The sequence below is a fragment of the Falco rusticolus genome, chromosome 5, assembly GCF_015220075.1.
Source record: "Falco rusticolus isolate bFalRus1 chromosome 5, bFalRus1.pri, whole genome shotgun sequence".
NCBI classification, from domain to species: Eukaryota; Metazoa; Chordata; class Aves; order Falconiformes; family Falconidae; genus Falco; species Falco rusticolus.
In genome coordinates this window covers 47,643,588-47,847,175 of record NC_051191.1, presented here as the reverse complement: position 1 = coordinate 47,847,175, position 203,588 = coordinate 47,643,588, and the positions used below count along the sequence as shown (strand labels likewise).

Sequence of the window (203,588 nt, the reverse complement as noted above, 5' to 3'; positions counted from 1 at the left end):
ATCAGGTTAAAGCTCATAAGGTGGCAAATGCTCAATAGCCTGTAAACATGAAAGGTGTCTTCAAATATCTGCCAAGAGAACAGTATCATGATTGCATCTGTACAAGTATACAGCCCCTAACATAAGCACAAATTTTACAGTACCTTTAGAAATGAGTCTAGTGAAGCAGTTTCTCTGCAGGAGTCAAAATCATTGTAAACAGGGAAGTTGGTAAAACACCTAATGTTACCTTAAATAAACTAATATCTCTGTATAACACATGCATATTGTATCTAAAAACTGTTTAGGACATGCTGACAGCATCAGCATGAATTTTAAATTTGTGAAGTAAAGTACTTGTACTACATATTCATTCTTCAGACTTTACTATATGAAGTCTGTACATGGAGTTCAACTGAGGACAAACTGAGTGGCAGACTTTACTTCATAGTCAAATGGGACTGCTCCACGGTTGTTAAACCAGGAAAGCATACAACTGGAGTCCACATAATACAATTAGTACACCATTTTGCAGCATTCCAGAATGAAATGGTTTTATCATCTCTAATACCGGGGCAACACTTGCACATCAAGCTCACAGCACTCTTACCAAGCGTAATCCCAATTCTACAATTGGATCTAGTCCGCTCACTTTCACATACATGAAGCCCCAAAAGACTTCAGTATACCTTTGTGAAAGTCCATCTGGCAGTAGCCTAAACATTAATATTGCACAAAACTGATACAAAGGGGATAATGCTTCCCAAACACAAAAAGAAAAGAAAAAAAAAAGATAAAAGGAAACGTGATTGGAATAATCAGAGAAAATCAGAAAAGGAAGGAGAGGTAAAGGCTAAAAAGCACATGCTCAGCATTTATACTATGCTGTTTTAATTCATGTGTTCAGTTTTCATTTATTTTACTGGACTCTGGTGCCATTTACAATGCATCTCTAGAAATCATCTACAGTTAGGACAACAATTTGGGTCCTAGGGGAAAACTAGAGGGAAACTAGTACCCATCTGCCAAGTCCAAATTCTATCTGACAGGACCTGGAAAGTTTTCCAGAGACAGTTTGTCAAAAGAACTACAATTCCTCAGTAAAACTTTCTTCTCTAGGGAAAAAAGAACTTGAAGGGGTCCTAGCTAGCTCTAATAATACATTTTTGTTCGACTCCATCCCCCATATCAGTGCCATTTTATTGTAACCATACACAGAGAACATACTTCACCTGCTGAGCTAAGCAACAGAATCCCAAGCATATGCAAATGACTAGGCTAAATTCAGAGCCACCACAGTGATTTCCTACTGCTATCAACATGTAAGTTTACATGCAAATGTTCTGATTTCCCACAAACTGTCCTTCCATGATTCTCTGTGTATAAAAACAAAACAGGTACACATCTGTGCCTTTGATCCCAGCAGAACCCTTACACATATATAAATTTTACACATATACCTTAAATGCTACCTTCTGCTGGCCCTCTTAACACTAGGAGGTTCAACAGTTAAATTGCAAACAGGTCTGATGCATATATTTAATAAAAGTAGCTAAACCACAGTCTGAAACAAAAGCACTCAAATAAAAGTGATAACACCAGGCCCCACTGTAATTTGGCTCCAAAACTGGTAACACATTCAATTATCTAGACCCCCTTCAAAAACAGAGCAATGATCAGCTTGCATGACTAGGTGTTGTCAAGTAGCCCATGATCAATCTCACACTCTTGTAATGGGTCATAAAGATGATAATGACTATGATAAAAAATTGGTGGGGTACCTATTATGAGTCTGCTCCACCCATATTGACCTGTAGACCTGATCTTTTTTAAAGGTTGCTTCATATAAGAAAGATTAAGCCTGACTAAACACGAGGGTCAAAAGCCAACATTTTGGAATGAAGCCTTCAGATGAAAACAGTGGAGAGGAACATTCATGGGGTGTTATTTCTTTCTCTGCCACCACACCTTTGCAGTAATCACTTTTTCCGGTAACTTGGTTGAACGTTGCAATATAACAGCACTCAAAATATTGTTCAGATATTTAAGAAATCACTATACTCTACTCCCAAGATTTACCTTTGAAATTCAACCAGACATAAGAGTAAATTTTAATCACTGTTTGCCTCTCACAAAAAATTACCTTTAGTAATTATCTCAGTTATTTCCTGAACTCACAGCTACACAAAATAGCTTCCACTCCTGTTTAGCACAGTTCCTCATAAAGCATACCTTGGCCAAGCCTCCAGTGTTTTTTCTGCCACAAATTACTATGATTTTCTACACAGTCAAAAAAGATGTGCATTATCTGACAAGCTCTTCTACTAGATGTATATAGTGTCATATCAGAAACAGACTGAAACAGTTAGTAACCTGGCTACACAAACATACCAAAATAAACATAATAAACAAATGACCTGTTCTGTGGGACTCGAGTGCCAAGTCTAGCCAAGCAGACTTCTGTTAGATTAGAAGATTGCTTAAATGGCAGTCTATCCTTCTTTGATGCACCTGTTAATAAAAGGGTAGTTGCATTGTATTATTATTAACCTGGCTTCTAAGGGATTGGCTCTGCCAGAAGGAGTTGTGTGGTTTTGAAGTAATCCCACTACCAACTCTTTCCTTCCCACCATTGCTGGAAAACACATTCCTCAGTACGTTTAGCCAAACAGAACACGTGCCCATCTCTTAGCAACCCACTTCACAGTCCCACTTACTCTGCACCTTGAGCTAGGACTCCGGAGCAGTTGATACTTGGTACAAGCTTGCTGCTGCAGCTGTGGCAGTGATAACACCTTAACCACATGTAGATTTCCAAAACAATTCAGGTATTTTTTCAGCTTTGAGTCAGTGAAGTTCCATTTTTCCCAAGAAGCCCAACTCCTCAAAACCTAGATATATCTTGCCCTATTCTATTCAGGAAACTGAATGAGGACCAATGAAAAGCCTACGCATACTACTACAGCCTTCATGGAGCCACACTTATAATTTTACATGTTTGAAGGTAAAGCAGGATTTCCTGCAATCACTGGACGGCATAACTCTATCACTGAACAAGCCCAGTAATTCACAATAGTTTTTGCAAACTACATCCACTTACACCAAAAATAGTCTATTATTAGAATTAACTCAAAACTCGAATAACAAGTGGCAATGAATTCATAACTAAGGAGAAGAAAATACTAAGGACCCAATTGTGAAATGCATTGTTCAAGGGAAGAATATTTATGAACATAAACCAAACAACAGGAGACATCCCACTAACAAAGCCCTACAGGCTAAGGAGCTTAAACACATAATCTCACAGAGAATCTGAAATACGCAACAATGATCTTAATTCATACTTAGTTATTTCATGAATTCTGGCCAAATCCTTGGGGTTTTATGTTGTCTCTATGATAAAGACAAAAGAATTTTGCACCAGTTAAAAAAAACATCTTCTTCAGGTATTTTTACTGAAGTTGAGGATCGTCAATCTAGGTTTATTGTAGAAGCCCAATAAAATATGCTAAACAGTTCTGTAAAGTACTACTTTTTCTATTTTGCTAAAAGAAGTTCAATGTTAAGCACATCCAAACCAATCACAATTCACTGAGCCCATAAAAGCACACAAAAGCATACAATACTCTTAACATATAAACATGCTTAGATGTCTACATTCAAATAAACATAGCAGTATTTAATTGATCTCCTGCTTTTCATTCACTGGTGATTATTATTTATCTGCATTTGTAAGGATTTCATGCAAACCCCTCTCTTTACTGGGAGGGTGACTTTACTAGACATGAAAGCAATGCTAACTATACTTTTTCATAAAAGACAAGATTATAAAGCTGCACTGGTACAGAGTAATAGCGTAATTGCATATAGTTCATATAAGTTGATCAATGATAACAAACCAAAGGAAAAGATATTTGTTGGCAGCTGTAGCAGTGCTATAGATTCACCTAAAATAAGGGAGTCCTGTGGATGGGGAACACAACCCTTACCATAGTGAGCATATGCATGTATTCTCTTTAAAGTGCATTTTACAACAGATTCAGGTGAAAATCTGGCTCTATGGGAAAAGACAATGTGAGACTTACTATATAAAAGCTGCTTTATGCAGAAGCACAATTTAGAAATAAATGTTCCATTTTTAAAAGTTCTCTCTGTTCAGTGTTTACCAGAAGAGTGTATGTATGATTTGGCAAGCTTTCTGCATATTTTTTGGCACTTAAAAGTATTTTAAGACTAATGCTAGCATTTTCGTAACTGCTAAATCATTAGAAGGATGACATTTTAAGTTTTCAGGGAAGCTAGCTTGGCACTGTTCGCATTTTCTTCTATACAGCTAACCACAGAAGAATCACTCCTCCCTCCTATTGTATCTTGGGGGAGTAATCACCTTAAATATGAACTAACCTGATGAATCCTTACCTTTGCCATATACCAAACCTTCCTGTATTCAAATATGTTTAAGATGTTTTTCTAGGTTTGGGAAAGGTGCTAACCAGTCTGGTTGTCAGGTTAACCTTGCCGACCTCAACGTTGCAGTTACTGTAAGTCCTACTGAAAGGACAACTGGGCGTGGAGTGGCAGGCAGCCTTCCACCAGGCTACAATGCAGCTGAACCAGGATTTACTGTTTCAAAAGCCCACACAATGCACAGCGCAGGAGGGATGCATTCTCAACACACTGTTGGCTACACTGTTCGCTCCCAAACTTTTGAATTTTGGTGCTGGTTTAACTGTTGAATACCAAAGAAGTGTTATAACTGTGACAGAACAAATAATCACATAGAAGGATGATAACTAAAGACACTGGTTTCACTAATATAATTAATTTGATGTGCTATCTGCAGAGGTGAGGAAAAAAAAAATCTATATATCTATTTCTAAGTAAATCTATTACTAAGTAAATCTGAAGTAGAGGACCAAAAGTACCTCCAATGCAAATATTTCATTTTCATTAACCATAATAAACTAAGAGTGGAAAAGAAAGTTACTTAAACTTGCCAGACCATAGTTACTGAACACTGCAGTTTCTAATCTCGACAATAAATGTAGGTCAAGGGAACTGGAAAATCTAATTACTCTGTAAATTTTTAAACCCGTTTCTTTCTTCTCAAGGAAAATAAAATTGTTCCCTTGCATTTAAGCAGACTTCACTTCATTGAGAGTGTAACTTCAGCTAGGTGGAAAGTTATTTTTGTCTGAATGTAGAGAGTTTTGAACTTCCTTTAAAGTATCTGCATCCTGCATTGTACACTCAGCTGTTGTTCAGACTTGTACTCAAGGTATCATCAGTTCATAATTACTATAGCTGTAGTGCAAAATCCAGAGACACTTCACAAAAGCAAAAAAACCTCACCTCTGAACAAAATAGACAGTTCCTTTCAGTAATGCATCTCGTGCAATCATAAACTGATACCCAGTATTCATACACTGCATTAACAAAATACAAATGTATGCATCGTTACAGAACTACTGGGAATATGAATATGTGATAGCATTGTAAATGTTATTTACTGATGATTTGACTGTTTCACATACAATGGTTGCCAACTTCTGTGTATAGACGGACCGCATCACTTAAACTTACAAGAAGATCAACAACTAACAATACAAAACTTTTGAAGGTTCAAGCCTCTTGATGATTCTAAAAGCCAAGGGCCATTTGAGAATCACAGCTCCAAACAAAACAAAAAAAATGTTTCAGGCATTTAAGATTAATTCCTAGCAAAATGAACCTCAATTTTTCTTAAAAAAAAAAAAAAAAAAAAAAAAAAAGAGCAAGTAGTACCTCTCCAAGCAGAATCTCCTAAGGCCCCAATTTCCAAAAACAAAAAGTCCTACTGCTTCATATTTTAGGATTGATCTGTCATTATTTTTTAATGTTCTTCCACATTGACGAAGTTGGGTTTCTTCTACTTTGTAAAACAAAAGCCTAATTATACATAGCCATGTGGACTACAGCCATACAGACAGAAGCTGGGGCTTTGGGGCTTTCACAAAGAGAGCCCAAATGAATTTACAATCATCAGAGATGTTACCGTGTTTGAGGACTCATGGACTAGAAAACATAACTACAGGCAGCCTACTGGCTGACCCATTTCATGGAGATCTTCCTTCCGGCTCTTACCTCTGTGATACGTGACGAAGAAACCATTGAGTTTCACAAGAGAGGATTTGTGTGTCGTGTTCTGATTTGGCAGTCAAATGTTTTGTTTGTTTTTGGGGGGTGGGAGGAGTGAGTTGTACAAAAGTGGAAAACCTGGCCTAAGTTCACCTGATCTTTGGACACTGCTCTCGTTAAGTATAAATCCTACTTTTGAACTTCCTCCAATTACGTGAGAGGTGAAGCCTCCCAAACCAATAAAAAAAGAAAAAAAAAAAAAGAGACAATTCAAAAAGAACAATACTGAAGACTTAAAATGTGTTTGTCTTAAAATGTAAACCCTGAAACAGTAGCTCAAGGAACAACCCAAAGCAAAATGAGTTCTATCATAATGGTCTATTATAAAAAGCAGACCAATGCAAAGATTTTTTTCAATATGTGCATTACATGAATGCACAGCTATACTGTTTGTAAAGACCGGGAATATGGCAAAGGTGGCAAGGTCAAATATGTAAAATCTAAGAAATGTCGGTGCATTGACTAACTGTGCAATCTTAATTTGTAGCCCCTGTGTTTCATTACATCATACCACACTCCCTTTTCCGTATAGTAGACAAATTTATGAATATAAGCATCAAAAACATGCCTTTGTTCCTCAGTATTCACAAAGGTTTCAGATCTCAATCCTTTAAACTTTGAACTAAAAATTTCAGATTTTTCAGACCAGTCCTGCCCTCACAAAAAAATTACTCATCCTGACTGGGGAGCCATTAAATAATTACTAAAACTGTATTTAGCCTCAGGCCTGACTGGTGACAGGTAGTACTAAATGACACTTGGACCTGCAATGAATAAGAGGAAAAAGAAATATCACTGCCAGTCCATTTGGTAAGTGGCAAAGGTGGCAGTGCCTTCTTAAGAAAAATGCGTTTATACAAGTGATCAGTGTGTAAAAACAAATTAAATTTGAAGTGTCTCAATCTTTGGGTGTTTGAACTTTATAGCTTATTATAACTTTAACAAAATAATGTAATTCAATACAATTGTGCTTTTCGTCCTCCAGCCTCCATAGTTTTCAAGTGTGATATTGCACTGACTCATTGCACTTAGTTCATGTTGGAAGAACAGAACATCCAAATTTCACTGAGAACCAGAGTAACTAGTAATGACAAACCAGTCTCCTTTCAATGCATGCCACAAAGAGCACATAAGAAGTCTGACTTGTCACAGATCAACAAAATTGTTTTAAAAAAATAAATCTTGGATAAAAAAATGTGTTGTGGAACCACAAGAAACAACTAGGATACCAGTTTAAAGCACGCTCTGGTCGACTCTAAAAGCGCAAAGGAGCCTATTGAACACCAGTAAGATGCAGATGAGGGAAAAAGTTTATGGAACAGTTTGGGTGGGTGATCTCTACAAGTATGTAAATGCACACTACCTTCGGTCTGCCAACAGGATTAAGCAATCTTTCATGCACAAGCAGTAAGCGCTTTGATGGCTACTTGCAATCAACAGCAATCCAGGGGCATTGAAGAGTAACATTTTCCTGGTTTGCTTTTGGGTTGAGTTTTGTGGGATTTTTTTTTTATGATCATGCAAACACCAGGGCTTTTGCCCTACTAGGTGATACAAAAGGCACGCAGACAGCAGACCTTTTCCGAGCCCACTGGCAGCATTGGGAAGGCCTTTTGCCCATCTCCAGCTCCCAATAACGTTACTGCACAACCACCACCAGAACAGCACGGGCTGCCCACTCTCCAGCCTGCATGCACCAGCATCTCCTAAAACAAGTTATTTCGGAAACGGTTTAACTTGCGCCGCTGACGCTGCGCCCTGACTACGTTACCTGGGCCACGGGCACCGGCCACCGGCCGCGCCGTACACAAGCCCAGCACGCTGGAGCGGCGCCCGCGGCAGCCCTGCGGGACACCGCGTCGCGCCGGCCCATGGTGCGGCCCTGCCCCGCCACGCCCGCCCGCAGCTCCACCGAGCACCCGCCGCCAGCGGAACACGGGGGGCAGACCCCGAGCCGCCGCCCGGTGCGGGCTGGGAGGCGAAGGCCAGCCTCCCCTCGGGCCCTGCCCACCACCCCCTTCCTCTCGGGGACGGGCGCGGCGGCGTCCCCCTTCCAGCAGGGCCCTGCCGGTGACTAAGCACACCCGCCGCCGCGCCGCGACCGGCCTTTTACCCCCACCTCCGCTCCCGGCCCCGCTCCCGGCCCGGCCCCGCCCGCCGCCGCGCCCGGCCCGCCCCCCTCCCCCTCCCCCTCCCCCTCCCGCTGCCGCGCCCGGCGCCTGCGCGGTGCGGTGCGCGCGGGCGCAGGAATGTGCGTTACAGTTAAATAGTGGGCGCAGGGGCGGCCGCCGCGGTGCTCGCGGCCGGCGGCTCAGGGTCGGGCCGGGCGGCGAGGCAGCCTCCATGGCGCGGCGCGGCTCCTGGGGCGGTGGCAGCCGCACGGCGCTGCTGTGACGGGAGCTCGGCGGCTGGGACTGGCCTTCCGCCTGCCCCACTCCTGAGCGGGGGCCCGCGCCGGCGTCCCGGGGGCGCGGCGGCGCTCCGAGAGCGGAGCCGTGGCGGCGGCAGCGGCAGCGGCCGGGGGCAGCCGGCGTGTCACCGCCTCTATGATGAAATTTAAGCCGAATCAGACGCGGACGTACGACCGGGAGGGCTACAAGAAGCGGGCGGCGTGCCTCTGCTTCCGCAGCGAGCGGGAGGACGAGGTGAGCCCGCCTCAGCCCGCGCGCACGTGGGGCGGGGGGCGCCGGGTCCGGGCGGGGCTCCCGTCCCGCCGCCACCCGGGGGGATCCTGCCGCCGCGTTCCTGCGCCCGGCCGGGGTCGCGGGCCGCTCCCGGGGGACCCCCCCCCGGCACGCACGGAGCCGTGCTGGGGCTCTCCCTGCGAGCCGGGGGAGGGCACGCCGCCGCGGAGCGCTGCGGGGCCCGGGTGGCCGAAGCCGGCGGCGGTGGGGGGGGGGAGGCGGCGGTGGCGGCCCGCAGCCTGGGCGGGGGGGTGGGGGGCGGTGGCGGTACCCCCCTGCCGGGCCGGCCTGCGCCGTGCCCCACCGGGCCGGCCGCGGCGCCTCTCGCCCACCATCTTGGGGCGGCGGGGCGCGGGCCCACGTGCGCGCGGCCCGCCTTTGTGCACGGCGGCGGCCGCGCCCCGCGGGGGGCGGGGGGGCGCCGGGCACCGGCTGCTGGGCGCGGGGTTATCCTTTGTGTGCCCGCATAGGGGGTGATGGCGCATGGAGGGCAGGGCTGGTGACGCTTTTAAGAGGAACCCCCTGCCGTGCTTGGGTGGGATAAAAAGCAAAAAATAAAATAAAAATCTTGTGTTTGAAAAAACTGTTTTTCCTACCGAGAGAGTGAAATGGTGCTTACGTATGTTTTGCCAAGGAGCTCGGGGGCGGGAGAGGGGGGTGCTGCGGTGCTGGTTGTAGAGGATAGGGCTCAGCCGGGGTTTTATGTTGCAGCAGAAACGGGAGGTGGCAACAAAGTTGTCCTATATTCCTAGCCAAGGTCAATTGCACTGGCCGTTATCTGGAAACTTTGCTGATGGTTTCATTGCACAATGCGTTTAAAGGCTGTCTCAGGCTGGAAGCATACCCTTTCCTGGTTTTCGTTCTCGTTTTGTTGTTTAATAGCTATAAAATAACTACAAAGGTTAGGGCTTGGGGGTGTTCCCCCTTTTTATCTATGAGCTGGAAGAACATACCGTCCTATCCGTGCTGCCAGTATGGCAAATTCCTTGCCTAAACATCTACTAAGCGATATAATGCAGCAGGGAGAGGCCTGATTTCAAACTATGGACCCTTGGATTTAGCAAAAAAATTTGTACAGTGTTTGTGTATATGCCATTCCCTGTGTGGTGTAAATACAGCCTTGGGACCACGCTGATCCTAATATTATAAAGTGCCCAACAGGAATCTTGCTAGTTCTTGCTATTGGTCTACCTTTTCTTTGGTTTCAGCAGCACTTCTGATACTTTAGCGTGCTTCCCTGTTTATGTGTCTTCATTATTTATTTTTGGGTGCTGCTTTTGCTCAGACTTGTTTGGAGCCACTGTTACAGTTTTCTTGCACCAGTTGTAGTTGGAAATTCGTGGTTGGGGTCACCTCTGTCTGTAACTTCCATTCACTCTTCATTTCCTGCTGCAACATCTTCTATTCTCTTTCAGTCTTGCATTCAAATGAGACCACTGGCTGCTTCAAAAAATTGTGTGTAAGAACACCCTCTGAGGCTGAGGATGGTATTAGCAGCTTTGCGGGGCTGTGTAAGAAGAGTGGATGCTGACACTTGTTGCACTGGAGCGCTCTGTGGTATTGCGGATGGAGTACCTGTATGGCTGGCGTGAGGCCGGGCTTTGGCATTGTGCAAGTAGACATGCTTGAGGGTGAAATGAATGGGATAACACCAAGTCAGATTTGGGATATAAATTCAGCGCGTGGAAATAGTTCAAATCACTTTCTGATAAGTTATTTCCAGAAGAGCAATGGCAACATCTTGAACTTCCGTAGCCATTTCCCAAGTGCCAGCTCCATCTGTATCAATACAGAACCTATTCCTTAGAAGTCTGATGCCTGACTACTGTTTGTGATTAACTTGTATCACCAGCCATGTTCCCCAGATTGGCTGGATGAAGCTTGCTTCTGTTTTTCTTGAACTCTGCTCTTTCAGTAAGTTTTTGTGTAGGTCTACTTCAAACTCCACATAAAGCCTTCAGTGTTTACTTTCCAATTCTCCAGAGACTGTACCACTGATTTTCAGCTGACCTACATCTCCAGGGATCTTTTTAGGTGCAGGGTAGTTTCTGCTGCAAAGGAGCTCAAAGGCAGTCGGTACCTGGGTGACTGGAGGGAGAAGAAGGGAACAGCAGACTACTGTAGAAGCTACTGGGGGGGCAAATTAGTTTTCATAGTTATTCTAACCTACAGGGTTACTACACTGTAAGAAAACAGTTGCTCGACATTGAAGGAGAGACAATAGAACATACAACTGAAAGCCATCTTGGGCAATGCATTTGTTTTGGGGCATTTTAAAGCAAGAAATCAAAATTTTTGAGCGGGGATCCTATCTGCAAGTCTTTCTCAGCACATCATGTTCTACTTGATAGAAACTGATCAGTGTCTATCTGGAGGCACTGGTACCTGCAGCAATCTTCTGATACCAATCCTGGAATTAACCTGTCTTCCTGCTTCTGTTCTGACTTTCTGAAAGGCCGGTCTATGTCCAGTTGTGCCTGTGCTATAGCTGTTTTCCTCCTTTCTTGCGCTTAGCTTTCTGACACATCTGTAGACAGCAGTCATTCCTTTCTTAGCAGTTTTTTGTTAAGAGTTGAAGTCTTAAAGCCTTGGCTTCTAAAACCATTTTTCTCTTTCTGATCATCGTAGTAGCTCTTTCATCTTCAGTTTGACAGCCGTATTTTTTTAATGGTTTTTTAAATCACAGTTGTGATTGCTTTAGATGGAATATCACTGTGTTGTATAAAAGGTTAATAATACTTTTGTAGGTATACCAAGAAAAAAAACATTGTGATAGGAGCTGTCTGTCATGATTGTAAAGCTATCATGTAGTCATCTTGCAATTAGTAGTGGTATCTAAGACTGTAACTTGTTCCCACCTCGTGAACTCTCAGCTTGTTCCAGAAATTTTAGTATCCTGTGCATTAGATCCACAATACGTTCTTAACCGAATGTGATCCTTCTGCAACTTCAGCATGAGATCTCGCTGTTGATATCATGACTTACAGACACTGCCTCGATGTGGAGACTTACAAATTTCAGTAACAGCTTTTTGTGCTCATTACCTATGAAAATCAGGCCAGTCACTAAAACACTCTGTCTCTACTATTAATCATCATCCAGTAAAATCTGCTTGTTACAGCTTCCTGGTTTCTTTCCTATCTGTATTGCACTTCTTATGCTACCTTTGTAGCCCTGTTGAAGCCCATGTTACAGTTGATTTTTATGGACAGTGAAGCAACATGTCAAAGAAATCAAAGACTGGTAACAGAGGATGTTTTTGGTAAAAACACATTGTATTTCCATTCATTTTCTGTTCGTTTCTAAATTTGAAACATGGGTGGGCTCTGGAGTACTGCTGAGGCAAAATTTAGTTTGGTGATCCCTGCAAACAGTTTGAAATACAGGTGCTGTACTCCCAGCCTCCAGCTACAGCACCGTGTCCAATTGGACTTGCCAACAGTCTTTGCATCTAGGCTTAAAATTGTTGAGTCAGTTCTCTTGGGTGTTACAGGCTGGAAACAGGGCTTGCCCGCAGTCTTGTGACCTGTCAAAAGCTTCTGCTTTGTCTTGAGAGCTGGTATTGCAGCTGTGAAAGCATGTACCTGTGACATGACTGATTGTCCACACGCACCACTGCAAAAATCCTCCCTTCTGTTTCTTCATCTTCAAGTGTCTCCACATACACCAATTTAGTGCTATATAGCCCCTTATATATATAATATATAAACCATACAATATAACAGCATGAAGGCTACAAAATCTAAACCATATCTCCTGGAAGAAGCCCAAATAGCCAAGTAATGTGGCCAGTAGCGTTAGGTTTGGGTTTTGGTTGTTGGTTTTTTTTGAATCTTTTAGAAGATCTTAGACTACATCAGTGTTGCCTGTTTTGGTCTCTCATTTGGACTGAAGAGAGAGCAAGATGGCTGGATATGAGCTTAAGTGCTGGCTGCTTTTGTTGTTCTTGATGGAAATGAAGCAGTAATTGCAGGCACTGTCTGCCCTTTGAACAAAAGAAAAATGCTGGAAATTAAGCAGGAGAAGTCCCATGAAAAACGAAGTAAGGCTATGTGGGCATGAAATGCGTGGGGGCTGCAGGCTTTTTGCTTTGAACAAGCCAGAAGCTGTTAGGTGTGTGCAAAAAGCTGATGGTATTCAGCAGACTGGGATGGGCTGGCGAATTTGTATATGAGGAAATGCAGGTCTCTCTTGAGCAGCTAGATGTGGATGGCAGCTTTAGGTTAAGCCCACAAGAGAACGATTCTCTGTGCTGTGAGGACTGACTGCTTCCATGGGTTGGAATTGCTTATGCATTCAGGATTCTGCAAACACTGGTTTTACATAAAATGCTGCTGTCTTAGGGTCTGGGCGGAGGCTAGGCAAGGAAATTCTTACTTCTCAAAGCACAGAATGAGGCAGGCCTTTAAAGCAACAAGAACAAATAGTAATAAACATTTTTTTTTCTAGTAATTTGGATAAGTTAAACAATTTTAAAAGCTAATTTAATTTTTCTTCCATCAACCACATACCATACAAATAAATGAGCAGTTCTTTTTAAATACCTTGAATATAAAACTTGAGTCCATTTTAATTATTTTGGCATCTGCAACACTGCTTTATGTAATGGAATATGGTATGGAAAGCCCTACTTTAGCGTTCAGCCAGCCATTGCTAGTGGCAGATCTAAAAAATAGTTTCATGTACAAAAAAGTCTTCATGCTTTTCAATTTTTAATTTTGCCATTTTTGCTATTCAGACTTGTACAGGAGATGAAAATAGACAGGAAGGATTTTCTGTTACTCTTGAGAGTAGCGAGGATAACTCAATTGTCATACACTTAGGGGAAACGTGGAATATTTTTTTGTAAATTTTTTTTCCCCCCTGTAGCAGGGCACACGCTTGCATGACACCTATTGCCTCTTAGCTTTGAGTTAATTACAGGCTCCTGGTATTGTGTCATCTTTTGGGTCTGATGTAGAGAGTTTTATTTCTTGGGCTGTAGAATGTCAAGATTTAAGAAACCCTTGTTCAATCTACTTTGCTCTGGTGGTCATTGTTTCTTTTTTTTTTTTTAAATAGTAGTGTAGTTCAGTTTTGTACAGCTGTTGCTTCTTATCAGCAATGGTTTTAGTAAAGGATAATAAAGGAAAAAGTAAAATTTTATTTTTATTTGCGTTGGTCCAAGTCATCTGAAAACCAGAAGGACCTGTTGTAATGTAACCCATCTATAAATCCAGGGCCCAGAAGTGTCACCTGGCTACCCTGGAAAAATGGGGTGTTCTAGGAACTTTTGTAAATAAACTTGCACGGTGATGAAAGATCTTTTATGCTTGACTCAAAATTCATCATTTGGTTTCTTTATCCTTAAGTGTAAGTTATTGGGTGTACACACACAGATAATGTATGCTTTAAAATATAATTTAGAGTATGACCGTAGCACCATATTTAAGGCTGGCGTGCTCTCCAAGACAATGTATGGACTGATACAGGTTACCTAGCTTGCTCTGTGATTGCCTAATAGAGTATAGGTATACTTTAAAATACCAGAGAATACATGTTTCAATGTGCACTTCAGGTGCACTGTGGGTTTTACTTGTTCTGTCTCATGTCCCTGCCCTGCTAGCACACAGGAGGAATAATGGGCATAGGATATTTGCTGCCTTAGTTTTTCATCAGCATTTTCTTGATACTTGAATATCATCTGTGTGGTGTAGGAAGGGGTGTAGCTCAAAGAATCAAGACCTATGAACAGCTTCCAAAATGGCTCTTTATGATGTGTCTACAGAGACAGTGTCTGCTTATGGTGTATCCCTGCAGGCTCGTACGGGGTTCTGCAGTGGTTTAGGCTTGTGTTAATGTTAAGAAAAATAATTGAATGTTAGGCTGCTGTGGGTAGGATTTGTATCAGGTAACCAATTTAAAAACCACAAGTGCCTTCTTATCCCTACTTCCACAGAAAAACAGCTCTCTGCAGGCATTGCATATGCACCTTGCTTTCATGTTGGGATCTTTTTTTTTTTTTTTTTTTTGACAAACTGCAACACCCTGTCAGCAGTAGAAGCTTCTAAGTTCGGCGAACTGCAGGAATTCATCTGTCCACCACGGCAGGAAGCTTCAGTCTTCACTCATGCCTCTTCAGATACTGAAATCAATCAACTATTCACTGGTTTTTTTGTTGCAAAACCTCCAATTTTTTTTTCTGGTACCTATGGTATTACTTGCCTATGCCATATGCATGTGTTTAATGGGGTGGATAGTTGCTCAGAAGGAAATACGGTTGTACCTGCCTGACATCAGACTGCAACAAAACATGTTTTATCTTTTGCCCGGTTTAGAAGATGTCTTTTTGAACTAGTAGTATTTGTAAGTATGTAGATACCTGAGAAAATACCCGTTGTAGCTTACTTCCACCATCCTAAGTTTACTCTGAGATTTTAAACTGGTAGCTAAGTTTGTTTGAATTGTCTCAGTTAACTCAGTGGTGCACAAAACCTCCAAGTTACCGGTTTCTGTGAAACAGTGGTGGCAGACTTCTTGAGAAATGCATACAAATCCTGTCTAGAGATACATATACACACACATATATATGCACGTGTATCTCTTAACTAGGATTTGTAGACATGTTTTCTTAAACATCTTTTATAAATATGTGAGTTTGTGGACCACAGGTTGATGCCTATTTTTTCCCAGTCTCGTTTGTTGAAAATTTAAAAAGCTTATTTTAATTAGGTGGCTTTCTGACCTTAATGCTTAAGCACTTTAATGGAACCAGTCCTACAAATGTGAAGATTTTAAAACAAATTGTCTTCAGAGATGTATGGGGTTTTTTCCAAGTATCTTTAAGACAAAAAAAGGCTGAAAGGTAACTGGTACTTGCCGAGAAGTATCCTTTTCATGTCTTACCTGCAGCTGAACATTTCTCAAAGACTTGGAGCTCTTGTTTCTGACAAGTACTTTGAAGCTGATCCCTTAGTCAAACAGATTATGTTGCTGAGTAACTGGTAAAGCCCAGTTCTCCTGCTCAAGATTAGGCCATGGTTTTAAGCTAAAAGGAAATAGGCAGCAATATTGAGTTTTAGCTCTTCCCCTACTACCTCATGTGTTTTTTCCCTTGGTCTGTATTGGCAAGCATAAGGGAAGGAGAAGGTACTGTAAAGTGGATTGGTGAGCTGACCCCGTGTGAGAAGTAACACCTCTGTTACAGACACTTGCTGGGGGGGCTCTCCTTGTTTGCAGGGGTTTTTGCAGCCAGGAATCCTTTTGCCATATGGCTGGGTACAAGATCTGCACCCTTCATCGCACCACGAGACCTGTCACATCTGATTCTCTGAAGCATCCTAAAGCTTAGGGGGAGATCTTATGTTACAGGTGACTTGAGTGCTTGTTGATGTGAAGAAATGTGTTCTAGCTGACATGCCACAGTAGTATAGTGCTGTCTGTTCCTGATATGAACACTTCAGCCAAAGAACAAAACAAAGTACTTTAAATAGCCAGAGGAAGGTACTCAAATTCTGCATCACTATAACATGGTAGCCAGATGTGTGAATTTTATGTGAAGTAAAAATGTATAGAATAATGTCATTTTTAAGTGCAAGTTAAAGCAAAACTCCTGAAAAGGTCTGATGTTTTTCTCCCTATTGCCATATAGCCTTAAAATCAGAAGATGTCAAAGGAAGATTAATTTGCAGATCTGTTTTTTTGAAGTAATAAAGAAATACATGCATTTATTTTTATATCACTCATCTTCAGAATATTGGGAAAAGTTGCACTGACTGATGTTCAGGCATCATGCTGCTGCTATGAAAAGTGATCTTTACTTGAAGTTCGGAGGACATTGCAGACTTTAATACATTACATAGACAGAACCCAGTTTCCTGGGTTGTTTTCAAGATGCTGTGCTCAAGTTAATGAGCGTTAGGATTAATGTACTGCTAGTTGTTATGCTGCTTCTCTGCCAGTTCTTGTTCATTGTGACAAAGTCATCTTTTTAACCTCGGTCATAGCGGGGGGGGGACAGCTTTTCAGTCTATTGTCTGTAAAGTACTTTGCTAGAGGCTCTTGAATTGGCTTAGGCTGATCTGAAATGGGTAGCTGCAGTCATGCCTTTCTGCCATGCTGACCCTTGTGTGGCTGTGTACTGATCAGTGTGGCGTGTGTGCAGGCTGAAAACTAAGCTTTAATGGTATGAGGTAGTTTCAGCCAGATCAGCTTCCTGAACTCATTGTGCCACTGTAAGAAAGCAAAGATGTTGCAGCCTTGACTTAAATTAGCTTTTTGAATGCTGTCAAGTCTGATTCCAAGGTTTTTTACTGCTCTACAATAATGTTGTGCCCATTGCATCTCCAGGTTAAAGTAATTCTGAAAATGATGGCAGTAAAGAATGAGGTCTATAGGCAATCACTCTACTGAGAATATTTTCAGGAAGGCAAAAGCATGTTCCTTACTAAACAGTACCTGTGTGGCTGCATTGCTGTGGCAAGTTGTAAAGCTCTATTGCATTTTTCAGCTTTCTGGAGTCCAAAAAGAGACAATGGCATCGTAGGGCAAGGATCCCACAGTAACCTACGTATAGGGGAACTGAGAAACTGTTCCAGAACTACTGAAGTGAAGCAGTGATTCTGTAACAGAAAGTGTTAGATGAACTACAGTAGCAGGTTCACATGTGCTCTCTAATTTGAGATGTGTGCTTTTGCCTTAAGTATTCATACAGTGAATCCTGCAGATATGATCCAGGGTTTGTAAGGGGTGCTTTTCCTTGCTTCTCAAAATGTTTCTGTGTGGTAGCATTCAAAGTAGTTTTCCAGTACTTTTGAGGAAGCTCCTGAGCTGAAAATAATGGGAGGTTTGAAGTGTTAGGGCATAATAAAATGTTTCCTGCTCTTACTCTTCCCTGAGCATCTCCTTATGGCCGTTTTTAAAGAAACCACAGGGCTTGACTGACCCTTTTGGCTGTTTTTGGATTAAACCATCTTTATGACTTTCAGGTGCTTGTAACTTTGGCAGACCAACCACGTAGTAGGAGCTTCCATGTTGAGTGTGCTAGGTTAGATTAATATAATCTCCATCAGAGTGGGTTCTGGTTTTTTTTTTTCTCTTTCCCTCTGTGTTTCTGATGCTTGTAAGAACATGCAGTTCATCTGTTCTCTTTAACAGCATTTTGACACCTGAGAGGTACTTCTTGCTGCCTTTACATCTTTCTTATACTCTAGCATCTTTCCTATGTCAGTTTAAAACTCCTGAAACTATATGTACTCGTCTTTGCAGAGCTTGTGAGTTAAATCCTTCATCTTCCATGCATCTGCCTTCTTTCCTTCTCTGCACAGTGTTCAGTCATCCACCTGAGCAATTCAGTGGTTTTTTGCAACTGAGCCACAGGTGCTCAGTGATCTTTTGGGGTGAGGGGTTGATTCTCTTCCTCTTGAAAGTTGTTCCTTTTAACTGCCGATTTTACTATTAAAAAAAGCCAAGTTTGCTTTCTTTTTATGTCCATTAAGTAATTCAAACAGCAAGTTGGATGTCGCTAGTGTATGAGTAGGGGTGATGAGCAGGGAGAAAATGGGATGAGCCAGTGGTGAAGAGAGGAACAGATGTGATTAGGCTGGGAAGAGAGATCTTACAAAAAAGTCTAATGACAAATAAATTTCTATGGAATCGGAGTGGTACCTTTTCATCTGTAAGTTCATTTTTCCGTGGAAGTAATACATCTGCTATGGAAAAATTCCCATCTTGCAGTTGGTTTTACAGTGGCTTCTGCTGCTGTTGCTTCCTTACTTCAAGGTATAGATGTCTCTGCTCTGAAGTCAGAAGAATCCAGCTGTGGGAGTTTGTTCTGGCTAGCAAGTTTCAACTTTAGCATTGCTTTTTTCCTTTTTTTATGTAAACTGAATTTTTAATAGTTATTTGTGTAAGCTATAATGCCCTACAGTTCAGGAAGATAGAAAGCAATGATATTTTTTATAATATTAAGCCATTTTCTACCTTTTCAAGTGCTTGATATGAAAAAATATAAAGAGGAATATCTTGTAGTGGTAATTTATATTACTCTGAGCTGTTGCCTAGTCGTCTGGAATATATGGCTGCTAACTTTTTCACAAGTTTCATTTGACTTGAGAACACTAACCACGCCAAAACATTGGCATCTTTCTCTAGAAATTTTTGGTTGTTTGTCTGCAGGCTTTAGCATTTATAGTGAGCAAGTTCCATGATGCCACAGGCTCTGTAATTACCTTTGGTTTTTTTCGTTAACTGTATCTTGGTTAAGCATATCAATAGGTGCTTATTACATGTAGGCTGGCCAGCAGTTTCTCTTCCTCACCGCACTCAAAGGTCATTGCTATTCCTGGACTTGAAAACAAGGTGGAAACTTGGCTAGTAAGAGTTAGTGGAAGAATTTATCTTTTTCTTCTCTTAGCTGAATTTTTTAGCTTTACTTCCTCACTTGGCAGTATTATGGAAAGTAATAGCGTTACCTTAGTCTTTGGCGTAAGATAAACTTAACAGTATAGCTGAGCAAGCAGAGTTGATGCCGTTACTCTGTACTTTGGAAGTCTTTTGAACAAGTCAACAGTAAGGCTTCTTCAGAGTAACAGCAGGAGAGGCGGTGATTGTAATCAAGTAATTACATGATTACATGAGAGGCAAGTAATACAACACAAGAAACTTTATGCCTTTCTCTGCTTGCAGAGATACGGAATACAGATTTCCCTGCATAGGGAGTACTGCTGTTGTCATCTTCTGAGCCTGACGAGCCTATGATGTAAAATTTGGTGTGTATAGGCCAGCAAAAGTGTAGGTATGTGAGATTCTGCAGTCTTTGGTTTTCAGTAGACTACTGTAATTGGTGTGAACATGAACCTCCTCAGAAAAGACTGGATGTCCATGCAACCAAGATCTCCCTTTTCCCGCTTTGCTTATCTTACATTAAGGGAAGATGAATTGCTGGCTTTTTGCTGCTGATTTTCCACCTCTTGGCATGTGTGTTGTCAACCAGCCACAGTTTTTTTGATGTCTTCATTTTTAAGTGATCTTTATATTTACAGCCTAGTCATTCAGGTACTGTGGGATGTGTCTTCTGGCCACTTACAGATGGAAGTACCTGACAACTACATCCACTACATGAAATTAAAAAAAAAAAAAAAAAAAACACACACAAAAAAAAAAACACACAAACGCCTAAAACCAAAATGTGTAAGTTAGTGCAAGGTTGCTTGCTACCGTAACTGAAAGAATCTGTGTGGAATGCTTTTCAGCCTTAACACACAATCTAGCTATCAGCTCTTGGCTTTTGTAGAAATTGATTACCATTGAGTGTGTTTTTGCTAGCACATACCCCAGGACAGATGCTGCATGCCGTAGTGGCTTCAAACGATAATATTACTGAGTGGAACAAATTGTGCATCTGAAGGTCTTGGGGACATACTTTAGGTGTGGTCCCATGGATTCAGACTGTAAAAGCGGTGGGATCATGGGAAAATAAAGCGTAGTGGGAAAGATGCTCAGTTCCAGGGTTAGTGGAGACTTGGATAGTTGTGAAAATGAACTCCCAGGCTGTGATGCTTGGGGGTTTATTGTATGTATAGCTGTAAAGCCTATCTATCAGAGTTGATGTATTTTAATGTTAATTACTTGCTAGATGTATTTGTTTCTGCTTTTTAAAAGGATAATTTAAAGCTAACAGAAATACAAACCCAGCTCAATAGACTATTGATCAGGTTACCAGTAGTCAACTACTATGTATAAAGGCATAAAAAATTTCTGACTTTATGCTGTGCTTCCAGAACCAGCAACCTGATTTATCCCTTAGTAGTAATTAAGAATTTAATGTTAAGCCTTAACTAAACTATGAATGCTGATTAAAACCATTCTACCAAGCTGGGAATGATTTAATGTAATATAATCATCCTTTTGTTCATCATTGTTGCTAGCTTCCACATGACTGCAGTGAGTGCTAGTTTCATCAGCAGAAAATAATGTGTAATGCTTATGTCTGGGAATCCCACAAGTGAATTCATAACTAGATTTTTACAACTGCTCTTCAAGCATTGCCGACATGATCGTTCTTTGTGGTGATACAGATGCTCCACCTACATGTTCAAAAATTTTTTTAAATTACATTTAGTAGAACATGTAAAATTCAATGTGTTGCAGTTTTTCTTAAAGAAATGTTAGAAGAAACCAAATTGGACAAGGGCCAATGATGTACTGCTTGTAATTTAGTTACCCAATACTGTACGCATGCTATGCTAACATAACACATCAGTAACTGAAAAGAAGCTTGTCTAAGACTAAACATTAGAAGTATTTTCAGGAGTCTAGTTTTTTTATCCGAAAGATGCAGTTCCAAAAGAATTAGTTTAACTTCTGTGGGATGAAAATGTCTTAATTTTCATGCTTTACCGTCTGTATGACCCTGAGATTTACTATATTCTCCAGTTGTGAGTTTCTTGGTTTTTTGTTGTACATCTTAATTCCTGTGCATATATTGTATTGGTGTTTTTCACGTTGTGCCTAAGATCTGATGAAAGTGCTTGTGCAAGGAGATTACAATGTCATTGTCTTGACTTAGTTGTATTAAAAAGATTGGATGTTTATAAGTTCACTTTTTTTCTCCTTCTTCTTACAGTGCCTGGTTGCCTATTATGTTTCATTTCTAAAGTCCATAGTCCATCTGCCTAGGTGCATAAGTGCATTGCTGAAAAAGTAGATAGTACGAAGATTCCTAACTTGTGAGCTATATTTGACAGTCATTTGCAATTATTTATAGGTGCTGTTGGTAAGCAGTAGCCGATACCCAGATCAGTGGATTGTACCAGGTGGAGGAATGGAACCAGAAGAAGAGCCAGGGGGAGCAGCTGTCAGAGAGGTGTATGAAGAGGTAACAAAAAACAAAACAAACCTACTTTCTGTCTGCTGCTGCTATCTTTAGGTGGGAACCAAGAAGAAAGAGGGGACTCTACCTCCTTTATACAGGGTTTGACTGACTAAGACTTCCATGGTTTTGAAATTCAAAGAACTGCAGTTCTGTGTGTTGGAATTGGGGTATAATGTGGTGAGGTGAACTACATCAGCTTGCTTCCCAGCACACTTTCATTTCATAGCTAAATTTCTGTATGCCTTTAAAAACAGTTACTGAAAGTGGAACTGTGACTTTATGCCAGGTGACATATCATAGTAGTATAGCATTTATGTGTTTGTGCAGAAAATTTTGACTCTCAGCTCTTCCAGAACAGACTGAAGGTGAACTAATCATTAATGTGTAGCTGCATAAGAGAAATAAACAGACCTTTGAGGAGATTCCAAAATAAATGGATTAGAAACTGATGTATCTGAGCAGCTGAGAATTCAACAATAAAAAAGGCCTTGTTTAAGTACCTTTAAGGCTGTATCTATATATAAGTATATATATCTACAAAAGTATCTTTGAAGAAAGCACCATAGGTATAGTCTGCCTGCCTTTCTCTGCTCCTGCGCTTAGGCAAAACAAAGCTTTAAGTCTTGATGAATTAATGCAGTTTCCTACCCTAGTATGGTACTTCCATTTCAAATTCCAAATTCTGTTTTTTAACTAGCTATTTATTTTTCCTAGGCAAACTGTTAGAAATGATAAATGTTACTTGGATATCCAACAGCCAGGACTGTAAGCAGAATAAAGATTCAAGAAAAATCAGTGTCACTTGATTTAGCTAGAAATCATGCAATGTGTAAGTGACTACCAGTCAACTCTTAATTCTTAAACAGAAAGTACAAGGTTTTGCAGAAAGTGGATGTATCCTGGCAAGTGAGTGAACTACGGAGTTTCTGCTAGTCTTAAACAGTTCTCTCATCCCAGTTTGACTACTGATATTCACAAAACACTAATACTGTTGCTAATTAGTATGTGTAATGATTTTTTTTCTATTAGCTGCGCTATCTTGTGGTTCAGCTTGCTTACCCTTAAGACTGGTTCTGCTGTGTTGTAGAGGCTTGGGAACTTGATGTACATGCAGCTTGGGCCAAAAGCTGCCTGCTCCTGGGTATCAAAATGAGGTGTTCTATGAACTGTGATTTGGTGACCCTCCTCCTCTTACATGGGGAAGGGACTAAATCAGTGCTTTTAGCAGCCTTCCTGCAGCAAGGTTCAAGCATGAGTAAGCCTCACTGATACTAAGTTATTCGAGACATTCTGTCTCTGTCCAGCTTTGCTGGAGGAGTCAGTTTTGAGCTGTACAAGGCATCCTAGGATGAAGTGCTGGTGTATTTGTGAAAGTAAAGGAAGCAATCATAAGGCAGTCCATTCGAAAGGGGCAATGATTTAGGATTCTAGGAATGAGTCAGCAGAGATTTAGGCTTCTAGGCAGTAGTAGCACCCCTGGAGAAAGTCCTGGTACTTTCCACTGTCATGAGTTGATGAGTGGGATTAAAAAGTACAGGACCACTGGCTTGGTGTTCCTGTGAACACTGGTAGTTTTAATCGCTGATCTGACCTAAGGCACAGTCCAAGATGAGGGATAGTAATCATCTCATCTCAGTGTCAGACTAGAGCTGACTGAATGTAGCTGTGTGTTTGCGTTTTTTCTTTGGTGAAGATGGATCACCTTGAAGGGGCCTGTCTGCAGTTAGTATGTCACCAAAGTTGCTGTGGGGATTTGACCAACTATTGAAAGCTGCCTGAGTGGTCTAGCTTCTCAGCTCGCAGGGAATGCAGTGCTACACACGAAGCGCTCAGGCTGACTTCATAGCAAAGTAGTATAGCAGTGAGATTGTGACAAGCTTTCAACTACACATGGTTCTGCCCTGGGAATATTCAGGGGAACACTTGGAAGTTCTGGCTTTGCTGCAGCTGTGCTTGCACATCGCTGTAGTGGTGCAGTACGTGGGCCGTGAGTGGTGGAGAAGGTTAAGCAGGGATAGCTAAGGAATGGGTATAGAATATTACTGAAAGGCATATCATATAGTATAAACTTAGTACATACTTCTCTGTTAATGTCGAAGCCCAGTCAGAGTGCACTGCCCAGACACTGAACTTCTCTAGTTCATACAGATAACAATATGTTAGTTACTTCTGAATATTCTTTTTCCCTTTGGATATCCTTTTCACATCAGTGGGCCAAAAGAAAAAGAGCAAATCGGAAAGTGAAAAATAGGAGTACCTGCTGTTACGGTGTGAAACAGTCCTTTCATGGCTCAGTTTTGTTCTTGCCCTCATTTCTTTCTCGGGGCAAAGCAAAAGACTTTCTCGTACATCATGGTGGTTCTGGTCAGGAATTGTAGTACTCAGCAACCCTAGGCTGTTTTGAATCCTGAAGACAGAGGTCAGCCTTCTTCACTCATACAGAGTTCTCTTTTGATAATGTTTTATTCAAGTGCTGTTACACAAAATGAGTCTTAAAACCAGCTACATGTAAACGTGGTTTAGGCAAGTGCTTTACCTTTCAGTGTATTGTATGGTAAGCTGTTCTGTAGCTGCTTAGAATGTGTTGTCATCAAAATTTTGGTAAGAGGCTTCATGATAGAAAAGCTGCATGTTGTAAATTACTCAAAATGCCAATGTCATCAGTGTTTTACACTGTGATAGAAACTGTTTCTGAAGGTAAGGAAGAGAACCCAGCAAATACAAAGCTCTTGAGAAGAGCTAGCACAGTAGCATTTTTCTCAGAAGTTACTATTATGCTACAATAGTGGCTATGCTTTTTTTTTTTTTAAATGATGTTACAGGGTAAGAGACAAACTGCCAGCCATTATTAGCTCTGAGCTGTGCTTGCAAATGCATAAAGATTTTTCAAAGGCTATAGGCTTTAATAAGCAAAAATCATTTGGTGACACCTGTTCTACGGCTTCAGAGTTTCCTGGGCTTGATAGCTTGTGTGGCTGATGAGTGTTAAAAGCTCATGCTCAAAGTGGAATATTCTTAAGCTGCAGGCTGAATCTTGTGTGCTGCCATGAGACTGCAAAGTGCCGTTTTTAAAGAAAAGCCAGAGTGGTGTTAAGGGCTTTGACTTGAGCCATGGAAATTCATACTAACCTTTCTAGAGATGGATGTCCTTTCTATTTTTATACTAAGGTCAATGTCACCTGGCAAGCTGGTTACAGTACACTGAACTGTGAAGAGTTTTGTGAATGAATAAACTTCAAAGGAGGCACACTGTGGCACTGGTTTGAACTGTGTTTCTTCAGTATTGGATCATGCACAAACTTAATCATCAGTTTCTATGAATTTATTAAAATGAAAAAAATGATAGTGGGAGTTACAGTGGCTCTTCTTAATGGTAGGTGTGCTAATAGCTCACAATATGGTAGCCCACTGGCTCTAAATATCCCTCACTTTCACACCAACAGTAGTGTATTTAAAATCTTTGGTTAAAAACGGAAGTAAAAATCTTTGTAGTCAAATGTATATGCACTGTAATTGTTCCATAGTCTGCCTGTGTGCATGACTCCAGGTGGTTTTTTTTTTTATCCTTAAGTTTTGTTCATGTTAGCGATTTGGGCTTTTGCCTTTACTCAATGTTTAGTATGTTTATTTCATTTAAGTCTATCTGCCATCTCACAGGTTAATGTCAAGTTCCTTAGGTACGGTAAGTTCTTACAAACTTGAAAGTTAAGTACCAAAATGAGGTTACAATATAAAGCAATCCCAGAAAGATACTAAACCTCATCTAAAATGAGGAGCTACTCTGGTAATGAATTTGGAGCTTAGTCTTTAATTGCATAGGTGAAGGATGGAAACGAGTTGTGTTTGCATATGTGGTGTTCAAAGAGAAGTAAGATGCAAACAAGCATGGCAAGCTAACATGTCCACACTGCTGAATGGAAGGAGCACCCTCCTGCTCCCTTTTCTTCCTCCTCTGCACCAAAAACAGGCTCTCGCTTTCTTTATACTTGGTGATATATTGAAATGCCTACTAAAACACATGCAATTCCTCCCAGACCTGTGTGAATATAGCTTCTAAGAAGAAGAGGCTGATGCTGAAGGTTAGTCTGCTGCAACAGTCAAAAATTTATTTTTTTTTTTTTTAGTAATTGGGCAGTAATATTATCTAAGACCTCTCACAGGAAATAAGAGGAATCTGCTCCAGTGGGCGTCTAGTATTTGAAAAATGATTGGGTGTTAAAGACTAGGACTAGGTAAATACTTTAAAAAATAAATAAAAACCCACACCCTTTCAGCTGTAAGATCGTGGCAGGTACAGTGAAACCGTTTGGGTTCTATAAGAGTATGCAACAAAGGGGCAGAATACACTTACGCTGTGCCTTCAGGGGCATGGCCAATAAGTAGTATCTAACAGATACCACAGTTAAAAATAACTCTTAAATCTTCTAGATTTTAAGCAACTTTTTGCCCTGGTAAACTGTTAGCCTAAAAATTACACTGCAGCATGACTCTTGCTCCATCTACAGGGAAGAAGGGGCAAGGCTGACTGCACATCTGAGAGCGCAGTAGGCGTAGAGCTGCCAACACTGAATGACCTCCAGGCCAGAAAGATTATGGGATGAAGCGGACAGTTTTCCCTCTCGTGGCTGGATTTAGACTAATATTAAAATATATGCATAAACTCAGATTTGAGACCTTACCTACGTAGTACTCCTAGACTTCCTTAGGGAATCATTCTGAGCAGGGTGTGAAGCACTTAATTCAACAGCTTGACTGTTAAAAGAAATGCTGATTTTTTTCAGGCTTTTCTCCCAAAGTTTAGATGTCTTACACACTTAGAGTAGCCTGTAGCATTCTGTTTACTTAAAAGAACCGTGTTTTAACAGCTGTGGGTACATAAAACCCAAAGGAAGAAAGATACTTTTATTAGAGACAAAATGGTTCAAAGCCTAGAACTTAACCAGTGTATTGGATTAGAAGCTTACAGTTGGGAAAGTGGGAATTCTATTTGACTTTCTGGGGAAAAGCTGAAGCATTTCTTGGTCCTTTAGCGCTTAATTTTGACATGGTTTTAAGGAACTACATTAAGATAAGACCTTGGAAGAAATATTTTTGTTAGTGATGTTTTTAATTGCTTTTGCTGTCAAGTTGGTGGTACTTTTTAAACTATGAAGATGATTATGAGACTAATGACCACCTTTTTATACTTCTAAGTATAAAGGTTTTCAAAAGATGCTATTGTCTGCAGGAATAATGCTACATTTTGGAAGCACGTATCTTTGCCTGGAGAGTAACTAGACATCAGTGACAGTAATCACATTTACGTAGCAACAGCTGCTTGCACAGAAACTTCATTGTAAGCTTTGGGGAATTTTTACACTTAATGTAATGGAGTGCTTCTGATTGTTTCATTCAGAATTACTCAGCGAAGAACATTTCTTTAAGCCAGTGATTTGCTTGGAGGGAGAACAGAGGAGCTGTTAAGTAAATTCCACTTAGAGATTGATGATAATCATATTGTGGCTATGGGGTACTAATAAGTTGAAACAAACTTCTCCATGAAAGTTTAAGTATTGACGACCTTACCTGATCATGGTGTTTGTGCCGTGTGTCGGATATCAGTTAATGGTCATACTCCTACTTAACAGTTCAGAGAAGCCCTCCTGAATCTATTGATGGTTTCTTTGTCCTTCAACAGTCCTGTTTCTATAGACCTGCCTTTAAGAAATCTTCACAATGTGATTATGGCCTTAGCTAGGAGTTCTGAAAAGCTTGCTAAAATCCTGAAAGTGTTTTGGTTGGTTGGTTGTTGGGGGGGGCAGGGGCAGGGCAAAGTGTTTGAGGTGAGGGGGAGTAAGTTGTTTTTTCCCTCCCTCTGGTGGAGCTAAGTCCCTTTTAGAGCAGCTCCTTGGTACTTGGAAAAACTCTTCTTAATGTTTGAGAAACCTGCAGAGTCTGTACTGGGCTCTCTGTCATGCTGTTAAGCCATACCTTTAAGGGGATAGTAAACAATTTTGTTCTTGGCTGCAACTTTAGGGAAGAAATTACAAAACTCATGAAGCTAAAACTGCACACTTAAACACCTGAAGTATTAAAAAAAGAGTAATCCTACAGATTCATTTGTTACTTTTGATGGAACACGATGATGGGAAATTGCTTTTTTTCAGTTGTTCCAAAGTAGAAGTCTTAATGTAGTGATTCCTAGATAGTGCTGCGTGAGAAGAAAGGCAAAAATAGGGTACAGAAGCATGTGTTTGTAGCCTTTTAGGTTCTGCTTATCTTTTAAAAAAGATACTGTAAAGTTGAGGAAATTTGGACTGATTAGTAAAACCTAAATATTTTTTCAGCATGTGTTCCTTTGGGTAATAAAGAAGCATTTATTAGCCTAATGTAAAGCCCAGCAGACTGTATTGCCTGTTGTGATGTTGTCTCACAAATGGAGTTCGTTACCTGGTGTGGCATAGCTGACCCTTTCAGACCAAAATAAGGGTCTGTCGCTTTCATAATTAATGTGCTGCCTAATTGCTTATCCAGCAGGTCCAGTTACGTGTTTCAGCTTCATGAACTCATAACGCTTATCTCTGTCATCACAGCAGACACACAGAAGAATACTGTATGTAGCTTTGCATTAACTTCAGGTCTAGCTCTTGCTCCAGATAAAGAAAAAACTTGTTGAGTTGCATGGCCTGCAGTCAGACTTCTTTCATCAAAACTGCTTAATAAATAACATGAGCCATCTGCTTTCTTTAAAAAGACAGACACAGAAAATGTTCACTTGTAAGATCTTGGTTAGACTTATTGCTAAAGCCTGCCCAGTTGTCTGTCAGTTACTCATTAAAATGTAATTAAGATCCATATGGTCTTTTTTATATAAAGACATAAGACATCAATAACTTTCTTTGGTTAAAGATGAAACAAAGACTGAAGGCTAGAATGTCATCTTAGTGCTAAGAGGCCCTATTTAAAATAATGGTTATACAGCAAGATGAAAAAAAATCTAAACATGGCTTTGTCTACCAGTAGACTACATATGCTTTTATGCCTCAGGCGTATGGACTGAGATTTGTTTAGAACAAATGAATGATCCTAAACTACTTCTGGTGGAAGAGGCATTATATATTACTTTTGGAAAAACAAACCCTAGAGTCTTAGTAGCATATAATGACTGCCTTAACTGTGTTGATAAAAATTACTAAGCACAAGCTGATACACAATGGGGTTTTAAAAAGTTGGAGTGAAACTCTGAATTCAAAGTCTTTTGTAATGTTAGTAACCAGAAAAAAAAGATTTAAAACTGTAGGGAATTGGGGATATAAACTTGGTTTTAAGCTTATATGCCAAAAGCTACACTTTTATATAAAAAACTACTGTAAATTACATCATTATGCTGCAAGATCTACCCAGTAACCTACAGTTTAATTTGTTACTGTATTTTGAAGACTCGGACTTAAGTTGCTGTGTAAAATAGTAATGGAGTTTTAATGATTCCTTCTCTAGATTTATTATTTTATGTCTTTTAAATTATCTCTTGTCCTTTCTACTTCCCTGAATTATTTCAGTATTGGATATCATTTATCTCTTTAATAAAATACAGTATACAAAGAACATGGTAAGTAAAACAGTATTTCAAGCTGGATGGAAAACTTGAAAGATTTATGCATTCTTTGATCCACTCATTAAGACAAGCATTTGTGTACTCTAAAACTAAGAACTCCAGAAGCAATGCAGCACTGTCTAATCAAAATTTATGTTAAAACACTTGCTTAATTAACCCTAATAAGGAGGAGTATGCTGATGGAGGAGGCTGGTACTGATATTTTTGGTTTTGAAATTGAAAAGCACGTTAACACTTTTTCCTGTTTGTTTTGTAGGCTGGAGTAAAGGGAAAGCTAGGCAGGCTGCTTGGGATATTTGAGGTGAGCTATTTCTTTTACCTTTTAGAAACAGTGTTGGATTTTTTTGTTGTTGGGGTTGGATTTTTTCTTTCCTCATTAGAGTTGATAAGTGTGATGTTATAGTTACAGTTTTAAGTGCTTAAGTATTACCTGCCTATAATTTTGCAATACTACTGGAAATGCTGCATTAGACAGGTGATTTCCTTCAGTTGTTACAGGATATGGGAAGATCTGAATAGGAAGTTTTCAAAGTACTTGGAACTTTCCTGAAAAGATAAAATTACTACTTGGACAACATCTAGAACTAAAAAAAAAAAAGTGAAACCAACACTGATAGATCAAGGATTTCTGAAATATCACACGTCTGTTTTGGGGCACTATTTTGACTTTTCCTCTCTGATTAGATTTTGCTGAAGTAACTGGTCAACTTTCACTTACTTCATTGTTAGACCTATCAATTTAGGTATCTCATTATGGCTTCGATTCACTAAAAAAGCTAAAGCTTTGGATAACAGATAAATCTAACCTTTAGCAATAATATGTAGTTCAGAACTGGTAGTTCAGTCTGATGTTTGAAATACAAACAGCACACGGGTGCATGCTAGATACAGCGCTCTTACTATTGGCATTTGCCCGCTTGTGCTCTGGTTCTAGACGGGAGCAGACTGTAGAAACACAGATGAGAGTCTTCAGATCATAGTACATCCAGCTTTATTAGGTTGTGCTGTATGATGGGGGAGAGTGGAAGTCCCTCCAGTCAATTAGGTATGAATCTTCAGTTTAATTATAAAAGCAACTTTCAGAGGCAGTGTATTCCTGATAGCGGTTTCCTATATGAAATATTAGTCGTGCATGACTAGTTGAAAAAGTGCTAAAGGTGTCCCCATTGTGAGGTATGGAAACAATGACAAAATTAGGTAAGTTCCTGTTTGTAGTTAGTTGCACTGTCCCATTTTCTGATTTGTTTTGGGTTTGAGTACACCTGGATGGTCCTACACTTCAAAAACTTGTCTGTTTTTTAACTCTGCTGGTTAGTCTACAGAAATATCCTGTATTTCCCAGCTCACACCAAAAAAGGCAGGATGCCTATCATCTTGTTGCCTTAAAACAGGGCATGCAAGGGATGATGATTCTTTGGTAATTCAGTTCTATGTTCTTCTGACTCCGTCTACCACTGTCTAGACCAGAGGAGATAAAAATCTGTGGTGTGGCCCTTTTCTAGCTTACTACTAACTTAAATCAAGGCCCTCCTTCAGTTTCACAACGTGGCCCCCCAAACAGTCGTTGGTACCATTGAGGGGGCCACACACCGTGACCTGGGGATGGAACTATGAGATGGAAATTATATTACTGCCGAGTCTTTGTATTCTGGAACTACAGCCAGAAAGGATACATGTTAATAGATGCATTTACTCCATTTAATACTGATATTGACAAAGAACTGTCTTGGAGTATTTTTATTTCCTAGTAAAGCACAACAGTTTAAAAACTCTACTAAAGTTGTAGTGAAACGGAGTTAAGTAGGGATGGTTATTGGCACAAGGATAAAACCAGCTGTAAGGGGAGCTAGGGCATAACATCTCTTGGTTCTTAATATAGTTGTAATCGTAGATGGTCATGGGTATTCTAGAAGCTCAGTTCTTTTCCAAGGGGCAGTCTGGTTTGGTTAGTCAGGTAGCACTGCTAGCGGTGCGCCGCTGGCCCGCTTTGGAGCTAGCGGGAAGTAATGTCCACACAAATCTTGCGTGGTCTGCTTGTGGCACTGTGACCCTGCCCTGAGCAGATACCTCTGTCAGTCTCTGTATTTGACTTGCCTTGTTCAAAAAGCGTGTGCTTTCTCAGTAGGTGGTTAAGTACTGTGAATGTGGCAAACCTGTCGAGCAAACAGATGGTAATGATTTTTGCATTTGTCATGATTGCAAACATAGGCTATTTAATTTGCCTTATTGAGTGAAACTTTATAGCCAGCATTGCGTAGATGATCTGGCCACATGGCACAGTGGGTTCCATCTTGCAAAGGTGTTTTTAATAACCTTTAATCTAGGAACATGAGTTGTGGAAACAGTTTTAGCAAATGTGCTCTACTGTAGTAACTTCCAGCTTATGTAAAAGACAAGTAATGGGCAGTACTAGTGGGCAAGTGCTAACATTAAACTGGGTGACTGAGAGCACAGTTTGGTCCCAGCTTCACCACCTTCAAATACACTTGGGTTGTTTGTTGGTTGTTTGGTGTTCTTTTTTAGCCTAGTAAAACAGAATAGCTGTTGTTTTCAAATAAATTTCAGTTTTACCATCCTTTTGGGCCTGTTCAGTACAGATGTTTATTTAGTGAAAATAAAAGCCAGGTTTTGATGGCAAGTATCCTTCAGAGGTAAGTAATTTCTAATCTTACAGTTGTTGTGGTAAGTCTGTAAGTTATTTTTTGCTGAGAATTAAAACGTCTACTTTTAACATTCAAGCAGAACCAGGATCGGAAGCATAGGACGTACGTTTATGTTCTTACTGTGACAGAAATACTGGAAGACTGGGAGGATTCAGTTAATATAGGTAAACCCATTCTCTAATACATTTTATTAAGCAAACCTTTTTCATTTTCTGAAGCAATTCGTGTAATTCTGGGGGGAATATTAATTCTATTCTATAAACTGAAATTACTGAAAATCATGATGTTGTTCTTCCACACCTTTTTTGTATGCATGTAACAAGGGTAGCTTCCAATATAATATGTTAATATAATATAAGGTTAGAGTATTCTAAACATTATGATGGAATAAACCTCATTATTATTTGTTGATACAGCTCTTTTTTTTTCCTTTTTTTTTTTTTAAATTTATTTAAAGGCCAAATATTATACTGATGAATTCCCTTTTCCTTAGAATGTTTTGCTGTATGATAGTCTTACGGTGGTTTTGAAAGTGCCTTTGGGGGGGGGGGGGGAATACTTGGAAAGTTTTGATGTTCTTTTTCCCCTGATTCTTCTGGGGGGGCAGAAATCATTTGTATCTACTTTCACCTTAGCCTAATTTTTCAGTAGTGGTAGTGCTGACCTCAAGAGGGATCCATTTCTGTGTATATATATATGTGTATGTCTTATAGATATCACTGTCATGCAGTTTAGTTAATTAACATCCTTTGTGATGTTGTATGGGTCTTACACTTTGAATTTAATAAGGACAAAACCAGTTATGTTTACCTAAAGTTTAAAAAAAAAAAAAAGCTTAGTTCAGTAATAGTATTTGTCCAGCTGAAATTTTAGCTAACTAAGAACTGGTATTAAAAAAAATTACATCCTACCCTTGATTGGTTATGCTTTGCCCTTTTCAGGAGGTGGTGCTTTAGGGGTGTTAATAAACTTAGCAATATTGATCTGTCAGCAGATGGCATGTAACTGTAAGAGTAATTTCAAAACTCTGCTCAGTTTTTCAGGTGGAAAGAGAACGTTTTGTTTCCAGTACTATCTAGTTGTGGGGAGCGTACCTTCTTAATTGCATGCCAGGTTCCCTGTGTAGCAACACTGGTCAGTGGTCCATTACCTAAGAGGGTCAATATTGGCAGGAGTGGGATTGTTTTGAAGAGTTGTACCTGGAACTCTAGAGGGCCTGTGAGGGCAGTACTAGTCTGTTCCTGCTCTACGCCAGGCTGTGGGGTGGAGGGGAGCATCCAGCACCGGCATGGCTGCTGGCTTCCTTCTGGGGAGCGCTGTGGGCAGTGGATGAACGGCCCTGTGGGGCCACATACCTTGGTCTTAAACAAGCAGTCTGTAAATGTCTTAATAATGTTCAAGCACGGTACCTGTAACACTGCAAAACTAAATGAAAAACAGAATTAATCCCACTTTTAGCAGTACTATCCTTGACCTTGTCTAGAAGTATTTTCAGAGGCCTCTAATATTAAAGGACCTATATAAGAACGATGATCTTAGGACTATCTTGTTTAAGATAAGTCCTAGACCTAAACATATCTGTATATGAGATACACTATTTTTTACAACTTATGGCTAACCTGAGTAACATAGATATGTTTTGAGTATGGAGCGCTACTTTCTAAATCTGACCAAGCCATTCTCCTGCATTTCATGCTTGCATCATGGGTGTTGATTCTTCAGACTGATTTTCTGCTAGGCATGACAGTGTAGGAAGTCAGTATTAACTAATTTAAATAAAATATCCTTTTCCCTAAGAAGTAGATTTGGCTTTTAGAGCATATGAACAGTCATCCAAACTTCTGCCCAGTATCTGCTTTTAAGAGAGTTATCTGAAAGGCTTTATTATGAACTCTGTTTCAGTCAGCAGGAATGAAAATCTCCTGTGTTCACCAGTTCTTTCAAGGTCTTTTGACTCTGTATCTTTTGGCCAACAACTTGGAACTTCTAAAGTAAAAGAAATGAGGAAAAAGTGAATGATCAAATAGCAGCAAATGGTGCTGTTACAAATTTGTAACTGTTGTTCTTTGTGGATTATACTCATTCAGGAAGGAAAAGAGAATGGTTTAAAGTAGAAGATGCAATCAAGGTCCTTCAGTGTCACAAGCCTGTTCATGCAGAGTACTTGGAAAAACTGAAACTGAGCTGTTCACCCACTAATGGAAACTCTGTGGTTCCCCCTCTTCCAGACAATAACTCCTTATATGTCACTTCTGCACAGACTTCTGGGTTGCCCTCTACTGTGAGATAAACACTTGGATTACCTTTTTATTCATGTCATCACAAAGGGGAGACATCTGTGATCACGTGTAGGCATCTGTATAACTGTCGGTTCTAAGTGAAATATGTGAATGTGTCATAATGTCAGATTTATTTGAACATGTTTTTTCCTTTTTAACAATGTAAAATAGTATTTCAGCAAACCAAAGCCATATATGGATTTTTTTTAAGATGCCTTAATAGGCCATTTTTAAAAAAAAAACAAAACAAAACCAAACAAAACATAAACTTGAGTATATTAAATTTCCATATCTGCTAAAATAAAATATGCATCTCAGTGGTGTTCAGCTTATTTAAGACTTAGTCAGTTTTAGTCAGTAGTTCTGCAAGAGTACTTGCTTAGAAAAAAGCTTGAGCAAATAGTCTTATATTAAACTCTTACTTGGTATCCGCAGATGAAGCGCTAAGATCTTAAGATGGCAGTATTTGGGTAAATGGGTGTGTTGAAGGCAGAGATGCGTTAAGTGTTACTGCAATAAAGGACTAAACCACATTCAGCCTGTCAAGAGCAAAGGATACCGACACTAAGCACTGCTTGCCTCAATTATCCAAAAGGTTGCCTTGTCCTATGCAATCTTCACATAATGTATAACTAGAGCAAGAACAATAACTTTGTCTTGCAACTACCAAAACTATACTGTTGCTTCATCACTTGGTCAGCTGATGAACTGTCAGAAGACTTACATGAAAAGCATTGTAGGTCCCTCTTGCCCCATTTGGTTTTTTCCCTTTTATTAGCATTTTGATAAGTATCTTGTTCATGGTATAATTACACTGCAGGTTCCAAAAACTTCTAATCTTCAAGGAGAAGCATCACGCAATGTTCCTGCAGTCTGTTGTAATTTAAAAATGTTTAGAGGAAAGTAAGGCTTACCCTTATGCTACAGATATGTATGTCATCTTAGCATGCGTGTGTTGAGGTGTCTGGCCCAGCAGAAGCTAGCAGTGGTACCTCCTGGCCTTGGAGACAGGTGGGTTGATACTTACTTACACTAGTGGAAAAGTAATATTCCTTTGTCTTGCTCTGAAGGTCTGCTGAAAGCCCTAGTTTGAAGTTAACTCTTAAATACTTCAGTTTTACTGGTTTAACACCCAATTGCTTTAGCTTCTTGAATTAAAAGCTGGCCTCTTGATAAAAACTCCATTGGAATAAATGAGGTACAGCTGACAACTTCCCTGTTCTGAACTATTTTTTTTTTTTTTTTTTTTTTTCAGCCAAAAACATGAAAACTAAATCCACTCTTGGTCTTAATGCTTTTACCATAGGATTACTCTCTCTATGTATGTGCGTGTGTATGGTTTCTTCTACAGGAACACAATCTAATTCATACGAGTGTCCTAATTATGAATTTTTTCTAGGATCTAAACCCAGCTGTAACTCCTCTATAGCCAGCCAAACCAGAGGCTGAGGTAGACCGCTACCTCATATGTGAAATTTATTCTGGGTAAAGCTCATGCTCTTACACAACATTTGAACTTTTGTAAATAGTCCAACTAGTAAATAGTGAGTGTAAAATGGAAAATAAATGTAATTTAAACCTTTTGTTACTCAGTACACAAATGGTTAACTTCTACTTTTTTAACACAAATTGTGTAAAATGCTGCTATGAATTTTCTTGTGCTGTTACACTTTTTTAGGAAAAACCGTTGCCACAAGTTACTCCTTAGAAAACTTACCCTGTGCCATATGTAAATGCAGTTAAATTAGGGAGGCAGATGATCTGATCTCTTGATGCTGCTCTCTTTGAAGAGGCATAAATACTACTGACAAGAGGCATGAGCCGCAAAGCTGAAGACTTCTGAAATGTTGGGTAGGATGCTGCTTTCCATCCCTGTATCTCCTATTCCAGGTCGCTTTCAGAACTGGAACAAACACACAACTCTGTTCAGGTGCACCTTAGAGGTGGAAGTATCGTTTCAGTCATGAGGTGGAGGGCTGGGAAAGGAGCGTTGATGCTTCAGTAGCACACACAGGCATATGCATACTTTATACTGACCCTCATCTAGATTGGGACACCCTTTGCTTGGCTCACTTATTTACACTAAATGGTCTATCAAAAGCAATGTTTTGCCAGGTGAAACACAAGGAGGTAGAGTTGAGCGTGTTGAAGAATGTCTAATCTTTGTTAAAATCATACCCACAGTGTGTAAGAGTCCCTCTGGCTCTAAAGCTGCCTTTAAAAGAGTACATCATTCAGCTCCCTTTTTTGATCACTTTGATGCTCACTTTTTTGTTCAGTAGTCATTTTAACACTTTAAATTGAGCAAACTTGTACAGGCTTTCTTGTAACAAGATTGTATAGAATCTGTGAAAGCTAAAACAATCCAGAGTTTTAAGTTCTTATTCATAAAAAAAAAAAATGCTTCTGTCTCCATTTTGCATTCTTGGAATGAAACCAGTCCAAGCTTGTATGAGATTTAGTGGTAATGCATGATCTTATTTTGTAACTCTTGAATTATGTATTTGATAATAATGTAAAAATGTACAGTATTGCTGTTGCTAACAAACTCAAGAGTTGATTGCCTATAAATATTTTGGTTATTTTTTTGGTCACACACATTTGAGCTGCTCAGTAGTGCCAGACAGATTATTTTTTTTTTTTAAACAGCATTTCTTGTATAAATCTCTTCAGTCTCTATGCAACCTTCAGAATGAAGCTCTATTGCTTAATTTGACTTAGACTCCCTTTCAAGTTCTGTGAATTTTAAAGGTAAATTGAAAACACATCAGTTACGCTACAGCAAACAACTGTAGTGAACAGGCAGTGGTATGGCTTCAGTCCTAATGAAAACTGATGCTAAACTTCAACAGAAAGGGTCTGTATAAAAATCAGAATAGGAAGGCTAAACTTTTTTTCTACTACCTATCAATTTAAATGTAGAAGCATTTTGGTTTTACATGCATCACCATTTAGATGGGCCAAACTTATTTCATACAGAGCACACTTGAGATTTTTCTCGTGTCATAAATTCTGTACAATGTATCCAGATTTGGTTCTCCAGAGGTGAAAGGGAAGAGACAGGTCGTCATCTGCAATTATCAAAAAGTCTAGTTTGTACCGCTGCTTTTCCTGGCTGTTAGGGAAATACTGAGGTATTGCAGAGAGGCTGTCGAAAGTGAAAAAAATCTTATTTTGGTGCTTACTGCACCCCTGACTTAGCCTAGCATTGGTCTGTTAACAATGTGCTGTGAAAAAAACTGAGAGGCAAACTGTTGGTTTACTTACAAACCATGTTGGTGAAGTGAAAACAAGGGGTGGGGTGGGGTGGGGGCAAATTAAGTTGTAAACATTTTGACCTGCTTGCATGGATTTTCTTTAAAGATTGATGTAAGAATTTTGACTTTTTATATTTGAGAAATACCAGAATAAAATCTAAATTAGTCCTGTGGATGATGTAGTCATTCCATTGCAAATACCGCAAAAGAAGCGTTTGTGCAAGAGTCTCTAATAGCATCTAAAATATACCTAGTTTCATCTAGTGTGTTCTACTTTTGCCTTGTTAAAAGTGTCGTCCCTCCCCATCTACTGCACTCTGTGGATCCTCTCCAGCCAGGCACGGTTCCGTGCTGTTACAAGGAATGGGTATTTTTTTGAACTTCACAACATGCACACCCTTAGAACACACATCTCCACGACCCACCCCAGCTCAGAGAGCACTGCCAGAGCTCAGCCTGCTGCTGCAGACCCCATCTCTACTTACCTTGCTTTTTCCACCTTGTTTTGGCACTGAGCAGTTACCCTCTTCATCCTCTCAGTATGACTTCAGACAAGCAGACCATGACCACACACCCTTCTCTTTGCCAGATGATAGAGTTTTACTGTAGTTGTGTCTGGTTCCTATCAGAGCATCTCCCATGCATCATGTGAAATTGAAGGACACAAGCAGGGTAAAGCGTGTGTGTCACAGCACAACACAAAAAAGGAAAGACAAAATGATTGACTTCTTTTCCAAGACTCAGAAAGACTATAAGAATCTTCAAACTTTTAAGTTGAATGTGTTTGGTTTCTTTTAAACTTACCTTCTTACTTTCTACGCTGTTCTGGCCTCAGTATTGCTGTGATGGTAAGCTAGGCACCGCGTGCTCAGCTCAGATGAAGCCAGCACTGTCCACAGTCGGAGGGCAATGCTCCACCAAAGGAACGGTATCGCTGCTTAGCCTGCAAACAGTCACAGGCATCTCCCTGCCTGTGGCGATCCGAGTGCTCTGGGCTATGCACCACCTGGAACAATGCTCTCAAGACAGTTTTTCTGTCCCTAAATAAGCAGGAAATGTTTTTCAAAGAGCTAGTCTAGGAAGGCTAGAGACCACTGAATGAGCCTGCTATCCGATCAGCTGATATTTGCCTGATGGCCCACGCTGAGCTTCTAAGCTACCAGTGGCAGCACTGGTTCCCAATAGCTTTCCCTCATTACCTGCTAACGCCAGTTCTGATGGACAGACAGTATGGAGCAGCACGCCCAGCAATGCATACGACTGGCCAAGTACCGTCACATTACACTACCCTGGCACTGGCTGCCCGGTGGCCTGGCACCCCTTACACCCAGACCAGAACAAGGCCCTTGTCCTAAGGGACTTTTTGCTGCCATTTAACTGCTTAATTCTCCTGAACACTTCCTTCTTTCCTGCCTTCTGGGTATGCCGCTAGCACAGCCTGTCTTTGAATAAGGCGGGAAACACCCACAGCAACTGAAGAAAGGAAAAATACCATTAGAATCACCTCACTGTGTCTTATTCTTCTAGATTTGCCACAGATGCCCCTCCATAAATTTATCAGTACCCATCCTAAGCCTTCAGCGTTACCTGCAATAATAATAATTGAGTAGCTGGTGGGAAAACCACAGCAGCAGTACTTCTGAAGGCCCAGCAGGTACCTGGGCTGAGGTAAGCACACCTGCTACAGCAAGCAACAACTGAACATCGCACGTGAAATCTTTCAGATCTGTAAGTGACCGTGCAAGCCTGTCAACACAAATCCCGGACATCTGAACTTGGGTCCCTGCCAGGCAGGGAGGAGCAGATGAGGCCTGAGCCAAAACTATTCCACAGCAGCAATGAAGACAAGAGCCCAGCCTACCCCAGAGTATCTGAAACACAATTTTTCAACCAGTACTCCAGTCAGAGGCATTTCCCATAGAAAATAATTCATGTTTCCCTTTTTAAAAAATAAAAATCTTTGTTACACGCCACAGTTACAATCTCTTTATCTGGGAAAGCTCATGCGGTGTGATGTACAGAAACCGCAGGTACAGTCCCTCCCCGCGCTCTCTACCTTGAGGGATTCCTGAGTGTTCAGCGTCTTGGTGATGGGCTAATCAATGGTGACAACTCCTTAGCAACAAACTGGGCTACCAAGATGAGTCATCTGAGGGTATAATCCCCTTTCCTAACACAGATCACTCCGTGGGTAGGTGTTCAGCTGACAGCTTCCCCTACCACCACCCTTGAAATCACAGCAGTTTTAATCCTTGCCTTTCTGCCCTGCAGACAGTCTGTGTGCTCACACCGAACCCCTTATCATAAGGGTTGAGGGGAGTTTACGAAAGCAAACACCACAGACAAAGCAGTTATGCTGCTTTTAATGTCACTCTTCCAACGTGCTTCAGTGCAACTTAACAATTAGGTATTTGCTTTAAAATCTTCCTGCATGCTTTGACAGGCAAGATTGCAACATCCAGTACAAAATCTATCATAGCGGACATAATTACTAACTTCGTGCCGTGCCCATTATGTAGCATGCTTTAGCAAAGCTTAATACATCTGCCAATGAGATTGCACTAGAAATTGTCCAAGCTGTGCGCTCAGGTAGCAAAGTCTTGTACTAAACCAGGCAGACTTAAACACAGGCAGACAAAAAACCAAACAAACGATACCATCCTCAGGCTGTGTACCAGAGCAGTCCTCTCTGATGGCTTGAGGGCAAGAGAGGGGGGAAAAAGCCACAGCAACTGGAAGGTGATTTGTGAGAGAAGTTATCAATTATTACCTTCCTTATTTTAACAGATGTTAAGAACTGTTAGGAAACTGTATTCCACCCCGATGGCAGCCCACTACAGTTGAATGAAGCTCAGTGTCTATGTGATGAATAATCACTCTTCCTTTTATTTCAGTGTCACGTTACAGTCAAGACATGTTACTGACAAAACCTACCAGACACTTTAAAGTAACCCTCAAAAAAAAAAAAATCCCAAGAAGGAATGTACATAAATCAAGATGTCACAATTTGTTACGTTACGAGCCCATTAAGATGTTTCACAATAATCTCGATGTGCTGGAAATACACTTTCTTGAAAGCTATAGAAGCAACGTTTCACTTGGTTTAGACTAAAGTCAGCTAAGACACAAAAAGCCTGCTCCATCAGTTCCCAGCGATAATACGCTTCACACGCATGACAGAACATGGCTATACATGAAGAGACCACCACTGAATGGTTATGCAGAAAGAAAAGCCTTCCAAATCCTCCTCTTGAGCTGAAGGAAAATACTGCAAAAGTATTTTGCATGTGTGGTCTTAGAGCTCATGCGATAACCCAGGCTCAACAGGTACCACAGCTACTACCTGGACACTAACATATAAAATGCAATGTCACCATTCTTGCACAGGGTTTCAGGACCTTTAACACACAGCACCAGTAATACTAGAGGAAAACCATTTATTTTACATTTACTGTTAATTTATCCAATGGACATCCTCCACTAAAAATGGAGATATAATTAATGCTCCCTGAAAGATGGCTGCATTTGCTAACCAGCTGTAATGGCAGATGTTAACAGAACTAACTCTTGAGTATATTCAGAGCCATTGTCTGAAACGTCTGCTTAACTGAGGAAAAAGTTATATCTAACTGGCTTCAAAGAATTTAGCCTAAAAGTTTCACACATTCCTCAGTATAAGACAGAATGAAATTCCCAGCTTGGTTTTATACAGGGCTCTTAAATCAGGTTTAAAAGTTAAATAATATGTATTTAGTATGTATCATCAGCTTCAAAAGGTTTAAGATATGCCTGAATAGACCCCACAAAGTTTTAGTTTTTAGGAAGCCCATTTAAAGTTTCCTTCATTACAACTATCATTTGCAAATGCTTTAAAAAGATCAAAAATACAATATTTTACCTATCCTTTTACACAGTTAATTTCATATATACCATCATGATGTACTCATACATTCAAACTCAAGACAGCATGAACTTCTTTAATAAAATCTCAAATTTGTTGAGATAGTTAAAAAAAAGAACGCAGGCACATAATGGCTACTGTGTACTCAAACTGTTCTATAATCCACTTTATTCAGTCAACAGCAAATGAAGGCAAAGGATTTTTTCTATTAACAATATTCCATCCAGAACTTCCTCAGTTTTAACTACATCCTCTGATCAGCTCTAGCACAGTTTTAAGCCCTGAACATACAAATACCTAGCCATCCGCTACCTGGCCTCGGCTCTGGATTCATCCCACCTAGTCTGAAGTTGAATTGCATCACTGCCAGTTCAGGTCCTGGTTCTCTATGAAAGGAAAGGAAAGCCACTTTCAAAGCAGGTGCTTAGGTGGGTCTGACTGTCCCGTGGGGGTGCCCCTTGTCCTTGGACTACAGGCAGAGCTGAGGAAAGCTGTGTATGTAGCGTAAGGTAAAGCTTTAAGAGGTAGGTGAAGTGAATCCACAGTTTACCACAGCTCACTAGTCTCAGCTGCCTGCCACAGAAGTTGCCCATGTTAATAGCACATATAGGATGTATGCCTGCTAAATCCAAACACATGCTCACTTGTAAAGGGGCGGGGGTAATGGTGCTTACCCACTCTGAAGAGCAAACAATTTGTTACAAGCCTTGAATGCAACTTTGGCTTACATTCAACACAAACTACTTTTAAAACAGTTCAGGGGACTGGGGTTATAGCTCAGTCTGGTGAAAAAGTTGAACTCTGCATCAAGCTTCAACCATGTTACGAAGGCTACTTTGAGGGACAATACCAGTTACTAACCACTGAAAGCACTGTCTGTTGGAAAAATGTAGTTTTAATAGATATTCTTCATCTTACATAAGAGCACAATAAATACACAACATTCTATAGAAATTTCAGATGACACAAGAAGAGGTGAAAGAGGGAGAATACCAATAGACTACATATCCATACCCCTGAATTGCATGACAAAACACTCCCTACTGCAACCACTACAAGCTGTCATTTATACACTTCAGGCTGGCCTTGCCAAAAGCTTTTAAGCTTTTTTTTTTGTGTGTGTGTGAGTGAGAGGGCTTGGGGAAAGAATGATAACAGGGACACAAGAAATTAAGGGAAGCAATCAGATGGGTTCCCAGAAAAGATGCTGGACTCCCAAACACAACGCATACGCAAAAACCAAGGATGAGTAAGAAGTTTTTTAATCACTTCCCTCCAATAAAAAAAAGCTTTGTTGCTATGTAAGCAAACCAGTTGCTCAAGCAAGTAGCTTAATAAGGCTTGTAGAGAAAACCAGTGGTATGAGCCGCTACCTGTAAGTGGTTAACCAAAGAGCCAGTTTGTGTATCAACTGATGTAACAGTGGTATTTCCTGTTAATGGAGGGTAGGAATTAAATAAGTTAGAAAACTGTGTAGTGTAACATCTGATGACACTCAGCAAAGTTATGCAGATACTCGTAATTAGTGCTGTCACTTGCTCTCAACCTCCTACTTTATTACAGTTATTTCCATGAAAATGCATGTCAATACATTACTAAAATTATGGTTACAATGGCTACATCAGAGAGTTGTTTCTAGAAGTCACTTCAAATGCATTTTCATACTAAATTGGCCAGGTAAGATCACCCACATAACACAAGTTCATTAAAAAAGTCAAAAGCAAAAAAAATCTTGTGAATTCCACCTCTTTACTGTTTAATCTGTCAGACTGCTGAAGACAAATTGTCAATTCTTGTTTAACTTTTTTAAATACGATTGTCACATTAGAGAAATGAAAACACAGCAAAATAAACTGTACAAAGGCAAAGTAGAATAACAAAAAATATTTTACTAAAACATAAGATTTACAGGAGATTTTCCAGACAAGCCATACAAAATGGTCACAAGCTTTTTCTTGGAGGGATTTTTCTACACTTGACAGCAGAATCACAATATTATTAGTGAAGGTGATGGATGTTTAATGTTCCCATTTTTTGTTCAAACAATGAAGCTTGTCCATCTACAGCGCCTAAGTTAGACTGGGCTAGAGGGTATATTCTAAAGTATAACTGGTTAGCTGCTTTTACCAATGCAATTAGCATCACCATAAAAAGGGAGGAGGAGCCCACAAAATTAAAACAAAAAGCCCCACAGCTAACCCTGCCTACCTTCACTCACAGTGCTTATACTTAAACCATGATGGGAAAAATGATTAAAAGCAGAGATGTGCTGCTGCTTTCAAACAATTTCACAACAATCCAGATGATACTTCTAGCCTCTGCTCATGCGGTACAATAGTGAATTAGGACAAGACACAGATTTGCTAATGTGCATTTAATCACCAAAGGACTGAAGATGTCTGGGCTTTTATTCTGTAATGTTTCTAAAACTGTGTCCATTAAATGCAAACAAAAAAGGAAGAGGTCTTGGCAGAACAGGAGAAGTGATGCACACTTGATGTTCAAAGCGCATTTAAATATTATTCATGGCATATAGCCTAGTCCATGCTCTGGCTGGAAAGAAAAAGAAACATATTTAAGAAAAGATGCATTTTTCAGGCTTTAATAAAGTAATTTTAAACACTTTTTTTTAAAGATCACTTGTATATCACTGCTGCAAGTACACAAAATATACTAGTTCCGAGATTTTAAATGCAATTTTGAAGGCCAGCAGCTGTCAGCTTTTGTATATTACAGAAATGGCCTGACTACAGTGGATCCAAAAGTGAAGAGGCGTAACGAAGCAATTCTTTCGGTTCACTGCGGCCTGCAACAGAAGCTAGTACAGAAGAGATGTACTTTCTGAAACCAGATAATCTGTTCTTTAAGCTACAGAGGAAAAGCAGTGGTGTATACTTGTATTTTACCACAACTCCAAATTAGACACGCTTGCAATTTAGCAACATGAAAATCCATGATAAAACAGACAGACCTTTTCTTCTAGCAAGCCTCACAGACTTGAAAATAGACCACTGCAGGCACATTCAGGGTACTTGGACTATGACTGTATGCAGTAATTGTTTCTGCAAGTTGCAGACATAAGACAAAGAGGTCAGGATTTACATCCCCCACCAACAAGTAATCAGCAACTTCCTAGAACTAGGGGGGAAAAAGAAAAAAGTGTAAGACATCACCTGTTTCTATGGCTTGGGCTTCATTGGTCTTCCATTGCTCAGCTACATCATTTGCTAGTGGATCATCTGGATTGGGAGCGCTTAACAAAGCCTGGATTGATAGCAGAACTGTACGAATCTGCAAAGCTGGGGACCATTTATCTGAAGAGACATTTATAACTGTATGAAACACCGTATTCACCATAATCTATAGAAACAGCAAGTTTTCATCACCTAGATTAAAGAATACACACGGTATTTTTTAAACAAATTAAACCTATTTTTCAGGTCATTTTATACATTTCTGTACTTAGTAAAATCTAAAGAAAGAAAACAAGATAGTACTTACCTTTCAAAATATCTAAACATATTCTTCCCAGCTTGTCTACATTAGGATGATAAATTTTGGTCATGAAACGTACTTTAGGAGCTGCCATTGGATATTCTTCTGGAAGGAATAGTTCAAGTTTAAATGTCCCACCCTCAAAGGGGGAATCCTGTGGACCTGCAATGACTACGTGAAAATAACGTGCGTTGCTTTCATCTGGCTCCGCTTTTATCCCAGGGACTGGCTCTGCCAGCAAGCGCTGGGTTTCCTAGAAGAAGAAGAGGCAGCAATGTTAACAAACACAACCCATTCAAAATAAACACAACCTATACAAACTATTTTAAAAACAACATTATGAGCTATTTGCCTACATCCACAGAAACAGTGTTAGACAAACATGTTAAAGAACATCAACAGAAAGGAGATGAGGATGTGGTAAACTGGTACACATCTTTCAGATCTCTCAACTGCTGTAATAGTGTGCTTCTATAGCACAAGATAATAGATAACAATTAAATTGTTCTCAAATCTCTTAACTTTTGATTAAACTACTACCAAGCTGTTATTTTTTTCAATATACTTAAGAGCAATTTAAAGAATACCACAATGAAAATACCAAAAGCATTTCCCATGCTACCTTAAATAGAGAATCCCCTAAGTGAAAAGCCAAAAGGGTTAATCACTCACAGAAAGCGTTCAAGGTTTACTTTAACAAGAGTGAACCAGTTTATTAAGATGAACATTTGTACTGGAATCAGATCCAACTTCAGAGATTTTAAAGTACTATGCTGCAACACTAAAAGTGTTTTTAAGGATGTTTTATATATTTACACATATGTATGTATAAATAGCTTTGGTGTGAGCACTTTCAGCCTACATATAACCTCTGGTGTGGGCATTTCCAGCCTACAAATAGCCACGTTTCAAGTTTACCCTAAAAAACAGCAGGAGACAGGCAAGTTGTTCTGTAAGCAGCAAAATTAGAGAAGCCTGGTTTCCTACAGGTATTTGTATTCTTCGTTGCTCAATTCTTCTGCCTACAGCACCGATCCTACTTCAGGTACCATGCTGTGACCATAGCTAAGAGCTGCCCATGTTCTGACCATCCATCATCCCACCAATGCACTGAACAGACACACCGACCAAGTCCTGTACATCTTTCCCCCTCCTCTGCCACCAGCCTTCACAAGTCTTACCAGGCACCATTCTGCTCATTCTTACTAAAAAAAAAAAAAAAAAAAAGACTCAAGGCCAAAAGTGACAAAAGGACATTAGACAGGGACAAGAAGTCCCGCCGAAGCCTCATTTCCTCGGGTAATTTTAGCCCCATTTCCTGCTTTTCCTCTAGCTTGTTATTACTATGTACAGTTAATTTTTTCACCACTATCTGTATCTACTGATGAAAAATTGAGACTTGTAGGTGCATTCATTTATTATTCTAGTTTTGTAGCATTTATTCTGTGTGTCTACAATAGCACCAATACAAGCACAAAATAGACAGATTACCACTGCTTGGCTTAATACATTCTTCAAACATAACTGGATTGTTACAGTACTGGCATTTTGTAAAAATTAATTTACACAGCACTTAAGTGATATGGCTGTCTTGATGCAGTTAATAACACGTCACCTTAGCAAAAAAATAATCAAATATATAATATAAAAAGTGATGTCACAGTAATTAATGCCAAAATCCAGTCATTCATCTCAAAATTGCCAAGGTCCTACAGACCATACTATTGAAGTTGTTACTATACACATACACAAGCATAAAAATCAATTTATCTGGTCTAATTCCCTGTTGTGACTACATACTGCCTACTTAATATGCATAGGCATTAGCTGCCAGTGCCACTTACACACCTTACTAGAAGGCCATCCAAGATCCTTAGAGCTGTCTACACTTCTGCGAGTATATTTTAAATTATACACATAAACGTGTAATGTACTCGGACTCTGTATTCTGCTGGCTATTTACTTGTACAGTAATTCTGTAGAAAAGTTATAACGAATGCTTACTGACTTTCATACCACTGAACTAAAGCATTAAGAAATGACAGATTATCCCTGTAAATGCATAAAACATTCTCCATTTCTTTCAGCAAGTTTTCAGTGTGAGTGCTGCTGCAGGTAAATGGGACAATTTGGGTGTCTGCCTACGAAGGACCACATACTTACTATATAGCTTGACAGTTTTGGCAGAGGAAACAGTGTCTTATGCCAAACACAAACTAATACAAGGACCCAAGGTGACATTGGAAAAAGAACAAACTTAATGAAAAGATCCAATTTTTAAATTTGTTCACAGCTGCTACCCCTTGGACTTTGCCAGATACATGCTTGTAGGCAAATCATGGTTTTGGTTCTTATGGGCATGCTAAAATTTAAAGACTTTTTTTTTTCTCCCCCTTTTTAAATATTAAGGGTAACGCATTTTAATAGCTGGGCTGATCTCAGCAGCCCCTAGCCCCCACGCAGTCACGCTAGTCCCCAGACTGCCTCCCTAGTTATGTCAGTATGCTGACTGTAACCATATTGGGCAGCCAATCCTGGCTTAAAATAACCCAGAATCAGCAGTTCTCTGGCAGCAGCATCAGCACTTCTACCTGCTAGCATAACTGAGCGAGCAGTGCCTGGCTGCAACCTGCACATTCTGCCACTAAAAACCAGTTGTCAACAAACAATGAGAGAGCCCATGTATGAGAAAACCAATTATTTTAATCAAGGTACCACATAATACTGAAGGAGCTACACCATTGCTAATATGTCATCACATTCAGATAGCCCTTTATGCCTCTATGTTATGTGGATACAGTTATCTTGCGGTAAAACACCACAGAAGAGGTGAGTGCAAAGAAAAGCATTCATGCTTCATGCAGCTACACTAGTAGCGCTAAGACCCATACAGGCGCGCTGTGGAACATTAATATTAGATGAAAAACACTTTAAGAAAGCACACTTCACTGCTTGCGCTGTGCATGGAGCTCCACCACTATCGGGATAATTCAAGCTGTTTTCAAACAGAAGTGAGAAATACTTGCAAGAAATCTGTGAGGGAATTTGTTGACACTCATCTTTCACACTCGCCAGGCTCTGATGCAGCCATCATGCCAAGAGCACAAGCAACAGCCTAAACTCCTCTGACACACAAAATGACAGGTCGTGATTCCTGTGAACATACATCACTACTGTTTTACGCAAAAGCTGAGAAGCATCTTCAGTTTAGAAACAGCATCTTTTTAAAACAGTATAACAGAAACACTTGTTAGTCTATGAAAAACACAAGAAAGGTGCCATTTATTAAAAAGAATGTGAAATGTTTGTACTTAAATCCATCAATACCACTGCTAAAATCAGACGGTAAATAAGGCTTTTGCACTTCAATTATGAAGAACTCCAAAATATCTTCAATATATTTGGGGGAAACCATAGAAGAAGAACAGAAAGGGAAAAATTTATCAAAAAATTCCATTTTAAGGTCTAAGCATATAAAATGCTTCAACATACAAGTAGGTCCAGCTCTAAAGTGATATCAGGGACTTGAGTTCCACATTTTGGAGTACAGTGGCCAGTTAAAGACATGCTGATACCAAAATCAATTTGATTTGCCATAAGACTTGGAGAAATAAATCATATTCGAGAGAAACAGTTGTCAGTAAACAGGGAAACACTATGCACCAGGTCTGGAAATCAAACTGCTTAAAGACTTTCTTTTTGTAAAATAAAAAAAACCCACCCTGTAAATTACCCATAAGAGTCACAAGATGTGGACTCAACCTACAAACAAGGAAATGGTTTAACAACATGTTGATCTTATTTTGTAATTTTATACTACTTTCCCCAGAGGATGGTTACCGAATGAAAAAGTCTCTCAAACACATTAAAATAAACAAACAAATAAATCACTTCTAATTAAACTTCTAACTTCCCACCTTTTTTTAACTAATCAGGAAGATCAAGCATATGCAATATTTCACTTTCCAGCACCTTTTTAAGCAAAATCTTTCTAACAGCCTTTTGGCTGAGGAAGTGAATTTTGTGCAAGCTGTTACTTCCTGCTTTGCCCCTAAAACTGCCTTTGAAACCTTTGTCCAATTTGAACGTTTCTGTGCACTTTGTAAGCTGTCAGTGACTAAGACAGAAACCAAGCTCAATGTTTCTGAAGAGAAAGACGTGAAGAACTTTGATATTACATGCTCTTCAGCCAGTTTATTCTAACGAAGTATGTACTATTCTTGCCTGGCAAAAACCCCTGTCAATAAGGACAGAAAGAGCTGGAACATCCAAATATTAACATACTAAAGAGGGAAAAGGACAAATTCACCAAGAACTAGGTTTTGCAGTTTTGCTGTTCACAATAGATGTTCTTACAATAGAGCAGTTAACGTTCTCTTCATGGAAATACAAATTTCCATCAAGTAAGTGTTCCAGAACAGTACTTTATAGTGTTTCTTATTAGCTCTGCTCTAGCATACTGAAGTTTCACAGAAGAGATATCAGGACATATTTTGAGCTCTAAAGCATTTAATGAAGTATCGCATGCTGCTGTAAGCAGTTACTTCTATCTGTCATACTCTGCTATGTTTTTAGATTGAGATCTCCTCTCACTCCTGCTTTTACTCCACTTCTTCCAATTCCAAGAGTATGTTGTCATTTCCGTTGGCCAGCAGAAAATAAACCCAAAATGAAGATACATGTCAGTCAGTACTTCAGAAAAAAACAAAACAAAAAAAAAACAACACACCAAGCCACAACACTGTCATTCACAACTGGTTATGCCCCCCCCACAATTTTATCTTTCTTATTTTTAATTAAGTGATTAAAAAACACTGAAGTGCTGAAGGTGTTTTGACAAAATAAGAAAAGCTTTGCTTTCGCAACACAGGTGGCCTGAAGTAGAGTGACAGATGATATGGATCGGACAGATGGTGCAGCTGACATTCTGCATAGCTATTCTTCTATGAAGACATTAAATTGAAAACTAATTGTACCCAAGGGGGAAAAAACCCTCAACCTGTTTTTACAGTAACCTGTGAGGACAAGAAGCCTCAGGAAGGGAGTGCACTCTGACCTGTAGAAGAGACCAACAGAGCAAGAGGTGGGGATGAGGGGTTTTCAGCTTGCAAAGACTGAGAAGCCACGTAAACACAAGAGATCAGTTTGCACAGGGATGTTTCATTCTTTGAATTTTTGCTTGGTTATCTGCTTTCAGCAGAAGGAAAAAAAGTTACTGAAAAGCAGACATAACCACCAGGATTCTCCTGGTTCATACACCCAGAATAACACAAAAGTCCTTCTTTAAAGGAGTGAATTGAACAACCCAGAAGATTCTTCCATACACACATGCACAAAAATCAATTGTTAGAGCACACAGGAATATGAACAAGCATACAAAGGAATCCATTAGAAATATACTATTTTAATCACTTCCAGTCTTGCAGAAGTGTTCATAAGAGCCTCAAGCTGCCAAGGCCTCAGTCAAAACAACCAAAAAAGATTTCTGTATGCTATGTTTTTGGAAAACAAAAAGCTAATTCAGAAGTTTTATTTGCTATCAACAGACTAGTGCAGGATCAAACAGTGGCATATTGACAAATAACCACAATCAGAAAACTCATGTATACAAGTATTTGCAAAAAAAAAAAAAAAAATACCCAAAAACCCAAATGTTATTTCTTACATAGCAGAGCTGAACTGAAATCTCTAAAGCTTCACCTGCCTGACAGAGACCAATCCAGTAGTGAAGAAATCGTTGCATGGGATTAGAAATTTTTAAAGCTTTTTCACTGCTTTTTAGAAAGGAGTACTGTATTCTTTGTTTGGGAAAATAATTGCAATTCCATTCCCTGTACTATGGCAGTAGCTAATCACAACAAATTTCACACTGCCTGCCAAGGGATGTGAGAAGAAAAGAGTTAAGAACAGATCAATATCTAGCACCCACAAATTACAAGAACTTTAAGGCTACTGTATGAAGCCCACTAGAATTTAAGAGAAAAGCTTGCCTGCAAAGTCAGCACAAACTAGCTCAAAGAAGAAATCCATACTCCATGTCTCCAGGCAAATTTGCTTTGCTTAGTAATTCAGCTGTCTGCATGCTCAATTTCCTGACACTCGTTTTCTTATTTCATATTCAATATTACTACTATACAGTTACCTTCACTAAGTAAAAAATTCTGCATATTAATCCACACATTCAATATAGTAGTCTTTAGTGAGGTGTTACAATTGAAGGAATATACCTTCTGACATAACCTAACATGGTCTTCTGCTCCACACAGTCCTTTAATACCAGCTGTGAAATCACTTGGTGAAATTCATAAAATCTATTAGAACAAAAGGAGCTTAGAGAAATCCCAACACCTTACAAAACCTGAACATTATAAGCTGATAAATGAGCAGACACAGAGAAAAGGAAGAAAAAAAAAAGCTGTGCTGCCTTTCCACTTCAGCCTATTGTGCACCTTCACTTTTGCGTGTATAGCTGTTTCTCAGCCTCATGTTGAGATAGCATGGAGCTGATCTGGAAGGAGAAGAAAAAAAAAAAAAGTCATACAAGAAAGAAGAGTCCCTGATGCAGCTCACCACATGTCCACGCAAACAGCTGTGCCAAGAAGGGTGCAAACACATGCTGTCAGAAGGATGGGAGAACAGACTGCTCCTTTTGGTGAAGGGGCCAGTTTAAAGAGCTGAGACTGCAACATCAATCACAGCAAGATACTAGCATAACAGATTACTGTTCTGTAACCAACCTAAAAAGGAAACACAGACTACCTCCTCATTCCAAAGGAAGAAGCTTAACTACCAACAGCACTAATTTCAGTAACTGCTAAATTAAAGTCTTCATCCCTCCACAAACGTCTTAGACTCTGTGTATCTTCTTACATGTTATAGTTATCTAGCAACCTTTTATAGTACTGCAACTACAGAAAAGCATCCTTGTGACAAGCAGCTTTATGCTAGTACCTTAAAGAGATAACATCATTAAGACTTACAAAGGTCAACATAGCTGCAATAAAATTATTCTGAAACTTCGTAACAGAAACCATTAATACGGCCTCTTACACAAAGAGAAAATATTGCAGGTCTTAGAGCTGTTAAATATTTAAAATGGCACAATACCGCATCTTTATGCAAAGTCTCAGGGGAATGACCCTTCCCTTGTATTTTCAGCAGCAGATTTACTAGCACAATTCTTATGCGGTAGTCAAGTAATTTACCTTCAGCATCACCCAAGATGGAGGTTACATCCCTACAACTTCATCAGTTCAAGGCAAGGTACAAGGCCTCTCTAATCTACTTCAGACAGTGAAAAAGCATAGGCAATATCCACCTTTACCTGTACGTTCAACTAACCCAAGATGGTTTTATTCTGAACAGATCAGGGAAGACAGGTGACGGATAAGTATGTCTTAGTAAAACTTAATCTGCAACAAATCACAGCTCAGAGCTCTACTCCCAGTGCTTATTGCTGCTCCCTTGGCAGAAGTCACCACCAGAAAGTAAACCTTGTCAGTATTCCCAATTCAACTCAAGGGAAGCATACTGGGCTCTTTTAACCAGATCTTTAAACCAAAAAATGTTGACTGACAGCATACAAACTCTGCTGTCATCTAGCAGAGGACAGTAACTTTGAATAGAAATGGATGAACACTTGGCGCCGGCTGCAGGTAAAAGCATCTTCCAACAGTAAGATTAAATGAAATCTGCACATCTCTTGATAGTTTTCTTCCATAGGTACTACAAGCAAGGGTCTCCAAACAGCTGACTATAAAGCAAATTTCTTTGATAGTCTTGGCCATTTATAATAGGAACAACAGGATGCAACGCTGCATGAATAGTCCCAAGACAGCCTAAAAGAAAGTTATTGGTAAAATGAAAGAAGCACCCAGACTGAAAGAAATACACATCAGCTTGCCTCACTGCTTTGGGACATAAAACTTTTATTTGGTTTAGCGTAACTACTTAATCATCTAGGCATATGTACAGGGTGCAGGTATCAAGGCGTTGGCAGCAGGGGGGCTCCGGGCTGACCTCTGTGGGAAGGGGCCAGGGGCTGTGCTGTGCCAGACACAGCCAGCTCCAACAGACATGACACAGCGCACAGCTGAGCCCATCAGCCACACTGGTGGCACACCTGGGAAAACAGGATAGAAGGCATCCCACAGAGAGAACAGTGAGGGGGAAGAAAAAAAAAAACCAAATGTGAGCAAAACTAGTCTGAACACCAAGCTCAGAGGAGGATGAGGAGGTGCTTCAGACACTGGAACAGAGATTCCCTGTAGCTCATGGAGGACCAGAACAGAGCAGACGTCCACACTGCAACCCATGGAGAGGACCATGCTGGAGCACAGGAGAAGCACAAGGAGGAGGAGAGAACAGCAGACAGGAGCTGCTGGGGAACTAAGCAAACACTTCCATTCTCCTGGAACCATCAGGGGCAGGGGAGGTAGAGGAGTCAGGAGTGGAAGGACTGCAGTTGAGTGTGGAAAAAGGAGGCAAAGGTGTTGTTTTAACTCCATCTTTGTTTCTTACCACCCAACTCTTTTACTTGGCAATAAACTAATTTTCCCCAAGCCAAGCCTGTTTTGCCCGTGATGACAATCAGTAAATGATCTCCCCATCTTTCTCTTGGACTATAAGCTTTTTCATCTTTTTTCTCCTGCTGCCTGGTTGAGGTGGGGAGTGACTGGGTGGGCAGCTGGCCAGTGTCAACCCACTACAGCATGAATCACAATGTACTTTTTAATCTGAAATGTTTGAACTGTTGTATCCAGAAGCACTTTTAGTGAGGATGTGGTAGACAGCTTCAGACTCCACAGATGATATTGCAAATTAGAGGTTTTTCAAAAAGGTAACAGAACTAAAATCAAAGCCACTAGCTCCATTTTTTGCTATAGCTGTAATGATAACACTTATCACTGGAGGGTACCACACGCACCAATTTATGTGGGAGAATATATGATGAGGAAAGTGATCTCTTTCAGTTTAACTCATTGCTTCTCAGCTTCTTCAGTATTTGCTTCCTAGGAGAGATCAGACATCTGCTGCCAAGTCCTCCAGCAGTTGAAAAGTCACTACCAATAGCAAAAAGTGAAAAGCTTTAAAAAAAAGTACACCTAAGTTGCACTGATTTTTTTAGTCATTGAGAGTTGAAGTCCTTTACCTTATGCTTCACTGGCTTTAGCTATTGAGCTTACAATTGAGTCAAACTGCTTTTCTCCCCACCATTTCAGCCTGATTCTCAGTCCTCCTTGATCAACTTCACTCACATCTGTAACTACCTCCACCTTTTCCTTTCCTCACAAATTGCAGGGTTTGCCCGAATGAGAAGCCCAAACTTCTCAGCAGCAGCGCTAATTTATACAGTCCCCATTCCAGGCAACCCTTCTATCAGCCCAAGTGTTTGCAAAGTCAAACAACAAATGAGGTCACAGAACTGATTTGGCTTAAGAAATAACCTTTACTGCAGAGTTCTGAACCAAATCAGTCCCCCAGTGCAAGCTTACCACAGCAGCACAAAAACTTTTGTGCCAGCACAACCCAGGCTAAATCTGTTTATATAGTAAGGCTACTCATCATGAACCCAGGGTAATCACCTTGAGAACTTCTGGTTAATCTAACTTAACTAGGTGGTAACTCTTCCACCTTGTGCTGGCTCTCTGAAAAAAACACAGAAGTACACCACCAACTTTAGCATTTCAATTCAGACTACATACGACATACATTTGTTTCATATTTTTATGCCAATTGCAGGAAACCCTTGCCAGCTACCAGTGCCATTATCGTCCAACTACATCTAATAGTTCAGGTTAATTTTGAGGTACGAAGTAGAAACTGAAGGTTTTAGTGGCATAGGGCAAAACTTAAAGCAGCATACTGGCACACCGACAAGTTAATAATTACTTGCCAAACGGCAATTCTTTCCTTTTCTGTCAGAGTGGGATAAGGGGGAAGATCACAGTTATCTCCTTCGCCAAGAAATGGCAAGTGACACATGAGAAGGTAAACCACATGCATGTTTCTGCTTTGATTTTTATTGGGGGGGGCAGTAGGGGAAAGTGAAATGTATCAGTCAAAACTGCCTTTTACATATACGGATAAAGCTGCCTCAGAAAACCACAAAGACTTAATTCAAACACCTTTTATAACAGTACATAACATTTTGGCACAAGTTCTTCTAGGGTCTATCAATTCATTAGCTACAATTATGTAAAGAACTGGCTATAACCAGCATTACTCAAAATGAACTGGTTACCTAACCAGAAATCATAGCCAAGAGAGATTTAAGAATGTTTAGATTGAATGTGTGTCACTGTAAAACAACTACATTGAAGGAAGTCTTCTGAAAATAACATCTACCTTTTAGGGAAGAAAAAAAAAAAAAAGAATTAGCAATAAAGCCCATTAAACTGTAAGGCAGAGGTCAAACATCATAAATAGAAGGCTGCACTTGTGGTTTCCAGTAGCTGGCCTCCACATTAATTCTTCTCTTCCTTGCCATATATTCCCCAGGTGTCAGCATCCCACACGCCTCTGCTTCCTGCACTCATTACTAGGCTAACATCTCTGTACACTAATGCTTCCATCACCCTGCGGGTTCCCAGACCCTACCACCAGCCTCCACCGCCAGCCCCAACTGTAACTACACTACCACCTCAAAAAAAAAAACCCAAACAAAAAAGCAAGAAAATGTTCTGAGTGTCAACATATCAAAGGCAACAGCTGTAAAAAAGAACAGTGGTACAGTAGATTTAGAAACCATTAACTAGTACTCAAATCTATGAACAATTGTCCAGCAGCTTGAAACCACAGCTCTGCTAAGCAAGCACCACGAACTCCAGATTGCTCACAACCTTCCCTCATGCATTTCTGGTTCTCCAGTTCCTATCACCACACAATTTTAACCATTGCACAGTCACTTACAGGGAGATGAAGACAAACTTACTCCAGGTAACAACCTTCCCAGAAAAAAAAAAAATCCAGAATCTACCCACTCTTGGAACAAGACCTTATTGCCAAGCAATAGTAACATGAAGAGGGGCATTTTTAAGGTCAGCACCATTCTCCCCTGAAAACAACCACCTCCTCAAATTTTCCAGAGCAGATTACATGATTTTAGAACTGTGAAGCTGAGATCCTATGCAAATTCCTAGAGGATTATCTATGTACTAACACAGATCAAGCTTTTCATGGTGTATCTCCAGCTATAGCAAAGTAAGGCACAACTAAATTCACTAAGCTAACAGCGAACCCATTCCTGCAGATATACTGATGGAGCACAATCGCATTAATATACAGTGCAGAGTCAACTATCAAAGTGTGGTTAAAGCAAACAGTAATTCATACAGAGCTTCTGTCAAATGCCATCTGTACTGGGCTTGCGTGGCAAGGTTTTGGTAGCAGGGAGAGCTACAGAGGTGGATTCTGTGAGAAGCTGCTAGAAGCTTCCCCCAACAGAGGGTATGCCAGTCAGCTCCAAGATGGACCCACTGCTGGCCAAGGCTGAGCCTATCAGTAATGTTGGTAGTGCCTCTGTGATAACGTATTTAAGAAAGGAGGGGCAGGAGTGTGAAAATGCAAGAGAAACAACGCTGCAGACACCAAGGTCAGTGAAGAAGGAGGGGGAGCAGGTGCTCCAGGCACCAGAACAGAGATTCTTCACCCCTGCACCCTGCGGTGAAGACCATGGTGAGGCAGGCTGACCCCCTGCAGCCCATGGAGCTCCACAGCAGAGCAGAAATCCACCTGCAGCCCGTGGAGGACCCCACGCTGGAGCAGGTAGATGTGCCCAAAGGAGGCTGTGACCCCATGGGGACCCTATGCTGGAGTAGGCTCCTGGCAGGACCCTGTGGACCCACAGAGAGAGAGAAGCCCACACTGGAGCACCTTTGCTGGCAGGGCTTGTGACCCCCCATGACGGAGCAGTCTGCTCCTGAAGGACTGCACCCTGTGGAAGGGACCCATGCTGGAGCAGGTTGTGAAGGACTGCAGCCTGTGGGAAGGGCTCCCCTTGGAGAAGTTTGTGGAGGCCTGCCTCCCTTGGGAGGGACCCCACAACGGAGCAAGGAAAGAGTGTGAGGAGTCCTCCCCCCGAGGAGGGAGTGGCAGAGACATGTCATGAACTGAGCACAACCCCCATTCCCTGCGCCCCTGCCCCTCAGTGGGGGAGGATGTAGAGAATTTGGGAGTAAAGTTAAGCCCAGGAAGAAGGGAGAGGTGGAGGGAAAGTGTGTTAAGATTTAGTTTTCATTTTCTCATTAGCCTACTCTGTTTTGATTGGTGATAAATTAAACTAATTTCCTCAAGTAGAGTCTGTTTTGCCCATGATGGTAATGGGTGCGTGATTTCTCCCTGTCCTTGTTTCAACCCACAAGCCAAGCCTTTCATTGCATTTTCTCTCCTCTGTCCAGCTGAGTGATAGAGCAGCTTTGGTGGGCACCTGGCATCCATCCAGGTACCCAACCCACCATATCATCTATGGCAAAATTTGCCACTTGCTTCTCACTATTAACTCACCAGTCACATATAACTATGAAAATACGTTTTTGTTTTGTACTATTACACAAAACCAATTTTGAGGTACACTGAAAGCCATGTAAACATAAGACAAGCACAGTATTAAAAAAACCTGCATGCAAAACAATAGAAAACCATTAGCATCGGTAGTTAGAAAGCTTGGTGTACTATAGATTTGTACCTCAAAGTTGCTCCAGTGTTATACAAAGAGGTGGTCCAAACAAGGCTTTTGCCTTTAGTTGGATTATCTAGTTTTTTCCTCGGTTTTTCTTCTCTAGTGTCTGCTGAAAGCTTCTTTAAGGAAAAGGATGTGAAAAGTTATCAGTGTCCTCTTTAATATCTTTTATTAGGAATCCATGTCTTCCTTTCAAAACTGGTACCTTAGTCTGACTTGAAAGTTTTCCTATCCTCTGAGCCTGAACCACCTTCTCAGCTTTCCCCCGACACCTCCACAAAGGTTGCATCCCGCCAAACTTCGGGCTTCCAATACCTGCCTCTACACCCCTCCCACTACCAGAGCCAGCCTATGCTATACTGGTCACCTGGCAAGAAGATTCAATGTGGGTTGCAAAGTAGTGTTATGTCTTATATTCCTACCTTCCTACATTTGTTGGGGAGGCAGGGGAAGGTGGTTTTAAGAAGAATGATACAAAACACCCTCTGAAAATTCCTCAAGTTTTCACCCTCCTGTCAAACTTGACGTTATCCACAAGATTCAAACAGCATACAAGGGGCAAAAACACATTACAAAGACCAAATATACAGTTCCTCTGCAAATGCCAAGGAACAGCACTGTCCAGAAGTAATGTTTTTATGCCTAACCACCATCCAAACAAATGCAAAATACCACTAAAAGATGCTAAGCTTACCTTCAGCCTTTTTAATTTTTTCTATCCAGGAAACAAAAAAAAACATCAAAGAAATCAAGAAGTAATGGCAACTTAAATTTTCAGGTGGAGACAGATGTCCACACCCCAAAAGCCCATAGCTTCCAAGACAAAATGACAAACTTCAAGTTGGCTACCAGTAACACTGTTCAAGAACTTCTAGAAGTTTCAGAAGTTGCAGACTAAATGCCTGATTTATATTTTAAGAAACATATAAAGCTGTTCATACTGCCCTCTAATATAGAATGCTGTTGGTGCCCATCACCACACACACCATGAGAATCTTCATAAAACCTCTGAGAAATTTTACATTTTCAGGTAGCATTTTATAACTCAGCAATCCAAATGTCACCCAGATCCTCGAAAAATACTGCAAGCTAGCAGCAATGTGGAAACAGCTTCTCACAGTAAACACCAAGAAATTAGTATCTCATACAACACCACAATACCATGCAGGGGAGGAAATCAAAGACTCAGTAATTTAATGCCGATAAATTCATCAACTAAAAAAGTTTGAAGGAGTCTCAGATACTGCTTCAGATGGTTGCTTCATGATATGAGCAGCTGCAGTGGTTGCAACAGAAGCACTACTAACAACTGGCTACACAGTCAAAACAGACCTGGACATCAAATCATGAATAATGAGATCACTGCAGTAGTGAAAACAGCAGGGAAAAAAAACCATTTGAAAAGATGACAGGAGGCAGTATTGCCCATCCCATTCAGATATACTGACTGCACTTGACACAGCAATGAGGTGGACTGAATGTCAGCCAAAAAAAAAAAAAAAAAAATCAGATGCAATTCAATTCCTTACTTGACTGGAGCTACGTGACTTTGCAACACTGGAGAGAATTGGTGTAATACATGCTTGAATGTAAAAGTCGCTGGGCTTCTTTATTGTGTATATTGCAAAGGCTCACATTTTAATACAGGATTAATATTAAGAAAAAATTTTACAGCATCAAAAATGCACACCTATGTAAATGTGCCATAGCATATTTTTATTTTATCTTACATGAACGGATTTTCTTGTCAAGGTGATTCTCAGAGGACTCCTAGCTTTGGACTACTGAAGAAAATAAAAATACCTCTTCTCTATTCACAAGATAGATTTTCCAATTCTGACTATATCTTTAAAGATTCAAAACTATGTCATCATTTTCTACTCAACATTTGTGAAGTGCTAACACCAAGTTGTAACACTAAAGCAAGTAATCTCTTGAGCTTACAGATCTTTCCCATACACACACTCAGTCCGTGATCCTAAGTAACCTGAGGACAGCAAACTGGGACTAATTCTGTATCTTCTGTAACAATTGCTTTGCAACATCTATACTAACACCTTTAAATTGAATTTGGGGGAAGTATTAGAAATATAAATAGAGTGCTCTGCTGAGACAAGGAAAACTACTGCTCTCCTACTGGGCCAGATGACAGCCTCCACATAGCAAAGCAGCAAGCTGAGGAGTACAGGGCTGCTAGTCAACCTGAGAGCCAGGCCATCTGCCAGCAGTCGGTCAAAATGAGGAATGCCAGCTGTATTTCGAGCAGCTAGCTAGATTCTATACTTCATTACAGTCCAAATATGCACTCGTATCCCAAATCAGCCATCAGCGGTCTCCCTCGGATGACAACACAAAGGGTGCATGTGGATCAAAGGGAGGAGGTCTTTTCCTAACACTAACCCAAACCATTTATTTATCATCAAATTTATTACTGTGCATAAAGAAAATCAGTTCACCTTGTTATTGGAGTTATTTCACCTTTCTACAGCTCTTTCCTTCCCAATCTCTCTCACTTCCATTTCCTTTCCTTGTTTTTCATTCTCACTAAGCAGAGTTCACTCCTTCCCCTCCCTCTAAGGCAACTAGCAATAGGAAATTTAACTCCAACATCAAGATTAGCAGGATAGAAAAGGTCAAAACAATTCTCACTCAAGACTCCTGAGGACTCAAGCAGGCATATTTCTAGGTCTGCACCTCTGCAGCTGCAGTATTTCAAAATATGACTTTGCACATTTTTGAGTCTGTAGTAAATAGTCAGATTCAAGTCCTAGACTGTATGCACATCTGGCAACCTAATGTATGTATAGCACAGGAGCTAAAGAATTGGTCATCTAATGTGACCCACCCAAGATTTAAAAGCTCTGCATTGGCTGCAGAGAACTTATAATGCACACATGGAAATACACAACCCACTGTACAGACCACCTTGTAACACGTAATAATCCTGAAAGTACTGAAGAGGATACTCTGGAGGAAACATGAAGTTTCTAGGTCTCTGTTCTGCTGGCATCCACCTCCCCTCTCCAGGAGGAGAAGAAACATTCCCATGCCATCACACATCTTTGAAGCAAGTCGTAAATTGCTCCACGTTTTCTTTTAGGAAACACAAAAACCCCAAAAGCACCAAGAAGGAAACATATGCACCAGCTTACAAGCGGGTGTGCTTCTTGGTTGTATTTAGGGGAATTGTCAAGAGCTATTAAAAAATTTAATACGGACATCAGCCTCATGACTGAGCTCTTACCACAACTCTGATTAATACCAGTTCCACTGTATTATGAATCAGTGATCCCTCTCACACCTGAAATACATTCAGCTTTGCATGCTGTGCACTAAGGCAGCTGGATAAGCGTCAAACTCATTTTGTAAGATTTGTCTTTTTTATTTTCACTGCTTACAAATCTGAGCAGTAATCATAGTTTAGTCTATTTCACACCAGATAAATGCTACTCCAGCCTTATTTTTAACTCATCTCCTCTATCACCTGTTAGATAGCTTGACTTTTTAGTATATGAAAAAATAAAACTGTATTTTCCTCTATTTAACATGTTCTCCACTCAGGTGTTTTACAATGGTTGCCAACATCATGTGCTCAACCAAGAGAGCTTCACAGTGTTAGAAATTATTTGTGACATTTGTACAGTTCAACAAGTAGCAACGGTGCTGTTATTTCCTATGAGGGCTAGCGAACCTCACTGGAATCACTTCGTAACTCTTGTAAAGGGAGCAATCATCAATTTGAGGGCTTCAACTCACAACACTGCAAATGGAGTGGGAAGGAGTAGCCCAGCACAAACATCCACGACTAAACCATCTTTTGATAGCTTGCAATGCAGCTAGCTGTGTATCTCTGTGAAGTGACTCCAAACCATTCAATTCCTAAGGGTCAGCTGAAAATACCCCGAAGAAGAGAGCCCTTAAAAAGCTTTTGAGCTTAAACGAAAGTCCAAGCGAGACAGTGAACCGCCAACAGGAAGACGCTAACACCGTAAGGGCCGACAGCTCAGAGCACACGTAGTAGTAACCAGGCTGGCTTCGCGTGTGCCGGCACGGATGCCCCCGACGTGCAGCTCAAGCCCCGGTTTAACCACTCGCTGAGTTTCGCCCCTCCTCGTACCGGAGCGGGAGCCCAGCACCGCGCCGCCGCCGCGCTCCCCCGGCCCCGAGCCGGCGAGGAGCCGCGCAGCCGGGGAAAGAGCCAGGGGGGCGCGTCCGGTGCCCTCCAAGCTCCGGGCCGCGGAAAGGGCGCGCAGGCACCCAGCAGACGGCAGCAGGGCAGGCCGTGAGGCGCTGCCACCGCCTGGGCGGCCACCGTGGAAGGCGCGGGCCCACTGCCGCTCGCCGCCCCCGGCCCGTCAGGAGGGCCCAGCCGCTCCCCACCGCCCGCACACACCCAGGAGCCCCCGCCGGCGGCCACACAGCCAGCGGCGCAGGGACCAGGACCGGAACCGGCGCGGCCCCAACCCCTAGTCGCTCCCGCGGCGGACGGGCTCAGCGGCGGGTCCCCCCCCGCCCGGCTGGGGAAGGAGGAGGCCCGGGAGGGCCCTGCCCCCGCGCGGCCCTGCTCCCGGGCACCGGAAGCGGTGCGCGGCCCGGCCCGGCCCAGCCCAGCCCAGCCCTACCCTGCCCTGACCCGCCGCGCGGGGCCGGGCCCGGCCCAGCCACCCCTCAGGCGCCCCGCAGAGCGCGGCGGGGCAGGCGGGGGTACCTTGATGATCCTGCGGGGCAGCCCGGCCATCTTGTCTCGTCGGGGTGTAGGCTCGCGGGCTCGCCTCCGCTTGGGGCTCGCGCACAGCCGGAAGTAGTCCGCCCCGCGCTTCCGGTGGCGCCGCCCTCGGCGCGGGACGCTGGGCAATGTAGGCCGCGCCCGCCCGGACGGCCGCGAACTCCGCTGAGGGGCGCTCCGGGGGTGAGGCGGCCCCCTCGGCTGAAAGGGGGCTCCCGGGGTCCCGCTGCCCGTGGGCAGGAATGCGGTGGAGGGGACGCTGGGGGGGGAGCCGAGCGGGGCCGTGAGGCGGCAGGCGGGCCGGGGCGCGCCGCCTCCCGCACCGCCCTCTGCCTGAGGCCGCGCCGCCGCCGGTGGCGGGACGAGCTCGACCGCTGCCTTCGCGGCCCTGCGGGCAGCCCCAGGCTGAAATAGGCCGGGGCCGTCAGCCTGCGGGAGGAGTGGGCAACGCTGGGGGGCAGCGGCCTTCGCGCCCACCCCGGTGCGAGCTGGCAGAGCCCGGCTGCTAGAGCCCCTTGTAGTCCCTTTGGTTTATGCCCTCGGTGATGCACTTCGGCTGTCTGCAAAGGCAGGAGAAGCCCGTTTGGAGTAAGTGTGTGGGATCATCACTCAACACTGACAACTAAGATTTCTTCAGCATGTCCTGTGAACAGTAATGGCACAACGTGTACCACTTCCTGATTTTAGGCAGTGTGACAGCATACCTGTCACAAAGATACTGTAGAACATCTTTGTCTTGATAACACCTGGTTAGTAAACCTCCTTCTTTCTTAGCAGAAAGAAAAATATTGTGGAAGTTAGAGTATTATCATCACCTGAGCATCCTATGACACTACTACAGCTGCACAGTAATAGTAACATCTAGCACTCTGCATCATTGTTGATGGGAAATAAAAGCACAGACAGGTGAAGCAACTTGCCATTGGTTACTAAGCAGGCTAGCAGCACAGACAGGAACAGGACCCTGCGTATGTATGATTCTCTGCCAAGTGTTTTCTCCTGGTTTAAACACAGGACTTCTAGATGATCTACGTAATTTCTGTACCCTCTGGTAGAATGGAAAGTTCTCTGACACTGGCAAATCTGGACAGTGTAATTGCTGAAACACGTCTATCACAGATATTACAAACATGTTCTATATCTTAAAATTTAAGCATTCATATTATTACACAATGGTTACCATAACATGAAGCACGTGTCAGAAGACTGGTGTGGCTCCCTCCTTCATCTTCCCTGCAATGCTTCCTAAAAACTTACCGAGTTTTCCTTCTCTACCCCTCTTATTAAGCCGCTGGCACTACAGAAGACAATTAGCACATAGAGTAGTTCTACACTATTTGATATCCTCAGTCGTTGAATACACCAGTAATTTCAAACTTCATGTAAATTCATGAAAATGCATAATCTCTGTGAGCTCCTGTGTACGTCCTCAGCCCTTTAAGCACTTAGATCCCTTCCTAACTTTCTGCATATAACTTTCTCTGAAGTCAGTCAAATCAATGAAGTGAGACTCACCAACAGCAGTGCATGAAAACACATTTGCAGAATTCAGGCGTGAAACATTCATCAATAACACACCTTGTTCTGCAGTGGAGATGAGTGAGTTCATTTGCGTACATTAGCATGTGAAATGGCCATGTTTAGATGTGGTCCTTCAGCAAAATCTGGTCTTGCTTGTTACACATAAAATACATAGTACACATACACTATTCTTTAATTGGGGATTTTTCTTTGTGCTTAATTATTACAGCCTATTGCTGCTACCAAAATAGACCAAGTAGATACTGCTGTGTACTCAGCACCTTCACAGTACTTACCTAAAAAGATGAAATGCTGATCTCTAGGGGGAAAAAAGCTGTAAGGAAGAGAAAAAAACTCCTAGCATAATACATTTTATCAGCTGGATGTTAGCCTGTTTTTTTCCTAGTTTCACAGATATTGGTCTATACCACATATACCTTATGTACCTTAGAATAAACATATATACTCTGGGCAGATAGGGCTCTCCTGAGGATGCACAGTGTCTTATTGTTTGATCCTGGTGGCAGCAGTCTTGCTGATTATTGCTTTTGGGGTTGGGTTTTGGGCTGGTTTTGAGGGTATTTTATTGGGTTTTTTTAGATAGGTGAGATCACACACAGACAAGTGAAACATCTTCCAAATGACTATAGCACAGCTTCCCACCCCTCTGCAGGAACAAATAGACTATATGGGAAGTATGGTATTCAGGATGTTTTTTGTATGGGCTAACCTTAAGCTTTGTATGTAAACCTCTGGCCTGAGCTCATACAGTGGGGTTTAGAACCCATATGATATTAAATTGTTCTCAGGCAATCCTTGTTAAATTGGAAGAATTCTGAGGCTATATTTAGTGCCTGTTTCTAGCACTCAGATCACAAATGAAGACTTACTTTGCAGTAAATTTTACAAGGCAAAAATGCAGTAATGCCTTCTCAAATCATCTGTCACTTGGGAGAGCCATGAGGTTGGTGTAAATGAATTAACAACATCTAGTGATGACCACAATGTAGTGCTGACCTGCATATAAATAACTGCTTACCGCTGAGCAGCATGTGTATGGGGTAGAGAATCTAATTGCTTTTGAGGAATGGGATTACAGTGAACTTTGCTTAGGAAGTTAGGAGAAACAGAAGTCAGGAGGACATAAGATTAGTGAGAAGAGGAAATTAACATTCATATAATCTTGAAAATTTGTGAATAACTGAAAATATTTGTAATCATGTTGCTGTGATACCCAGTTATAACTAGGAGCCTTCATTTTGAGTTAGCAGATATAATGACATATGTAGAAGGAATACAAACATTTAGGTTATTTTTAAAATTGTTCTCTCCATGTTGTATAAATTTCACATAATACAATAGTTTAGGGACCAAGACCAGAAACGGTATGTAAGCCAAATGATCCCTTTTCACCCTTCTGTCCTGTGCTGGTAACCTTTGCATGCACTTGCCAGCATCAAACAAATACAAAGATACAGCTGGAGAGGTGAAGCAGCTCCTTGTGAAAGACAGTAATTCCTTGTGAATATTATGAAAGTAGGAAGAAAAAAGAGGAAAAAAATGTTGCTGGTAATCTCACTAGGAGAAAGACTCCATGACTCCAACACTTCATTAGACATCAAAGTATCTTCACTGGGCCATATCCTCAAGACCAAAATAATCGGAAACCAATGTATTTTGTTACACTGCTTGCAGAATTACTTCTTTTTCTTTGTTTCTGCTTTCTCCTACTCTTTTTTTTTTAACCCTTCTCTCAGAACATTGACCATTAAAGGACTGGCATAAGTGGAAGAAAACATGGGCCAAAAGATGCTTTTAGGTTCAATGCAAGTAAAATGCCACTCAGTTTCTTGGAAGTGCTGGAACTTCTGCTCTGTGAGCCTTGCCCTATATCTATGAGATGCAATAACAGAGTGGAGCATAGTGGCTCAAATGTTCATGAATGTTGTATTCAGTGTCACCTTTCAAGTGTTGTAGACCACGAATCTTGCTTCAGTCTGAAGATGCAGCAAATCAGCCTAGCAAGTTACTATGTTCTGACAGTTTTCATTGCTTAACAAGTGGCCTGCCACAATCTGGGAAAGTTGCAGTTTTCATGACACCTCTCTTTCTCTCCTCTTAGGGAGAAGCTTTTGAAGTCTACTTGCTCAGGAGATGGCAGTGAACAAAAAGATTGTTTTCTGTTGTCAAATCTACAAAGATTTAGATTGCTCCCCCAAGTCATTCTAGCTCCTGCAAGGACTGCTGCAGATATTCCTGAGTATCCATACAGGTGCTGGAAAAGCCATCCAAACTCACTACTCCAAAAAAACGGCTTTAGACTTTGGTCATTTGTGCACCTTCTGTACCAAAGGATATCTTCCAGTAAAAGCCATAGTAAAAATCATCCTTCTTTTATAGCATTCTCAAATTCCTGAAGGAGGCAACTTAATCCTCTGAATGAAAGCTGGAGCAAGACACATACGTGCCAGCAGAGCTTTGTCTCTCCTCAAGCTAGCCATGCCCCATGGAAGTTCTTGCATCTTCTAGGTGCTTTCCCAACCCAATGACCTTCCAGTGTCCACCCCTGTCCTTCAGGATTTTCCACTCAGCCATTATTGCCACTGTAACTGGGTTCTGGACCGACGCCTGCTTCACTCTGTGTGCATATCCTCCATTTGGCATGTGTCTTGGAAGACATCCTTGGAGAAGCACCACAGGTGATCCAGCCTAGCATGCTTCTGCTTTCCACTTGCCTGGGTAGAACAGTACTTCAGCACTCCTGAATTCCAGAGTTCGGAGTTGTTGCTAAAATGTATTTATGCTTCTCTGCCAGATTATTTATTTTGAGCAGTATGGCACAGGGATTCTTTATTCATACCATTTTTCACAGCCACATATACCATTAAACATATGATAATGCCATTAAACATATGACAATGGCATTAAAACCATCTAAAAAACCCTAAAAGTTTCTAGGAGGGCATGGGAGGGGAGACAGAGAGGAGGAGAAGGGAAGAAAAAGTAGATCTGAAACGCTACTTTCCGCAGTGCTACATGTGTAGTTTGTCAAAACTTGCAGAGTGTTTCAGCAATCCTTTTTTTTTTTTCTTTTTTGGTAAAATAAATGTTTGATGGGGAAAAAAATTCTCCTTTCATCCCAAGTATTGTAATTAATGAAGTTATGCATCCTCATTTAGGCAGCTGCCCTCCCTGACTCAACCTGCTATTTTAATTTTGCTAGGCTGAGCGATTTCAGTGCTATGTGTTTGGAAGTCATTTAGATTGATATTTTTGTTCAAATCAAATTGAAATTTTTCATTAGACTCATTGCCTGGAGCTCTGTCTGATGCTGTGTTAGCACTGGCAATTGCTAACTGTTTGCTCTCTTAATACCCTGAAATAAACCCTGCACCTCAGGCAGAATGTGAGGAAATCTGGGAATATTATATGCTTGTATTTTGTCAGATGTATACTGACCAACAGTTCAAGGATATCAGGCAGGACTCTGGATCGTTGTACTGCCCTTAGATCAGTAAAGGCTTTGTGGGATGCTATTTTGACTCCACAGCTTTGCGTCAGAGTGCCGAGTGCACAAATAGACCTTAACTGCTGTGACAGCCTCAACAGGGGCCTCCACCCTCACCCTCTGATGGTCCTGGGTGCTCAGTCCTTCCTTAGCTACGCCTCAGCTGTGCCTGCCTGACCGTCGGGGGCTCCTGGACCATCCTCAGACCTGGCCCATTACTGCGTCCTGCCTGATGACCCCTTGACTGTGGATAGGCCCTGCTGCAGAAACCACCCTGCCCTGCTCACCTGCCTCAGGCACAGTGGGGTCACCACCTGGCTCACCTTGGGGTGCCCTTGGCTCCCAGCTCACCCACCCTGAGGGAGCAGTGCCACCCTTGCTGCTCCCTAATGCTTGCTTTCTGAGTTCAGAGCACCTGAAATGCAGGTTCATTTTAGAAAAGCAATCTGATTGGCATCTAAGCTCCTGAATTGCCAAACTCCGATTTAGTGTTTAGCTATACACTAAACGAATCTGTGCACAACATTTAGGCCAAACTGACTCTCTAAAGTTGTTAAAAGTGATGAATGATGGGATTTCTAATCAAGGGAGTCAGCCTTGGAAGGATGGGAAGCAGTGAATGGATGGTGAAAAGAACACTGTTAAGTTATGCGGAAAGAAACCTCCAAGTGAGGAAGTTCTGGCCACAAGAGGAGGCAAGTTGAAGAGCTGCAGGTCACAGAAAGCTGGTTGAAAGTAGGACAAAGGTAATTGTGGCAGTGGGAGATTGTGGCCTCTGATTCAAATAGCCCCACTGAAAGAGGGCAAAACCCCACTTGAGGAGCATACATAGTTAGCAAAAAACATCAGTGGTGCTATCTGAGGATGTGCACTAGTTTCCATTAGAACTGAGAAACTTGTAACCAATCCTGTACGTGAATGAAAATGAATATGCAGTACACTATGAAGGTACAAGTACTCTACTGTATATAATGTGTACCCTCAAGTAACCTGGTGTGTACACTGGGCGGAGCAATCCCCTGCGCATCCAGCATTGTAAATAAAAGAGAATGTCTGCTTCTTAATGCTACATTGGTGTTAAAGAGATTTATTCCGTGATATTGTCACGCTACAGTTGCTGCTGCTCGTCTTCTATAAAGCAACATCTATATTTGCATTTTAGAGGAAGTATAGGTACAGTGTTCAGCAAGTCTGGTGTCACCTGTAGTCCCCATTTAAATCAGAGTTCATTCCTACAGCCCAGCTCCACCAAGGCCTACCTCCACAGGGGTTATTTAGGGTGTAGTTTCATGTCAGGGTTATGCCACTTTGTGTTTGCATTGCTGCAAACAGGCTCCTGCCCTCCTCTGCCACACACCACAGCTCCCTCAGTTCACATCATGAGCTCATGGAAGACGAGCTGATCAAAAGTGTTAATAGCTCCTGAGTGAACTATGAGCTGATAGGAACCACTGGCAGTCATGCAGCTGTGTAGGTCTGGCACAAGAAAGGGGACAGGAACCCATACCAGAGGGTGAGGGAAGGGGAATGTCTCTAGTTCACTGTATTAGGGACAGTGTGAAACCACATATCTGAGGTCAAGTTATACCAGACAGCTAAGTCAATCTGACAAAAAGAGGACTTCTTACTTCCCTTTCCCATCTCACTCCTCCTACCCTCCCTCCTCATGCACGGCATTTCCCCTACCATTAATTCCTGAGGCTTGTCAGATTCTGCTGAGCTGATTCAATGCAAAAACTTGGCAGAAAAACAGTCATTTGGTCTGGTCTTCTGCTGGACTGATCTGGCTTGCAGTGGGGTCTAGCAAGCACCAGAGACAGCAAGTAACACAAGTGGGAATGAAATTGCCCCTTCTAGTATCCAGGAGTTATTAACTCAACTTTGGATGCCTCTTATCCTTTCAGAGAAACTGCAAGCAACACTGAGCTCCTGCTCCCTTTCCCTGCACTCTGCCCTGTATTCCTGCTCCCCTCCTTCCATTGGTATGTATCTATTAGAGTACAGGGTGGGGTTTTTGGCCAAGTTACCTTTCTGACCAGCTCAATGAGGCATCAGAGCTAGCACAAGAGAAGCAGTAGGAAACAGAGGGAGATGTGGCAATGTGAGATTACCCCTTCCCACAGCAGTGGCCTGTTCTGCTGGCTGAGCGATCTTGTCCCACCACACAAATGTGAAGGCCAGGATGGAGAGCACAATCCTCCTCCCACAAACCCATGACTACCACGAATCACTGCTGGGATTACAGTGGTTCTGAGAACAAAGTCAGGCAATCACCTTATTCACCAAAGTGCTGTATAATGTCACTGTAAACAGAAAAGGTAAACAAATAGTTGCAATTAAGCAATTAATACTCCCAGAACCATTCGACACAGCTGCTGACCATCTTCCTATGACAGCTTTTGCTGTCATTGAGTTACTCACTGAGTGGGTGCATCCAGGCCAGCTGAGCCTGTGGCTGACTAATCTGACTTCCTCCTCCTACCCCCCCTTTGCAATCTTGTAAAAGTCTTACTGCAATTACAAGTGTATTTCAAACCCCAAGTTCTTTATTTTGCATAAAAGCATTTTTATATTTTTGTCAAGTATTGCAGAAAGTCAGTTCTACAGAAAAAAAATAGATGGATGGATGTACACATACAGAATGAATTCTCACAGTAATATATAGATATTAAAAATGTTTGTCAGTAAATCCCAGAGTATTTTACAAGAGTTTATGATCCTTATGTACAAATGGGGAAACTGAGGCACAGAAGTGCAGTGTTTTTCACTTAGCACTAATTGTAAGAGTCACTGGACAATTTCTGAATTATCTTAACCAGCAGTACTGGGGGAAACTGTACTGAGAGAAGAAAAAAACCCACCAGTTGCATGTTTTACCAACTTAGGACATCAGAATAGAATGCTGTGAGTAGGAGCCTTCACTGTAGCAAATAACTTTAGATTTTTTGGTTTTTTTTCATTAAGTGGATGCTTTAATAGAGGCGTAATATTTTTTACTTCAACTACAGTAATCAACAGGAACACATTCTGTTTAGGCTGCATTTAGTCATCTGTTATTTGCAGTTTCAGCTTGACTCCTTACCGGTAACTGCATGGCCCACTGATGTGATGGTGCGAGATCTGCTAAAGAATGAAGACAGCCTGTTGACACAAGCGTTGGCATTTATTCTGGGTGTTTACAGATTGACTTACAACATAGAAACCTGTCTGGGTATAGCATAACTTGAGAAGATTTGAGAATTAAAACCATAATTAAATTACAATGTCTCATTAGAAATTTATATCCTACATTTATAGAATAACCTCATAAAGATTAAGATACATTATTTCAGGAGTGAAGGCTCATCCATCTCTATTGTTAAGATACCACCTTTACAACAAAACAAACCCATCTGTTTACAAATTCAGTTCCACTTCTAGGTATGACTATATAGTACCTTTTCTACTCCAGATTTAAAGGAAACAAAGGAAACCAAACGCTTATTCCTGGAAGATTCTGAAATACTGGTTTCTATGAAAAAAAAAATATTTATTATATTCAGTTTGTTAATGAGCAGCCTGAATGATTTTACTAAGAAACAATTTCCTAAATATGCCACTGCAGCACAAGAACTAGAATAGCCAAGTCCCAGTTTTCCACTTCCTGCAAGGAGGGAGGGAGGGAGGAAAGGAGAGTGTGTGTGTGTGCAACTGCTTACACAAAAGCCATGCCAATCCACATACCAACTCTGATTTATAAATTTGTTCTTCCAAAACAGAGCCAACCAATGTAGTCCTACCCTCATTACTACATAGAGTTTGCTGCTCAGCTGTAGCTCAACTCCTTCACCGATTAGAATATTTCCTGGAGAAGTTCGTAACTGACTGACTAAGAACAGGTGATGGTTTTTCTTCAGTGACAGAGCAACCTAGAAATAAAGCTTTCCAGGTTTTCAAAGACATGAAGTCCCAGAGGTCTGCAACTCACCATTAGCACCTTCACAGTGACCTCGCAACTAATGGAGAGAGCAGCCTCCTTTCTGATGAGCCAATACAGAATGAGCAGCTCTCCTCTTCACTGTCTACAACCTGCTGAAGCAAGCAAGGCCGTTGGCAGTTATTAATAACCCCATCTCCAGACATGCTAGAGAAGTGTGTAGTCACGCTTCTGAGCTGTCCTGAAGCAATTCCTGTCTCCCTACCAGAAAGTTGTAATCTGTCAGAACATGGTTCCAAGAATAGACTCGCAGAACATTATGTGTCAGGAAGGGGGTAGACCTCGTCTACTCTCTCCTAAAAAAAACCTTTTTATAGAAACTATCTAAAAGTAGCCTGGAAGCTTAACAGGGAATGTGGTTTAGTTTTTACAAAATAAAGCTCTGCAGTACCTTCAATTACAACCTTTTAGAACCAGGGTTTAAGTTATAAGATTTCCCATTACCGTGATGTTTTAAAAGCACATATTTCTAGAATAAAATCGTTACAAAAACACCTACAGGTTACCTCTAATTTAAAACTAATTATGTAATGAGGGCCTAATATATGGAAATCTGAAAAATCTAGCGAAGGCTGTTTTGTGAATCAAGATTCCAGAGTGCTATCAAGTTTCCCAGTGAGTTCACACAATGAACAGAAGATTGCTAACGATTTCTGATGAACCTTGCAAGCGATATTCCATTGCAGTGATGTGAAAGCAGAGGCTAAAGATGTGGTAGCACCAGGCAACAGATACCCAGTAATCCTCACAGTGCCTGCCCTCCTGTCTGGAATTGGAAATTCCCCCCATAGAACCATGTAGCATTTGCTATGTGGAAAAAACCCAAACAGTACAGGCTGCCATGTGGTGCAACATCTATTAAAAACAAAACAAAACAAAATACTTCAAATTCAATAACTTTTGCTGTTCCTTGCAATCTCATTGATGAATTAGCCCCTATAGCCATTAACAACCTAATACCACCAGCCTGTAAAATCCCACCATTATAAGACGTTGGTCACATTCACCAGCAACATCAGAAACTACTTTTTCAAACTTGTGTCTGAGGAGAGCACACATACGTGTGAGTATATCTCTGTATGCAGTCCTCAGAAAATACATATGGTACTGAAGAATAAAAAAATTGTCTTGATAAAAGCAAATAAATCAACATAGGAGACAGTAATGTAGGAACACCACAGAAGGCTTATATTGCAGTGATGGCTAATATGCTCAATCATATCAAGATCTAGTATTTTTTATGGAGAAGGAAATTTTCTAAGAGGCTAGTGAGAGGTTTTTAAAAATTGATTTTTCTAACAGGTTGCTGCTCAATATGGAGAAGATAAGTTAAAAAAAAAGAGGCAACTTACACTGGAGAAAGAAGCAGGTGTGATTTGCTGTGATCTCCAGCTGTGAAGGGACTTAATTTCAAGGTTTGCACCTGACAGCAAAGGATTTTTGTCACCTGCATGGATGAACAATATCCTTGATGAACAATATCCTTCTGAGAAAGTATCTAAGAATCAGAGGTGTCAACCACAGTCGTCATCATCACTGTTTAGGCAAGCTTTTAAAGAAGCTATGACAAATTTATAAGTACCTTCAAGATAAGTCAGAGAAGCCTTAATTTTACTTAATATCTAGGAAACCAGAACAAGGCCTACTGTGCTTGTCTCACAAGTTCACAAGTTCACAAGTTCACACACACACACACACAGAGCACACATGACAGCATTCTGCACTAAGGGACCACAGCAAGGTGCATTTGTATACAGGTGTGTCACACTGCAGCCGTCTAGGAGAAAGGCAAGAATCCTGGGCAGTATTCCCCTGTTGCTGTGGGAGACGGTATAGCTGGAGACGGAAAGGCGCTACATCCTGTTCCTCCCTTTGCTGTTTGCATGGGAAATTTACACTAGAGATTAGCTGGACACGGCACAGGGCCAGCCAAGGGTTGTGGTTGTTTGCTTGAACACAGAACTATGAGCTTGTTATCACACGTGCAGCTGCAAAAGATCCTGAAAACCAGAAACCATGAACATGCTTGGCAAGCAGTATTATTGGCATCCACAAAGCCACGAATCCAAAGCTGACTGGCTCTAGTAGCCGGTGTGTTAGTATATAAGGCGTTCACTTGAGCAATAGAGGGATTCTGATTGAGCACAGATTGGAGTCCGTGTAATCATTCAACACAAATGGTGCCTGAACATGGACCTGAAGACATCTGGAACTGAAACTCAGTGCTGGTGGTGGATCCGCAGCTGAAACGGAGGAGACATATGTACGCATGCACTCTCGAGAGGCATCACCCTTTGCCGAATGATTGAGGTGAGCAGCTGCAGCAATTATAAGATGGGGCAGTCAGTTACGAAGGAGCAAAACCTCCATCAAGAGATTTTACAGAGAATTTTGAAAGAACAGTGCTTTGCAGTATTGGCCTTAAAGTTGGTTACATTGCTGGTTTGGATAAGAGACTATTGCCCATGGTTCCCTTCCTCAGGTTCTTATGATAGCTCTTTGTGGGCAAAGGTGGGGAGGAATTGCAAATGAAAAAGACTTGCAGCTCTAAGTCCCTGAGGAAATCATTATTACCTGGAAAACAGTGTATACAGCTTTAAATGCTCTAAGACCCGCAGAAGATATCTTACAAGCATCTGCTGCCCCTCCTCTGTTCTCTCCAGGAACAGGCAGAGCCGCAGTCTTTTGAAATATTACCTCCTGTGTACAATGAAATTCCTAACACGACACAGGATGTGCGGGAGGTAGATCTGCCAGAACCTTACGATCCTTTTGATCCCAGGGAAACAGACCCCAAGGATGAACCTGATTTATACCCACCACCAACTCCAGTAAAGGTTATGGTAGCCACTGCCTCTATGGCAGATGCAATTTTGCAGACACAGCGAAAGAAGTCAATATCATGCATGTCACTTATTACTGACATGCCCCCCCTTTTGCTCCCACACCGCCTCTGACACATACGGGGCCACTGCATGTAGTTGGACAGTCAAACGGATTGTTAGATAAATGTAGGATTGAAGCGCTCTGCAAAGGAGATGTTTCTATACTCCAAACGATACCTGTAATATATAAACCTAACCAAGCCCCAGAGTATGCTCACTTACCAGATGGGGTTATTAAGGAAGTTCGGAAATCAATATGAAAATATGGTCTCCGGACTTAATTTGCTATAAACCTTATACAAGCTATAGGAGAATCTTATGTCATGACCCCTCCTGATTGGCGATCAATTCTTGGAATGGTTCTATCATCTACACAATATACTGTCTGGACATCAGAATATAAGGAACTTGTGACTGCACAGGTTATGGATAATATTGCTGCTGGACTAGGTATTGGAGAGAACGAGTTGCTAGGCCAAGGCAACTAGGCCACGGGGGGGGAGCACAGACTGCACCGCCAAGAGCAGTATTTACACAAGCCGTGGAATTAACTGTCAAGGCCTTGCGAAAGGTGCCAGCTTCTGTCTGGTGAGAAGCGTCTCTTACATCAATTTTACAGGGATCTCAGGAACCTTATGTTCAATTCCTAGATCAGTTACAAACTGCTATTATGAGACAAATTGAATAAGAGGAAGCCGCTGAGATTTTGCTATTTCAGCTTACAATTGAAAATGCAAAAGCAGACTGTAAGAGAGCAATTGATCCTATACGTAATTCAGCAAAAACTATTGCTCATCTCGTAAAGGCTTGTCAGAATGTCAGGTCAGAACAACATAAAGCAGAAATGCTCACCACTGTTGTAGCTCAGCGGATGGTAGTGGCACGGGCTGCACTTAAATGCTTTCAATGCCGTCAAGAGGGACATATGAAGCAGAATTGTCCCCAGAAGAGAAAACAGACAGAATATGAAAAAACCTCCTACACAGCTGTGCCCAAAGTGTGGAAAAGGGTATCACTGGGGAAATCAATGCTGCTCAAAATTTGATAAACAAGGAAATCCAACCCAGGGAAACAGGAAGCGGCCCACAAGACCTGGCGCCCCGAAAATGCACAACAGGGTCCCTCAGTGACAGTGGGCGTACCTGACCTGGGACCAAAACATGGTGAACCCCAGCATAAAACCATTCAGTCCCTCCAACACAACACAGCTTGTAGCGCCGGGCTGGACCTGGCCACAGCGACAACACTTACATTATCAGTTGGATCAGTGAACCTTATACCTACTGGGGTATATGGCCCCCTACCTCACAAGGTAAGTGGTCTATTAATTGGACATTCTTCAACCACCAAGTCCGGACTTTTCATATTACCTGGAGTTATCAATTCCAGCTTTAATGGAGAGATTAAAATAATGCTCTGGACTGCAAATCCTCCCTGTACTATCCCGAAAGTATATTGTGCAGTTGATTTTATTACCATATCACGCTGTCGCGGCAGACAATAAACAAAGGCAAGAAGGAGCATTCAGCAGTACAGGAGCACTGAATATTTTTTGTTGTCACAAACTGCTTCTGGTCATAAATTTGGCAAGAGTCACTTTGAAGTAATTCTGTTTATCCCCACTATACTTGTGGACAAGGTATTCCTGAAGCTCACTCCTTACATGCAGTTTCACTTCCTTCTTTTAATTCCCAGACTGCAATTGTTTCAGACAGTTTATAACCTTTATTTATTTTTGTCAACACTGTCCGGGAGCTTATAATCCTCAATATGTTTTCTTTGTCTATCAGTATAACCACCATCTTGCTTGTATTCAGCTTCAAAAGGCTGTTCTTCAGCCGAGGGCTGTCCTCATGCTAGTACAAGGATTTCCTTGTGGGAATAATGAGCTGGAACACCGCAGAAGACACATAGAACTGTGTTGCTTCCGGTTGGTGCTTGAGCTCAGATCAGACCCCTCTGTAGCTGCACACAGGAACTTAATGGGAACGATGGAGAGAGGTGATCTCCACAAACCTGGAGGAGTGTTGTAGTGGAGATATGGCGTCCCACCTTGCATTTCTCCAAGCAGTATGTAAAACATTTTGGCCCATCTCCATCTCTTTTCTCTGTGGCTTGCTTAATCTAATATTGCAATAAGACCCAGAATGGATGTCTTCCCTCTTTCATGAAAAACATTCAAAAAGAAACCTTTGTCACTGCTGATGGGAACAATCAGCTCTTGACTAGTGATTTCTGGTTACACTTCCGCTACACTTCCAGAAGTTATCAGTGTCACTACAACCCTGCAGCTACAGAACAAAGTTGGACGCTGTTGAAATTGTGAAATTTCCACCCACAACTGCATGAAATTGCTGTAATACAGCCAATGACCAGAAAAGATGCAATGATTTGAAGTTACCTGGAAGAGGTCACAGCTTTTTCAAGAGGTCTCTTGTCCACGACTCTCCAGAGGAGTAATTCTGTGAAAGGAACTGAAACACAGCTGACTGATCTGATTTAGAGATGCTTCATGGGCATGTGAGAGTTCATGGTGCTGGAGCCATTTCAGGTACTACAGCAAGTCAGATAATTGAATTTTGTTTATACTTCTTGTCTTTTATCAGTGTTGTGTAAACACAACATTATTTTTTAAACTTTGTGACTCAGTCTTTGAAAGAAGCAAAGCAAGTAGCCCCAGAGCAGCAGCGTGCCTGAGGCGTTCAGGTGAGCTTTCTGCATGCCTTAAAGATCTCAAATGTGCTATTTCACGTACATAAAAGCCGGGCCTTCCCAGTGGAAAGGTATTACAGGCACTGTGAAACGTTGGCAGGCTGAAGAGAGGGAGCTGCTGCAGCCGTTGTGTAACTTAACCTGGGAAGCAAGCAGGCAGTGCTCACAGGCTTGTGAAATTACCGATGTCAGAGATGCCCCTTCAAATTACAGGATTAGAGGGGGTTATTTTTCAGCTAGTATAACAGGACGACATACGTTGTATTTCGGGGCGCGCTGCCCCCCGAAACCCCCTCAGCACAGGGACCGCCAGCCAGCACCGATGGCGGGCTGGAGCGGCCGCCGTCCGCCCGCTCCCCCGGGCCCGGCCCGGCCCGGCCCGGCCCACCACCATCAGGGGCCGGGCCCGGCGCGGCGGGGCCGCCCCCCACCAGCCAAGGAGCGTCTCGCTGGCCGCGGCAGCCGCATTTCGGAGCCCCTCAGGGTTCGATGCCGGTGTCGGGACGGCCCTGGGCGGGGAGGGGGGCGGGGAGGGGGGCGGGGAGGGAGGCGACGACCGCGCCCGGGCCCCGCCAGAGGAGGCCCGCACTGCGTGTCCCGGCGTGCCGCGGGGCCAGCCGCCGCCGGAACCGGAAAGGAACCGGAAGGGCACTAGGTGCCGCTTCCGGCACTGTGGCCGTCGGTGGGCGGCCGTGAGGGGACGCGGCGGCGCCCGCACAGGTAACAGCAGCGCCGTGGCGGCCGGAGGGGGGCGGCCTGGCTCCCTCCCTCCCTCCCTCCCTCCCTCCGGGTTGCAGCGCTCGTGTCCGCGGGCCGGGCCGGGCCGCCGAGGGCCGGGCCGCTTCGCCGGAGGGTCGCTCCGTGCAGCACTGCCCCGGCCCCCCTTGTTTCTGTTCTTAATGACAATGTGTGCCCGGCTGATGCAGGGGAACTGCAGGCTAGGCCTCCGAAACGGGCCGGAGGAAGAGAGTTTATATACTTTCGGAAGGATTAAATCGCTGTCTTTCGCACTCGGGTTTTGCTTGTTTGTTGTTTTTTTCTTTTAATAGCCTGCAGATCCATGTGCGGTCTGCGGGATGGGAATGCCCCGATTTAAACTGTAGTGGTCCTTGAGGCGAGGCCGAGAACGGGCCGGTGCTTGAACCCTGTCTTTTGACAAGGTGGTCCGGATCCGCCATATTCCACACACCTTTTTTATTAATGAGCTCTCAGAGGCATGTTATGAGCAGCTCTGTAGATGGTGTGTTAGTGTTTGCTAACTTCAGCAGCACTTGTCACAGGTAAAGAAAATGATGACTAATGATTTTTCAAAATTTGAAAAAACACATTTCTGGTGATGTTCTTAAGTGCTAAATATGAAGTAGTTTTAAAGAGGTATTGTTGCTTTTTTCTTTTTTTTTATGAGTATGTCTTTAAACTGCCTCCAATTAAGTTTTTTTTAAAGATTCTCTTTGAAGCAATTTTTTTTTTTTTCTGTAGGCAGTGAAAACTTAAGATGTTTATATGTGTTGTTCTGCCTCTGTGCAATTTGGGGTAATATTTAAGGTGTTCTAAATGGTGTTTCATAGCTTTTAGGTGTATTGCTTTTGAGATGGATGAAACCAACTGCTCTGTTTAACTACAGCAGGTGTTATTTCTAAGTACTTTTATTTTTATACTGGGTAATGATACTGACATTGTGAACAAAAAAAGCATATTTCAGGTATAACTCTGTGACTTGCACAGAAGGAAGGATGCAAAACTTAAGTAGGTGAGTACCAGTAGAAAAACTGAGAAGATCCAAGCTTGGAAACTTGAAAAAAGTTAAAAGATGTACCTTTAAGTAAATAAAGTCTTGTACTGCATTTGGCTATTAAGGAGGCAGGTACCAGGCTCTTAATAAGGACTTCTAAACAACCGACAAATAATGATTAATATACTGCACACATTTTATTTATCCTTAAGATATTCAAGAAATTAAATTATTGGTCTTTTGTACCCTTTTGTTATGAAACTGGTTTCTTTCAGAGGTTGTTCTGGAGAAAAAAAGGATGTGGTGTCTGAATTCTGTCTTGTCCAGGACTGATTTCTTCTGCTGTCAGCATGGCAATGTCAGTTAGAGCTGTGTGGTCCAGCTTGTTCTGGATGCGTTCAGTAGCAACCTGTAAGCAGACCCCACTGCAGAGTAAGTAGTGATGCAACCAGAAGCCCTATACTAAAACTTGTTCTTTGAGAGTTTATTACTGTACTTTTTAAGGTAATGGAAGCATGTAAGTGAATTTTTATTTGAACGGAATCAAGTCTGCTATTCCATATTCTCTGCTAATAATAAGAGAATATTTTGGTTTGTTTTTGTTTTCTTTTAAAGCATCCATGGTCCACATATGGTGCTTCTTTAACTTATTAACTAGCTTGTAAATACCACCCTCTTGTCACTGTTTGAATTTGAAGATTTAAATTTATTTTTCAGACTTAGTGGTGAGAAAAGACTACAGTAAAATTTCATTATTTAACATATAGAACAAGTGAAAACAGGCAATATTATTTCTTAAGATTTTTGTCCATGTTTTAGATGTCAATAGAAAGATGTAGGGGAGATAGTAAAGGTAGTAAAGAGTTTGGAAAATATAATGGACATGTTACATTTTAGAGGTTAGTGAGCAAAAGGGGAAAGAAATATTAGGAAGAAATATGAACTATTTGCAGGAATATTTTACCAGAACTCAATTTTTTAATAAATAAGAATGGCTTAATTGGAAGAACTGAAGCGCTAACAAAAATTCTAAATTTAAGAATTTTATATTTTAAATAGATATAGCTAATACATTTAAATATATAAATTTAAGAATTTTGCATCTAAAATATTTATTAGAGGAAGATAGCCACAGAAAAGTTTCTACTTGGTTCTGTCAGCTTTCCCAATTTTGACACACTGAATGCTCTCCCCCTCTGTTATGAACAGCCAAGAAAAATCCTGTTTGTATTAAAACTATGGTCAACATAAAACAACATGTTAGAAAAAAGTTGAAACCTTTTTATGACTTGAAAACAGAACACTCGGAACATGCTAAGACTTAGTTCTTGTGGTCATAATTTGGTCTTTAAAGCATAGTGGTAGAAGAAGCTTCACTGGACTCGGAAACTTACATATGGATTTGTGTCAGGTTCTAGCAGTAAAGGAAGGGGTTTGCCAGTACAAGTCAACTACAGGCAGCTCCTAGGCCCACCTTAGGCGTGCACACCTATATGGTTGTGGAAGGCAAGATGCCCACGGTATGGTTCCTATGTAAGGGACTGTTACTGTTTAACACCTTACATCAGGTTTACAGTTGGACTTGATGATCTTAAATGTCTTTTCCAACCTAAATGATTCTATGATTCTATAAAAAAAATCGGAATAGATCATGGGAAAGCTCAGTTGGAAGGCACTCTGGGTGGTGTGTGGTCCAACCTCCTGTTCAAAGCAGGCTCAGCTCTGCAGTCATACCAGCTTGCTCAGGGCTTTGTCCAGCTGGGTCTTTTAAGTCTCCAAGGACAGAGGCAGCGCAGACCTGTCAGGGCCCCGGTCCTGTTGGTTGACTGTCCTCATGAGGAAAACATTTCTCTACATATCCAGTCAACCTCTCGTTCCAGCTTACGGGTTTTGTTTCATGTCCTCCTGCCATGCAGCACTGTGAACAGACTGGTTCCCTCACCTCAGTAACCTCATACATAGTCACTGGGGGCTGCTGTTGGGTATCCCCAAAACTTTCTCTGCTCCAGGCGGAGCCAGCTCCAGTCCCTCAGCCTTTCCCCACAGGGCAGGTGCTGCAGCCCCTGACCGTCTTGGCAGGCCTTTGCTGAACTCATTCGAGTTTGTCGAGGCCCCAAAAAGGCTGTAGTATCTAGATGTGGTCTAACAGGTGCTGAGTAGAGGGAGCTAATCCCTTCCTTCATTCTGCTTAGTACAGTCCTGGATGCTGTTGGCCTTCGTTACTACTTGTAATTCTTGTGATTGCTTTCCTTGGAGCAACAGGAACCTGGGGAAAGGGGTGAAGTTGTCTGGTATGATAGCAGTCAAGACATTATAGTTCTGTATTTTGTATACCATATATAGCAGTGGCCAGTGAAGTACAAATTTGATTTTTATAGTAAATATTGCTATGAATGAAGTTATGATCTTCCTGGTAAGTCAGAACGTAATGTTCTTTGCATATATAAAGAACGTACTGTAGTGGTGGAATCTATAGGTATTTTGTTCGTACTGTGATTTTTCTTAGGAAAACAATGAAATTGAAAAGGTAAATGCAGGCTGTAGCCTCTTAGATACTTTATTTTTTTATTGCTCTAGAAATCTGTGTAGTAAAGTGAACTTCTATTTAGACAGTATTTGGGTTTTGTTAATCTAGAACTGAGGATTCCCCAGTTGAGACTTGGAAGAGAATGAAAATATAAACATTCTTAAATTTGGCACAGCTCTGCTTGTTTTTACATTAGTGTTCTAGTTACTTGCTTTTTTTTACTTGCTTTTTTTTTGTTTTGCAGATGGAGCTATGTATCGTGCTTGCCATAAATCTACATATTCAGTTCTCCCTGAAGACTACAATTGGTACTTCAATGTGTGCCCTTTCCATGTGACGTTTATTCCAGGGCTGCTTTCTGTGTTGTGAAGTTGTCATATAGTGATATCAAATACATCTTCTACCAGTTGTGAATATAAGCAATTTTTAACTAAAGTACTGTTTCCGATCATAATGATTGTGAAGTTAATATTTAAAAAAAAAATTGAGTAGCGAAAAATCATGCAGGACTCATACTAAACATTGTGATGATCCCAGTACCCCTTCAGTTTTGTTTGTGGAAGAGCAAAATTAGCTAAGGAAGTAATCTTTATTGATGTTTGTTGTTAAGACAAAGTCCAGGTATTTTTGTGCTACCACATGGGAAACTTTCGTAGAAACCAGAAAAGATGATACAAATATAGTGAGAAACACAGCGCCCATGCCATTCAAGGCTTTAGGAAGCTAATGTGTTACAGGAAGGGGAAGGAAGGCGAGAAAGTCATGTTCCCTCAAGGAACCTCTAAGTAGGACTTTTTCTTCAACATGCTTATTATCTTTTACCAAATACAAAAGTTGGAACCCCAAACAGAGCTTTGTTTCCTATTCTTTCTTCTGTAGGTGCCATACTTCTTACAAAGGCATGTTCTCCTAGAGATCATTATCTCCATCTGTTGCTACAGTTTTATATGCAATTATTCAAAGTGTTAAAGATTTTTTTTCCCAACCCATATTTCCAGCTATCTTTAATACTTTATTTTAGCCCTTGTTTTGCTCTCCATCCAAAAAAGAAACATGAAGATTGCTGGGAAAAAAAAAAAAAAGAGCAAGTTCAGATCAAGTATTTGTGACCCTTATTTATAGAAGATTCTTAAGAATTTGTAATTGCAGGGTCAAATATAGTTTTCTATGGGACTTCGGCTGTTCAGGTTTTCTGAAAATTGTAGGGGGTATATCTAAGAGTGTAAGTTTTTATTTTTATAGCAAAGTGGAACTTGCGGTGACATCAGATTTGAAGACAATTGTCTGCTACCACCCTTCGCTTGAGATTCCATACGAGCATACAAAAGTATGTCCAAATTTACACATTTATATTTCTTTCTCTTGTAAAGGCATAAGTAGTTCATAATTTTGAGTCTTTAGGGCATCTTTTTTAAAATTTTAAATGCTGAGGTACTTTTTAGTACATGATCAGTGTATCTGTGGAGTGAATGATGAATGTAGTTGCTGCCATGAGGAGGACCTTATTCTCAGTTGAACTGAGGGAAAATTGGAGAGTAAGAAATGCTCAGATATCACAGCATATCGTAACTGAAATAGAATTAAATGAGGCACTTGGATATTACAGAGAAAACTAGTGTCTGTTTGAGCACTCCTCAGGATGTTTGGGATGCATGTTATAGTTCAAACATCCTACTGCATACAGATGCTGCAGACTGGGCAAGAGGATATAAAGTGCTGCTGCTGTTTTCAGCTCGAGCTTTAAATTTCGTTCAGTGCTCTGGGTTCATAAATGCCACAAAAAACTTTAAATATTTTATTTTTATCTATTAGTACTTCCAATGTGTTCTTTACACTGATGAAAGTAAGTCTAGATAAACTTTTCTAGTGTACACTTTTTGTTTTGATTTCCAGTTCTCATGTACTAGTGTGCTAGTAAAATACTGCAAATGGTAACTGTGTTGCTGATGTACCCAATGTGAAAATTCTCCATTGAAAACTTAAAAAGTTTTAGCACTGTTTGCCTGCAAGTTACGTACCAGTATTTTTAAATTTCAGTTGCATGTCTGTTGGGAAAAACAGGTGTAAAAGACTAAAACAAGGAAAAACATTTGTAATGGTGCTAGTAGTTAGGTTTCAGGTTAAGAACAAACATCCTGGTCTTAGCAGATGCACAAACGATTAGGAAGTGACATTCTTCTCTAAGGTGCACATAATCTAAAAGCCTTTTTAGTGATGATTGTCACTATGAATAAATTTCTACATAGGAATAATGTAGGTACTTTTGTATTAGTAGAACTGAGGCTTATGATTCAGCTGGTGAATTGTAAGGATGAGATCAGCAATAATGATGACAGCAGTGCTGATTTTAGGGTTAGGATAATCAGCTGTAGCACCTGGGGTAATTAGAGGTTTCTAGACATCTGCTGCACAGTGGTGTGGTTTTGTTTTGGGCAGGCGGGGGCGGTGGTAAACAGCCTTTACGATTACAAGCATTCTTCTGTATTCCATTGGTTTCAGCTGTTAAAGGTAAATTGTAATGCTATCTATGTAGCTTGGCTTTTTGTTTTTCTCAAAAAAAGGAGAAAAAGGAAATATATGCACTACTGTTTTTATAGCCCGTACCACGGCCAGATCCAGTGAATAATAAAGAAGAAACCCTTGATCAAGTTTTGAAATCCAGATTGAATGAAAAAGATCTAAAGAACAATAGCGGTCCTACAATTGAAGAGCTCAGCAAAATGTTTTACACAACAAAACATCGCTGGTATCCTGTGGGACAGTAAGTATTTTCTTTTCAATGTTTGTTCCTTTTAGAGGTCAAGGGAAATACAGGAATAATTTAATGACCAGCTTCAACCTAGGATAAGTCATGTGAGAGAAGATACTGTCAGCACATGGGCTACTACATAAAATCTTAAATGCAGTGTTATGTAAATGGAAGACTATTTCATAAGGTTTTTTAACACTGTCCCTTTGCTAGCCTTTGCCACTTTTTTTTTTTTGATAAAATCTATCACAGAGTAGAATTTTTTTCATACAATCTAGTTAGCTACTGGTTCAGGTCGTTTATTAAAGTTGCCTAAGAGAATCTATTATGTAAAATACCCTCAACGGACATACCCAAATACAGCTTGGAAACATGCATTGTTTATTCTTTATCAACTTCTCAGGAAAAAAGACTTACTGGGGTGATTCTCAGATGAAAAAACAGTAGAGGTTTTTCATGTGAAGTGGTGAAAAGTGCACTTTAGCGTGCCTTGTATTCAGAAAGCTAGGAGGAGGAGAGGGGCAAATATGCATCACTGAGCTTAAAGAGGAGCTATATACATTCAGATATACTAATGGAAACATGGCATTCTGGTTTGTGTTGCTCCTTTCTAGTCTATGGTAGCTGCTTATTTTATAGCTATGGAGACTTGATACAGGCAGAATTTTTTTAGTCCACAGAAAATTTTTTAATTACTGTGTTTTGAGTGTAGATAAAAGGAATGAAATCATAGGACTTTCTATGGCCAAAGGGTAGCTGCAACTTAAATGAGCATCCAAGAGGATCTTCCTTGTTTTAGGGTGGGTAATTAAGAGGGAAGTAGGGATAGCTTGTTGTTGTGAATAATTTGGTTTTTAGTTTGTCTGCAAAATATTATGCTATTTAACATACAGTTTGGCACAACTCCTTTAGATATCAAGTGTCTTTGTTCTGTAGCAATCACTTTAGCCAAAGGAAAAGCTGACCATGTAATAAAATTAACTTCACACAAAGGATTAAGAATAAACAGCAGCCTTTGTACCTATTCAGGCTGTAGAACTGATTGTATTATTGCGTGCTTGTAGCAGATGTAGCAATAGAAATGAGTAGCATTATGTAACTCCATGAACAGAGAGGACAATCTAATGAGTGGTCATGGGTTGTGCTCATGTATCTTGTGTTTCTCTTACTTGTGTAAGCTCAGGTTACTTGCTGGGTGCAAAAATATCAGAAAATCAAAGACTGTCCAAAGCTTGCATTCTCTGCAGCCTTTTTTTCTTCTAGATACCACAGAAGACGCAAGAATCCTAATCCTCCTAAAGATCGATAATTAAGATAACTTCTTGTTCGTCAGCGCTTTGCTGTTGATCTTTATTGGAAATAAAAATTACAGTAAGTGAGATGTTTGGCAATTCTGTGTGAGTGCTATAACAAAAACATTTTTAATTAAATTTGACTGTTATTTTCTACTTCATCATCTAGCTGACAGAAAAACATCAAAACTGCACTAGTAAGGATTCAGTGAAGGCTGTTGTACAGTCAGCAAATGTGCTAGTCATAGAATTGGGTGTAACAGGTGACAGAATGCTCTGATTAAACTCAGTCAGAGGCTTATTGAAGTGGATGCATGAAGTCATGTCAAAATGGGAAGTCTAGAACTAGACATGTGGGGTTTAGTGTTATTTTGGGGGATTTTTAAAATTTTTTTTGGTACCTGGTAACCGAAATGCAGGTGTGTTTCAATACTGAGATATTAATGAGATAGTATTAATGAAAAATATTATGTGAGGTATTTACAAAACCGATGGAATAGTTTTGCTTCTTCTATTAACTTGCAAGATAGCCGATTCCATGTTTAACCCTACATCAGCCAAGTGATTCTATTTAAGCCTATTGTCCTATATTTAAAACTGGCCAACTTGTAGACTTAGTAACTTGTCCTTCTAAGTCACCCAGTATTCCTAAATATCTGAGGTAACTTCTGTGTGCGTTTGGGGCAGGTGGGTATTTTCATTTTTTAATCCCACCCTAACTACTGTTCAGTGAGGATGCTATGTTCATATAAATCAGAATAACTGTAGCTCGGGCAGGAGTGTTTTGCCTCAGCAAGGTTATCAGTGAAGACTCACAGCTCTTTATAGCTCACCTAGGTGGAAGGATTGGCCCTTGAATATATAAAATACTTCAAAGACATTTGGCTTGATTCTACTTCATAGATTCAGAATTTATAGTGCTTAAATGTTTCTGCTATTAGAATATTTTATGTCATCTAGCATATTTTTTCTCAGGAAAAGGAGATCCTTTACTCCAGCCTACAATTTTAGGCATCAGACTTCTGATAGAAAGAGCTGGCTTAGAACATTGTGCCTCTGCAGAGATCCCAGTGACTTCATAATGTCTCCTAAGGAGATCCTTATACATAATAAAAAAATAATTATCCCATATATGTAATTCATTTTGATTGTATTTCCTTTCTAAAGCAACTTTGGTAAGCTAGGAAGGTTCTCGTTTCTTCTGTTAGTTTAATTTTGCCAGCATGTGATACCTACAGATTTTGCTCGGAGTACCTCATAAAGTCTCTAATCCCGTCACTGTTAGAATAAAACATGCTTATTTTTCTGAGGTTATTACCAAATAACCTTTTTTCCTTTAATTTCCTTTAATTTAATTTAATTTCCTTAACACGATGTTGGATGTGTGTAAAAGTCTGCCTCTAAATACTTCTGGAAAATTTTATGTGAAGCTAGTTGAAGTATTTATCTTGGTATTATTTTTAAAAATACATTTTTAAATCCAAATGCCAGTTAGCTGATAATGGCTTATCATGGCAGAGCATGGAATCATTTTGCGTACTCTTTCAGTTAAGATATCTGAGTCCATGTTTAAGCCTACACCAGCCAAATTATTTTGGCTCCACATTATACTATATGTTGCTTGTGTGATAACAAACGCGGTATCATGAAGGAATGTCTATTGTGTCTATGAAAAGGACCACTGCTTATTCTGCAAGTTCAATTGCATGAAAATGGTTATTTTTTTCTGCCTAGAATATAACCTTAAAAAAAAGTCTTCAGTGATTTGCAGTACAACAGATTTTAGTATTTTCATCTATTTATGGTGCCTGGTACTGATACGGGTCCTTAAGTGAGAAGCTTACATCTCATGTTTAGAGTTTTGTTACATTCCACTGCATAAAATCAAGCCCTCTTTATTTCTGTAAAACTGAGACCTAATTTGTCACTGTTCAACTTTACACCAGTGTAAAAAGAGATATCCTTGGACTAATTTAAACTTTCAGTTATTTTTCCCCCTTCTCCCTGATGCTTTTGCTTATTGCTGCCTAATACTATTAAGGCATTTTGCTTTACAGAAACCTTGTTACTACATTTGTCTTTTCTTGCCTGTCAAACCCTGTTTGTGATCAAACATCCACAATCACTGTAGAAATGGTGGATTTCTCAATGTTTCCCAAGCATTTCTGGATGCTTTTCAGGCATTTTGAGGCCTAAAAAATCTATGATGTGCTGGACTGCTGGACTTTAAACGTCTTCTGACCAGCTACTGGAAACTGAGTCTAAAACACGTTCCCTACATATACCCTCTGCCATTTTGTTGCTACGTTAATTCGTAAAATTGGTATTTTAAAATCTTTCCCTGCATTACACTGCCGCTCAGTCTTTCTATGCTCTCATCTACTAAATCTTTCTTCTGGGTCATCTGAAGCATGACTTAATTAAAATCCTACTCCCTCAGTAATTCCAAGCTGTTCCCCTGATTTTCTAGTCTTGAACATCTACATAAAGCTGTCTTTATCTGTTTCTCTTCACTTAAACTTGGAATTAGAAATCCATCCATTTGATTCTTGTCCCACTTCATGCAAAAGAATGATCCCTTTGAAAGTTAATCTGGGATTTCTTATTTTCTGTTGCTCTTGGTCTTTGTAATTGAAAACTTAAGTTGCATAAAATTTACAATGTTGTTAAGTCTGCTCTGGGGTCTTTGTATCCAGTTTTAGGCACCTACCCATTTGCTTTGTATCTAGTAGTTACTAAGTGTTTCAGACCTTATTAGGCTTGCTGCTGTAGGTAGTATACAGTTGGGTATATATATATTTTTTTTTTTATTGTGTCACTAAGTCCTCTCGGGCTTTGCTATTAGAAAACTGTCTCAATTAAGTAGCAAAAACTGTCTTCAATTCAGACCACTTAAATAGCAGTTCAATCTATCTCGATGTCCTAGTGAAAAGTTCTTTCGCTTCCTCTAGTTAGACCCGAATTAAAAAAGAAAGCATGCAAAAACCAAAACAGGTTTTTGCCTTTTCTATGTGCAAATTATGTTGTTCTGCAGATTCTTGGTACTACCACCAGGAGGCAGTCTTGCACAGTAACGCAACTGGATTTGCTTGAAACCATAGAGGATGTAGCTATAGCATCACACTTAACACTACTCGAGACATGCATTAGTGGTTCTTTACTTAAATTTGTAAGTACTGAAAAAAGGAGCTACCTAGCAGGCTTGAAAGTGGTTGGATTCAAAGGGTCAGTGCTTCTTTTGTGGAACTTGCCTATTTGCTTTGCTTTCACTTTTGTAATGTGTAGCAGAGATGTATATTCACACCGAAACAAACCTCACCCTCCCGGTTTTGAAAACATGAGCCAATAGTGGAGCAGTAATGGGACGCAACAGCCACATCCAAGTTGCATGGCTTTACACTTCAGTTCCTCATGGCTGTAATGCAGGGAGCAGTTATCCACCCACCCCTTCCTGCCCCTCCAGTTGTTCAGTCCTACAAGAAAGGTCTCTTCTTGTCTGTTTACTGTTGTAATAGATCTGAATTTCAGCTGCCGCGTCTCAATTCTGCTGTACCAGAATAACCCACTGCAGCAGCGATGCTAAAAGTCCCAGTGATGATTGCTATTTAAAGCCAACTCTACATTTCTCAGTTACTCCAATCTGTATGAATTTTAGCAGCTGCTCTGTGGTAATTTCTCACATGCTCATTCCATCCTCAAACCCAGTACCAAGTGATAGAATGAAGATATGAAATAGGTGTAGGCTGCATTCCTATTCTGTAATAAAGGATGTGTACTTAGTTGTAATGCAATAATATAAAAAAATTGACTTAAAATAAGCCCACTGGTCACAGGAATAAATGTCAGACAAATTGTGTACCTACGATATGTAAAAGTTGGATTCATCTCCAGGACTGAGATGGGTACTAATTAGACATCTAAGCTTGAGTTAATCTTTGTAGGCTCTTCTTATAGTCAATTGACACAAAAAAGTACTGACACAAGGCAGCTGATTTTATTTTAAAATTTTATTGTCTAGAATACATGACACGAATTTTTCACTGGAGGTGCTTTTTGCTTCTCGTCTATAAAGGGAGGATGAAGCTTAGCTGAGATTCAGGTGCTTGCATTAGAGAAAATAAAAGCAGGTTTGTTTTTTAATTCAAGAGAGCATATATGTAAAAGAAAAATACTCCACTTAATTTTAATACAAAAACGTTTTTGCTGTTTCTGCTAGGCTTCAGTAGCATGCAGTCCACATACAGGAACTCTGTTTTCTATATAGAGTAATTCACACACATTTAATTTGTAATTTTGAGTAAACTGTGTATAGGATTTTAATTTCACCTCCTTAAATGTAATCAGCCCTCCAATGTTAAAAGATAATACTTGAGCTGTTATTTTTTTTGTTCCATTTGGTGCGTAGTCACAGGAGAAATAAGGTAATTGCTTATTTTATCTATCTTTATAGCACCTCTTCTAATGAGCTTATGATTGCAACCATACCTCTAGGTCCTTCTAGAAAAATGAACACAATAAATCATAATTTACTGGGTAATTTGCACAGAATTATCTGAATATTTAAATACAATTTATGCAGAGTATTAGTTCCCCTGTATGTAACTACAGCTGTTAGGACACTGCTCATCAGAAGATGGGAGTTATGTGGAAGCTGCATAAACCAAACGGCATGTTTGGTCAGCAATTTTCATTGCATGGCTTCTGGAGAAGTAAAAGTTTATGGCCTGGAGTACCACTTTATTAAGTGTCATGATGTAGGTGAGAAACGATAATCCATGTATCACAAAGCTCTTCATCACCTAGAGGCACCAAGGAGGTTGGAATGGCCAACAGAACTGAGCAAGTTTGTCAACTACTCTTTCTGAAAAATCAAGTAATAAGTACAAAACCCAGTTGTGCTTATATTCAGCTTTACTGCTTGTCAAGTCTTGGCTCAGAGGCAGTTTACCATTTTTAAATAAGGCCAGTTCTGACTGCTACCAAAGCTTATAATTCCTTGGCAAAAGAATCTCCCTACTAGCAAAATATAAGATATCACAGGAAAAGTTGTATTCTGGAAGAGATGGGTTTTAGCATTTCTTCTGTCAAAACTAATATAGATTTAACTAAGTAGCACATCATTTTAATGAACACTGAAAAGTTACTGTTAAATTAGGCAACTGCATTAAGCCATTATCACACCGAATAAAAATTAACCTAAGTAAACAATTAAAGACCCTCCTGTACAAACATGTATTTCCTACTCACTAATGCTAACAAAACTGAGCTATATAGTTGCATGCAAAGATTAGTGTTTCTTAAAATACTGCTAGTCTTTCTCATTATTCAGATTTATGTTTTATTTGTTTAAACAAATAATAAGCTAAGTAGCATTTTTCTAAAGTCAACATCTGTAGGAATTGCACAGGATCAGAGCTGTGCTGTGGCAGTGATCTTCACCTTCTGCTTTAGTTGAGACACTGAGGATTTCAACTGAATAATAAACTAATGCCAGGGAAAATTTTTCTTTGACCCCTAATTAAGTTAACAATTGGTTGGGATACAGTAGTATAAGCCTACAGGTACCTTCTCATATTTTTTTGTTCTTTTGTAGGTTTTAATCCTGACTGGTTTAAGTATGGATTCACTTGTTATTTCTCAAGAATACTTTGTATCTTTGTAAAACTCCCACTCCCCCAGGCCATTTTTCATACTGTTAAAATCCTGGCATTCAGTGATGGGAAAATGGAGGGTGGCAGCAAGTTCCATAAATTTTAGAACTGGATTAAGAAAAAGGATTTCCTATTCAGAGTAGAGGCACAGTGCAAACAAAATTCATGGTAAGTTCATCATAAGCAGAGAAAAGAAAAAATGACAGAAATTCCCTTTCTAGAGCATATATTTGTATGTTCAAATGACTAAAATAAACATGCTGTATGTTAGCTGCATGTGTTACAATTCATTGACTTTATGTGGCCGTATTTGTTGAAGAAAGAGATTTGAAATGAGCCCAAAGAGGCCACTGGTAAGGCTGAAAGGTGGCACAATGGTCTCTGAAGAGAAGAGCAGTGGTGGTCCTGATGGAGAGCAGCTGTGGTTAGTACCTACACAGTGCTTAGCCAGTCCTTATCCAGTCTGAGGGCAAAGCGGTGAATCGCTGGAACTGGGTGAGTGTTTTGCTTCCATATGACCAAGATTTTAACTCATGACTTTGTGGAAATGATACATGAGAAGCCTTAGATTATTTTTTTGAGTGAAGTGTTTATCCTGCAGTCAAAATACCTGTGTCTACACTTTACTTCGGCCAGAGGTGGCCCCCAGCGGCAGACTGATGCTCTGGGTCCCTCTGAGCAGTCCTTACTGCTGCAGGCTGGGGAACAAGCTCAAGCTCCAGCTGCTGATACCCACAAGCCATTGTTAGTTCCCCCTGTTCCATCTAGCCCTCTTTAAAGCAATGGCTGCACACACCTGCAGTGAGAGTTCACACAAGCACTGCTCTGAAGATCACACCTTGTCTGACTTGACCTTGTGTGCTCTTTTAAACTCAAGCTGATGGTACACCCTCAAACATTACTGCATCCCAAAATGTATAATGTGTACCCTCAGTTTCATGCTAGGAAAGCACCGTTCTCACAGGCTGCAGTATAGTTTCACATAATTTCATATACTTCAAACTGTACAATACACCAAAAAATCAGAATTACATGTTGGGTCTGTAGGGGCACCAGAAAGAATCCAGGGAGTACTGTGGGATGTGGATATAGGAGTCGGAGTCTGCTCTAGAGGGAAGTAGCCCCAGCTAGTGTGGATATGAGCCAAGCCTCTTGGCATCAGGGACTTTATTAGAAAGGCAAGACTGCCCTCTGAAATCAGGTAGTTGGGAACCACATCATTTTTACAGATAACCTGAGCTCAGACTGTTTGGACTACTAAATCTGACTGAGTCTGGTATGGGCTTATTGAGATGAGAAAACAGCAACTCACATGCATAATTACTGTTCCCTAAACAACTCGGTCATCGAGATTGTCCAATCCAGTTCAGAGATGTCCCCGTTGAGACTCCTGTAAAAATAAAACTGTTTTTCTTCTGGATAAACAAAATTAAATATGCAGAAGAAAGTACATTTCTGTAACTTCAAAGAAAATCAGAATTTAGCAACTTCTTCAACAGTCCACATCAGAGTAAATGAACCATACCAAAGATCACTAAATGTCAATATTCTGTAATTCTCAGCCTTCAGAGGATCAAAGAAATCTGAAGAAATGGTTCAAGTTGAGGCATCTGGCAAAATAATGAGGTGAAAGGCTTTCAGATTTTTCTGGAGAAAAAACCAGTAATTGGACATAATTCTTAAAATCTTCATTTAGGCATTACTAAATGAAAATGCTGTGTTTCCATTTCAGGGCTAGTGAAATGTCAACAGAAGAAAATAGTGGTATAAACCCCAAAGAACTGTTTTTCAGTTACTCTCAGGACATAAGGGATTTATTTATTTAAAAATCTGTGACACGGGCAAATGAGCTGTTCACTTTAAGTAGCTTGCCAGGTGGTTTGGTTTTTTTTCCTTTTCAGCTGTACTCATGATAAATTAATTTTGCTAAAAATATGCTACCAATTCAGCACAGATTTTTTTAACAGTTCATCTCCTTACCTGGCATATTCTTGCCCCCTTAGAACAGCCCAAGGAACCGATCCTGAAAATGCCCAAGGAGATTAAAAGATACGCATCAATTGATTGTTGAAGTATAACTATCAGAAGCATAATTGATCAGTCGTTTGGGGATTTTTATTGTTGCTGCATCTTTTCCATCAGCCAGTCCAAAGGGATTTCATAACATTGCACTAGTACCTCTGACTATGTAGGAATTTTGACTAGATTATGAAAGCTCCTAGAAATAATCTATTTTGAAGAGTTAAGTGTATAAATGCAAACTGAATGGAAACAGCTGTTATTTACATTCTCTGAATGCAGGATTACATTCCCTGATAGTTGAGGCGGGGGGGGGGGAGGGAAAGACATTGAAAGAACATGAAGAAATTGGAAAAATACAGATCTAGTAGAAATATATGCAATGTTGGGTGGTGTAAATCAGTATAGCCTCACAGGTTTGCCACCATAACAATATACAGCCTGCCTGCCAGAGGACTTGAAGAGCTTCACATGTTTCTTGGAGAAAGGAGGGGTTGCAGGAATGCATGTGCTGAAAACTAAAGCATATGAACAAATTCGTGTTTCAGTCTTTTATGCAATGACTAACAGAGAGCCAGGCATTTTCAGAAATAGTCTCACAGAACAAAGTCCCCATTCACAACAAGATTTTGCTGTGGACTTACGTTAGTTTGAGATTATGTTCTGGAAAAATAACAAAAAGGTCCTGAAAAATGTAGGTAGCGTATTCTAGACCAGTGTGCCTGGACATGAAGGACTGTGCTGGAGGGAAAAGAAAGCACAGTGTGAAAGCTCACCCCTTCAGTGAACCCAGGCTTTACCTTTTTATTAGCCTGGCAGAGGCCCTGCTGCATGTCCCCTGTACGTGTCCCCCTTCGCTTACCCGGAGCAGATCCCCACTGTTACGTGTTCCACTGGGAAGCTCACACTCCCTCCTGCCATGCCAGCTTCTATCAGTAACATCACTGGCAACCACCTAGAGTAAAATAAACAGTAATAGACTGTCCTCAGAAAAGGTTAGGCATGTTTAAAAATGTACGTGAGACGTGGCTGCTAATTTCATTTGGACCAAACCCACTCAGTCAAATCAGCATCAGCAGTAGGAACCTGGGCTGGGGAATTAAAGGTGTGATTGTTTTGCTGGGCTTTCCTTATAAATGGGAAAAGGAACTGATGAAACCAACACAGCTAAAGCTCAAGCATTGCAGAAACATTTGATTCTTGGAGCCTGTAGTGATTCCCCCAGGATTAGCTCTGCTTGACTTGGGATTGCTTTGTACCTGCCAGCACACAAAAACTATCATCGTGCAGGCAAACGTGGGACAGAAATTTCATTCTGGGTCCATTTTAGATACAGACTCCTGCCTGCTGTTCTGCCTTACGCAAATGAGACATCTGATGGCTAAATGCATCCTCTAGTTCCTTCCCAGAACAGACTGAGCTACAGCAGCAGGTTTTGCAGCTCCCTTCCATCCAGCATGGTGTGGCCTGAAATGCTGGGGAAAAATTCTGCTGTGCCTCAGGCATCTTTCTGGATCAAATGTATTCCCGGAGGGATAATTTATCAGAGAAGTGAGCTCTGAAGAGAATGCTAAAAATAGGGTTAAAATTTTGAAATATGGGGTAATGGCACTGAAAGTCAGGAAAGATGTCTAGCCCAAACTCACACTTTATAAAAGGCTTTGCATATTTTATAATAATTGTGGATATTATTTCCCCTCCCCCATTCATTTACAAGGACAGAGAGATAATAACAAACCAGCAAATCAGAATTTGGTTACACAGAGCCATCTGTTAATTCTGGTGTATGGCAGTAGAGGGCATCTAAGGACTTCAAGTCACATATGGTAAGGGATTAAAATCAGATGGCTGAAGGAGTTACTACTCTCATCCTCAACCATTCACCCCACCCCGTGACAGAATTTGCCACCTCACGACCAAACAGCTCATGAAGCTGCTCCTGAACGACAGCAGTTCCAAGCCACGCTGAAACTGGGGTTGTTCTTAACACACCAGACGGAAAGCTCCAGTTGTTTAGGAGGAGATGCGTGCGTTAATTCCTCATCCCTGCTGCTGGCAGCACTCTGTCACAGCCAGGGGGAAGGATGCCTCAGGTACAGTACAAGGGGAGACACAACTTCCTCGAGCACTCTATCCAATTTTACCTACTAGTGTCTGAGCTTTAATTTCCACAAACCTGGCAAATACACTTACAGCAGGGTCAAACAATCCTGGGAATGGACAGGCAGTGCCAAGAAAAGGCGAGCTGTGGACCACTGCTCTTTCCTTAACCAGGAAGAGTAGCCCTGTGGCTGTTTCCTCGGTTGAGCCCCAAAAATGCTAGTCTGTCTGTCAGGTCTGTGTTTCAGTTTATGAACTCCCAACATGCCAGTCAGTTACAGGACAATGCCTTGAGCCTTCCTCACAAAAAACAAGCGTTAATCATCACAAATAGAGAGAGGGGAGGTAGCTGGCAGCTAGCACTGTTTTCTTGTCATCTCTTCAGGTTTGTATGACATCCCACCTCCAGCCTCTATAGTGAAGTGGGGAAAGCAGCCGTGCCTACCTTGAGCCAAAAGAGGCCAACATGTCGTCGGGGAGGGAGGTTAAGGCCATTACCTGACACTTAACACTTAACGCACTAATTTGAAAAATTTATTTGATCCAAGCAGCATATAAACATACCATGGGCAGCAGATTTTCAATTCACTGCAAGCAGTTTAAAATTATATAAACACATTAGTACATGTCGATTATCCTGTTATTGAAACTCCTAAATACAGCAACACGTCAGGCCTTCTGCTGAAGTCTATTATAGCCTTAGTCTGAAATTTAGAAGTGGCTCATGCCAGGAAAAGGTTCTACAACTCATTTAATGATTCACTGTACTCCTGAAATGATATTCATCTGTCTGCTTTACATGGCAGCACTTCCAATCATAAACACTTAATTGTAGGAATTCATCCCCAAGGCCAAATAGCTCTGGGTGAATTAAACCATCTTTAATGTAGGAACTAGAACAGTGATTTAAAATCGATCTTTCTGATGGGAGACCATATATTCAGAAACATAACCCAGTTTCTTCTTTGTTTTACTTTGCACTCAAAATTCCCTCCTTTGGAGACAGCCACTGCATCACCTGTTTTAATTCTCCTTACTAGTTTCAGAACTGACTCATTGCCAACAAAGGAACTTTAATTACTTATGGATTGGCAGAGCACAGGAGAGCTGCCTGCATGCTGTCTGTCAGGAAAACTTTTTTCACAGACATTACTTGCTCTCTTTGGGAAGTAGGACTCGCAACTGGCAAGAAAACATCTCAAGCCTCCTCAAGCATAAAAGGCTTGTTTTTTCTGGCAGCATCTAGGACGAGAATGCAAGATTTCACAGTGCTTTCAGCTGTGCTATCTTTAGGATTTTTCTAAAACAAAACCAAGAGTGTAATTTCCCCAAAATCCAGAACTTCAAAGAGCATGGTTCTGAACATGTATATGTAGAGATGTATGTGTATATATACACCTATACACACTTTCTCAGCCAAAAAAACAAGATAAACAAGTATTACAGTCATGGCATCTCATACTACAATCTGAAAACTGAAATCCATAGCAAATATTCTCCTAGTAGTTCAAAATGACTGCTATCAAAATGGTTCTTTTTTTTCTATCATGTTCATAAAAAGCAAATGTGATAGGGAAGAAAATGCTGTCAAAGCATGTATATTTACAAATTGTCCTCAGGTAACTTTCAGCAGTATTTAGCTAGTTCTAGTCAGAGTGAAATTGGATAATTCACAAAATAATAAAGTGACAGACCAAATTTCTGCTGTTTATAAAGGAGCCTAACATAGCATAAGGTGAAAACTGCTGGATAAATTATCTTTTTATATATATATATATATATATATACTTAGTACCCTGTGTCACCACATTCCACTTTTCCTTAACAAGTCCAGCCAAATTATTTTTATGTTTTGTTTTTACTGTAAGTTGTAAATGGTAAATTAGAGACACTATAAAAGCACTACATTTAATATTTTTAATTAAAGATCCTAAGTATGTCTAGATAACCTCTTATTCAATGCAGTTGAGGCCTTTAGATGCTACCGTAAGTTTCAATAGTATAAAGCACATATGAGATGAAAGAAGGATTTTAATACCACCTTTTTATGGTCAGAGTTACATGCTTGCTGGTGATTATCTGTCTACCTATCCACTGAATTAAAGGAAACGATCCTTCTTTTTCTCAGCTGTCGTGGAAAGAAAAAATCTGGGTGCTATTTCAAAGTACTGCTCTCTTTAGTACCATCTCTTGATGGTTTGCTTTTAAATTACAAGTGCTGGTTTTCTTTCAGAACACCGCTGATTTACAGAAATTATTCACTGTATTTTTTATTATTCTCCTTTACTAAGTGTCTATTTTCAAGAAAGATAAAGCATTCACATCTGAATAGTAAAAATGGCAGGAAATAAGGTGGCAGCTGGTTAAGAGTAAAATTGTTTGGTATACACCATAATTTATTTCATCAAAACATTCTGTTCCTTGGGGCAGCTGGAAAGAGCAAAGTGATCCCATTTATGAAAATACTTGTTTTCTCTCTGCTATATTTATGATGTTTTAGGAACTCTGTGAAATAAGCAAACCTTCCTCCTGACTGCTGAGTGCGAAATTCTCTCAGGTCTCACACTGGGGACCTTGTTCGTGGTGTGGAGCTACAATTGTTCTCATTTGCTTGAGATAAAAGCTCAATATTCATATTTCTCTGCTTGAGAACCAGACATGCTGCCTGACCACTATAATCACAGGACAGGGAGGAACCATGGCAGTTATACACTGTTGTTTAGATCAGCTCGGGTAAACATTTGTCAAAATATGGTCAATAAATAAGACGTATGTGATAAGCAATAGCTGGCCTTTTAACTAACACAGATTTTATCTGAGCAAAATGGTATGTCATGGATAATGGATATTCTGTGCTGCATCTTCAGGAAGGAAGGAAGCAGAGAGCAAGGAGAGGCCCCTTGTATTCTTCCAGGTTCTAAATCTAGCTAAATAAATCAGTAAACCTTTTCAGCAAATCAGACCAAATCTAGCAAAATCAGCTGGGCCAAAAATGCATCATTCCCTACTCCGCTCACATTATATTATATAAATAAACCAGCATGCTAACTCTCTAGTAAATTTGGCATACTTTTCAGGAATAAAGTGAAAATAATTTCTAGCAACAGGCACTTCCCATGAGTGTAAAAACATTGTTGCCTCCATCCTTGGTCATGAAAAGGATTTTTGCCTGAAGGAAAAATAAAAATTAAATGCACTTGTCTCTCTCCTTCTCTTTTTGAGCATATACATTTGAAATCAAGACAGAAATGTAATATATTCTGCTTCTGATTTTCAAGAACTCTTAAATGTTCATGTTTTCACTACTAATATAAAGCTCTATTAAAAATATCTATTACATGGATGATATACTGCCCAAACTAAACCATTCATGCCCAGCAGAAAGTATCTGGAAAAGAAATCAGAGATTCCTTAAGTCTGTGCCTTTCATCTCCATTCAGATAATACACCTCTAAAACTGGCTCACAAACATTCCTAACTGTATACGTCCAGGCAGTATCTGTCCTAGAATCGCTACCCCAAAACATAAAGACTAAAAATAAATAAAGCACTTGGTTTGAACTGCACTTAGAGATGTTTAATCCCCATCTGTATAAACTAGGTTTCTGTTCATATTAATGGCTCTGTTTAGAAGAATTATTGTTTGTTACATGACAAATTAAAAGACCTCATTTTGTTTACATGATGGAAAGCTAAGTTTTCAATGTCTGCTGCTGCTTTTCTCTTTCTCCATTTCACATCTCCTACTCCATTATAGTTTTTTATACAGTAAAACACTTCAGGCAGACCAAGCATGTATTAAACATCCCAATGCCAAAGAAGCTAAAAAGTAGCTTAGTTTCATGCACCACATGTGGCCCATAATCCCAAAAGTAATTTAATTTAATCACCTTTTCTTACCCTTAAAAATTGTATTTTTTTCTCCCCTGTTACTGTGTGAAAGGCTCACGCAGACAGGAGAGAAAACCAGCTAACTAACATTGCTGAAAGAAACTAAAATACTAACTTACTCCACCGAGCCCATAGTACTTAGGGAAGTCTCATACCACAGAATAAAGGTAACTGTGAACCAAAGTACTCTTATGAGGTGCCAAAAGTGTCATTTACAAATCGATTTGCAGTTTTTAAGTTTTAAATTCATTACTCTTGTAAATTTATCAGATCTTTAGTACTATTCTTAAAAGACATTAAATTCTCATGAAAAAAAAATACAACAGATCTCTGTTTAGGAAAGATCCTGCTGATACACTACCTATGTAATTTTTATGCTACCTTTTTCATTACAATATCTGAAGTTTTAAGTAACAAATATGTATTACATTCTTCTGTTCTTGTTTCTCATTCACCACATAAATCATGGTCTTCCTCTCTCTGCCTTTATAGCAGCCAGCTGTGGTTTTAGAAACAAATTATTATGACTTCAAGTGACGAATAAACAGCAGAAGCAAAGGAAGTCTTGCGATACTATCCACATAAAAATGCCATTAATAAATAACGGGAAAAGAACTACAGCAAAGCTGTAAAAAAGCAGCTTTGCATGTAGACAACATGCATTCCATTTCTCCAAGACGATTTAGTGAACTTTAAAGGAATATCCCCAATTTCAACTCTATTATAGCAAAATAAGATTTTTGAGCAAAAGCTCTGTGACTGCATATACATATATGGAATTATTTAGTTAAAAAATATGTCTGTATTCTTTGTTGTTGTTGTTCTTCTGAATATAATGAAACTAGGGCAATTCTGAAAAAGTAAGATTTTACGCAAGATCTCACATCATTAGTAGCGGAACAGTAAACTAAATTTCGAAGTACACGGACATGTTCTTTCCCCTCCTCACATCTATCCAACTAAAAGTCAGTGAGGATTCCACAAATCACTGGAGGCTAGATCTGAGGCTATCCGAACTGCACTGACGAAAACATGAACAAGAATGACCTTCAAGACCTAAATTGTTTTAAACTATTTCTGAGAAAGCTTAAGAAAGACCATGTTTTCTCTTCAGACCTCATTTTAAATCTGCAGTGCTGTCAGTGACTAAACCCACCTTTTTTTCATAAACTGAATAAATTAAATTAAAAAGCACCCAGGCATTACAAACAGATGAAACCATACTGACCAATTCACTTAATTTTTTTTTTCTCAAATGAATCTGCTAATTACTAAATACAGCACTTATTTTTTAAGAGAGCTATTAATTCTAATACTCTTCACTCATCCCCTTACGTTTAAAAATTGTAATATCTATTACAAAAGCCTTCAGGAACTGTCTTCCACGGTCCCTTTTTTTCTTTATAAAGAAATCCTGAATTTCAGAAGTTTCTGGGGAGTGCTACCCAAGGCAAGAGTGTCCCTGCGGGAGCGTTCTCCGTGCTGGGGAGCTGGCACACCGGTGCTGCCCAGCTCCCTCAGCCAGACTGTCCAGCCTAATACAGGCTAATTTTTCTCTTTGATAATAAACACACACACACACACACCCCCACACCCGATTTTTAAAGCTATTATTTTGTATTATTATTTTATATTATTTTTTCCTGAGGACTTGAAAAAGACATCTCTTAATCCTTCACCCGTCAAAGCCGAAAAATACTCTCTCCCAAGCACCGCCGTGCAATTTGCAGGGAGCCCTGACCTGCAGCCAGGGACAGGGGTGAGACCAATACGTCTACTTTTGCTTTGTTTCCCCTCCTTTTTTTCCTTTTTTTTTTTTTGTCTTTCTAAAGTCGGCTCGAGGCCGCCGGGGCAGCGGCGAAAGGTGGCTGGATACCGAGCAGCACCCGCGGTGCAATCAATCATCTTCACGCCAAAAAACAGCTTTGGGTTTATTACATAAAAAAGAAATAATAATAAAAAAAAAAATCGCAGGGGGGGCGGGGGCGGGGGGGGGAGAAGCGGCGCGCGCATCGGCTGTAATGGCTGTTTGTAGCAACGAGGTATTTAGCGCCGGAGGGTGAAGGGGGGTGGAGAGCAGGGTGCGGTGTCCCAGGAGCTTCGGCCGCCGCAAGTCCCTGGCATGGAGCTCCTGGCACGGGCCCCTGACGCGCTCCCGGCCCCGAGGGCGGGCCCCGCCGCCGCGCTCAGGTGCCCGCGGCTGCTGGCGCCGGGCAGGCCGGGCACCCCTCGCCCGCACGCCGCCGCCCCGCAGGGGGAGGGTGCCGCGCTCCGCGCCCGCCCAGTTACCTCGAGAGGTGCCGCGCACGCGGGCGGCTGCTGGAGCCCGCCGGCGGGCTTCAACGGCCGCTCGCGCGCCCGTGCCTCAGCAGCCCCGGCCACTGACCTGCTCGCCGCGCGTCTCCCGCGGCTCCGCGGGTGGAAGGGGGGGGGCGCAGGGAGGGGTCAGGCCACCGCTGCCCCGGCGTGACAGGGGCGGTGGCTCGGTGCGGCGGCTCCGGCTGGCCGCGATCGCGGCGGAGGCGCCGGAGCGGGTCCTGTCACATGATGCGGTTCCTGGAAAGTTCCTGGAAAGCAGCCTTTGTATGTAGCCACCCCGGGAGGGGGGAGCGGCGGGGGCAGGATGCCCTCGCCTCGCAATCAAAGGCGAACAGACCGCCCGCGCCGGGGAGAGGGGGGGAGCTAAGGGTGTTGTTTCCCCAGGAGCACCGTCCTCCTCCGGCAGCGGCAGCCTGTCTGTCTGCCCGAGCGCAGCCCCGCCGCCTCTCTCCGGCGGCGGGTGCTGTACCGCGCCGGCCCCTCAGCGCCGCCGGCAGCGAAAACCTGACCGCCCCACCTCCAGGCGGCGGCGGCGGCAGCGGCGGCCCCAGCGGCCCCAGCCCCGTCCCGCGGAGCCCGGGTGAGTTCTGCCATCGTCCCCCTCCCTGCGCCCGGCGTCCTGCCGCTTCTCGAGAGTAGGGAGCGCAGGGAGCGTGCCGCTCGGCTCCCGGGACGGAGCCGCCGACAGGCGGGCTGAAGGCTCCCCCGAAGCCGGAGGCAGGCTGCTGCCGTGCCCCTCTTCTCTGCCGGGGGACGCCCCGCTGCAGCTGGCTGCCACCGCCTGGCAAACTCTCCGTCTCCGCCAAACTCCCGCGGGCGGCGGCGCTCCGCGGCCAGGCGCTCCCGGCGCTTCCCCTTCACAAGGGGTCGCGCCCGGGCAGCCCCGGCAAGGCTGCGCTCACCTGCGCTCGGGGCTTTGCGGCCGGCGGCCCCGCAGCCGCTCCGGCGACAGGCGCACCTGTGCCCAGTCCCCGAGCCGGCGGCCGGAGGTCCTGTGCGGGGGAGAAGGGGATGGGGATGGGCTTTGCCGGGAGGTTGCCGCGTGTGTGCCTGCGCACGTAGCGATAGAAACCCGGCAGAGCAACCTATCAGCTGCCTCTAGAGTTTAATTCGGAAAAGTTTCTGAGCTCCGGCGTGGAACTTGTGACGGGAGGAGCCACCTCGGCGTAACCCCTCACCTGGCGGCTGCCGCGCACCTGGAGGCAGAGACTGCCCGGTTCGGGAGCGCCGGCGGGGGTCCCGCTCTTTCCCGTGAGCCCCCTCCCCGCCCCCGGCCAAGCCTGCTGGGCTCCCCCTCGCTGGCGCTGCCCGGCTTCACGTCGTTCCCGGAGCGAGAGGCTCTTGTTGCCCCTCCCGTTCGCTTCAGCCGAGCAGAAAGATAATTTTTTTTTCATAGTACCGCCATTCAGTGGAACGTGCAAAGCACGCTACCTGCCCCGCGCCAAATACATCGCGTCCTGCACCGCGCTGCCCCTTCCCGTACCCAGGCGGCCAGCGAGTCCCGGGAGCCAGCGCTGCCCGCGCACCCGCCCCGCAGGCACGCCGCAGCCCGGGAGAGGCTCGCTCGCAGCCCCCCAGCCCGGCAGCGCGGCCCACGCCGGGCTCCCGTTCCTAGAGATATGACTTGGCGCATGACCTCAGTGAAAGGCGTACCGTACCGTTCCTGCGCACCGCAGCGTGCAACCCGGGCAGCGCCGGTGCTCCTTGGCTAGCCCTCCCCACTCGTACCTTTACGTGCTCGGCTCTCCCCCACGACCTCCTTCCTCCTCAGCCGACCCCCTGGCGCTGCGGACCGGGCTCGCCTACCCCGGCCGAGAGAGCGGCGCATCAGCGGGTTCGCCCTTGCAGTAAAGCGAGACCACCTTGGCGGGCCGGCGCCTCCCGCCTCGTCCCCGGCGGAGGGGAGCCGGGGGCAGGCTGGGCGGCGGGCGGAGGAGATGTCCCTCCCCCGCTCCGCCGGGAGGTGATCTCTCGCCTCGGGTCCCTCCTCTGGATGCTGGGAAGTTCCGAACCGGGAGCGCCAGAAACGCACGGGCTGCGTCGGGAGCGCCTCTCGCGGGGCTGGCCGCTAACCACGCTCTCTCTCCGCTCGCAGGCGGCGCCCGGGCCGGGGGCCGGGGCCATGCACTCGGTGCGGCGCTGAGCACTGCGGCGGCGAAGCGGAGCCTTCTCCTCGCCGGCGGTCCCCGACCTGCGTGCGAGCGGGGCCGCGCCGGCCGCCGCCGCCCCCCATGACCCTGCGCTCCGCCGGGTCCCTGGAGAGTGCGGAGGGCTCCCGGGCGGGCTGGCGGCACCCCGGTGCGGCGGCGCCTGCTGCCGAGGAGTCCCGTGGGGCGGCGCAGCTGGCCGCGGCTATGGAGGAACTGCGGCGGGCAGGTAAGGCCGGCCGGCCGGGAAGAGAGGAGCGCCCGGGGCGGCGGCGCTCGCCGGGGTGCCCGGCTCGCCGCCGCCCTTCGCGCCGCGGTCCCGGGGGAGGCGGAGCGGCGCGGCAGGGAGCCCCGCCGGGCCGAGAGGGAAAGCGGGCGGAGGGCAACGCTTGTCGCGGCCCCGCGGTGGCGAGGGGCGGCGGCGGCTCCGACCTTCCGAGGGCTGCGGCGGCCGAAGCGAAAGCGCCGCCAGCAGCAGCGCCGCGCCCCGGCGGCAGCCCGGGATCGCGGGCCGGGCGCTGCCGCCGGCCGGGGCGGCCGCGGCTTTGGGAGCGGGCGGCGGCGCCGCCGCATCCCCTCGGCCCCGCATACCTGCGCTCCCCTCGCCGACGTGGGGGCGGCTCGCCCGGCCCCGCAAGGAGCGGGGCTTGGCCACGGGCGTAGAGAAGGGCATTTGTCTGCATCGCCTCCCCGTTACGAACGCAGCCGCACGGCCGAAGTTTTTTTTTTTACCCCTCTCTGCTTCCGATTGCTAGGCAAAGCTCATTTCAACAACAGCCTACCTAGAGTTACCGAAAGCGGGGTTTTTGCGGGCTGCCAGCGTGCGCCCGCAGCGCTCGCCCCGGGTGTGCGTAGCGCGGAGCCACGGGACGCGTCCCTGCCGCCGTCGGGGCGGCCCGTGAGGTCGGCGGCTCCGGCGTTAGCCTCGCAGGACGCTGCAGGAAGGTTTGTGCGTGTGGATGTATAGGTACGAAAGTAAGCAGTGACCTGGAAGGCTCTGTCAAAACGAGACACATTGTAAAGCAAATTAAAATTTACAATGCCTGCAGGACTTCAGCTTTCAAACAACAAAGGAAATGGGTTATTACAAGTGTAGCAGCCAAAGACCAGCTTTTTAAACTAACAAACAGGAATAAACAAACCCCTTCTTTCTCTCTTTTAACAGGATGGTACTGGGGCAACATGACTGTTGCTGAAGCCAAAGAGAGATTACAGGATGCCCCCGAAGGGACCTTCTTGGTTAGGGATAGCTCACATTCAGAGTATCTACTGACTATTTCGGTAAAAACATCAGCGGGACCGACCAATTTGCGTATAGAATATCAAGATGGCAAATTTAGACTGGACTCTATCACTTGTGTCAGATCTAGACTTAAACAGTTCAACAGCGTTGTGCATTTGATTGAGTACTATGTTCTTATGTGTAAGGACAGAACCGAAACACCTTCTAATGGAACAGTTCATCTTTACTTGAACAAACCCCTCTATACATCTGCTCCATCTCTGCAACATCGCTGCAGAATAACTATAAACAAATGTACAAATCAGATCTGGGAGCTGCCATTACCAACGAGACTAAAAGAGTACTTGAAAGAGTACCAATACCAGGTATAAATATCTTTTCTAAATGCCTCTAATGTAGAGTAACTTTTAAATGCAGTTCTTAAAATCAGCCAAAGACTGAGCAATCAGTTGTACAACTCAGCATGGAATTCACTGTCAAAACAGTGGCAGTTCTGGGGGAAAGGTTTTTATTTCAGATGCCACAAAGGGAGACTTTATGTAGAATAATCCCAGCTTGCATCCTCGGGGGTTCAACAAGGTAGCGTGCTATTCTTGCTAGGAGAGAGAAGCCAGGAATCTGTCCAGATTGTGTTGCTTTGTCAATGGCATGAAATACTGCACTATCAAATGCTAACTGAAAAAGTGGGACCGGGAGAGACTGCAGAAGTGGTCAGAGACCTATGAGAGTGCATAAGTATCTCGGTTGTCTGATTCCAAAATTAATTTGGTGCTGGTGTTCATATAATACTGAAAGCTTAACTGGATCACACTGTGATAACCTTGCCAAAGTTATGCAACTAATCAAATCCAGTCAAAAAAGTGATCATGTATTCAGTTTTTATTGAACTATAATTCTTGTGCTTTTCTGCAAGTAAAGGAGTACTGTAAGTCATCAGTTTAAAACACTGTTTTTCAAAATTCTCTAAAAGCTGACCTTCAGGAGAAATGCACATCTTTCGCAGGAACCCAGTATGTTGCTGATTATACCAGATTGGTATCCCAGAATCTTTAACATGTTAACATCTTCCCAGTGGTGATATATCCATGTTATTACTATTAAGCCTTTTTTGGTTGAGGCTTTAGGATGCTGCAGACTTGCAGTTGCTCAGTTCCAATGTCAGAACATGGATATCAGCAGTTACAGCTGTCTTCTACAGTGTAGAATGTTCTTTTCAGCTTGTTTCCCAAAATATGGGGAAATATGATGGGGGGGTTTATGGGGTTGGAGGGGATTGGGTGGGGGTTTTTCCTTTTTTTTCCTTTTTCTTCTAGTTCACCATTGTAGCTATCAGGCTATTATTCAATAAAGTAAATCAAATTGCACAATAATCTCCCAATCTTTGTATGTATGGATTTGCTGCTATTCAGGAAACCGATCTTACGAACCTATATTGTTTCCCAGCTAATACTCAAATAAATGTGCATGAACCGGTGAGGATGAATACCACTGCTTTGCCTTGTGCTGCTGCTCAAAGGTATAGCTGGATTATGTACAGATTAGTGGCTTAGAGGCTGCTGAATTCCTGTAGTTAGGTATTAATTAGCACACAACATTGCTTTTTCTGTTACAGCAGTCCTCCAAATGGCAAGAAGGGACTAAGACCCTCAGTACCTGTTCCTCAGTTTAAACGTAAAGTATTTCAAAGAAGAAATATCCAGGATGAGAGTAATAGGAGAGCAGTAAAGAGAGAAACAAGGACATATATTCATCCTCGGTCAACAATTTCATAGTTTTAACTCTTTCCCTCGCTTACTTTTTAATTAAAGCAAATTGACCTGTGTTTGAACAAGGAAGGCTGTCAAGACTTGCTGTAATCTAGCCCTGCCCAGGCTGAAATGGAAACAAAATAATCTTTGTTTTCCTTGTGACTTAACTGCTCTGTAGTACTGTCAAGATGCTCTGTCCTTTCTCATAAGCTCTAGGGCACTGGCTGTCTTACTCTGTTGCACCTGAAGTCCCAGTGTTACGCACTCAGTTTTGTCATTCACTTGTCCCTTGACACAAGGGACACACCAAGAACTCGAGGCAGAGGGAATGGTCCCTTGGTATGGCAAATACTTGGTATGTTGTTCTCTCCGTGGAAAAGCTGGCTTTTGTTCCTCCTCCTCCACAGTTTCAATTCTCTTTCCCTGTTTTTAATACAAACTTTAGTATAGAAATGGGGGGAGTTTTCTCCTGAAAAACAAAACAAAAGCCTTTGTTATGTAACATTCACCCCACCCCCACCCACCTCCTCCCCACGCTCTGCCAAAATGTAGCAGATCGTTGGAAGTTTTTCACAGAACACCGTGACCACCCTCGGGTTTCCATCCCAGAACAGCTCTTGTAGTCCAGGTATGTATCATAATCACACGGTTCTTCTGTCTTGCTAGGATCTGCCACCCTGACGCTGCGGAGCTTTTCCCGTGAACAGTGCCTGTGAAACAACTGTATTCCCGGGAACACTTTTTGTTCTGATGAATCTGTTTTCTTACAGTTCTTCAGTCTACCTCTACCTTGAGATGAGATAGCTGCTATACGGAATAACTTGTTACAGTAAGAAACCCTCTAAGCTGCTGCGACGTTAACCTTCTACTACTGGGCATTTTTAGCCAAGGTGATACTTCGCTGTGATAAGCTTGGGGTCTCAGCGGTGAACGTGTTATACTAAGGTCCTTTAAAATAATTTCCCTCCAGCTAGCCCCTGGCCTGGGGATTTAAAATCATGAATACCAATGCTGGAACAACCAGATTGAGAAGAGCTTTGAGCTGCAATGAGACAGTCGTGTTGTACGTGTAAGAAATGATTCATGGCTCGTTGCTGGCAGCCTGCTGTAAGTGGTGACAGGCCAGGTACACCCCACGGCAGAACCAGGCTCTAAGGAACAACATGCGGCAGATGCAGGGCAGCTCACCGGGCTTCTTGTTCGCAGTTCTCCAAAGCACAAGGACAAACGGCAGCCTGAAGACAAGGAGTGCTAGCAAAGTGAAAGGTGTTGATTCTTGCAAATAATCAAGAGTAGTTACTGTGATGTGGAATCAAGTCAGCAAACCCTGAGATGATATTATTATACTGACTTATACTTCGTATCATTTGTATTAGTTACTGTGAGGGGAAGTAGGGTCTGTAGCTATGGTGTGCTGGAAGTAGTGAACAATATTTTGAACAGACTGGAGGGGGAACTAGTCCTCTTCGTATGAAAGCATAGTTCTTGTCCTCATTAGGATGCCAGCCCTAGGGTTGATGCATTGCACCAGTAAAACTAAACCACACTATAGCTCGCTGAAAGCTCAGCTTCATTCTAATGCGGCACAGAGGAATGACTTGTTCTGGTACAAAAAAATCTAAGGATAGTGCACGATTAGATTACAGTGGTGTAAAAATCTTGCACGTAGACCTTGTGAATTTTCAGGCACAATCATGTTGTCCAAACATTTTTAAAATGTTCCAGCATTCCAGTGCTTTTTTTTTTTTTTTGTTGGTGGTTTTTTTTTTTTTTTTCTTTTAACTTTATGGATGTTGTGGCTTGTTGGCAGACTAGTTTTAAATTGCTGGCCCTTCAGAGTCCAAAAATTGCTTCTAACTGATACATGTCATCTTGAGTTGCTAGTAGAGAGTGTCCAGTAAAGCCCGTTTCACAGTTTCAATGCCCGTGAGTCAATCAAAAATCATGATAAGGACTTTAATCCTAAGCCTTTTTTTTTTTACCCCACGTGTTGGTTTGGCTTTTCATTTTTGAGTCTTGAGGTTTCACATTTTCTAGCTTATACCTGCAATGTTAGTTGCTGAAAACCTCTTCATTTTAATTAAAGGAAAGCTGAGAACCCAACAACCCTAGAAGGTGATGCTTGGGAAAAAAAAAAACAATACCTGAAACTGCAAGATGAATGATGAAAATTAAATTGGTGATTGTATTTAGTTTAGGACTAAACCTAGAAGAAGTGTGAACTATGGCTCCATTTTAGTTGTATGGCTATTTCTGTGCTGCTAGCATTATCACCAGAGACAGAAAATGGTTCAAGTACAAGACGGGTGGGTAGAGTGGGAATGTAACCACGCAGCTGTGCCCCATGCATTAGAAGTAATTTTATTTTAATCTGATATCATCAGTATTGTCCTAATTATATTTTATGTAACTGCATTCTAGATAAACAATATGTAATTATAAGTGAGAAGGGAAAATTGTTCACTAGAATATGGGTTTATTTGTGTATCTTAAAACAATCCAGAACTTACTCCTCACTAAAAATTGTGGAGCTTTAGAATCTGAGATGTTACTAAGTCTCATCACCTTAAGAAAACAGAATCTACATACGATAGGAAGAACGGGGTTCTGTAGCTGCATGAATTCCTATATCTTATCCACCTCTTGTGTCTCAGCAAAGTGTTCCTGTAGGTAAACTACCTTGTTAAAGTTCGTAGAAAAACTTTACTTACCTACATGTTCTATTCAAGAGCTTTTTCTTGTATTCCTGAAAAAATTCCTGTGGGTTTTTTTTCCTTTGGCTTAAGATCTAGCAGAAACTAAGTCCAGTGGTGTCAGGGCTTTGTTCTTCTTAAGCCAAAACACGTGATGGAAATGGGAAGACATACCTTTAGATGTGGGTGTCGTGTCTAAGAGTCTTTTAAAATAAAGTAAAATAAAACTTCTGCTGGCTTTGTTGTCTCATATTGACTGCTAGAGAAAATAATGGCTTGAGGGATTCTAGAAGTTGTATTACTGATTCTTAAGAATTGTAAGAAACTTCACTGTTGAAAGGAGAATTTTTATTTTTCAAAAACTATAGCAATAAAGGAAACTTTTGGTACATAAACCCTAACTTTCCAAGTAGAATAAATAGAAATTACTTGAAAGGTCTGAGCTGGTAGTGCTGTATACACAAAGGAAGTGGGGATGACAGGCTACTTTGGTATATCAGCCTAGTTCCTGAAAACCACTTCTTTATTAGTGTTAACTTCAGCAGGTTGCAGTATTTAGCTAAGCCCTTTGCATGACTGAAAATGCCCGGAAACAACATTCCACGACACATAACTTCAGTCACCAGGGTCTGAGCTCGCTTTACAACAACATGGCGGTTCGCCGCAGTATTGCTGAAATTGGGTAATTTCAACAGGCTGAAGACCAGTCAAAGAAACTGGGAGGCAAAGTTGGTGCTGCCAGGGCAGGGGCTGTGAAGGGCATCAGCGCAGACCATGGCTGGTCCTTACCTGTTGTCTTAGACAGAGGGCATGCTACAGGCTAGGTAAAATTCAGCTGCCAGGAAAGCAGATGAGAAGCTATTCTGCTTGCTAAGGAAGGAATTACGTGTCCGGCTTTTGGTGTCTGAGAAGGGACTGAAGGGGAAGGACACAGAAAAGCCAGCAGCTCCTATGACAGGTAGCACTTCTCACAGGGTATATCAAATAACTGACCATCAGGACTAGTTCGATGCTGAAAGGTGTATTAGTAGAGCTCAAAGTTCCAGGGGAGTAACTAGTATCAGCACAGTCTGAAACCACATATAAAAAAAGTCTGGCTAGATAACTGAATTTCATGGAAAAAAAATAAGCTTATAGCATAATTAATCTGTACTGTCCCAGGGTTGCCAAAGTGGGGAGGGATTACCTGTGTTTATTAATCAGGTTATCTACAGGGCTTTGAAGTAGCCTGTCCCTCTGAAAAAGCTTAGGGAAATGTAGAAACGTATCATCATGATTATGGTGTTTCATCTGCCTGATAAATTGTGGATTTTATTCTACGTAAATCCTATTTACAAAAAGGATTGCACCTGTGTTTTGTTTCCTTCCAGATTTGGAGCCATTAACTCTCCAGGAACTGAAATACCAAAATAATACCATTACTTTCTGTGGTATTAAGGAGGAATAAAATGCAGGAGCAAAAGCCATTTATATTAGCCTAAGGAACAAGCTGACATTTAGTAGGAAAAAGTTCAAACAGATAATACCCAGGAAAAGTTTAGTGCTGAGTGCTGCAAAGAACAAAATAAATTTTAAAAAATCCAAATTCAATGTTCCTGCTTTAATTTTTCTTTCACTGGCAGGCAGGGTTTATGTAAGTAAATCCTTTTGTTTTCAGTCAAATTGTTCCATAACTGATGTTTCATCGCTGAGGCTTGCAATTTGGTGCATTGTCAGTTAATAAATAGTAAGTGCAGAGGTGTGTTAAATGCAGGAAAAGATTCAAAGTCCAATGCAAATCCTTTTTTTGACTTTATTAAGGTTATTTGGATCAGGCTTGATAACAAGAATTATATAAGAAACAGTTCCACGACTGATAGTTGAAAGCTGTAAAATCCTTTTCCAAAATGTGTTGTTACAATTTAATCGTCTCTCTTTAGGTTGCAGCCCTGAAATAGGTTCTGTTCCCCTGAATCTCTGTACCCACACCCACTGTGTCTCAGGGAGAATCTCCATTTTGAGGGATTGCTCTGGACACCTGTATTACAGACATCACACATTTGCTTTTTTCTTGCCTAGCACGCTGCTTGACACAGTCTGGAGGGCAGAGTAAGTTGTGGATCAACTATTATTGTTTATGGGCTTTTCAGCCCGTTCATTTTCTTTAGAGCAGCATTAAACAAGACTGAGCCTATATTAGCTGCAATTTACCCATCTGTAAAGTGGCCAGTGGACTTTACATTTTGTAATTTATCAGCGTGGGGTGAAAAGTCACTTATATTTCAACTAACATTGATGGGAACTTCAGCTGCAATGATGGTAATATCTTTGACTGGCTGCATTGCTAGGAAGAGAAAAGAAAATAAAGTTAGGAAATTAAGGTTCTTGTCTAACTGGATTGCAGTGGAAGTAGCATCGCAGCTCCTTTGTGAGCTGATGCGCTTCAGATGTGTGTTGTCTGCGAGGCAAACTGCTTGCAAGAAGGTAACTGCTTTCTGGAAATCTGTATGTTTAACTCCCCTGATGGAAGATGCAGTGCCTACTGCGGGCTGCTTAACTAACCCACTGTAACCATACATGCAGGCAGGTTTCATTTTGAAAGGGAACAAAATAGAGTAAGTGGATTTTTAATCAAAGCATATTTTTTGTTTGAAAACAGGACATATGGAAAAAGTATAACCAGTGACAAACCTCTTGCTAGGCTACCTGTAAAAACTTTCCATGAATCATTACTAGCTCCAGAAAGGCTTAACCTGAAAGTAAGAACCTTTAAAAATATAGGTACTGTACATGAGTTTGTCCAGTTCAAAGCCCGGGAAAGAAACAGATTACAAAAAGCAGTAGTTACTCTTCTCCTAAACCAGCCTTTCAGTCTTTTATCTAAAATGCTAGACAACCATTTCATATGCTGTAATTTGCAAACAAAATAAGTTGGTTTTGTGAAAAGGTTTCAGACTTAAATCTTACATTCCTTTTACTTATTTGTCAATCTTTGATTTTCAGGATGATTGGTGAATTTTCTGTTTGTTCTCACATTATTAAAATGGTTGCTTTATATTTAAAAAAGTGTTTCAGATATCTGGAGTAAATATTTAGAGGCTTGCAGTATTTCATGTCTCCTCAAAGCATCTTTAAATTAAACTTAAAAACCAGAGAACTAGGTTAATTCATATTTTTAACGAAAATTGACTAAAAATTTGGAGAAATACTGAGTCACATTTTGCAAATATTAATTGCAGGGGGTTTATTACCATTCATTGCAGAGATTTTTTTTTTTTTTTCCTGGAATGAACATAAAAGTGTCACATTTGATGCCTGCTTCTTTCTTATAACTATTCTGCATTCAACTTTTGGCTAGAGATTATTTGTATCAAAGTAATTAATTCACTGCAGTACTGCTAATAAACACTTATTTTTATTATTGAAACAAATGTAAACGTATAGACACTACACGGCCACTTCAAACCCCACGGTTTATGATGTTTTGGAACTTTCTCTGCTATATTTTACCTATATGCTGGACATGCCTTTTAATAAAATAATACTTTTAAGGAAGTTTGTCATGTGTCACCTACATTTTATATTCATTGCTCTCTTCGAACTGCATTTAATTTCAAGCCTTTATTATTTAAATGAATGGGAAGTCATAATCTAAGCGGCAGGCCAGGGGCTGATCCCTTCGGTGATGCACTTCAGTGCTGCCTGTCATCTTTTCTCAGGACTGATAAGGAACCACTTTTGGAGTAGCAAATGTCACCTGAAGAGCAGAGCGATACCCCCTCCCAACCCACAGTCCAGTCCCCTCAAACCCTGCCGGCACCCAGCGCAGCACACCCAAGCTCGGTCTACAAGTTGGGCAACGCCTCCGCACCAAACCCTTTCCTTCCTTGGCATCAGCCTGGTTTTTGGTGGCTGGCGCAGGAGACCTGGATGTCGGCATTAGGGAGGCCCACGCTCGTGAAGGGGAGTGCAATGGGGACCATAGTGAGGAGGATGGGGAGAGCGGGAGGAAAGGATTATTGCCTGGGATGGTGGTGGATGGCAATGTCTTGCAAGACCCTCATCTGGTCTTCAGACCACCGAGTTTGGGCCACCCTTACTTGTATTTTAACAGTGTTTTTGGGATACATCACATTAAGAAATGTTTTCTTTGTTGTTCTTTCTAAAAATGACAGGCAACCATATAATATATGTTTCTTTTTTTTCCATCTTCATTTCAGAGGTTTTGTGAGAGATTTAACCAATTAGATGTGTTTTTAATAAACAAATCTAGAGGCTCATATTTCTTTTCTTTTGTCCTTAAAGTTGGAATGCTGTCCTACAGACAATTGAAAACAGCATAGTCTTAATAGATTAAATCTGCTTGCACTGGTTTTAAAAACACAATTTGGCTCTTGTTATCAGCAGAAACAAATTAGTCTGTAGAAAACAAAGAAATACATACATGCTAGGATACAGCTTGACTCTAATTAGCATAAAGGATTCTCTCAAAAGCTTTTTTTTAAAAAAATATCTCATTATACTTGCCAGAGTTTCTAAAAAGATTTGAGACTTTTAAGTGAGCTTTAAAAAAGTGTATGGTAAATTTAAAAATCTGGTATTCTGACCTGGAATAACCCTCATGTAAAAAGAATAGCATTGTCAGAAGACATGCTGCTTAGCTTCATTCCTACAGATTTGGACTTGCTACCCTGAACTCAGAAGTCCTCAAAAAGAGTGGCTTGATGACCACCGGTGATTCCCCAGTCCACAGAACCAAAGAGAACAAGGCTTTAACTCTAAAAGTCTGATGATACTGATGTGCAGGACTGACCGTGGTCCGTTGATCAACGAAGTCTAGAAATACTTTTTTAAGCTACATGGTTAGCTTTGAGATTTGAGCAGAGTTAGTGGGGAGCTGAGCTGAACCCAAACTGCCTCAATGACAGATATATAGAGATACGTATTTGTCCCTAAAACTGGAACAGAACCAAACCATCCTTCTGTAGTTTTGTTGAACTCAGGCCAGAACTGAACTGGAAGAACTTTAGTCAGGGCTGAGCCCAAACAGAACTGGACTGAAAAGGTTAAGGGTTTCTCTCCTTGGACTTAAAAGTATTACCTGTGTGCATCTTTATCCATAACTGCAGAGTATAATCAACACCTGGGGTGCATTGCTAAAGATGAATCCAAAATACCAGTAGCACATTTACAGTTTCCACTAGTGAATTTGCAGCACTAGTTATAAACTAGTGGAAGGAAAAGGAAACACCAGATTTTTCCCTTTAATCAAACTTGGACCATTGCTGTCATACTCTTCCTTCCTAGGCTTACCTGTTATCTTTCACTGCTTTCCCTCTTTGCATCTCTGTTCAGACTGCAAGCAAAGATGTGACTAAAAGCTGCATGTGCAACTGCTACCATTTACTTCAGTGGGAACCAGAGTTGCTCTGTGCATATCCATATGTTTTGCTAACTTTCTAAGATATTCTTGGACAGTACAAAATAAATAATCCTAATTGTGTCATCTGGCAAAAAGATACAGTAAATGCAAGTGATGTAACTGCTCGTCTTCATGTTCTATTTTAAAATGTAGGCACATTATCTACAATTAAATGCAGCTGTCAGGATTACAATGACGTGGTATTTTAAAAGTCTCCAAGTTTGGTCAGTCTGACTCCAGACATAATACAGTTCCTTAGATCATGACTGAAGAAAAAAAAAACCCCGGCAATCACAAATACAAGAAGCTGAGAAAGGAAACTTGCAGTAGCTGTACAGCGCTGTGCTGAGGTATAATCATATAGATGGATTGTGGTGTTCCCTGCTCCCTGGTGCCAGTTTGTGTTGTATTTTCTCACAACCAGTATTACAGACTATCCATGACATGAAAATTTAAAACCACCTCAGCTGTACTTTGGCTATAACAGCAGCATGCTTCTTGTCTTACAGTTACTGATGATGACTTACTTGTGTGGTTTCCAGTGTTGTCAAGGTCATAATAAATATGTTAATGCATCGCTCTGGAACAACTCATAGGAGTATTTAATTTCTTTATGTCTGTGTTCCTAGAAGACTAACATGTGTTCCTGAGACAAAAACATTTACCTTGGTTTGAAAGATGTACTGGAATAAGATACTATTTATCAATTATTCAAAAGCAATTTAAACCCCTTGTATCAAATTTATTGTCTGGAAATAATCCTAGATAAGTGTGTTATGCCAATTAAACCAAAAACTTCTTTACAATTGCCAAATAAGTAGCACCTCTGCAGAAGTTGGCCACATAATAAATGTACATAATTTTTTACACATTTCTTAAATCCAGCATACAAACTTTGCCTTTAAGACTGCAATTTACATTCTGCATCCACATAAATTCTCAACTTTGTTGTGTTTGTCAGCCACATGAAAATCAAAGGAAAATGATCTAAGCTTTCAGAGTGTGACTTATATGTGTATCTTAATGCAAAATCTTGTAGATAAACATCATGTTAAGCATACGTAGTATCTCAGCTCTACCAATAATACTTTGTTATATTTTTCCATGGCAAACATTTCCTGGGTGCAGTACCTAGGAAAGGCACGTAAAGGTTTCCATAACACAACTTCCAAACACCCTTGAATCTTCCAAATACCCTTAAATCTGTATGATTAGTCTAACCTGACTGTACAAATGGGATTCACACGGTGGCAACATTTCTAGCAGCAGCTGCCCCAACCATCTCTCCTGCTTTTCCTAGCTGTGGCTGCCTGCAGCTTCAAGGTAGCACGTTCCAGCTCTGCAGGATCTGTTTTTGTTTGATTTCCCATCCCCCCCCCTCCCCTTCATTGCTCTTGGGATCCCAACTGAAAACAGCCAAACTGCTCAAGCCCGTGTGACACTTGGCACCTACGTAAAGATGGAAAAAAGTTCTTCGATGCTATGTGATAGGAAACCACACTGTCTCATTGTTATAGCTCTGTGAATTGCAGTTTTCTCTCTCCTGCTGTACTTTGGTTTCCAATGTTTGCACAAAATGACCTGAAAGAGATGTTTTTCTATTCAGTAACAGATGAATACAGTTATGAGGATATGCATAGGGCTGCGGTAGACACAGGCTGGATCTTACTTTACTAAATGGTTTTCATCTGTGAAAGTTCTTCGTTTTCAGGCTGTACAGATGTAAGTAATGAAGCTAAATATACATAGTATTCGATATAGTATTAATGCGTGTTTGGTAAGATGATGCCAGCACCTGGACGATGTATGGTTTAGCATACACTTGCAAACAGGAACCAGTATCCCTAGAAAGTAATGAGATCAGCTCCTTCTAATGTCACGAAAACTCCAATTTTTCGTAATTTCCAATTTAATTTTGGACACGACTCCTCCACTATCGAAAAAAATTCGCACCGCCCAGAGGCTGAGAGCGCAGCGGGTCCTCCGCGCTGCCGGGCAGGAGCCGCATCCCGCTCGCCCCACAGCAGGGGGTCCCCGCCGCGGCCCCTCTCCCGCCGGCGGTGGCCGAGCTGGCGCGGGGCCGGCTGCCCGCCGGTGGCCGCCCTGCCCGCCGGTGGCCGCCCTGCCCCCGGTGGCCGCCCTGCCCGCCGGTGGCCGCCCTGCCCGCCGGTGGCCGCCCTGCCCGCCGGTGGCCGCCCTGCCCGCCGGTGGCCGCCCTGCCCGCCGGGCGCCCCCTTGCCGGGCGCCCCCGCGCGAGCTCCAGCCAGTGCCGCCGCGGCCGGGGGCTCCGCGCTGCCTGCGCCCCCCCCGCCCCCGCAGACCCGCTGCAGACCCGCCCGCGTCCCCCGCCCCGAGGCCCACCTTCCCGGCCGGGAGGCGGGTGGGACGCAGCTCCGCGCCCCGACCTGCGGGGGCGCCCTGCCTCGCTGCCCATAGCTGACATGGCGGCCGCGGCGCGCGCGCCCGCCCCGTCCTCAGCGGGGCCGGCGGCGGCGGCCCTTCCTCGGCCGGCCCGCAGCAGGGCGGCGGCGGCGGCTTCCGGCGAAGCTCTCTTGCCTTCAACAAAGATGGTGCTCCCCGCGCAGGCTCGGCGGGCACCCGGGCGCCCGGTGTAGCTCCCCACTGCCCTCTCGTAAGTACGGGGCGAGGGCGGCGGGGCTCTCCCCTCACGGCGCTCGCCGTCCCCCCACGGCGGCCCGGCCCGGCTGCCCGCGCCCGCTGCCCCGGCCGCCGCCGGGGGGAAGCGGCACTAAACAGAGCCGAGGGGCCGTCAGGCGGCGGCACCCCTCGCCGCGGGGCCGGGGCAGGGGCCGGGCTTTCGCGGGGCGGGCCGGGGCGGCAGGGGCCGCGGGCCGGCGGCAGCGCCCGCCTCCGCTGCGGCTGTCGTGATCGGGGGGCGGGCGGAGGTGGGCGGCCGCCGTGCGCCGCCGGCCGGGCTGCAGGCGCGGCAGGGGCGGCAGCTGCCGGGCCTCGGTGACCGGGGAGAAGCCAAACGGAGAACTGGAGACTGGCCGGGGCGACGTGTGGCGCGTGTTCGCGCCGTGCGCGCGGGCATGGCGGGGGGGCGGGGCGGCCCTGCGCAGCGCTGCGCAGCCGGCCGGGAGCGCGCCCCCAGGCAGCAGCGGCCCGGGGCAGCTGGGGTGTGGGAGAGCGCCGAAGTGTTTCGAGGCAAAAACTAAAGTGAATGCGCCTTTTAGTATCAGAATGGGGCTCTTCAAGGTTAAGGCTTTCAAAACTTTATACTTCCCCATTCATGGGCAGGTGCTGTGTCCATCCAGTGAAAGGCCGTGGCAGACCGGCCGGCAGCGCAGGGGCTGCTCTCTTTCAGGAGGACTGGGGCGGGCGGGGGGTGGGGTGGGTATATATTTCTCGAATTTTGGCTCTGCAGTGGAAAAGATGCATTTTTAGAAGTATCTGGGGAAGATCTGAGCCATGTCATCGTTTGGGTAAACAGACCTCCATTCTTTTACTTTCCCTTTAGTGACAGCATTGCTAGAGAAAATTAATTTTAGAGCTTACTTTGGATCCCGAGATGTAGACTGAGATTAAAATTAAATTAGTTCTGTCTCACTCTGAACCCCATCCCTATACTGTTGCACACCAGAATCCTGCTACGTTTCCATATCTGGCTGCTTAGTTCCAGACTCAGACATTTCCTTCCCACTGCAAACACACACAAAGAAATATTTAATCTTTAAAAAGACCTTAGAAGTCTATATGCCCCATCCTGGAAGTTTGCTGGGCCAGTGGCCTTGGTGTTAAGGGCTTTAAAACTTCAGTTGTGCTCACCCTGCGGTCAGCGAGCCAAAGGCCTTTCTCAGCAGAAATCCCCCCTTCAGGTTCATGGCTTGATAGGCATTTTTCAGTGCACAAAGGTTCAAACTGAGATGGTTTGAAATGCCCTTATTTTGGAAAAGCATTTACCCTTTGGTCACAAGGCGGGGGAACTCATCAAGTGCTGTAACAGTGACTGGCAGAGCCGACTTCCTCATCCAGCATGTGGGTGAGGAGGCTGCTGGATGGGGACTCGCGGTGGCCCATGCAGAATGTGAAGCACAAGAGCTTCGTAGCATCTGAAACGGTCTTCTGCCCAAGCTGAGAGAATGTGCTCAGAGCTGCTGCTGAGTGCTTGTCTTGAACTCTGCAAGCACTTCATGAGATGCGGGGTGGTCAGGGAATCATGGAAGGGAGAAATGGCAGAGATCTGCTGCCTGAATTTTATCTGACTTTGCGTTAGTCTGGTGATTGCTCCAAGTAGCGTAAAGATAGCCCTTGTTAGAGACAAGAATCTTTAGCTTCACCTGTCCAAAATGAGCATCCGAACATCAAATGGAGAAATCCAGTTCTCTTTCTTGCCTGCTCTTTTTCCATCTCCTTACTTGCACTATCATCTCACTCTATGATGGGGTTTGATGTTTGAGCTATGCTTAGCAAACTGGCATTTTTTTAAGGACATGGGCTGGGATACTGTTGTTTGATTCCCAAATGACCCCTAGACAGCAGGCAGGTACCTCAAAATTCACTTCAGTATACAAGAAATGTACTGGGTAACCCAGGAAAGATGGAGTCCTCCTGGGAAGGTGCTGTCCAGCAATGCTTTTAGCACTCAGAGGGAGGATTTTCGGAAAGTGGCTTTATCGGAGGTTGACACAGACAGGGTTTTCCAGTCTCTCTCTTGTGGTGCTGTGCTCTTGCATTCTGTCCTGAGATGCCGTTTACATGCCTGTATGTTCTGTTGGTTACCTGCCCACGATTTTAACAACCAGGCCCACCAGCCATCCTTTGATGGGCCCTCGGGACTCTGCAAGCACCTCTGATGATAAAAAGACTTTAGCAGAGTTCTTACAAAACCTTTGAAAATCTCTGCCTCTTCTTGTACCTCAAGCTGCATGAAGTACAGTTTCTGCAAGGTATAGCTGTTCGAACAGCAGCCTCTAGTTTAATTATCAGAAACTCTCTTGGTAATCACACCACCTGCTGCAGGTTTTTTTCTTAATTATTTAGTGATGAGAAAGTATTTAATTGTATTACTCTGTCATTTTCCTTATCAAGTGCCATTAATAGGCCTAGGGATATGTTTGTTGTTAAGAACTAGACTAGACATCTTGATTCAGTTCATAGGTCTGGCACAGACTCCCAGTATGATCTTGGATGAATTGCTTGGTCTCTCTGGACCTTGATTCCTCTTCTGTAGAGTGGCTATAAAATGCATCTTTTCCAGCTTTTGTCTAGTCAGAGTGTTAGTCAAGTGAAATGGGAGATGGCAGAGGGCATCCAATTGCTTCCTGTGAATATATCAGAAGGATAAATACCAGAGAGGGAGAAGAGCTACTTAAGCTAAAGAACAGTTTTGGCAGAACAAGTGCCTATAAATAGAAGGTGGATAAATTTGAGATGGAAATTCGAAGAAAGTTTCTCATCATCAGATCAGTTGAGTTCCAGAGCAGCCTTCCAGGATGAGTCAGGGGAGAACAACCTGGTGTGTAAGGTACATTTCTGCCCTTCCTAAAATTAAAATGCATCGCACAGGGCAAAGCTACCTGCTGATTGTGTCCCTGCCATTCCTGCCTGGCTGTGGTGCATCTACCAGTCCTGCTGCTGCTTTTGCACTACTGCAGCAGCAATAGCGTCACAGACATCAGTGCCAGAGGTCAGGCATGACATCTCTTAACTTTTTTGGGTGGAGTCTCTTAAGGACTGGCAAATGCTCTAGCTGCGTTTAGTATGGACCTTGACCAGTTAGTGAGCAGAATCATTTGGCATGGGTTTTATTCCAGCAAAGGACCGGTCTTCACAATGCCAAAGGTTCTCTTCCTGTCTAATATTTCCCAGAAATGGCTGCATTTTAGCTCATGAGACAGTGACATCTGAGTGGAAAGAAGATGGTGGGGATCAGTTAATAGCTTTCTCAGTATCTGGTGATTCTGAGTTTGCCATTCTTTCTAAAGGCTGCCAGGTATCAAACATCACTTCTGGATGTTCATACATCACTTCTGGATGTTAAAGATTGAATTATTTAATATTCACACATGTGTCTTTTCTTACAGTCTACGTTGCCAGATGAATGCCAGAGACAAGCAGCTTTTACGCTCCCTGCGCCTGGAGCTCTGCACAGAGGTGCTGGTGGACGGAGTTGTTATTCAGTATCTCTACCAAGAAGGGATTCTCACGGACAGTCATGTTCAAGAAATAAAATCCCAAACCACCAGTCAGAGGAAAACCATGATGCTCCTTGATATTCTCCCCACCAGAGGACCCAAGGCTTTTGATGTGTTCTTGGATTCCTTACAGGAGTTCCCGTGGGTTAAAGACAAGCTGGTGGTGAAGCGTAAGGAAATGACAGTGCAAGATCCTGCAGGTAAGGCCAGGATTATTGCTGATATTTTGAAGCTCGTTCTCAAGCTGTAATTTTGAAAGTATTGAATATACGAGTAATTTCAAGTTATGTGTCATGTAGATATAAAGCATGATGACAAGAAAAGGGGACAGGCTGAATTTCCTGGATGCCAGCCAAAGTATTGCAAAATCTGGGGAGTAAGCAGGGCTGAATTTCAGGAGACTGGGGGACAGCATGAGAGGCTGCCTGGGGGGAGGCTGGGTTGTGGGAGGACCCGGATTCCATTAGGAATGGACTATAAAACACAGCTTTGACTGGCTACAGAACAGTCTCTTCACCATCCATACCTGATTATTGTTTTATGTATGTTATGCAGTGGTTTGTTTCTGGATTGTTTATAGTGACAGAATTTTCATTTGTTTACTTTTATTATGATTTTAATGCCATTTTGATTTAGTACAATATGCTATTTTAGATTTATTTAGTTTATTAAGTTTATTGGAGTGCAAATATCTAGGAACATTACTTCCAAATTTACTAGCTGTTGCTCAGTTTTCAAGAAAATTTGGGAGCTAACTGATTTAGTAGGTGTTACATAATCTTATTTAGTCAATTCTCTGTCTTTCTGACATTTAAATGTACTTCTAAAACTAGTTTTCTGGACTTGATGTTTGTTCAGAAGTTATTTCTTTACCAATCCATGCATGCAATTGTTGAACTGTTTTGAAGTCAAGATGACTGCTTAAAATGCGTATTTCTTGCCCTAGATTCTGTCAGCATGCACTGGCTGCTAACCTGATGTTACCAGTGAGATAGTGAAATAGCCCTCACTTGGGAGCATCATTTCCAATCAGTCTAATTAACTTTTCTCCAAGCTCTCCACCCCCTGGCTCCCCCCATTTGAGTTTGGCTGTATGTATTTTGATGCACATGACACGTTTTTTCCAGTGTGAGTGTACTTTGGGTGAGACTGAAAGCCTGTGAAGATGGATGACTAAGACCTGTTGACTGTCATGTACACCTGCATCTCAGCTGCATGTGCAAGAACGTTTGTCAAGATCTGCTGGACAAATCTGACATTATCTTATCTTAGCACATTTTTAATGGAATACCATGACAGCTTAGCTTTCTGTTGTGTCTCTGTGGAATTTGCTTTATGCTTTCTTGGAAATGGGTAAATAGTTTTCAGAATTTGGGAAATAAATAGTCCTGTGCTGCCCATGGGGGAAAACACCGCAAGTTCTCAGCACAGTGCAGTCTTGTGATACTGAGTGTGTTGGAAAAGACTTTCCTGGCTGTTACTACAAATCCTGTCATGTTAAAGCTCTATTTGCCTTACAAATCAGCCTGTTTGTTTGCTAATTGCTGGTTAAGCTGTTGAATAATCCTTACAGTTCCAGAAAAGCACACACAGCCATTGAGTACAGTCAGGATCACATAGTTTGTTACTAGAAAAATTGTTTCCAATTTTTGTTCTTTTTATTGTTTTGTGGATTGCTTGTTCCTGTCCTTCATCGCCTGTGACTAGCATGATGGATTTATGCATATCAGGTTCTCCAGTTTTGAGTGGGCTGACTGTACTTGATGATCCTATTGCCAAATTGTGTGTGTAAATTAGTAGAAGGCTTCCAGATTAGGTCAAAGTTTACTGTTATTTTTACTGTGGCAATACAAAGTGTAAAAACAGCATAAGAGGCAGATAGCCAAGTTTGTTTTAATATTTAGGCATGTTCTTTAGAAGCCAAAAAAAGAGCACACCATCTGTGCCCTAATAAATGCTGAGTGCACCCTGGAATGAATTGGAAACTCTGGCGGCATCATCAGTACTGATTACATGCAAGAAAATGTGGTTTGGGATAAAAAGCCTCGCTTTGCATTCTAAACAACAAACTTGTAAGCTTTTGTCTCAGCAGAGTACATGAGCATATGCTTGGCCTTAAGCATGGAAAAACCCATTTGCTCTAATAAAACTATAGGCATACTTAAAATTAAATGTGTTCTTTAGTGCCATGCTAGATAACTTCTGCCTTACTGGAAACAGTTCTTATAAATGATGATTTGTCAGTGGTAGTGCCTTTTGAAGAATCCATTTGTAGTGAAAAAAAAGCCTGCTGCATACACACTACCTTTTTTAGACCCTAAAACTTTTAAAATTTAAGTTGGTTTTATGGCTGCAGGTTTTTAAATCCTTTTTTTCTTTGATTCATGCATACTTACAGAAATTGCATGCCTGGTGTTCACTTGTTTATGCTCAATTAAAAAATCTGTTTACTCAAGCAAAATATCCTCAGGTTTTGCAGATCTTTTGCAGGACTAAGGAGTGGTGGCAAGTTGTTCCTTGAAGGATGTTTTATTTTATAGTCTTTCACTTCTTGCTGACTACATGTAGGATTTTTAAAGTTAGTAGAAGTAGACTATTAGGTTTTCTCTCTCTGAATGTAAAAACTGTGGCATGTGCACAGTGATTTTTCTGTGTAGGCCTTTGTATTATTATGCATTTTGTTCAAAGAGATCAGGCTTTCTATCTTTGCTTCAGCTGAGAAATAGTTCGTTGGTTCCCAGTTAAAAAAATAAAATTCACAACTGTAATTGTTAAGAAGCTTTTAATGTATTTTCTTCCCCTAGTAAAAAAACCCAAAAACCAAACCAAAAAAACAACCAAACCAAACAAATAGCAATTTCAGGAGGACAGGAGCAGAAATATTTTTGGTGACATAGTGTAAATATGATCTGGTGGACTGAGCAGCCATGAAATGGAAGCCAAAGTCTGAGACGTCAACAAGACACTGCCACTGACTCATTGGGAGCCTTTGGGCAAATTCTTCCAAGGCAATGGATTTATTGATTCCCAAGTGATGTAACTCAGTTCATGGGGCAGCATAGAGTTGGCCCGGGATTCAACCCAGAGTGTGCTGTTTGGCTGCTTACGTATAAATGAACTTAAAAACCTGTGATATCCTGAGTTTCATTGCTGAACATCAGTTGACTTAATAGTTCTGTGTACTGTTAACTGCTCTAGTTCCAAGGAACACAGAAGACCCCAATCCTGCAGAGCATGAGGAGTAGTTTTTGCATGAGAATCAGGAGAGTGACTTGCAAGCAGGTGGGACCGCTTGCATCTATATAATTGCAGCAAAAAGACCCAAGATTCCTTCCCCTGCTTGTTTACTTTATGCACAGGACAGCCTTTTACCTAGTCACCTTTCTTCTCTCTCATATGGATCTGTCAGATGGCTGCAGCTTTGGGGAAATCTTTTCTTAAGGTAGGGAAAGCTTCACTGTAAACCCCAAAAATCTCAAGAAGAAAATTTAGACATGTGCTTTTGGAGGTAAATATTTATGACTTTAATAGATTTCAAGATTTTAGGATGTGTTTCTTGCCTGTGTAAGAACCTGCGATAAAACAGTGCACCTTGTGCAGCGTGGCATTGCAGGAGTTAATAATTTATAAACATCAACCACAGCATGAGTTCGTGCTTTTGAAGATCAAAACTTCTGCAGTAGTAAGAGTTAACAAAAATAGTGCGGGACTGTTTCATTGGGAAAAGACTGTTCCGTTTTTTCTGCCCTGGTTTGGATAACTTTGTGCTTTTGTCAGGAACATAAATCTTCAATATAGTATTAAAATTCCTATGAAAAACTACAGCTGTTGGCACCAGAATTCCATTCTTTCTAGGAACAGCAAATGGTTACCCAATATTTTTTGCAATGAATAAAAGAATATAACATTCAGTGATGTTTGTTTATCAGAATGTTTTTCTAATCTCTCTCTCTGCTTGGGAATTTCTCTGCCCAAGTATTGTATTTCTCTCTATACTCTTAAGTTGCTATAAAATTATTTACTTCTAAAAGTGTTAGTACTGCACCTCTTTGTAGCATAGATGATTCTCCATTTCACAGGAAATAGCAGCATACCAAGAAAGAGAAAAGTCTGAGATACAGCATTTGCCAAAGGAATCGTGCGGCAGCCGTTGCTATCTGGCAAACATTAGTGAATTTGGGGCATGGACTTACACAGAAACATCTCAGGAAAGCTGTTCTCTCACAACTAAGCAAGGAATATTTTCTAATGCATGATTTTGTCGTTGTTGTTGTGCTACCTAGTCAGGAGTCTGCATCAGGGTCCTGTTAGACTTGGGTGAGGCTTTCTGATTTGAACAGATTTTGGCATGGCTGGAGTTTTTCCTTGGGTGTGTAGGGAGTGTGTGTTCTTCTATAGCTATATAAAGCTTCTTGTTGTGTAACACTTTGGATGAAGCATGCAAATGCAAAATGTACTTCTGCTGAGAAAGCCATTCTCCCCCGCCCCTACCCCCCCCCCCCCCTACCCCAAGCTTTCCCAAAGTCCTTTTTCCACAGCTGGGTTGTAGGTTTCTAAGAATTTAGATTCAAATGTAACAGCATTAGGGCATGGGAAAGAGTTCAGCATCTCTTCTTACCTTTTGTTGGCTGCTTCCTGCCCTGTTCCTATCCTGCTTCCTCTCACGTCTAATGCAGTGAGGAAACAGCCTGGTCTCTTGCCTTTTCCATTGGGATGTCAGATAGGAGAGCAGCTGATGAATTCCTTTTCTCTCTCTAAAATGGTGGACAGAAGATGGTAGCTTTTTTTTTTTTTTAATTCTCTTTCCCTCCCATCTCTTGTATAGTCCAGTGGCAGAAGGGGGAGTTTCCTCCCATGTATGTCTGAAGGAAAGGGATGGGCTTAGCAGCCTTGGCCGCAGTGGATTGACCTGGAGATGGAGGAGTGCCCTTGTGCCACATCCCAATGCCTGGAGGCTATAGAAAATATTCTCTGGTTCTCCGGAGAGATTAAAAGCGTCATTGTAGGAGAATTTCCAAAACGCTTTTCCACGTTCCCATCTCCCCTGAAAATCAGGTGTTACATTTATGGCTTTGGCTTTGTTCCTGACTGCAACGAGATCTGTGAAGTCTGGCATTAAAGGTTTGCACACACGCTCAACATTAACAGCATGCATCATAACATGGACAAGTAATCAACTTCCCTCATTCTACAGAGTGTTCTGTGTATGTATTTTGGTTTTAAAGTGTTCATTAAAATGAACATATTTTCTTTTTTTTTTTAACAGTTTAAGGAATATTTGCTTTGTTGCTTTTTTGCCATATTAATAAGCAGCTGTGTTTATGCTGCTTACATCTATGTTTTAAACTTTGACAAGCTTAAATCCTAGACGTCACTGTTAAGATCTGTAGTGTTCCCTGTCTAGTCTGAAACATTTTGTTTCAGGTAAGTTAATGGAAAGATATAACCATGCGTCATGTCATCCTTAGTAACACAAATGTGACGCTAATAACAGTAGAGATTTTTTAAAATATATAGTCCCTGGAAACAGGAGTGGAGTGAGTTGTGGCAGGTGAGGTGTTTGGGCCAGCTATGCCTGATCAGTAACTCACAACCAGTGCCACTAAGAGTAAGCAATGGGTAATTGGGATTAAGACTCCCTGGTGTAGGGAATGGAGACATCCACCTGTTGACCAGACCTGATGACTTCGAAAGTTTGTTGCTTCCCCAGGGATGGGATCCAGGGCATCACAGAGGTTGCCAAGGCCTGGCCAATCATCAGACTTTGCTACTCTCTCATGCGGGCATGTCAGTAGATTAAGGATGACCATGGGGCTCGGTGATCCCATGTGATGAGATGGAGCCCAAGCAGTGTTCTCCATCCTGTCATTCAAGGGGAAGAACCTGGGCAGCGGTGGATGCATCCTGCATATACACACCTATCTGTGCACCTGGTGTCATGGGAGCATTTTGGATTCTGTGACCACAGGACCATTTTCAGCAGATGGGAACTACTAGGGACAGATGGATCTACTCAACAGTGTGGGGCAAAAGCATCTTCACCAGCAGGTGTGCTGGGAGGAAGTCTGCACAGTTGCAGCACTGGATTTGCAGAGATGCGCTGGGATAGTTCACACAACTGCAGTGCCATAGTGCATGGCATCAAGTTCTTAGACAAGGATGCCATTGCAGTCTCTTCAAAGAAGTGTCTGGAATGCACAGAGCTTTGCTGTTGCCTGGGCACCAGGCTGGTCAAGAGCTTATTTGCGTTAGAGCCTGGAGAAGGGGAGATAAATGCTTTCCAATACCTACAGAGAGGATATGAAGGGAAGACAGGTATAGGCTCTACAAAGCAATTCATGGTGGGAAGAGGAGGGATGAAGTGTGTTAGTTGAAGTGCAAGGTTCTGACTGGCTATAATGAGAGTGTTTCATTGTAAGGGAAGTCAGTAAGTAGAACCAGTCAATAAGGGACCCAGAGAGTTTGACTAGTCTTCATCCTTGGAGATTTTCAAGATCTGGCTGGGTAGAATACTGAGCAACATGGTCTGATCTCAGAGCTGACCCTGATTTGAACAGGAGGTTGGACAGGAGACTCCTGAGGTCTTTTCCAACCCGAAGTTCCCTATGATCCTATGAAGCCTTCTTAAAAGATTGCTTCTATTGCAGGCCCTGGTTCTCAGGGAAACTTTAACAGCCCTGGTGTCTACTGGGAATGTGACACAGTACAGCGATCCAGGAGACTTCTGGAATGCAGAACAGACAATATCTTGATGAATGTCCTAAATGAGTAGACTGAGGGAGGTGCTTTACTGGACTTGGTATGCTCTTTAGGGATGTGTATGTTAATGTCAGTCATGGCTGCAGTTACCATGCAGTGCTCAAATTTAAGATACTGAGAGAAGAGAGGAAAACAAGTACCAGAGTAAAGGTCCTGGACTTTAGCTTGTTTATTAAACTGGTTGAAGGGACACTGTAGGAGACAGTTCTGGAGGACAGAAGCATGCAGGAAACCTGACTGATCATCAAGGAAAACCTCTTCAAAGCACAAAAATGGTCCATTCCTACATAAAGGAAAATCAGCAGGCATGGCAGGAGGCCAGCTTGGCTGAAAGGGGAGCACCCAACTGAGCTCAAATTCAAAAAGGAATTGTCTAGGAGATAGAAGTGAGGACAGGCTACCCAGGAGCAATATAAAAGCATTCATGGGCTTTTGGGGATAGAATTATGAAGGACAAAGCTCATCTGAGTTTGACAGTGTTCAAGGATGTGAAGGACAACAAGATGGGCTTCTGCAGGTACATTGGCAGTGGAAGGAAGTCTAAGGCAACCACTGAAGAGGGGCACAGAAAAGGCTGGGTCTTTATATGCAAAGTCTGCTGTCAGTTGGCCCTCGTCTCTTTGCCTAGTAGTGGAATTTGGATGAGGGAGGTGCTGTTTATAGTAGAAGATAATTGAGTTGGGAAATACCTGAGCAGAGTGGGCATACCCAAATCCATGGAGCTGGATGGGATGTGTCAGAGTGCTGAGGGAGCCAGCCTATGTCTTTGAGAGGCTGTTTTCTGTCATGTTTGGTAGGCCGAGGTAAGCCAAATGTGCAGTAAAGTGACTGGGAACAGCCCGGTTAGGTTTACCACAGATAAATCAAGCTTGACCAACTTCATTCTTGCCTTCTGTGATAAAATGACTGCCTCAGTGGATGACAGCAGTAGATTTCATTTAATTGACTTCAGCAAGGCTTTCAGCACAGTCTCATAGCATTTTTATGACTATCTGGGAAGGTATCAGACTGAATAGGTGGACGTCACAATGGGTGGAAAAAAAAGGCTGGACTACCAGGCTCAAAGGTGGTGGTCAGTGGTTCAATATCTATCTAACTGGGTGTTAGTTATGAGTGATGTTCCTCAGGACTGACAGTGGGACCAGTTCTGTTTAAGCTCTTTGTCAGTGACCTGGGCGATCGGACGGACTGTATCTTCAGGTGGTTTGTAGGTGAATTAACTTTGCACACTTGTCTGTGTTCTGAGATGTTCTGAACTGTGCCTAAAGCAGGAAGGCAGGATGAGTCCAGGCCTTGGGGATCATTTGACACAGAATAGCAGAACTGCCTCTCAGATGTATCCCAGCAAACTGCATGAATGGGCCAGCAAGAACCTCATGACATTCAGCAGAAGTAAGTGTAAAGTCCTGCACCTGGGATACAAAATTCTGGCAAAATAACATGAGATGGTCAGTTGCAGCTCTGCAGGAAAGAAGCTGGATGTCTTGATACACAGTAAGTACAATGATGAAGATTAACCATGCATAGGACTGCATCAGCAAGAGCGAAGCCAGCAGGCTAAGGGAAGTGATTATTCCCCTGTACTTGGTACTAGGAGGCTGTATTCAAAATACTGTGTTGAGCTTTATGCCACCAGTACAAGGGAGAGATGACAAACTAGAGGGTCCTGTGGGACATGACTAAAGTGGTTATTGTAACATGAAGTGCAAGGAAAGTCTGAGACAACTGAATTTGTTCTCAGAGAAGAGAAGGCCAAGTAGACTCAGAAAAGGTGAAATCAGTCTCTTCCTACAGGTGCATCACAAAAGGAAAAGAAGTGGCAGCCACAAGTTTTAGCAAGGGAAATACTTCACAAGTCAGGTTAAGCACTAGCCACCAGAGGCTGTGGCCCAAGTAGGGTTGCCGAAAGAGGCTATGGAATCTCCATCCTTGGAGACAGTCGTCATTCAGCAATACAAGACCCAGAGCAACCTGATCAGACTTTGAAGCTGGCCTTTTTTTTGAGCAGGAGGTTGGAGTAGATGACCTCCAAAGGTTCCTCCCAGCCTAATTTTTTCTGCAGTTCTTTAAGCTTGGCATCACACTCTGTGTACTCAGTATGTGGGATTTTAGTCCAAATATAACTGGTGCTGATGAAGGACACTTTGGATATGTATGCACGACTTCTAGTTCAGATTAGGAATGTGTTTTTTAAGTGGAGTGTTTGAATTAGATTTCTTTCAGGTGAATCTAAACAGGAAAATATGCTCCAGGTGTTCATAGAGTCCATAGGACCAGACTGAGCCAGTTAGAAGTGAAACCTACTGGCTGTGTACAGTCTGGATGCCAGATCCTCAGCATGATCTCTTATCAGTCTGTAGGACCTCTCCTATTGCTGTATACTGCTTGCTAATATAGACATAGCCTTTTCTGGCCAGTGGTTGAAGTGATTTTGTCCGTAAACACCTGCAGTCTGGGAATCCTTTCTTCCCAAAATTCTGTGGTCATACATACATACAGATGTAGATGTGCATCCTCTCAGGGATGCTGCTGCATGCAAATAAGTTCTTTTTTTTTTTTTTCCTTTGATTATTTAAGTATCTCTGTTTCACAGAGTTTATAGTAGTGTTCCTCATCTTTGGGGTATGTCCATCCTAAATGTTTTAGAGAGTTCACTACCTGGAGTTTTCTATTAGACAAAATATCTTTGTTCCCTGTCCATTTTCCACCTCAACCTGTATCACAGTATGATAAAATCATGCCTATGTCTTACATTTCCAAAAACATGCATAGTTGCAGTCCTCTGTGATCCTTGAGATCTTTTGTTAATTGTTGACAGCTTCCCACTGTTCTTGTCTCAGGGTGTGGTGAGGGAACCATTGAAAAAGCTTTGTACAGACAATAATAATTGTTTTCTAGAACAGACGGGTAACTTTCTTGTAAGGACTTGATCGTGTGACTTCATAAAGCTACTTGTAAACATGTAAAGTAAGATGCAGTTATTTTTGCATTGTCATCAGTATAAGCATTCTGTTGATGCTAATTAATGGCCCTTGTAGCTCATAGATAATACACTAATATATGCTCCAGAATAACTGAGAGAACTTCCTACTTAAGTCTTTGTAGACTTCTTTTCATGAATTTTTTCTTCATTAATACTTTCCTGCAGAGCTCGCCAGCTCTTCTTTTAGCACCTCTGAAATTGCCTTGCAGCTTCATCTGAAAATGTTTGTTAAATTTTTGTATTCCAAATGCATGGGGAAAATCTATTGTCTTTTGTAAATTAAGTCTATGAATGCTGTTTTAAAAACAAAATAACCAAGCAGCAAACACGCCCACCTTAGCTTGCATGTGTTGTGGAGGCTGCATAGCCTTCCAAAGTCAGTAAAAATGTTAACTAGTGTCTTGCAGTGAAGTCAGAGGCCAGACTCCCATTGACCAGAGCAGGACAAAGGTCTTGCCACTGATGACTGCAGTGTTCTCCCTGATGGAGGAATGGGTGCTATGCTGTCTTCCCTACACTGACATGGCAGCTTGTCTCAACCTTCAAAGAAAAATTATTTCATCAGCTGAAAAGCTATTACTAGTCAGACTCTGCACTCCTTTTGCCTGTTGACTGAGAATATCAGCAGTGATGTGACTGACTTCTCATTGGGAAATGTCACTTGTATTGCAAAGGCCAGGAAATTCCACTAGAATACAGTTAATTATGCATGATTATTGTATCTTGAAGTCCTCCATCCACTGCCATACACAACTAAGCTTTCCTTCCAGATTTGTTTACCATCATATGTATGTGTTTATATTTGAGAACTATGTGTTTATATATATGAGAACTAGAGGAAGCAGGTATCACTCGTTGTTGCCTCACAGTGATGCAGCTGCAGTTTATCTTGTTAGAAGAGTTACAGGTTTGTATACAAGACTTTTAAAGCCAATTTTTATCTATTTGGCAGTTGTCTGTGTAAACAGAAAACCAATCTTGTTGCTTCTTTTAGCCATTAAACCATTGTTCCAGTATACTCTCAGATTTTCTTAAATTTTCTTCCTGCTCTTGCTTAGTCCATGGATAGATTTGTGCTCCCTCATATATTGATGTATTGGCAAGCAGTTGCACATGTTTTGGCAAACACCTCTGCTGCAAACTGAAGTGAAGCTTTGGTGTTTCTTCCAATCTACAGTTAGAGGAGTCAATTTGATTTATACTATCCAGTTAGTGTGTGCAGGAAATAAGCATTAATGCATTGGGTCAAGGGGAATAAATTGCCGTTAGTGCACCACTTCTTTTGGCAGGCTTCTTAATCTTCGTATTTCACCACCTTGCCTGGGATTTTCAAAAAGACTCGTAGTTAACTCAAGCTCACCCAACCCTCCTCCCGTCAAGGTCAAGGGTAAGCTCCCCTTGGCTTGAAAGACAGCAATTTTAGTCCTGTGCTGGTGCTTTTGAAATTACCTTTCATTTGTAGTTAATAATATGTGGAGTTCTTTAATGAGTGGCCTGTTGCAGTCTTTGGATCTTTCTAAATAAAACATGCTATGGTTGAGTGAAAGGACTTTACATAGGTAAAGGGCTGACTAAGGCCCTTGCCAGCCCTGGGGGGTCTCTGGCTGGCTCTGGTGGAAGGTAGGCTTCCTCCACAGACAGCTGCTGCTGCCTTTCTGCAGGTACACATGAATCCTCAGCAAGATAACTTGAGAAAGGAAAGCTGGAATGAAAAGGAAAGCCAGTACTTTCTAGTGTTTCTATGTGAAAAAAGTATTTCTTTAAATATGTTTTTATTTACTGTAAGCAATGGCTGGGTTTTCTCAGCTTTTCAAAGTGACAAGACATATTCTGTATTCTTACTCCTCTTCTGTTTAATGCAACAGTCATGTATTTCCCTGTGATCCTGTTCTGCCACATCCCACATGAGATTAGTTCCATCTTCATATCCTTGAACAACAATTCCTGCAGTTAGGATTGCAAAACACTTGGTTCATGTGCTTATAGTGGATCTGACAAGTTCACCTGCAAAACACTCATTTTAAAAGCAATGTCAGGCTATAGCTAGAAATGCTAGCTAGCTGTTTGAAGTAGAAATTAACTTGGGATTCCTGGGTCATTCCTCTTGCAGGCACCTGGATCCAAAATGGGAAGCCTTAAATCTTTCCCCACCAAGCTGCTGGCTGTGCCTGCAGCTTTTGCCTTTGGAGCATCTCAGGCACTTCAAAGCCTGCTCTGGGCAGGTCCTGGGCTGCCTGCCTCTCTGCAGTGCCAAGCAGTGCAGCGCCTCGCTCACAGGCAGCATTGGAACAGGCGGCCAGGCATTTCTCCAGCAATCTCACGGGGCCGAATCCTGTGGGCGTTCATGGGGCACACCTGTCAGATGGGGCACACCTGTCAGATGGGGCTGCGTCCCTGCCAGCACCTGGCAGGCAGTAAGGTACAGCTCTTTGCATGGAGTAGTTAAATATTAATGTGACCCCACAGTGCTAACAGGTAGGATACCATCTTGTGATTTGATGTCTTAGGCACTTCCCTAGTGAGTGAATCTATGGTTTATCTGAGCGGTGCCCCCTCAGCTGTGTTTTATAAATCTTTGGTGGAGACGTTGCTCCAAGAGAGAGATCAGATCTTGAATTTTGACTAGAATAAAGCCCTTCCCATTAGTTGAAAGAAATTTATCTAAGTCCTAGAAAGGGAGAAGATAGGGCTTGATTTCTGTTCCTCTGTGTTTCATCTGGGCTAATTGAGGCAGCTTCTCAGTTGATGCGCTGGCCTTTGTGCATCCCCTTCTTAATGCCCTTAACTTTCCCCAGAAATTATGCATGGATTTTAGCAGAATAATTCAGATCTGTTGTGAGGGAAGGGGATTGATGATAAACCCATGTCTCTGCCTTGTACCTAAATGGAGGTGAATTGACCCTATAACTGAGTCTTGTTTTCATTTATCACTATTTGTTTATATATTTCATTTTTACTAGGTCTCATATTTAGCAATGTTATTGTATCCTTAAATCATTCAACTAAGTTGTCCTGGTTTTGGCTGGGATAGAGTTTTCTTAGTAGCTGGTACAGTGCTGTGTTTTGGATTTACTATGAGAATAATGTTGATAACCCACTGATACTTTAGTTGTTGCCAAGTAGCGCTTGCTCATAATCAAGGGCTTTTCAAGTTTCCCATGCTCTGCCAGTGAGCAGGTGCACAAGAAGCCAGGAAGGGAGAGTAGCCAGGACAGCTGACCTGAACTAGCCAAAGGGCTTGTCCATACCATAGAACGTCATACCCAGAATATATACTGGGGAGAGCTGGCTGGGAGTCACTGATCGCTGCTCGGGGACTGGCCGGGCATCGGTCAGTGGGTGGTGAGTGGTTGTATTGTGCATCATTTGTGGTTTTTTTTTTTCCTTTGGATTTTATTCCTCTCTTTCTCCCTCTCCTTTTCATTGTAATTGTTGTTGTTATTATTGGTTTATTTTATTTTATTTCAATTATTAAATTGTTCTTAGCTCAACCCACAGGTTTTACCTTTTTCCAATTCTCTTCCCCATCCTGCTGCGGGAATCAGGGTGAGTGAGTGAGCGGCTGCATGTTACTTATTTACCAGCTGGGGTTAAACCACAACTTAAGTGTGTGACCTTCCTTTTCCTATGCAAAGGATAGATACGTACACTTCACTTGTCTCTTTAAAGTTGTTACCTACGTTAGGGATTTTTCAGCTTCCAGTGTGACCAATGGGTAAAATATAGTTAAGAAAGAAATAATTAATACCTGTTTAGCACAGATGTCTACCATTTTATTAAAAGGCTGTTACCATACTTTTGTTTGTGTAAAATTAAGTTGGCCAGCTGCTGGCATGGCACTGCGTTGATCTGGTATCTTTGCACAAGACAGAGGCCTGAAAGGAGCTCCTCATTCTTCAGAAGGTGATGGTCATCTTACATGGTGTCCACATCCCAATTAGTTAAAATGCATGTGTTACTAAAGTTTAATTTGAATAGCTTTAACTAGAGGCCTGAGCTAATATATCTTTATTATCAAACTCAATCTGCAACCATTTGTGTGACTGTATGCATGTTAGCATGCTCACTGGCCTCAGTTGGATTGCTTGCTCTAAATTTACTTTAATTGTCCACAGGATTGGGCTATAATGTATAAACAGAGTCTGTAGGAGTGAAAGCAACTGTTTCCACTGAAGGATGCTCAGGGAGTCAGGGGGATACTACGGGGTTGTACACATCTTGTTTGGGCGCTGTTAGCATTTTCCTTTTGTTTTTCAATTTGCCTCCTATGTAAAGAATCAACATCAAGTCATTTAGAGAAAAGGTGAATCTCAACAGTTTGGTGCCTTTCTATTCAGATTAATGTTAGGAAGAATTGGGAGTGTAAACTGCTCTTCACTTGAGATTCATGCTCTAGCCTGCTGCATGACAAGGTGTTTTCCCGGCTAATGGCTAATGCTGATTAGAGGCATTCCTAGTGTCATTGTATGTCCACTGCAGTGCTCATTTTGCCTTTGGTATGTGCACCCTCTTACAAAATTCTTTGCCTGCCAGGCTCTGGTTTAGAAGATTTCTCTCTGTTTGTTTTATGAAGCTAGGTAAAAAGGGAACTGTGATTTACAGCCTTGAATTTATGATTTAACAGCTTTCAATTTCACTGCTCAGTAGCCCGTGGACTTGGTAAAGTTCCTCCTGTATCACTGAGTATTTTTGTTAACAGGGATTATATTCTGATTAAGAAAGCAGCTGGGTTTTCCTCCTTTTGTTCTGCCTGCACAAATGTACTACTCCTTTCCATTCAAAACCTCTTTGGTAACTGCTGAAATCACTTTGGGGCTTTTTTTTTTAAGGAAAAACAGTCTTGATGATGATGATAGCAACAGTAATCCTATGAGATTCTCTTCAAGTTTTCTGTAATCTGTAAATGTTAAGAAGGGCAGAACTAGCTTTTTGCTTTTGTGCATAAGCCTTCCATGTTGGTCTTAAATATTATGTTGTGTTTGTTACATGTCTAGCCCTCCTGATAGTGTCCCCCAAGATAAAGTTCACCATTGTACACTTCTTCAGCTTGGTTTTTCAACTTCAACATTCTTTTGTTGAATACTATCAAATATTGGGTAACTTTTGTCCATAAAGCTTGAGGTCTAACATAAGGAAATATATAGGATGTCCACTTCTTGATACTGCTTTCATGCTGATTCCACCTAGTATGAACTGAGGAAGGGTTATGAATTACTTGTGCAGGATAGAGCATTACTGGTGCTTTTTGTACTAAAGAATATGCTGTGCAGTCAAAACTGAAAACCCTCTCATTTATGTACAGACATTATTTTTGTATGTGCTGTTGTTACCTTGTAGGTTCATTCTGGGAAGCTGTCATCATGTCAGCAATATTGGCTGAGATATACATATCCAGAAAAGTCTGGAGCTCTTCAGACTTCATCACTGTCTTGCATTACTGCCTATGGGGTAATTATGAACTCTTTCCACACAAGACTGGAGAATACCACAAGTCCTGGAACTGTGGATCTAATAACTGTTAATCCTGGAGCATCAGAGCAGGCATGCAGTCCCAAAACATGCCTATTCCGGGTGGGGAGAGGGAGGTGGTAAGAGATTCTGTACTTCCAGACGTTAATTAGCCTTCTGGTTTGGCACCAGCTAACATTTGTACACCTCTAGGGTTTGCACTGATAAACAAAGTGCTCTTCTATTTTATGCTGGAAGTGTGACGTTTTGCTTTTTTTTGTTGCTCATTTGCTATTGACTCTACAAGTAGTTGCTGTAGCCCTTTTTCCTCCCATAGGCCTACCACCATTTAGTTACTCAGACTGCTAATTTAATCATGTGCATCCCGAAAAGCATTTATGTTGTCATATCATTAATGAAGAGTTACACCCTGAATAGATTAAGTCCTTTGGTTTATTGAGTAAGCTAATACAGGAGTAGGGTATAAAATCCCCTGGAAAGCCATTGTGATCCTATATCCCTTCCATGTACACCCAATTCTGAACGGCTCCCTTTCTCCTTATCTGCTTCCAGTCATGCCTGAACCAGAACTTTTGAGCATTTTCCTTCTTCTGGATAGCTTTTTCCTTCTCAGTTTACTATTTCCACATGCATAACCCTTTCACAGATAAGTTAATGTTTTAACATATAGTTGATTTAATTCTGAGACACAAAGGACATTGGTCATACATATCAGAGAAGAGTTTAATGGCATTTCTGTGAACAAACCAAGCATAATTGTATTGTACCTTCTTTAAAGATCTAAAAGCAAAGTTACTACTTGAACTTTTCTCTAGGATTGCATGTTCTGCCTTTGTCAGGGTGTTTGGAGTGGGTACGTTATTGTTTCATTCCTTTCTTAACCAACTTCTGAGTCCAATGGTGTCACAAGGTTAAAAAATAAGTCATTGGCACATATAAGCATGAAGAATTGACTGCTTTGCTTCACCATAGGGAACTGCTGTGAGTTATCTACATGCTTATTTTCTGCATGACACTGAAACTGGATATCACGTTTGGGTTTTTGGGTATAATTTCTTCCTTGTGTTAAAAATTGTCAGCACCAAAATGACCCTGAAGTGTCCTCCTTCTACAAAAGCTGTACGTCTTTCTTTTGCAGTGGTAACATTCATGCTTGCCATCATGGTCTTTTATCTTTTCCTGGTTGTAATGTACCTGATATAAATTCTAATGTACAGTTGCGACTACTGCTTTGTCCTTAAATCATTGCAGCTGTGTTGCAGACACCCACTGATTCCTGACCACAGCTGATGGGCTTACTCCTCATACTATGCTTTGTAGATTTCCTCACCCTCATTTTGAAAAAGGGGCTTTCTCAAGACTTCATCATAATCCTATCCTAGCATAGCATAGCCTACATTACAAACTTACCAGTGTTGTTTGCTTTGCCTTTGAGCTGTAGGGGCATATAGGCTTTGATGGGGTTTGTTTCCACCTGTGGGATCTATTTTGTTATTAGTAATATTCCTTCTCCTATAGTAGTCTTGCAGTTGCTCAGCCATAAAGCCTTAGCTGCAAAAGGAGAGAGAGATGCCTGAGGTTTTGTTCAGCATTTCCATAATATAGCTACTGGGATGAGAGCTGATGAACAGACAGCCATGCTGGTTCTGTCTTTTTCAATACACCCACTGCATCAAGGAACTCACCATTAACCTTTGCCCAAGCTGGACACCCACAGCACCACCAGAGGGAAGCTTGACCGAGGGGAATCCCAACAGTGGGGTAGGACCTCTTTCTACTCCCTTTTGCTGTCCTGTCTCCAGAGAGGTGCCAGGTGGCATCTTAATGAGGTGGTTTCTTAATGAGTCTTTGGGAAACGGTGTCAGGAACACCTGACTTAAGGCTCCCCTTTGGCCTCCTGTTCTTATGTTTTTTGAACCCCTTGATCCTCATGCCTCTCTTTTTTTCTTGATTGTCATATCCAGTAATTTTCTTGGTTTTCCCACATGTAGCCCTCTGATACCTGTCCCAGGTAGGAAAGCCAGTCAGGACAGTGGTCTAGAAAAGGATAAGCCAAGCGTGAGCATGTAATCCCAGGGCTTTCAGTGACTGTGTTTTTAGGCATAGGTTTTAGTACTTAGTTTGATAATTTTTTTTGTTTGACTGGAGGTAGCTAATCAAATTCTGTCTTTTAACACCATAGTCATTTTCATGCAAAGTGATACTACAACACACACCTGAAGAAAGTGTGTATGCCATGTCTGGGACACCAAAAGTAATTACCTCAGACATAGAGACAGAAGGCAATCACACAAAACAAGGGATAATTTAGGATCAAGATACGGGAAATGCACTATTAGATAATTTTCCCCCACCATTCCAGGTTTATAAAATAAGTATTGGCATCTGCACACAAAGGTGGTTGGTGCTTTAGGAATGCCAAAGAGGATGTAGCTGGTTGACAGAACTACAACCAATTCTATGCTTGTTTTTGCCTACAGGTTATGAGAAAGTGTTGAGAGCTGTTCTCAGCTTTGAGTGGGTCATCCTGTTTTGGTAGCTTGAATTCAGAATATACATACATACCTAAGCAGTTTATTTCCTATGGGAAATGAATGTGTTAAAGTAGCTGAAAAAAAAGTTCTTCAAGAGAATTGGTGCTTCTGGCAGACTGTGATTCTCTTACCTTGTGGTAAGAATCTTCTCACCCAGGCGGGCTGGTGAACCTTTGGCCTTGGGAGGAAACCCAGCTGAATCTGTTGCTGTTCTTGGTGGGCAAATCTGCATGATTGAATTATATTTAGTATGGAAGAAAGCTGAATGGCTTGTCTTTAGAATTGTTTCATATCACTTACTTTTCTCCCTCCATACAAGTTGGGTGTGTTACACCCTAGGCAGTACCCAGCTTAGCTAAGTTTTCTCAGAAAAGCGTCTTACACTTTAATCAGGCAGTACATAGCAGCTGGAGCTTTGTCCCAGTACACAAAGTGTGTGCATTACATTTATACTGTAAAATATACCAGAACTTAATTTCAGGGTAATTTTCTTCATGATTGAAGCCAGAGGAAGACAAAATTTGCCTTTTGTCTACAGCCTTTTTGTCTTGTAGAGTTTCAGTTATTCTTCAAAGCCTAGTAATTGGTCCAGTTTCATTATGAAGTCTTGAAATGGAACTTTAAAGGATCATTCCTGTTTGGAGATAAAGCTGGTCATAACTCTTTCTGCTACAAGTTGAAGATTCAAGTATTGCTTTGTTTATTGTTCCAAACACAAATTAATTCTTCTAATATCAGGAGAGATTAAGGAAAAGGTGCTCCTTAGGAATGAAGTCCTGTCCATTCTGTGTTTTCTCATCATGTTTCTTAGTAGTTCCTGTTTTCTTGTGGACCATGAGAAACATGAATGACAAGTAGAATATCTTTTTTTATCAAAGTTTTTGGTAAACCAGTGGACTTCTGGGAACTAGGCAAGGCTGTCTTTTTATCACTCCTTTGTCTTCCCATGATAAATTTCTTTGTTTTTTGTTCTCACTGTGGTTGAACAGTTGGATTGTAATCTGTAAAGAAAAAAATTAGAACCTTTAGACAGTGACATGAAAAATCATTTAATTTATTGAAATTGTTGTAAATAGCCTCACTTATGGAATAGATGTCACTGTATTGCCTGCTGACTTTTATTATATACCTCTCAAGGTGAAGGTGCGGTTTTTCGGGTCTGCTCTGTGACCTGTCCTAAGGAATAGGCAGAGGAAAGCTGAACCTCAGGAAAGCTGAGATGTTACCATCTCAGACCAGAAACATCTCATGTTCTCACCAAGCATTGGGACTAGCAAGACACCTCTTGTTAAGAGGGACAAAGCTCCCAGGTTTCTTACAGGCTAGCAATGACACTTTTTTTTTAGTTAAGTAGCACGCAAAGAAAGATCTTGGATAGGTGCTTTACTCTTAAGTCCTGAAGCGTTTACAGTAGTTCATGTTTAAAACTCATAAAAGAAGATACAGCTTATTGGTATAAATTGAAGATCCTTAGGGCCCAGGGGCCTGTAGCACAACGTTTTAGAGGATGCACTTTCCAAAAATTTGAACTTTTCTGGCAAGGCACCTCTTGCTGCTGCAGAGGAGTTTTAATGCCAGGGGTGAAGGCTGTAAGTGCGAAGTATTCATAACTTACCATGGCAAACACCTTTGTTAACTACAGCAGGTTTTTTAGGGTTTCAGCAGAGTGTTGTGAGCACCTTGTATTGCATTTGGAAGAGAAGAGGAAACTGGTCTAAAGTATACATTGCCATTCAACTGAGCTCATGGTTTCAGTTGCTGCGCAACCCTCGGTTTTCCTTTACTCAACCTGTTTTGATTTGATTGTATGGTATTACGCCTAACCTGATGGTTTTGCCTTGCCCTGTTCCCCTGGGACTGAGATAAGGTTTGCTGCTGGTAACTTCTGGTGTGTTAATCGTCACGTTCTGCCTGAACTTGAGTACTTTTAAAAATGGCACTGCGTAATTGACTTTTCAGGAATAGTTGCTCTTTTAAAGGGTTCAGTTTGCTCTATCAGCAAGCTTTGTTGCTGTTTTATGCTGTTCTCTCAGAATTTCTGATCCAAGGGACTTCTGGCACTTGAACTTCCCAAACTATTCTGTAATTTACTCTGTATGGATTTTAATCTTTGTCCAGGACAGACGAACAAGCCATAAGAATTGTTTGGAAAACTAATTTCCCCTTTTAGCTCAACAGCAAAAAATTATGTAAAAAAGTTCATGTAACTGTCTGCTCTGCTCCCATGGGTGGCTGAGATGGGCTGCAGTCACACATGCCATCTTATTGTTCTCCTCCTAAAAAATGTTACCAAAGAAAATGGGTTTTAGATGATTGTTTCCATGACAGTTGTGCCTGCAGAAAAGATGTTTAAACAGGGGACTCTGGTCTTGATCTGGACCATGACTAAACTTTGTCTGGATGCCAAACCAATATCCCAGAAATCTGCTGTCTCCTGAGGCCACGCATGATATCAGTTGCCTCTCCCCCTGGGGTGTCTCAGGGTAGCTGGAGCGTGCCACCCCCAGCTGCGTGCATGGCAAAGGGGACAATGCATGGCTTTAATTTCTAACTCTTGAGGGTTAACATTTTAAACTCTTCCCCCCTTCTCTTCAGCACTTTTCTGTATGGCTGTAGGGCTCTTTTCTTCATGAAAACCAAGGGCAGCAGGTTTGGCAAAATGGTGCCAGGACCTGGACATTTAGGCAAAACAGCAAAGAGGGTTGTTCCTGTGGAGAAGGAGCTGTTGGTACTGGGTCAGTGGCAAAGGTGATGGTGGGATGTGGACAGCATGATCTGGAGACTAGTCCATTAGCTCCCACTTCAGACGGCACCCTCGCTGCTCAGATGGCCTATTCAGTTTTTGCCTTCCTTGACACGCAGGTCTCCATTTATTTGTGGCAGTGTGGAGGATTTTTATCTTTAAAGGACACTTTGGTAACTGTCATGTATTCATACACTTGGCTCACTTACCCCAGCTTAACTGTGCCTTTTTACAGCCCGTTTTGCAGGTCACAAACTGTCTTCTGATGTGCTGCTGTTGAGTTGTCTCTGAACCCCCCGTGTGGTCTTATCTATGTTCTGTTTTACGTTTGGCCTGATCTGGTGCACTTACCCGAATGCCATATGTCTTATGCTTCCAGAGACTGATCCTGTTGTAGTTTGAGGGCAGTAGGCTCCCTTCCCCTTTAAGATTACTGAATTTACTTCCTGCCCTTAAAAATCACTGTATATGGCCTCTGCAAAGGCTTCCTCCTCGAGCATCAAAAAACTATCCTAAGAGCCTTTGCTTATTTTTTTTTCAGTAGATGGCTTCTTCAAACCACCCCCAGATGTGCCATCCATCCAAATTATATTGGGCTGGTTAGTTTTAGAGCTTCTTGAAAAACACAAAAGAATCCCCATTTTATTGAGATATGAATAAAACTTCTCCCATGAAAAATTCCTTCCCTGCCCTCTTAGCGTTAACAGTTGCTTTTAAGTTGTGGAGCACAAGAACGCTTGTTTTGGTATTTAAAACAAAAAAGAAATCGGGAGGAAAAATTGCTGTGTGTGTTGGTGCCCCCTTGGTTTCAGTTTGATGCTGTGTCGGTGGACACAGCTCAGCACAGCGTTAAGTGGGCAGGAGGTTGTTTTCTTTAGTCTTTTACATTTGCTGCCTTTTCACTCTCACTGTTTATTCTTTTTAATGGCTTTTAAAGATCATAAAGCAGCATGCCAAGGTGTTGAAACAACTCCCCTGGCCTATTCCACCAGTCACTCCCGTGTATTTCTAACCTATATTTGCTGTCAAACTTGTAGCTCCAATTTTTTGTATTCTACTGATGTGTGACTGGGGCATGCATCTGAACCTTGCTGTCTTTGCTCGTTTCTGTCATCACATCAAGTGCTGTGCAGCTCCTTTTCACTTCTGACCTTACTGAATCAGCATGGAGAGCTGTCTTCTGTTTATGTGGATGTATAAATATATCTACAATTATATACATGGTATATATACTGTAAGTAGCAGGGTGGTTACTGTTGGCCGCAGCATGTAAAAAACCTGCTTTTTTCCTGAACTGGTGTGCTGATAACGCCCAGGCCTCCTAAAATTACTTACTTTTCTTTGAGGCTTATCAGCACTCCCATTTCAGGTAGGTTCTTTGATTGAGGCCGAATGCATGTTGTTCAGCTGCTGTTAGCTTTGTCACAATGCTCCTGTCTTGAAATATTTTTCCCTTTACACCAAACTGTTAATTTTGTCTGTGCTTGTTTGGGTTTTTGTGCTGCAATCCGCTGAATGGTGCCTGCACCAGGAAAGCAGAATGATTTGGGAATTTTATTCCTAGTTCTAGCACTGATTTAAGGCGCCTGGGGCAAGTGATTGCTGGTCTGCTTTCCCTTATGTTCACTGGAGGCAATGATATTCATTTATGCATCTCCTGAAGCTGCTCAGCTGTGGTATGAATGCACAGGGTGGATGGACCCACAGGACCTGCGGTAACTAGCTGCAGTGGGTATCATGGAGTACTTCTTAATCACTTTCTGTATATTTTTATTGTCCCCCTCCCAGGCCAGGGAGGATTTGAAATTTATAGTTCTGAGAAACTGGATTCCTTTGTTCGTATTGTATGGCTCACCCCCCCTTTTTTTTCTTTGCCTCCCGGCCCCCCCAGTGTTGGGGTATCTAATTTAATAAAGGTTTCAATCAGCTGGAATATGCACATTGGAAAGTGACAGACATCAGAGGCTTCCAGGGGAGGCCAGGCACATGAGACGGCTTTAGGAGAGAGAAAGAATGAGCCAACTGTAGTATAAAAGATGTCTAATGTAGTTAACATACAAATACCATACAGAAAAGGAATAGTCTGCTCTCTTTCTTCATTATGCTAGAATGTGATGGTGTTTCAGACCTCATTACATCTTTACTTTGACTGAGGTTTAATGCTTTATGACAGGTGACAGGTTTGATGGCATCTGCTTTTCTGAGATTAAAAAAAATAAATATATCCACCTGCCTCTCCTTTCATTTGGGGCCTGCAAAGGGTTAAGGACTGCTGAATGCAGACATATATGGTGCTGTATTGATATTATGTACTTTGTAATAGAAAACAGAACTATCCAGGTCAAATATCAATAACATTCTATAAGCCTTTCTAGGAAAATATAATTAAAACCATTCAAAGCTGTTTCCCATAACTGAATTTACTGTGTCTTAATGACTTCAGTCCTGCATCTACAGCGTGATATTATTATTGATTTTTAGAGCTCTGCCTATTTTAAAAATGAAGAAAACACAAAATCAGGTGGTGGTATTCATTTTATTAGAAATCTTGCCCTCCTTTTCTCCCTGAAGCAGCGATCGTATTGAATTGTTTGAACAACAAAATGGTGGGGTAGCCCTTCAGCTGCTTTAAATTGTCACAGTCCCACTGAAAGCAGCTAAACCAGTGGACCATCAACTGAGAACCTGTCCCACATGCTGCATTTAACCAACATACTCCTTTGCACCCAAGGCTACCAGTTACAGCACTACCTTTGGTTTTATTATCAAGCTACATTGACTTGTTTCATGTTGACTATCGTGAATAGGATTTAGAGTAGGAAGTTCACTAAACTGCTTAAATATTTCAGACGGAATGAGTTTGCTTTTCTAATTCTGTCACTCCTCCTCAAAGCAAATATTTTGTCATATCATCCACACTTAAATCAGGAGTATATTCCTCCAAGCATATAATTTTCATGATAAATATATTTTGTATATTTGGTAAGTTCTTAAAACCTATTTGCTAGCACAGCCTCTTAAAAAAAAAAAAGTATATCATAGTCTTAAAAATTGAATGCTTATATAAAATAACTGATACTGTACCATTTTCATTAATTACATTTATTCTGAGGACTTGTACCAAATATTAAGTATGTCTGTGTTTTTCACACAGATCTGCTACAGGAATAAGTTTTAGTTATAAATATTAATAATACGGAACAGTTTCTGCAAATATTACAAAAGCCTAAGAAAAATATTTTCTGGGTATAGTTTTGTTATTGTTCTTGGCAGTGGGTTGCTTAGCACTTTATGGTTATCACTATCACACAATATGTGATCAATATTTAAATTTTTGAAGAAGTCACATGTATGCAGATGTCTAAAATAGATGTGTATACACCCCCCCCCCCCCCATATATATGTATAAAGAAGAAATGGGTGTAGAAACTTACAAGGAGTTTAAATGTTCTATTCCCATAAAATTCAGTATGCTCATGTAACGTTGGTCTGATTTTCCTAAGATCTGAAGTTTCCCAGAAGTCGGTAGTAGAAGTTGCATTGTAGAAGAGGGAAGAATTCAGACTGTTTCCTTTCTACTTGAATTCCACTATATTGGGTATATTTGTGGCTCAAATAGAGCATCTAGATTTAACATTAACTTCCTTTAAAAACATTCAGACATGGATATTTATTGGTTGTGACAGCCTAGAATATTTTTTAGTCCACTAATGTTTTATGTGCTTTTTTTTATGTAGTTGGGGCTTAATTGTTAAAATACAGAGCACCCCAAATGTTCTAAGGCACACAGAAGCAGCACTTAGAAAAATCTGATGGTCAGTGGTAAATGTACTCTGAAGAGGAGATGAGGTAAAAGAAAAAAATTCTGAAAGTATTGAGAGCTGAACAGTAATATTGTGTATGGAACAACAAAAACTAAAATATTTTTTCCTTCAGCAAGTACCTTTTTACCTTATTATAACTTAATAGATAATATGTTAAGTTGGTAGACAGAAAGGTTTCTGTATGAACCATATTTATATTCCTCGTGCTATCAAAATTGCTATAATTCTGTGGCTGAGTTTTAAAAATTACATCCCAAAGATTATATGAGCTACTGTCCTTGTTGCTATTTGATCTGAATACTCAACTAGGAATTCATTTGGCTGAATTGTATCTATTTATTTTTTAGGTCATTTTAAGTCACCTGCAAGTTGTAGGCAGGTCTGAGTCATAATTTTTTTATTTAACTTTTTGAAAAAATCTCAGCATTTCAGTTTGAAATGCAGAATATTTTACACTCTAAGTATTTGTTTAATATTGTAATAACTGTATGTTTTGATGTCTATATTTTCTGCTTGTGGTATTAGAAACTACATTAGTATGTAAAAGGAAATAAGAATAAAAAATTCAAAAGTCTGTAGGACTTTCATATAATTTCCATTAGTTAATTCATGTTATTTATATTTTCTTCATGTCTAGCTTAAGAATGGCTCTACAGTCAGGTTTTGGATTGTTGTATGTCTTCTCTAAATATAAAGGTGGTGGTGGTAAAGTATTTACAAGAGGAATGTACAGGGGATTTTGATCTGTCCTGTTGTTCTCTTACCTTTAAACAAAACTGTTTACAAACACTTAAGAACAAGCCTACAGACTGGGCAGTCGCTATAGATTTTCACTTACACTATTCCCTCTTTTTCAAATCTGATAGTGCTGTGCTCTGCCATTTCAGGAATTACTGTTTACAAGCATTGTAGTATCATTAAATGTTCATTAAAACTTTGCTGTTTTAGCATACAGGTGGCAGTAGGAAGATTAAACCAAGCAGATGAGTATTACTAAAAGACAACAGGAAAAACAATCTGATTCTGACCTGCATCACTTGTTTTCACTGCAGTTTCCCCCCTGACCCCACATTTTTCACATAGCCCATGAATACTTGGAAAAAAACATTGTTAAATCAAATTTTTACATGCATCTATAAATTTGGCAGAGTCAATTACTTGCCTGGGCCTGCCACTTTTGTATTTTTAACTCTGTTCTGACTTGCTATGAGAGAAGCATCCCTGCACTATGCAGAGGAATTGTAATTGCAGTAACATACGCAGTAGCATATTTTTTCCAGCTGCAAATTAATTATTCCCTTTATCTTTAGGATTATTGTGGAATGCTATGATTTTATGATTATTATCAGGCCTCTTGAGGTGGTCAGAATATTGTGTAATACTTTTATGAGTTCAGAGACTGTACAAGAGTGGTTAACGCATATGGATACACCCCCAAAATTTCCAGTAACAATTACATTCCAAGGAAGGTGCTAAATATATTGCTACCAAGAATCTTCTGGTTTTTTCCTCCCTCAATCTTTGATGTCATTTGGGAGTGCCAAGAATTTTCACTTCACCTACTTAAAACATTTAAACGTGAATATAAAAATTTGCTTTAGATTTTTATCCTACCCAGGAAGCTTGATCCTGTGGCTATCACCTGGCAAAAATTCCCAGTGTATTAAATACAAGTCTTCCTTGTGTCAGGACTGCGGGAGCAGGGCTGGAGTTACAGTCAGCCCTTCGTGGTAAAATTATTCTGAGTCCACGCAAGGCTGCTGCTGTTGTTACTCTAGCTGAAAACTTTACTACAAAGGCAGAAGCCCTTGAAAATAAAGTTCGCAAGACCACTTGTTTACATTTTATAATTCAGAGATGAAAACTGGTTGCTGCTTTTATGGTCAGTGTTTTAATTTAGAGATGTATTAACCTTTTGAGGTTTTTGGCTTTTTTTTGGGGGGGGAGCACGTTCTTAATGTAATTTTTTTATATGCACAGGCAAAGGCTGTAAAAGGGTTTGCAATTATGACATACCTCTTTAGGTCAGCGTTATACTTACTACACAGTTTCTAGCCACGATTACTTTGTGAAGTGAGAGCAGATGATAATTGGGGTAGTTTGCAGGCAATAACAACCTGCGTTTTCTCACAGGAACCTCAGTAACAATGTGACATAATGAAGGTAAAAGTAAATCAAATTAGAAAAACAGCAAACATTGTGTTTTATAACCCAAAATAAAATTCTTCAGCAGCAACTAGTCCTGTAATGTAATCCAATCTGTTTTAATACTGAGATTTTTCCAAGAAAGCAGGAAACAGTAAAGGGTAAGGCTTTCAAACCTCTGCTGTTTCGTTTACAGATCCCTTGTGTTAATTTAATGCTTCTAGGGAACTGGGGCTCTTTCTTTTTTCTCAGAATCCCTTCTCTAGGAAATACTGAGTGGTGTGGCGCTGAGGAGCAGTCATGGTTTACAACAGATAAGCCAAAGGACCTGGCTTCAAATTCCACACTTCTCTGAGAAAACAAAACATGCCAATGCGTGCTTCTCTCTAAAGTGGATGATTTCTTGCTAACATGCTACAGAAAATTTACCTTAGAAGGAGTTTAGCAGACAATCTTTAGGGCCTTGATTCTCTTCTCCTTCTCCTGTCCCTCCGGTGCACGCACCAACATCTACCAGTTCTGGACAGTTAGGTTTTTTTAAGCATAAAAGATAAATATTTATAGCTATTACTTTTGGAGCATTACCCTGAGAGTTTTACTGGCACAAAACTTCACGCTTCTGCTGGTGTGGCCGTGCCAGCTGGAGCCCCGGCAGAGGGGCAATGCCTGCCCCTTCCGAAACCTTGCCCGTGCGCTTTCTGCATGCTTGAAACACCACTTCCCGCCCCACACCCCCCCCCCCCCCCCCAAGCAGAGACACCCACCTGGACAACTGGATTTTGTGTCTAAAACTGATTTTGTCTGGAAAAAAGTAGAACGAGTCGCTTGCAAAAACCCAGCCTGGCTGATGTCAGCCGTGTGCTTGTTAGCAGCCCTGCAGCTGCAGCTTTAGGAGATGCCTGGGCAATGCATGTTTTGGTCTCTCGCTGTTCCTTTTCCTCATTTTGCTGATTCAAAAAAAAAGGGTTCATAGTGTGATTTCTGAAATTAAACCAGCCCTGGCTTCTGGGGTTTTGTGGGCAGCGAGGCTTTGGGGTGTAAGTTGCGGGGCTTGGGCAGAGGGGGCCGTGGGGTGCCCTGCGGCGGGTGTCAGTGAGCTCTTGCTGGCGGTCCCTCAGCGGCCCCCGCCGCCTGGCCCACACATGCTGAGGGAAGAGTGGCTGCTGGGAGCGAGCGGAAGGAGACATCTGGAAGGGGACCATGGCTGCGGACACAGCTGGGGACCCACTCCTGGTCTTCAGAGGGGCAGGGGAGAACAAGATGTGTGGAAGAGAAGGAATAAAGGAGGCACAGCAGGAAGGTACAGCAGCCTGACCCCAGCCGCCTGTGCTGCCGCTTCTCCCACAGACCTCTGAGCATGGTATGTGGGTGAAACAAGGGAAACTGAGGCTAGGAAGGGGGAGAAGTTCATATCCCCCCCAGTATCTGAAGCAGTAATTAAGACTTCGTGTTAATTGACAATAAAGTGAAATAAGTAAAATGCCCAGAGTTGTTTTGCCCGCAAGAGGAAGCGAAAAGCAAAAATTAATAGCATGCTTTGTAACCAGCAGGCTCTTCTGTCTTTGGCTGTAGTTTGCCTGGCATGAGAGGAGATTTTCAGGAACTTTGTTCTTGTTGTGGTGCAGAAGATCCTGGTAGACTGATTCTTTTCCTCAGGCCATTCATTTTTTCATTACTGTGTAAAGGCAGGGAGAATATCAAAGGCTGAGCTGTATCCTCTCACAGTCCCAGGGTAGGCCGAAAGGATTTCAGATTCATGGGCCAGGAGCAAAGATTTGGCAAAAGGGAAGAGCACTTTCCTATAGCATCTGTCCTTGGTCCCAGCCCATCCCTGGTGCCATACAGCTTTGGAAAGAAAATTTAGCAAACAGTTGTAGGTGTGCCATGGAGAATCCTGCTGCCAAGCCAGGGCAGGTGCAGCTCCCCTAGAGTCATGGTCATGGTTTAGGCTTATGGCTGTGAAACTGGTAGTATCAGCACCAGAGTGGGATGTCATGGTGCTCTAGAGGTTCCCCAAGATCAAAGAAGTATCTTGGGAATCTTCTTGAGGGACAGCTGTTACTCCCATACAAGAAGAGGGAGACAAATCTCATGCTGCAACAGATAAAACACTGCCCTGATTTTCTTCCTAAACCTTCTTTCCTGAGTTTTATATAGGAGGGAGAGCTCTGCATCCATTTCATCAGGTTCAGTTTACGCTTGCAATGTGCATTAGATAGCTAACATTGAGGACTGCTGGGAGAGAGAAAAAGAAAAATGAGTGCTGATTTTAGAGGGTATTAACATGCTGAATGGTGTGCTGCTCAGACTTGTAGCTATTTTAGAACTTCTCTTTTCATTTTCCTTTTGCAAAGGTACTGGAAGCCTGCAAAGAATTCTTGATGATGTCAGCATGTTGCCCCTACCAATTATGGAAACAATGAAAAACAAATTGGCTAGTCGAAAATTTGCAAAATAAACTTCCTCTCCCATCCGTGCTGTTTCCAGATTTTTCTTTTGCTCTGTCATCCTGGTGTGTAGGCCGCTCAGGATTGGGAGGTGTTGTACAAAGTATCACTGATTTCTTCTGATCTTTGAAAAAGTGTATTTTGTGTGTATTTTTTGTATGAACAGACTTTGAAATAATATGAATATAAAAATAATCTAAGGATGGATATGAAAGATATGAAGCCAGACCAAGATCTGTCTGTCTCAGCAACCAGTTTCTGATTAAGATCAGTAGCCCAGTGCCTGAGGGAAAGCTGCAAGAAGAGGACCTGCCCATAGCAGTAGGTACTTACCATGTTCTTCCTGCAGGCTGGGGCTTGGAGGCTCCATGAGCTGCAATTTGTATCTTGGTGTTGTATAGCCCATCATGGAATTTCTCTCCCTTAATTTGAGAATATGCTTGTTGAAATCTGGTGCCAGGAGATTTTGACAGATTTAACTTTTGGCCTGCTTTCCCATTTGGTTGCATTTGATGCACTTTTGTTCCTCAAACATAGTTGGCTTGAAGGAGAGAGAGCAGTATACTCTCACTAAGGATGTAGCCTGTGATGACCAGGTAATAAAAAACATCTACCTTCAAGCACAAAAGGAAGTTCCAGTTCTACAAAGTGATGCAAGCAGAAAGACCCTTCCTCTTTGGCTTTTCTATCCTCTTCATTCACCAGGGCTTTTCCTAGGCTCAGGAGACCAAAGTGAGCCTTTTCTGCTTTTAGGATTGACTCTGTAAAGTCACATAGTGAAACTGTTTTAGTCTGACAAATGCTTCTGATAAAGGATAATGGCACCCAACTGCCTGAGCATGCCAATTTGGTGTTATTTACATAAAGCCTTGCATAAAGGCTTGAAGATTTCCCTTTATTGGCTGGTACACGATGCACAACAAACCACCTGCACATGTGAAAGGGCAATGTCTGTCTGTCTGTCTGTCTCCCTGTATAAAATAGTCCCCAGCAGTGTTACTATGAGTGGCTGCCTTCTGGCTGGCACAACTTTCAGTATTGATTATTTTTTTTCTGGGTAGGATTAATCTGCACCATTTGTGTGGTTGTTCTGCAGTAACATGAAATGATATGTGCTGTGATATGGAAGTTGCTTAAAACAGGCAATCTTCCAGATCTGTCGAAAGCTGCTTCATTGACTCTGCTGCTTCATCTCTTTGCTAATTTCTTGGCAGTCAGAAGGAAAATAATAAAACTGTGCTCTTTGCATACCAGGTGGGTAGAATTTGTCCTGCGTCATATTAAGTAGTGCTTATTAATTCATATCTGCTGTGGTTTTTTTAAATGAAGATAAAAGTTTGTAGATGTTTGATTCACAGGAGGTAGAATGGGTTTCCATGTTGCCCTATAGGTTGTAATAATAATAATGATGATGATGATGATATGATGATAATCAGCAAGAAAATTATGAAAGGCTCCCATGACAAAATATGGATTAAACCAAGTCAACTTTTATGCACACGTGGTAATCCTTGTTTTCACAAAAACTTCTTCAGACACGCAGCAGGGGTTTTTGCTCACATGGAAATCCTTGGGTTTTATCCTGTTTACTTTTGTTATGGTTTTGAGAGGTATGAAGTTGAATAAAACTAGCATTTTCAGACACACCTTCAAATGTAGAATATATTCTGTGAAGAGTAAAGATGTTAAAGATTAAGTTAAAATGTATGTTTTCTTTTTATTTAAATATAAACAATATGACTAAATTTGACCTTTGAACTTGAAGACTGGGGGTTATTAATATGAGGGTCTGTGATTGACCGTGTGAAGTGTGGTTACAATTGCATTGCCTTTCATTTACATATAATTCATTTGCAAGTCAGAGCTTTGCTCTTTCAGGTTGATACAGACCTAATATGATTGATATGTCGACTTCTGCCACGGTTGGGTTCCAGGTTGTGCGTGATATTACTTGGAAAAGTGCAGCCCAGTCAGCTGATGGAGCCAAATTCATCCTGCATGATCGACTCATTGGTCGCAGTAACATGAGAAATGTAAAATGAGAACCGGCCCCATTGTTCTCGGCAATCACCCTCTCCAGGTGTGGAAGCTTCAATATGTAGGGCAAGGGAAAAAAAAAGCAAAATACTCATCTTTTACAGCTAGCAAATTAAGCAGCAAAATGAATGATTTCCCTAAAGTTTATGGCAGATTCAGGAACTGAACTATTAAGTCCCAGGCCACTGTCCTAACCACAGATGGTTTTTCCTATCATCAATTAAATGAAATTTGAAAGCTTTCGAAGCTCTTTTTCAGGGATACCTCAGAGCTAATGGCACTGGTCCATCTTAACCTGTGAGCATTTTAATGTCTGGTATCTTTTTTATTTAAAAATTTTCAGGAATTTAACTTTTGAGATTAAAGTCTCCTACTAGCTCACTTTTGAATTCTTCTGTAGTCCCAAAAGACAAGAGAAATTGCTGTTTCCCCTGCAGAGAATTACTTGAGGTAGTATTTCAAAACCATCAGTGTGTGTTTTCTAGAAAACCTGGTAAAATTATTCTTTAGATTCCTGAGAGATTGCAATGCTATATTAGTTCTAAATATGTTTTTTTTCCTATTGTTCTTGCTTCCGTCCTTGTTTATAAACCCAGGGGCTTTTCTTCTGCTCTGGAGATTAGGTGGCACAGAGGTGAATGTGTTAAAAAAAACTAAATTCTTTTGCAGTACAGTTGTACATGTCTGAACATTAGATTCCAGTGGGCATGAAGAGTAGGTATCACATTATTTGCATTGAATTTTCACTTGGAATCTGGAATTAGATTTGGGGAATTTTACCAAAATACATAACTCCAGAATGCATGATCTTTAAACTGTTTCAATAATTCCTCATTTTTATAGTTATCACTGTTCCTAATGAATTTGCTACAACTTACTTTAATGGTTTTCAGTGTGCTGGCTAGGGTTCCAGGATACTTATTGTTTATACATCATAAAAACACCATGCTGTCTTTCAACAGAAAGGTTTTCCTTTTAACAATCCTTTTAAGTACATTTCATGAAGCAACAAAGACAGTCATTAAAAGACAGCATTGAATAACTTCTGCCAAGTTTCAGTGAACAAATTTTTATTTAAATTAGGAATGGAAAAGATTTCCTAAACCTAGTATTCATTCTCTTACTGTTCCAGGCAACCTCCTCCTGCTATGCCATTCTCAAAGTGATCACAATCCTATTAAGTTCTTTGTCTTCACTACTGTTATTAAAAATATGTTCCAAAACCTCACTGTGGTCAGACTAGAAGTCTTCTTCTAACTTCAGCCTGAATTTCATTGTGGCCTGTTTATATCCACTTGTTCTTGAGTTAACATTGCCATTTTGCTTAAATAGCTCTTCTACTTCCTCTGCAATATATTTATAGAAAAAAATCTTTCAGCCCTGTCAGCCTGCATCTTCTGAGGCTAATGAAGCCAAGCTCCTTAGGCCCTCTTCTCATCTAGGAGAAGCTTGTCTGTTTGCTTGACCACCCCAATAACCCTGCTTTGCACCAGTTTGAGGCCAGTTTCCTTCAATGTCAGTAGTGAAAAACTGCTCAGTGCTCCAGGTGAGCTCTTGCTTTGCAGAGCAGGAGCACTGCAGTGATCTTTGTCTAGCAGAAGCATATCTGATCCACTTTAGCAGTGTCTTTGTCTTTTATGATTAGATCAGAGTGACACTCTGATCTGTGTGATCAGTTTCCAGTTTATAGCAGAAATTTTGATTCCAGTCCTTTTGTTTGTGATCTTGCTTTTTCAGTTGCATTTCTATAGCAATGCTTCGTGACCTTAGACAGTTGTTCTTATTTGATAACTCCACAGGCCAGGTGATTATTTAATAAACTGGTTTATTTTAGTTTATCAGACTTGCCCTTTTGAAGTCCTGAACTTTTATTACAGGCATTTTGCTTATCTGTCTGTTTAGTTTAAACAACAGTGAATAATAGTCTCACAGCTCATGATTATTTTCTTAATACAATTGTACTGCAGATATCTTTGCTGCTCCCCAAGCCAACCCTAAGGATACCCACAGACCCTCTTGTTTAACCAGTGTTTGGTAAAGAAATACGTAAGATCTCACATGCAGAAATAACTGGGACCCTGCTATTACTAGATCCAGTTGTTCTGCTGTCTGTATCTCATAATGTAAACTCTTGTTTTCTCCTAGGAATTGGGTCTTTTGAATGTCAGGTAAAAATTTCTTTGGGGAAAAATGGAAGACATCTGCTGCAAAGGAAATGAAAGTCTACCGCTAAGTGTCTTTCTCCTAAATGCATTTTGTATTATCAATGCTATTCCTTCTTATCACATTGCTATTTATATTATTCATGTTCAGTTCTTGTTCATAATTTTTATTACTGTTTCTGTCTTTCCTGAACACAGTCATATCCTAGTCCTGACTGAATTTTTTTGTTATTCCTGCAACATATTTCTTCATATTTTGCACCAGCAATTAAAATTCCACTTTTTCTTTTCTGGTCCATGGCCTAAGGATTAGTACATAGACATTTTTCTTGTTTCTCACTAACCTCATCTGTTTCCCTTACTTACTGGATTAGGCATAATCCTGTATTTCCTCTCAATTACTGTACTCTGCAGTATTGAATCTGTTTTCTTTCTCATTTTTTACTCAGCTGATGTTCCTTTGCCCATAGCCGTATCTTTTAAGTGCAACGTTTTTCAGGATAATTTTTAAACCTAAATCCATATCCTATATCCATTTGATATGCCATTCTTATTTGTAGATCCAGTCAGATGACACTTTTTCAGCCTTGTTAAGAACAGTCTCCCATCATGTGTACCTTCTTCCTCTTCCTGGTGTTGGTATGAATCTGACTCCTTTCTCTTCCATCTTTTCTCCTGTCGGTGAAGCATTCTGTTCACTGTGTTACCTGCAGTCTCTAGTACACTGTCAGGATCCAGTCCCTCAATGTTTCTGTTCTTTCTTCTTCTTGTAATGCTATTTTTCTCATGTTCCCTTTCCCTCCACTGTTTGTGGGTCTCATTTTCTGCTTATGTGATCACCCTTATCTAGGAAATTTTTCACAGAATCATAGAATCGTTAAGTTGGAAAAGACCTTTAAGATCATTGAGTCCAACTGTTAACCTGGCGCTGCCAAGTCCACCACTAAACCATGTCCCTAAACACCATGTCTATACATCTTTTAAATACCTCTGGGGATGGTGATTCAACCACTCCCCAGGGCAGCCTGTTTCAATGTTTGGTAACCCTTTTGGTGAAGAAGTTTTTCCTAATATCCCATCTAAACCTCCTCTGGTGCAACTTGAGGCCATTTTCTCTTGTCCTGTTGTTACCTGTGAGAAGAGACCGACCCCCACCTGCCTACAACCTCCCTTCAGGTGGTTGTTGACAGTGATAAGGTCCCCCCTGAGCCTCCTTTTCTCCAGCCTAAACAGCCCCAGTTCCCTCAGCCGCTCCTCACGGGCCTCGTTCTCTAGACCCTTCCCCAGCTCCGTTGCCCGTCTCTGGACACGCTCCAGCACCTCAGTGTCCTTGCAGTGAGGGGCCCAAAACTGAACACTGGATTTGAGGTGCGGCCTCACCAGTGCCCAGTACCGGGGGACAATCACTGCCCTGGTCCTGCTGGCCACACTGCTTCTGATACAAGCCGGGATGCTGTTGGCCGCCTTGGCTACCTGGGCACACTGCTGGCTCATGTCCAGCCGGCTGCCAACCAGCACCCCCAGGTCCTTTTCCCCAGGCAGCTTTCCAGCCGCTCTGCCCCAAGCCTGTTGTGGGTTTGTTGTGACCCAGGTGCAGGACCCAGCACTTTTCCTTGTTGAACCTCATACAATTGGCCTCAACCCATTGATCCACATGGTCCAGATCCCTCTGCAGAGCCTTCCTGCCCTCAAGCAGATCAACAGTTCTGCCCAACTTGGTGTTGTCTGCAAACTCACTGAGGAGAATCCCCTTGTCCAGATCATCAATAAACATATTAAACAGAACTGGCCCCAGTACTGAACCCTGGGGCACACCACTTGTGACTGGCCACCAACTGAATGTAACTCTATTCACCACAACTCTTAGGCTCAGCCGTTCAATGAGGTTTTTTACACAGTGAAGAGTACACCCATCCAAGCCAGTTTCTCCAGGAGAATGCTGTGGGAGATGGTGTCAAAGACTTTACTGAAGTTCAGGTAGACAGCATCCACAGCCTTTCCCTCATCCACTAAGTGGGTCACCTTGTCATAGAAGGAGGTCAGAACCTGCCTTTCCTCAACCCACGCTGTCTGGGCCTGGTCTTCTGGTTGTCCTGTACGTGCTGTGTGATGGCACTCAAGATCATCTGCTCCATAACCTTCCCCAGCACAGGCAGGCAGGCCTGTAGTTTCCCAGATCCTCTTTCCGGCCCTTCTTGTAGATGGGCATCACATTTGCTAACTTCCAGTTAACTGCGACCTTCCCAGTTTAGCCAGGACTGCTGATGAATGATGGAAAGTGGCTGGCTGAGTGCTTCTGCCAGCAACCTTGGTACCCTCAGGTGGATCTCATCAGGCCCCATAGACTTGTGTGTGTCTTTAATTAGTGTAGCTGGTCACTGACCATTTCCCCTTGGCTTCATTCTGCTCCCCGTCCCCCTGTCTTCCAGATCAGGGGGCTGGGTACCCAGACAACAACTGGTTTTAATATTAAATACTGAGGCAAAGAAGGCATTAGGTACCTCAGTCTTTTCCTCATCTTTTGTGGCTACATTTTTGCCTGCATCCAGTAAAGGATGGAGATTCTCCTTAGCCCTCCTTTTGTTGCTAATGTATTTATAGAAACATTTTTTGTTGTCTTTATGGCAGTAGCCAGATTAAGTTCTAGTTTGGGCTTTGGGCCTTCCATTCTTGCTGTGTAACATCATGACGTCCTTATAGTCCTCCTGAGTTGCCTGCCCCTTCTTCCAAAAGTCATAAACTCTCTTAGTTTCCCTGACTTCCAGACCAAGGTCTCTGTTCAGCCAGGCGGGTCTGCTTCCCCACTGGCCAGTTATTGGAATTTATTGAATTGCTTAATAGAAAGACTTACACTAAGGAGTTGCACACAGCATAGTGAAAGTTGGTAAAAGTTATATTGATAAAGGTTTCTTGTTACTGTATTAAAGGAACATCTGACTACAATGTATACCAAAAAGAAAAGCGTACCAGCATTGTAGGAAAGTGTTTTAATATTTGAACTGTAGGTATTAACAGAGATACTTCAAAGCTGTAATTTCAAAGAATGTTTTCTTTTCCTGAGAAATGAAGGTGCTTCTATAAATTAACTTTTTCTGGGTGAAGCTGCCGGAAAATCCAAGTAATAGACAAAAGCAACATATTCCTTTAGTATGGCTGATTCTAGTAAGATAAATTCTCATTGTATGTTTGAGCCTGAAAAAAGTGCAGGCAACATTCAGAATGATTTCTTATCATTCATACAAATCTTTTACAGTAATTGAGAAATTATTAAAGCTTGTTTGTTGGTTGAGTCACAGTCAGAGCTTTACGTTTTTATTCTTTCTCAAGTTGGAGGATTTTTTTTTTAATATAAACCGGCATAATTTAGAGCTTTTGACAAATTAGTGGATGATCCTCCCTCTCCAGAAAAACTGATGCTAAAAACATACTAAAGTATAGAATATTGATGAATTATTTCAGTCTGACAGTTGAATAACAGACCAAAATTTGTGTTACAACTGCAGGTGTTTCCTGCAGCTGAGTATGAAATTAAGTACGTTTTAATTAAGTTACAGTTGCTATTTATTGAGCTTTTGCTGTGCCTAGGTTTTTTTCTCAGTTACTCTTACTGTTTTCCAGGAATTCTGGAACTAAGAAATGTTCTACTTAGAATTTGAAAACATAAAGCCTTTGATTCGGTGAGTTTGTTTTTAAGTTTGGAAAGCAGTGAAATAGAGGTTTCTAATTTGTTCCTCTATGTACTATCTTGTAAACTTGTTTAATATAATTTAATTGCACTTCATGGAGCAAAAAACCACAAACAGTAATTGCAGATACATTCTTGCAACATTAAACAAACAAACATTGCCATCTGAAAGAGAGTGATTTTAATAACAAAACAAAAAAAGGAAGGGGTAAGTAACTAAATAATAAAAATGGAATTTTTTTTAAAACAAATTATGTAATAGCTTGTTGCCATTCTCCTCTGTGCTTGAATTAAACATATCTGCTTTTTATTCTCACTGACTTCTGTGAAAGTAGGAAGTTCCTTTTTTCCTGTCATTTTCCGATTAAGTTATTTTTCACATTAAACATGCCTAAACTTGACCTTTTTCTCATTTTATTCTTCCACTTTTCCACCTCTTTCCTCAGAAGTATTCTATCTTTAGTCCTTTTCTGCATTTTTTGTATCTTTTCCACCCTCATTCTTCTTTTCTCAGGTCCCAAGTCCAGGGATGCTCGGTATTCAGAGGAAACCACAACAGTATTTTCCTTAGGCTTGCAGGTCCCATCCTGTTCTTAGTGAGGAAAAAGTAAAAGACATCTCTCCCTCAGTCACCTGCACTGGAGGCTGCAACCAGAAACCTATTATTAACGTCTACTATTAAAAAAAATATTTTACATGGAAAAAAAAAGAGAGAGGGAAGGAAGTACTAGCCTAGTAAATGTGAAACACAAGCAGGTTTCACATCAGCAGAATTCAGGCTTGGATGTAGGAACTGAAATTCACTTGCCTTGTTATCTCAGAATGTGTCTCAGCCACCAGGCCCTATCTTGTTGGGTTTTAATACCCAGTGCAGCTCTCCTTCTCTTTTCAGGATCATGATAAGCACTCCTGGGAAAAGATGAAATAAGTAGCCTATGAAGTTAAATACAGTTTAAGGTAAATAGGCTGGTTATTACATAATGTAAAACGATACAGCTCCGCTAATCCTGCTTGGGTTTACAACAGTTTCTGCCATCTGAGAGAAGTGAATAATGTCTTTGGGGAAAGATACTGAGCGCAGCTTAAATGAGTTGTCAATCAAGCGCACAAGTGCTCTCCCAGCAGTCAGTCAGTGCATGGCGACAAATACTTCATTTATCACAGCCCAGGTTTAATTTATGAGTAAGAATTACTGATATGTGCCAAGAGGATCTTTTCTGACAGTCTGTTACGGGAAAGCAGGTCCAAAACTGTTAGCAGAATCAGCTCTTCCACAGAGGGCTCTCCGTTTCCCTTTGCATCAGGCCTGGGTCTCAGCAGCTTCTTCTCCAGCAGACACGGGCCACTCTGAGCCCTTATCTTGCCACACTAAAATGGCCCTCAGAAAGCTAAGACTTGCTGCCTCCCAGAGCAACACCTGCCTACTCCTTGTCCTGGCCTGCATCCTGGGATGTGTTCCAGACGTCTCCCATTTGAGGGCCAATAATGCCATAGCATACACTGGCTGTGTACTGTTAGCCAAGCAAATTATAAGCAAGCAGTACATAATGCCAGCATTTCTTTGAGGTTCTGCAGTGTACCTTCGGAACCAGACACATGATTACCCATTCCAAGATATAATTCTGCTCTTTTAGGTTGATGGGCTGTCTTGAATATTGCTTTGCTCTTCTGTTTCTTGCATTTTCCTGGGTAAAAGCTTTTCCTTTTCTCCAGCTGAGTTTCTTCAATAGGTTCTAATGATAAAGCAATCTCCTTTCTGATAGCTGGTGTGTGTTGACCATAATAAATTAAATTCTGTTTTTGTCAGTGCTGAGAAAACTACATTCCTGTTGATATGCACACTTTTGCTTGACATACTAGTGTGTCTAGACTGGCTTGAGTCCACTCTGTAGCAGTTACAGGTGACAGGAGTAACATCCATTTTCTCACTTCATTGTAACAGGTAGCTTGAGTGAAGCTCTGTATTTGCAAGGCATTTCTTCTTCCTAACCTGCAATTTTCTCCCTGCCAGGCAGCAGCACAGTTGGCTTTTTAGTGCAGATTTACTTACAGTGCTGATATCAGTTGTTTTTGCTTTTTCCGTCAGGTTCCCTTTGAATACTAAAATTCCAATATTTAAGATTAGTTACTTAAACCTTAAGAGTTTTCTCACATTTCATGATACTGTTGGTCAGAAGTCTCTGGCTATCTGAAATGTGTAAAAAAACCAAGAACGAAAAAAAAAAAAGACAGTCCCTCCATAAAATGTCTGTGCTGGTGCTGCTGGGAGCAGGCATTGATGTTGGATGTGGTAAATGCCTGTGCTGTCTTGGAGAGTGATTTTTTATTTGAATGTCTTCTTGGTAATTAACTGAAAATATGAGAGTGTATTCCCCAGTGGTGAAATGTGTTTTAAATGTGATGTAATCTGCACAACACCTTTCAAGGAAGGGGCATGCTGGGTCCTTGAAGCTGTACCACTGCCAAGCAATTTGTACAGGACTCGGTGCTGGCTGCCATCGCCACAGCCCTGCTGCACTTGCACATCTCTCAGGAAAAGGCCGCAAGTCACTGCTCTTACGATGTCCTGTGTGGACAGTGCCTCTGCTGGCACCTGCTAGGTCTGTCCCGAGCTTGTTATCCTCTTCTCCCCCTGGAGCCTTCTTTTTCTTGGAACACACCACAACTTTTTCTCCCATTCAACAATGTCGACCACAGAGGTGGTATAAGATAAACAATCCAAAATACAATAACCCAGAGGTTCCCAGTGCTTTTTCCTGCTGCCTGTTGTCTGAATGGCCACCCCCCATCTGCGAGGCTGTGCCAGCAAGTTCATCTGCCAGTCCTTACAGCTAGTGGGCCTGTGAGGAAGAGAGACCTCAGAAGAGAGGCTGATTCAAGGCTGTGCCGTGGCTCATCTTGCACCCCAAAACAGCACTGAGAAACCACCTTCCTTCTCCTTTGTCTTTGCCTTGTACATAGTGTAAATTGCATGGATTTAGCAGAATGATGAATCTGGCTTCAGGGCTGTGGTGGCTTCTACTGGACAGTGAGACCTGTGCTGGATCCTGCTTACTCAGCAGCAGGGTCTCCCCCCTCTTGGTGATACAGTGTACCCCCAACCCCACCCAGGTACCCAGTATGGAGCATAGAGAAGAGATGCTAATTCCCTAGAGGGGAAGGCAATGGTGTAATGGAGATATATATCGGTGCCTTCCTTTGAGAGCTCTTCATTTTTCCCATCATGACTTCCTTTGTGATTTCCCTCAAGCTGCACATGCTTTCACTCCCTGGTTTCCAGACTCTCAGTCCCTTCTATTAGACCTTCTCTGGGCCTTGAGTGTGGTCATGGCCTCTGTCCTCACCCATCTCCCTTTCTGAACACTCCCAAAAACATCCACTTCACTTTCCAGCATGCACAGATGCTGTCACAGTCTGGTGGATCTGTTTGCTCTTCCTTTGCATTTCTTTCTGGAATGAGCTAACTGTTCTGCTCAGGAATACTTTGTACATGCTTAGGGCTCTTCCCAGGCTTCAGGAAGAAGCCAGCATCTGGATTATCTCAGTGCTTGAAGCAACCTGCAAAAGAAAAATCTGTTTCTTGTCCTCTGAATGAAGAATAGCCACTTCTCTGAAAAGAAGTTTCCCATAGCTTCCTTGTGCATAATGAAAAATAAGCTTTCCTGTTTTTTTGCTTAGCTGGAAGGCGGGCCTGGATAGTTGAGGAAAGATGTGGTCACAATCCTACATAATCCTTTCCAGCTCTTTTGAAGGAAGATCTTTGTCTTTACTTTTTTTCTCTCCTGCTGTTAACTGTGCCTACCACTCAGTGTCTCATCTGGGCTTGGCTTTGCTCTGCAACTTTTCACTCTGAATCTTCCTACTCTTGCATACCAGCTGCCTACCCTCCCATCCAAACAGCTTTTCACACCATATAGTGTTTTGCTGTTCCCCTTTCCCAGTGATGCAGCACGGTGGCTTGCCAAGCCAGGAAACACCTCTGTCTGATGGGGAATGTAGAATATACTGGGGGGGAAGGCAGGATGCATTGCACCATGGTGTCCTTCAGGGAGTAGAGCAAAGGGAGTACCTGGGAAGAAGTGCCTGGTACAGATCTTCAGTTGTTTGGGGAAGATGAAAGAGGGCAGAGCAGGAGAAGCAGCAGCACGTGGTAGCCAGTGGCCAATGCAGCATCAGTCTTTCATCATGGAGGCTGACAGCCTACCCGTCTCTAGCTGTGGTCAGTTCTGGGTGCCTACCTCCTGCCGCCCCTGCCTAGTCACAGTTAGCTGCCCTCCCTGTGGTTTTCCTTGTGAGAGCAGCCTCTTCCTCATAGGACACATCCTGCAGTTCCCCATCTCTCTCTTCCTTATTTCTCCTGGGGTCAGCAGTCCTCCAGCTGGCTGGGGAAGGCAGGAGAGGGCATAAGGAACGTGTCCCAGGAGAGTAGAGAGGAAAAGATGCTGAAGAACTGCTACTGTAGCTTGCTTCTTCTCATTACTAAGAGTGATGTGATGGTGACCTGCTTTTGACTATAGGTGGCATGTGTATCTGGCATCTCTGCCAGAACATCCATTTGGTGTGAGCTTTGCTTGGTGGAGTGATACAAATAGCAGAGGGGCTTGCAGAAACAAGGGACTATCAGCCATAGTTGCTGCTTTGCTTTTTACTTTTATTGTACTGTTAGGCTTTTAAGGTGACTTAAAGTACTTTTTATCTGTAGTATATCAGAGCTTTCTGAAGACAGCATTAGGAAAAATATCCTTGAAACTAAGTGCAGTCATTGAGGTTAGAAAGACTAGAGCAGGTGGCTTGAGTGTTCAGAGCATCCCCCCAATTCCTGTTATTCCTTTCTTCCTGAGGTTTGTTTACTTCTTTTAATAGAATCTGTGTGTCAAGGCCAAAATACGGAATATCTCTTTTTCCTCTCTGAACTGGAGTTTGCTTTTACCAGAGTTTAAGGGGAACTGGAGGCCCCTTGGGACCCTTTGATGCCTGTGGAAGGTGGGGAAGGCTGATCAGTCCTTTCTTTAGAAAATTCACTGCATTTGATAAAGGACTTGAGCTATGCTTTTGACTTTGTGTGTTAACAGTAAAATCAATCTTGGGGCTGTCTTATTTTTTTATGTGAAGGAGAGAAAACAAGCAAGGGAGAAACTGATTCCTCCCATATTTCTTTTATTCAAGATAATAATAAAAAAGAGCTCTCTGAGTGTGATTGAGGCATGTTTGTTCATCAGCCCCATAGGAAGTGGTATTTTCTGTGCAGCATAAAAACACACAGCTCTCAGGTACGTCCCTCAGTTACAAGAAAAGCAACATGCACACCCAAAACAACCCAATAAACCCAAACCATCCAACTCTCCAAACCAAACTGCAGCCAGAGTGGGACACCCTAGCAACACAACTACCTATTTTGAAATTTCTATCCCCAAATTATCATTTTATTTTCCTTCCAGAATATCTAAATTAAAATGAGGACAAGTTGCCAAGCTGATTTATTAGTGAGCAATGGTGAAACTGGTTAGAGCTGTGCCATCCTTCTTCCTGCAGTCCTCTTGACCTTAAGGGCTGATTTTATGTTAAAGTACAATGGAGATTAGAGTAACTTACATCTGTGATCCCCTGGTGCCCTGTTTCTGCTAAAATGTCCCTGTAATGAATGAAAGTTCTTATTGTACTTGCACTACGGTGTGCTTACATGTCATACATGTATGACCTGTTCTATCTGTCATATGACTACGGTGCACATCCGTGGATATCTCAGGTTGATTTGCATTGTAAGGCATGTATGTGTGTGTTTGAGAGTGACCTCAGTTCCCTGGTAGCAAAGCTATTTTGCCATTTTGGCTCTATCTGGACATGTCCAGGAACCTTAGTGCCTTTTTCTAATGACTTGTGTTTAGGAGTTTGAAATGGAAATAATTTCTTAGCAGCTTTATGAATGTAGACCAAACTGATTATGAATTGCTATCTGTGGCATAGAAACTCTGTAAGTAAATTAGATGTAATTTCAAGGGCTGATGGGCATATCCTCATTAGTAGGGACAATTAGTGAAAAGCCAGCAAGGGATATGGCTGCATTTGAGTTAGTCTGGCTTGTTTGGCTGATTTTATTGCTCTAAACTTTGTCCGTAAGCTGAGCAGAATTCAGGGGGCTTCCTTGTTTGATATTCTGGCTCTTGTTCAATGGAGTCCTTAATCACAAACCTAACTTCAGGCATATGGATAGTGCCACTTATTACGGGTGTTGACAAAGCCATCTCCAAGAGTCCCTTTCCTGACTTCTTTAAATACAAGCCTGTTGTATTTTCTGCTAGCATAAGAAGTGATATTTGACCATTTGTCCTGTTTTATCTTCCTCTTCCTGCTTTTTCACCCCCCAATATACATGAGGCTCTTTCAGAGTGGAAGGATTTAATTTCTTTTAACAGAGTGAGTGAGGCACGGAAAAAGAAATGTTTATCAAAGAGGCCAAGAGAACGAACTTCTACAGAACATGGAAATTTCAAAACATTAGTTTCCAATGAGCGGCAAGTGACTTCTCAGGATTGCCAAAATGATATCCTTAATGAAAAGAATTTCTACTTCCATATGCATGGTCACAGCATTACAGAATGGTTGAGAATGGCAGAGACACTTGGGCATCATCCAGTCCAACTTTCTGCTGAGAGCAATGTCAGCCAGGGCAGGTTGTGACCCATCAGATTTTGAGCATCTCCAAGGATGGGGACTCCACAACCTCCCTGGGTAACCTGGTCCAGTGTTTGATCACTCCCTCAGTAAAAGATTTTCTGGTGTTTAAGTTGAATTTTCTGTATTTGAATTTGTCCCCTTTGTCATCCTGTTGCTGGATGTTGTGCCACTAACTGCAGCCCTTGAGGCCCAACAGTTTGTTCTGTTGTCAGTCTGCCTCACTGTCCACTTAACTAGACTGAACCACATCTCTTGTCTACTAGGATGTTATGGGAGACAGCATCAGAGGCATTACTGAAGTCCAGATAAACAACATCTGCTGCAAGCAGTCATCACATGGTAGAAAGCTATCAGGTTGAGCTATCATGTTGCCATTAAAGGGCTGAGGATAAAAGCAGCAGTTAATACACTGTTGCATTACTTTCTCAGCCAGTGAATTTGCTAGCTAGCTGTTCAAATCTCAAGAGGCTGTAAAACACGTGCAGTTTTAAGCTGGCTACTTTTAAGATGGAAAAATGTTTTTTAATTTAATTTAAGAAATAATTAGTAGAACTTTTCAAACTGGATTTTTTAATTCTAGTTACAAGAACGGGGCATAAAATCAGTGCAAAAAATTATTCTTGACCTTTGGATCAAGCAGGTTAGCAGTAGTAATATATGAGCTCTTTAGGCATTATAAGGAAGAAGGCCACGTAACACTGCAATATTATGGCTTTTCAAATGTGATTAAGTTTTTTCATACTGTAAGCTAAACAGAAATGAAATCTGGAGTTTGCAATTTTGTGTACTGTTCTGCTATTTCAGTTGGAGTTGGTTTTTTTTCTTGTTGTAGTTTAACTTTTTAACTCCTGTGCTAGTTAATCTTTTATACATGTTCAATACTATACTAGATTTTCAGGGAGTAAGTTTGGCTCATTGCCTGCATAAGTAGTGCTTTTTCTTTTTCTTTTTTTTTTTTAATGTGTTGCAATTCTGTGGCCACTGTTGAGTCATGCTGTGTAACTAGGCCAAGCAGGGATGTATTGCCTATTTCTGTCTTTCTAAGGATATTTCTAACATTTGGCTCTAATTAAGAGAATGAAGAAATGAGGGAAAACAAGATTTTTTTTTTTATATGACCTTCAATTACTTAAGGAGAGAGTTAAACTTAACAGTTTGAGTTCTTTTGTTAAAATGAAACTAGAGCATTGGTCATTTGTAATTTGTAAGTTCTTTCATGGATTAAAAAATGCTTGATGCTAAACTAGGGGGTTACTAAAAGGTCACTTTCAGAGGAGTAGAAGGCATAACAGGAACCAGTGGCTGGAAGCTGAGGCCAGAAAATTTCAAATTAGATGCAGGGTTCATACTTTTAATAAGAGAGGTGGCTAACCTTTGGAGGAAATTGCTGGTTGACAAATTAAATGTTTCTTTTTAGTAAAGACTAACAGATTTTCTGGAAGATGCACTGTAGCCAAACATAAATTTGTCCTATATTCAGACACAGTTGAACCTAGTGCAGGGGCAACAATCTGAAATAAAATGGCTTGTGATAATGCAAAAGGTTAGACAAGACCAGGGATGTTCAGTGTCTAACTCTAGATCACACATGCCCTCACTCAGCCTGCTACTATCTGTTGCTGTAGCACTCATCCATCGTGAGACAGGGTGAAAAGTAGCCTGCCTCCGGGAAGGTTGTGGCTAATAGCTACTTCTGCTAAGACACACAATTGTCCAGCCTGTAGACCACACTGCTCCTGAGGTTTCACCAGAGAGACCGTTCTGGTGGTGGTAACCTGCCCCCAGGTCCCTCTGTCAGAGAACAGTCAAGAAGATGTGGGAGCCTAGCTGTACCATTGGAAAATCACTCCAGCACTGGCCCTTGAAGTTCAGCTTGAAGTCTGGGATTAGGTATGCAGATAACATTGAAGAGGGCAGATGTGGATACAATCATTTAGAAAGACAAGGTGATCTACCCACAGTCAAAATTTGAAGACTGAAAAATCTGGGAGGAACTCATAGCAACTGCCCCAGGAAAGTTCTCATCATTGGTGTAGTGTAACCATACAGGAATGGAGCTGAGGAACCACATAACTCCCCTTAAGAGATAGAAAAGGGTCCTGTGATTAAGACCTAAGAAGGAAACGTAGAAGATAAGGATCTCGTCAATGTAATTTTCACATTGGGGTCAGTGGGGAAAGTGAGGAGTTACAAGCTGCTGTTAGCTTGCCCTCCCACATTATAGCTCACATATTTTGCACAGTAATTCTTCTGTGAACCTTATAACTTCTGTTGAACTCAGTCAGAATTTTCTGGAAAAATAGATGCAAGGCAAGGATGGGCAAGGAGTGAAAGTACTGCCGTTCAACATGTTCATTTATAATAAGGAGAAAACATTTGGCTAATTCACAAAGGCATGGCTGTGTGGAACAGGTGCCCTCTGATCCTCAGACAGAAGGTACAACAAATACAATGTGTTGTTTTTTTCTTGTGATCCTGGGTGTGTGTAAGGCCTTGAAGATGAGTCAGCTATGAATTAATAATGTGTGGGGTAATTAAGAAACCCATATAATTTAGTGAAATTATCTTCTTATGACAGCAGAAAGAACACTGAGACTCCTGTGGCTGGGTCATAGTTCCGTCGCCACTTGAGATCCACTGAAGACACTGGTAGTGACAGTGTTTGACATTGTGTTGAATTGTGTCCACAGTCCCATGAATCAGAAATAAGACTGCTGTGAACCAAGTCTGAGGCTTCCAAAAGTGTGTTAGTGCATTGGGGTTCAGCTCCCACCGAACTCCACTGGTCTTCTCTAGAAATCTCAGGCATGAATTTCCAAGCAGATTAGCTGCTGTGATCTGACTCGCCTATAGAAACTCCAACTATGAGAAAAGTTGTTTATTCAAATAATTGGCCTAAAAATAAAAATGGCATTTGTAATGCATTTCAGAAATCAGCCAATTATAATTCCCAGAAACTTGTGTTCAGAACACAGTCGTTCTGCGTAGGGCTGGGAAGATGATAGGAAGTAATACGTTGTTGGGAAGTTCATACTTGTTGTGAGATTTATTTTTTGACTGGAAACATTGCTTTAAGTGGTGTGGTTTTATTGTTATTTTTGTTATATGCATTTTATTATGGACTTAGGGACTGAGCAAGGACTATTATGCAAATGCAAAGTGTCACCTTCATTTTGCAGATGGTTCCTGCTCTTAGTCATACTTGACATAAATTGTTATGGCACAGAATAAATCATTTGATATTTAAAGAGAAGTTACTAGTTTGTGTAACCAGAAACTTTCTTTATTAACTAAAATCGAAGAGGTACTCTCAAAATGTGTAACTCCACCAGCACTTTGAGATCACTTATGTTTTGGTCATCCTGGGGTTTTGAGCTAAAGAGGAAACTCCACATACATGGCCTTTTATAAACCATATAAATCAGATGATCAGGTTTAATTTTTATTATATGAACCCTGCTTTTATTACATTTACCTTGCTTTGGAATTTTGAATATAATCAGTGTCACAATGACCTTACAAATATCTTATCCAACCTTTTTATCTCATAATATCATGCCCAAATACTCTCATCATCCTGTATCACATCATCTTCCCCACCTTCTCTATGCATTCCAAGCTGCCCAATTAGCACATCACACATTTCATTGCCTCTTACCTAATTAGCAGGAAACAATTCCTTCTTCTATTATGGAAAAAGAAATTACTTATCTTTCAGGCCAGCCAACGGAGATCTTAATCTGCTGGACCTCTCAGGAATCCCAGGCTTTATTTACACCACTGCAATTACTTAGCAAACAAACCAGCCAACCACTGTGGTCCACAGTGAATTATGAAGTGACATTTGTCAGCAAGATGGTATGCACTGAACTCAGAACCTCCATGTTCTGAATATTGCTGAAGTTTTGTAGGCGGCATAAGAAAGAACTGGAGAAAGAGTGGGAAGAAGACTATCTGAAGCAAATGACACATTTTCTCTCCAGGTTAGCCTGGAGTTTTGTTTTTTTTTTTGAGGACTGGATACTGTCTGTTAGAAGATGCTGACTTAACCTGTTAATAGAGACAACCCATTTCTAGAAGTTCTGCAAGCATTCTTATTATTAGTCTGGGAATTCAGATGATCCAGCTTGCATCTCTGGATTGATTAGTTTATTGTGTCACAGTGCCTAATATCAGCTGATAGCTTAGTAGGGGTATTTAGCACTGGCCTGGAGCACTGTGTCAACTGAGACAATATGGTGGGATCTTTCTGCTAGAGCTTAAGGGGAAATTCTGGGGCAGTTGATGGGAAATTTGGCTGCTTTTTTTTTTTTTATGGGAGGCGCTTATTTTAAGTATTTCTCTTTGATAGGGAAGTCTGACAGAAGCTGTGGATTGGCTTGGAAAAAGAGGCTACCTAGCGCAGTGTTGCTTGTCTGAAAGAGGCTGGTAGGAGATACTGGTGGAGATGTATAGGTTCTCAGCATGTCCAAAGGCTGCATTTGGATCACTGTGGTTTGTAGTCACTGGAGACTGTTTATCCTCTGAATTTGTCTAATCTGTTTTGAGCCCAATTTTACTTCAGCCTCTAGAACATCCTGTGTCTACGAGTTTAGCAAATTGTAGAGTGAAGAAAAAAGCTGATTTTTTCCTTATTCCTTTTTTACTTATAAGCAGCCTGTTAAGGTATGTATGGTAAGCACCTGTGCTCAAGGGTGGCTTGCATCTGTCTTTCTGTTTCTTTGTTTTCAGTGAGTGTTGCTGACATGGTGATCGGTACTAAATATAAAAAATTATTACCAAATGGGAAGTATGAGGACAAATAATCTTTTCAAGAAGATTGTATGTTCTCTGCACAGATGGTGGCTTTTTAGTGTTCACAGACTCAGTTTCAAATAAGCTAAGAACATACTTTTAAAATGATGTCTTGAAACTTACTGTAGCCCACAAAGCAGTTTGGGATATTACTGTTGTGAAAACAGTCATTTTTGCACAAGTGATGCAATCTCTTGTTGTTCTGTGGTGGTTTGAGGGTGGGATAGACTCTTTCAGTGGTTAATGGTTCATACTCAACTTGGAGGCCCGTGACAAGTGGAGGAGCACAGGGTCTGTACTGGGACATGCCCTGCTTAACATCAGTGACCTGGGGGAGGAGACCAAGTGCACGTTCACCAGGTTGACAGATGACATCAAACTGGGGGAACCAGTCAGTATGCTAAAGCACAAGGTTGCCATTCAGAGGGACCTGGACAGACTAGAGACATGGGTCAACAGCAACCTTAGGAAATTCATTAGGGATGAATGTGAAGTCTTGCAGCTGGGAAAGAAGCAATACAGGCTGGGGGCTGATTGTGGGGAACAGCTGTGCTGGAAGGGAACGTAGGAATGTGATAGACAGCAACCAAACATGAGCTGGTGCTGTGCCCCGACAGCAAAGGGGGCCGACACCATCCTGGACTCTTTTTAAGAGGAGCAGAGCCAGTAGATTGAGGGAGCTGATTATCTCCCTCCACAGTTAACAGGGCACATCTAGATACTGTGGCTAGTTTTGGCCTCCTTAGCACAGGAAAGACATCAATAAACAGCAGGGAGGACAAAGGCCCACCAAGATCGTTGGAGGCAGGAGCACGTGCCATGTGAGGAGCGGCTGAGCGCTGGCTTCAGTGCACCCATTCCTTATTTTAACAGCAGATATACACAAAAGATTTCGTGCTGGTTCATGTCCTCCCAGTTGACAGATGAGTTAAAACTCCCACAGCAGGATGTCCTTCTTAACCCACCAGCCCCCCAGCAGAGGATTTGATCGTTGATGTTTCCAGAATATTTTTGGGAATATAGTTGATATATACTTTGAGACATGGTAATTAGAAGACATCAGGTCCTATGAATGCTTTGGAACTCTGGACCATAAATATGATACCGTATTCTCACTCTTACCAAAAATCCACAGTGCAGACCCCAATGGACATTATCTCGGTGATGCTTGACAAGAAATTCAAGTAAATGCTTATTCATTTTTTCTCTGGAGACGTAGAAGTTCTCAAACTTCCAAAATTATGCTTTCAGAATGGAGTATCTCTTTTAGCTCTTCACTTTCAGGAGGTAAAAATAAATTTGTGAACTTGCAGAGTAGAAGGGGCAATTCACAAGAAGCTGACAGAGAGCTGTTAAACATCAGTGAGGCTTCCTGTGGTGGATCTCATTGCTGCCAAAGGTGTTAGCAATAGCAACATTTTAATTCCAGGAGCATGAGTTCAGGGACATTGATCATTGTCTTGTTGCTTGTGGTATCCTTTTCTTTCTCAACCAGTTCCCCCAATTTCCAGCAAGATCTCTAAAGGCTGAAGAGAGAAAGCTATGACCACTTTCAGAGATCCAGACTGGGACAGAGTTGGCAATACCCTCTGTCTATTGAGACTTGAGCAGCTGGTGCTTGCTTCACAGCATAAATATATGTCAAAGAGCATAAGCACTTCCACATTCTTTCCAGTGAACTTATTGGTTATACACATGATCATCATTACCGGTCCAACTTAGCCAGGACTTCACCAAGTTATAACCGTATAGATGATCCAAGCCCAGGGCTCCAGCAGCACACAGCCTGGCGTGGGGCAGGATGGTTCCACGGACAGGGTCCCCGCTGGAGAGCCCTAAGGTGTGAGCCTCCACCCGACCTTCTCTGTCCGAGGACATGGAGGAGATGTGTCATTCAGTATTCAAGCTGTGCTCTGGGGCCGCAGATCCTGGAGCAGAATTCCTCATCCTTCTACTGAGCTCCATCAGAGCATGTTGACAGTCTCCCTCTACTTCTGGTGGTGCTGTGGGCGCTCATGTCCTTGCTACAAAGTTACCCATCAACAAGGAATGTGCCTTGCCTACAAGGTCTTGAAACTCGGTAGTTCCTCTTTTGTTTCTTTCTTTCAGAATCCTGATTTTTTCACATAGCTATGAACAGTTTTCTGTTCAGTGTCAGGTAATTAACTTTTCTGAGTTACTACATCCTGCCTTTACTTACACTGCCCTGTTCTCTTGAATGCACGTCTTGTCCTGCATAGTTGTTACTACCAGTATTAATGACCGAATCAAAAAGAGTACAGCTGAGTTTTCAGCTCCTGGGCAGTAAATAAGGCCAAGAGTTAGGAGAAGCCACCACCAAAAAATTTCCCCAAGCTTATACTTCGTAAATGGAGCTAATTTTATCTGGAAGTCACTGAGACATAAAAGGTGCATGATTTTAATGTCATTTTGATAAGCCACTTTTCAGAATAAATTTCACTTTAAAACCTCAGATTGTCAATAGGTAAATATGTTTTTTTAAAAAAAGCTGGCATGTACAGACACATTTAGAATGGAATAGAAAGAAAGAAACTAGTTCTGGTTATTCAGAGAAAGCAATGGAATATACAAACCTCTGCTCTGTGCTGAAAGAGACCTCATGAGAATATTTGGGTTACTAAGAAAATTATTAAAAATTAAGAAAATGCTGAAAGCAAAATTTGTCTTCACTATTTAACCCCTTGTTACTGCGTATTGCAACACTCTTGAATTACATAGTTATATGTATGCATGTTCAGCAATAGCACTGCATCGTTACAGTGAAATGAACATTGGAATAGGTGAGGGTCTTCCCTTAGGCTTTATTTAAGACTTCAAACAAGGGCAGGTAGTTCTTAAGTGATACTTAGTTTCCCTGCAGGAACTGTATTCACCTTTGTTGTGCAGGCATAGTATTGCACAATGGCTTCTCAGTGGGTTGGGTTTTTTCCTTGTTTTATTCTCCAGCTAATCTTCACACTGAGCTGGGGAAGGATAGCATGTAATTTAATATAATGAAGGTTATTGCAGAGGTAATTGTTGCATGGGTGATATTAAAGTAGCACTTTGCTGCTGCTGAGCACTTCACTTCCCATTTCAAAGCTAAAAAAACTTCAACAACAGGGGAAAAAAAAAGAAAGAGAAACTGCATAATTTAGATCTCTTTATAAGAAAGCATTAGAGCATTCTCCAGTGTGAGGAATATTCATCATCGGTTCTCATACGTGATTTGCCAGCATAACCAATAAAGAAAAAATAAGACAAAGCCACCAAACGCTGTGATTACAGATCCTCTGTTACTGGCATTGTAACCACTTTGTGAAGTTTGGGAATAAATGAGTAGATATTTTTAGACTTTGTTGCACAATAGAGATGCTTATGTGCCATAATTAAAATTTGCCTTTGTGTCATAGGCTTCATAATCCTACTTGTGTGCTGGCTGGCCTGTACATCCCTTTGTGGGGGTATGGTCTGATCTGGGATTAATAATCAGAGTTTGGATGTGCCCTGATCTCCAGTTCGGACTCAGGCGCATTGTGTTCATATGTGCATCACTTGACTTGTATGGCAGCTGGCTGGCTGTGATGAAGAATCAGAGGGAAGACGTGGACTGGGGAGAACAGCTTCTAGTTTCTTGGCAAAGCCTTCCAGATTTTCAGCAAACCTGCAAGGCCAATTTGATTAACTCGCAAAGTACAGAAGGTGATCTCAAAGAATGTAGTCCTTCAAGCAGCAGAACAGATGATCACATAACTGCTGTGATATTCATATATGCTTTAATAACTTTAATAAGTGGAATATACTGCTGCCTGCTTGCAGAGACAGATCATGAACTCCTTATCTTGTAAATCTCTACTGAGCTCACGGGGCTGACTAAAAGCCCACAACATTTTCTGTAAGAAAAGATGTCTAAATTCAAAACCATGGCCAAATCTCAAATTATTTATATTTTAAAACTTCAGGGGGAGTTTAGGTTATCAGAATATAAAATACCGCAGTATTTCTCTTTACTTACAGCTATATACTTTCCTGTGTAAGAACTTCCAGCTTTCAGCTGCCAAGTTATAATTCAGATGAGGCTGAATTTCAGTAACAGACAAAATTGTTCTTAAACACACCTTGTTTGTAGACCTGTTTGGGACACATCAAGGACTTGTGTAAATGTTTTCTGTGAAGATGTATTTAGGTCAGGTACATAGTATGCTCCTGGTGTCTTAAATTTAGCAATTTTCCTACACTTCAGCGCTGTCTTTTGCAGTGTATTTGGTTTGGAAATGCAACTGATAGCCAACTGGCTTTTCTTTTAAGAAGACTCAGAATGCTTGAACAAATTAACAAGTTGTGAGGGCTTCCAAAGGGAAATTGCCCAGACTGGAATATGTCTGAGGAGAGTTTGTCATCAAGGGGAATTCTCTGCCATCTAAGAAATCTTTCCTCAGTAGTAGACATCCCTTACGTAGAAAACACTGCCAAGCACTTATGGAAATATTAGATCTGAAAATGACTGACTAATTGGTCGACTGAGCTTCTTCTAACACAGCCCCCCCCCCCGCCTCTCCCCCCCCTTTTTTTTCTTCTCTTTTTTTTCTTCTTTCTTTCCTTTTCTTTTCAAATCAGGCAGTTTAGAAACCAAAGACATTCCTGGCCAGGACTGCTTCCTCAGTTAACTCAATTTTCCCATTTCCTCCCTGGCTTCCGCTGGCTGCGCTGGGACAGGAAGTTCTGCTGCACCCTGCTCAAGACTCATCTCCTTCTGCAGCTCAGGCGAAGTGTTTCACCAGTCCTTTGCAGACCCTTGAGCAACTGCTGGTTGTGAGCACCAAAGCAGGAGGCTAGAAAGCCCTACATGCTTTTACTGCCTGAGGGCAGCTGGAAGAAAAATTTCACTAAGAAGGACAAAGAGGTTAGAGCAGTCTTCTGGGAACCAAGACATGTGGATTCAAACCTCCTAAGAAATGAATCGTGGGTGCCTAGGGATGTTGGACAAAGTGGCTCAGTGGCAGCACTAGTCCTCAGATCTCATTGCGAGGACTGTGACACTTGCTTTTGAAATGATGGATTTATCCAGCTCTGGAAGAGGATTCTCGGCTGAGAACCATGAATGGAGACGTACCTCCTTGTGGCCCTGTGTTAGACTCTCACGTTATTGAGGGGAGTATGGCCTGGCATTTCTCATTTCTTTGTTTCTTGTTCAGTCTGCTAGCTATTGTGAATCATGCTCTCATAAGTCTCACTTGCCCCATGCATAGCTTAGAGGGAGCCTCAGCCTTCAGGAAGGTGTGTGAAGATCACATGAAAATCCAGTCTGACATTTTGCAAGTTTGCACTTCCCAGTTTTCATTTGTTCAGACCTCTGTGGAGCCCTTAGCTGTTTGGAGCAGTTTTCTCTTTTTAAGCACATAGTACAATACCTTTCATCAGCATCTTTGTCCTGGAGCATTTTTTATGTTTGCCTGTTCCTCTTAAGAAATGCAGAGTGTGCTTGCTGCTGAGGTCTGAAGTACTCAGCTTGCAGCACTGCAGCAGATCTCCCACTCTGGGTCAATTCCAAAATACAGAACTTGTCTTTTCTCAGTTTTTCTCCTTTGCTACTCTTATTAGGCTATGGCTGTTCCCACAAGATGACATGTCAGAGTAGATAGATGCCACCTCCCCTGCCTTCTCAGAGGTTTTCCCTTTAGCCTCATGAGCCTCAGGAGAGATTAGCTTTTCAAAGCTCTTGTCAACAACCTCTGAGAATGCGTCAGATTTTTCTCCCAAAGCTTGTACTTTTTGCTTCAGTGCTGCAAGCTGCTGGTCATTTCATCCTCGGTAAGATCTCTTCTTTCTCAATGACACTTGGCAAAAAGTCTGGAATTGCCTTTCCTTTGACTAAGACATTTAGCTTGTTTGGGCCTCAAGTACTCTGTCTTTCAGGTAATTTAATGCTTAACCCTCTGATTCCTTGTTTAATGGTGCACATCTCTTTCTGAAAGAGCAGGTGGAGAAGAGAGAAAAATTGCCTTACAGGCATTTTGCAATCTTGACAATTTGAGAGGCTTTGAGGGGGACTGTGAGGATTGTCTGTGAGAATCTACTAGCAACGATGTGACTGCTTTCCATTGTTGTAATGCTCATCACCATCCTTCTCTCTTCCCTCAGCATCTTCAGCCTTGAGGCTCAGAGAAATGCTATAAAGGAGAAATTAACCTCCATGAGCATCAGGATGCAAAGTCTGAGCCTTAACAAACGCTAAAAAGGTTCCTTTCCTTCATTTGGAAGGAATATCTAGAAGTAAAGTGAGTATTGCAAAGTGTGAAACAGGCTGGCAAGACTAATCTTAGGGCCATAAAATATTACCAAGGCAGTTGCCCCATGCAGTCTTTCTGCTCACAGTGGCAGCCGGTCTCATAGGAGAGCTTTGCTGAACTTCTGTATCTGCAGGGAGGTGGCTTGGAAGGGCTACAACAAAGGACGGAGACAGTTCACAGTATTTTAAACTGTAAGTTCCAAACCGAAATATTTTAATGTAAGCTTACTTACAAGCAGTAGTACCAGCTTGAATTGCTAAGGCTGGAAGGATTTTAGAAGCTGGACCTATAATTTTCTGTTGAACTTTCCATGCATAGGTTGCAGTGTTTACTGACACTCAGTAATGGTACCAGAACCCAAATTTGGTTTTCATCACAGAATTTGCATTTCATGGTCATGAAAGGTGGAACTTGATTGGCCACTTTCACTTTCCTTTCTAAGGGCTATTTTTAAAGTGTTTCACTTTCTGGCTCCCCTCCATTTGACCTGTGCTGTAATGTTTGGAATAGAGATGCTTCTGGGGAAACATTCTATCCAAACAAACTCCCTTCCACCCTGTTTTTCATGAAATCTTTCTTGGATGGTCACTAATGCTCTATTATTTTTTTTCCATTACATTCTCTATTAAACACAGACATACACTAGAGTTCTCATGATTAGTAATTTCCCCAAACTAAAGCAATATTAAATGCTTTTCTGTTGGGTTTTTTTTTTTTTTTTTTTTTTTTTTTTTTGTATTTTGGAAGGCAATTAGAAACACTATGGTGCTTACTTGTTTGTTTTATTTTGTTTTTCTTTGCTTTGGGGCTTTGGGGATTTTGGGGGGATTTTTTTTTCTTTGTTTTTCCTGACTATGGGCTGGGAAAAGTGAGGAATTGGAAACCCTGGAAATCCTTGGCACTAAAATCAAAGTAAGTTTTTCCCCTTTGGTAGTATGTTTGGAAATGAGGAGAGATGAATTGTTAAAGAATTGGTCATTACACTCTGATTTATGGAAACTTTCGGTAGTGACGATGCCTTCAGTTGTACCTAGGGACATGCAAGTTCCTTCTTTCACAGCATGCTGATGTGTTAGGTCTTCCCAAAGCCGTGCAGACCATGCAGATGTTTTGAAGACAGATCTTTCCTTTTTGCAGGAGTGTGGCAGAAGAAGAATGAAATATTCATGGGTCCTCCTTGGCTGATTCTCCACTGGGTATGTCCCAGTAAAGAAAGAAATGAAGGTCAGAAATGGAAAAGGGGACCAAATGATCAGGGTAGAATTGATGTGAAGGTTTGCTGTGCCTGTGGTCTGTCTGAACCTTTGCCGAAGTCTGGCTTCCCAAGAAGTTGCTGTATTTCTCTATCTTGCTTTATCTGTGCTTTATTATTTTATTTCAAGTCTCGTAAAATCAACAACTCACAATGCAATAAAATTTCTGCTTGCTTTGTTTATGTCAAACATAGATATCTTTCTTCCTCTGCACGTCCCACACCTGGGATAACATGATGAGAGGTCTCTTTCTTAGGTCTTCACAGACTTGCCTTTGTGTCAGGGTTTTTAAATCAAATAATTTACATTGTATCCTATTGTTGGATAAAATATGTATTTCATATGCTGCTTTGGTAGCCCAAGTATCTTGGGACTTACATTCTTCCTGCTGGAGTGTTTTTTCAAAAATATCTGGTTTGAGTTGATGAATCTGAAAACTATAATCTGTATTTTTATTATGAGCTTCTTGGCACTGATATGTAATAAATTTACTTCATTACCCCATCCAAGAGAAATACGACTAAGCTGAGGGTCATGAATGTTTCATATCAATATCCTGTCTTTAATAAATCCCGGTCACTTCTGCAAAAAATCTGTCTGCTTTCTGTTTTGGGATGTTCAGGAAGAAAAATAAGGGAAAATGAAGTATTTCGGTCTGGGACTTCCTTCCTTTTCTCTGCCTCCTTCGCCTTTGTCTTCCTGGTAGATACCTCCAGTATGTGCTAACTCAGCTGGGCTGCAGCTGAGCCCAGGAGCCAGAATGGAGTTGGTACATCCATACTTCTAGTGGCTCACTTTCTAGAACATTCTAACCTCTAGCATTTTAAAGCTTCTGCCCTCTGAATCCTAAATTGTTTGTATGTAAGAGCTTCCCACCCAGCCAAATATTTTGTCTCTATGGCAGTGGCAAGCAAAAGGCAGTGTGAGACCAGCAGGCTTGTGGAGCAGTGGAATAAACCAAGAAAACCTAAGTGATGGGAGCTGCGTGCTGTGCCTGGCAGGTAGCATGTGGCTGGGGCTTACAGACACTGCTAGTTTTAGTAGTAAGAAGGCTTTCTCGAGAGCATTGCCTGGTCCTTGCACTCTACCGCTGTACTCTGCCTGTCTTCCCCACAGGCCAGCATCTATGCGGGCAGCTTGTTCTGATTTTCTTTGATTACTTTGTTGACTGGGGATGGACAGACAACCTTAGGGGTAAGCTTGATGACTGTGTGAGGGATTAACCTAAAGTGAGAGAAAGTAGATAGAATGAGAATAAATTAAGACTATATGTTTTTATTCTCATTAGAGTTTCAGGAGATGATCCATGGGACCCCTGCTGGTACAAAAACCTGCTGTGGGGGAAGATGAAGCCACGTCATTAGGTGTAACTAATAACACCACCTGTTATCTACAACAAAAACTCAAGCTGTGTTCTCATAACAAATGAAAGGTATGGCGTAGTAGTTTCCCAAATGAGCTGTGATATCAAGATTTCAGTTTACTTTGGAAGATGCTACCAGGATGTAATTTCATAGGTGGGTTTTCTGGGCTGTTATAACTTGTCAAAACACACTTCAATTACTGCAATTACTGGAATTCCCTGGAGGAAAGCAGCCTTCAGAGGAATGAAACCCACAGCATACCAGCACAGATAGTTTTCCTGTTTGTTGCATAATAGGGTGACTTGCTTGGTTATTCCATGGTTGGTCCTTTCCATGCTGAAAGAAGTATTTGGAAGTGAAAGTCCAGACTGTTCAGTGGCCTTATCTTTTTTTGAAGTCAGGTTGTGAAATGAGGGAAGAAACCAAAGTGAGGGAAGAAACCGAAGTAAGGGAAGCTTAAAGAATTTTCTAATCATCTCATCCCCTCCAGGATGAAGGGAGAAAAAAGATTTGCTGTGTGCATGGAAGACAGGAACCATGATTTTGCAATTACAGTGTATGGCGGAGACTCCAGAAATCCTGATTTTTTAGCTCTGCCACAGATCTGTCTGCCATTCCCCCCTTTCCTTGCCACAGGTGATGTTAAAATCAGCCTGGGAGGACCCTGGAGCCTTGTGAGGAATGACCCATGTCTTTTCTGCCTGATGTTGTTGCAGAATATCAGGATCCATCAGTTCTGCAACACACCTAGATTTCTACCCACGAACAACAGCAGGGTGGATCTAGATTCAGGCCATCGTATGGGTGGGTGTGCAGGACACTTAATTTGCAGTGTAAATAAAGACATAATGTGTTAGTATTGCTCCAGACAGAGAATGTCTGCAGTGTGCATAAGCTATCCTTTGTTTTGGGAGACACCAGATATTTGGGACCGACACCAGATATTAAAACCTTTGGCCTGAAGCTCTGGGCTTTATTGCTCGTAGTTTCATTTGCTTTTCAGCTCACAAAGCAATACTTTCCCGCTCTAAATACAGCTTTTCAGCTCACAAAGCAATACTTTCCCACTCTAAATACAGCTTATCACAACAAAAAATGCATGGTGCTATTGCAGTTGCTGTGGCAGACACTGCACTTAATGAGATGTTCCGTGTGGAAAGCCGCACTTCTACACAGCACAGCTCAAGGCTTGCTGAAGCTAGGAAGAACAGCTGGCTTGGCTGATGCATGCTCTGTGATACTGAGTTTGGGCTGACACCATAAAATATGACCCATTGATGCTTTATTGCTGGTGTAGGGTTGCTGTGTTCCAGCTGCACCAGCTGGATTAACAGTTGCTGGTGGTCTGCTGAGAAGTTGCGTGTGTGTGTGCAGTTGGGATGTTTCTTCTACTCCTATTTCCAGGTGCAAGCAGACTCAGAGTCATAGAGGAAAGAGGGTGATGGTTGGTTGTCCCCAGAACTCATCATGTTTCTAAGAGCTGTTATTTGTGTTGGTTTGCGTGGAACTTACTTGTGCCAACGATGGTTACTGGACTTTCACTTATATCATGTTTTGTAGATAGTTGTTGAGTTTTAGGAGGCCAACACCCTGCTGCTGGGTCAGGGCAGCATTGAGTTACATCTTGCTGTGCTGGTGAGCCCTGCCACGCTGTTGGAAGGGGGAATACACAGAGGAAGCTGTGCTGCCTTGTGGTCACAGCACACCCCTGGAGACTCTGCTGGAAAGGGTCTGGTTGGTTAACAGCCAAGCCTTACAGGAGTTTCCTGGCCATAAATAAATAAATAAATGAAAGCTGCTGAAGGAATAAAATAAATAAGTATGTGTTTCTGTCACTGTCTTTTCTGGTACAGTCCTGCCTTATGTACTTCCTATTGCAGATAAGGTTTAGACTCATTCCTGTGTCACAAGCTTTTTTTTTTTTTTCATGGGAGAACTAGAATAGCCAGAGCAATGGGTTGCATTCTGCACCTAGTGGTGCAGGCTCTGCTCTGAACCATGTGAATTTCTAGTTGGTAATTCAGATTTTCCTAGTAGCCTCAAAAAAACCACCACCCTCCACCACCACCACCAGTTAAAGCAGGAAGATTGTTGTAGGCAGTTAATTAAAAATTGTGTAATGTTAATTATATAGTCTGGCTAGATATGTGCTCCTGTAATACTTAAAATAATAGTTTGAAGGAAGGAATTGGAGAGATGACTATTTTTGCATTGGTAAAAAGCGCCAACAGTCTTTATTTTTGAAAACAGCCAGGGGCTGGTTTGGCAGCAAAATCTTAACCCAGCAGCCATCATGCTTTGCCATCTGCTCAGACAAAGCACACCTTTAACAACGCTGATGCCTGAGCAGAAACAGAGACAGTGTGCAATGTATACATGCACGTCATTCCCATGAGTGACTGTAGGGTCCCAAACCTGCTCAGACCCCAGCCCATCAACACCATTGGAAAATCAATAGCCTCTGTGCCTATTTCTTCTCCTTTATTGGCTACTCCAGTCTCTGCCCGCTCCCTCTGTACATGGGAAGGCTGCCCCGGCTTTTGGCCACTCCGGTCCTTTCCTTGCTCACCAGTGCTTTCCTCCCTCCTTCCCAAACATGAGCAGGCAGTGGGGATTAACACCGGGGGTGTGCAAAGCCAACTGGCAGAAGGAAAGCATCACAAGCTGTGCATCCACACTGGGCTACGGGATTTGATTTATACAGCTGAAACTATGAAAAACAGTTTGCAAAGATACAGTTCAAGAGAAGACTCCAAGGTGACATCTTGCCACACTTGAGGCTGGGTTCTGTGCTAAATGAAACAGAGGTACCAGCTGTCTGCTACCTTCCACATCAAATGTCAGTATTAAGTGGACACTGATTTAGGAAATTTTAAATTAAAAAATGGCTTCTGAACCTCGCTGAAGAAAAAAAGCCCCAAAAAAATCTGTCTTGGTGGAAATTTTTTGTGGTTTTTTTTCCAACAGAAGCTGAGGAAATCATTATTCTCCCTGTCACTCTCCTTCCTGCTTGAAAAAGTGGGTGTGGAATGAGGGAAAAGGCTGGAGAAGGAAGAAAAAAAGAAAAAACCAAATTCATTATTTAAAAGTAGGAAGGGATTTTTGTTATGGAAAAACTTGCAACATACCTTTGACACAGCAGTCTACCCATCCGGTGGGAGAGCTGCGCCCCTGCCTGACATGGGTTAGGAGACAGACTAACTGCCTTTCTGTGATGGAGGCACATGGTGGTAGCACCCTGCCCCAGCTCCAGGGTCCTCCAGCAGCTGCAGCACAAGGCAGGGAAGAGAGGTGGAGGAGATAGCAGACAGTGACAATAGGCTAAGTCAGTGCTAACAGTGGGAAACCAGAAGTAGTCCACACTTTGAACTTTCTGGGAAAATCTATCACTGTGTAAATGCAGACATCAGAATTTGACTCACAGGTGTTTTTTTCCAGATTAAACCCAATGCCTTAAATTCCGCCTGAAGAAACTGGCAGAATAGAGCTGAGGTGCAGACACTGGAGGATGCTTTGGTAAGCAGTGACAGTGGATCAGCTCTGCTCTTGGTGTAGCTTTTCATGAATTTTTGAGAAACCGTCATGACAGCACCTGCATGCGCAATGAGCACAGATAGGAGATATTTTTAGATACCTTCATGAACTACCTGTGGTCACTGGATGACTGAAAACAGAACAGGGCAAATCTTAACTACCTCTATCTTGAATGCAGGGGAGCTCCTCTATGCAGGGCTTTTCTAGCTCCTCAAAAGCTTTAGGAGGATCTGCTCTGTATAGAGCTGTGAGATCAGAGCTCCAGCCTCATCCCAAGCTCATATGTGCATATGTATCTGCATAATATTTTAGCCTTTGTATCTCAAATGGCTACTGGCCCCTTTGGTTATCAGTACCTCTGGATTTCCAAATTCCAGTATGTTCAATACCATACTTGAGATTATTTGGGACAATTTATTATTTACATTTCTGGGATGTGGTCAGTTAGGTTCTCTGATTAAAGCTGCAGAGGCATGGCAGGGCTCCATTGGCATCTGAAGATGGCACCTTTCAAAGCAGTGGTCATGAGTCCAGCATGGACGAGCTGCTGGGCTGTTGGCTTCTGTGGTGCTTTTCCTTTTTTACCTGTGTAGGCCCAGCTCTTTGGAGTCATTTGAACGTAAGCATGGCAGTCTCTGTGTACATAATGAATGCAAAGCCTTTTTCACAACCCACACCTGCAATTGCAAACTCTCCAGTGCAGTGTCTCTCCTCCTGTGTTTGTATTTAACAGAAGGCCAGTCTCACAGGGAGTTTCCAGACAGTGCAGTGTGGAAGCCACAAAATACAGTAGTTCAGATGTAAGAAGGGCTAGGAGGCTGTTGGTTCAGAGTTCCTGGAAAGCTTGGGATGGTGTACAAATGAGGTGATATCTAAAACATCTTCAAATGTTTCTAAAGCAAATGTTGCACAATTAAATTAAGGCTTCAGAAGAATAAAAAGTAGAGTCAGATTTGTTTTTCTGTTGAACAGGACAAGTGTGTCATATTTAATGATTCCCATAGAAAAATGTGGACTTCAAAATCAAAGCCACAGCTGTGTTGTTAGTCTAATAAAGTATATCGGATTGGGACACAGAGAGCAAACTGTTGCATAAAACCTGAGCAGTTCTCACCACCTCTTTCTAGTGTTTTGTCTTTTCCTAGGCGTTCTCTTTTGATGTAATATGGGTATTCATGCAGTAATTATATTTTTTCTCAGGGTCAGAGATGGATGAGCACCAGAGCTGTGCTGCAGATTGCTTCAGCTGCCTCCTGCTGTCCCTGCATGTAGCTCTGATTTTATTTCATAGATATTCTCAAGCTGTGTTTCTTAATGAAACTGTCTTCAAAATAGCAATCCATGGGTTTACAGAACTACAAATTTTTTACAGTTGTGTATCTGAGACAACTTTATATGTTGTTTGGAATTACTTCATTAAGCTTATGTTCAGCTGTTCCAAACATACTTCTGTTCCCTGTAAACGTTGTGCTCCTGCCATGCTTACAGACACAGGCGTCTTTGGTTGACCAAGTTTCTCTACTTGCATGTGGAAATAATTGCATGACACAAAGAACAGTATTAAAAATTGCTTATACTTTCCTTGCTTTGTGTACAGAAGGGGTCTGTTGAGTCTCTTTGTCAAATGCTTTGGATCTGGGTTGTTTGAAAAGAACTAGTAGCTTCTGGTGATCCAGGGATCCTTTTCTCAAGTCTCACAATCTGACTGCACAGAGCTTTCTGAAAACATCGAGGCTCTTCATACTTTTCAGCTTAACTGTGCCCATTCACTTGGCAATGTTGGAAGTAAAAACCTTCATAGACCTTTAAATTCCAAGATGCCTCGAGCAAGGAGTTTTCATGTGGTACCTAAAGTTCTCAAATGATTCAAATACAGTATAAATGTCACTGAATAATGTCTAGTAAAGAATGCCTTCAAAAGCCTAAGTCATAGCATTACCCTCATGTTCTTGTCAACCTCTTTTGTGTAGACAAGAAGCCCTCACTTTCAATCTACAGAACTGAATAAAGATATTTAAATAGCTCAGTCTTGTGGCTTTAGCACACAACTCCTAGGCTGTATAACAGTCTTAGAAAGCTGGGATCTCCCAAAATCAGGGAAAACCAAAGCATTGCAGCCAACTTTTCTTCTGTCTTCTGCACTTGAACTTGTAAACTTGCTCATGAACCCTCTGTGCCTGTCATTAGCATATTTACACACACTGAAGTGCAAGTGGAAGGTCAGGTGAGGTAGCTGGGCACTGTTTGTGTGGTCTGCACACAGCAAAGTTAGGTTTGCGTATGCTGATGTGGTGTGGCACATTTCTGCAAATGGAAATTTGAGGCCACTTTTGCAGAATGTGTTAACCTCTCATCACCAGATTGTTCAGCGCTTCTCTGAGGAGCACACACACAAAATTAGGTAACATGTTGAACATGAAGCTGAAAATACTTAGCCCTGTCTCCAAAATCAGTTAGAAGGGTCATTGCAGGGTGTGTTTGATTTCTTTAATAAAGTCAACCAATGCATAGCAGTTAACGTCTGAAGAAGGGAGGAAGAGAATGATGTGGATGTTTACGGTTCTGGCACTGAAATATTCAGCATTACAAAAAAACCCCACTGATCTCTTTGTTTCTGAGTTTGTAGAACTAAGAAAATGTTTCCTTAAGAAAAAAAAAAAAACCTTTTTAAAGATTGCTTTTCCATTGTTACCTCTAGGAGGTAGCTATGATGTCAGGAACAGTTGTTGAGGAAATAACAGCCCTTCTCTCTTGTTCATAGCAGGATTTCAGTTTTGGCTCCCCCAGGGGCACAAGAATCATTTGTATTCCTGCATCTCTGGGATGGAACAATTTGTCTAGTTTTTTGTTTTGCCTTTTGGTTTTGTTTCAGTGTTTCTTAGATTAGGTATAGCTGTGTGAAAATCCCAAACCAAGTAAAACAAATCTTTCATAGTCTGTGTGATCTTCCAGTCTTTTCATTTCTGATGTTAAAACATTTGCATTTCTGATTTGCTATGTACAAAAGCCAAAATGACTGAAATTTCAGTTCTGGATCAAAATCTGGCAGCTAGTAGACTGCAAAATCATGAGGGAAAACATTGTTCTATATGCATGAGACAGGAAAATTAATGTCTTAAGGAAAAGATTTTTTCAAATGTTTAGGTTTTTCATATGAATTGTCCCACCAATACTAGCATAAATCTTCTACAGATACCGTAAGTAATACAAATGTTTGATTTTGAACTTGCTTCAGTTGCTTTGGCAAAACACTATCTCTGAGTGAGTAACAGAATAATTGGGTTTGCAGCCTTCGGGTGCACGGCTGTGACTGTGAGTCACCTCATTATTTTCAGTAGTGTCTTGGGATCTCTGATGACTGCAGCTGGTCAGTGTGTGGTGTCACACGGTACAAGCCGTGTCACAGGGCAGCCACAAGCCACGCCAGTGAGCGCATCGCAAGGGATGTTAGGTCAGTGCTGACTCAGAGGGGAAAGGACTACTCATCAAACCCGTGGTAGTATAAAGTGCCCTGTGAATTAGTACCTCTGTTTATGAAGTGACTTCACCCACGCTCCCATTTTCATCCTTTTTCTCACAGAGCGTTGTGACAGTTCCCTAATCTGAATTTGTGGAAATGAAATAAAAAAGGGGATGAATTTGACATGCAGATACTTAAGACTTTCATATTTTTTAATTAAGATTTTGAAAATATATGCATGTGTATATATATGTATACCACACACAAATACAATCTCACATTTGCTTTACAGATAATTAAAAGTCCTATGACTGTGACCTTCTAAAATGACTGACTGCCTTACTGGTCAGCTGAAGTTACTTTCGGACAGTACTGATCTGTCAAACCAGCCGTAATATTCCAAACCAGTTTCTTTCAGGTCTTCAAGTGACTTAGCACTTGAGAGGGCTGTTTGCGATGCTCAGCCTCCCACAAGTCTGGAAAAGGAGAGAAGCAAATGACACCACCTGAAGCTCTCCTTCCCTACGCCTGTGGAAAGCTCTGCCTTCTGACTCAGGCTGTTGAATTGCACTTGGCAAGCCAGGCGTAGAAACCAAATGTAGCTGAGCAGTGTATTTTAGTACCAGTACCTGTCTTTTCCTGTGGATTTTGAAATGTCAAAGAGTCTACTAAAGTTCATAAGTCTTTAAGGCACTGACACAAGGAGGAAAAAAACAAACCAGAACAGAAGGGTCTAAGTCCATGTTGCTTATGGCATTCTGTGAAGTCTTTTACACCTGTGCAAAATGTCGGTAATGAGACGCAAAACAAACCTGTTGCATTTTATTTACTTGCTTGCATGGGTGTAAATGAATAAATAAAATGCCAAGCAGTGGAGGATTTGGCATAATGATAGTACTGTTTTAGCTTGCTTTGCCTGGCTTGTTCTATTAATATATGTTTGTGGTCAGGAAGGAATGTAGTCTCACTTCGCTAAAATCTGAAGCTCAGTAAAGCATAGTATGTGCAAAATTAATCTTGGTTTGACACCTGCCAGGCAAAGATCTTCACCAGCCAAAGGCATTCTTCTTAACCGAGCTCCATCTGTTGCACAGATCTTCGGTTCTGATATTTCTAACTACTCGAGCTAAAGCAAAAGGAGGAGCGAAATTGAAGAAAAAAAAAAAAATCTCTAGGAGGAATGAACAGTTTTATCAAGGCTAAATATAATGGCTTGTTTTCATACTTGGTTTAAGTCCTGTAAGGGAGACATGTACGATTAGTTGTGTTACATAAGAAAACAGTCCTTCATACTGGCAATGTGATTTTTGTTGTTGCATGAAAGGAATGTTAATAGTAAAGTCCAAGTGCACAATTTTGTTGTTGAAGTGCTGCAGCCTTTAGAAAGATTTCTTGGTAGGAAAGTTGCTAGTAAAAAATTTACTCAGTTATTGCACTTTGCAAATAAAAAACCCAAAGAGTCTGCTGTGATTCTTGCACGCAAAGAAACAGCAGGAATAACACTTGCCTCAGTTCCTTGAAAGGCAGCTCAGGCTATTTGAAATAAGCATCCAAGTAGTATCTGTCAAAAGATGTTAACTTCCAATCCCCTGACAAAAGTTATGTGATGAGTTTGTCACCTAGCTGACAAAACAATCATTAATTGCTCCATTTGTCTTTGTTTTGCACTTTAAGTGAGTTACTCTGTCAGAGCTGCCCTGCCCACTCCGGTGACATTTGCCCCCTATGAAACCATGAGAGGTCTACTGCAAAAATGAATGTACTTTTGATCGTCGTGACTTCATACAACCATGCGCTGGTGGTTAATTATTATTTCTGATAGCGTGGAGAAGAAATTTGACTGAGGGAAATGATGGCTTTGTGTGCCTCAGACCAATAATTAGTGGTTATTATGAGTGTTATCACACACTGTTGAATTCACTAAGAACTGCAGAGCATTCAAAAGTATATAGAAATCCATTGGTATACTTCAGAATTTGTTTTTTTCAGCATTATTTCTAGAGTTGACTCCTGGTGTGACTGCCAGCACGTAAAACAGAGACTCTCGTCTCTGCTTTCGCAGGCTATCAGGTAGCTTTGTAAGTCTAACAACTAGTTGCACCTGGCTTTCAAAAACTGATCATGTATCTTCTTTCCATATAACTTTTCAAGTCCTATTTGTTCATTTGGAAAAAAAATCTTTGGCCAAGGTCTAAATGTTTGGTATCTGTATTGAGGCAGCTCCTCCAAGTAATTCCTAAAAACTCAGTTGTTCCTCAGAACCTCCCGAGTAGATTTTTTTTTTTTTTTTTTAGTGTAATGCTGCATGCTGAACTTGTTCATACATTTATACTGAAGGTATCACTGCAAGGATAGCATTATTAGCTATGGCTTCAGTGCTAATGAATGTAGCTTATTTACATATCACAATATAGAAATTCATAGGAAATACCAAGCAAATTTTTTTTCCACTTCAGTGTCTACAGCAACATCAAGTGCTGCTAAGAATAAAAAAAGTATAAAAACACAGAATAATTAAGTCTGATCTTGTCTGTAATGTAGGGTAATCCTGCTTGAAAAGAGAGCAGATATAGTATGTTGTGTTTGTGTTTTCTTTGCATAGGTATTCTTTCCCTTGCATGCATATGCAGTTGCCATTTGATTTATGAAATTCATTATTTGATTTCATGGTATGCAACAATAGAGATATACTATGTGGGATTATAATTAATGTTTTACATGGGAAACAGAGTAACATCTACACTATTGCTGAAATTTCCTCCCTGCACTGCCCAATAAAAAGCAGACGAAGAAGTGAAAACCCAATCTCTTTCAACTCCAGGGATAGCTCCCTATGACTTAAAAATGATGAAAACTTAAGACAGCATGAATTTATTTAGGGACTTCTGTCAATCTGTTTAATTGGATTAATACTGAAGGCCATCAGTATAGCAGAAATCGGTGGAGGTACATAACCTCTGAAACAGATTAAAAAAATGTTTGGGAAAACTGCATAGCTACTGGAGGTGAATAGTGGGAATACAACTGAAAACTTTTGTCATGAAATCTGAATGTTTATGTTTCAGGTTTTAGCAGTGTGCTGCCACATCTGCAGCTACTAGGCAGTCATTAGCAAGTGAAAAAGAATATACAAATTAGCTGTTGGTATTGAGCCAAAATAGAAACATCTGTGTTCTTGAATTGCGTGTAGATTTACAAAATTTTATGCTGTCTTTTTTTCCTACCCTAATACCCAAAATGTATTTATTGTCACAAAGTGTGATGCTTTAGAGCTCACAAAGAAGAAGAGACTGGCAACAAATGAGGATATATGTACTTTTTAATTACAGCAGTAACGCAGGGTCCCAGCAAGCTTTTGGCAGTAAGGAGCTGAATTTGGTACCGTGGGTAGATTCTGCTTCACTTGAGGGAGACTGTTTAAAATTGCCATAGATTTGATTGTCACGGGATCATGGCCACAACTGATTCTGCACGTTGGCTGTCATAGTATTAGATTCCAATTTATTTAAAATAAGACAGAGAACTTCCTATCTTTTACTGCAAGTCATAAAACCCAGCATGATATGGAAGAATGCAGCCTGTCTGAAAAATTTATTTCATATTTGCTTTCATTTTAATTAGTGCCTTTCATAATGTAATTACAAGATATGGAAATGTAAATTACTGTGATAGAAGTATGCTTACAAGTGTTTTATGATCAATAATTAACAGAGGTTGGTTTTATTATTGCACATTCTGTCTGTTAATGACTGTTTGCATTCATCATATCAGAAGTTTTTAAGCTACAGAAACTTTACAGTCCTGCATTTGTGAAGCATAACTGTGGCATATACTCGGCTGAACATAAAATTCTCTATCAAGTTTGTTTCACTGTAACATGGTCAGATGAAAAAAATGCGCTGCTTTCTAAACCTTTGGTTTAGGTGTTTTTCTTTTGGTACAGATTCCACTCTATAGTTTAGTCTGGGTATTTAACTGAGCAAGATTTGATTTTTATTGCGCTAGATAAGATAGTGTTTCTTCTTAGGAAGGTAAGTGGGCCTGTTGTTCCTGCAAAGGTGCAGGATTTCCCTGTGCTGAGTCAGCTCTATGGGGCGCAGAAGCGGGAGTTCCCAAGCAGAGAACAGAGATCAGTGCATGCTTGGCAGTCATCGTTAGATGGAGTCCTCTGAGAGTCTCAGATGGGGTGAAGGAGGTGGGCATCTCTCTGATAGTGAGCAGAAGCCGCCAGAGGAGGCAACCAGCGCAGCTAAGTGGAACAGCTACCGCAGTCTTGTATCTTGCAGCTACCCATGTAACTCACCACTCATGTTTGGCAGGAAAAACAGAGAAACAGCTATGCCTGTGCTAAAAGCAGGAGAAAGCTATACATCTTCTCCAAATTATTTCAATCTTCTATAAGTTATTTTAATCTGAGTGTATTAACTTTATATATGGGAAGATATCTATAATGGGGTCAGCTATCTGTCTTCAAATAGTAAAGGATTTACAGTTCAGTTTTTCTCGCTTCTTGGTAAAACACTTTTTGGAACCACCTGACACCAGGAGGCAGACCTGGTGGTTTTGAATAGACTTTAAATGGGCTGCATGATCTGTGTTGTTTCAAGATATATAGAGCAGATGTGTATATGGTAATAGAGACGAGGAGTATTTTTCCATGTTCTCTGGAGCACAATTATTTGAAGCTGTTGCAAAACACTATAATGTTCCCTTCCCAGCCTTTGAATCAGTCCAGTTTGCATTAATTAGCAACAATGACAGTGACAATAAGAACAACGCCCAAATTATGTAGCAGGGGTCAGTTTCTGGGTAGCCTGTTCTACTTTTTTAATGATCAGCAATTTGAGCTTGTTGCTTGTGATTGAACAGGTCCTGAATCAGACCCTTCTAAAGTTCACAGCAACAAAATAACCTTATAATGCTTCATGATCATTTTTAACTTGCACGGGAGGGAGGAAGCGCTGCGTTCTCCATACAGGCCTGCCAATTGTCATATATCCAGTGTGATACTTTCCCATCTGGCACTCTAGTCATTCATTGCTGCAGGCTGGCTTGGAGCTTATGAGTTCGGATTTGCTGTAGGAAGAGGGCAGGCATTTGCCTGCAGTACCACCTGTTAGGATAGGGTTGGGAGAGAACAGCTGAACAAGGAAGCAGAAGAACAGCCATGCAAGTGGAGGCCCACTGTCACCTCCCATCTCAGCCCCTTTTCTAACATATCAAGCCAAGCCCCCCCAGCCCCTGCAGTTACCCAGAACCTTCTGTTTATTCCACCCTTCTCACCAGGACCTCCACCATGGTCTGGTCTTCGACTTCAGTGATCTACAGCACCCACTGGGATCCCTCAGAATGCTTACTCTTTGCTTTCCCTTTCATCCATTATCTCCAGCGGCTTAAGGGGGGCTACAGCTCTCAGAAGTCTTCGACATCTCCCTTTGTGGTAGTGTTACATACCTTCCAATTCAGGTTCTGCAACCCCACCTCATTGCTCTTGAAAGCCTGTCCCAACCTGATCCGCCAAGTGTTGTTCTGCTTCATGACCCACTTTTACTGTTGTGCTCAGGCCAAGGGGATTTCACTTTAAAGCAAATATACCTGGTTATGTGCAAGTTGTTTGCTATTGTGACATTCAGTCATTAAATAATTTCTGGAACATATACACAGCTGCCAAAACACACAGCGCACAGTCTTGGCAACCATGGCCATGCCCATTCAGTAGCCACTGCTGGGTCTGTGGCTCAGGCTGGTTGAATAAGTGCACTGCACTCTGAGGGGGCTGGAGGAAAGCAGAGCCTGGCACAAGATTCTTTGCATGTTTCCCTTTAGCTGAAGCGCCCCAAATGTCACTGGCTGCTGGCGTGTTAGCCATGATGGCTCTCCGGAGCTTTGAAGTCCCTTTTAGCATAGTTTCCTATAGTAACCACAGCTGTGTGTTCCTCTATTGCGAGCTGTCGCATGTCTGCATGTACCCCTAGTAGCTTCTGAACCTGTTGGCCAACTTCAAGAAGCCTGCCTAGGTTGCTGTTGTGGACAGAAGCAATGTCATGAATGTCTTGAGAATTGGTAAGCAGCTGGAGAAGTCCTGAAGCACAAGTCAGCTGTAGGACTGACACCTGGGGGAAACAAGGCTTCATTAGTTTGCTGCTTGTGGACCTGCTTAATCTAATTTTAGCACTTCTCAGGGAAGAACTGTACTCCAGATGCCAGGAAAGACGATTAAAGAGGACTCTGAAATGCTTGCTTTGAACTCTTCAGAAATTATGAGCAGGATCTGGTAAGAGGGTCAAGTGAACAACAGTTAGTGACTTGAGTAGAGATCACTGAAGGACTCTGTACACCTAGCAGTAGGAGATGCTGAGGCCAGATGCATGCCTAAGCAGTTAGTCCTTTTTGCAGTCCCATTCCAATTAAGCAGTGCCTGAAGCCCAGAATCACCTAGCTGTTTCTGGTATGATTGTGTAAAAATCAGAGCATTTGCCTAGCATTGCTCCTGGCAAGGGCTCTTGCATGCAATTTTGTTCTGTTTCAACATACCCTTGATTCCCAGGAGTTTTCTCTCCAACAGGCCCCATTCTAGAGAGTGGGAAGCATTCTTGACCCTTCCCGGGGAAATCTTTTTATTTTTTGCTGGAATGATTTATCAGGAGAAAGGACATGAAAGAGGACCATGACTGTGTACCTCAACATTAGGTTGTGCAGCTCAGAGGGACCTGAATTCCTGTCTCCTCTGCCAGGGCTGCTTATGCCTTCTTATCCAATGAGTATGTACATGGTCATTTAATTGGATGAAATACAGAGTCAGCGCTGGAAGCAGAGACCAGTCCCCAGAACATCCTTTCCCAAGGGACAGATTTGTTAGCTAGTTACTGGGTAAGAGGTGGGTCGTTGTATCCCTGGCTCTCCACTGGTCTCCTGAACTACCTGTGGAGTTGCCCTTGCTGGATTAGGTAGCAGCTGATTGAGACTCTTTCAGCACCTTGGATTCAGGTTCATCATTTCCATCAAAGTCCCTTTTACACAGCAAAGAGCAAAAGCCAAAAAGCTGTTTTTGTGTTGCATCATGTAAAAATGTATTGACTGCATAAGGGTGAAGTCTCCCTGAAACTTCCAACAGATGCTTTTGGTCGTGCACAGAGGAGTCACACTTACATGCAGAAGGGTCCTTTAGACAAACCCATGAGGCACTCTGGGCTGCCAGCAGTTCTGGGGGATCAGCTGGATACTTTGCAGATCATCCAAAAATGACTCAGCAGTTTTTGCTGCTGTGTCCTGTGTTGGACCAAGCTCGCTTGCTCCCCACTGCGTTCCAGCAGCGTGGAGAGTGGGAGGTCAGTTCCTCGATGCTGATAAAGACTTTCCCATGGTGCAAGACAGCCTAAAGATGATCTCAGCTTTTTTCATCACCTAGGGATGGTGATGAGAAAGCAAAAGCAAAAAAATACCTTTGAGTGATTCAAAGCCCATTGTCATTGCACTTTATCTTGCATCCTCCCACTTGTATCAAGTGGAACAGAGCTGGGGCGAGTTTATTTTCCATCCCCCTGATTGTTGCAATATCTTTTTGAAGTCCCCTACTTAAAGCTGGAGAGGCCCTGAAGAAAAAGAAATGCCAAAGTGGCAACTGGCTGCCTTTGCCCCATATATAGCTTTGGTATCTGGGTTACTCTGTTTTTTTCTGGTACGTATCTGTGATACTGTCTATTAGTATCCAGTTCTGTTTCCCGTCCACACTCACCAGCACCTTTGTATCTCCTGGTCTGTGCAGTGGTCTGGAGGCACAGATGTACACACAGGCCAGAGGTTGTCAGCATCTCCTGTTTTTTAATTAGGACAAGTAGGATAACAGCTTAGGGTGGATGAGCTTTCTTGACCAGGAAGAAGCACATTCCCTCGTGCTGCAACTTTGAATAGGAGTTGTGGGTCTTTCTGTGAGTCGGTTTCAGCTCCAAAACCAGGGTGGAGAGTGTCCTGCCCACCTCCAGCTTGGAAAAGGGGAATTTGCATGGTCCCAAGCACCATGCCAGTGAGCTGGCTGGCAGTCCCAGGAGAGCAGCTGAGCACTAGGCTGGCTCGCTCTCCAGCACATGTCAGCTCCCCATACCTCAAGGACTTGGTGGCTTCAGCATGAGTACTGAGACTTCAGCCTCTAAATCTCTGCAGCATGCAGCTCTGGCACTTTGTGGCGTAGACTGTGCCCACAGCTGGACTTGATGTTTCACTTGGTGTGCCTGCTGGAGGTGACAGCAGCGCAAACTGCCTTCTCCAGGGAAACCCTCAACAGCCTCTGCTGGTGCCCCAAACCCCATTTCTAACAGCGCAGTCCTCATTTTGCTAAGCTGAAGCATATACCTAACGTAAACACGTACACATGTCTCCACAATGGATCCACCTAAAACAAGAAGAGCCTTACATTTTTTGCAGAATTGAGGTCTCAGTATCTTAGACATACCTTTCAAAGGCAACTGCAGGTTCTGCATAATTGAAACTTTTGCTCTAATCTCATTACCTCCCTCAGGCAGTTCCTGACAAATGGAGATTATAAGTGAGGGTACGTAGTAAACATAACTAAAAAAAGGCATCTTTAATATTTTTGCAATGTGTTCAAAGCAGCTTGGGTGCTAAGCACAGAAAACTCATTTCCCTTTTACCTGAAATGGCATTATGTTTATTAAATTGAGTAACATTAATCCTAGAACATATCCAGATCTTTTTGTGATTTTGCATTTGTCATAACCAAAAGATCTCGCTAAATATTTCTCTGTACCTCTAAATAATATTGCCCATCATGTAATACTTGTTTCAGATTTTCCTCAGTGACTTTGTATCAGAACTGAAAAAGAGCTATCATAGAAAATAAAATGGGACTAAAATAACAGTCCTTTGTATTAAATTTAACATTTGGCTTCTGTCCCAGAATTTTCCACATCCATATTAGAATCAGATGGTAGCATAAGATGAAAAGATTTCCTGGATGGGTTTAATTCTTACTCTTATTAAAGGGCTGATAACAGGCTGAAGGCAAGATACTTGTTGTAGTAAAAAAATCTGCCTAATATCAAAGGCTGGATGGACGAGCTGACATGTATTATTGTTAGGCCTCCCTGCTTGATCTCATTTCAGTATCATAAAAACATTTTGCTAGTGCACATGAAGTATAAAAATTCCAGCATGAAAGCATAAAGCCCAGGCTGGCAGGTAGTGCTCCTTTGGGCACTTGGTAGCTTATGGCACTTATGCTTAGTAGCTGACCATAAGCCAAGGCAAGGTAGTGTTGGTGACAGCACAGTGTAGCTATATTTATTTTAAATTTTAGTTATTATCAAATATTTGCATTCGTGAAAGGCGCTTCCTCGTCCTGACTTACCTGTGGAGTAGGTATCGCGTCTGATGTGACAGCACAGGTCAGCCCCACCAGTATTGCTCAGCCTTCTTCAGGAGCCTGGGCTCTGTCCCCAAACCAGCCACTTGCCTAGGGTTCCTTTGGCAATCTGGAAGCAGAAAGATCAAAGGGACCTAAACACTCTTCAGAAAGCAATTTTCCCTTTACTCAAAGCAGCTTTGTATAGTACTTATGTGTGATTGGGCTTAAATTGTACAAACATTTGCAGGCTCTGGGTATTCTATGCAAAAACAATTACTTTTGATAAAATGAAGGAGTGGTGCTTTCTAGTGTTGCTGTTCTGCTGTAGTGGAGACTGTGAGCATGATATTGGAGCTATAAATTAGATTTTGCAAAGCAGCTCTCATGTAGGGAGTCTGCTGCGTCAGACCAACAGGCTGTAATCAGCATTTTCTTGGGGATATTTTTGCACTGGTTTGATGCAGTATCTTCAACAGTAAAAGTAGAGAACCAATTGCAGGCTGCATTGACCCTTCATTTCAGCTTGTGATCACAAAAGGTACTGAAGAGCAAATATGCTTCATAGATATCTTATGCTGCTTTTCTAAATGCAACTTTTAAAAGCAATTTGTATGTGGCAGAGAATTGTTTAACCAGCACTAGATGTTTACAGCATCAACTTCAACATCTGAGTTTATACCCAGCACTCCTTTTACAGTCAATAGAAAGAAATGTGCACATTTAGAGGAGTAATTTATCTGATTATTTTGGACATCTTCTTCCCAATGAGATGGATTGTAATCTAGAACAACCTATTTCTCTCCTTAGCAATAATTAATCCTAGTATAATTAGTTCAGGAGGGGCTAGCCCAAGTTAGATGAGATTAATCCCATACAGCATGCTTCTGAATAACACTGTATTATCACTGTATTAACACTGTTTGTATGAATGCTTTTTTTTTTTTTTTAATGATCAGAATACCATAGGGAATACACAGAGAGATCATTTATGTTTGTAAGAAATACTTGGATTGTTCCCTAAGAGTTTTTTAGTACTGATAATTACAGCTACCTTAATGCTTCCTGTGCAAGCTGTTTCAGTAGTTGCATTGATCCTGTCCTCCATGACTCAGGTACCAGTTCAATGCTGAACATCTTCTGGGATGAAAAGCACATTCTGGGGTATGTTGGTGCTTGGGCAATACTAAGGAACATAGGGCAGAAATCTCAGAGAACATGGGACTTCCTTGCACTCCCCTGAGAATAGTTTCAAGGAGGGCCAGATGAATGGGACTGTAGCACATACCTGCCTGTTTTCAAGAGTGTTAGTACAGCTGAGGTGAGGCATAAGCATAATTTGTGTCAAGGAACAGTGCTGATGCCCTGTTCATTTGGGTTCACCTGAACCATGCTTATGGGTTCATTCAAATAGAAGAAAACGCCCCAAAGCTGGTCTCCTCAAGATGAGTTTGCCATATATGACAGGACACAAAGAGTAAGTAACATCTGAGGAGACAGAAGAATTCCCTGTGAACAGCTCTCAGCAAAAAAATAGTCATACCTAGTAACTAAGGAATCAAAGTTATTTCTGAATTGTATAAATAGAGTCACAGAATAGGTGTAATAAAGTATTATTGGTCCCGTATTTGTCCTTTGTCGCTATATCATACTGGTGCAAGCAGATTGACTTTCAGAGGGCGATGGCTGGTGGAAACGTGTTCTTTGAAAACCTTTCTTGTTCACTACCCCAAAATCTATAATTACTTTTAGAAGTCTTGGCTTTGGAGTAGAATTCTGATATCTGAGTTTCTGACCCCCAAAAGTAGTGTACTCAAGGTGCCCTAGTATGGTCCACTGAGCATTAGTTTTTGTCTAATTAGTCTTCTGGTTGATTATGAAATTACTTTTTCTATGTATGTATTCTGTTTCTTTAATTAATTAATTCTTTCACCCTCAACTTTGCTTATTCCCTCCTTTGTCAAGGTCTTACATTAATATTTGCAGCATTGCCTAGTGACAGGGGTATGCATTTTCTTTTTCTTTTTTTTACAGATATAACTGAAATTGCACCATGTGTTTTGAGGACTTCACCCACAGATCAGCAGCTGAACAAGCTTGCGAGGAGACTGGGACCCGAATGGGAGCATATAGTTCTGTGCTTGGGTTTGTCCCATACTGACATCTATCGATGTAAAGTCAATCACCCTCACAACCTGCAGTCACAGGTTGTAGCTGCATTCGTCCTGTGGAGACAGCGTTTGGGGAAAAAAGCAACAATCCAATGTTTGCAGGCTGGTCTGATGGCAGAAGAAGTGGATCCTTCTGTGATACAGTACATGCTTGAGTGAAGCCTTGCTTTTGATTGGGAGCTTTCAAGTACTCTGTTAAATTAAATAAAGAGGATTCACGGAAATGTATGTTGAAGATCTGATGCTTCAAACTGAAAAAAAAAAAAAAGCAGTTGGGAACTGTAGTTTTATTAAGCTTAAACATTCCAGTTTTCTGTGGCATCTTGTGTCTTGTAATTCTTTTCATGCCAGATTAATTTTTAGCAGGCATTAAAAAATGGATCACTTTTTCCTGTTCACTTTGGTACTATTCCAGTGGGGATATAGGGTGACACTTAAAGTCCTTGCAAGCAGGCGGCCCTGCCGTGAGTGCAGCAAGGTTTCTGGTTTCATTGCAGGAGCAACACTTGTTTTAACCTATTTTCTGGACTATGTAGGAGCCTTTTTTACTGCTGTTCCATGCTCGTTCCCTGATACCCCTGAAACAAGAATAATCACTGTTACTAATTTAACAATTTTACAACAGTTATTGCAGGTGGCTAATTTCACATTTATAAAAGTTTTAGCACATATGGTTTCTTGCTAGGGTAGATGGCTGCCACCTTCATCTGCCTTTGAAACTGGCCCTAAGTGGAAGTAACAGGAACCAAGTGTGCCCGTGAGAGTTTCTGCTGTTGTTATTTAATGGGTGTGGATGGGCACCATGTACACGTGCCATCTTTTAGAATAGCACAGATGGGGAGTTCTGAGGGAAGAGACATGCAGTAGAAAAGTGACCAGGAGATGGGCAGGAGCAGGCAGAGTGAGAAGGGTCGTAAAAAATGAGACAGCTTCTAAGCTGTCCATGTTTGTCTCCACTAATAAACTGGGAGACAGCCTGGTGCCTGCTGGGTCTTTGTACTGTGCTCTGGATCCAGGCAGTCTTGTTTCACAGAAGTTTTACTCTTAGGTCAGGTATCCATAGGCACCTTTCTCTGACCACCACGTGCCCAACAGGGTAGTGAAGCTTGCAGGTCCTTTCTGCTCAAGATGAACTCCCCAGCGCTCTCCTTCCAGCTTGTGCCATCCACCAGACTCATTTGCTTTTTACCAGCTTTTGTGCACCTAATGGGGGCAGCTTTGACACGTCTGTCCCCAGTTCTTTGCCAGCTGTAATTGTACCAGCAGCGATAAATGGATTTTGTCCAGAAAAACACTAAAGCTTGGGCTTTTCTCCTCCTTCCCTCCTGTCAAGGAGATTTTTTTCCTGCTGGAAGCAACCACTGAGGTTTTTGCTGGGGATCGGTCTACAGGGAATGTAACCAAAGGTGAAGGAAGTGACCAGCTGCTCTCTGAGCCCTGATGAAAGAGGCAGAATATGTTTTAATTCTCCCTGAGCTGTTTGCTGTACAGTAGGTGAGGAACAATGTTTGGATGTAGGGTTTCCAGGTTTATTTGTGAGCAAGTTGCGGTAGACTTTTTCATCTACAGAGTCATTGCAAGTAAATTCTCATCCTCCAGGATCTACCCTATATAATTTAACAACTTAACAGCCTTGTCAGAAGTCTTTATTGGGGCAAGAATGAACTTCACTGCCTTTCCATATTTATTTATTTATTTATTTATATTTTTTCCTATACCCAGATTTTGGAAGACATCCAGGAAATTAGGAAAGACAAAGAGATTTTAAGGAAATCCTGTCTGCCTCTTTTTTCAGAAGCATGAAAGCAGAGAACGCATCCTTGCAGGATCAGCTCCTGCAGGTCCCAAAGCAATCTGGTGGTATTTTGGTTTTAGTCTTCTGTATGCAGTTCTGATCTTCAGTAAACAATGATCCTGTTATACCTCACTCAGATCTCAACTAACCATATCCTATTATGGCTGCTTATAGAGTTTAAGTGTATCAACAAATCCCAAATAAACAATGCAAATCAATTTAGGCCTTAGGATTTACTTTTCTGTTTCATGATGCTTTAATGCCAGATTATTCTTTTTTTTGGTTGAAAACCATCCTTGAGAGGTGTACAGAGATTGGGCAAATCCATATGATCATGGCCCAGCTTAGGGAGTGTGACGAAAACTGAAGCAATTCTGCCAGTGAGATGGGCAGGAGCACATTCTGCGTGTTAGGGACAAGGGGCACATGAGTGTCTCTGACAGCGGTTTGGAGGAACAAAAGCTGGAGATAGGGAACAGGTGAAAATACTGAAAACACGATTTAGAGGAAGCAGCTGGCTCCCAGTGACATAAATATGAGTACCTCATCTTGTTCTGAGCCAGCATGGACCAAGCCTTAACACAGACTGATCTCCAAAGGAGTCATCCCCAGTTAACCCAGCGTGAGCAGAGTACTCCAGGAAGGCAACCAGTCCAGGTGGTAAAGCAGTGTAATGGGTACACTCATGGGGCCCCGGTTCACCCCACCTTCTTTGGGTGAACTTTGCATTTCATGTTCTTCATTTGTAAGGCCAATGTCAGTTATCTGTAACTGAAATATTAAGAGTCTTTTTAATGGCTAAGAGAACAGCCTGCAGTAAGTATGAAGTGCCATGCCAAAGAAGCCTTCCTTACAAGTCATGTACCCTTCTGTGTATCTACTATGGGCCAGTGGAAACCTGGTGGGTATCATATCAGTTAATTTCTCCCTTTAAATTGGTCTTTTAAGTCAGCTGAATTGTGCATCCCAGCAGTGGTACTGAAATTACAGAAGCCACAGCTAGACAAGGAATTTTAAACCTGGCCTCTCATATGGTAGAACAAAGCACTTAATTCATAGTTACTTTCACATTCCCAGGCCCTAAATTAATGCTGTAATACTTGAGTTGCATATATTGAAGGGAGAGGTTTACTTATTTTATGAGATTGTTTCCATTGCTGTTATTTTTAAATTCATGGAAATGTTCCTATTAGACTCTTCAGTTTTATTAAAGCTTGTTTTTGCACCACACAAATGCAGGGACACGTTTAACTTGACTGTAGTATTCCTTTAACCCAGTGGATTTTTCCATCCACTTAAAAGTATTTGTCCTCTGTATGTAATGCTTTATTTTGCACAAGGATGCAATTAAACAATTCTTCTGATGTATAGCAAGGCCTCTCATTCTCTCTTAGGACAGCCAAAAGGTCTTAAAATGTTTATTCTTCTCTAGCTAATTTGTGAGCAAATGTTATGTATTTAAAACTCACTTGTAGCGAAGCCTCCAGCTTGAGCATTGCCCAGGAGCGAGGCAGCTCAGTGAGCGCCTTTCCCCATCCCTCCCTTCGCCTCAGCTCCCTTGCACCACCAGTCTGGGAGGCAACAGGGGGCTTGCGCGGCAGCTTACGCAGGGTCTCCTGTCCTCGCTGCCCCCTGCACCCCCAGGCCTGAGGCACGGGGCAGGCTGGTGGCCCCCAGCAAGGACTCGTCCCTCTTCAACTGCTCATCGCTTTCAGCGAGGTACAGGGCCACTCCAAACTTCGAGCAAACGTGTGGGCTCAGGGGCAAATGCTAGCCAGCAGCAGCTGCTCTCTGATGTGTTTAGGTTTCTTAACTGATGTTGACAAAGCCTTCCTAGTGAAAATGGTATTACTGCTATCTGCTTGTTTGTTTTATGGTGTTTAGGAAGCCTAACAGAGGAAAGCATAAAGGTGGCTCCTGCTGGACCCTCCACTGGAATGAATGGCTTAACTTCTAGTCCTTGGAAAAAGTAGTCATTGATTTTCTTCCTTTGTCTATAAAGGAGTTTTTGAGATCCTGTTTAACTCTCCTGAGTGGTAAGTAGGCTTTATAAAAGCCATTTGTAGTCTGCAAGTACAGGTAATAGGCAAGGTCTAAGAGCACTACTTCCCACCTGCGTAAAGCGACATGGATGATCACAAAGGAGAGATCTCCTCAGGGCAGAACGATGTCAAGGAGACTTTATGCTGCACTGAAGAGCGGCTGAAGTGTTGAGTAAAATGAAAATGCAGTTATCTTTGAGCTGCTTCTCCCAGATGGTGCAGAGGAAATTTCCGTCTTGAGTCATATATTACGATAGTCATTGATCTATGGAATAAAACATTTTGCAAATGGCTGGAAAAATAAACAAGGTCGTATTATATTCAAAGAACATCAAAGGCATGCTCATCTGATGCTAAAATTGGTCATGCTCCCGATTTTTTTTCTTACTGGAAATAAAAACAGTCTCTGAGAGCTAATCTGTTTATAAGCTTCCATATTCTCTGTAGCCATAGACTAATGTCAAAGCATTGTAGAAGTAGACCTGAAAAGACAGTTCCTAAAAGCTTTGTGTATTTACAATGAATATTCAAAAGCTTTGTCCAGATTTCACCAAGTTGAAAGAGTTTTGACTTTCAAGGTGTCTTTCTATCACCTGATAAATAGACCTAAAAATAAATCCAGTGTTTAGGCTTTTTTTGGCCTGAATACAGTGGGGTTTTTTAACTGATGTCCTGAGAAAAAGGAACATTTGCCAGAAACAGAATAATCTTTCAAAGTATCTTTCCAGATTAAAAGAAGAAGTATGTGTTTTAGAAGAATTCACTTCTGAACCTAGTGTTTTAGTTGTGGAAAAAAAAGACGAACTGGCAATTTCCCTTTGAAGCTGTTGGGGAGAGCTGAATGATCAGTTGAGCTGATAGTGGCGCAGGAGGACTGCTGGCTCTCCTGCAGCAGTGACTGCGTTAAAATGTCCGCATGTGTTGTAGATGCCATTTCTGACGCTGATGTCTGGTCCAAGCCTCAAAAGCAAGGAGACAAAAAGTCTCTTATTAACTTCAATGCGCTTTGCATTAGGCCTTCTTTAATTGGAACCTGCTGAAGCGCGGTACTTTTACTACCTCCCTTTGAAAAGCAGTCTTTATGGATTTGGGGCAATAAAAAGGAAAGGGGTTTTTGTGGGTGTAGTAAGCATTCTAGGTTATGGGGTCCTCTTTTCACTGCCTCAAGTGCTACTTTGCACTATTCACTTCAAAGTAAACGTCACGAGAAAGGAAAAAGAACGGTGGAGTCGAGCCATTTAGCAAAGGATATCAGTTAGTCTCCAAAACCGAGATCATTTTAAGTTCTGGAATGTGAATAATCTTCTAAGAGGTGGGATTTGATGGCTCAGGAGGTTGTTAATACCTTCACGGAGTTTTCCACCTTGAGAGATGAAGGATCCAAAGCCGCTATTGACCCAAAAGAAATGCAACCTAATCACAGTCTGTGCATTTTCTTTTGTCTGTCTTTACAATCTTCATATCTGACCTATGCAGCACCAGCCCTTGCTATCAGACTTAGAAAAGGGCAGAGGGGGTTGAATGAGCCAAGTACTTGAACTGCACTCTGCCCAGAAGAGGGACAAAACCCTGGGAGGGTAAAGTAGGCAACGTGCTTTGCCATGGCTGGTGTTAATGTTCATGTGGCCTGTGCGGAGAGGCCATCATCTACCTGGGATGTCACCCAGACCTTTGCCACACCAGCAGCAAGCTCATTCACATGGGGAGCATGCAAAGAGACCTCCTCAACGGCTCCGTGCAGCATACGCTCCAAGGCTGTGTTCACTGGCTGGCTAGTTATGACTCTTGTGAGTGCTGTCACAGCCCTTCCTGAGGAATGTGTGTCTGGGCATAATATTTAACTGCCTGAAGTCCTGTTTCTGCATGACAGAGTCACCTCGATGGAGAGGTTCAGGGCAGGGCAGGACACCACCTTAGCTGGGAGCACTGCTCAAGTGCAGATCCCATTGGCAGAGTTTCTAGCTGAAGATGTATTTCCAGAATCGGAATAATTTTCTAGTTAACAATACCTTTTATTTTCTGAAATTCAGAGCTGATCCAGCACTTGCTTCCTGGTTTGATTTCTGTGCCGGCAGAGTGAATTTTGCCCTGTGATGGGGGTGCTTGCACGTGGCCGCTCAACAGCTGTAAGTCAGCCTGCCCTGTGGCATGTGCAGCTCCGGCACGGGCCACAGTATCAGCCCTTCTGACTGTCAAAATATGCAAACGCTTCTAGTACCTGGCACACCTGCATGTTGCTGTTCACGGCCATTCCAGTCATTAGCTGTTTTATTGTTATCGACTCTAATCTTCCGTCTTTGCACCATTAATTTTGGATTATCCTGAAGGGAATCATTCAGTTATCCTCACAAACCAGAGTGGTGGTTTGGGGGTTTTTTGCATGCATACTGAACGCTGTTCCCTAGGAACCAGTCACACAGGGATTCTTACACTCCTTTTATGCTCATTTCGGTGTTTTAGTGATACTTTCTCAGCCAGGAGGGTGATGCTTCCTAGCTTCACCCTGTGAACTCCAGGAAGGGGCTGGGAGTGATCCCACTTGGCTGAGGCCGATTGGGATAAGCCAACAACCACATCTGCCTTCATGCCACCTTGACAGGAGCCGTGCTAGGGACGCATGGCACAGTCATTGGCCTTGAAAGCCCAACGGGCACCCCACAGCTCTGTAAAAAAGGGATACAAAGACTAACAGGAAAATATAACTTTCAATTATCTAAGCAGGCACACCTCAGTGATACTGCCTTTTATGAGGTAATTTTATTTTTATGGACACATTTGCTAGGCTTTATTTAAATAAGAAAGCAACTGAATAACTAGACCATGTGGAGACTCCTGATAAGGATCCGTCTTTCAGTTTATTAAACAAACTGCATAGCAAGTGCTCAATTATTCTTCAAAATGCTTAAGCAACACCTTTTGTTCAGATTCTCATCTAGAATTACCTCCCAGTAAGTTGCCTCCCAGTAATTTCCAAGAAGCGGCATGCGAACAGCACACACCCCTGTTCTGGATAATAAATACTTCTGAGAAAATTCCTGGGTTTAACAAACAAGCCACGTAGGGACCTGGGAAATCAAGCCTTCTGAAGGAATTTTACATGCCTGGTGCTGGGCTCACTGGGCTGTTGGGTGTGATGTCTGCATGTGAAATGAGCCTCAATAATTACCTATTCCTCCTCTACGTTGCTGGTCCTGACTTTGCAACATTTGAGAAACCACTTCAGGCTGCAATTTGTAGAGGGATGCAGACTTCCGATGAGCAGAGTTCGGTGAAGGCCTAGCGAGCCCGAGGTGATTTGCTGAATTCAGGCCTGGGGTTTGCTGCTTGAGCATGCGGCCACCATGCGTCGAGCAGGGTGGAGCACCAACACCGCTGCAGAGGAGCATGGGCATGCTGCTCAGCCATGGTGCAGTGTGTCAACGGGGCCTTGAAGAGGCAACCAGAGGTTTTCCTCCTTGTGATACACACAGGTTTTCTCACCCAGCACCAAGTATTTGGGTTCCAC

The 203,588-nt window shown here is 41.8% G+C and overlaps 6 protein-coding genes and 1 long non-coding RNA gene across 14 annotated transcripts; 5 read left to right on the top strand and 2 right to left on the bottom strand.

Moving 5' to 3' along the window:
• Positions 1 to 8,390: 8,390 nt before the first annotated feature.
• NUDT4 (nudix hydrolase 4) lies at positions 8,391 to 37,659 on the top strand. 4 transcript variants are annotated; one of them, XM_037388044.1, is made up of 5 exons: positions 8,391 to 8,801; positions 21,586 to 21,696; positions 29,544 to 29,588; positions 32,027 to 32,114; positions 33,853 to 34,025. In XM_037388044.1, exons 1-5 carry the CDS (start codon positions 8,703 to 8,705, stop codon positions 33,963 to 33,965), a joined length of 456 nt encoding a protein of 151 aa, XP_037243941.1. In that variant the 5' UTR covers positions 8,391 to 8,702; the 3' UTR covers positions 33,966 to 34,025. The 4 variants fall into 4 exon arrangements, with proteins under 4 accessions (XP_037243941.1, XP_037243940.1, XP_037243939.1 ...); XM_037388043.1 differs by lacking the exon at positions 33,853 to 34,025 and adding an exon at positions 34,038 to 37,659 and having other exon boundaries at positions 8,395 to 8,801; positions 32,030 to 32,114; XM_037388042.1 differs by lacking the exon at positions 33,853 to 34,025 and adding an exon at positions 34,038 to 37,659 and having other exon boundaries at positions 8,395 to 8,801.
• A 4,605-nt stretch (positions 37,660 to 42,264) lies between these two features.
• On the bottom strand, positions 42,265 to 62,402 carry UBE2N (ubiquitin conjugating enzyme E2 N). The gene is made up of 4 exons (XM_037388046.1): positions 62,270 to 62,402; positions 44,889 to 45,135; positions 44,561 to 44,701; positions 42,265 to 43,940 (listed from the first exon to the last, which is right to left on the bottom strand). Exons 1-4 carry the CDS (start codon positions 62,297 to 62,299, stop codon positions 43,900 to 43,902), a joined length of 459 nt encoding a protein of 152 aa, XP_037243943.1. The 5' UTR covers positions 62,300 to 62,402; the 3' UTR covers positions 42,265 to 43,899.
• A 3,382-nt stretch (positions 62,403 to 65,784) lies between these two features.
• Positions 65,785 to 77,221, top strand: LOC119148206. Its single transcript, XR_005104330.1, has 3 exons — positions 65,785 to 66,507; positions 69,221 to 69,298; positions 70,380 to 77,221. It is a non-coding gene; the product is annotated as an uncharacterized LOC119148206 (long non-coding RNA).
• A 275-nt stretch (positions 77,222 to 77,496) lies between these two features.
• MRPL42 (mitochondrial ribosomal protein L42) lies at positions 77,497 to 88,101 on the top strand. 3 transcript variants are annotated; one of them, XM_037388048.1, is made up of 6 exons: positions 77,497 to 77,609; positions 78,949 to 79,053; positions 81,393 to 81,456; positions 82,391 to 82,475; positions 83,746 to 83,909; positions 85,161 to 85,278. In XM_037388048.1, exons 2-6 carry the CDS (start codon positions 78,972 to 78,974, stop codon positions 85,204 to 85,206), a joined length of 441 nt encoding a protein of 146 aa, XP_037243945.1. In that variant the 5' UTR covers positions 77,497 to 77,609; positions 78,949 to 78,971; the 3' UTR covers positions 85,207 to 85,278. The 3 variants fall into 3 exon arrangements, 2 of the variants coding, with proteins under 2 accessions (XP_037243945.1, XP_037243944.1); XR_005104329.1 differs by lacking the exon at positions 77,497 to 77,609 and adding an exon at positions 86,165 to 88,101 and having other exon boundaries at positions 78,896 to 79,053; positions 85,161 to 85,268; XM_037388047.1 differs by lacking the exon at positions 77,497 to 77,609 and having other exon boundaries at positions 78,945 to 79,053; positions 85,145 to 85,495.
• Positions 78,794 to 103,293, bottom strand: LOC119148356 (serine/arginine repetitive matrix protein 1-like). Its single transcript, XM_037388381.1, has 6 exons — positions 103,032 to 103,293; positions 101,237 to 101,649; positions 93,660 to 93,814; positions 92,821 to 92,863; positions 92,153 to 92,230; positions 78,794 to 79,030 (listed from the first exon to the last, which is right to left on the bottom strand). The coding sequence occupies exons 1-5, from the start codon at positions 103,291 to 103,293 to the stop codon at positions 92,207 to 92,209; spliced, it is 897 nt and encodes a 298-aa protein (XP_037244278.1). The 3' UTR covers positions 78,794 to 79,030; positions 92,153 to 92,206.
• On the top strand, positions 101,639 to 109,231 carry SOCS2 (suppressor of cytokine signaling 2). Its single transcript, XM_037388041.1, has 3 exons — positions 101,639 to 101,749; positions 103,265 to 103,545; positions 104,482 to 109,231. Exons 2-3 carry the CDS (start codon positions 103,401 to 103,403, stop codon positions 104,928 to 104,930), a joined length of 594 nt encoding a protein of 197 aa, XP_037243938.1. The 5' UTR covers positions 101,639 to 101,749; positions 103,265 to 103,400; the 3' UTR covers positions 104,931 to 109,231.
• Positions 109,232 to 116,741: 7,510 nt separating this feature from the next.
• On the top strand, positions 116,742 to 198,266 carry CRADD (CASP2 and RIPK1 domain containing adaptor with death domain). Of its 3 annotated transcripts, none has more exons than XM_037389432.1 (4): positions 116,742 to 117,033; positions 120,449 to 120,759; positions 176,244 to 176,330; positions 196,110 to 198,266. In XM_037389432.1, exons 2-4 carry the CDS (start codon positions 120,462 to 120,464, stop codon positions 196,403 to 196,405), a joined length of 681 nt encoding a protein of 226 aa, XP_037245329.1. In that variant the 5' UTR covers positions 116,742 to 117,033; positions 120,449 to 120,461; the 3' UTR covers positions 196,406 to 198,266. The 3 variants fall into 3 exon arrangements, with proteins under 3 accessions (XP_037245329.1, XP_037245332.1, XP_037245330.1); XM_037389435.1 differs by having other exon boundaries at positions 116,744 to 117,033; positions 176,244 to 176,302; positions 196,110 to 196,202; XM_037389433.1 differs by lacking the exon at positions 176,244 to 176,330 and having other exon boundaries at positions 116,748 to 117,033.
• Positions 198,267 to 203,588: the final 5,322 nt, after the last annotated feature.

Excerpts from the sequence above, each read along its gene's own strand:
- CRADD (XM_037389432.1), top strand. The coding sequence starts at position 120,462 with ATGAATGCCAGAGACAAGCAGCTTTTACGCTCCCTGCGCCTGGAGCTC. Across the intron at positions 120,760-176,243 it reads GACAGTGCAAGATCCTGCAG|GAGTGTGGCAGAAGAAGAAT; the intron begins GTAAGGCCAGGA and ends TCCTTTTTGCAG. Across the intron at positions 176,331-196,109 it reads CAGTAAAGAAAGAAATGAAG|ATATAACTGAAATTGCACCA; the intron begins GTCAGAAATGGA and ends TTTTTTTTACAG.
- UBE2N (XM_037388046.1), bottom strand. The coding sequence starts at position 62,299 with ATGGCCGGGCTGCCCCGCAGGATCATCAAG. Across the intron at positions 45,136-62,269 it reads TGCCCCGCAGGATCATCAAG|GAAACCCAGCGCTTGCTGGC; the intron begins GTACCCCCGCCT and ends TTCTTCTTCTAG. Across the intron at positions 44,702-44,888 it reads ATGTTTAGATATTTTGAAAG|ATAAATGGTCCCCAGCTTTG; the intron begins GTAAGTACTATC and ends ATGTCTCTTCAG.
- LOC119148356 (XM_037388381.1), bottom strand. The coding sequence starts at position 103,293 with ATGGCCCCGGCCCCCGGCCCGGGCGCCGCCTGCGAGCGGAGAGAGAGC. Across the intron at positions 93,815-101,236 it reads GGGAGACGCGCGGCGAGCAG|GTGGTTGCCAGTGATGTTAC; the intron begins GTCAGTGGCCGG and ends ATTTTACTCTAG. Across the intron at positions 92,864-93,659 it reads TCTGCCAGGCTAATAAAAAG|GATCGGTTCCTTGGGCTGTT; the intron begins GTAAAGCCTGGG and ends GGGCATTTTCAG.
- NUDT4 (XM_037388042.1), top strand. The coding sequence starts at position 8,703 with ATGATGAAATTTAAGCCGAATCAGACGCGGACGTACGACCGGGAGGGC. Across the intron at positions 29,589-32,026 it reads GGCTGCTTGGGATATTTGAG|CAGAACCAGGATCGGAAGCA; the intron begins GTGAGCTATTTC and ends TTAACATTCAAG. Across the intron at positions 32,115-34,037 it reads GGAGGATTCAGTTAATATAG|GAAGGAAAAGAGAATGGTTT; the intron begins GTAAACCCATTC and ends ATACTCATTCAG.
- SOCS2 (XM_037388041.1), top strand. The coding sequence starts at position 103,401 with ATGACCCTGCGCTCCGCCGGGTCCCTGGAGAGTGCGGAGGGCTCCCGG. Across the intron at positions 103,546-104,481 it reads GGAGGAACTGCGGCGGGCAG|GATGGTACTGGGGCAACATG; the intron begins GTAAGGCCGGCC and ends CTCTTTTAACAG.
- MRPL42 (XM_037388048.1), top strand. The coding sequence starts at position 78,972 with ATGGCAATGTCAGTTAGAGCTGTGTGGTCCAGCTTGTTCTGGATGCGT. Across the intron at positions 79,054-81,392 it reads TAAGCAGACCCCACTGCAGA|ATGGAGCTATGTATCGTGCT; the intron begins GTAAGTAGTGAT and ends TTTGTTTTGCAG. Across the intron at positions 82,476-83,745 it reads TTCCATACGAGCATACAAAA|CCCGTACCACGGCCAGATCC; the intron begins GTATGTCCAAAT and ends CTGTTTTTATAG.